The sequence below is a fragment of the Nipponia nippon genome, unplaced genomic scaffold (genome assembly GCF_047370975.1).
Source record: "Nipponia nippon isolate SJK-2023a ecotype South Korea unplaced genomic scaffold, ASM4737097v1 scaffold_5, whole genome shotgun sequence".
Classification (NCBI taxonomy): Eukaryota; Metazoa; Chordata; class Aves; order Pelecaniformes; family Threskiornithidae; genus Nipponia; species Nipponia nippon.
Genome location: NW_028262369.1, coordinates 63355008 through 63633724, shown reverse-complemented (window position 1 = coordinate 63633724; position 278717 = coordinate 63355008). Strand labels below are relative to the sequence as shown.

The 278717-nt window shown below is 37.8% G+C and overlaps 1 long non-coding RNA gene across 4 annotated transcripts; it reads right to left on the bottom strand.

The window, feature by feature from the left end:
• Nucleotides 1–64894: 64894 nt before the first annotated feature.
• LOC148052287 (uncharacterized) lies at nucleotides 64895–268640 on the bottom strand. Of its 4 annotated transcripts, XR_015698928.1 has the most exons (8): nucleotides 268517–268640; nucleotides 233428–233569; nucleotides 178585–178717; nucleotides 99545–99620; nucleotides 68102–68140; nucleotides 67228–67345; nucleotides 66287–66363; nucleotides 64895–65002 (listed from the first exon to the last, which is right to left on the bottom strand). It is a non-coding gene; the product is annotated as an uncharacterized LOC148052287 (long non-coding RNA). The 4 variants fall into 4 exon arrangements; XR_015698930.1 differs by lacking the exons at nucleotides 64895–65002; nucleotides 66287–66363; nucleotides 67228–67345; nucleotides 68102–68140 and adding exons at nucleotides 92096–92698; nucleotides 98474–98603; XR_015698931.1 differs by lacking the exons at nucleotides 64895–65002; nucleotides 66287–66363; nucleotides 67228–67345; nucleotides 68102–68140; nucleotides 178585–178717 and adding exons at nucleotides 87560–88467; nucleotides 98474–98603.
• Between the last annotated feature and the right edge of the window lie 10077 nt (nucleotides 268641–278717).

Here is a 278717-nt window from a genome sequence, read left to right as displayed (position 1 = left end):
CCGTTAGCAGGGGCTTGGCGGGCTCGGGAGCCGCCCCCGCCCGCCGCTTTCGACTCCTCTGGCCCGTGACGGCGGAACGGGGTGAAATCGGTCATTTCTCACATCCCGGCGTAGGGCGGGCTCCATCCCGCCCCTCGCTGGGCTGCAGCCGGTGCAGCACCCTTTCACCCCGCCGCATCCCGCCCGGGGCGGGCCGGCAATCTCGGAAAAACGGGGAGGGCGCTGGCAAAACTTCTGGGTCACGGCGTGGGTCTGGTGAGGCTGGGAGGAGCGGCGGGGAAAGGCTGCGGCTGCATCCCTCCTCCCGGGGTGCCCGCCGCTGCTTAGCCACCCTCCCGCGGTTACTCACGGCTCTCCCGGCGCGGCGGCTGCCCGCCCCGGCCCGGGGGAGGCTGCGGAGGCGGCTCTGCCCGCCCGGCCTCGCAGGGCCTCGGCGGCTGCGGGGAAAAGGAGAATAACCGTGGTTTGTTGCAGGCTCTGGCGCTGCCTCTGCGATCCTCGCCCTCAGCCTTAACGTACGTGTAATGTACTCGCACCGTTTTATAAAGCCCCTAGCAAACCGTGGATTAAAACCCATTAGGTACATCAGCATGAGGTAACTATAATATACACCATACTCCTTCACCATCATAAGTGTTGCCTTCTTTTTGTAGCACACAAATCAGAACTCGCTGCCGGAACCAGAATTTGTCACAGTATAAGATGTGTTTAATAAAGATGCTCGAAGTCCCTTTTTTCCCCCAAGAGATCTATGATTTTCAGCTTTATCACGTAAGATTTGAAACACTCTTAGCTGGCGCATCTTCCAGCCTGCTTTACCTTTATTCTGGATTGCAAAAATCAAGATTTATGGGCTGAAAGTCCAGTGCCAAAAGAGGGAACGCCTCAGAAAACAAGCCCAGAACCATGATGTAACATCTGAAAATGTCTCTTAGTCAGCGTTTACTGCTGGCAACATAATACCACCATCCTATCGTCTTGTCCTCCAAAATAAAGGAACTGCTTCCAGGAAATTTGGGAGGGGGCAAACACTTCCCTGGCAGAAATTCCTGTCTTTGCAGTTTGTATCCTTGATGAGTGAAGCCCCAATTTATGAGAGGTGCCTTCTTCCGATAAACATTTTCTGTCGTTACTTCCCTTCATACACAGTGAACAGTAAATTTTGACAGCTGTCACTCATCCTTCAGCATTTTCAGTACTTAGGAAGGAATCATGGAAATGGCAAAAGTGGAAAGTTTTGACAGCTGAGACACAGGTGAGGGATCAGAATTTGCTGCTTCTTGTTACAGCCAAAAAAGAGAGTGAAAATGTAAACGCACATAACACTGTTTTTCTGCTTATAAGTATGTACGTATACATCCAGAAATAACCAGCAAATTTATTACAGTGCAAAAATGAAGTCAATATCATAAATATGTGATTGACTTTAACAACACAGCACATTTAAGGCCCAGTTCCAGTTTCAGACAGGAACATGGGCGTGATTCTCTTTCAAAAACGTCCTAAGTTTAGGTAGGATAGAGTCATGAAAAGACAAAGAATAACAAAAATATGAAAAAAAGAAATAAAATTATGCAATTCCTTTCTGGGAATAAATATATTCCCCACCTTGGACCAGAACAACAACTTTTTCCACTTTCTAAACGTCAGGATGCGTCTGCCTGAGAGCGCAACTCCTCGCAGACCGTTTAGTCCACGCATCCACCGTTTCAAAGAATGAGAACATTGTTCTCTTAAATATTTGCACTAACCATTTCATTACACATTGCTGATCCATTAAATTAACACCTACTACAGTCATACACAGGCACTTTCAGGGTTGTATGGCTGCTGTCTGGCCTTTCAGAAGCATGCAGGCACTGCTTGCACGCTCTTGCTAGAGTATGAGGACAGGGGAAACGTCTTACTGTAGCAACAGAGACATGATCTACTCCTGTAGCTCAAGTTTGATTTTTTTTTTTTTTAATCTTAATAAATTGCTAATTTCATCAGTCCCTAACCCCATGGCTCCTACATACCATCAGTCTTACCTATTTCTGTCTCTATCCTGTTCCCCTGAGTAAGTATCTGGGGTTTGAGCTGTGTACTCTGCTATTGAATAAATATTCAACACTGCCATATAATAATAATAATCAACGCTGCCGATTTACTCATTCTCTTATTCTCCCTGATACTTCCTATTTGGGAAAATCTTCAAGGTGTTGTTCCTGTATAAAACTGCAAATATTGACTCAAGAAACAGGCTATAGATTTCAGAGACTTTCTGGAAAACTTGTGAACTAGAAGCCAGTGAGAAAATTACACTAATTCACATACGTTGTACTGGTTTTCTGCCTGTGACAATACTCAGCATTCTGCATTTTAATATTTAATAATATTCATCATTCAAGAAATAGTCCTGGCATAATTCAACAGTATAAACAATCCTCTTTTGTTTAACAGCCTTTAAAGCATGGCACAGAGTATGTGTTACCAAGTGAATATATCCTGAAAAATCATTCACTCACTGCTGAAACGTATCCATCAAGGATAGAAAGAAATACCTGTGCTGTAAGTCACAAGAAACTCAATTCAGCTCCCACAGCAATTCTTATTGAATTCAATAAAATTCAGTTTATCCTAAGAATATCTCTTCGTAAGTAATCTGCTGTCTGAGACGCACCTTTTTACCATCTCCTACACTTTCAGTCTTCTTTTTTATTGCTCCTTTTTTTTCCCCTTTTCATTTAGCCTTGGATGTTTTCCCCTGTTTCAGATGTCCGCCATCCTTGCATTAAGCGGAAGGAAAAACAGGAGTATCCTGTGTACCTTTTAAAGGCCATTATGGTGTAATAGACATTAGACACTATATTAGAAATGCATTCATTCATCAGCTATGGGGGTGGTGAAGCTAGAAAAAAGGAAACTGGGACACTCTGGTAGTCTTCACTGTATGTGAAGAGTATCAGAGTGGGTTCCCTGTTTCAACGCAAGAGCTAAGTGGAGCGCTGGTATCACAAAAGCTAAGGAAAGGCAATAGTGACTTAAAGCCCCACAGCATGCAGTCAAATCGTGAGCTGTACCCTGCAGCCCTCAAGAGTCACAGGGGGATGACTGCAAAGGCTTAAACTAATATTTCTGCTTGATCCCAAAAGTAGCAACAAAGATTTATTAAAACATAGTGGGTTTTTTTTTCTTTGCTTTGCTCCTTCAGCCCTCCAAAGCACATAGTTTTATGCCATAGCTCTTGCACAACAGCTCCAGGAAGCAGCAGTCTGGCGAGAATTACCCCTTCCCTCTTTTCACATATCCATAGCATCTATATCGAGCCTGAACAAATTAACGTGGGTAAGAGATGCAAACGCTTTTCCGCCCCTTCTCTTCCAAATTACCAATATCACCACTGTCTGCTTTAGGATACTATTGGGAAAAAAAACTTTCTGTTGTTCTTGAATCAAATACACTGTCATCTGTATCTTCCCTTCTTAATGTTTATGCTGCAGAATTTCCCCAACAGCTCATGCATGCTCCTTCTTATTTTCTTCCCTAATCCCTCCCTAACAAAAAAAAAAAAAAGAAAAGAAAAAAAAATTTCAAATGACACTCTGAATATGAGGTGACATCAACAAGTAACTGGTGTACCACCAAAGCATTAAATAGCAAGAGACATTTACAAGGGCCAGAAAACACCTGATGGTCCAGCCAAGGTAAAAGAACCCTCTGCAAAAGCAACTGTTGCCCTTTTCAAACACTGAAAATGCAGTTCACTCTGCTACATTAAACACCGTTTTACAAGCAAATCCTCTATCACACACACTTGACAAGTGGCTCTCTGTGAAAAGCAAATGGAGCCAGCGACTGCTAAATGAATCCCGAGAACAATCTGTGATGGAATTAGAGTTTCCCAACATCGACTCAACCCAAACATTTAAGTCAAAACCAAACAGAACAAATTAAATCAAATTATGAAAAATCATATGACCTCACCAATGGCAATACCTCCAGTTTTCACAACTGACTCCTATATAAAATCCCCTTCAGCATCACTTCTGTAGCAATCTAGCACAACAGTGCAAGGAACAATCTTTCAGGGATAGCATGGGAAAACTCAGTAAAAAAATATACCCCTCCATACATCCAAAAAAAAAAAAAAAAGCAGTAAGACCACAGAATGGGTGCGCTTCCACAGAGTCACCAGCCAAAACTCCCTAAAATCTATCAGGCGGGTTACATAGCTAGCACAATATTAAAGGCAATGAGACATTAAGTCCATAAGCAATATCCAAAGAGGTTTCAAGCAGCCCTTCCCTTCAGGGCCTTGCACTTTTCTGGAAAGCGAGTTGATAATAATGAGCACCAAGTTTTAATTTTTACCAATTAAAATTTTTCACTCAATTTTAACCAGTTAAAACTTGCTTTGTTAAAGAATACAACACTTCAAAGATACTTAAGAAATGAAAGGCTTTTAACCAAAATAAACGAGGCATTAAGAGAAAACTTGGTAAACAAAAGCAAATTAGTGAATAAATAGGAAAATGGTACATTTTGAGATCTAGGCTAGCAGATGGGTTGCGGCCATTTATCAGAAGCAGATTATTTTCCTTGCCAATGTCCACACAACTTTTTCCAGAGTTAAAAGATCTGGAGTCTATCAAAAGTCTTCCACAGTCAAGAGGAAACTTCACCTACAGTAAGCTTGGTCTCATTTACTGAAGTAGTAGGTATTTCCATATGAAGAAGTCCTGAAGTTCACCTCAGGACTTGGCATTACCTCCAAGCTTTTCCACTGGGTGGTGGTAATGAGATCAAGAAGTTCAAGAGAAGTGAAAATAGAAGAACTCGGAACACAACCAGTATTCATTCAGTCATGTATTCATTCATTCTGTCTCTATATATACATACATATTTTTGTGTGTGTGAACATGTATACTTACCTATGTGTACATATGTAACACTGGAAATGTATAATATTCATTAGTCTTTATGCCACAGTAATGAAAGGATGAATAAAATAGTTTCTAAAATCTTTCAAAGGATGAAAGAAAAATTTTAAAACATTTTGGGAAGGGCTAGTGTACTAACTCTAAAAATTAATCTTAAAAACCATCTGCTTCTTTAGCATTCAGTTCAACAACATAATTTTCTCAATGTAAAAGCTGAAGAGAACTGGGGTGACACTGATGACAGGTCAGAAAGTAGCACTGTATTATTCCTGAATGAGCCAGTGTAAATTAGAGACCAATGAGGAAAAAATCTCTAGTGATTAATATTATAATACATTTCATTGAGTTCAATATATGACACACTATTATGGCTTCCTTTTTCATGTGATCTGTAATAGGCACATAGAAGAATGGAAATGAAATTTAAAATGATGTGTTTACTTTCCTAATATTACACATTTCGCTGAGATCCAATTTTTAGAATGGGAATGTTTGGCATCATCTGAAAATCAACCCCCTTTGCGATATTTATGGTTACAACCTCCCAATTTAAGACACCATAAATCACATCAGGCATTAATTGCTTCACTTTCACAGGGCGCTTGTTCTACCAATACCAGAACACAGCAGAATATTAAGTACATGCTGAGGAAAGATATTTCTAATATTGTATAATATGACGTCTTGCTGTGTACAATTCAGATTGTACCCCTTTACACCACAGCTTATATAAGGAGCAGGTAATAGTTATATACGTATATAATCAAAGAATTTGTTTTAAACCTTCAGCAGCAGTGAGGGTGTTGATGGTAATTAAGGCAGTCCTAGCTTTACCTCGTGGATCCTGGGCATTAGAGCACACGACGTGCACTGTCAATAGCACTGCAAGGCTTGCTTGGGAAAACGAAGCAAGATCCAGAGGCTGTCAGAGCTTTAAATCTACATTGGTTTACTGTTCTGCACCAAAGTTTCATCTCCTGCTTTTATCTGAATAGACTTTCATGGTTAATTTACCTTTTTTACTGTACAGCTTAAAATGGCTGTAGAACTCCTCGCAGGAATATGTATGAGCTGCATGATACATCATAATAATAATTTTAAAACCCCACAATTTTTATGACTTATGATTTAAATACAGGTAGATACATACAGTACGGTAATAGTCTTGAAGTACTCATTATGGTCCTCCTGAGTGGTGCTTAACACTATCAACTTACTGTGTGAAAGGCCCTGTTTACTCATTAGAACAATTATATTTTTTCCTTAGTAACTAATGACTTACCAATCTGTCTGCTGTAATGAAAGAATATAATTACAAATAGGCATGTTAAAAATACTACCAAAATAATTTAATCCAACTTTCAAAATATTAATAACTTATGTGCTTAATTAAAGATAGCCATATCAAAATAGCCTTGAGCACATTATAGATTACTAGCCTGAAAAAATTTCATTATAAGAAACAAAGTCAGTATTGTTCTAAAAATAGAGAGGATTTCCAAAGCCCAGCGTATCAGGTTTTGGCATTTTGACAATTAAAAAATGTCTACATAATTCATTTAATTAAGTAAAAACTTACTCATTAGCTCAAGCTGTATAAATCATGCTACGTTTTATCTAAATGTACGTTTTCTTGGGTATCTGCAAAACCTGTGTAATCAGAAGACAAGGCAGAATACTATTAATAGGAATATCAAGACGACTGCCATGGCTAAGCTGAAAATCTGTGCCCAAGCAGCAACATGAGCAGTTGTTTTTTCATCCAATTTTTGAGCTGCCTTGGAGTTACATTGCTCTTGTATTGCTGAACCCTGAATTAACAGACCTTCTTGTCTCCAAGAGGGGAGGATGAAATATTGTTATTTTTAATGACTACACATTAATTTAATTAAAATAATAAGCATTCTGACCTCATTTATTTATTATTTGAGTGGAAGAAGGTTTAGGTAGTTTCAAGATTTTTCTGCTCTACAGCTATGTTCTCATGGCCCTTTAGAGCAACAGTTCCTGGTGATAAGTACATGGATAAGGCCACCAAAAATACATGTTCTCCAGTTTGAAAAGACCATCTTACACTTCCTTCTTTGCATAATCATGACACAGTGTATGCATATATATATATATATATATATTTAGGAACTTAATTTTCCACTTTCATTATTGCTATGTAAACTCCAATATCACTTGACATACTTCCATAACTGTATATTACACTTTCTCCACACAAACCTGAATTTAACACAGGATATCTATTATCTATATCTACAAACACTCAAAATAATGCATATTTGCTTTTACAGAATTTTAACACTGACACCTAAATATATTAAATTACTCTTGAACCAACTTTAACATTGGCATTCCCATTAGAACCAATGACCGTAATGCATTTGAAATGCGAGAAGTAAGAGAAAAAGAAAATATAAAATGTTTTAAAAGTCAAAACAAAAACAAAATTCAACTATTCCCTAGGAACCAGTGTGCTGTGTACTTTTTACAGGAAAATGCATTTACTGTAAAACAAAAACATTAAAACATGCAGAAGAAAAAAACCCATCTGCACTCAGATTCTCACAAGAAGAAATAAGATATGTTTAAACCTGCTGATCTGGGGTTAGTTTGAAAACAAGGAAAAAAAAAAAAAAACAACAAAGCAAGCCCAACCCTACTTCTTTTGAAGGAGATCTTGAGATTTGTACCTTGTCTTTATTAAGACTGAGCCTGGTAGACTCAGCCACTGCCGGGATGCTCCCTCACCCCCTTACATTGTCTAAACTTGCCACTTTTAGATGTCTTCACTGCTACACTTTTGTCAGCTTGAAACCCCCATCAATTATATGACCTAATACTGAAATCAAATAATGTTCAAGCTTTTCTCTTCCTCTTTACAAATATTCATGCATTACTGCAAGACACTGAAGTCCCTGGATCCTTGTAGCTTCTCCTGGTAAAGCTTTATTGTCATTAATTCTCAAACAGAAATTGATTCCTTGAGCTTCCTAATCATTTTTCTGCATCTTCTCTAAATTCCTTCCACTCACTTTCCACAGCAGGAAATTCTCTTATAAAACTATATTTATATCCAAATAACCAAAAGTATAATCTACTTGTAGGCAGATTATGTTTAAAGATCATCTCTGAAAGACAGCAATTTAAGTTCTTTGGCTGGATATTCATCTCCGTTATGTCCTCCACGTTATTTTCAGAAAGCAAAATATGGATTAGTTTCGTAATAACACCATAAAGGTTGAAAAGCAGGACATGTAACAAAACTGTCTCATTGAGAGACTTCAATAATAAAAACAACATTCAGGGAATGACACTGCAAAATGAGATCGAATATAAACATGCAGGCCACACGTCTACCTCTACATCGCTGCTCCTTGATAGTCTCCTTCATCTTCCTTGCTTTTTACTTAGAATTGTTAAGGTTGGAAAAGACCCTTAAGATCATCGAGTCCAACTGTTAACCTATCACTGCCAAGTCCATCACTATACCATGTCCTCGAGCACCACATCTATCCGTTCTTTAAATACCTCTAGGGATGGAGGCTCAACCACTTCCCTGGGCAGCCTGTTCCAATGCCTGACCACCCTTTCAGTGAAGAAGTTTTTCCTAATATCCAGTCAAAACCTCCCCTAGCGCAGCTTGAGGCCGTTTCCTCTCATCCTATCACTTGTTACTAGGGAGAAGAGACCGACCCCCACCTCGCTACAACCTCCTTTCAGGAGGTACTTGTAGAGATTCTCTGGTAAGCACTGACACTGGTACTCCAGCCTGCCCTTGCGCTCTCCCTTCAGCGCTGGCAAGCCCGTACTATCTTTCATATCAGCATCACAGACTCCTCACATCCACAATTTGTTTTCCTCATTGCTTAATTTTCAGTACAGTCAATTCTTTGACTGTAACTGATGCTTCATTTTACAAAATATGTTTTCCTATAATTTCTCATCTGCAGTTTACTCACCCTTCATATGAGGAACTAATGAGAGAGCTGAGAGAAAACCAAATACTATTTGTATTAATTTATTAGCAGGAAGCCAATTTTTGCTCAATATTGCAACCATGTATTTTGAATTTAACAAAACATTCCTCAAACTGAAGGCTAGCAGCAAAGTAAGTGGATTTTGGACAAAGCATTTTCTGACCTCGTGGAAACAGCAGCAGGAAACCAACTCCAGTGGTCGAAATTGGACCACAACAATGAAACACCATATGTGTTTCTGGTCTTTAAATTGCTACTCTACAGAGTGATAAAAGACATCATATAGAACCTTATCAGAATTTAATTTCCTACCAGAAATGAGAAAGGAATGTACAAACCCCCTCTTATATGATCTAACATTAGATTGCAGTACACGATAAAAATATCTTAACAACGGGCGTATACCTAAGGAAGATAAAATTCCATCTCTTCTTCCTGAAGATGCTTTCTTTATACAAATCCATTTAAAAATAGCATATTTCTGGTTTGCTGTGCATGACTGTCTTCTTCAGGAAATGTTTTTTGGCAAAATCTGCTCACAGTTACTGTATCTTTTTAGTGCTTCTGTAATGATATCTCGTAAAATGCTCTCAGTATATGAGATTTATGAATGAAACCTGTCAAAGTATACGTAGTACAAAAACATCATTGATAAATTTCTTTGTAATTTAATTCTTAACTGTAGTCTAACTGTATCATAAAGGGTCTACACTACAAGCCACCACCACTATACGAAACATCTCTGTTTTGTATGTATTTGTATTTTGTATGTGCATCCTTTCCATGTCATTCTGCATCTCCTCACCGACTCTTGTATCCTAAATTACATTAAAAATTTCCCCCGCATTTTATTACATTTCTAAGCTCTACCACCTACAAGGTTATTTCCAGATCAACTCAGGTTTTGAAAAGGTTCACTGTAAGCAACGTTGTCCTTTTAATCGAGAAAATGAGTAAATTTTGCCACAAATATTATACTTTTCATATTGCAATATATTTACTGCAGGGACAATATAAAAAGCATTTACAAACAACACAGGCATGTTCGGCATCCGTGCATGGCCTCTGGGAAGAGTGGAGACAAGCAGCACCCTGAATTTGCGAGTACTTAGTCCGCTGTGCAATGGGCAGCATTTTAAGATGAGCCGCTGTAGGAAATGAGGGCTCCCTCCCTCAGCATTATCATTTTTTCTTTTCTGCAGATTGTGCAGTTTCACTTCATAGGGTTTCTAATCTGAGACTAAAATCTGAAATAATTGTTACAACAGTCAGAATGGGATTATTTACTACTGTAGTATACTGTAACGTGTGCTGTTCTCATTTTACACTACTACTAGTACCATTAAAAGGAATAGTTTTCTATAGTCATCTTGGGGTTTTTTGTTAGGTAAATTAAAAAAAGGCTAATTATTAACAAAATGCAGTAACATATATATTCCTGAACACACTAAGGCTGTGTCTATCCTGTCTTATTTTAACAATTTCCAAGTCCCACCTGCCATGCTTCCAAGAAAAAAAAAAAATCACAAAAAGCATTTATAGTATACGTTCATCAGATCACTTCCTAAAAAAGTCTCAGAGAAGGGTTGGTTGGCTTTTTTTTCCTCTCCACATCTATTGGATGATGAAGCAGATAGCATTTCCCACATTTATCTCCAGTGCGTCTTCTGCGTCAGCCTGTTATGTGACTCTGCAAAGCATAGTATATATCTTGGTTGCCTGCCAGGTCTGCTTGGGAAGCCAGACTTTCAACCAGCTCTTCATGCCGCAACCAAAATCATCTGACCTTATGAAAATACACAGCAGACTATACTGTTAAATACATTTTGGTGTGAAAAAGCTTCAGCTAAGAAAGTTTCAGCAAAGCCTGACCTTTCCTTGGACATACTTCAAGACTTACCGTAACGTTACGTTCTAAGAATAGAAACTCTCCAAATGAATAAGCAAATATTTAAATTTTACAGATATCACCCTAAGGAAAATTTTCAGTTAAACATAAATGGCATGATTACCTAATGGGCATAAGCAAGATGTTAGAAAAGCAGAGTGTTTGGCTAAAACAGCTACGATTAATTTTTCATTTAATTTTTTCTCAAATATAACATGCTTCTGGAGATCATACTTAGTGAAGATACTCGTGGTTCCAGGCCCACACAGTATTTTAATTCCATAAGGTGCGTGGGAGGCTTTTTTAAATCCACATAATTTTGTGTTATTTTTCTTTTACATGTTAAATTATTATCATCAGATGGAGGGGAAATTAAACATTCTGAACGTGTTAAAAGCCTCGGTCTTCTTGACTCCTATTACCAACTGCTAGCTACTGCTAAAACTCATCCATTTTTGGAACATGAACAACCTCGATAACATCAGATGAAGACAAAATAAAAATAGAGCCTTGGCAAAGTCTGTGAATTGAATTCCGGTATTTCAGAACACCGTGTAAAGCTCTTGATTGCCTTTGCAAATGTAACTCACTACATTAATATTGAAGCTAACTCATTTCCTAACTTCCCTAAGAGCAGCCAAAACTATAGTCATGCTGGAAAAGAGGGGAACTAAATGAAATGCAGGCTATGTAAATAGCTGTGATTTGGTTTTTCCTGATGGATAACAAGGAAGACTGTAAGATGACAGGAAAGGCTTTGTGAAAATTATTCCTAAACAACCTTATATCTAGTTTTCCTTTCTTTTTGGCACATTATCTATGTTAAGTTTCCTCTTTTCTTTTCCTGAGGATGAAGACGCAATCATCTTCATCGTCTTAATTATGTGGCTTTTAAGATGACTGGAATTAAAACACATCCTGGATATTTTCTTTATTCATATAGTCCTTATTTTGACATATAGTCCTGTATACCGTATTTGCATTTTATCACTATTCAGACATGTGATAATGAAGACGCTTAATGAGCAGCAAGCTCGGTTTTTGCTGTCTGGGTCCTGTTTACATGACATGACCATGCATCTGATGCATCGAGAAGAGGTCCCTGGAGCACAACCCTATGCAGCAGGGGAAATTCTGGGTTGTTGAATAGGACGACACTTTTTTGACCTTGTGTGTCTCCACAGGACATGTTGATACATACAAGGTGGCAACCGTGTTTTTCACAATCCCTCCAGCAGTATTCAGAGCAAATGTGTTCTGCACAGACCTTCAGCAGGACGATGTGACTCCTATCACCTTCACATCACAAAGCGCAAGGCTGAAAAACTCCGCTTCACAAATACGTCTGGCTGAGCAAGAAAACCCTCCGCTCCAGGTATTCTAGCTTCTGTCCTCAATGCCCGTGTCTGTCTGTCTGCTTGCTCATCTGCAATGCACTGATAAAGCCTCTGCCAGACCATGAGCTCATAAAGATGTAGGCGCTCTATGGCATCACGCCAAGGTGCAATGTCATGGGGGTGATGTCATAAGAAGGCAGATTATTCCATATGCGGTATATATATGACCGCTTTTTCCCCCTTTCACAGATGAAGGGTTGCCTGAGGTCAGACAAATGAACTGGGAAGGCTACAGGAGGTGTTTGCATTCCCAGACCACGCTGGGAGGTGGAAGAAGCAATGTCCCGGGGAGGAGTTGTGCTGGGACAGCGCTGCGGGCTCCAGCCAGTGAGCAGCACTGCCCAATGCAGCACAAGCATCTCTATCATGCAACCAAGGTGGTCTGTCCTGCTCCCCAGCTGAAAAACAACCGCACAGATGCTTGGGCTGCCCTCAGGTCCTGGCTGGCTCTTCTGTGACTGCCATAGCCTGACAGCAGGCACACGACTTCTCAGCCCACTAAAGCTCCTCAACTGCGTTCTTATATATAAACATGTTGAAAACAGTGAACATCAGGAACATCAATGACAACATCAGGGAGAGGCAGATATAGATTTATATGTAGAAGAGAGTAATTTATGCTGATGTAGGTACAATAAAAACCATTCTGGTATGTCTTTTGTAAAATCCTTTACTAGCCAAAATCCTATCAGGTCTAGAAAAGCATGTACACGGTGTCAACGGAAGGTCCGTTGCTCAGATGTGGTGCTTCGCAGGGTGAAGCTGCAGCCACGATCCACAATTAGGGTGGAAAGACACAAAGCAAAATTCTGCTTTCTGCTGCTGTGGAAAACGGGGCAGGGATTCAAAGAGGCAGTTTTTATCCCTTCCTCTCTCCTCTGATTATTTTGCCGATTTATCTTCTCTCCACGGGGTATGGATGTACTGAAGACATTCTGCTGATGAAAGGAGCTATGCAACTGCTGTCTGTGGCAACTGCAAGCACAGTCAGTGCAGGACAAAGAACCGTAGTGGCTGGGGCTCCATATGGAGAACATACAGGAATGGGTACTGGTGCGTGCATGCAGCAGATCAGTTGTGACAATGCATCCAGCACGCGGTTACAGTCAATACGTGCTACAGGGGACCAAGCATGGGTACAACTGGATACACACAGCTTGGCCTGAGCCCCCAGGAACTCAGATCAAATGATATGCAAGAGACCCGCAAGCTAAAAAAAGCTGAGGCGCCATTTTAATAACAAAAAATGCACCTGAATTCCAATCAGTTTTAGCACAGGCTCTTGAGCAGCAGCACAGTTTTGTTTTCCTTGCCTTTGAATTTCTATGATATCACACTAATTTTATAACACTGAATCTCATACCTTGAAAGGAGTCCCTTACAGAACAGTTGTTCAGTCTAGCTGTAAGTTAGTACAAATACTAACAGAAAGCAAATTCATACCTCGATTTACATATTTCTAAAAACATAATTGTTGCATGATCAGTGTTATTTAGGGTACTTGACTAATAGCTTTTATTTGGTAGAGGTCTAGATAAGTCTTTTTGCTACAAGATGAGAAGAGATAATGGATATTTTTTAAAAGCATAGAACACTTTAAACATTAAGAATCACCAAAGACCCTGGATTAGTTCAATTTCAGATTAAAAAAAAAAGTCCCAAATGTCAGGTGATCTCACTGCAGTCGTAAATATCTAGAAGTTGTGTAATTATTTAATGCTTTCCTCTGTTTGTAATCCTCTTACAAAAGAAGCACATTCTCCAGAGATCATTGGCTTACCATGTACCTAAGGAAATTAAGCTACAGTTGAATTATGGTAAATGTATTTCATTCCCCTAGGAGTGGGTAGGTGAAAGTGCTTAAGTTCAAATGGAAGCTAAATTAAAAATAATAAAAAAGTTATTTAACCCCTAACATATATAGTAAGGTCCTTACACAGCTTTGCAGGAACATGTCCTCACAACTAGTGTAGAAAACAAAGTATATAGAGCATATATGTTTGCTTTTGTTATGGATTTTAAATCCATTTTCAAATCCTATCATTGAACAATCATCTTCCATTCAATAGCCATGTATTCTCTGAAGTTCTTTAAATAATAGATTTAAAAGCTAAAATAAAATCAGCAATATCCAGCATTTACTGATATCCACCTGTGTCCTATATTGCCACACAAAGCATGAGGTACACCTCAGCAACAGAAAAGGTCTTTCCATTGGAACTGGGTAAACATACAGTGCTTTTGCTACAGCCTTTACTTTCCCTTTACCAATTTAATTTCACCATAATTTTGATGTAGTTCCCAGATGTGGGTGGTTTTGCTGTTTTTTCTTTAATCCTATAAGGTCTAATAGGAACCAAATTTTTCACATTTCTTTTAAAGCTCTACAACTTTTTGAGTGTTACACTAGGAATAGCTTTGCTGTTGCTGGTTTTGCCTTCAACTACGTTGCAATTTAATGATCCATAAAGATGTTGAGGCCATACTGCTGGAAAGGGCTCTCACATCCTTAAATGCACACCACTGAGTGGCCCTAATGAAGTCAAGACCACCAATCTACACCAATTGAGGTAACTAAGTCTTAAAACCTTGAAAAGGAGTTTGCTGAAACTGAGATACTTAAATGCAAATCTATTGGCAATAAACAGAATCAGAAACTGGAGAGCTGAATGGCTTTGCTGACTGCTTTAAAATCAAGATTAAATCAGAGGTTGTCTAAGAACAAGGATATCTGCCTCACTGACGGAGTATGGTACATCAGAAAGCAATTAAATCAAAGGCCTTAGAGTTTATTGTTGTTTAAACTGCAGTCAGTACCAGCCATTGACCAGTAACACTATTAAAATAAAAAGCAAGCAGTGTCACTGTTGTGCAAGAAAAACGGCCCAGCAAAGATTAGGAAGTACACTGTAGTGGCAAGACAGCTAAGCACAGGCATCAGTTATTCAGGGATTCTGCCGTGCCTGCTGCCCACAACAACAAATCCGTCCACTGCATTTTCAGAAATGAGCTATCTGGCGACAATACCACAGCAGTTTCAAACTTTGCTAAAGAGTTTAGCTTAATTACTGTGATATTCCTCCTTCTTAGCACAGAGAGCTAGACACAAGCCTTGCTGAGCACCAACTTTATGACAAAGGACTGGTGCGTGGCTCTGTGACAGGGTGTCCAGCGTCCTCGCTTCTCTCTAACAAGAGAACTTAGATGTGAAAAGCTCCATTCAAGCAGCTGAAATTCTTGAAAGCACCACCGCTGCTATTCCATCTCCTTCCAGTTCAGATACTCTTGTGGGCCACAGACAGCGACACATTGTTTCTTATGGTCTGTGCTGGGATCCTACAAGTCCGTAAAAAGCCCCTTGCTCAAGCACACTGCCACACATTTGTTGCATCCCCCTGCTCTTGGAGCTAATCAGGACTACAGCATATATTTCTACAAGAAGGAAGCCTCCATTATTCAGCTGAGATAAACATATATATACATATATATATTTTATACATATACATGATATATATAGATATCGTTTGCAGAACTTTCACCCCCAGGGAATGCATAAAATATTAATACTTTTATAATGTATCACTGGATTGTAACGTATAATTTTATAAAGTATCATATTATGATTATCATACTAAAAAGTTATAGGCAAGAGAATCTGAGGCATATAAAAAGCACAGTCATTCACTCTTATGGAAAAGCTCTCATTTTATGCCACAAAACAGATCCAAAATAATACATGGACCTCTGCAAACATAGGCAGGGAAAGAGCAAAACACTTTTGATTGGCATGGGGATAAGCTGCTGCTCAAGGAACTCCCTGCTCATGCTGGTAATTTCCCCTGCCATGTTCCCCATGATTGATTTTCACAAGTAGGAGTAAAACAGAATCATGCAAGCTGTGACACTGCCTAAAAAATAAATCTTTGCATTCAATTGACAAAGTGAGTCAAACAGCAATATCATCAGGACCATGATACAGCCTAGGTCGCCTTCCCAAACAGCAGGAGAACCTACTTGGGAACCACGCTGTTAAAGAAAAGCAGTTACTGTTGGCAAAATGTGTTTTTAATGGCAAATAGTGCCAGGTTGGGTGCGCTAGTACAGCCCCAATGACGTAAGTTAACGCTATATCAACTTAAACCCCATGAGGTTCTGGAACAATAGCTCTGGGTGATGGAAAAGTCTTCTTTATACACTACTGAAATCCAATGAAAGGAAAAAGGAAAAGGAAAGGCAAATAGGTTGCAAACACATCTGAAAAAGAAATTTAATGGGTGAAATTCACTATTCCTTTTCCTTTCACCACTTCTTGCCAGTTCATTGTTCACATATTGTTCAGGGCTACCTTTTGCCTACAGTAAATGGGCGTGGTCTTTTACACCCTCTGAGTAAGCCATTTCTAGCTGCTACTTCACTGTTGTCTGTTGAATTATTTTAATGAAGAACCTTCTTTGTTATCACAAGGCTATTCTCCATATAAAATGAACCTGCCTGGCTAGTCAATACTTAGAAGTAGCAGAACAACTCTGTGCAAAAAGCAAGGTATTGTTCTGACTTCTTCTGTGGTCTGCTCTTTGTTTTTACTAAACACTGATAGCTTGCACTGCTCTCCCGCAGGGTACTTATGAACAAGCAAAACCCCTCCAAGATCCTCTCCTGATGTTTAAGTACAGGAAGTTTGATAATGGTAGATAGACTTAATAGAGAATAGATGAGCAATATCCCAGTGGACATCTAACCATCACACTTCATTTGCAGTTCTCAGTGTTACTGCAATAATTGTTCTTGCAATTATAGGGTTTTAAATAGATTTCCAATAGGTCACATTTGTAATAAACAGTGCTACTGGGGTAACATAACATACTAAAGAAAAAGCTAAAATTTAAAAACAATCTTGCCATGTACCTACAAAGTCATACAATGCTAATACAGAAAGACGTACAACTTTTCCCCCCCTTTTTCCAATATGTCCTGTTAACGTAATTCCTTTCTCTGTTCCTTCTAACATACAAACCTGTTTCCCCGTCACACAGCATCTGTATTTCATCTCTTGCTGGTCCACAAGTTGCAAAAGAGATTAGAACTTGTGCACACGTTTGCATCGTGATGCTTATGTGCAAGAGGTATTTAGGGGGAGAATGGAGAGAGCTGAAAGGGCAAATGTGCAGTGTTTGCCCCAATTTCATACACTCTGAATGGAATTACTACTGAGTAGAAAAACTGCTGAAAAAGCTATCTGATGAAAAATATGAGAAACAAGCCGGGGGGGGGGGGGGGGGCAGTTAAATGGGTTTTGTTTGTTGCACGTCCAGATGAACACTTTAAAAAAAAGGCAGCTGTAAAAGCCAAACCCATACATACAATTTTTCCAGGCAATTCGTTCTCAAATCTGCCTTCATTCTTTTCCAGTAATTTCACAGAAAAATTCATGTGCATCCAGAAAGAATAATCAAAAGTTACAAACAGGGTACAGAGCCAGACAAGGCACCTTTTTTTTTGCAAGAATTAGTGCCACATCAAGGAGCTGCAGAAGCACTCCAAGCAATCAAGTCTTCAATTTCTGACTTGGAAACCTGCGAATCGAATCTTTCTTCTCCTTTCAATGTAAAAGAAACTAGGGATAACATGGAGGTCTTTTACTAACAGATTTCCAGCCCTTCTCTCAAGTAGGGAAATCTGAATGACCCTGAAATGCCGTTTAAGAGGTCTGACGGTCAGAAAGCTGCGGTATAGTTCCATATGCAGAAAGCCCTGTTGTATAGTTCTCAGCATCAATCGGTGAATATGGATCACAGCATATACATTTTTTTATCTCTCCTAACAAGACAGTCAGGATTGACAGGCTCAGCCTAAACTTGTCCACTCATAGTGCCCCAGGCCCACAGAGCAACTAAGCTATTAGCTGACTGATGGACAGGTGATTTGTGTGAATCCTGCTTTTCTCCTTGAAGGATAATATATTTCGGTATAATTGCCCTTTGTCTGTATCTTTATTTTCTCCATCTGATTAGGGCTGTCTTTGCTAAAACAGGCATCCTCTCTTTGACTTTCAATAGAGTAATATTCAGTAATAACATACAAAGCAAGGCTTTATGAAGCAATCGCTTCGACTGCACAATCTCTAAGATCAGAAGTTATAACAATTTCCTCTTCCCGTTCCTTTTCTTCTCACTATAGAAGTCTGAATTCACATCTTTTACAAAGAGAGATTCTCTCGCAGGATTATCCGGGAAGACAGAGAAATTCTCCAGAGAGAGTTTCCTTCTTGCTGGTGACCACTCCACCGTCTGAGGCTTGCTACTGCCCAGCCTCTGCAAGATCTGATTTCTCCTGCTATCACAGATACTCTATGTTATACAGGAGGCATCCCTTTATTTTTTCACTCTTTGCTTGTCCAGAGTAGACTTCAAGTGACAACATCTACAATACCCAAATTTCATGTTTACACAGTGCAGTGCTCTGATATTGTCTGGGAGCACTACTCCTCTGCAAAGCACTTCAAGATTCAACCCAAATAGAAAATATGGGGTTTTTTTAGTAATGATCAATAGCTTCCACTTTTTATTTGCATCAAAAGCACATATACTACATTTCATGTTGAACGTAACAGTTTTTCCTTCTGCTCAGTGAATGGATCATAACAAATCAGCTGTAAACCTATAACAGCCAGCAGATGTAAGTGTGCTTTCTCTCCAATTGAGCTGTATCTGCATGCCATGAAAGTACAACCTGTTCTCCTCCTGTCTCTCACAAATCTTGAAAATAAAGCGGTATCAGCTGCTTCGGAACAAACAGCAGCAGCATTCATTTTTCCTCAGACAAATATAACTTGTACAGCGCTAATAATGTTTTCCCATATTTTTATCCTATTGTCATCTCTCAGCATAAAAGAATCTCAAATGTGATATGGATAACGTAGGAGGGAAGAAGTATCCATCACCACTTACCAGTAGTAAGGAGCTAAGGAGAAGAGGTTAAGTGATTGAAACCATCACAAATCAAGCTAGACTTAGGTTAAAGGAAGAAAAATCAACCACCTGAAATCTCTTCTCAGACCGAATTCTCCCCATCCTAAAGGTTTTGTCTACCATGTATGCCCACGCACACCCTCAGAAGCCAAAATTTTCTGCTCTTCCCTTTCTGTCGCTGCTTACTGGATTAAAATCAGCACCATCCTAGCAGCTCCCCACAGCCAGTCTGAATCCAGGACAGGCAGCAGCCAGCACTTGGCATCATATTCTGCAGCTGTTAGCGCATCCCAAGAATAAAAGTGGAAGAATGAATCAGCTATTTTAGAGCTATAGTATATCTTGGCCATTAGCAGAATAAAACTACAGGAGATAGTGCTGATTAATGCATTCCTTCCTTTTTCTGCTTCGCAGTTAAGCTTACAAAGGTTTTCCTGTTAACTCCTATTCTTTTAAATCCTGGCATGCATGGGGTTTCCTATGATATAATTATCAAAACGCAATTTAAAAAAGTTTTCTTGCTCTTCAACATCAACAGTATTTGTAGAGGACATTACAGCTCAGGGAAGAGCAAAAAATAATAACAGATCTGTGACAGCAAGGACAGCATTCAAATAACACCCTTCTCATAAGCAGTAACAGTTTTATTTTCCTTACTAAGGATGATATAAAGTTGTACCATAAGTATTCAAAAGAGCTTGAAGAAAGAGGGAGCAAAACATTTCTTCTCCCTCTCTTAAAAAGAAAAAAGGTGTCTGATTTTAGGGGATCGGTGTGGGTTTCAGCATGACTACTGTTCACCCAGTCCCAACTCTGAACTGGAAACCACTAAAATACCCATTTATTTCCCCTCCAACCACATCACCTGGGAGCTGGAAACATGTTACATACTGTAACCTCCCCTTGTCTTCTTCCAGGCACGGCTGAGGCTGTCAGCAACCCTCAGAGCAACCAGAGGCCAGGTAGACCTTTAGCGAGGTTTAGAGAGGAGAAGCAGGTTTGGTGGCAGGGGGGATTAAGGCACTAAGCTCCACTGGCTCCAAATCTATCATTAGGATGACTCATGCTGAGAAAGAACTGTGGCTTCTGGTGACTCACATGATGGCTGGTTTGGAGCTTAAGCTCTGTGTTCAATCCTTAGCCCACAATCCCTTAAATAATCTTTTAATATGAAGTTTAGTTCATATACAAGGCCAGCAGAGCTCCCTTTGATAAAATTAATTGGAAATGGATTGTGAAGAGCCACTCACATTAATCACCATGAACAGCAAAAAGAAAATATACTTCTTGGGGTGGTTTCTTTCATTTTAGCTTTCTAAAGCATATCAGAGGGCCCGCTAACCGAAGTCAGTGTGATTCAGTCAGAACAACAAAAGGCTTTTTGGAAATCTTTGTAAGCACCCAGCATCCCCATGTCAGCAAAGGTAACAAATATCCCGATTGAGGCTCGGTCAGAAAACAGCCCTTCATGCAACACATCCCCTTGTCCCCTACCCCAGCCCCACCTTCCTCCCTCCCCATGACACAGCCAGATGGCTTCAAAATTGTATGGAATATGACATTTTAATTATAGATCACCTGCAGGTAGACCACAAGAGACCTCTCTGAAGAATAGAGAAGAACAATAAAAAAAAAAAAAAAAAGCAATAGGCTGGTTTCTAATTTTCTGTCCCCTCAAATAGCAGGGTGAGAAACAGAACAGAGAGCAGGCCCAATGATAGGCCAATTAAAGTCATTCTTCTGGCCAGGGTGGCGTTGGCACCGAGCCCATATCTCACACTCCTGGCATCTCCCTTGCGTCCTATGGTACCCTCCATCCGAGGAAAAGCATCTCCTGCATTCCTGCTGAGCTAGCTCGGGCCTCCAGCTGGCGTGCACAGTCTTCAAGTTTGGCATTTGCTTCAGCACTTTGCGTGATTCCAAATCATCCTCCACCATGACCAACAAAAAGATTTTGGTGCAAAGGAACTGCCTCGAAAAGTGCATGCCGCAGCTGATCCTGAAACAATCTCCAATGCACTAGTAAAGATGGTAAGATTTTGGAGCTTTCTATGGCCACAGCTGACCTTAGATGTAACAGCTGTCCATCCACAGGGGCTGGTAGACCACATCAGATTAAAAGTTTGAGCTTTGCAATAGATCTTTGCTGTCCCCTTTTAGTTAAATTGGCATGATCTTATTATTTCAATCCATAAGTTTTTTGATATTACCAGTAAATGGTTTCATTCTTTGTATGGCACAGTTATTTCAATTCTTTCAACTTCTGAATTACTCCCAATCAGTCGGCTTAATTCCATCAATAACAACCTAATAAACAAACTTTAATCTTGCAGTAATTAATATTACTGGCAGCTTAGTCCGGAGTAACCTTTAATTAAAGCAATTTAGCCTCAGTACTGGTCACAGCCAAATGATAGCCCGCACCACTGAGGTTTTATGCTTGAAATCCTGTAGCTCAAGCCTTCAGAGCAAGCCATGTAAGTGGAAAGAAATTGTATTTGTGGATTGAAGTGGGAAACTACTCCCAAAGGTTTGCGCATGCCACCTTGGTCCAAATTATAGTGAAAGCCAGAGAACGTTAACGAGCACAGCCAGCTTTCAGGGCTGCCCTGTGGAAGATAACTGCGCTGGCAGTTTTGCTTTCAAGCAGCAGTGTCGGATCCTTGGCTGTCCATGTCTCTCCTCTCTGTCCTGCCCAATACTCCTTGCAGCTGAGGGGCTTTTTCTTCTCATTATCAGATGACACTAACAAGTTTCTTAATGTATGATTTGCCAAAGGTCCCTGGAAGATTTCATTTCCTGAAAGATTTCTTTAGGCCTCAGTAGCAAAAATGCCCCCCCCCCCTTTTTAATACGCAGTTTGATTTAGACAATTTTTTTTTTTTTTCTAAATGAGATTTGGGCTCAGAAAACAAAATAGTTCTCTATCTCAGATGTCAGTATAGGTTTAAGAAATAGTACAATGGAACAAAATGTCTCTGTTCCCCGAATATTTTCCTGGATTTCACCTGTTCATCAAAAGAGATGCTGTTTTCAAACAAGTCTGATTTCAAACAGGCTCAAGAATTAAATACATAACTCCTTTTTTCTGTCCTTTCTCAAGAGTTCTCTGTGTAACAGACAAGGTGACATTTTATCATTATTCTCTTTTAAGGTCCAAGATTTTTTGCTCCCTCATCTTCAAAGTCATTGTTTTCTCTTTTTATATTATCTATTTTAAAGATCTTTAATATAACACTGAAAAAGAAGAGTAGAGTGCAGATTGCCATGGTGGTCTGGGCAGCCTTCAGCAGCCTAAACAAGTGACTGCTCTAAGACAACTCGAACGCTGCCAGCACAAATGCTCCGCAAGTCTGGGAGAAGACAGATGCTGCCATTTTATTAATATCTTCTATAAATGAGGCTTGTCATTAAATGCAGGAAGAAAAACAAGGACTGGTACAATGTGAAAAATTAAAAGACATGAAATGTTTTTGGGAAAGCAACTTACAATTAAAGTAGAAATGTTGTAAAGTCTCAAGCTAAGTTAAAACGGCAGTTAGACTTAAGATGATGCGGAGAAAAATCTTAGTGTTTTCATCAGACACATATCCCAAAATTTTCTTGACTGATGGCATATTTAACCAATGTTAAGTAATCAGACTGTAAAATATTTAATCAATTAACTTCTTTGTAACATTTCCTAGCCAGAGAAAAGCAATGCTGAGCAGTAATAACAGCTATCACGTTTTTAAACTGATAAATTGTGTTAAATACTGTAGACATTTACATTTCATTGAGTAAGATAAGAACAGAAACATTAACATCCAGATACTCCTATCATCAAAGGAAAGTGCTAAATTTTTCAAATCAATATTCCCATGGCAACTTTGTTACCGCCAACAATGACTACGAGACAATGGCACACCAAGTAAGATATGAGTAGGAAAGAAGATCTAAATGTTTGTAATTTTTTAATTCACAGAATGCCAGAAAATAATAGCTGCATCCCTACAGCAAAGAATAATGTGTGCTGTACAACAGGACCCCCTTTGCATCCATTACAGTAGACATATCCTGGAAAAGGTTACTCAGAGGTTACGGAATAATCGCTTCTATTAGATTTCTAAAATCAAGAAGATAGCCATCTATCTAGAATTATCTAGGAACAGGGTAATCTCACACGGCACTAGCATACAGGCTAGGCAATGCATCTCCTCCAATTTTAGGATGCTAAATTTCTTGGACCTCTTGCCCTCTTGTTATTCCCACTGACAGAGTCCTGCCTGTGCCTATAGACTTTAAATAGCATAACGAGTAACTCCATGCATTACTCAACTTTCTTCACATGTATGTTTTATGGGTCTATAAAACTTGCAAGAACATTTTAGGAAATATTAGAAAATAATAATTAAAATTATATTCTTAATAGGCGTTTTCAGAATTTGTCTTTTGGTCTAAGATTTCCATTTCTCCCAGTTTTCTAGTCTAAGACATTGCCAAGCAGCCAGAGACTTTCTGTGTTAGTAAGTGTCTTTTGATCTTCTGCCTGATAATCAAATTAACTTTCTCTTTCCCACATTACTATAAATCCATTTCCCTAGAGACTCAAATATAATTACCTCATGCTGTAAACTCGATATATTTCAGCAACAAAATCATTAAGTCAATTCATTCTCTAGAGATAGATGCATGTATCTACTTCAAAAATTTTAGTACCTTATCAAACATATACATAGGAAAGATGATAAAAATTGCAGCATTTGTTCCTTGTCTTTGGGTATCTGATTATGTCTCTATATACAACAGGTAATTTTTTGGTCCATTCTCAGCCTTAGTTTCCAGATTTGAGAATAGTAGTCAAGATCTGCAGGGCTAACAATCAGCTATTTTCAACAGCTTTCAACTCCTGGCATATTTCGGTTGTTTCATTGCTGGGTACCATTCCTCAGCAAGTCACTACAAAGATCTAGGTGGTTTCAGTCACAGTGTGGGAACTGCTTCAAGAGCATCCTAGCCTCCCTGCCCAAACACACTCAGCAGCTCTGTATGCTGCTAACACAGCATTGGGTTTTCAGTATCCCACCAGTGATGCCCACACAGGGCACGATCCAGAGGCTTAGTGACTTGGGACGTGGCACTCCTTGCCATTTGCAAAGCTATTCTGCAAGTGAGTTGCGTGCACTCAACCCTGCCTGCAGCCTAGAGCATTAACCAGAGTAGGCAAACAGCCCATGAGACTTGCAAGGTTTTAGCCATCCTGGCATTTTCTCAGCTAGCACTGAGGTCTATGTCAACAGCTACAAGAAGATGACATTGATGTTCGCCTTAGTGGCGTTACTCTTCATTTACATTTTGTTTCCTCTGAAAAAAACCCCCAATGCATAGTAGTGATGAAATTTGTACAGAAGTGTTAAGAAAAGCACAAAGATCATTTTAGGCCAAAATATACCTTACATATATATGTTTTGGAATGTGTATATATATATATAATGTGCATATACATATACATATGTATATATAATGCGTATATACAGGACATCTATACACTTTTTTTGGCTGGCGTTAGAGCGAAGGGGAAGGAAAAGGAACTGGAAGATGGCTCTTCCGTTAGTAAGTGAGCCTTTCCAACAACCTTTGCTCTTTCATATAACACTTTAATGCCACTAAGTTTGACGTACTCCTTTAGAGGTAAGGTAGGTGTAATTACAGGCACAAAGGAAAAAAGATTCAGAGAATGGTTTTCTTCTGACCCTTACCTGCAGCTAAATATCATGCTATGGGGCTTTTTTCCCCAATAACATAAATAAAAGTTTTATGATGAATAATATTTAGACTTTTTTTCCCCACTATTAATACCTTTTGTTCTAGGTGGCAACACAGAGTTTGGAATGAAAGATTATTCCATAGTACACTTCTGGGTCCTTACTTGACCCTCAGATGATAGCACAGAGAGACTGAACCCCAGGACACCCCCAGGCAGTGGTACCCCTGTTCCCACACTGCTGTGCAGAACTCTCTCTTTCCATTCCTATTTGCTGTGGCACCGTGATACCATTTCCAAGCAATTTTGAGTGAGTTCTCCAAGTGGCAGCTAAAGCAGAGGAGAGGAGAGACACTGTAGTTTACTCAGTATTATCACAATAAAAATTAAATGGAGGACAAAGTCCACAGACACAAAAGACCCCCAGCACAACACAGCCTCGCACGCAGAGATCTGAAAATGCAGCCAAATCTGAGCCTACAAGACAGGGCTCTGCTCCCCGCAGCTGCTCAAGAGAAGCAGCCTGGAGAGCACAGGGCACACTGCACCTTTTTCAGCACCTGTCCCTTCAGAAGGGGACAGGGTCATCATCGTGTCGTCATGTCCCGTCCCCCCCAAAAGGCTTTAGGTCCTCTGGAGCTATAGCGGTGGTACTGAGAACGTGACAATTTTACTGAAGTATTTCCCTATCTTCCACTTCAGAAAGTAGGTTGAACGCTCAGGACAGACTACTAAGAGTTAAAGCTACTGTGGCTAAAGCAGTTTTATAACCGGTAAGACTGCTAGCTGTTGTTGATTTGCCAGGCATCTTTGGTACAGTACTTCGCACTTCCCAGTTTCTTCCTCTGTCAGATACAAGGGAGGAAAATCTAGCATCAACCTATACTGATGCAAATTCAATTGCACTTGTAATAATAGGTATCGTCCTTCTCACTTTATTTTCTGGGTATCCTTCTCCTTTTCTCCTGGACCAAAAGAAATTATATTTGAGTCCTTTTTTCATAGCTTATTCAGTGTTTTGAATCCTAACAGAAAGGGAGAGTATCATTATGCACCATTGTTATGTGGATAATGGGAGTAGTTCCAACAGCGTGCAGCTTACCTGTGCTGGTTTTATATTAATGCACTGGTCAGAGCACATTGCATAGTCAAGAAAGGAAGTCGTTCCTTATTGTGAAATATTCCATTCAATAACTTCATGAAATTTCACAGTCTCGATGAAAATCCAGCCAAATTATTTTTATACTAAAAATAACCAAAATAGGTATTATCCATTCAGAAAGATATTTATTCCCCACTTCCCAAAACATTAAGTGCCCTTTATTTGTCTACCTTTCCCCGCCCCCGAGTTATATATCATTGCATTTTCACATGTGAAAGCTCTAGTTTGTGGTACCCAGCACCCTATGAAATTAAAACTGAAGCAAGGAAAAGTTTCATATTTATATATAATATTGTACTCCATTAGAGAATCTCTTTTGTATTTTAAAATATGACATCGGCACATTATTGCTTTATGATCCAGTTATTCCCAAAGCTGATGATAATACCGCTTCACACTCCCTAGATTACCCCTCACTTTTCCTTACTGAAAAGCCATCTCTGCACACTTTGCAACTTCTCCAGTGGTTTCTGTGGCTATTGGAAGGGTGAAGTGTTGTGCACATCATCTAGTATTATACTTTCACCGTGGAAAGCAGTTGTTTTTTGGGCAGTATATCTGCCAGAGGGTGTTCTCTATAACTTCTCTGTCTCTGCTAACAAGCAGGGTGAATTTTTAACAAAAAACAGACTACAGAGGGGTTGCAGCAATAGAAGATTTTTTTTTTCCCCCCCCATAGTCACACACCCACATTCTTCTTCCTACACATCTATGTGAAAAATCACTGACTGTTTTTTTGGTCAATACTTTTGCTTTTTTGTTTCCCATGGTTTTGAGACATTTATCCAAAGTGGTATAATTCATGCGTGTCTCCAGGGCCTTTCGTAATCAGGAATTTAAAAAGGAAAATGTGAGCAGAAACAGGGAAAAATACTGTTGGAAGCAACAATTCCAATGTTACAGACCAGATGAAGCTAACAGAGTGACAGCAGTTTTCACATTATCCACGAGGACATAATTTGTAATGTTTTTCAGCATTCTACTATAATTTAAATGCTTGCTTTGCTGTACCAAATACATCCAACAGTTTCTGATATCAACAGAAGAGGGTGTCTATCCTCTGTGCTTTGCAAAAATCAGCAAAACAGTGAGTGATCTTGAATGAAGGATCTGATTTCTTTATGATATAGCTTTGGTGAAAAAGAAAAGTTTAAAGGGGGAAGGTATAGGCACACTATATAGGAAGCAATATCTTGCCTATTTTTGCATTGTGTAGCTTTTTTTTTTAATGCAGGACTTAAACAGGTCAAATTAGCATTAAAATATCTTATTTGTAATGATGATTTTGCTAATAACTTCCAAGATTACTTTAATCACTTTGACATCCTCTATATTAGACTTCAGACATTTATATATTTATCTGTTTTTGCACTTAGGCAGACTTCCTTATTAAGGAGAAAGCTTCAGTTTGACTTCTTCTACATTCCTACTTAAAAAAACCCCACCTTTAACATTTAGATTATCTACACAGTAAAATAAAAATTCAAATTACTGTCACAAAATCTAATGGGATCACATCATTGAAATTCACTGAAAAACTAAGGTCATACCGCTCAGCCAATAAAGGTTTAAAGTAGGAACATTAAAAGAAATAAACCAGAATGAAAATGGGCAGTAAAACATTCTGAGGAGAAACATGGATTGTTTTCTTTTTTTCTTCCTTAGAAGATATAGGTGGCAGTAGGGCACACGTGAAAGGTGCTCAGCATGAGAATAACTCCAGGGACTTTGTCACTGGATTCAGCAGAAGGAAATTATGGTAATGTTGAATGGAGAAAAAAAAAAACAAACCCTCAATACACAAGAGCTGCCTTTATATCCCAACTTCCCTTTGGGCTAAGAAGATTAAGAAAAAAAAACCAAACCCACAGATAAGGAAAATGAAAATAAAAAGGAAAAAGACTGCCCTCCCACTAAGACAACAGTCCCTTCTAAATGGCTCAGGAGGACAATGCCTCCTTACAATTTTTTCTTATAGAAGTGCTAATTTTGCACTCCAAGACAAGTGATACCCATCAATACTGGTGAATGCATAAAATATTCAGGCTGTGTCCACCTGCTCTGGTCTCTGCATTAGGACCGTCCTAAGCACCATCCCTCTGGAACATCACTTCTGCAGCAGCCTGGAAGATCACCAGCTACTGTCCCACAACTGCTGGTCTAAGCCCAGCATCCCCAAACCCCACAAGGTCAGGAAATCGCGTATTGCATTTGATATCCTTGTTTTAATAACCATGAGGAGGGCCCAGGTTCTCCCCAGGTAGTACTCCAATTCAAAGCTGTCAGTTTTCTGCCAGCACTTACTCACAGCAGAGAGTAGTGTTGCACTGCTTGTAAATGGTGAAATATTGCCTAATTCTTCCCTAGTACGTTCAAGTACATCTGCAGAATGCAATATATGAGTGACAACTGGCAAAGAATCAAAATGTTTTAAAGTAGTAGTTCATCCTGCAGGAAACAGCTTCACCTGCCTGTCTTGGGGGCTAAAGGAATATGCTCCAGAGGACAGGAATAAATTAGAATTATCAACATCCTGTCAGGGGAAAAAAAAAAAAAAAAAAAAAAAAAAAGAAATTATGTTCAACAGAAATAATAGTTTCAGTCTTTCCTTTCCTTAGAAGCAACAAGAATATTACGAAGACACCAAAGGGCTCATTCCCTTAACTTCATCAACATAGTGGGATGGAGTGCACCCTCAGCAAGTTTGCAGATGACACCAAGCTGAGAGGTGCGGTTGACACAACTGAGGGCTGGAATGCCATCCAGAGGGACCTCGACAAGCTCCAGAAGTGGGCCCACATGAATCTCTTGAGGTTCAACAAGGCCAAGTGCAAGGTCCTGCACCTGGGTCGAGGCAACCAGCTGGGTGATGAAGGGATTGAGAGCAGCCCTGTGGAGGAGGACTTGGGGGTACTGGTGGATGAAAAGCTGGACACGAGCTGGCAATGTGTGCTCGCAGCCCAGAAAGCCAACCATATCCTGGCCTGCATCAAAAGCAGCATGGCCAGCAGGTCGAGGGAGGTGATTCTGCCCCTCTACTCTGCTCTGATGAGACCCCACCTGGAGCGCTGCATCCAGTTTTGGAGTCCTCAGCACAAGAAAGACATGGACCTGTTGGAGAGGGTCCAGAGGAGGGCCACAAAAATGATCAGAGGGATGGAACACCTCTCCTATGAGGAAAGGCTGAGAGAGCTGGGGTTGTTCAGCCTGGAAAAGAGGAGGCTTCAGGGAGACCTTGTTGCAGCCTTTCAGTACCTGAAGGAGGCTTACAAGAAAGACGGGAACAAACTTTTTAGCGGGGCCTGTTGCGATAAGACAGTGGGTAATGGTTTTAAACTAAAAGAGGGTAGATTTAGATTATATCTAAGGAAGAAATTTGTTACAATGAGGGTGGTGAACCATTGGAACAGGTTGCCCAGAGAGGTGGTAGATGCCCCATCCCTGGAAACATTCAAGGTCAGGCTGGATGGGGCTCTGAACAGTCTGATCTAGTTGTTGATGTCCCTGCCAATTGCAGGGGGGTTGGACTAGATAACCTTTAAAGGTCCTTTCCAACCCAAACTATTCTATGATGATATGAATCCATTTTAAACATATATTATTAATGAGTTATTCCACTGAACAACTTGATAATATCTACTTCTTCCCATGCTTTCAAAGGAAGAGCTATCAAGCTATTTTGCAAAGCAGCCTCAGTCAATATACTTCCAAGGGTTTTTTAGTGTGTCATGTCAGGCGATAAATATCTCTATCTCCACTAAATCAGAAAAGAAGCCAAATACTTCAAGGAGATTGTTTGATATTTGCAAACTTTGAAAAAATAAATGACAACACATAAATTGCACCTAAATAAAAGAAAACAGCTATGCAAATAGAACAGATTGTTTTCAACATATAACACTAAAAAATGCCAAACTTATTTCCTGGAAAAAATAAAGCTTTTTCAGTTCCTAATTATCTTGGGTCATTTTTAGATGGAAAACATTTTGTCTAATGTGGTGGACTGTAAACAAATGAGTGGAATTTTTAAGATGACAATATCCCTTTTCCTATTCACAAAATAACTTAAAGAGACATTATCAAATCAAGAACACTATCAAAAAAAATTTACAGTAGCTGGGGTACATCTATGTAATATAACAGCAAAATTGATGGAGTGTTATGTTTTTCACACAGTCTACATGGTCTTGTACAATAATGAATTCTTTCAATACTGATTAATATTGATACTGATTAATGCATGAATATAGCTGAGGGATTGACCAAAATAATTTAAAAGGGGAGGGGAGGGAAAGGAAGGAGAGTATTCATTCGAGCTCAAAAATAAATTTCTCCTGAGCCATATTTACTTCGCACCTTATTTTTTGGGGGGTCACATTATAATCAACCCTCAAAAAGCATATGTTAATTTTGAATGCAAGAAGGCTGATGAATTTCAAATATTATGTTTAACAACAATATGCGAACAATCTAAACTACCAAACCAGTGCATCTAGGGCAGGACAAAGCTAAACCTGCCAACCAACTTCAGTACATTCCTACTTTTATCCCTGTCAGGATTTCATGTTACACTTTTGGCTTCAGCAGGGGTTAAGAGTTGTTATAGTTTCTCTATAATAGCTGAGCTGAACTGTAAATTTAAAGCTGGACCACTCTTTCCTTCAGCCCTCCAGTAATGGCCTACATCAGTTTATCATCATCACCCACAGAGAAAAGAATTTTGAATACACCATAGTTAAAAACTACGTGGGCTGTTTATCCTGGGTTTCAATGTGGCCTAGCTTGAGTGTTTGGTTTCAGTGCATCACTGGCTGCCTAATTGCCTATGGCTTTCAATAACCACAGCATCACCAAATACAGTAACAGCATTTCTTGAAAACACACTTAATAATTTATAATTAATTGACTTTGAAAAAATCGGGGGTTTTGATTTTGCAAAGCTCATCCTTCAGACTTCTCTTTTTCTGTACTACTCAACACCTTGTTTGCTTTTAAACCATTAGTTCATGTGTCCTGCAGCCTGCAGATAAATTATAAGCTTGGAATGATCAGAGCAGCCTGGTCTTATTCAGGTTATATCAAGAGTAGTCTGAAAAACTATATGCTTTTTCATTAAAAAGTTTGAACACTTGTTTAAGAAATTAGTAGGACTAATTAAAATCAATATTTTACTGATTCTTCCCCACAGACCTCCTTTTCTTATTCAAGCATTCACATCTGATTGTCAATGCTGTTTTTCTGCTACAGTTACAGGCTGCATTGGATGGATCTGCACTGATCCCTCGGACAAATTCACAGCCTGTTTCCACTAACAGAAGTAATGCATGTATTTGTTAGACAGACACACAATAAAAATGAAATACTGACAGGAATCTAAATAGCTGCACTTCATCCTTAAATATTTCTGTTTATTAAGAAGTGGTGCAGAGAGTACCCTGAACTCCAAGCCAATAAAATCCACATGTGGTCTTATGAGTCTGGGACCAGCAAAAATATAACCACATCATGCAGTATCTCATGTAAACTAATTAGATCTACTGCAACTGATTCAATTTGGTGCATTGCAACTGAAACCAGACATACAGCTTCCAGACTTGAGCTGGCGGAGGACAGAGTTGCAGCATGGAGTGGGGTAGGAGGCAGCATCTTCTATCAGTGCAGAGGAGCACAGCTTAACTGTCAGGCAGTCATACGGCACATAGTTGAAATATAACTAAGGTTTAGGACATTACATTGAAAGGATAGTAGCTCATTAACTAGTTATCTTAGTTTACAAAGGCAACCAAACTCGGGAATTCAAACTGTGGAAGAGGTAAATGTGAAGGTCCTATCTGGAGTTCCCATCCCTCAGCTTCTGAAAATAGCTTAAGTTTATAGTATGGGAAGACATTTCAGACAGAAGTAAATTAATAACTATATCAAGAAAGAAATAAGGGTTAAATAAGAAACAGCTAGTAATAGAAAACATTAGTCACCAGAAGTGAAATACAAGTCACATAAGTCATGCCTTGCAGGGTTAACAGACAAATGCACAGAGTCACACTGAGCTGAATGGTGTAAAGAAATAAAACGGGGGAAAAGAGGCTCTTCAGCTGAGTACTTCTATAAGACAGACACCAAAGAAAGAAGAAACTTTTTCTGCCTATTAGGCATAGGATAAATCATGTCGTGAAAACAAGACGAGTAATTTGCTTCACATTTCAATAGGATCAAGATGATGAACTCAGGAAAAAAAAGCAGGTGAAATAATAGAAATACACAACAAATAAAAAAGGATATCATTACAACTGAAAGACAAAAAAAAATGCAAAACATGATAAATCCAAGAACCTAGGCAGAAAATTACAGATCCAGTAGAGAGTTTTTTAACAAATGATCAAAATCATGGATAGTTTCATGTGTAAAGACTAACAGTGTAAGCACTTATATTTAGGTAGGAAGAGGGATAGGAGTGTGATCTGGACCATTTATATATCTCTGTTCAACTGATGGCTTTAGTACGTCAGAGCAGCTTTTCATTTCTCAAAGAAAAGGATGTAGGTTTCCATCCTATCAAGCAGAACTTAACTCTGATAAATACCGCCCCAAGTACTGTGTGTTTATATTACGACTGTCACTGGGTGCTAATATCAAAATAATTTTACATTGTCAGTTGAGATTTTATCTTGCATAAGCCAATTAAACTGAAACATATAAGGTAAACTGGCAAAAGTAGATGTCGATATGTTAAAAGTGCTGTACTGGCAAACATTTATAGCTGTACTCAAAATATTGATCGCCGGTTTTAGGAAGAAAGTCGGATATCAAGTTATCAAGTCAGGCTGTCCTGTAAACTGCAAGTAAACCTGGGATATAATGGGGTTTGTTGTTGTTTGGGGATTTTTTTTTTTTTTTTAAGTAAGATGTTAAGCACCCCACAAAACCAGGTGTTTCTGGTTTTAAAGCAGGGCACATATTTTTATGCCAGTCAACTTCCATTCTAGAAGGTCATTTCTATCAAAAAAAGCAGAAGGAAAACAGGAAAGTATGAAGTCATCAACCAAAATTGTATTTGAAGACAACATTGAGGTTCCTTCAAATTGTTCAGTTTCTCAGAGCTTTCATTTCTTATTTTCCAATTTGAGCAAAGTAAAATAGATATGGTTGCTGGTGCTTGCAGTGCTGCTGCCCTCCACCACCCTAAATGAAATACACTTAAACAACAGAAGGAATGTATATTCACATGAAATTTTACAGGCATAAACTATTTTTGAATCAGATACGGATGATCCAGTGGTAGACAAAACAAACAGTGATTTTTCCAGTCACATCAAGAAGGTAGTTTTAGTAGCTGTTATACATTTAGCATTGAGTATTTTATATAAGCTCTGTAAAGACTTGAAGAATACTGTAGGTTTGAAATGTCAATGTAAATGGATAACAAAAGTAGCCATGGGTTTTTGTTTTGTCTTGAACATAAGTTGTCACCCAAAGTTCATGAAAAATGTGACAGATCTGCACATTGATATTCAACTGCTGTACCTCATAGATACTTTTTTTTTTTTAGTGGAATGAAAATACACACACTCGTGGTTTTTCTATTCAAATATGAGATGTTGCCTACTGTATATTTTTATCATGAAAAATTAAACAGTTTAAAGCTAAAAAAGAATTACCCTGACTTAACCAAAATAACAAATTAGACTGCCTGGGCTGCACATCTCAAGTAAGCTTTCCCTCCCCCCAGCCTGAATAAGCAGTGGTGACAGCTTTGCTACAGTGGCATTCGTAACTGGCTTCAGGCATTAAGTTTTTTGATCACTGCAGCTGATGTTGTAGATTTAACCTGAGATATGATAAGTTAAAATAAACAGGGTGTGATGGAGCTGACAAAATAAGCATCTGGAAAAACAAACCCTAAGATCATGATAAAAAAGGGTATTATCCAATACAAACTTTCAAAAAGACTGTGTTTTTCAAAAAACATGTATTGATAGATTTTTAGCTTTACTGGCTAAACTAATTTACTGGTGTTGAAATAGAGTTTCAATATTTATAATTAGATTTAGCTATGATGGGTACTCTCTGAATCCAGCCATTCCTACCAATGTTTCCTCTGTACAGTATGTAACTAAAAGGCAAAAGCACATTATTCAAATAGAATTGCTTGGAAATTCCCATAACAGATAAGGTCTGAACTCTGCTTCCTCCCAAGTCAGTGCAAAGTCCTTCTAAATGCAATTAGGAAAAGAAGTGGTGCTTGGTTCAATTTTACCAGTTATGTCAATGTTGCTGACACAGTAAAGTTTTCCATTCCATCGATCAGCGCAGGCAGAGGAATTGCCAAAGAATCCAGTTATTTGGCCCTACAAGTTATGAAGGAACCTGCATTTGTCAATGCAAGAAGCAGGATATCAGTATGGGCACATCAGGTGTGTTTGGGCTTTACCCATACACTGTGTTGACAATTTCTGGATTTTGCCTGTCTTAAAACTTGTATTTCACCAAGCTTCCATTAAGGTTAGAATTCATGTAGATGGCAGGAATCTCAGTCAAAAGGATCACAGGTTAGAAATAACTCACTGCAATTTCCAGGTTAACAGTCTTAAGATGGGAATCACTTGGGAAGGTCTTTTTAGTGAGATTATCATTGCCACACTTTTGGAGTTTCAGTGGTTTTGGTGGAAAAGCTGTTTCTAAAAAGCATCATCTCTATAAAACCATTAATGTGGAACAATGTATGCTGCAGCATGGACAGATCAGGACCAGCTGATGCTTTTCTACTTGATTTGCATTTTCCTAGCTCAAGGTGATGCTTTGTTACTGGCGTTGATGACTCAAAGATCAGATGTATTGTGAAAACTGTGTATTCATGAGGTCAAGGGCATGAGATCTAAGCAGAAAAAATAAGTAAATAAATCTATGAAAATAATATTCACAGATATACAGTTACAATCACAGATACTTTTCCATTAATGCTTCTTTTACTCCAGTTGGCCATGTTGTTGATTAAATAAAGCTGTGCATAAAGATCAGTTATGAAAGATGCTACAGATGAACAGTATCAGCCCAGGAACAGAATCTTAATAAATTGCAAATGCAATTTATTTTATATTAAAATTTAATCAGATTACTCTATTTCTAATGCTGTATGCTAGCAACTTGGGCCCACAGTCCCTCCCATGATATTACAGTCACTGTCATAATGCTACTTGATTTATGTGATATTAAGCAACAGATGAAAGACAGACACGTTAGAGATGCAACTGTCTCTAATAAGAATTTTAAGAGAACTGAATCTTTTTTCAATTGCATTGTAATATTTGTATCAGATCTTTTACAGCTGAAGTCTTAGAGCTAAAATACAAGTGGTAGATTCTTTAGTTGCTTGCTTCATCTGTTATAGTAAAGGAAGCAATAAAAAAAGCAGGCACATGGATAAACCCACTCTCTTTCACTATTTGTCTGCATTTATTTGACATCACCTCTAATACTGGATTGAGTTTGGCCTTATGACCATTTAAGACAAGGCTGAAAAAGAATTTCCCATCATGCAGCCACATGGGGGTCTCCAGAGCCATAGCTCCAGGCTCACAAGGAAGGCCAGGGTGGAGAGGGACCGGGCTTTAGCACATTGAGCGAGTGTTGAAAAGGGGAGAAACTGCTAGAGGGTAAGTTTCTGCAAAAGGAAACACCAAGAATCATTTTACTTCTCAAATGTTGGCACAGGGCAGTCAGCCACTGTCCAGACTTTGGATCTTACTTAAGACAGATAAATCTTAATTTCAAGAAAGGGATCCAACAGTGTTGGAATTAATTCCCAAGCCACGTGCCTTCTGCACAAATCCTCTGACCCATATCCCATATCACAACAGCAGGGTTTAATGCCAACACAAGCACCCAGTAATTATGAGAGGCTCCGCACTGGAAGAAAGAGAGCACGTCCTTCCAGCCAGATTCAAATGGAAACAAGCACTGCTGGCCAAAGCCACATCTGAGCACCCACAAGTAATACACAGATGTCCACATGCTACACTACAGTCAAAGAGAGCAGACGTACTCCTTGAGCTGGGAGTGCCAAGGACTTTTTTGAGATTTGCCAGCTGTTCTTTCCAGCCTAGCTTAGTGCCACCCAAGCCCCAAACTTGTACCTGCACTGGGCAGCTCACCGCTGTGAGCCAGCTGGACATCATCAGGAGCACAAACGCACCACAGCCCCATTAAAGCTTCCACTGGGCTCCTACAATTTTGAGCAAGAGCAGTTCCTGGCAGGAGAGGACTTGTTGCCCAAAACTCAGAGGAAAATGTTGAAGAGGAGCAGTGCCTATATCACTGGTAGGCACAGATGTGTGTGTGTCCCAAAGAATCTCATTGATCTTCAGTGCAGATTAAATCACCCTCTACAGATTACCTCTGGCCAATGTTACCACTATAGTTTGAAAATTAATTGTAGGCCTGCATCCGTGTTAATCACACAATTGCCAATACTAAAGACACTGAAAATTTTAAAAAATTATAAGAAATACTACATTCTTCTTACTTTTCAACAACTCATCTTCCTCCCTGGTCTTAACCATCTACAGAGGTCTGCAGTGTAACTACCACATTGCACATGGAAATATTACTACCATGTGTAGCTTCAGCAGAGAGAAGATTTAGGTTTTGTTTTGGCTGAAGGTACTAATCTACTTCAGAGGTAACAGCTTGCTCAGGCCTGAGCCACAGGATAACACCACAATTCTTCATTGTAAAAAGCTCTGGTTGCAAATGAGAGGGAAAAATACAGGTTAATTATCCAATTAATAACCCAGAACAACTCTGGCAAATGAGATTTGTGCATGCGTTGTAGTGCATAAGTGAAGAACCCCTCCCAGCATTGCTGGCACTTCTATCCCTGAACACTCTGGAGCATCTGCCAAGACAAGAGTGCAGCTACGAGAGATCTCTCTCTTCATGTCTTAACCATTTGTCACAAGTCATCTAGAAAATAAGGTGACCCAGGAGAATGAAGCCAGAGAGGGCATTTAGACATCCCTTACATTGATAGATGAAGACAAGACATTATCAAAATGGCCTAACAAATATCAAAAGAAGTGTGGCCACAGCAGGTCGAAGGAGATGATTCTTCCCCTCTACTCTGCTCTCGTGAGACCCCACCTGGAGTACTGCATCCAGCTCTGGGGCCCCCAACATAAGAAGGACATGGACCTTCTGGAGCGAGTCCAGAGGAGGACCATGAACATGATCAGGGGGCTGGAGCACCTCTCCTATGAGGACAGGCTGAGAGAGCTGGGGTTGTTCAGCCTGGAGAAGAGAAGGCTCCAGGGAGACATTACAGCAGCCTTCCAGTACTTGAAGGGGGCCTACAAGAAAGCTGGCGAGGGACTTTTTACAAGGGAGCATAATGATAGGACAAGGGGTAATGGCTTTAAACTGAAGGAGGGTAGATTTAGATCAGCTATAAGGAAGAAATTCTTCACTATGAGGGTGGTGAGGTACTGGAACATGTTCCCCAAAGAAGCTGTGGATGCCCCATTCCCTGGAAGCGTTCAATGCCAGGTTAGGTGGCGCTTTGAACAACCTGGTCTAGTGGAAGGCGTCCCTGCCCATGGCAGGGGGGTTGGAACTAGATGATCTTTAAGATCCCTTCAATTCCAAACCATTCTATGATTTAACACACAGCCAGCTGCTTTGATGGTGTCCTCAGCTGAGGCCGCTCCTACCCACCCTTCAGATCTGACTTCCACCAAAAGCACTTGACTCCAGGTGTTACAATTTGCTCATATTCAGTCCTAACTCAAAAGGAATTAAAATAAAATGTTCAAGATAAAAAAAGCAGAAAGGAAAACTTTAAACACTAAGAATTACACCTATAGTCATGGTAACTTGCTTCCCGCTGCCAAGGCAACAAACACTTCTGCTTTCCTTTCCCCGACTCAAGGGTTGGTTTACTGATTTCACAACACCTTTAATTTAACGTGCCTCAAAGCAAGCTCATTTCCCCCCACTGATGCTACATGCTTTCACTATACAATCATATGGCTGTATTTCAGCTTTGGGAGAGCTAAAGCTGTTCATACCCTAAAGCCACCATATGGCTGTGGTAGTGTAAACACTGCCTGGTCACATCTGTCTTCACATAGGTGGCTACCCCAGATTAAAAAGAGTATGTTCAGCTTTCTAGTCAAGTGTATTCATTTTCCATGTATGCTGGAAATGCCAAAATTTGTATTTCCCCATGCAGGATGTTGTTACAGCATCTGTACATACAGAAGGATGTCTCAACACCTATCCCTTCCAGTTCTGATTTCCATCCCTAGACCTCAACGCATCTACAAGGGACATCATCACTGACATTTTTTCCCTATTCTATCCACCAGAACCACTGTTGCCCAGGCAGGAAAGTGCCCCATTCAACAGTTTAAAGGCTGAGCTGGAAACATGACTCAGATCTCTATAAGATGGATGCTCTACCCACATTTCAACAGAGAAGAAAAGGGAGCAGGGGATTTTCCAGTTGCCTCTTTCATCGCACCGTATGGATTCCGTGGGAATCTGGCAGACAAATTTAGTAAAAGTGGCTCTGGCCTCACAAACTCATCCATCAGCACAGACCTTTTCACCTCAGTGGAGCTTCATCGACTGCAAAGAAATTTCGTGAAGGCAGCATATTATAAACACATGGGTGTTATTAAAAGTAAGTGGATTTGTCCGAGAGTAAGCAGATATTTCATGACAACACAGCACTATTCAAAGAACATTTTTTTTTTCTTTGCTCTCTTTCAGAAGAAGGGTATTATTTGTTTTATAATGTAGCTCAAAATACCTCTTTAATATCCATAAGATACTATGGAAGCTGACATGCTCACGATGAATAGCTTCTCCTTCAGATTAATTTCTGGTTTATTCTAAGTGGAGCATACAGTGGCAAGCTTTATACAAAAGCGAGTTAAAAGTAGATGCTTTTAAAATGAGGATTGTTGCCTTGCAGCGCTCTGAAGGAATTGTAAGTCTACTTTCTAAATATGGATAGGTGGGATTTAAAAAACAACAACAACAACAAAAAACCAACCCAAAACCAACTGCTATGTATCAGGAACATGCACAAAGGATAAGTACTACGTGTAGTTAAATAGGTGAGTAACATCCCTCCTTTCCAAACCAAAATAATAGAAGAAATTATGTCAGGTTTTGGACTTATATTCATGCTCTTGAGTATTTTTTTAATAATCGGAACAGAGAAACCTTGCCTTTAACTCACAGTGAATTTTTCCCATTGAGTATCATAAACCTCCTGAAACATATAGTCTAAGGAGGAATGCTAGCACCAGTATTAGAAAAGTTTCCTACAGCATATAACACAGTTTTATTTACCTGAGCTGCCAATTCCCGAGAAGATGGACTTCAGGACAACTTTAGAAACTTGTCATGTTGGTGTCCAAAGTAACTATTTTTAAAGATTTCTTTATTTTGATGATCAAGTGCTCATTATTTTTATTAATCTTGTTCTTAATAACATTATTAATCTTTATCAAGGCTTATTATTACTGCATCAATAAGATAATCTTTATTATTAATTTTAAAGGGATAATGAAGTCTCTAACAAGCTGCATGGATGAAGAGAAACTCCCTGAAAAGTCATTCTCTGAAAAGGTCATTCTTATCAGCAACTCTTCTATATGCTTAAAACTGATTGTGGCATTCAGCAAGTTTCATTTTTCATCTAAATTATTCAACACCTGTAGGAAGCCATTCTGAAAGCTTTTTTCACAGCATGAGATGAAACATAAGTGGTATATGGACGAATATTTGAAATGGTGAAGTTACTAGGCATGTGAACATCAGCCAAAATTAGTGCCAAAAAGAAAAACAGCTGGCTAAACTCAAGGAAAAGTCAAGAAAAGCAGGCTTAGTTAGAAGACAAATAGACTTCAAGAAATATATCAACCGAAGTATTTTCAAGGGCACCTCTCCTCACACTGATAAGTCACTTTACAGATTTTTGTCCCATTCGCTGCTTATTTTATGCTTATGCATAAAAGTGTGCAGCCTTTCGGATACTGACCTCTTCTAAGCAACCCATCCTCCTTGGTCTTGCAGTAATTATTGCTGCTGTACTTCCTCACCTCTAGGAATAAGGTCACACATCCAAAAAAGTTTCATAGGTAACTCAGCAGCTCATATGTCTGTGCAAGCCAAGGTTTGATCTACTATTCTGTATTCACTAGAGGATGACTTCTATGTGCCCAACAGTTGATTTCTCTTTGCAAAACTCCGGTTTCTATGGGCAGCTATGGTCTAGTGAAACATTGCAACTAATACGTTAAGTGCCATGGAAGCAAGTGACGATGCCCTAACAGCATTTCTGTCTAGACCATGGGATCTGCTTCAGGGAAAGGAAATATCAGCAGAGAACTAGACCATCAGAAATGGAGACCACCAAATCCCTGCATGGGTCTAAATCCCCTAGAGCCCATTTCAAACAGCATGCATGCTCTGGAAGTCACTCCAGTTTCTCTCAGGCACTGATGCTATGCAGTGACACCTTGAGCAAGGCCCATCAGTTAGAAAGGAGAAAGAATGAGACCAAGCAGATTGGTCACATCGTTTACAGCATTTCTTGGAGGGTTTCAGACATGCCAGTGAAGGATGAACACCTGAGAGAAAGAATATTCCCTATCTGCTTAATGGGGAATTTGGCTCACGATGGAAGTTTCCTTAAAAAGTAAGAGGTATGGCTCATATAACTGAAGGAGTAAAATAGAAATATTTCTGTAATAGAATATTTCTTACTGAAATTATGTACACATAGCATTGTTAACAGATGTGAGTTCAAATATAGCCTTAGATATTTGACGTAATAAAACAAAATTAAATTGCTCTTCATGGTGAAAGCAATAATCTGAATAAACTGGATGGGATCCTTTTGCAAAGAAAAAAATCTAATGTTCATTATTAATAGTTCAATTTACTTTACATTAGATTTTTAACTAAAGCAATACCTCAAAAAAACCAAAAACAAACCCAAACTAAAAAACACTTCCACAAGTGACAGGTGCATACAAACACAAATCAAACTCTGTGCTAGCTTATGTTGTGTTATCTCAACAAAGGAGAAAAAATTATATACCTAGACATATTAAATCTTCAAATCTCACTAAGCAAGCACAAGAGATTTCTACCGCATTTTAATGTTGCTGTCATATTTGCATTGACTTCCTTTTGAAGTTCCTATAAGAAAATGCACAGATGAAAGATCAACTGGTGTTCTTGTGCAAATCACTCTAGTGCAGACAAGCGAGGATTATCAGACTTACATTTGGCTTTGCAGGAAATAATAGTATATGAAACTTTTAAAAATACCTGTTAGCTTGTAAAAGGCAGGACTATAAATATTCTAGTCAGACTTTTAAGGCGTTATCTGATAAAAATATACCACAATAAAATGCAAAACACTAACAGAATTCATTTCAATTTATACTTGTCTAAAAAAACAAAAACCACCAAAATTTGTTTTTCTGTCCTAAACCATAGGTTTTGTGGCTTAAAAAATTGAGGGGGGGGGGGAAGTCATTTTATCCAAATGAATAATAAACTTTCCTAAGAATAAAAGCATCACGTTAATTTTCTTATCAGCTGACCTCTATAAAACCTTCCTATACTCCATAATACAACTATGAGCTTCCGCATTAAAAATAGAAAGATCATTGAATGATTTAACCTTCCAGAAATGACAAAGTCACTTTTTTATTAAAAATAGAACTTGATAACCTCCAATTATTTAATTTTTACATCAACTACCATCTTGCATTCTGTCCCAATGACATTTTCCTTTATAATTTTTACTTATAATATTTCTATGCAATATACATTATCAGTAAATAATTAACTGGATCAAAAATATGCAGAGTATTAGCAAATTTTCAAGTGTAAAATTAGAAATCATTTTACTTTCCTCAATGTAAGAAATGCAGTCCAGAAGTAATTCTGCATTTTGTTTTCTTTAAAAAAAGTTATAAATAGTAATTATAAATAGAAGTTATGTTTTAAAGGACAAAAGCCACACATCATTAAACAGGCAAATACCTGAATTAATTTAGATAACTGAGTAAACTTGTCAGGTTTTAGCTCATATATTAAAACAATAATTTTGTACTAAAGGTTCAGCTGTGGAAAAGGAAAATAAAGAATTTCTCTTCATTTTTAAAATTGATTTTATAGTCTTTAATTTAAAAGACTGATTTTAAAAGGTTGTGTTGTTTGTTGAATGTGTACACTGAATTTTCATGCATTAACACACACACAAGTACTTCTGTATTTCAGCTCTGATGGGGACTGGAGCTATGGGAAGCAAAATACTCCAGAGGAGGACAGCTTGAGGTATTTATGGGACAACCTGAAGCAGAAGATATTGAGAGGCTCACTGGAAGTCCCATTCTTGTAAGATTTCTTATAAAATTTTGGAGACTTAAGATTGTCAAGTACTTCAAAAGTTTTTCACTGTCTTGGTTTCTTCCAAAACAGGTGACACATCTACGTATTTTAAGGGTGTTTTGGTACTTTGTCAGGGGTGTCTTAATGATGCTCAATAGCAAAAGCTGCAAAGGATCCAAGTATTTTTGCCAGATCTAAACCGCATCTGACTTGTCAGCACAGATTTTGTTCCTGGTGCAATGCCTTACTGGATCAAATCCCTCAGAGCAGTTACTAAACTCATTGCAGGGAAATAAATGAAAAAAAAAAAAAAACACACCAACAAAACCTACCCCATTTTCTGTGCTTTTCCTGCTCTACCAGCTGCCCTGCTTCTCCCAAAGTTCCGCCCTTAACCACACACAGGAGTGACTGCAGCACCTCTTATTCTCATCATTTACCATGCCCCTGAATTTGCTCCTCTGTCACCTGTGATCAGCAGTGTCACTGGGCTATCCTTGCTACCTGCACAGCTTTCCAAACAGAAGGAATACATCACTCAAACACAACATCCCTTCTTCTGTCTTATTGCCAGATTATTCCATCTTTGCCCTGAAATAGGTCAACCATCCCTTGTGTGACTACATTGCACTTTCCCGTCTCCTGTGCTTTTTCCACCCAATTATCCCCAGTAGCTTCATCTTTCCTGTTCTCTTTGGTGTTCAAACAAGGACAAGTGTGTCCCCTAATTAAATCACTGCTTCCCAGTTCCACTGAAGTCATTAGATCCAGGTTTCAGAGTTATATTTCTGTTTGGACCACACAGGCCCTCCAAAACTGGCACTCAGCTGACAGCACTGGTGCACTGCCTTGGCTCAAGACAGATCTACTAAGCCACCTCGTCTGAAAATTTACTGCTGTGATAGCTGGTTGTTCCTTACTTATTCTTTTCAACAACTCTCTTGCCAAAAGACTTAAAGTAGTTGTAAAACCTGCCTGCAGAGAATATGCCCTGGGCAGTGGCTTACTCCCCCATCGCTCTCTTGTCCCAGGGGTCTAACTGCAAATATAAGGACAGCAGCCTGCGAACACCAAGGCTCAGCCCAACACTATTAACATGTGCTTCCTGAGTGTCTCTGCAGAAAAAATAAAAAAAAATAGATGGAATAAAACTGAAATCTATATACTGCTACCATATGGCCAGAAAGCTAATGAGCATCACTACAAGGAAAAGCAAGGGAGGTGAGCCAAGTAGCCGAAACAGGGAAAATATTCATTAATCATCTTTTCTCTATGACAAGAAATACTTTATTACTGAAATATTTATACTCAAACAGAGGCTTTTAGAAAATTAGCATCTTTTAGCAAAGAAATGCCCTGTCCTCTCAGGTATAACTAAACAATTATCAAAACTTCAAAGCAATTTACAGTGAGGTAAGACTCTGCAGTAAGAGAAGAGTGAGGATGCTAACACACATAGCTCACAATTCCCATGCTTTATGGGAATTTACTCTGATTCACTACAGGCTTAGACACAATTTTACATTGCAGATTACATCTTGGCCCTATTTAGAATAAGGCGTAATCAGCAGTAGGAGTATGTGGAAGCAGATACTTCATTTAAAAGCTTCTCTGAATTTCGGCACAACATGACCACTGAAACGAAGAGCAGTACCACAGTGCACATGGCTCTCTAGTTACTTAGTGTGTGGAAGCAACAACTGTAACAGGCCGGTTCATTCCTAGCAGGTAATAAAAGGAAGCTGCCATTCTACACAATCATTACAGTAGTATCCAACATCTTGTCAGAAACATGATGAAGAGATTTTGGATGAGTTATTTTCAAGGCCATTGAACCTAAAATGATCCAGTATTCTTAAAAGGAGCCCCAAATCTACCTTATCCTCTTCATTAGTCCTGTGACAGGTCAGAACAATATTTCCAGTGCTCGGATATTGTCCTAGGAGCCCCCGTTAGCATAACGAGTCTGCAAGGCACAGAGCAGTGTTATGCTGAACAGTCACAGTCCCTTTCGGTGAGTGGAGCAGAGCTTTACTGAGGGAGAGGAGGAAAGCCCAGCCTACCATCGCAGCCTCGGACAGAGCCTGTCTCTCCTAGAAGACATCCCAGTCACAGGATGGCACAATTAGGTGTCAAATAGAGGACTTAAAAATTGCTCTTTTGCCTCCAGTTCTAGCCAGCAAGTAAGATAAGATGGAGGAAGCCGGTGGCTCAAACTATGCCACTTTCTTTTCCTTTGTTAAGCTATCAAATGCCAATTGTAATCTATCAGCTGGTGTTATTTTAGGATAATCTTTCTCTGACATTTTCAGTGAGAGATACGACTTTATTTGCAGTTATTGCAGATTGTTATGATTGTAAAATATCATTTTAGGTTAATCTTTCCTTTGACATGTTTATGAAAATGTAGGATGCTTGTATTTCCTCTTTCCTCTCAATGCCACTTTCAAAGAGTCAAGACAGGCAAAGGCATGAACTGCAAGCACAATTATAGTTTCCTTAATTTAAAATGATAAAAGGTAAGGAAATTCAGAATTTCCGAGTCCTTTTAAATGCTCTCCTATTTCTGCCTTGAGACAGAACCACCTGTTAGGGACATCGACACATGCCATTTATAATCTGAAAGACCCATATTTTTATTTCATAAAACTTTAAACATCAAATGATACACTGCAGCAAAAATGCTTGTACAGATGGTTTCCTGTATATAAAAGCTATTTGTGGATAATATTAACTGCATTACCTGATTCCATAACAGAGAACTTGATCTCGCTACTTTAAATACCTCTGCACTTTAAATACCAATGCACAACTGCATGGAAGAATTAAAGACACCCTGGGAGTTTAATGTTGGCACCTCTAGCCTTTTTAGAGGTTCTGCTACAGTTATTACTTTATTTCCTATATTTTTTTTTGAAGTAGCAATGTTGACATTTGTATATTAAAACATTTAAATATTAAACCCCACTTTCCATATGTAATTAGAGAAGGTAGACATATACAAACTAAAGTTATTACGAACAAAAAATATGCCAATCTCAGAAACATCTGTCCTGTTCACTGAATGAAACCAATTCCTCTGGGATGAGGTAGAAATGGATAAACTCAGGGTACAGGGTTGAAATCACAACAATAATATTAAATACTTAGATCTGAAAAGACAATTTTTTTTTTCAAAGTGCTTTCTAGAATGTAAACGTATATTTTCTCTGCTTTCTTTTTCTAAAAATATTTCCTATTATTCTTACAATAAGAGAATAATGACACTGAGAATAATGTTCTCAGAGGGAGAATAATGTTTCAGTTTCTAAGTTGTTTGAATCTATGCATTAATAAAAATAGATTTTTTTTCAAAGTGCTTTAATATCAAACATATCAAGATAATGAAGGAACTGACAAATTCTGTCTCTTTCACTCTGTCCTAATTTAACCACAGAAATTAAGCATTTCATTTATCCCTTGAAAACTACTATAAAGGTATTAAAAGCTGCTGTTACTATTTTACTGTTGGTACACTGAAGCAGAAGAGGTTAAAGCTTACGCCACATTACCCCAGATGCATTTATTTAGGAAACATTTACTGCCCTATCCAATAGATATCCACACCATCACCGGTATCTCATCTGAGAAGCACCTAGTACTTAAACCTGTGCTCTGGTAGTGGCTACAGAGCAGAGTATGGCATTTGCCCAAATAAATCCAAGACTACCATTGGAATTTACATCTTGAACAAAATTTTGGGAGACAAGGCTGAAGATCACAATGATTCACAAGTTCAATATTTCCATTTTATTTGAGAGGAAAAAAAACAAACAAAAAACCAAAACCAAACAAACAAAAAACCAAAAAACAAAAAATAGGCCTAAAAGATGTATAATCTGATGTCCTCAAAACCATTCCACCCAGTGGAATAAAACCGTATTTAACAGAATAAATATCCCAAAACTTCCACCTTTCTTTGAGGAGTATTTTCTATCAGTTAAGCCACAAAACAGATACTTTCTTGCTTGCTCTTTCTCTAGCCTCACAGATCTTGCATTCCCAAGATTACCTACAATCAAGAAGGACAGAGGGCATTTCCATCAGATGCTGCTCTACAGTCTGCAGGCCAAAGAAATGTCACCAGAAGGAAGAGCTGTAGAGTCAGACACACTCAGGCTACCAAGAAACCAGTATCCAAGGAAGCCATGTTTTGCACAAGTACTCTACCATCAGACCAAGGTACAAAAGGTAGCTGTTAACCTCCATTACTAGGCAGAGAGATTCTGAATGCTGAGTGGATGCAGGTTTTATTCAGGTATTTTTATTAGCTTTTCAATCAGCAGATGAGAACATTGTGTATGTCAGTGATACTACACTGAATTCAGGTTTGCATTCAGAGACAAGTAGCTCAAGCTAGTTATAGCTCTGCTTTCAGTGGGGAAAGAGTTGGAGTGAAACCATCCTCACCTTGCATCTGCTCTGTGAACCAACCAACTCACCTCAAGTTAGAGTCACAGTCAACACGTAAATCAAGGAGTCTTGGCTTTGTAAGAGACTTTGCAAGAACAGTCATGACTGACCTGCTCTGAATCATTCTACTGAGCCTTGCACCTTCCAGGTAGCTTCAGCAATAGATCAGAAGGGCACTAGCAGCAAGTAACTGGTACAGTTCCTCATGTCTTATGTGAAAAGTAACGCAAGAAGTCCACAGCCCTGGCACCAGACAATCCTGTCCCTGCAAAAAGAAGGTGGTTGTTTTTTCTTCCCTTTAACTAGCTAAAAAATACATCAGTAATTTACTTCCAGTTAATGAACCAGCTCCTTGCATACTTACAGCAGCTCTCTAGCAAATACCACCAATACAACAGCAGCCAGTGTAACCACATCACAAATACAAGTTGAAGATGATGGCTAAGATTCAAAGCAGCAGCAAAGAAATGTTAATTCCCAAGCAGTACCAGAATACTACTTTTGTACTCACTCAATCATGGAGCAGTCTGTGGTGTTGCCAGGGTAAATGAGAACTGTTGCAAGGTGGCTCCAATCTACGTCAGATGCCAGTGACCTCCAGAGGCTGGTGTAATCATTGAAGACAGGTGGGTAAGAGGGTGTGAACAGCCACACAAAGCTTGTTTTAGGACCTTCTCATCACATTAAGATTTTGAGACTTTAAAGCATGTCTGCTTGGCTGTCTCACTAGCTTTTTGGCAGGTTTATGATAAGATCACATAGAAGCTATTTGCAATTATGGGATGAATAGGGGCATTTTAAAGCTATTATTAGGATTGACATGTTTTGTACAATGCTGTGTGTTGTTTAGGATACTACTTAAGAATTTTCTCTATCCTGCATAAATTCAGATATACCTGCATCATATTCATGGTAAGAATTTCAACTAAAAAGTATGGTATTTTCATCCTGGTAAACAATACACAAATCTCCTATATTTTAGCAGGGGCAGCTGATTCCATGCCCATATCACGCTCCTGTGACTCTCCTACCACCCATTTTCAGACTGCCATTTGCTTTAGCGCCGATGACACTGAATGGCCATTTTCAGTGAAACTACATCCAAAGGCATAGTAATATCAGCATAACAAAGCCGCCCTCTGAAAACATTACACAATCCCTATTCTTATTCTTTCTTTATTTTACAGATCGGCTTGTGTGGAGATACTCAAGTAATATTGTAAAATTCAGGGAGAGGATTTTTTAAAATGTTTTCCTTCACAGGTTTTCTCTCTCTTTGTAAGATGTACAACTTTCCTACATTGTTACCCAATAATGCAAGCAGTCAAATACAGTTTTCTTCTGGGTAAAAGAAAGGTGGATGGATTTTTTTGGGCAACTACAGCAACCACTCCAACAGCTTCTAAAAAGCTAAAATTCCTTCAAAGTATGCAATTTCTACTCTAGAAGATATGCTTAAGGAGCATGTAGAACCTTGCATTTAAATCTTGCTTTGGGAAAGTGATACTGAAAAAAATTAACAAATCACACCTTACTGGTATTTTCGTTCTACTTAACAATAAACCTTTTCCTTAAGAAACAAACAAACAAACCCCACACATTTTGAGACAAAATAAATAAAACTTATCTGTGGTGGAACTGTGGTTTACCTTTTTATTGGCATTTACAGAGCTTCAGGATTTATAACGCCACATTCTTTTGCTCACCTAAGCCAGGTAAATCAGACACTCAACCCAACTGGAGAGCGTGCTGAGTGAGGACAGCAGGATATTCATGTTGTCATCGAAAACAGAGTTGATTATATATATTTATTTATTAAGTCCCCAAACATGTCAATATAAATATATCTAATTAGTTACTTGGGTTTCTTGACCTAACTTTTTGAAAAGCTTTCTCCTCTCCACAGAAATTTCTGGTATGCTTCCTCCCCTTCTACCCCCTGGACCCAAGCTGAAGCATTTCAGCGTGGGAATACTGTCATGTGTCTAATGGGAGCTGCAAGTTCCAGCTTCCTTGAAAAATAAATCCTAACGTTTCAGAATACTGAAATTAGATCATCACTACTGAAACACCATCAAGAACAGTAAAAAGTTAAACTAGATTCTTCTGAAAATTGTCAAGACCAGGATGGAAGTACACACTGAGTGAAATTCTCCTTTCATTAAGCTCAGCGATGAACCCTGCATTGTCTTTTCCTACGGTTTATAGAAGACTTACATGTTTCATGTAATTCTATGAAAACATGAAGAAATATAGTATTTGTGTTGATAAAAACACAGGCAATAAAGTAATGAAAAATCAATATTATATTTCTGCAAGAATGGTCAGAGTAATCCAAATTTAAATTTCTTCAGGAGTTAAAAATATATATTTGATCTGACTAAAACCTCAAAGTTTATGGTCAGATAAGTAAGTTTGGTAGTAGTTAGTTTTAGGTTTTTTTACTAGCATGTGTGTGAAAAAGATCTTTTTAAAAATGTTTTTCTATGGTTTTAGTTTTGAGGATATAGGCACAAACATACAGATGTAGTCATGTATAAAACAAAGGCGACATTTAATTTTACACAAGACATTAAAGTTTCTTCTCATTAGAAGTATCATAGAAGTTTATCTAGAGTAGAGTTTATTATATTATGTGAGTTTGCTTAGGATAGAAAATTTGCCAGAGGAAGATGTATCAGTGGAATTTCTGGGTTGGATGGAAATGGGCAATACAGTGCTGGAACAAATCCCGATCCCTTCAGATTTACACCTCTATTTCTGTATCAAATTAGTATAGATAAGCATCTACACTTCTGAAGCGGTAGCTTTTTTGCAACTGCTTTACCCTCTGAAAACTTCTTCGTAACTTTTTCCTCTATTAAATATAGTGAATCAGAAATGCATTTCTTGCCAGCAGTTCTTCAGTTCTGAAGGTAAAAGCAAAGGCTGTATACAACACGGTCAGTATTTAAAAAGCTATTAAGATCCTATCCACTAGCTTTGTAAGAATGCAGCATTGATGTAAGGGCTTCATTTTTCACAGCCTTCCCCTGGCCCTTTTCCCTGGGACAAGATATCTCGTCAAGATGAGGTGCCAGGGAACAATTTCATTACAAAGTAAGAAGATCCAAAGATAAACATCCAAAGATGCAGACACTTCCTAAAATACTGTACTGATTTCAAAAAACAGACAGGAGAATAGGAAAGCAAAGGAAGTAAAGAAGGAGGTGGGGGGGTGGGGCAGGAACAGAACATGGCAAGATGCTGAAAAACAACAAAAGGCAGCAAACGATGCAAATTCCACTTGCTGTAACTTTGCAGCATGGTACAGTTTACTTTTCATCCTCTGAAAGACTTGAGTTAAACCCCAGTGAAGCGAAGTTAATCTAGATCTGAATTTCTACAGCATATCATCTTACAAGAGCTTATACTATTGGGAAGCTGCTTATCCTAACAATTGTGAGCACCAGGATACACAAAACAGTTAGGTGTATACTTCCTATTAAATACTATTAAACTTTAAAGAGAGCACCATTAGCGCAGGAAATCTTTGAGCCATGACTTGCTGTAGGCCAGAGTACAGAGGTACCTCTGACAGAACAGCACTGCTTGTCTCAAGCTTATCTCTTTCCTCTAGCATCCATTACATGATACAACTTGTCTCATATTCCTAGTACGTACATAGTAAATGCCACAAAGCAAAAAAGCACACGAGAAAGTCAGAAGAACAGAATAACATTTCTTATAATCGTAACATTAAAAAAAAAACCCTTATTTCCTGTTTTTTAGATATTTTCTTGTAAGTGAACATGATAGAATAGTAGCTCAGTGTAATATAAATACACTTATGGTAATTGTTGTGTAGTTCTGTGTAATATAGGGAACGTACAGTATCAGCCTTTAGTATAAAGACTGAAAATTTCCTCCTGAGGTAATATAACAACATCTGCCCATTGTACAACTGCAAAAGTCTGAAGATTTGACTAAGGTTTTGCTAAGCATAGAGATACCAGCTCATAGCCAGCAAGTTAAGTATGCTTAGCCTTCTGTACAGCATCTGGAGAGACGAGGCCTCGGACACTTACTTCTCTCTAAAGTTTATCAGTTCTTTCTCTTTACTATTAGAAACGTGTATTTCGGAGCATGGGCAAGGTATTCCATCTCTCTGATGGAGATACCATTTTATACCTAAAACCCACCACAATTATAAAATGTAGGTAAGGCCAATAGTGATGAGCACTGTGCAGGGAAGCACAACACAGAGTAGACAAGCATCAAAATAATATTTTATTCTCTAGCCGTGATAGAATTTGAGTTCTAACATAAGGTAGACCTCTGAGACTTCTTTTATTTCATTCTTTTTTTCCCTAAATAATTATCTTTTGACCAATTTTTTTTTTTCTTTTATTCCCCCTTTACTTATACATATATGCTCCCCCTGATAGGAAAGCATTATTGAGCTGTGAATCAACTGCAGACAATGGAAACAGTGAACTAAATAAACAGGAAAAATATGAACCCTGATGTAGTAACATTCTAAATTTTAGGGTATCTTCATGACTAGCACAATCCAATGAAACTATAAAAAAGTAAGTAAAAAACATCTGCTGTAAAGAATTTTAACTCATCCGTGACTGCAAGTTTTCTTTAAAAAGAAATTGAAATAATATTGACTACTATAAATTTGAGAGACAATTGAGTAGGTAGAAGTATTCTACAGAAATTTGTTTTCTTAAACACAGGAAACTGGAGAACTAACAGCAATCTGCACTGCACAGTTGCAACCACTGACTTGCTGGGAAGGTTCACATTAGCAAGCCACAGGTGACACAGCAAAATCTACCTGTAATGTGTCCCACTGTAAGACATCTATTTTGGAAACTCAGAGGTAAAAATGAAAGGAAATTATTTTACCCACACTACCACTTTTTTAATACTAAAAATCTTTACACATACTCCATTTAATTAGCTTCTCTTACCAGTTGCAATTTTGTTTGTATTACCAAATCATTTATTGCCTGGTTTTTTAAATTATGTGGGGTTTGGGAGTTTGTTTTGGGGTTTTCCACCCCCCAAATTTTAAATAGGATTTATAGGAAAATTGGTATAGGAAAATTATGGGTTAATCATCCTTTAAGTATTGCACAAGCAAGTGATCAAGGACAATCTGCTTTGAAATTCTTTTCACACAGCTAAGACGCATCTGTGTTGTTAAAGCTATTTAATTCCTTTCCACTATTAGATCAGTTGTCAAAAGTTTATATATCTGCTACAACACTAATATGTACTTGATGCAAGGTAGATCAAGACTCATCTTGCATGGGATTTTGCTACAGTGGATAAAGCCATTGATTTTTTTTTTTTTTAATGATGAATTTCTGTCAATCATTTGTGAGCCTTTCTTAATGCGTCATGACAAAATGAAACTCAGGAACCATGTCCCAAAACAGGCCACGTAATGTTTTGGTTTTTTTTTCCAGTGAACTAAGGTGGGTCCAGTTGTGAGGTTACTAAAAAGCCAAAAGACTTTCTTGGGACTTATGCTTAGGAAAAAATTCTTCAGTGATTTTCATGGAATTTAACAGTCTTTCTCTTTTAACTCTTGAATAAAAAGGATTTGTCAACATTGTTAAGATCATCAAAATAAAGGTAAGGAGGGAACAGGGCAGGGGGTGGGGGGAGACACAAAAATACCACCAAGAAAGTGGTCCACAGCACCATATTAATAACTATAGATCGAGGACTCCATAGGTTTGCAAGTTTGTGCATGTGTCATCTTGTGTGCCTTCTGAACTTCACGGTTTTCCATTAGTACTTTATTTCATTATTATTTTTTTAATCAGTATTGCTAGGAGGCTGGAGTAATTCAAGGTCAGCCTTCCTCTCAGATACTTTCAGAATCTATTTCAACAAATCTGGGGTATCCCTTGTATTACATACTGATTTCTAAGTACAGATGCACCATCTACAACATATAGGCCTTTAATATGTGCAAAACCAGTGGGATTATAGATTGTATCTGTGTTAATTTCTCAAGATACCAGCTTCAGACCAAGCCTGTTGAACAGATAAGAATTCATACATCAAGCAAAGTGGATTTGTCATATAAATTAGTCAGCCCTTTTTTATGTTCAGAAAACCATTATGATGCAAAATATAGTCCATCATGCTGAGATTGACACTGAGGATGAAATATTCTGTAAACTTAAAGAGTAAGGAACTGTTCCAAGAAGTTACATCAGTACTGAGTCCGATAAGACTTATAAGACTTTATAAAATGATGAAACAATCCAGGACATATAGTTCTGGGCAAATGCTATGTAGAATTGTTTACAAATCCCTTGAGGCAAATTTTACGTGTTAGCTTTAAAATTTTTCTTCCATCTCTTTTTTTATTTCCTATCCCATGTTCTGCATCTGTAATACAATAACACAAGACTTCTCCTAGACAGTATTTCTGATGACAGGAGATAATGCTGTCTGTAGAAAGGAAAAAAAAAAAAAACAGAGAGAAGAAAAAAAACTTTCAAACTTGAGGAATCCACAGTCATTTTTGTGTAAGCAAACTAAAAACACCTTGATAACAAATTGCAGAATAATAAATCTCATAAGAATCTAAGAAAAATCTAGATGGCCATAAACAACATACTAATATTCCAGTATCAACATACAAAGATCTTTTTAGTATTCTCTGCAATTCATGACTTCCCTTTCCCATTAGAAAAGATCTTCAGTGTCATTTATGATTTTGAAAATAATCAGAAATACTTTAACTTCAGGAGCACGTACAAATGTCTGGGACTACTGTGCATTTTCATCATTTCAATTTTGTTCCATAAAGGAGAAAACCCCATCATTTATTTAAACCCTTCAGCATCTGTTTATTGAGTCAGAATTTACTATAACAACTGTCTTCTGATCCACTTGCAATTTCAATGCATATCTTAAAGCAAACATATGAATAAGACACCTGGCACTTCAAAGATGTTGATTTCGTTTAATTTCTTAGGTTAAGTTTTTGTCTGGACCAAAATAATCTGATACTTCCAACAGAAGCAGCAAGGAGCTCAAAGAATTTTTTATTTATTTTAGATATAATAACATATGTATAGTTCATAAGAATATTTCCATATTTATAGCCTTTCTGTCTGTAGGCTCTTAAAAGGAAATAATCTCAATCTCTACTGAAAGGTCAAGGAAAAAAAAAGGTATTTCTTCTATCATAGTTTAGCTTAAATAGTGGAAATGCTAACTTTAGAGTTTATAACGGAAGACAGAATTGCAAGCTAAAAAACTGCATTAGGCTTATCCCAAACTTCGTTTTCCCCCTCTTACAAACACAGAGATAGTCCTTTCCCTCCCCCTCACATCCAATGCCATCTTCGAAAGCATGAAGGGTAGGCTCCAGCCACACAGTAGAGCAGGGACTGAACTCACTGTATCTATAACTTACTGTATACTCTGTCCTGCTCTGCATACCTGCACTCCCCTTCCGAGCACCAAATACACTCGGGTTTCATGTTCACCCTGATGAACCCTGACAATAGACATAATACTATTTACACTGTTATTTTCCATTACTTAATAATAAATCTCTCATTCCATAACTGAAACAGGAGTCTATTGTTTCCCTTGTTGTTTTGCTATTTGTGGGACACTTCACTCAAAGCACAAAATTGTATAATAACAACACAGCCCTTTGCTGCTTCCCTTCTGTCTTTCCATTTTGTCTTAAGGCTAGAGCAGGCACCTTGTCATGGCAGGTAAGTGCTCCTGAGGTTGAGAATAATGGCAGTATTGGAAACTACCTGGGAAGCAGCCCGTGCTGATATCAAAAAGCTACAAAAAGCACCACAGACTTGGGCAGGAGGCGTACAGAGCAAGCCCAGGCTTGCCTCACATTTAGCTGCTCTTGCTGCTTAATTTGGAGAGGAACTGCAAGTTTTCAAGCAATGGGTCAGAAAAGTATGGACACTGGTTTGGGAGCTGAATGATTTAAATAAAATAGATGCTAGGGATCACAGATACAGGATATGCCTCAAATCGCATCATGTCAAACGTGCACATATGTACGCAAGTGCTAAAGAGTACTGACCCCTACTTGGCTCACGTAGGTCTATGTTTTAGAGATTTATTCCAAGATTAGAAAGAAGTAACCAATCACCATTACTTTCTCCAGCTTGTCTTACTCTTATCTGGAGTATTTTAGCCACATCATTATCTGGCCAGCATATAAACTTCCAAAGCTTCCCCAGATCATATGTATTGAGAACAGGGCTATCTATCCCCCTTGTTCAGGAAGACAGAGTTGTTTGTGACTTACGTATTTGCTCTTTTGCTCCGTATTTTTAACCAAAAGAGAAAGAAGGGGGAATAGTGTTCTTAAAAGCTTATAGCGACAAGAACGGCCACACAGTGTCCAAACACGTTCGCTTAAACTACCTCTGTATCTCCAACAGCAGCCAGTGGATGCTCAGGAAAAGAGTACAAGAGAAAAAAGGACAGGATCTCCTTTCTTCCTTAATGCACTCACCTTTTTTCTGGGTATCAGCAGTTACAGTCTTAAACTTTGTCAGTGCTGCAATGTAATATCTGTTCTCATATCGATGCTCTTCACGTGGAATCATAACTTCTCGGATCCATTCCGTAAATCCCATGTTGCTAATAACAGATAGAGATTTGATTTGGATCAAATGGCTGCTATCAGGGGGTTTTCAGCAGAAAGATCTAACCCCGTCTTTGTTAACATAAAGCAGCAACAATCCAGTAATGTGACACAGCAAGATGTATTTCATAAATCAAGAGCAAAATGCCTTCATTCCCTGCTGCATGCTAAACTCCTAGTGCCTGAACCCGAGGTGAAATCCTGGTTGTATTGAATTTAATAACAATACTCCCATTGACTTCAATGGGTCCAGGTTTTCACTCCCTGAAGCCACAGGGTTTTTGAAACACTGTTTTTGGCATACAGAGAAAAGCAATAACAGATTCATATATTCGGCTTTTCTTTTACAGTAATTCTGGGCACAGTTATATATATTTTCTTGGAATCAATTATAGTCTCTTCTACTTCCCTTAACTATTGACTATTACATGATAGATGCATTATTTCAAGTAATATATAAAATCTCATACCTACTTATTGACAATGTGCTAAGTTAGGTACCTCTTAGGCAATTCTCCAGCTCAAAAGACCAAGCGTTAACAGAGTGAACTCCAGACATCTCAATAGCACAGGCTGTTATCATTTTGAATGTAAATGTACATATTAATCAGCTAATCACTAATCCCTGAAACCCCTAACTGCAATATTGGCAGATCTCCTTAAAAAGTATTTCCAAGCGTACATGACTGTTGTTGCATTTACTTTAGGAATCATCCGTCACATAAATGGCTAGTTAGTAAAATGACCTAATTAACAGAGAAGTTAAATGGAGAAATAAATCTCAAGCTCAACACTATTGAAATGTTGTCATCCTTTCCCATGCAAAGCCACTAGAAAGGCTTACACTTGAGAAGTATTGATGCATTTTGAAAGCCTTTTACATATGTGAAATGTGTACCATTTCATCCAGTTTCTGTTATACCATATTGAACAATGGTTTCATTTATTATATTAAAATGCATGCAGTACATTACAAAATACAGTTGTCAAAGCCAACTAGTCAACTAATAGGAGCCAACAGGGCAACACTGGTGAAGTACCTCAACGGAACTAAGGGGTGTTCCTCTAAGAAGGTGACATGGTCGACAGCCCAGCTGAAGTGCCTCTACACCAATGCACGCAGCATGGGCAACAAACAGGAGGAGCTGGAAGCCATTGTGCTGCTAGAAAGCTATGACTTAGTTGCCATTACTAAAACCTGGTGGGACAAATCCCATGACTGGAGTTCGGCTTTCGATGGCTACAGGCTGTTCAGAAGGGACAGGCGAGGAAGGAGGGGCGGAGGCGTTGCCCTCTACATCAAGAAATGGATAGAGCGTGAAGAGCTGTCTCTGAAGAATAGCCACAAGAGGTTGAAAGCTTATGGGGAAGAATCAGAGACAGAGATAACAAAGGGAACCTTGTGGCTGGTGTCTACTACAGGCCACCTGATCAAGGGGAGCCTATTGATGAAGCCTTCTTACTCCAGCTGCAGGAGGCATTGCACTTGCAGGCTGTCATCCTGCTGGGGGACTTCAAGCACTCCAACATCTGCTGGAAAAGTAGCGTGGCGAGCTGTAGGCAATCCAGAAGACTCCTGGAGTGCATTGAGGATAACTTCTGAAGCCGGTTAATAGACAGCCCTACCAGAGGGGACCTGTTGGTCACCAACACAAGTGAGCTAATCAGTGACATCAAGATTGGAAGCAGCCGTGGGCTGCAGTGATCATGCACTGGTGGAGTTCACAGTCCTGAGGGATATGGGTCAGGCAAAGAGTGAATTCAAGACCCTGAATTTTAGGAAAGCAAAATTCCAGCTCTTCAAGGAGTTAGTCAATAGGACCCCCTGGGAAACTGCCCTCAGGGACAAGGGAGTAGAACAGAGCTGGCAGATCTTTAAGGACGCTTTCCATAGAGCACAAGAGCTCTCGATACCCAGTTGTAAGAAACCAGGAAAGGAAGGAAAGAGACCAGCATGGATGAGTCGAGACCTGCTTGTCAAACTAAAGAGCAAGAAGGAAATGCACGGCAGTGGAAGCAGGGACAGGTATCCTGGGAAGAGTTTAGGGATGCTGCTCAGTTGTGTAGGGACGGGGTCAGGAAGGCCAAGTACAGGTGGAGCTGAACTTGGCAAGGGATATAGAAGAATAATAAGTGCTTCTACAGGTATGTCAGCCAGAAAAGGAAGGTCAAAGAAAGCATACCGCTGTGATGAGCAAGACTGGCAAACTGGTAATGATAGGCGAGGAGAAGGCTGACGTACTCAACAACTTCTTTGCCTCAGTCTTTACTGGCAACCTCTCTTCCCACACCTCTCAAGTGGATGGACTGCAACATGGAGACTGGGGGAGCAAAGTCCCTCCCACTGTAAGAGAAGATCAGGCTTATGAGCACCTGAGGAACCTCAATATACCTAAGTCTATGGAACCTTACAAGATGCATCCCAGAGTCCGGAGGGAATTGGCTGATGTAGTTGCCAAGCCATTCCCCATGGTATCTGGAAAGTCATGGCAGTCAGGTGAAGTCCCTGGGGACTGGAAAAAGGGAAACACTGCACCCATTTTTAAAGAGGGTAGAAAGGAGGACCCTGGGAACTACTGACCTGTCAGCCTCGATTCTGTGCCTGGGAAAATCATGGAAGAGATCCTCCTAGAAGCTATCCTAAGGCACATGGAGGACAGGGAGATGATTCAAGACAGCCAGCATGGCTTCACCAAGGGCAAGTCCTGCCTGACCAACCTAGTGGCCTTCTATGATGGAGTGTCTGCATCAGTGGACAAGGGAAGAGCTATGGATGTCATCTCTCTGAACTTCTGTAAGGCCTTTGACACAGTCCCCCCCAACATCCTTCTCTCTAAATTGGAAAGAGATGGATTTTATGGGTGGACTCTTTGGTGGATGAGGAATTGCTTGGATGGTCGCATCCATAGAGTAGTGGTCAACAGCTCAATGTCCAGACAGAGATCGGCGATGAGTGGTGTCCCTCAGGGGTCCATATTGGGACCAGTACTGTTTAACATCTTCATCAGTGACACAGACAGTGGTATCGAGTGTACTCTCAGCAAGTTTGCAGATGACACCAAGCTGAGAGGTGCGGTTGACACAACTGAGGGCTGGAATGCCATCCAGAGGGACCTCGACAAGCTCCAGAAGTGGGCCCACATGAATCTCTTGAGGTTCAACAAGGCCAAGTGCAAGGTCCTGCACCTGGGTCAAGGCAACCCCCAGTATTGATACAGGCTGGGGATGAAGGGATTGAGAGCAGCCCTGTGGAGGAGGACTTGGGGGTACTGGTGGATGAAAAGCTGGACACGAGCTGGCAATGTGTGCTCGCAGCCCAGAAAGCCAACCATATCCTGGCCTGCATCAAAAGCAGCATGGCCAGCAGGTCGAGGGAGGTGATTCTGCCCCTCTACTCTGCTCTGATGAGACCCCACCTGGAGCGCTGCATCCAGTTTTGGAGTCCTCAGCACAAGAAAGACATGGACCTGTTGGAGAGGGTCCAGAGGAGGGCCACAAAAATGATCAGAGGGATGGAACACCTCTCCTATGAGGAAAGGCTGAGAGAGCTGGGGTTGTTCAGCCTGGAAAAGAGGAGGCTTCAGGGAGACCTTGTTGCAGCCTTTCAGTACCTGAAGGAGGCTTACAAGAAAGACGGGAACAAACTTTTTAGCGGGGCCTGTTGCGATAAGACAGTGGGTAATGGTTTTAAACTAAAAGAGGGTAGATTTAGATTATATCTAAGGAAGAAATTTGTTACAATGAGGGTGGTGAACCATTGGAACAGGTTGCCCAGAGAGGTGGTAGATGCCCCATCCCTGGAAACATTCAAGGTCAGGCTGGATGGGGCTCTGAACAGTCTGATCTAGTTGTTGATGTCCCTGCCAATTGCAGGGGGGTTGGACTAGATGACCTTTAAAGGTCCTTTCCAACCCAAACTATTCTATGATTCTGTGAAGTCCAGTTTTCTACTCTTGCTTTCTACTTGAAACACTTGGTTTGCCCTTTAAGATCATTTTGGTACTTTAGCCAACTTTGAGAACTATTCTTGTGCGTGGTTTTGAACTATTTTATTAATTTGTTATTGATCTGTACCTTTGGGACTTACAGATCTCTAGATCTGTTTAATTTCTGTTAATGTGTGTTCCAGCTCTTCTGTGATATCTAATCACAGTGGATATCCAGTGGGTATATACATATTTTAAACTCCCTCAATATTTTGACTGATAGTGTTCTGTAGAACACTTGAAATCAGTTTAACTTTTTAAGCTAAAACTAGCACTGCAATTGCTTCCATTTCCTCTTATGTTAATAAATGAGAGTATCTTGTAGAAATAAGTAGGAAACAGATGGACACTTTGTCAAAGTGTGAAGCTCAATGATTTTGGTGATAACATATGTGTGTGCGTGTGTATATATATCTAGATCTATCTGAATAACAACATTTTTAACCTCTAATACTCCAACTACTTTATATAGTAATCACAATTTTTTTCTTTTCCACGCACAAAAAACTTAGACTTATTGGAGGAAAAAAATGACTGACAAGCTCACTCAGTAGGCTTACAGCAGAAGCCAGAATCAAACCCTTTTCTCCCAAGTTTCAGTCCCAACCTCTGTGAACTGGAAAGCAAGGCAAGAACATAGCGTTCCCATTGGGCACTGGTAGTGATAATCTCCCCCCACCCCAAAAATTCTATAAAAGCATAACAGATAAATTTATCTTCTTAGATGTGAGCAGTTTATCTCTGATTTACCTCATAATGCCTCAAACATATTAATGGTGTTTTAACTGACATGATGTGGGAGTTAGAATAACACTACCCAGCATTTAGACTGCTAATGGCTTCTTAATTAAAAAACTGTTGTAGGCTGCATGGGTAGCTGCACCGTAATGCTCATGGCCCCTTTTATCCCACTCTAGCTTTTCAGTATTAATGACTGTTTTAATCTCACCATTATTTTGTTCAGCTCTTTCTTTGACAATTTACTGGTTACTTATTTTGAGTATCTCAGTTACAGTGTTGATATCATACTAATCGGTCTCTTCTGGCATCTGCAGTTTCAGTTTAGAGCTGATTCAGGAAAAGGCCACAAAACCATAACACTACTGTTTCTATAATTTTCTGCTATTTAGGATGCATATAACTCAACTTCTGAGCTTTTAAAGATGCATCTGTAAGGCTCTCACTGTCATTTTGAGAAAAAAAATATAAATCTCAAAGCACATTTGTGTTCATGATATCAAACAATTTTGTTTCCCTCCTCCGTTTCCATGAGCATACAGTATTTCTTCCTCATAACCGTGACAAAAGAAAGCTTCAAAGTTCAAAAGAAATAAAACTGAGATATTGTTTCCTCTGATATAATATCTTTTATCTATCCAGTTTGCTTTGTGGACTACTATCATCTGATACCGATATCATCCTTAAAACATCGTGGCCTGCTTATTCTCTCTCTCTCAATCTCTTCTTTTTCCATGATGTATATCAGAAACATCTCAACCCAAGTGAAGTGAGTTACTCTTCTATAAAAGCATGACAAGAATCACAAAATACACTAACCACCTCAAATATCTATTTTTTTCTATTCAGGAAACAGATAAGATCACAGATAACACAGTATAACAAATATTGGTAATTTAGCTAATAGCAGCATATTCATTCAAATGCTTGAAACTAATAAGAGAAGCAAAATCAAGAGAGAGTTTACCTTTGATCTTCCATGCCAGCAGTATTCAGGAATAGGACCCAGCAATAAAAATATCTCAGCTGTCGTACGTCTGAGCAGGAGCAGAAAAAGTGTACAAATAAAAAGGACTTGTTTACTTAGCAAGGCCCCCAGACTATCAACAGAAATCAATGCTTTGCTTTCCAATAAGAAATGGATTGAAAACCACCCCAATACAAGCACTAGCTCAAGGTAAGGGGCTATGTCCAGTAGGTAAAATTGAACACCCTGCGGGTATCCAGCGCAACTTTGAAGGTCTGCGTATCTGCACGTGTGTCAAAATACACCCGGCAGCTCCCATAAGCAAGCACTGATTTTCAACTTTTGTCATATCTCGTTGCTATTATTTACTTCTGTAATTACCTCAACTATGCATCAGACAAAGCGAACTTACTGCTTACCCTAAGAAATGCAAAAGCAATCGTTTTTGTTATTTGTACTTCTCCGCAGGGTTCTGGGTCTGCTTTTTGTGCTGCTGTGGCAAAAGTTATAGTATTCTGCAGTCCCTCACTCCTATAAAATAATCAAGGAGATTATACAAGGTGATAATCTATTGTTCTGATCCTTTGTGTCCACCAATGGATGCCTGCAAGGATGGAAAGTTCTCTGCTATTGATTTCAATATCAAACCTATTGCAGGTGAAATTCAGATCTTGCTCAATATCACCATTGATTGCAAAATTTTCTTGGGGGTGCGTTTCTGTCAAGTCATTGAATTCTGATAGATTGCAACTTTGCATTCAAGTCTAACCTTTTGGGTACATCCTAGTAGTGTGAATTGAGACCATACCAGTAACAGCTCCCAAATGAAAGCAGCTGTAGGACAATCATTTTAACGCTTAATGATTACCTTAGTATAACAATAGAGATGGCATGGAAAAAAGTCAACCTAAAGGAAACTATACAAATGCCAACGCTGTCTAAACAAAGAACTTTTGATAAAAGCAAGTCACACCAGAATAAGCCAAATTAGGTTTTTGGAGTGCCAGAGTGCATATTAGAGATGTTGTTATTTTGCCTGTAAGATGTGTAAGTTTGAGGATCGAGTGTATGTGTTTAAAAAGATTCTTAAAATTTCTGATATCGCTTAACTAACTTTTGCATACGAAATAGGCTGCGTACATGACAGGGAGGGGTTTGTTTAGATGACTGCTTAGATTTAAACTGAGAGGGTACCTATTCATTATCACAAAGCCTGAACAGAAATCTTCACTGCCAATTTGGCAGATTTTTTAAACATGTATGAACTAAATACCAAAGCAAGAAGAGCTCATCTAGGTCTGCGTCAGCAGCTGAGTTTGATGATAGCAGCAAACTATTCTTATGGAGAAAGGAATTGTCTTTCTGTTTTCTGCAAAGCTCTCACTCTCAAGATAATGTAGGCCTTACTATTTTACAAGTCTTGGATAAAAGGATCAAGATATTTTTTCCTATTAAAGCAAATTCAAGTTAGTAGCACTAAAAAATACATTACATTTATGTTAACATTGCTGACTTAGGCTAAAGAAATTCACTTTGTTTCTAATGCCTTGATATGGTTAAAGTCAGTCTAACAAAGAATTTGCATTCTCTGTGGCAGCTGCATCTTTCCTTCAGCATTTTTGAAAATACTATTTTAATCATAGGTGTAGAAATTTGCATCCTTTCCAGAAGAGTTGGAAATAGTAAACAAGCACATGGTTCCCACAGGGCTTCCTAGACAGGAATTTTTCAGTATCTGTACTCTGGTAATTCTTTAATATCTGTATTTACACATACATTTTTACTTCTCTCAGGTACCACTACAGGAAAATGCAAGAAACTTCAGAGAGATATTACAGCACATTTACTTCATTCAATTGAATCTAATACTCCTTTAGTGCTCCCTAATAGAAATCAATCCATTTTGCTGACACCTGACTGCTATGAACAATATAACATGTTATTGTGGCTGTCATTTAACCGTTCTCCTACTTATAATGCTGCATGTCAAATGCTGAAAAATGCAGGGCTTCTTACAGAGATGGCATAACCTTCATACAGACTTCCCATTTAATTAAATGCAAAACTTGCACCCAGCTCTGTGTATGCACTCCCCTCTCCTATCAGCCCAGCAGCAGCTTGCTGAATGTAAAATTCTCCCCACAGTTGTTTCGCTTGAAATTTGTATTCATGTAAAACATTCATCCTGTTGTAAATGTTGAAACTCCAGTTCCAGGGCATGAAGATCATTTTGGGTCTATTATATGCTTCCCGAATGCTTCCCTCACTATCCCTTCTAAGTCAATTTAGTGCCCATTAAAGGTGCCAGATTGACCGAGACTTACGGTTGCTCTTTATTCCCCAAAAGCTCCAGAAGAGGTAACAGCATTGCAAACTCCTACCTACAGGTGCCAAGCCATGTCCATCATGACCTGGTGGAAACTAAAGAAGTCGCTAGGGGTGATTTATGTGGCATGAACATGGGATCATTAGTCTTCCTGCAGCTACGTCTATGATGTGTCAGCAATACTGCAGACTGGAGTAGAACAACTCATTTTTAGCACACAGGCCATTCAAACATAAGTCTCTCTGTCATTTTGGACCAAGACAGGCAACCCAGGAGCGAAAGGCTTTGTATTCTGTTATGGACTCTCTGAACCACCCTGGTCCCTGGGAGCAACCTTTGGCTCAGCTTTCCTGAATCACACAGCCTGGGAGAAGTGGTCAGCTGGGTCATTTATTGTAATGTCAGTTAGCTTTAACTAGGCTTTAGATGTGTAAAACATTAGCAGGCGCTGCTTTGCTCAAGGGATTCACGGTTTATCCACGAGGTATCGCCTTATAAACACGCAGAAGGGGTGGCAAACAGCTACTGCTGCAGTGAAAAATCTGCATATAGCAAATCGCTGTCACAGCCTGTACTGCTAAGAGAGATCTTTTGCAAATCATAGTGAATAAAACAAGCTTTTCTTAACGCAGGCTAGTTCATCATCTGTTTTACACCAAAGCCTTCATGTTATGCCTGACATAGTTTATCCCCTCTTGCTGACAAAGAGAAACAAAGAGAGGAGACAGTCGCGTAGAGATGCTGCAACAGAACCAGATGGTCTGACTCTCCCAGGCCTTGGCATTGTGTCTCTTTCTGTAACATTGGTATTTTTGTCTTCCCCCATCCCTTTGGTCCCATCTGCACCCTCCTTCTCTGTCTCTTTGTCTGTCACATTATTTTTCAGTTTGGCTTCCCTAGGAAGAGATGCTTATGTTGTCATGTTCCTTACGGTGAACTGAACACACTGGACAACACGGCCGTATTTGACAAAGGGACAGGACTCCTCTGAATTTCATGACAGTATGTCCGAGTAGAGCAGAGATGCCCTGTGACTGCTTCCTACTAAGGGAAAGGCTCTGCAATAAGCTCCTTTGTGAGCCCCCACGAGAGGGGTCTGTGCAGAGGCACCCCCCTGGGGCCATTTGCAGGCACTCGAGGTGCACGGAAATACCCCTAAAGGAGTGCTCATGCTGTTGCTGCTGTGATGAGGACTCAGCTGCAAGCCATAGGAAACCAGACCTCAGCAGTCCTTGTGATCATCTTCTACGCACTTTAAAAACATTTTTACACAGCTTTTACCCTCCACGTTTTCCCTACCATGCATTGCTGGAAATCCTTACGTGTTTACCCGCCATAGCCAAGCCAGGCGAGATCTCGTCTCTTGTGTAGCTGCTGAACCTCTCCTGCAAGCCCCTTCTCACACATCTGTCAAGAACAAGAAGCAGGTGAAAAAACGAACATGAGGCAGAGCAAAGGGAATTTCTTTCTCTTTGCTCTGTTCCAGCATGTATCATAAAAAACCAAACCAAAACAAAATTATTATTCCATTCCTTTAACTCCCAGCCAGCACTGCCTTCAGTGGGCAGGTGCCTCTTTGCATCAGTTGATGATCTGGTAGTCAGACCAACAGCCATAAAACCCCCAAACTTTATTCTTAGTTTCAGCTGCAAAAAATGTTTTAAAAGTAAGGCAATGAAACTATGTTGTGTGTGACTGTATGACAAATAGTTACTATCAGAAAATCACTAGATTAATTTCCATCATTCAAAGTGCATTGCACTTAGCTATACTTCATAAATGAGTTTGTTCATTTATTCAAATACGTACTCTATATTTAATTTCTATAACATTCTGCCTTCATATGAAGATTATTGTGCACCAAGGATAGGCTCCCTTTGAACTCTCTAGCCCTTACACTCATATTTAAATTAGTGGTTTGCTTTTAATTCTTCCTCTGCTTTTACTGCTTTCAGGGAACAATAGGGAAGCCCTCTTGTAGTTAATTTACCACCTGAAGACACTAAATAAAAGTTGCAGGGCCTCATTTATTAAATCTCTCCATAAGATTGGAAACACTAGGCATGCAGTCAAAGCTGTGTTTTTATTAAATATTTCCATCAGTGAAATTAAAACATTTATCCAAACAAATATAAGGGAATACAACATAAAACAGCTTATTTACTGGTGATAGTTTTAAGTGGGGTTGGTAGCGCTGACCTCCTATGCTAGTCCAAAGCACCTTATTATATTATTTTAATTTTCAATACCCATTATTTTACCAGGCTTTCTGGTAAGTTATCTGTTGTGTGTTTTTTTCCTCTATTTTTTACCTTTTTCTAAAACATTTTGGTGCTCTCAGAGTAAAGTTAGGGAAAGAAAATAAACCACCCCAGGCTCTGCATGTTCCAGTTTGCTCCAGGTTCTGCTGCTGACCCAAGACCATTTCTGACCATAACCTCCACACTCAGCTTGTGAGGTCAGATGCCGTTTCAGGTGCATTTTCTGTCTTTCTGGGCAGACCAGTCTCTTTGTTATCATGAAGAACAGAGACTGTATATCAAGCAGAAACTACATCAGCTGGAAGTTCCCTATTTGCACACAATGTGAAGTTTATACTTCTTAATACCCAGCACAGGATTTTTACATTCAAAAGTGTCTGCAGATGTCACTATTGTGGTTTTTAAGTGCATGATCACTCCTGTCCCTTACCTCATCAGCTCCTGCTTGCCGCTGATGATGAGTGGCCTGTTCGCATGAGGGCTCGGGATTGCGACAAAGGCTCTTTGCTGCAAAAGTCAGAAGATACGTACCGAACAGAGCTGATTGACATGCAGTATTTTTGGTCTACGTGAGATTTTGACATTTTGAAATTTGGTTCTCTTCTAATTCATAACATATAATATTTTTAGATGTCCCACAAAACAGACGATCTGTACAACGTTCCTTTTGGAAACACATTAACACACAGTTTCCAAAATGAATTTGTTCCCTCGAACCTCAGCAGCTGCTGACTGAAACAAAAATACTTTATAGTCAGTTTGAGTATAACCTTCACCTACAGAGAAACAAACATAACAAAGAGACTGAGATAATAAAACTATGTTTACTTAAAAGGCTTTATTTCTTAAAATATGATTTGGCATAACATAACCTAACAGCATACTGTAGACTATTATTACAGTTGAATTGTCAAATGAATTGTGTCAATGTAAATTAAATGCTGGTTTTACATTTTTATTTTTTTCCCCTGAGAAGAAATTTCCACCCCTCTTCAAACTTTGCCATGAATTCAGAAGAGACATTTTTCAAAGACATGTTTGTTGTTGTTTATGAAACGTCAAAGTTCCCTGCGAAATACATTGAGATTTTCCCAACATGTCTTTTTTCTAGCTGAACACAAGGAATATTGCTGAGCTCCTAATTCTATCATCTCAGATTCATCTCTCCAACAGCGTGGAGAATGGCTCCATAAGAAACAAGTGTTTTCCTAGCTCACTAGATATATAGCAAATACCAAAGATCAAGTAGGCAATAATGTGCCCATCAGTTCCACGGTGGTTTTTTAATAGCATTGGCAATTAAACATTGGTACATATGAAAATTTCGGCCAGGCTAAGTATAACTTGAGATAAATGAGAGTAAGCACTTACCCCCTTTGACTGAAGGTCAGTATAATGCAACCAGATTATTCCATCTCTCTCATGGGGATGAACAACACGTCCAGAAAACCCAGCCTGGATCAGATTTGTTTGCTACATGTCCAGTGACCTAGAACAAGTGTTATGTTTGCTTTCACAAAAGCACTCATCCGTAGGAATGCTGGTACAGGAATGAACGCTCCAGGTGTCATGATATTGATTTGACCGAGTCTCTTAAAGCAGAGTTAGGGCTTGCTCACGCTCTCCTGGCAGATGAATAAATGAAATAAGCAGTGGAAGAAAGCCTACAGGACAGGGACTCAAAACTCTGAAGTTCAGCCACAGGGGAGGACAGTCAGACTCTGCCACTCATTTTGGTTATTAGTGGGCCATCATTTTGCAGATGTATTGAACGTGTACCTGCATATAGCTAAGGGGCATTACATGTGATAGAGGAGATTTTATACCACATAAATATACAAAAATGGTGTTTAAAGAAACCTTCTCAGCTGGAGAAAAACATGCAGAAGAAACTCACTAATGTGACATCTCTTCCTCGTTGGCTTGGGCATCTTTCATGGCTTGGCCTTATAGAAAAGATTTTTTTCAACTTTGTCTTTCTGACTAATAAATTAGGCAGCTAGGCTGAAAGCCAGTGCTTTCTTGACTTCTGCACTATGAAAACTGATATTGTATATACACCACCACATAAATATGTATACATATAAGCACATTCATATACGTTTATGCCATTAAAAAACCCAAACCTTTAAAATTTTAACACAGTCTGTAAGAATTTTACAATGAAAACTGTTGAAGGAAAACCAGTCAGATATAAATGTTTATGCAAACTCACGTAAGCTAACAAACTGATATTAATACAAACCTATATTTCATTTGCACCAAAGCCCTGCTGATACGGCACCTACAATGGGGGGGAAAAAAAAAAAAAGAACCATTTAGTAGAAGAACTAGTAGCTGTTGACAGCTTAGCATTGGTTTTGTTAATACAACAGTTGTTAATATGCTCCAAACAATCCTATTAAAAACAAGACTCAACTAGAAAGGATAATGGGACTGTGAAGATGTTTATGAGGAGTCTGTTATTTATTTAGTCATTACAGTTATATCTGTTCTATTATTGAACCTATCTTTCTACATTTGGGTTCATTTATTTATGGCCACGATTTGTTGTGCTAAATTTGAGTTTAACACCTAATCCTAAAAAAACTGTGATTGTAATTATTTTCATCCAAGTCCAGTAGGATTGCTTGGGGGCTTAAACACATACTGGATAAGTATTCAATACCTTATGTTCTTCAGAGTAAAGACCAATGTTTTTGCTTGTTTCTATGAAGCCCTCACATCTATTGCATCTCTCAGAAATAAAAAAAAATAAAAATAAAAAAATAATATGACTTCATCTTTCCACTTTCTGGAATAAACAGAAATTAAACTAAGAATTACTTGAGTAGAATACTGTACCCCATATGTTTTTGAAAACTAAACAAGTAAACATTATTTATATCAATTTTTACTACCAGTAATAACAAATTTCTAAACACTGTCAGTAAATTAATGTTAATTCAGCTTTTTCCAAAAGTGAGCAAAAAAAGAGAAATTATCTTCATGAGAATAGAACCATCACAATCCAATTCAGTAATACCCGCAATTTCATACTGATATGAATTTGTTTAAAAGGTGACCTAGACAATGAAGCAAGTATAATTAAATTGGAAACAGCTAATTCAATAAAGTACTGATATCAAAAGTAATAATTAGAGGAAACTTTAGTGCAACACATCTGCAGAAAGGATCATTTTGGAATAATGATATACTTACATAAAGAAATTTAAAATATAAAATGTCTGACAATGGTTGATTGAAAACTAGTACTAAAAGTGGTTTTACTTTAATAGTAAATAGCAAAACAAGTAAAAAAAAAATGCAACAAGATTGCTATCGTTAGTATGACACTACTGGTTTCAATGGAACAAAGAAAACCTATTGAATTTGATTAAAAATATACACTTTCTGGCTTGAAATGGTTAAGTACAATTAAGTTTCATCCAATTCAAGCATTAAAAAGAGTGCTCATGTTAAACTCTCATTTTCCAGAGGACAACTGTCACTGCATAGGTGTTCAGTGAAAAGTATCAACCATTCCCACTATGCATGAGAAGGGAAGGGAACTCAGCTAGTACATAAAGCTGCATTTCATCTGCTTGCAATACGGAGGGGTAAGCCTCCCAGCATATTTCATTTGTTTCTGTAGAAAATCAAGACTAGTTTAATATCAACCCAGTATGCTGATCCTCTGGTCCAGTATGCGTACTGAGCTGAGGTCAGTATGGATAAAATATCCAGTTGAGCTCTACAGCACATGTCATGCAGAAGCAACTCTGCCCACTCTTTAACCATAAAGGTGAAGTTCACCTGTCCAGGACACAGTGCATTTTCAATAAATTTTCAACTGATTCAAGATGGAGGAACAAGCTCCCACTTGACCTTCACTAATCTCATGCCATTCCAGCCCAAACGTAAGATATGTGGCCTAAACCTTTCTTTTTATAAGAAAAAAAAAAAAAGGTAAAATAATTTGAAATACAAACAAAATAAAAACTATTAAAATAAACTGCTTTCCTGCAGAAACAGTTCTCCCAGAGGGAAGATTGTAAGAGAGAACATGAACAAACAAACCAGACTTTTGTACCATTGCTTATTGAGCAACGGTCCCACTTCTGAAATTTATCCAATTTTGAAACACTACCAACAGTTCTTCCTGAAGAAATAAGTGACAGTCTCATACGTGAGCTCCTAAACATGTGCACGTACATAGCAGAAACATTCCTCTAACACAGTCCATCTCTTCCAGGAAAGCTCCATTCCAAGCTCTTTGCATTTGCTACAGAACCATTTGTCCTTCCCAATCGTGAGCACTGCCTAGATAGTCATGCCCCTCGTCTGCTCCAAGCATGGGGTTTCAGGCTGGAGGGAAGCATCCCATGGGCATATCCAGCCTCCTGGCTGCCACCTGGACCAGGAGGCTTTAATGCAGTTCTAGAAAGCAGTCAGATATTGCAACAGTAACACCATTAGGTATTATGAGGAGGAGCCTATATCCTAACACATTAACTATTCTCCTTCAGTCTTTGACCTAAAGCCACAAGCCACTCTGCTAACCTGTGAGGTGGCCCTCCTCTGGATCTGTAACAAATTTCATCCCCAAGCCCATTCTAAGCAAGTTTTCCTTCTGGCTTACTAAATGAGTTCCTTGGCAGTGCTTATTCTCAGGTGACTTTCTGTATCTTCTAGTCAACAACCGGCACAGGTTTCTCAGCAGATTCCAGCTCTCCACACCTTATTGTCTGCTCCATTTCTAGTCACCCTCTGCTTTTATAACAGGAAAGTAGGAAAAAGGGGTGAAAAAGAAGCAAATGGTGAAAAAAACTATTTAAAAGTAAATTATCTGTCAAGAAAGATGTTACATACTTGACCTGTTCTAAGTTCGAACCTTTCATAAAGTTATAGTCCCAGAAGATGAAAACAATGCACTATTCTAATCAAGGATCAGTATAAATTAGAGAAGGCAGATAAAGACTCGTGTAAACTATATACAGCTCACAAACAAGCAGGTATCATTTCCCTGTTTAAAAAACAGGGAAACTGAGCTGGATTTTACCTTGTGCATCGTAAGTAATAACACCATCTCAGGTCTGATGGCTGGCATCATTAGCAGTGCAATAAGACGAAGAAATACCACAGCTTGATTTTCAGTTCCCACACTGAGCTGAAATACTGGCAGTTAGAAAATCATTGATTGACTTGTCAGCTGAGCCAATTTGATCTGGAAGTCCCAGAGAAAGAAAAATATGGAAGTTCACAATGCCATTTTTTCCAGAGTCACTTCTGACTACAACCACACTTTAATGTGTCAGAATCTCTCAGTCCCACATAGATCTTGTTTCCCTGGAGACAAGTCTTTTAAATAGCAGTTCCAAACACCAACCAGATTGGAAGAGGAATTCAATTAAAGAAAAAAACATCTTGTTGCAGTGGGGGTCTGTCCTAGTAAAAGCTTCTGGAACATGTATCTCTAGTTTCCCTAGATGCATGTCTGGGCTTTTTTGTTTATTTGTTATTTCTTATCCATTTCTTTATTATAGGTGTGGATAAACAAAGTAAGATTTTAGCTGATAATTTGATTATACTGATGTTTGCTATTTTTTATTATTGGCTAATAACTAGAATTAGTACTATTTTTCAACTTCTATGTAATTTAAACCATTCGCTTATTTGTTGATAATTTCTTGACAATGGTTTTATTCATATAATGTTGTTTCTGCTATTTGATTCAATAAGAAACTTTTAGAAGACAACAAAGTTAAAGAATAGTTAATTTTAATGATGTGCTTTTTAGACCAAACCCAGCTGAAGAATACTGTTGGACTGGGATCATCTAGTCCAACATCAAGAAATGTTGGATCAAGAGATCCCCAGCCCACATGATTCACTCTCAGAAATTCTCTGAAGTACAAAATTTGAGAAAATTAGAGATTTCTTATCATGTGACGCAACTGAAACATAATTCTTTGCAAACATATAATTTCCATACATAGATACCACTCCCAATGACATCTTTAAAGAGAATTTTTTTAATGAAGGAAAAGATGGATATGCACATGCTTACAATATAGCTCTTTGGAATTTGAACACACACTAATAAAAACTCAATTTTTCACTTTCAGTCAGCTGTGCAGCATTTACTTATGGAAAGAAAACAGTAAATCACTTCCAGGCACTATTACTTGGAGCAATGATAGACTGTTTCTAAAAGCTAAACTTCAATAGCCATAAAAGCAAGTGTAATTAAACCTCTGTTTTCTTCACACATTCCAGCACAATTCTCTCCTCTACCTGTAACATTAGCAAACTAAATTTGGTGTCAATTTCCCAAACAGATTTACAATAAACACATCTTACCCATCCCAACAAATAGTAAAACAGAAAAGAACTGGGAAAAAAAAAAAAATTGAAAGCCTAACCCACTCTCTTTTCTTGCCCCGGCATTTGATTAGAGCACATAGGATGTTCTACACTCCTGAGCTGGGCAACATGTACAGTGTCTTGTGAGTGCTCACATCATGCCATAAAATCAGGTCTCCATATTGCTGCATGAAGACTTATTTGCACAAAGTAGACTGGGGACTAAATAAGAACAAAAGTAAGCTTTTCCTTATGCCAGTCAGTCATGTAATGCACTTCATACTTGTCTTTAAAGTCTTGCCAAATCTACCATCTCTTAACATTATAAAGGATCAGCATTGTTTGCTGCAGCACTTTATTGCACATTTGGTGGCCAACACTCATTCTCACTGATGAGATGTGGGTCTAAAGAGACACAAAATATTTGGAGGATTCTCCCCTTCCTTGTACCAGCACAAAAATCAAGAAATAATTTCACCTTTGGGCTGACAGCTGCAGTGGATACTGATGAATATAGATCACAGTTTAGCACTGCAAAATTAGTGAAGTGGCAACTATTTCTTCTGCATTGCACCACAGCAGATCACAGTGAGGAAACATACTACCTCATCGGATTTTAAATTGTAGAAAGAAATAGTATTACATGACTTTACTAACACCAGTATTTATGGGAAGATGAGACATATGCATCTGTAAGGAGTGACTTCCTTCAAAGATATTGGAAGGATAACAGAAAAAAAATTAGTACCTAATCTTGCAAAAAAAAAAAAAAAAGTATATTTCATGTCAGCTGAATAATTTCTTTACATGACTGGGCTACAGGTTTTCAAAGAAAATTTAGAACACTGGATGGTTAAAACTTTGTACAGTGCCTAGCACAAAGCAAATTACAGATACAGGTGAGGATTTAAATACTGTCAGTTTGAATTCCTGAAATTAAGTATTTGATCTCCTGAAGTTAAGAGCATTTAGCATTACTTAAAACTGAGAAAAGGGTAGAATTGTGACAATAGTTTTGTGCTAGACATTTAGTAGTGAACAACGTATATAGTGCAAATGGATTCTATCTAGTAACTGCAATACCATTATCATGTTTACAGCTTCAATACAAGTAACATAAGTTCACCCACACTTCATAGCTGAAGATTTATTAAATGTAAGATCAATAGATTAATAGGATCTAACTTCCTTTAAAAGTAATCTAATTATTCTTCACATGAACGCTTATCTCCAAAACCAACATTTTTATGATTAAATTAGTTTTACTATTTTTATCATACAAAAGTATATTAAATTATTATTGAAAATATTAGACTTACTTCAAAGTATTTGGGTAGGGAGTTGTGCTTTGTTTTTCACTGAACATAACGGATATAAGATATCCTTTATGGTTAAGACCTTACAGATTTTCTAATGAGGATAGCAGTGAGGTACACAGTAAATAATGAAGATAACTAAAACTTGTGGGATCTGATCTAATATAAGGCAAGAACTGGATGCTGTGACAGATCTCTCCAGTGAGCACAATGGGTTTCCAGAAAGCCTCCACCAGCAAAACTGGTCTGAACCCCCATCTAGATAGGTTTGATTCTTTATAATGTCTGTTTATTCGTATTTCTTCTAACAACAAAAGCATGAGAATATACCCGGTCCTTACTAGAAGGACCTAGAGATAAAAAGACTGAACACCTTAAAATAATAAATGAAAGCAGCACTTATTTCCCAAGGCTCTCCCTGGCTGGATTCACTCCCTTCCTGCAGTCTTGTCATCATCTAGGGAAAGAGACAGTGGCATGGGCTATGTGTCCAAAAGCAGTCACTGTCTCTAAAGTGATCTGCTAGGTTTAGGGCAAATGCAACACAACTGTAAACATTCCCAGGTTTGAAGTGGAACAGCAACACTGGGAAATTCTGTTACTGCCCATTTTCTCATCTACTGTGGTCCCAGGGAAACATGCACACAAAATATAAAAGCAAGAAATTAAACTGGAATTCCTCCATTTAGATCTACACCTACTTGCTTTGATATTGCTACCTTCCATATGTAGAAGATCTATAGCTTTCATTATGCCACTAGGAAAGCAGAAATGTGGTTAAGCATCAACACGTTGATACTTGGTTCCAGAAATCCAAGCTCACCTCTGGTAGGTTTACATAAGGTGATAATTAATAAACCCAGCTGTAAGTTATTGTTCTTTGAAGCATGCTGGGTGACATAGTAGGATAATGCTTTGTAACACACTGCTCACAGAAACAAGGAATCAGGCTTAACAGAAAATATTTTCAGACCAACACCTAATTGAAGAACAGCACTTTTTTTTTTTTCTTTTAAGTCATATTTTTATATATATAATCACAAAATAGAATAAAAAATATGCCCTTCTAATATAAAACAATTTAATAATATTATTTCAATTATACAGATTTATTATAGACTTAGGCTCCACCCTGTTCAGTTGAGGGAACAGTGCTGAAAAATGAGAAGGTGTGTTGCCAAGAAGGGCAACCTGTATCAGTGGAAAAGCTGGAAGTCAAACTGTAATTGTTAAGCAAATAATTCTCACACAAGGTTTCTTGTACAATCTTCCACTCACCAAGTTTAGATGCAGAAATCTATTGCTTTGGCCTTTATTTTCTGAAAATTCACGTGGCCTTGAAACTCAGTTGTAGTTCACTGAACCTCTGTGAGCTGAAGTAGCATCAGGATCAGCATCTTTCCTCCAGCTGACTGCATAAGGAGCTGTCAAGAGAAGCACTCTCCCTCCTGGCAGTAACTCCTTTTGGAGTACATTTATTCTTTCAAAGACAACACCAAATAGACAGCCACTATATTATGGAGCTACAAAAAGGAGCGATCTGTCTTAATGGCTAGGAAAGTTGTGATCAAAAGTAAAAGCCTGATTTTTGTACCCTCCTCCAAATTTGTTTAAGTTGTCTAACAGTGCAGGACAACCGAAACAGGTGATGTTATCCATTATTCCAACTTGATTTATAATACGAATTTTTAAAAAATCATGCTATCAGAAAAGGAAAAAAATGAAGGGAGAGGGGACTGTATTGCATAAAACCTGAAGACAAAATCTCTTTTTATCGTTACCTAAGCAGGTGATTTTTACTGGCTGGAAGATGAAAATCCTAACAGTTATAGTTTTTGATCATCCACTAGTATTTTATATTCTGCTGTAACATGTTAAATTGCTAGTGTTGTAATTTATACATCCTGACTTTACTCAAAAGCGCTAGATGTAGCAAGGTACAGATTTATATATGCATATATTAAAATAATAATTTTTGACCCAGAGAGTTTAAATAAGTGCCGCACTCCATTTGGAAAGAAATGCTTAGTTATTTTTACCTTTTAAAAAAATGATTGAAAATTTTAAAATATTTAGTTTTAAGAACAGCATTGACCATTTATAATTAAAAAATTTACTAAGTACAACCACAAACAGTGCCAAAAGGAACTATTCTTGTAATATTCTTTGGAAATAAGAAAAAAAAAATCTATACAGGCTGAGGATCTATTGGGTGAAGAACAGTGTTAATTAATATTTACAATTTTGAATGATCTTTACCAACCTGAACATTGGTGAGATTCAATTCTCACCTCCTTTGACATCTAAAATTTATGTTGGCCACATTCTGGTGTAATCTTTAAGCTGTTGAACAAACATGCCCTAAGACAAGTCCTGAGAGACATCTATTCAGGAAACAATGATCTTTCTTTTATCAAAGGATTACTCCAATGGGTTTGGAGGAAGGGGTGTTTCTTATTATTGTTGCCCCCTCCTCTCACGTAATTCTTTTTGAATGATAAACCTGAATCTTAACTGTGTTATATTTTAAAAAACTCCTGGACGAGGGGATCGAGTGCACCCTCAGTAAGTTTTGCAGACAACACCAAGTTGGGTGGGAATGTTGATCTGCTGGAGGGTAGGAAGGCCCTACAGAGGGACCTGGACAGGCTGGATCCATGGGCCGGGGCCAACTGTATGAGGTTCAACAAGGCTCAGTGCCAGGTCCTGCACTTCAGTCACAACAACCCCATGCAACGCTACAGGCTTGGGGAGGAGTGGCTGGAGAGCTGCCTGGCAGAAAAGGACCTGGGGGTGTTGGTCAACAGACGGCTGAATAGGAGCCAGCAGTGTGCCCAGGTGGCCAAGAAGGCCAATGGCATCCTGGCTTGTATCAGAAATGGTGTGGCCAGCAGGGCTAGGGAAGTGATCGTCCCCTTCATAGGGAAGTGATCGTACCCTTGTACTTGGCACTGGTGAGGCCGCACCTCGAGTACTGTGTTCAGTTTTGGGCCCCTCACTACAAGAAGGACATTGAGGTGCTGGAGTGTGTCCAAAGAAGGTCAAAGCTGGTGAAGGGTCTAGAGAACAAGTCTTATGAGGAGTAGCTGAGGGAGCTGGGGTTGTTTAGTCTGGAGAAGAGGAGGCTGAGGAGAGACCTTATTGCTCTCTACAACTACCTGAAAGGAGGTTGTAGTGAGGTGGGGGTCAATCTCTTCTCCCAAGTAACAAGGGGTAGGACAAGAGGAAACAGCCTCAAGCTGTGCCCGGGGAAGTTTAGGTTGGATATTAGGAAAAACTTCTTCACCAAAAGGGTAGTCAGGCATTGGAACAGGCTGCCCAGGGAAGTGGCTGAGTTTCCATCCCTGGAGGTATTTAAAAGACGGGTAGACGTGGTGCTCGAGGACACGGTTTAGTGGTGGACTTGGCAGTGCTGGGTTAATAGTTGGACTTGATGATCTTAAGGGTCTTTTCCAACCTAAATGATTCTATGATTCTATACGCATGAGCTCAACTCATAAGTTAGCAGATTTGAAGGAGAACCCTACCTCCCCTCAGCCCTGCCTATCATTTTCCTACGTCACTAAATCTTTACTTTCTTCCACACTGAGACTGACCAACATTGCAGAAGAACAAAAAAAGAGGAAAAAAAGAAGACAATTAAGTTCAATATGCCTCGGAACGAAGCCCAGAAGCAGCAGCTTACTAACTGGTCTGTCAAGCCCAGAGCTCAGAGTTCCCTTTTACACCCTTCCTAGAAACTTCTTTCACATATCCCCACTATTTACTTTGTCACTTTCCAGAAACTACTTTATTTCTTAAATTTTTCCCAGGCATGCCCTAACCTTGCTTTTTCAGCCATTGGAAAGCATACTGGCAGATACATGGCGAACTATACAGAGCTTGGGGGAGTGCTTAACTTCTTGGCTTGCACTGGCAAACCCATTATGCAATACATTTTGAATACCCAGAAGATCAGCATCTTCATTAAAAAAACAATAAAAAAATACAAAAAACCAAACCATCCCCAAAAACCCCAAAAGAAACACTGAAAGGAAAAAGCTGAAGAAAAAAAAAATATATTCACACTCACTAATGACAGTCATCTATTTCCAATAGGGAACTGAGGCATGTTCTTGTATTGACAAGGGATATAGTCCTCATTCTCTGAAGAGAAATTCAGAGCAGAACCCCCACTTAGGTACTATGCATCATCCTCCAGGGAAACCTTTCTTGCTTCATCGAACGTAAACAGTCTAGACAGATTGTTTCAGGACACTAGCCTAAAATGAGGCAGAAAGAATACCACCCACAGGGAATTTGTAAAAATTACTAAAGATACAGGTTGCAAAAAACTGCTCAGAAAACTTTGAATTCAATTCCGATTTCAATAGAACATTCAAAACGAATTTATTTTGGATTTACTGTCCCCATAGCAAAGAACAAAAGATAGATTTATTTAGGTCACACACTTTAAAGATGGGATTTTTTTTTTTCCAGATAGAGTGAAAATCAGAGGGATAAACCACATAAGAGTTGTTTCATATAAACTTTTCATCTTAGAATTTGACAGAAAAGTTTAAGATCATCTACTCACTAGAAAGAAAAACAAATTCTCAAGAGATTAGCTGAACAATGGCAAAAATAATGTGCTTGTAGTTCCGCAGAATTATATCCTGCTTTAAAATACATATGCAATGAGGATTATCATTATTACCGTTATTATTGGATAGAAAGAGTGATGATAATATAAGGAATGGTATTCCCTCTCTGAGTAATAAGGAAAAATATGTTCTTTCTATGTATTGCTGAAAAAAAAAAAATCTGAAGAAGCAGTGAAGAAAGGGAAGAGTTGCATCTAGTTTGATTTATGCCTGCTCTTCTTTTTATGCATAGCCTGGGGAGCCTCATGATGATATGTAATGAGTCAGGCTGAAATGTGTATAAATAAATGCACTGCCAATTTATGAAGGTTCTTTAAAGCATCTTTTCTATATACTCCATACCGAATTGCATTTTCTTGGGGAGAAAGACAGAGTTGACATAGTAAGAAAAATCTCCACTTTCATTCCATTTCTTTTCTTGCCTTTGCTTTTTCCTTTTCTTTCTTTTTTTTTTTTTTTTTTTTTAGAAGGAAAACAGTTGTCCAATATTTCATCCTGATGCAATAATAACCAGGTGGACAAAGTTCAAGATTAATACCTTTGACAGCCCTCTGTGTACAAACAAGTAGCATGAAGAAACAAGTAGCATGCCTTCTCCTCCCTGGAGCTAGGGAACTCCATGGGATAAATGCAGCGTTAGTTTTATTGGCGAAGGACCACAATACTTTCCTCTGTTCTTTTTTCCCCTCTCCCTAGCCCCTCCATTTTGTTTTCCTAGAATATGTGGTGTGAGAGTTCAAGCAGCTCCTTCACTGGCCAAGGAAAAGATATGATATCCTAAATAATATTCTTCACTTATGGAAAAGGGGAAAAAAAATCACCACCCACCAGCACTTCCAAACCATAAGTTCCTACCCAAGAAATAAAATGACCCTGAATCTTTTCTATATCTTCAAGTGCCCTTAAGTACAAAGGGTAGCAGAACTGCAAGTTTCCTAGGTTATGGTAAATTTTTGTTCAACCATAGTCAGCTAAGGTAGCCAATCCAACATTTGTTTTAATAAGACAAATTAGTAATATCACTAACAGAAATCAAGAAATATTCATCCACCCTAATTTTTTAATTTTATATTTTCCCCTCCCCCTATCTTCACTCACCTAAAAATAAGAAAATGTCTGGAAAAGCTTACAATACCAACCTGAGTTATAATGTGCTGTAATTCAGTCCCCAGAAAAAAACAATCCCTTCTCCTTTACAATGTTGAGATTTAAAAGGTGATCTTTATATTTATTTCTTTTTATTCTCACAGATTTTCTTTCCACATGTGTTCCTTCCAATCATGAGGAAATTTTTAATAATTTACAAGACTCAAGGAATAGTGGCTTTAAGAACCAAAAGCAATATTGTGAAATACAAAATAAAATTACAAAAGTTGTCACATACACACACAGAAAGGTGTGTGTATATATACGTAATTGATATGATATTCAATAACTGGTAGGTGAGAGTACAGTGTCACAAATTACTAGGAGTTCAGTAGCTCCTTTGTTAGAAATTAGTTTCAAATTACCAGTTTACAGATTTATCACTCTAGGGAATGCCTACCCAAATTCTAGCCTTCACTCACTAGCTGGTGAAGCTCAAAATGAATTAATGCAAGCTAAAATTCTACCATGACTTTGTTGAAATTATTGCTATTGACTGGAGATAACACACCTGAAATACTTGGTACTTCTGCCTGAAGTTACGTGCATTTGCTTAGAAAGTTGCTAGGAGTTGCTTGAAAAGAAAATCCAAGTCAATTGTATTTTTATGAATCAGCGTGTTGCCTATCTCTCAGAAATCTTCATTATCTAAGGAAATTAGAAGAAGTAGCCTTCTTAGTTGGGTAAGTACCTGCTCTGCTAAGGTACTGGAGACACTATTGATTTTAATTGATGAGAGTCACTAGTACATTATCATCATCCACAGATAAAAGGCATCTCCCTCTATGAAAATAAACACCTTTGTTTGAGCTCATTGTTTATCTTTTGATAAATATCTCTGCTGTCCTTCTGTATTTATCACCCGAGGAAGAGGAGACCATATTCTGCAATAGCATTAGATTCCCCTGACATTATTATCACTTGCACCTCCTCTGTCTTACACCTCTTGGCTCTTTCACCACCTTCATGTTTGGAGCAGTATTTATCAAAGGAAGTTGTAAATTACCAGTGTCTCAATTTTGCTTTTCATCTGATTCATGAAGCACTTCTCATAATGTGAAACGCAGTTCATGAATTGCTGGAGAGCCAGCAAAAGAACAGTAGTGCATCTATTTCCATATAAATGGCCTCATTACTACGCAGACTTGGGATAATTTATAAAGAAGGGATTCTCGTTTGAAAACAGGGGTCCTGCTGGCAGTGTCCTTCTGTTTATACACAAGGAAATACAATTTCAAAACTATTTAAGAAATATAACTTTTCAATAGGTAAGGTGCACCTCACTTTGACCCACAACAAAAGCACTGATTAGGCGTGGAGCTTTGGCAGACAACCAGGGGCATTTTAATACCAGCATGCATTTTTTTTCACCACTTTATAAAGCAGTGAAACAGTATCATCAGGAAAGACGTAAAAGGCAGTTTTAAGAAGGTGTGAATATCATAACAAAACACATTTAGAATGCACAGAGATAAGACATAAGATAAAACATACCTAAAATAAAGATTATTTCTATAATTACATTTAAAAATCAACATATTTACAAGAAAAAAGCTGTTAGTCATAATCTCCTTTCATTTATAAGGTTTTGTCTGCCTGTTAATTATTGCTAGTTTTGTGTTTCATCACCTATTATTTAGAAAGGTTTTATCCAGAGATTACATAGATGACTGAGTTTAAGTTTCCTTTAGATAAAAAGAAAAATTATTGTATATTCTCCAAAAGTTTCTGGTTTACAACCTCTATCTTACAAAACTACATTACAAATATCAAAGAAACTGGTTTGTGTGAGATTTTTTTGCAATTTTCCTATCCTAGTCAAACAACAAAATTGCTCACAGTATTTGGCTGCTATTAGTTATTTCCTGCACTTTAATTTCACAGGTGAAATATTCTGTGCTGGTTTCCTACTATAGATATACTAAAAAAGAAAAAAAAATCTCCTCCTTTTTGAAATGATTCTGCAAGAGAAACAAAGATTCAACAAAGTGATCTTTTATAGATACATCCAACTCAGTCTCTTACAGGGAATGAAGCAGGTCCTTCTCAAAGTTTTACCCAGCAAATAGAGAAAGTCTTAGTTTCAGGAGAAAGCAAAATTATGGAATATGAAAGAAACTTTTATTTCCTTTTAGCTTACTTATTTTAGTACAACTATTTATAAGTGCTGTGAGGACACAGTATGCCAAAGCTACTCCTGCTTAGCTGCTTCATTCTATGTGCACAATACTTAGTTTTGAATTTAATCGTAATTTGAATGATGATTTAAGCAGATGGAGAAAATGTGAGTGCTACGTGGGATGAGCAAAACATTCAGAAACCATGTAGAAGGAGAGCAGCACTGGCACAGAAGGGAACACGGATCCCCTGCCCTTATCCTCTTCCTGTGTCAAAAGGAGTGCAGTAGGACTGAAGTGTAATTGGCACACACAAGTTGTTCCAGATTATTTTGTTGCTTTCTCTCTAGAACATTAAATATTCTTCGTTAATAACTAGCGTAACATCAACATACCTTCCTTGGATGTACTGTTGACTTCACAGGGATGTTTCACCCTTTGGGCTATCCCTGTCTGAAGCCACAGTACTGCAGGGGACCAACCCCACTCGGTAAGGCTGAAACTTGCTCACAAGCACCATACTAAAACACTGACTTAATACCAGTTGTTTTCTCTGTAAACTTTGGCTTTTCACATTAACAAGTTTCCTGCCTGTTAATACCGGCTATCTCCAATACTGGCATTGAACAAATTAACAGAATTATATATTCAGTTACAAATAACTTATTGTACCAGCTGAACGGTAAAATGCATTATCAATGTCCCTACTCAGGGTATAAGTTCTTTAAATTGAATGGAAAAAGTATGTACAGTTTAATTTCAAAATATGGGAGCAGATTATTTTCTGTGATTCTGCTATTGAATATACTTACATTCTGTATTCTATTTTCCATTTGAATTTCTCCTTCACTGATAGAAATAGAAATTGACATTTGAGAAGCTGACATTTTTACAGCAAGGTTTTTTTATTAATTATGAATTTACATGTACATATACACACACCATCCTAAAAAAAATATATTCCTTAATTATCTGGGAAGCTCCACCAAACCAGAACAAATCTCATTGCTCACATTAGCAGCAACATGTTGCCAACTGACAGACTTTGAGCAATCAGCTGTATTTTAAGGAGATATTAAAGAATACCTTTGTTTCAGTAGTCAGCTCTCCTCAGCATCACTTAAAAGCAGCAAACTATAGATTAAGTTTGTAGGTAAGCCCACTTTCTAAATATAACAAACTGAAGATACTATATAATTGAAAAAGGAAACTGCAAGGCCATTTGGAAATCTAGACTTCCCTGAAAATACCTACCTTTTATAAGATGGTTGCATACAGGAGGTGATACAAGACTGTTTCTACTAAAGTTAGGCATGGATGGGAATGACAGGGAGAAGGAATTATTAAAAACATAAATTCCCAAAACATCAAGTTTAGAATAACAAGCTAGCTTCAACTTCAGCCACCAAACTGCTACGGTAGCACCACAATACTTGACATTTCCACCTCACGATGAAAGCATAACCTTACCAAAATAGTTAACCAAATAACAAAATCCAAAGTAGTAATCACTTTCAGTCAATAGCAGTATTGAGTAGCAATTGGAAATCCTGATCTCAGGCTTATGTCCTAGGCATAAATATTTTTTTTTCTTCTTTTATTAACTATTCAAAACCTTTAATGCTCACCACGTTTGCCCTCATTCTAAATTTCACTACATCAGCCACTGCAGGTATCGTTACAAAAGTACGCATGATCCACAAACCGTGACATTTGTGAGGGGGACAGCAGCAGGGAAGGCAACTGTTGGGCACAGCTCGAACCACTGACACCCTGGTATAGTTCTGACACATTAAAAAAACCTGAAATTAAGCTAACAATTTTTCAAAGTTAAAATGTAAATTCAGAGGGTCACGATTCTACTATTGTATTTAGCTTAATTGTAAACAACATGCCTGTGAGGATTGTATGAGCACTACTCACTGAAGAAGCATCGAAATATTGAGATAACTTTTACTCTGAGAGATGCTGGGAAACATAAACCCATACAATTTATAAATGCTCCCAATAGCTGAGTTTGCAGAATTGTTATAGCTGAGCACATTCTATCAAGAAACAAAAGAAAATGGATTGTATTTATGAGACACAGCAGCCTCCACATACTTTTTTTGAAACTACTTGTTCATGGCCTAGAAGCCTTTGTAAATGTTGTGATAAAGTAAGTGCCAGAATAGGGAGCAGTCATGCATGTGATAGGAAAATTCACTAGCGTGGCAGGGGAATATATATGAATGCTTGCATTTGTTTGTTTGCTTGTTCATGTTTTTTACAGCAGACAGACTTATATTGGATGCTCTGAAACACTTCTAAAATATGCAGGATTTTACAAAATAGCTTTGTAATTATAAGGAAGAAATGTTCTGCTTTCTTTTAAGAATGATTACAGGAAATTGGTCATGGCAATTTAATATCCTGTGTTATGTGGCTTGATCTCTCCCCATTCTCTGCTAACCTGCTGGAAAAGGTTGCTGTTGATTTATGCTTTTGTTTGTGAATTACACTGTAGAGTATCAGAAGCAATAAGAGCTGGAAAATTGCTTCTTACAGTCAATGACCTCCTTGTAGTTTACTTCCTTATTTTATCATAATGAAGACATATTCACATGATGAAGATTTCCCTACCAAAGAGAAGCTCTGATCCTTGACCTTAATGACAATGTTTTTCTACCTGCTCAAAGCATTACCAGTATTTTAGTGACAGCCAACTTCGAGCAGAGATTTAAATAGGGTTTGTTATACGGTGATAAAAGTGCAGTCTACTGAAATAACTACTGCTGTTAAGAAAACAATGGTTTATCCTTTAGATTACACTACCTCTCATATAAGCTTTGATTTCTCTTCACTGGCTAATTCATCTTCTAAACAGGACCAGCATTGCTTGATCACCACTGTTAAGACTATTTATTTGTACCTCAAAATGAAATAGAAGTCTCTAATAAGGTCCCAAAGACTACCGAAATCAGTGGGAGGCTTTTCCTTGACTCGGGAGGATCTGATCAATCTCTATATGCACAGAGTAATTACATTTTTTTCAGATGAGGTACAGAGGGCCGCCTTCTCCTGTCACCGATGCTCATGTAAATGAGGATTAACGCCATCGCAGTTGAGTTAATGGAATTACATTGCTATATGTGACAACCAAATCAGGTGCTCAGCAGGGGCACTTTCCGGGTAAAGGCTGAAAGCCAGTCTGTGAAAAGACGACATGCGGATGCCTAACATCACGTTTTCTGTGAGCATAAGCACTTGTTACAAATGACAGGTGGAGTGCTGCAATGTGCAGAGTTGTGGTCAGCTAGTTAGGATCAAATTGGGCACCCTGAATGTGGCTCAGTCATTTAGCATTATTAATTGATTGTTCACAAATACAGAACTTATAAAATCCCATTATCCATCAGTCTCTGCCTTGTAATTCTCCAAAACCAACCTTCTCGTCCATGCTTATGTCAAGGTCAACCCTACTTGACACTGGGGTAGGAGTACCAAAGATGTTAAGCTCCGAGGTTTGTCAGAAGAGGTGGCATGAAACGACCAAGGAGACAGATTAATATTCCCACTGAAGAAGTGTTTACAGAGCAGATTCAACCATTATTAGAGATTCCATGCGACAGATGGCACTGAAGAAAATCAAGCGTCATGCGTTCTGCCACTCACAGAAATACTTGTTAAATAGGATACAGAATAGTCACTAATGAAGATAACACATAAGAGTATTATTCTGCTCTAAGGCTCGATTTGACTCAGAGGAAGCATTTCCATCTATCCCAGACTGCTATTTCTTTTTACAGAATTTCTTTGATGCCTTTTTATTTTAACACCTTTTGTTCTGTTACCTTGATGATATGGCAGTAAGCAGTGGAATGAGATTTCTCCTAGGTTTCTTGACAAATTTCATTCCCTAAAAAAAAAAAAAAAAACAAAAACAAAAACCTGAGGTTGTTTTCTTTGTCTTCCTTACTTGTGCCACTCCAATTAGAGCCACCCTCTGTTGATGAGCTCTTGCTTGTCTCATCTTGTTAGATGATGTAGTCTTTACACTAAACATTTTTGTATGCAGATTTTTGATGTCTCCTTAATTTAAATACCTACTGTCTTCCTGCAAATTTAATAACCTATTATTCCGTCATGTTCATGCTTGTTTTATTCAAATTTTTATATCTTGGTTTACAGATTATCTCAGGTAGCATATAAAGATAAAGTAAAAGCAAATTCTCAAGGTTTTTTTAAATTAAAGTAATAAGTACGAAATTAGTATACATGAAATTAAAAAATAATGTCAAAAGTTCCACTCCCCCCTCCCCCAGGCCACTGGGCTAATCTGATAAACATGTATCAATTACTGTATTGAATAACAGATATATGCACAGGGCTGATGAGTTTACCCTCTGCTTATGGCTCTCCAGCTTCAATTACTAGCTAATCCCTATAAGTCTAGAATGACTGAAAAATGGCAGTGACCCAGTGAAAGCCCAATTTTAGAAATGACATTCAAAAAGTTTCAATAGAAGGGAAGAAACATACTTAATTACAAAGTAATTTAGGTCCTGGGTGTTCAGAAAATCTCTTGGGAGATACAGATTGTAATTCTTAGAATTGAAATAGGAGCAGAAGTCAGGTCCCCCACTCCAAAAGCACATGGCCACCATGAAATACCTACAACTGGACAAAATGAGGATCCCTCACAGAAGTGGCATGTTCCGAGATTGCTGACTGAATTGAGCTCTTTCATCAAAGGCCACCTACATTTCCAGATCCCACCGGGGTTTGGGCTTTCAGAGAGACTCTGAAGATACATGAAGGAGTAACTCCAGATCCCTGCGAGTATTACAGTAAAATAGTAAAGCGCCTATGCAATGAGAACAGTAACTGAAATATTCCTTTGACATGAAATAAAATTCTTCTGACTTACATGGTTACATCCTACCCAGCTCATTTCAGACATCAAGGTTTCCTGTTGGACCCAGGCAAAGATCAATGTTCTCTCAGGACCAATGCTTCAAATGAGAACAGAATGTCAAGGAGATCAAAGACATACTAAAAAGCATAAAAAATTTCTGAATCTTATGTCCCTTTTCCACTTAATCAAGAATTTTCCAAGAAGTTGCCATGCTGCTGTAGAGAGGAATGTAAAGAACCAAAAGACCACAGAATTGAAGCTGAGAGGAATGTACAATCACAAGAACATTTATGTTATTGCTGAGATACAACTGGATCATCACCACCACGCTCACAGCAACCAACTGAAGGGCACCAGTATGTCAGTTCTACTAGACTATTTTTCCAATTATTAAGTTTCCTGTTACAAAGCAGAGGAAATTATGTTTATACTATCAATAATGTAATCAATTACAGCGAACAATTGCAACATCTTACACTAGAATTTATTTCGGGACTTACTGCTAATTACCACCCAGAAGCTTTATCGTTCAGCATAACTCAAAGGAATTAATTGCATTTATCACAGGGCAGAGGTGAAACTTGCAGGTTTAGTCAGGAGCTGTGTCCATGGCAATAACCAAAAATTAAATTAATTCAGTCTTCAAGTCCTCTTTCTGAAACAGTAATACCTTTATCTGTCTTCTACCTCTTTCATCACCTAGCAGCTGTTTTTTTACAGACACTTCAATTTTATAAACACACGAATATTTCTTACTTGCTCTTATTTTTTCTCTGTACCCCTGTAAACTCTTTAATACTCCAGCAATAAAGAATATTTCATTTCCAGTCTTTCTCTGAGCAGCATAAAGCCATTCTTGAGACCTATCTCTTCTTATTTAAAGCTACTATTGATTACATACATCTAAAAAGATCATCTATTGACATCCTCCTGTAGTGTGCAGTTGTCCAAGTCAATTAAGAGGTATCACATGATCTTGAAATTGATATGATTTTGAAATTTTTCTGCCACTAAAAGCAATAGCAAGATTTTTACTGCTGAGTTTCTTTTACTGCTCTTTGTGTCTTAATTGAGCTAAATATTAGGAAAAACAGAAGCATTTCACATTCTCATCATAAACTTTCCTTTTATTCTAGTGAGGCAGTCTGTTTTTCAAGGAGAGGAAATGCACATTTCTGTGAGGTATTACAGCCAGCCAGCCAAGCTCCTACAGTGCAAAATATTAGGACATTCACAACATTTTGTAAAATATGGCATACATTTCTGTTTCTCACAAACAGACTTTAATTCGGCTCGCTCTCTACCAATGGACAGTGAGTGTCTGGGGTTTCAGGAAAAACAAGAAAAATGCAATCTGGATAGGTTTTAAATGTAGCTTGTTTTAGTTCTATCGAAAGCAGCCTGGAAGGAAGGAAGCTGAACAGCGTTCAAGAAGACAGTCTACTTTTAGAAACTTTTTGCCAAACACAGAAGACAAGGAAGCTCTTGCAGGAGGCATACAGAAACCAGAACTTTACCCCTGCAGCAGACCTTCCTACAGAGATATGTATACATTTGACAGGTTTTGACAAACTGTTGAAAACCCCGTTGCTGTCTAGGAAAGGTCATGTCCTACAAGCATGATCGCCACTGCTTTCAGCTGCATGCTACTTCTATGTGAGGGATCATAACCCGAACCTTCATTGTGCACCCCAAGTGTAACACTCACATCCCTTCAGCATATTTCATTCCTCATCCAGGGAATGGGTGAAACAAAGACATACATCGTTGCTTAAAAAAGTATAATAATTACATTTATTTCATTAATAACACGTCAATGTTCTGTCAGTGATTCATCAACCACCTCTGACAATTCTTGCTTTATTTGTAACATCTTTTTTTTCCAGTCTTGTCCCTTTAATTGTTCTCTTCTACTGAGAGGAGGATTTCCTGCCCTAGAGGGTAAATTCCACTTAATAATATAGAGTTCACTGCTGCTTGGGTCACATGCAGTCAGGAGCAGATGGAGCACGTTGTGTCCTGGCTTCCCACCAATACGAATTTAGGTGTCACATCTGCCATCTCCTCCTCATCTCTGACAACATCTGTCTGCTTCAATCCTCCATCCTGGCTTCTCCATCCCAATGACTGATTCTTCTTTCCTACTCCTAAAATGACAGAATAACAGGGAGCGCCATACAAAGTATAAAGATGTTTTGCCAGCTTTATGCCAAGAGCTAGATTCCTCAGTCAGCAGTTTTGCCTGCTACAGAGTCACTTTATGCTGCTCCAACAATTTATGGATTGTGCACTGTGTATGCTGTGATGGGCAGATTTCAGGGGGCAATGGCTATTGATTTTAATGCTTCTTGGAACCCATTGTATCATGCAAATTCAGGGAATTTTGTTTTTTCTTTGTGTTTTAGCTTTCTCTTCTGTAAAATGGCAGTAATAATTATAATCATACCATTTTCCATTTTTCTTACACAGGAGAGAAGAACCTTGGCAATTACTATGTGATATTATTAAATTGATATTAGTATTACTGAATGAAAGCAGTACTAAAAGGATCATTTACATTTTCAGAGATCAATAGGATTTCTTGATGCATATCTAGTTTCTGACATCACAGTCTAATTACCAAAACTTCACTTTATTAATGAACAGCACAGAAATGTTCAAAACGAGACATTTTTATCTCACTTTGAATCCTAAATCACTGAAGACTGGAAGAGATAAACAGCTAGGAGACTTCGTGTGGGGCCTGGTATAGGTTTTTAAAATTATATTCTTATTATATACTGGGACTTTATTAAGCTATTTTGTATTTACAGAAATCTGTTCTTCTTGAGAACATAAAGCTCTTCTTTTTTAAGGAGGAAAAAATAATGAAAAAAAAAATAAAAAGTTTGGTAAAAAGTTTAGTCTAAAAGAAATAATGCATCTGGTGGGTTTAGTTGAGTGGCATAGCTGTCTCTAACCTGTGTTTCCAGTTGTGCAGATATGATGTGGTGCCCCTATTGTAATCACAACCTGTGGGAAGGATGCTTATCCTGGTAGACTAATCCTACAGACAAATTTGAGAAGACCAAGGTACTCCAGCTGCTAAGATTGTGTTCAGAGACACTTTCCACCTATATGGGAGAAACATCCAGCTGGCTGCCCAGGAGACAGGTAAGGGAATTCTCTCCTAGAACCACAGCAGCTGGATGTTAAAATTCATAAGTCAGGCTATGACTTTCAAGGCAACAAGCTGTCCTTGGCAAACTGCCCCTTCCTGCAAGCAGAAAATTATTTAAGTAATGACTGTCAGTCCCCATTCACAAATTTCCCTCCTTCCCAAAGTTATAACACTCCAAGGCACAGTGGAATCAAATCAGTACAATTACAGGGTGTTACAATAACAACCATTACCCAAAATTAGAAAGCTAAGACTCAAAGTACTCTTTTTACCATCAGAACAAGCATTTCCATAGGCTTTATTGAGGTCCTGAGCCTGGGGATACACCTGCAGGTCAATGATGTCACTGAGCTCTTGAGAAAAAAAAATACAACTATATTAAACTAGAAACATCATGAAAACCATAGGCAATGAGGAGGGGAAAAAAGAATTTAGAACAGTCATATTCCTGCTGAAATCCACCATTTCTGCTGAGGGACTTTGCAAATACTGCATCCAAGTTGGAATTCAAGATATGAACTCCAGGGGCCTCATGCTTTTTTCCAAACATGCTTGAAAACCATTTTAAAGCAGTTTATCTCCTGTCCACATAGAGATATTCATGTCTCATGTCTAACATAAAATGGTTTAAATATGAAAGATTTCTTTGAATGTCTCTAAGCAGTTTAGGTAATTGCTTCAAACAGTGTTTCCTGCTTGAGAAATGCAGCACACACCTCCCCACCCACTCCATGGCAGCCTACAAGTTTTGATTTAAAGCAATTAAAAATAAATGGCATCTTGTCTTACTCATCACCATTTTGCTCCAAAAAAAGGTTATATAATATAATGTCAAAGTGTGATGTAATTATATGTAATATTACAATGAGAACCCAGTCTTCAGAAAACGAGTATAAATCCAATATGCTGAAAATCAGCTTTTAAGAATTTTCTTTGCTATTCATAAATCCCTTACAGACAGTCCTTCAATTCTAAAGGTTCAGCTTGAGACAATGTTTTAGGCCTATGTGTCATAAAAAGGTATTTAACATTTGTTTTAAAAACAGTAAGTATGGCAATCATCTGTTGTGTGGGGACACAGCAAAATACATTAAATGTAAAGTTTGCTGGAACAATGAACTGTGCTTACATTCAGATATAAATCTGAAAAATGGAAAGCTGTCCGAAGCTTGGACTAGTGCTCAGATTGAAACCTAATTGATCTTTAATCCTCTATTCATTGCAGAAAACAGGAAAATTACAGATTGCAAATGACAGCGTTGTTAAACCCCAGGAGTGTGGAAGCTTCTCAAAAAACCACCGAAGGGATGTGTATTATGCCAGTTTTGTCATTAATTCACCTATCCTAATTTGTTTTGAAGAATCTTCACACAATAAAAGCAAAGCAAAATAAGAAAAAAATTTTACGGCAGAACATTTCTACTATAGGACATACCAGCTTTTGGTTTTGCAGGTGTCCTGCCTATGCAGTTGATGTGCAAATTTAGTTACTTGTAATTAATGAGTACCAGGTTTTATATACTATAAAACCTTAAAATGGAATAGAAGTATAGTCAGACACTCTGACTACAAAACTCACTACTCTATAGGATACAGAATGGCGTCCAGTACCAAACTCAGAGGAAAAAGTCCTTCCAACTTCACAAGCAAATACTGATATCTGCTTTTATTTGGGGGGGTTAGGGTGTCTGCCTCTTGTATAAAGTGGGTACATTTTACAACAATTTCGCTAAGACAATGTGCTTATTGATTGCTTTTTCAAATGCTGTAGAGGGTTACGTACAAATCTTTACCAAAATTTTATTACATCTGCTGCTTTACCCTAACCTCACATCCTTTTCATTTAAGCATGTTATGAGCAGTCAAAGAAGAGGTATGATTTGTTCTTGACAGTCCACCATATCTGCAGCTTATTCACAGTTTCTACATATATACATATGGATTATTTAATTTTACAGCATCTTTTTTGCATTTTGTAATTAGGCTGTCTGCTTAATATTTCCTGAAACACTCTGTATTCCATCTGTCTTTGGAAATAATGCTTATTTTGGGCCTTCTCTAGTTCTCTGGGATTTTACCCAATTTTAAGCACAGACATTGCTTTAGTTAGTTCTGAAACGTCCTAAAGTAAAATTCATCAGAACCTGTTTAGCTGACAGCATTAACTGATGTAAGAGTTCTTTGACCTGTTCTTTATTCTGTTCCTGTCCTCTGCTGTGTTTTAATAATTGCACTAAAAATAATTAACCTTATAGGGGAAAACTGAAACAGAACAGGCAGTTAATACTCTATATCTTCTGCTGTTTGCTCACCTTTCTCATGAAGTCATTTTGCACTAGTTCAACAGTAATTTATTTTAAATCCTTCCTTAAATTAAATGGCCACACATTTTCATGTAGACAAAGTTTCTATTCTACAGTGCAATGGATTTTTTCTAAACGTTCAGGTTCAAAGATAACCACTTTACAATAAATTGTGGCAGGATTCAGCAGAACATGGAAACCTTTGCTGCCATTAAACTGTACAACACCAAATACAGTCAGTAAGATAAAAATCTAACAATCCTGTGAGTTTTTCCGCAATACAGACCTACATGGAAAAGACTGACACACACCACCACATTAAGTCTGTATATATGCCCAGCATATTTCAATTAACACCAGCAAGTCTATGGTCATGAAGGCAAGTTAAGGAGATAATTCTTGACTAAAAATCATTTATTCCAAATAAAACACTAGCAGTTATTTTTACGTTAAGACTGCAGTTTTACCAGCAGTGATGAATAATATCACAAGCAAAAACTAAAAGCTTTTCTTTTTTAAGTCAGTCACTGAATCACCTGTAAACAACGTAGCAATCCTTTTATAGTGGCTTGTGCGTGAAAACTGATTTTGTTGATTAAGCAGGAATACATCTCAATGGCCACTTTTCCATCTGTTAAAATAATGGAGTGTCAAATGCTAAAAACCTTTGTTGGATACCAGCTCTTGCCTCCTGATAATCATCATGCATCTCTTTTATAGTGCCTAAGACAGATCCATAACATTACCATCATTACTCTCAGAAGCAGATCTGTCTCTCCGTGTATTTTATATAAAAAGTACTGAAATCTCAGACTTTGCTAGGACCCCGTTTCACGTGTTACCACCTCCATTCCCAGTTTCTCAGGCTTTCTCTTGCAGGGATCTGGTCTCCATCCAATAAAAGTCAACACGGATCTACGGATTACAAGATTCAGAAGTATTTCATCAGGTGTTTTGCCTACTGAAGACCCAAAGATAATCTGTCAAAAGACACCACAGGACATTGTACTTTGGCTGAAAAAAATGATTAAACATGTTTTGTCTAGTCTTGCAAAGGATGAAGCGCTCAAAGCTCTGCATTTTACTTTTGCTTAACCTCACAGCTGTAAAGTAAAATATTTAGTGATTTTGAAATACCATTAGGACAAATCTTTCTACTCTCCCTTTTTTAACTTAATATAAGGGGTGGAAACACTAATATTTCCTGTGTGGCCAGAAAGAGGCAGAACACAGTCATAGTGAGTGGTTAATCCCCTTTCAGCAATGAAATATCCTTATCTCCCTAGTACACAATCTTACCACAGGAATTATTAGTGTTTGTACTATACTGGTCCTAATCTACAGTTTGAAACACATCAGTTCCACAGAAAGATGTAACAACTTCCTAGATTACACAGTGGAGCGATTAGCCCTAAAGCAGATCAATAACATCAATGGTTTGAGCTTGAGGATAAATAAAACCTGATATTGGTAACAGGTTAATTGTGTTTCCAGCTGCTCATGCCAGTGATAAAAATTTGGTAAGACTGAAGATTTCAAAGCCTTGTTGTTTTTTTTTTTTGTTAAGGCTAAACTAAAGGTCTAAGCTTAGACCATAACTCAATTAGGCTGAGAGATATATACACAAACAAGAAAATAAAACCAAGGAATTTAATCTTATGAAGTGTGATCCTAACTCTGCTACAGTGACAACCCAATGTGTCATTCTGCAAGTACGAGATCAACAGCAAGAGGCTGTTCTGCTTTGCCAGTTTAATTTAATGGAAGCTTTTCAGTTTAAACCAGAGTTTCCTTAGAAGATAACAGGGCCCAGGACCTGACCTCAACAAAGCTGATTCAGTACCTTGGTGATCTTCAGCACCTGACAGGAGATTGCTTGCTGTTTTCTAACTGTAAGAAATCCTGTAAATATATGGAATGTGGCTTTTTCCCCCCCCAAGCTATACTAAACCACTCAGAGGTAAAATTGTGCATTATTGAATGATCAAGCCACTAAAAAGCAATATAGATGTAACCAACAGAGGCAATTAAATGCTTCCTTTAACACAGTGTATTGACATTAACATTTTGCCTCTCAGATTTGCTGTGCATTATGGAAAGCCTCCTAAACAAATACGCTTAGAATACAAGTACTCAACTTTTTGCATACTTAAGTGAAAGTAGTAAAATCTCAGTTACACTTGAAGTCCTATATATTTTCCCACAGTTTGAAATGGTTTCTGGCAGCAGTGTGTTAACAGAGAAGTGTGTTATAAATGAGTTACATGGAGTAAAAATGATTATTTTAACATTGAATATGATTTTTCTCATTTCAATGATCATTGGATTCAAGGTGACTCAATCATGTGCTGAATCCAGGGTAGTTCAGGAGTGAAATTTAATCATAGAAAGTATCTCCTGAGAAACTAAATATAATCTTATTGTGGTAATATGGAAGCAGTCACTTACAGAAACATCTCTCATTTCAGCCTTAATTCCCCTCAGAGTTTTCTTTTTTGCACATAACTCTGCTTGCTCTCTGGAATTGTGCTTCTGCTGTTTGTGTGTTGCTCTTGCTGACCAGAATATCAGAGTTATATCTGTATGTGGCTGTAGTTACCTACATACACATTCACCCCATCTCTCACTTATGTCTTCTCATTTACTGATTAACTCTACAAAGGAAATTGTCAAAGGCATCCCTGGAGATTACATATCTAACTTCCACTGATTTCCAGAACTATCTTTTTTGTTTCCCCATAGAAATTAACTGGCTAACATTTGCACATTTGAAAAGCTTTGCTTATCACCACCAACGGTTTTGCTGAACCTCTGTGGTTTCAGTCCTAGTAATCATATGTGTCCCTGTACAATCTTTACATTTTTTTTTTTTTTAGTAGACAGATGTGTTATATAACTCTGTGTGCAGTTAGCTTTGAGAATTCGGTAAACATTAAAATTACTCTCTTTCTCTTTCCCACATATAAATCCCTTGTAAAAGATGTTTTCCAATTAATGTTTTTAGATATACTTGCCTTTTTGTCTACTTTTTTAATTAAGTTACTTTCTAATTCAATTTAAGTAGATGTCCAAGATAAGATTTCAGTATTAGTTAAGAAGCCTCCTGGTAAAACTCACTGTAGAAGAAAAAGAATATAACAGCAGCAACAAGCCTCCTATAGTCCCATATTTCCTAAAAATGAAATATTGCTAATTAAAATTCTACCCCCTTTCAAAGGAAGAAAAGCACCTTGTTATGATTCAGTTTTCCTAATCTCTGTGTAAACAATTATAAAATGCAAATATTTGTCCATTTATGCATAAAGCAATCACCATTTTTCTTTTCAAAATAAATAGGTGTGGAAGTCAGTTTTAGCAATAGTCCCTGGACTCGGTGAGAGCCACTATCTGACCAGACCAGCAGACAAAGTGCCAGAAGCATCAAAGATTTGGAGTTCACCTGCTGCCAAATTAAAAACAGTTTCCACAATATTCTTATTCCACAAATAGTGGTCAGAGTTGGAAGTCTTTCACCACAGAATATTTTTTATTTATTTATGTCTAGGTTACAGCTTGTGCTTTAAATATATAACACTGGGGTACCCTCTAGCAAACTACACGTTGTACTGTTTAATGTCACTAAGACTTTGTAGATACTGGGGAGCAATATTTCAAAACAGGTGATCTGACCTTTAGAGTCTTTCTGGGGATTCTAGTCATATTTGTCTCAGACAGAAATTGTATTTTGTTCTGGATTTTATTTGATAATGGAAGGTTAGGCAAATACAAACAGCCAGAGCAACAATTGCTTGCTCCTGTACAGATACAAGCACTGAATATCCCAGACGTACTGTAGGCATCTTTCTAATATTTCCATACATGTTAACTTGTAGCTTTGTCTCTTATCTGTTTAAGTTTCCACTTCTACAAAACGTGATCTTGCTGCTTTGTAGCTATATTTTTCTACCGGTTAAAAAAAAATAGGCCAAAAAGTGGCACTAAAATTTAAATAGACCATCGGGCAGATTGTCTCATCCTAATGCTGCATATTATTTGTAATGGCTTTAGTCACAAAGACAGCAGAAGGTCACTTCTCAATAAAAAAGCAAACAAACAAACAAAAAAATTTTCGCTACATTTAGGTCCTTCCACAGTGCCGAAGTAGTGCCTTATGGAAACATACGCTAAGCTGTTTTAATTAATTATGCAAGTAATTGCTTTGCAGGGAGAGAGACAGAAACCTTAGCATCTTTCGAGTACAAGTTCTGATCCTGCCCAGCAAAGCCTGTGGAAACTTTACAACTTTCAAACAGGAGCTTGTATTTCAGAGCCATCTGCAAATGCAGATGTAAACTAAAACTGATGAATCCCAGTAGTAAGAGAAGGATGAAAGGACTTGCAGCAAGATGAAAAAGAAAGAATAGGACATAGATCAATAAACCAAGTACTTTAATTGGACTGAGCTATTTGCAGGGAATATTTCAGAGGAATGAAACATTATTAGTTATCAACCGACACATTTACCAATCAATTATAAGCCATTATTTGGCCTGATAGGAAGCATTTAAAAAACGATACCTAGTTACATTTTCTACTGAAACTGGTCATGAGGATAGGTCCTTGCTTTCTAAGAGACAGTGCACCAAAACTTACCCTCCTGACCTTGTGGAGTACCCAGTGACCAAGACTACATATTTATTGCTGGCGAGAAAAAAATTAATGTTTCAGGACAAACTACTCATAAAACTTGAATACACTTGCCGTGTTGAGATTGGTCCTAGAAGAATCTCATCCCAAAAAAACTCCTACCACGTCTTACTGATTCACTTAAAATATATACTTGAATTTTCACTTGGGGGGAAAAAAAAATATATATATATATATATACACACACACACATACCAATTACAGTAACGCTCTACATATTTTATACAGTCTCCCTCCAAGAACAAATAATCCCTTAAGGGATCAAAAAAAAAAGTTATGTTGGTTAACTAGAAACAGGACGAACTGATGGTGAGAGAAAGTAAGAACTAAAGAAAAACCACTAAGGAGTAGGATTTATCTAAGCCTATTTATGAGAAGTTCTTTAATATACAAGGAACTTAAGAAAGGTCAAATATGGACTGAACATCAAGAAATGTTCCTGACATTGAAAATGCAGGCTAAAAGTAAGAATTATTCTTGACAGTGAAATTTAGCAGTCACTGAATCAATCTTCCAAAGGAAGTGCTTGGTGACCTCTTCGGCTGGAGCCCTGAGAACTAAACGAAGCAAGATGGGACATACAAAATTTTCAGAACCTTGGGGTTTACATTAACTGTCCAGACAAAAATTGGCAGGACCTACTCTGGATGACAAAAGAAAAGCTGTTTCTTTCTCACTTTGCTAGTAGTTTATGGTCAGACGCACCTGAAACTGCCAGTGTTACTTTATGTACTTTTCTAGATTATTTTTGTTCTTAACATTCATTTCTGTTACGGAAAAAGTTTTATTTCCAATGGCTGTACAATCCATATAAAGACTGTATAAAAGGCATTTATAAAAGTAAAAAATGGAAATTTCTAACAGAGCCATAAGTAAAGCAGTATGCGTTTCTCTATAATTAAAATTTCTGCCCTCATCACAAAAGTTACTACCTTCACGCAGATCTCAGAATAGTCATCTTGTTTGCACCTAGCTGTGAGGCAGAAAGCATGTGCAGTAAAAGCAGTATTAAAAGCATCCTTTAAAAGAACTACTACTGTTCCTTTCTTTTTCTATTTTACCTCAGATATTATTATATTATAATGGATTTTAGCAATACCTAACAGATGTAGAATTAAAAGCCCAGATTTAAAAACCTCATAAACCTTAAAGGTTTGTTGTTGGGTTTTTTTGGGGGGTTTGTTTTTGTTTTGTTGGGGTTTTTTTGTTTTGTTTTGTTTTTTTAAAAGCTTGTGACTCCTGGCTATCATTGCTAGAAGAGTTATTGGTATAGGATGGAGTGGGTGGGTGGAGCAGACGGCCGAGCTGCATGGAGAACAGCAAAGTGTACAGATCTGCTGCCCCTCAAGTATCCACCTCAGCTGTATGGCAAAATAGTCATTTAGTGAATAAATGAAGCAGTAAAATTATGCGAACAGGGAGGAAGTCCCCTAAGGATGCTAAGTTTCATGGACTCTGTAAGGCATTTTAGTTTGTACTTTCTGTGGGAACATGTTTAATACAGTACACACAAGTCAGCACTTACACCAGTGCAACTCCAAACTCACCCCCAGTAGCAAAATGAATCTCACATGTATTTGCATCAGTATAAAACTAGACATGAATTTAGCCTTCTTGTTATAACAGTTTGTACTTTCCCCCTTCCCCCCGCCATCTCATTCATTTAAAGCAGCAACAAAAAGACCAAAAAGTCCCCCATACGGCCGTTACCTCTTCATTATTGGCTTGGGGGATGTCAACCTGCAGTTTTTAGTGTAGGAGTAACTGTGGGTGAAAACTTTCTGAATGCCTTTGTTTTGTCTCAGTGCAGCATATAAATCAAAAATTGTTACGTGCAGCTTGCATGTTGTTTACTCTCCAGCACTATTCTAGCTGCATTTTTACAAGCTTAAGCTCAAAACAGACATTACATGGAATTTTAGACACTTCACAGCCTGTCATTGTCATTAACAGGAACTAAATGTCTATATGGACCTGTGAATTGAAAACTGTTCTAGGTCTTACCTGTACCAATGATGTAGAGATAGCAAGATTATCATCTTATCCTACAACAAATACCATTGTAGCAATCGCAATACAGTTGGGGTTGAACTATTTTCAGGCTGCTGAGGTGTCTGAATTCTGACAGGACTGCCTTTAAGAAGAAAATGCAGAACAGTAGTTTCTCCCAGAAGAATGTGGGAACCTTCTTATTTAGAGATCTGCAGAGTATCTTTCAGGATAGAGCACAGACCATTCCAAATAGGGGTTAAAAAACAATAGCTAGAGAAGCCTCCTTCTCTGTTCTTCAGGGATGAAAACTTAGCATTGAGTTTTCATGCCATGTTTGCACAGCCTGTCGCTACGTTGATCTTAAGCAACATTGGGAAGGCAATTGTTTACTGTTTTCTCTGCTAACTGCAATTTTGCTAAAGACTTTCTACGTATACTCTGCAGATGTATCATTGACAATAACAATCCTCTCTTACAGTACATCATCTGTGTGCAATCAGAGCTCACCATCTTCCAGGAGGGTTTTTCTTTCCACATTGTATAATATATAGGAATTAAGTGCCATCAGAGTACTGGAGACTACTCCGCAACTCCTCCGTTTCACTTCCAGTGCAACACCATTGCATTATGCACACGCACATAATAAGTGGCAAATTTGAGCTCTTTATACTAGACTGATTAATTTTTACCAGAGTCTTCCTATTATTGAGTAGCTTACTTCTGACGATACTTTTCTCTTAAAACTATAGACATTTAAATAGTATGAAGTTCTGCCTAATATAACTGCACAACATACTTACAGTACATAAGAGAGACAGAAATCCCTACTGAAAAACGACCTTAAGTGATCAGAAATGAGGATTTGTGAATTATACCCATACTTTAAATAGCTTTAATAAATTTAGCCACTTTTTTTTTTTTCCCTAAAAAAGCATAGTAACACTTTTAGATCAAATTTTCCTAAGGACTGCACATCCCTGAAACGTTGAAATGAAATAGGCTGAAAGAAATGTGGCATTTTCTGGTTCACTTGTTATGTATTTCCAATTTTCTGTCTAACATATGTGGAGAATTAGTACTCACTTGCACACAGAAATCGTTTCAGTTCAAATAAGTGATGGAAAAACTGGAGGAACAAAGAGTGGCTTCCATTCAGAACCTATAGAAAAAAAAAAACACAAAAGCAAAGAGTTAATTTGCTATTTACTTGTAATTCCAACCAGTTGACATTTTTAGTTCAGTTCTTCAGCAACAAGAAGCAGTTTCTTTGTGCTGATTTTCTGAAGTTTTTTTGGTTCCTGACTTCTTCCATCATCAGGCAGCTGTCTGTCCAGCTACAGCTCTCTTAACACTCTTTTAATAGGCTTAATTAAGCCGCATAGTCTCTGAGCCGCTCTTAAATTTATTTCTACCATAAATGCAATGGAGTGTTCTGGTTCCTACCATTTCTTATCACTTCTTCCTGGCTTCCTCTGTTCTATTTTGTGTTATCTTAACTATTTCTTTCTCGGTGGTGTTACGCATTCCTCTATTGCATCCCTGAGCTGTCATGCTGAAACCTCAGCACTCCTACATACATCAAGTTCAAATCCAACTTTCCAGGTGATTACCCTCTAGCTCTGTGAGATACTGTTTTCCTGAACTGTATTACAATGCCTGTCAGCAATGGATCACTCTGAATATAAATATAAAGTTGTATTTCTGCTTTTAGCTTTTTACATGCAACTTCTTGAAAGGATCTATAGACCAAAATAATTAGTGGCCGAGAGCTGAAGACCTGGCAGTGTATTGTGGTAGCTCTATTAGGAGAGCAATCAATACATCAGTGATGGTCAATAACTACCTGAATAATTATTTTCAGTCAAATCACAATCACACAGTGTTCATGATTTACCTAGAGTACGATTTTATAGCAAAAATTATGAATACAGCACATGGGGTTAGCGAAGGATAACTTCAAACAGCTTGCAAGCCCTCCAGTGGCACCTGCCATGTTACACACTGCAAAAACATCCAGTAAACTGTTAAAACCACCATATAAATACACCTATGTAGGTGCGCATCTTAGTTGTCAGATGATTTAGCAAACACGTTGTTGCCAGTGCTGTATATACATGCTGGTTTTGCTCTGAAATGTTTCAGAAATCACATATGAAGAAAGCGTAAGGTATCCTGGTGAGCACTTAGTAGCAGAAAAGAAAATCCAGACCTAGCTGGGTTAGTCAATTGATAAATTAACTTTTTTTTGGAAAGCAATGAAAGCCACAAAACAGGTGACTTGGGGGGCGGGGGGGAGAACAAAAAAAAACACTTTACTGCATTTTTTAAAATTATAAACAGTCAAAATTACCAAATGTTTAAGCTCCACTGAAAGCTTAAATCAGATTAGACTGCTAGAGGCTGTAAAGTGCCTTAGCTTTGAATTGAACATGAAGGCTAGGTGGGGATGTCAGCAGAGTCAAAATAATCCAACATGGGCAGGATCAGTCATACAGTGCTGTGCAGAAACAGGAGAATCAAAGAGCCTACTCTTTATAAATAGGAGACCATATCTAGTGACACTTACCCTTGCTTTATAAAAAGCAGTCAGAAAATAGTAGGTTCCAGTAAAGTTCATAAGCTCAGTCTGCTTCAAATGTTTCTGATCAGTATTATTTCATAGAATCGTTAAGGTTGGAAAAGACCCTTACAATCATCAAGTCCAACCATTAACCTAGCACTGCCAAGTCCACCACTAAACCGTGTCCTCGAGCACCACGTCTACCCGTCTTTTAAATACCTCCAGGGATGGAGACTCAACCACTTCCCTGGGCAGCCTGTTCCACTGCCTGACCACCCTTTTGGTGAAGAAGTTTTTCCTAATATCCAACCTAAACTTCCCCTGGCACAGCTTGAGGCTGTTTCCTCTTGTCCTACCCCTTGTTACTTGGGAGAAGAGATTGACCCCCACTTCGCTACAACCTCCTTTCAGGTAGTTGTAAAGAGCAATAAAGTCTCTCCTCAGCCTCCTCTTCTCCAGGCTAAACAACCCCAGCTCCCTCAGCTACTCCTCATAAGACTTGTGCTCCAGACTCTTCACCAGCTTTGTTGCCCTTCTTTGGACACGCTCCAGCACCTCAATGTCGTCCGTGTAGTGAGAGGCCCAAAACACAGTATTCGAGGTGGGGCCTCACCAATGCCGAGTACAGGAGCACTATCACCTCCCTGGTCCTGCTGGCCACACTATTCTTGATACAAGCCAGGATGCCATTGGCCCTCCTGGCCACCTGGGCACACTGCTGGCTCATGTTCAGCCAGCTGTTGACCAACACCCCCAGGTCCTTTTCTGCCAGGCAGCTCTCCAGCCACTCCTCCCCAAGCCTGTAGCGTTGCATGGGGTTGTTGTGACCCAAGTGCAGGACCCGGCACTTAGCCTTGTTGAACCTCATACAGTTGGCCCTGGCCCAACGATCCAGCCTGTCCAGGTCCCTCTGTAGGGCCTTCCTACCCTCCAGCAGATCGATGCTTCCACCCAACTTGGTGTTGTCTGCAAACTTACTGAGGGTGCACTCGATCCCCTCATCCAGGTCATCAATGAAGATACTGAACAGGACCGGCCCCAACACTGAGCCCTGGGGAACACCACTCGTGACCGGCCACCAACTGGATTTGACTCCATTCACCACCACTCTCTGTGCTCGGCCATCCAGCCAGTTTTTAACCCAGTGCAGAGTGCACTTATCCAAGCCATGAGCAGGTAGTTTCTCCAGGAGAATGCTGTGGGAGACTGTGTCAAAGGCCCTACTAAAGTCCAAGTAGACAACATCCACAGCCTTTCCCTCATCCACTAAGCAGGTCATCTTGTCATAGAAGGAGACCAGGTTAGTGAAGCAGGACCTCCCTTTCATAAACCCACGCTGGCTGAGCCTGATCCCCCGGTTGTCCCACACGTGCCACGTAATGGCACTCAAGATGATCTGCTCCATTTAATTCCTATCCTTAATTTTTATACAGTGCCATAATGTTTACCCACAGAAACATCAGCTCTCCTACCTAGCTATGGTTTCATTATCCAGCAAAGGCTCTTTGTTACAGAAGAGTAAAGGTGGGAGTAAGTAGAAGCACACGACTAATATCTCAGGATAGATAATTAAAGACTAGCATGATTTTTTTCTCATTAATTGTGACTATATGTGTGGTATTCCCTGCATGTTGCAAAACATGCTGCCACTAATGAGTTTTACAGAATAAAGTAGAATTGGAGGTGGCTGGCAATGGCACATGGCTACTATCATACTGTCTGTAAAGGTAAACTTCCCTGACTGGAGCCCTCTAAACCATTACGTTTAATGTAAATCTCAACAGAAAAAAAGATCAACATCTTCAAATTAGAATTGCTTGCCTTGCTCTGCAGCTGGCAGAATTGCCAGAGAGAGAAACAGAATCTGATCAGGGCAAGAGAGAGAAATAATTCATGGTAATTCCACTTTCCCCACTGCTTCATTTCTTAAACTGGCTTTTCACAAAAAATACCCTTCACAAATGCTGCCAGGAGAAATCTCACTACAAGCATAAGGACAAAGCAGATCCAAGAGAAAGTGCAAAAGGTTCTTGCACAGCCCTCTACCTTTTATTTGTCTTTTATTTTTTGTCAGAAAAAATTATTCCTTTTTTTATTCCTTTGTCATTTCCTTGGCAGCTTACATCAGCTCACATTAGTTTCATAGCTTTTTCTTTTTCTTTTCTTCTTTGCATTATGTTTTGGGCATTGCCATCAGTTTTACACAGCACATACATTCGCCAATGGGGAAATCCAGAAAGAAATAGCCCACATAAACATCCAAAAGTTCAAATGTCCTGGGAGCTGTGGTCTAGAAACAGAGCTGGAGGTCCCTCCAAAAGTAGCTGTAACATAAGCTCATGAAGCAGCCTGCATTTTCACAAATGCAAAAAGGAGGTAGGGGATGAAAATAGCCACAATTACCATTTGTCCAAACACCTCTAATATAATAGACAAAAGATGGGACAATAATGCTGTGATTTAATTCTCAAAGTTTTTTCATCTGATGCTAAAGGGCATACCTTTTATGAAACCCCACATTGGAAAAAGTGCTAAAAAAAATTTGAAACTTAAATTTGGTGCAATTCAGCTGATTTAATACCTTTAAAAGTTCAGAAGATGACAGAAATAAAAAAGAGAGAACTGTTTTGCCTTGTGGCAAGTATGTAGCGTGAAGGGGAGGGGGCAGCGATCCGACACTGGATAACTCAACCTTTTGTCAACCCACTGGCTTCCCCTTAGGCTTAAAGTTTTACAGGCAATGTGTTTTCCATTGCCCCTCATAGAATCATAGAATCATTAAGGTTGGAAAGGACCTCTGAGATCATCGAGTCCAACCCTTCATTTGGTTCAACCAGTTCCCGCTCTCTGCAACACAATGCAGAGTGTGCGAAGGAAAAAAATAAAAATTAATCAATCTGGAGAACATGACCCTTATTTAACAACCTGACGTCTCAGAAATGTAGGAGGCTGAAAAGACAGACAGACCCAGACTAGATAGGAACATTGCCCAGTTAAACTATTATGTATTTCAAAGTCTTTTCAGGCAAATTTTAAAAATTATGAATTACAAGCAAAAAGAAGATAAAAATTCAAGCAGAAGCCAAATTTTAGACAAAGATCACCATGAAAATTAAAAATAGAGGTATGGAATAGAAACCTTAGCAGCAATGTTTGATCCTTAAGTTCAGAGCCTCATGATTTCTTTACACAACGCAATAACATCCTTGGTGTTAGTGCTACCAGAGAGACTTCTATATCAGCCAATATAAAGTCTTGAGCATCTTTGTTCTGGCAGCAGACAGCCCCAATCATTGCTGCACCCTGGAATTGGAATAACAACCAAAGATTATATTTACCTATATATTTTCTTCCTCCAGTGTTTGTCTACCCGTCCCTTACATCGTCCTTCAGCCTCTGCTGCTACGTTATTCATGGCTAATAGGGAAAGCAAAATATTTTCTTCACAGCGTATATAAAGGTAAACAAATACAGCAGCTGAAGGAATGGTTGGGTTTCTGTTTCACACTGACTCATGTGTTATATCATGCACAGAGTTGATCACCATGGCAATGAGGTGCCAGAAACCATTTCCAAACTTTTGTGAATATTTAAGCATAGGCAGAAAAGTTCAAACATTTCTATAACAATGTTTTGCTTCTCTTTCAACTCATGAACTGTTATGAATGCCATCATGATTTTCTTAGGGTCCTTCATTAGTCACAATTATTTTCAGATTAATTTTAACAAACAGTTGATATTATTAATGCACTTTAATTACAGCCACAATGTGGGGTTCAGAATTGTGGGACCAGGTCACACTGCATTAGATACTGAAAAAACAGTAAAGATGGTTATGGGCCTAGTAAATTGGGAAGTATCACAAGTTATTCATCAAAAGTGTTACTAGAGAACGTCACACATTCAGAAGTGATTTAGTGTAATTGGAATTGGAGGTCACAATTCAGTTCCCCCCTCTGAAGAAACGGGGGCATATTTTCTGCACAGACATGGTGTAATTACTCTGTAATTTTAGTCCAAAACTCCCATTCAGCAAAAGGGAAAATAATTTTCCAGAATTACTACCAAAAGCCAAAACAATAGGTATATAAGCTTCGTTAAAAAAACATTTTCTTTAACAGTCTCATAGCTAGATTACACAATAGCAAATGAGTTTTGATGCCATGATAACTCAGCAAAATCAGCCAAATCACAGCTGTGTAAAGGACAGTATTTTGATTACGACCCTGTTAATGTCTCCTTTAAAAGGTGTAAGAATTTTTTTAATTTCTAGACATTACAAGTATCAACAGATACAAACTTTTTAATAAAAGTTTTTCCTTCTATTACTAAACACCAGGATTCTGCCTCACCCCCCCCCCCCAATTTAAGGCAAATAACATTACCATACTTTCAATATTTGCTGTTAAAGTAAATGTAAAAAACTCAAAGCATCTGAACTTGCTCCAAAAGATGATATTGCAACCTTTACAAAAGAACTACAAAAGTAAAGAAAGAAAATTATGTTTCAGCCATCATGTGCTTCTGCATTATTAAATGCATAATCAGTTTCCAAGTCTTCCTGAAAGAAAAATCCAAGCAGTAAATTCAATCTCATTCTGCCTTTTAGCCTGAATCCTTACATTTACTGCATCCAAGTACAGAAGACATCTTCAAGCCAAAACTCTATCCCAAACAAGCCAGCATACTGCCTGAGAGCTGACGTACAACTTTTTATAAATCTTTAAAACTTGCCATGAACTGCTGTCAAAAGTTATTCTGCAACTCTAAATCCAACAGAAGACCAAATTTTCTACCCCACCACAGACTGCCCAACCTTCCTCACTCCCACGTTGATGATTCTGTAACATTTCAAGCCACATCTATAAGAAGAGGATCCCTTTTCTCCCCTAAGCTTGTCCAATAGGTAGAAGTGCCAAGTCAGATGTCATTGCATCAAGAAATCCAATGCCTAAATGGATTTTTAGGCTTCACATTGATCCAGATGTATATTTATAGCCTCTATACATGACATGTATGTGTGTGTATACATATATATATCTCCATTACCCAGACTTTAAACAAATGTCCAGTTTCTCACTGGGCAGAGTTTGCAAATAGCCACATACACACCAAAAGTACCAGCAGTGTTTTACCCAAGATGATTTAAGGACATAAATAAGTCAAGGACTGGAGGGAGAGGTAATATTTTCAACTGCTATTTTTGGAAAGAAATAGATCATCTTTTGGACACTAGAGCTTTCTTTGATCTGAGCAAGAAACAGAAACCTTTAAAGCTAAAACAGATGGAGAAAAATTGCTCAGAGTTTAAAGTTGATTATACTAATCAATAAAAGACTAAAAAGAGATTGCTCCTTCTTACAGATATTGCCTCATTGGCATGGAAGCCAGCAGTGTGTAATGTCCCAGGTTGCTCCTAGCTACAAAGTCCCAATGTCCCAGTTCCCATGAGGACACTTTGAGGGCAGAAGCATTCCAGCTACATCCTTTTCAACAAATGGCACTGGAAAACAGCACAGACCCAGCTCTATACAATCTTTCTCTAATTAATCTTAATTTCAGGTCTAAATCTGTTTTGTGCCATAATCTGCATTAACGTGCAGAGGTTCAGGTCCAGGAAACATCAATTGTAAAGGCAGCATTTGTTTTACAGGAAAACATGCGGACAAGTTCTTTAAATAAGAACATTTTATTGTTTTTAGATCAAGTTTTATTGCAGTAAAAAAGTTTACCTCTATCAGAAGTTTTCTAACTGCTTCTCTGTTGCCTACATTACCTTTTGACAAGATAATTGTTGGCAAGATACGAGCAAGCAGAAAACAAGGCATCAGACAGACAACCTATTCCTAACCAAATTAAATCAGTGTCTCTTTTCAGCTTGGTTTGTCTAGAAGAAAACAACAACAGGAAATTAAGGAGTATTCAGCTTATTTTGGCCAGAATGTTTGGATACATTCTTAATTATTTTTGGAGGGGGGTGTATACACATAGTCCATCCCCCTCTAGTATCAACTGTTCATGAGCGTTTTTATATTTCTGTTTTGATTATTATAGTCCAGATATTAGTAATAATAATAAATGTTGATACAATTCAGAACCATTCTGAACTGACTACAAAATTACTTGAACAAATGCAAAGTCATTAGGAGACACAATCTGTTTCTTTCCTCAGGAAGTGAAAATTTATTTTCCCATCTATTAGTTAACATAATCTATTCTTTTGCTTTTCTGAAAATTGAAATTTCATCTCTGGGTTATTTATTAACAGTAGAAACAAATTTTTAAAGGCTAATTTTCCCTACAGAAAATCAAACCCTGAACAATTTGGAACACCTACTGCTATAAAACTTTTCTTTTTTTTGCAAAAATCTTTGTTCAAAACTCAGGGTTTTTTGCATATTTTGTATACCATAATTAAGTAATTTCAAATTTAATCTCTTAAATTTTTGAAACATGGAGGTTGATTTTCATTAATTCCAAATTCTGCATTTGGATGCTTAATGTATAAAAGAATTTTTCCAGAGGGAAACATATCACTAAGCTGTATATGAAGCTCAGATATAGCAGCCTAATGCTCTCCAATGTTTGACAGAGGTGCGTATCAAAGGATCTCATTCCATCTAAAGAAAACAGCCAGTTCCCACAGACTGTAATCAATATTTGGACATTCTCACAGCTTACATATTTACCAAATTAAATACATAGTTAGAGATGGATGACAGTGTAGCTACTCTCAATTTGCCTGCCAACTGCTTCAGCTGCTCTTAAGTTAAGAGCATTCAGTGTTCAAGACAGACTATGGATCTCAGATGAGAAGGTGTTCCAGAAGGAGACAGAGTTGGTCAGGTGTTTTGGGTTTGGGTTTTTTCCTCCTTTTTTCTCTGCCTCACTCTGCCCCCCGGCCCTTTCTTTTAAGTTTATAGAAACCCTAAGTAATATCCTTCGTATCACTTTAGGGACTGTGACTAGCTTGAGGGGGTTATATGACATTTAGAGGAAACGGGTCTCTATGTTCCATAAATAAAATCTTTATTTTTGTAGGAAAGCTTTGATCAGGACTTGGCAATAAGCATTTAAACAATGTGCATCTCAGCCCTCATTGTTTGACATGTAAAGCTGAGCAAATGATTCAAAATTGCTGTCTTATGTTCAACTAATATATTTGCAACTGCTCTAAAATTAAATGTCAATATCTAGGTGAACCTGAATATTTTTCTTTAATCAAGTTAGTTACTTCAACTGGGACTTAAGTACCCAACAATTTGAGTATATGACTGATCATGGGAGTAACATGGAAATGTTTTGGCAGCTTGACTGGATGAGCTTCTGTTACCCTGTATAGGATTGGTGATTTGGGGAACAGGAAATATGGACAACTGCAAGGAGGGTGAAGCCAGCAAGATTCATTTGCCTCTTTTACAAAATATATTCCAACCTTCTATTTTCCACAGCTTTTTTCACTTCCAGAATTAAGTTGAATTGAAGTTTACAGGAACAACTGTATAAGCAAAAATATGGATACTTTTTTGATCCTTTCACTCTTAAGAATTATAGATTTTCTTGGTCTATATCTATCCATCTCTGCTCTGTTGCAATTGCCCCAGATCCTTATACATATAGAATATGTGAAGCTGAATTTTTAAGCAGACATACCACAAAAAAAAAAAAAAGCTACCTGAAAATCCATTCCCTGAGCATAATTCAGAGACAGCATTTCTTGCAAAGGACTCTAGCTGTGAAATCTTACAGCAGGTCATACATATTCGGTTTGATTACGGTGGATTTCAAAGTCATACTCTGAAGAGCAAGCAATTAAAACAGGTCGGCATCACTGTGGGAGAAGTACACACCAGCAATATCCAGCCTGCAGTGGTTCAGCATCTCAAGCAAAATCCTCTATCACACTCAGCTCAGAGACACAAACATGGAATTAAGAGAGTAGTTCACAGCAGGTACAGACCAGGGTGTTCAGAGTGCTGTTCTGTACCTGTGGCTGGCTACCACTCATGCTAGTCCTGAATCTCTAACAGTCCTAAATAAGAGCCTTAGCCAGTCAGAAAGTTGGGAAAGCTTATTGAGAATGTTAAGAGATTAAGACTTCGGGCAATTATATGGTTTCAGAGACTGAAAATGGACCAAACATATCGACAAGCAGTTTGTTATTTAAGCAACATATAATGGCTGCCTAGAATGATGGTTTCCAGCACATGCAAATCTCATTTTTACATGATAAAATGAAGCTTTCTTAATTGATGCTTTGTCCTGCATCCCAATAGCTAACCAGTTATAACACCTCATGGGTCAGAAGACTGAATCCAGCCCCTCCCTCCTGTTTCTCACTCCAAACAAAACTCTCAAAATCCTCTTCTGCTAGGTATGTAAATAATTTCCCTTTTTAGCTGGATCCATCATTGAAAAATAATCACAACCTGAATATATACCATTTGGACCTATGGCTTTGTTAGAGCTTAAATTAATTTCTGCATCTGAATATATCTGTATGGGTGTTAAGGCAGGAACAAACATCTTTTCTCTAGAACTTCCAAAGCCATTCTTACAGACTTCTCAAGGACCTAAAATTCTATAGGCTAGGAGAATAGTTAAATCACCATATTATCATTTTGTTTGTGTTTCCTCTTTTGCACATCTTGGGCTTTTTAGATGTTTATCTTTCAAATCTAGATTGGCTCTTGTCGTTTTATACAGTCATTACAAGCTATCACAGATCTGTCAAAGGAAAAAATCACCACCTACTAAATATTTCTCTACTTTTTTAACCATTCCTTACTATATTCTTTCTTTTTTTTTTTTTTTTGCCACTCTGCAGTTCTGAGAATACATTGAATTGCAGTATATTGGGAATACTTATATTTCACTTGAACTTCTGAGAAAATATATAGGAAAAACTGTATATTACTGGAAACATCAGGCCCTTTTTTTGGTGAAAGAAAGTGGTATAGTAGACATTTTGAAATGTTTGCTTTATGCAGTATGGGCACAGATAATTTTGGAGGTAGATACGGAAAGGAACTTGGAGCAGACACCTGTCATAAAAGACGCAACCAGTAATTTTATTTCATCTGCAACTTTCATCTGATTAGAAAAATTACATCCATTTCCCCCCACCCCTAGCAGGACAAAAGAAAGCACACAAAGCACTTAAATTAAGGTCATCTATTTAAATATGACAGTTTGAAAAGCCATTTGGGGATCTCATTTCTTGGTATGACCAAGTAAATAGGAATATTACATTTAGGTAAAAACAGTGCCATGAAAGCTATAATTGCCTATCTTTGCTGTTGAAGCTACATCTAACATACCTAGGATGTGGAAACCAAAAGCACTTCCAAGGTACTAAACCCTGACTTAGGTTCGAACGAGAACTAGGCACCCATTTTCTTCCCCCCACTTCCTTTTCCTCTCCCCAGGTCCCCAATTTCTACAGAAAGGGACCCCAGCACCCAGGGTGCAGACCCCAGGCACAGGATAGCTGAGGACAAGGGCTCTGGGACACCCCTGAGAACGTTTCTTTCAGAACAGTTTACGTTGTTTTGTCTGCTGGCCTCAATATCTCAACTACGTCACGCTATTGCACAATGTTCTATTTTAAGAAAGCTTTCAAGGTCATTTTTATAGTCCTAAAAACTAAGCTTAAAATAACAATTTCAAATTTTTAGCTAAGAGTTCATTTACAAAATAGTAAACACCTTTGTTGAACCTGTACAAGGACTATTACTTTCAATGCTTTTATTTGTTATTAACAGACTAATTCCTTCAAAGCTGCCCTCTAAGCATACATTTTCTACAAATTCCAAGTTCCATGGTACTGCAAATAATTTTACACACTAAAATTTATTCTTCATATATAAACCTTTTGAACTACTAAACTTTATATTGTAACTGTATTTACATGATAGTAGGATTCATGCCACCTATTTTTGTGAAAGTTCATAGGACAGGAGGCAGTGCTTAAAGGTCATGCATGTCTACCTGTGAACAAACACTGGAGAAGGGATTCCCACTAGAATGAAGAATCAGAGTATCTGAAAGAGGGAATAAGTAGAAAATGCCTGGCAAGAAAAAGGAGATCTGGAGAAAGAGTGACAAGGGGCCTTCAGGGCTTTCCAAGAGAATGGGAGCAAGAGCATCAGTACATGCACTAACCCAGCCTGCCCCAGCAAAAGGTTGCCAAACTCTGATACAAACAGCCCATGTGAGATGCATCTTTCACACTAGAGATGCTCTCAGGTATTTGTACGTGCTAATTTAGGCAACTTCAGCACCACTTTAGCCGATGGCTCTGTAGGAAAGATTTTTCCTTCACTTTTTGGATCTAATTGTTTAAGATGAAGGTCATAAAAGGGGTTGCAGGGAAGGACTGCAGATCACGGGGAACACCTCACGTACTCAGGTGTGATTTGGATTTATCTATACTAATGGCTTTTAGCCTGCTAGATGCTTTCAAGCTGTGGATGAATAAAGGTTCTTATTTTAGAACAGTAACATTAATTGAAATCAAATCCTTTATTAAGCCTGCAACAGTCATCCCTAGAACGTGGTATAAGAGAGGCAGAAGGAGGAAGAGACACAGTAGGATTCTGGTGTTTGGCTAACTTAATTTGGTTTTCATTTGCATTAGAATAGAATTTAGTCCGTTGACAGAATAGATCAGATACTTAACAAGTAATATGCCAGATACAAAATTAATTTGGCAGTTTTACAACAGGGTTTAAAATGCCCCAAATAGTTCCCTTATTATTCCTCTCTTGTTTAAAACAGAAGTATGGATTGCATGGAGAAAACTTCTAAGCTACACTGAAATCTAATAGGTGTATAGTATATTGCCTGGGGCATGCTGCTCCTATTTTGCTGCTGGCAGCGTATTTGTTCAGCGGGGCAAGTACACAGCAGCTAAGTAGTTGTGCAGTTCCAACCACAACACACACCTACCCTCCTACACCAGAAATTCTGTGGTATACCCATAATGGGAGAATGGTATATCCATATGGAATCCAATGGAAACGAGCTCTAAACCTGATGTTTTAGATAGATACACATTAACGTTTTTATTCTCAAGCAGACTTTTTTATATTTCTAGTTTGTCAGTAAAGATCTTACCCCCTTTTTATGCACACAAAACAGGTGAATTTACTTGCTTTTCCCTCCATACCACACAACCGGCCTATGTAACGCTTTTTCTTTCCAGTACAGTATTTTCAACTGAATCACAAATGGTAGTAGCAGACTGGAATTAAGTGCAACCAGAGACTCATACAGAAGAACATATGGGTTGGAATATTGTTACCTAGACTATTTACTGTATATTGTGCCTTAAAAATGGAACAAAATCCCTCTTTCTGAAACATGAAGAATAAGATTACTTAATAGAATTCTCTAGTATGTAGCTTTAGCACTTGGAAAAGCCTAGCTCTTTTGAGAGCACACTGTCCAAGAAACATTTTAAGAGACTGAAAAGGAAATGTGGGAACCTGCACTAATGCAACAAATTGTGACATACTGATATTGTTGTCTAAAATCCCTGTTACTGCATACAGCAGCAGTACCGACCTATCCTCAGGGAGAAATACAGATTCTGTTAAAGCACCTGAATTATCTCCAGGGAACACAAATCTTAGCCTGATTTTTTGACCTGTATTAGAGATGCTTTACCTTAAATAAAATAAACATAAGATTCCAAGAGATAATGCTTCCAAGGTATTAATTATTTTTATATCCCAGTAGGCTACCTGGTACAAGAGAAAAAGAGACATTAATTGCCTTCTAGAAGACAAATGGGAATAACATTTGCATGCACACTTTTTCAGTAAATTAATGTATACATTCTATAAAGTCTCTACCTTATTGGCTAGATGATGTGTAATAAATTAGGAAAGGACCCATTCGCAGAATAACAAGGTTTCATAAGTGTTTGACTTACAATGTGTACTCCAAACTGTACACTTCCTAAGGCAGATATTATAAGAAGAACAAAATACATTATTACACATCACAGTGCTTAGTCATCGTGCTTACAATCAAGGAACAAAGTTAGTTTCCCTAGGTGTAAATTCACATAGGATGCACATCTGCACTGCGTTAGTATCAAACTAAACACGATTTGCCAAGCCATGTGGGGACGACAATGAATTAAACCAATATTTCACTTCTTACACTTTTATTGTCAATGCAAGCGGAACACTCTTCATCTACCTACCAAGGCCAGGCCAGTGTTTAGAAATCTTAAAATCTGAAAAAAAGCATCAGTGGAAGCAAGGGCTTCTCTTGCAGTCGTGACACTCACCTGAGACTTGGCCAAGTTTTGTATTGATCCTTGCTCCCACAACAGAACATCCCAAGACAGTTTATATCCACCTGCCTCTACGAACGGATACAAACTACTGTCTGATGACAAGTATGAATAAAATCACTTTTTTCTTTTTGCCTTGGAAGAATCCTAGAGACATTTTATTTTCACATCTCTTATCATTACTGAATATGCCTGAATTAGTCTTCTCTAGAGCTTATATTTGCTAATTAAGGATACAACACAGCACCAAGCTCTGCTGGCAATTTTGAAACAGCTTTCAGTATTTCCTTCAATAGCAAGTGATCTCCTTAATCCAGTTCTTTAGTATATAGATTGCAGATTCTTCTGTTGAAGGTTTCACATAAAAACGGAGCTGCCTTTAAACTGAATTGCTTAGCACTATAGTTAAAGCTGCGCAACCAAAAATCCGTGCATACGTCCCATAAACTTCCAGCTACATTTTTCACAGCCCATCGTCGTGCACCAATGAACTGCAATGACGGCTCATTACATGCCCTGAAAAACTGACTCTTGTGGTAAGAAGTGATGGCAGGACAGGAAACAAAGTGCCAACTTGTATGACATTACTCAGATATTAATGAATGCCCACTGCTATTAATGGGCTGAAGCTCTCAGTAAATTTTGAGCAAAGAGAAATACCTATCACCAGCTTCAGTATCTGAATGGAAACGAATTGTTAAAGTGTGTTAAAGTATAAAGTAAGTTAAAGTAAGTATGTTAAAGTATGTTAAAATAAATCAATAAAGGTGCAATCCCCAATTTTCAGCTAATTTTTAGTAACGTACATGATGGCTAAGGAAGGAACTTAAGGAACATTCAACTATGCCAAGTTGTGTATTTTTCTCATGATTTTGCACTCTGGTTGTTTCAGGGGAAGAAAAGCAAGTAACAGTGCAGACAGAGTGCCTTCAGCACAAGAGAGGAGGAGCAGCCTGACAGCAACAAGACCTCTGGGACTCTAACACACCTATTAATGCCTATTTTATTCTGCATACATTCGGTCCACTGTATTAGCAAACATCAGTACTGGCAAGGAAAGCTTAGCATACAGCCCCTGAGGGGTCAAGAAACACAGATGAGAACAAGCAATATTGAAAAGTAAAATGAAGAGGAAATTGTCCTAGATCTTAAAAAAAAATCATTAAGAGAATTATCTTTCTAACCTTGAGGTTGCAAAGAGAAGGAAAAAGGAGAACGAAACAGTATAAGGAAAAAAAAAGATTCTTCCTAGATGGATCTTCAGAAGAAAAGGAATCTTTAAGGTAACACCCTTTCCTAAACTTGTAAGTGAAAAAGTTTTAATTTTTAAATTAAATTTAAATTTTTAATTTTTTAAATTTTTAATTTAATTAATTAACCTTCCTGATTTCAAAAATCCTACTAAGTGCTTGGAACAGTATGCACATTTCATGTAATACTGTACCTCATCAGAACAATGGGAAAAAGGAATACAAGTGCTGAATAGACTTCATTCACTAAGTTTTCTTAACAGGTTAGCTGTGGAAAAGAAGAAGAAAAGTGAGAAAGAAACTTAAGAAGAAACTTGGGCTTTTTATTAGGAAAAAAAATGAACTAAAACTTAGTATGTAAAGCAACACATACACAGACTTGGGCATTACATCAGTCATTACGGGAGAATATCACCATTAATATATTTTGGTCACATTGACATCTCTGGATTGCCTTGCCCTGCCTACTTTTAAATCTGTAAAAAGAAAATAAGGCAGTAGATTCTGAGACCAGTAGTGTTACAGTGGTTTGTATAGGGTGGCATAAAAGTGCACAGAATCACAGCAAACAAAACCCTTTCCAAAAAGAAACCATACCAATACTATGACTTTCAGTATCAACACAGAAGAGACCATGAGAAGTGAACCTCTCACGGGCTGTTCTTTCTTTCCCCCATTAGGCAGTGATGCAATACTTCCAGCAGGGATAGATTTACTTACACGTATAATTAAATCCAGACTAACTTTCAAAACTTGAAATGCTCGGCATTTTCTGGCGGCAATCTGTATTAGCATCTGAAAGCCTTTAATGAATACTAAACAACTAACAATCTGTAACAAGAGTTTAAGACTCAAATATCTGACTAAATTTCTCTGTAAAATCACAAGGAGTGTGATAAAAGTTGTTTGTATTGCTAACGATTACTGCATCATGTCAAGACACTCGAGCTGGTTTTCCTGAAGCTCCATTATGGAAGATACAACAGTAAAGACACGGAGAGAAACAGTTCCCAAGTTCTTGTGTAGGCATACTTTATGGAGAATTTCAGTAATATTTTTATTGGCTCTTACTTCTTGGTTTTCATCTGAGGAGAATCAAGAAGTTTACAAACGAAATGTATTCTAAGCATTGGGTAACCACAGATAATGGAAAACTACCGTATTAATCAGGAAAGCACAAATATGATATTGAATTAAAAATAATAAAAAAAAAAATTAAAAGAACAGTGATTTCACATAAGGAGGCTCTGAGTGTCATTTCATACCTGTGCACACATGTGGTGACTAAATAAGTGCTCTTAATTTCTATCTATTCATGTTACAAATTTAGGATTTTAGCTAATGTATTTTGATTATTTTTATAACCTTTTGAAGAGCAGAAGACAGAAATTAGTAATGTATTTAAATTACTCTACCTACTTATGCACATGGTATCTGTCTTAGACATAGCACATACAAAGCAAAATGGACTACTATGATTTAACAGGAGTTGGTTGAAAAATAAATTCATTCTTTCTTCAGAGATCTTTCATCACTAAGTTTTCATAAAATTACAGTTGGACAGAAGTCAAAGAATAAAGCATTACTTTTTTCACATAAATTCAAAGTTTTTCTTTCCTTCAAAATTTTCCAAGAAAATACTTTGATTTTGACAAATGTCTTTTAAATAAGATCTTTTTTTCAGGATGAAGAAACTATGTACTTTCCATCTTATTTTTATGTACCTCCACACATCCAAAAATAATGCCTAGATAAGTCTTTTTAAAAAAAGAAAAGAAAAAAGAAAAAACATTTCCATTGAAGACTGACAGAAAGCAATTGCTCAACATTTCCTGTCAACCAGCTTCAGAGGTTTTTGGGACCTGGAAAAGATGACAAGTCAGACAGTTTTTTTGCCTCTAACATAAGGCTTTTGCAAGTGGCTTTCATTTTCAGAGCTGTTGTAACACATCTCAGCTATTTGGGAATCCAATCTGCCTAACCAAAGCAAATGCTATGATTTTTATATATATACACACACATATACGTGCACACAACCACCCCTTCTGACTTGCATGTTCAGCATACCTTTTTTTTTTTTAAATATTCTTATTGACAGCAACCACTAAGTTGAAATCAAGAAAGATTGTATGGACTCGTACAGCCTGCAGTATACTTACAAGTCCTGTTCTCCTGGGACACTGGTGAAGCATACTATAAACTCACATCCATATTTTCTTCCAAGAAGAAACACACGAAATTTTTTTTTTTTTTTCCCCTATTGTGGAGCTAGATGTAGCAAGATGCGCCCCTGTAGCCTGAACCATAAGGCACATCTTACCCAAGAGAAGCCATTTTCTTCTCCTCCTGACATTTTATACTTTCCTTTTTCTTTTTTCAGTAACTAGATGAACTCTTTGTACCTGGCCCTGCCTTGCTAAAGTGTTTCCTCATCTGTAAGAGACCTACATATGGTAAATTAACTCCTAATTTCAGGATTAGGTCACACAGCTATTTCAAAAACAAACCATCTCATCTTATACCCTTCAAGTGCAGGTAACAGATTACATGATGTCTTTTAATTTTGTTTTAGAACACCAGTAAAAGAAGGAGATCTGTGATTTGAACTCACTAGGAATGGTCGAGCTTTGGCTGAAGATAAAAGAGAGGCAATAGGAAATGCTTGGTAAAAGCAATAGCCAAAAGTTTCAAGGGCCTGTAGCACAAGAGAGCAGCGAGATGAATACAACTACATAAACGTCAAAGATACAATTACCTGAAAAACTGAAAAAAAATCATTCTACTAGAAACATTAAAATAGGTAGTGCACTGAAAAATCCTGAGCACGCAAAAATTATTGTCGCTCCAGTGGCTTCAACTTATACCACCATCAGCAAGAGCTGAGAGACAGTGGTGCCTCCATTTATCATCTTCTCATTGTATAGCACCCAGCCATGATACAGAGCATACCTCATACCTTGAAACAGCTTATTTTTATTGAATAGATCATTAGCTGGGGTAAATCAGCATGTGGCTTTAAAGTTTCTCTATAGTCTACCGATAAATTAAGAGAACTCATTGAAATGTAAGAAAAATGAGCATTGAAAAATAGTGTTTCTGAAGATCATGATACATAATGCATTCTACAGGACTGATGTTAAGGGGATACATCCTTAATTGTTCAAATAATTCAGAATCTTGGCACCAGTAATCAAGATTTGAGCTTTATATGATTATTAGAGACACTGTCTTCAGTGACTATCTGTGTTTCTATATCTACTCATTTTTGCTCTTAAATGAATGCTGTGCTACTGTACTCCAGAAAAGCCATAAGCACACAATTCCTTGCTTGTTAAAACATCTTTACTAACAAGTTGCCTGTTTCACTTGTTTCGGCAAGATGGAAATAAACATATTTTCATTTGCGTTTCATTAAATTATTCCGCAACCCATATGCAGTGTCTTGATGCAGTTTGAAAGGTGAACAGATGGGATTTTATTTTTAGCTCACATTAACACAGCCCATCAAACACTCATTTGCCTGATATACTATCATAATATAGCTTACTATTCAGCCTTTAAAGTATATCTTTGCCTGCCTTGTAACATCCAAATGACAAAAGAGAACTGTATGATAAATATTTAATTACAATCATGATGATCGCTTTGTCACTGAAAACTAGCAATTGTAAGTGAATAGAAGAACTTGGGTTTTAAAGAGGAACATTTAGCAACTACATGCTATCGAAATCAAAACATATTTTTTAATTATAACATTGCAAATATGGGCTTTTTCAAGATTGGAAGAGTGCTTGCGAGGACCAAATATATGCTTTTATATTGATACATACGGCATTTGCACCTCCTATTACAGTTAACTATATATGCCTTCAATTGCATTTCGGATACCATGTAATAACGCATATAATAAAATATCATCTACAAAAGCATATGATAGAATGATGAAGTAGATGTAAGTGCTAAAACTGACTTGTGCTTCTTCACCCAAATAATTCATGAAATAAAATTTAGTGTAGCCTCCACACTGGACTTTTAAACTTTGTTTGTTTTTTACTAGGTATGTAGACAACCATGCAGAAGAAAGACTGAGTTTTCCAGGTTTGCGTGGCATGACTTTTAATTTTACATATTCTCGGTACGCACCATTCTACAGTCAAACTACTCGCCCCTTCGAGGGGAACTATCAGACAAAAGATAGCAGAATCAAACCCTAGCCCACCACGGCGCTGAAGTATGCAATGCAAGCATGCACGCACTGCAAGTGTTATCCGAATCAGGAAATAACGCAATAGACTAAAATAATGAAAACTACAAACAATCAAATTTCTGTTTGAATCTGGGCCAACTCTCTTGGCCCTACTACATTAGGTCTATGTCCTTCAATATCTGTTTCAAGAGTACGATCCTTCTGCATCAGTACCTTCAAGGGCAACACAGCCTATTAGTACATGTTAGCTGTTGTTAGAATCTACATAGCGGCTTCTCTCCAAATAAGAGACAGGTTTCTGCAGAGAAATGGCTAGTAATTTTCACATGACAGAGGAGGTGAAATGTTTTCACATGACCCAAACACTGCCTTTCATTTTCACACAGGATTTCTGCTGTGAGGAGCAAAATACCTTCGAGAAAAATGATCACAAGAACGAACAGAAAGGATTTATATTAAAATAGAGCTATGCCTTTAGTGATCATCAATGCTGTTAATTTGGAAGTGTTGGGAAAATTTGGAAAAATAGCAGGCTGAAATGTGAAAGGAAAAAGTAAGGTCCCGGTGTCTGACAGAGCTTGATTTTCATATTTGATGGGAAAGGCTAAATGTGCTTACATACCACTTACTGCTAAATCAATTGATGGTAAGCAGATGCTACCCTCTCCCTCAAATCTTTGCTCATGCTCTGTGCTTCTATCCCTATTATGAATGTGAGAGACAATAGTGATAATAAAGTACCCAGAAATAGTACAAAATCCCATGTGAAGAAGATAAATCAAATGAGACAAGTCAGCTATATATAAAGGCCCTAAATTATTCAAGCTGCCTAAACACCCAGAAGTGCACTCATAGCTTTATACTAATGATTGCAAATTCCAAACAGCATTGCTATATTTTTTTTCTATTTTCTTTTTTTTCCCCAAACAGTCAGGCACATAGGAATTAAGTCTTTAAATCCTTATTTAGTCAGCAGACACTCTGTACTAATTAATATGGAAAACAATGACCATAGGAAAGGAGCAGATGGTTTGAAGACAGAGAATGAAGATAAGCTGAGAGATCTGTGTGAAGATACCAAGTGCATACTATAGCATTTCTTAAACACTGATAACCTGCAATATAGCTCTTTAATAGATAGATTTGATTTGAAATAACATTTTAAGCGGAAAGGTCAGATGAGTCTCCACATTTAGTCAGCAATAAACCTTTTTTCCAAGCCCTCTTTTTAATCAAATCACATGAGAGAGAGAGAAGATTATTTCCCACAGGATGCTGATCATTGTGGTGTTTAAAATATTCTCATCATACACTAATAGCTAGGAACATTTCTTTATCCTTTGTTGGTAACTTTTCTAATGCAAGAATTAAATCTGAAACAGGGAGAGGAAGAAGAAATGAGACTAGCATTTTTGCAGTATTGAAATGAATTAATTTTTTTCCTGGATCACGTTTCTGGTATGTGGGTTCAGAAGACAAAAGAAGGAAGAAAATGTTTTGATCATTTTAGATATGAAATCAGTATTATTGTCCCATGTGAAAACTGACTCCTCAATAGGAGGATAGGTATGACATCCTTAGAAAATTTTAACAGAAGAATCCCGATCCTGAATTATTTCAACTTTTACATTATTCTTGGTAGGATCACTGCAGCCTGTAGCCCGTAGCCCTAGAATAATACTGTAAAGCATTTGTATTCCTATTCATTTATAAATTCAAAAAACAAAGGAAAATAGCTGCAGTCACCTACTGTTTGTAACTATTAATCAGGGAACCAACTAGGCAAGCTGATGGGAAGCATCAGATTTTAGCTGTGCTGGGTTTCTCTGCCTTGGGCTCATTAGCCAAGAGAAGAAAGGGAGGGACAGGTGTTTGGAAATGCCCATCAGCTGCTGTTGAAGTAGCAGCAGCATTATGTTAAGGACATAATTACCACAGGGCTGAAAGGGTACAGGACCATTTCAGAAGACAGCTTGGCTAAAGGGATTCTTCTAAGGGCAGGAATATTGGGAAGGACAGACCCTGCTTTTTCAGGTAGGAATAGTGAGCTCCCAAAGAAGTACATATGTGATTTGGAGGAATACTACAGAAGAATAGAAAACAGATAGATATATAACCTCAGACCCCACGAGCAAAACACCTGCATGGCATCCAGCTATTTCTTATTACTTCACTGATTCATTCCCTTCTCAATGTGCCATAGAGCTGTGACATAAACTAAATCACCAAAATTATTCAGGTTAAAAATGCTCCACCCCACATCTCCCAGAACAGGGTTTTCATCCTAAACCTCAGTTATGGTACTAGCACTAAAAAGAGAAGTTGGTCTAACAACGTTTTACATCTGTGAAAGCATCGAAGCAGTATATCCTAAATAAAACAATTCATAACCATAAAATAAAGCAGGGAAAAACTTAATGAGTAAAAAAACCCAGACAATGTTACAAAGAGAAACAACATTTTGCAGAGTCTCATGTTTTGTTTTTGCAGATATTGAGTAAAACACATAATATACTTTGAGCAACATTTCTTGGCACAAATTTCAAAATATGTAGAAAATCAGTAGCACGCATCTATTTCAGGTGTTGCACGTTCCACACTGAGGTTTAAACCTCTGGCTAAACATTCATACTTTGTACATTTATCAAAGCAGCTCTCTGATCTAGGTACTACCACTAACTTTCTTTGGTTTTCTTTTCAGATGCAATAACACAAATTTTAATCAACCTTCCTCCTGTGCAGGCTCTGTAAATACTATCATACTCATACCCAACCAGTAATCCTGTTAATTCTGCATTGTTAATTCTTTTTGTTCATTAGTCATCCCTGCCCTTCAGTATTTGCAACATCTAGTAGGGGACCTAGAAGTTTAAATCTCTCCACAGGATTCTATTTAGGGCAAAGTACTTCAAAAAATTCTTCAAATTGCTAATTTTATGCTGCATTAAATTTTAAATTTGCTAGTTCATGTTTTATGCTGTGATAATCAATTGATCTTTGCCCCATTTTTAGCATCAAAGACCAACAGAAATTATTCTAATGAAAGTTAGGAGCTTCTCCAAGACGCAAAATAGGATTTTTTTTTCATCACAACTGCATTCCAAAATGACAATGACATTACAATTTGTAACTTAACAGGTTTTTGCTAAGGATGTTTGTCTACTTCACCTTCAAGAAATGTTCACATTCAACCTACGCGCAGCTTTCATATGAAGCCGTAATCCATGGGTAAGGTCATGAACACTAGAGGAAAGGAAGGGGGAAGACATTAGAGATATGGGAAGAATTTTTATTCTTGGCCAAGGAGAGCAAACGTTTGTTTGAGCAAGTGGTGTGTGTCACTGCATGTGACTGGTATGCAAATATAGTCAATTCTATTCATCAATAGCATTCCCTCAAATTATCCAAAAATTCTTTCCCTGTAGACTTTTTTTTTCCTTTAGACTGCTTTTCTAGTAGGTATAATAAAACTATGATTTTTCTCAGTGCTTATCTGCTACCACACCGTAATGAGTTTTATATCCCCAGAGTAATTTTCAAACGAGTTTACTTCTTATTTATGATTTTTTCATCAGCTTTAAACATGATTTTAAAAACGCTAATTCAATTGATTGCCAGTTTTCATGGTTTTACAGACATATTTCCTTATTAAAATTATCAAAACCAGGAAATTATGTAACAGGAAGGTTTTTGTGGGCATAAATGCTGCAGTGCAATAAAGAACGTACACATAACCCGCAGCTAAAAAAGTAGTCTTAAAAGCACTCTACTCAAAGTCTCATTAAACTTCAACTTATTTCTATTATGTTTCTGCGTCCCAATATATAACTCTTTAACCTTTCACCTTTCCAAGATGTAAAATTAACAATACTGACATTTACAGGATATTGGTTTAAAAATGTCAGTAGGGGAAAATGAAAAACTAGAAACAGAACAATATTTATCAGTTGCAAAGATTTGGCCATGATAAATGCTAACATTACCGTTGACAAAATTATACACCTGAAAGTATTTTTCTCTTCAAAGTGAAGTTTCTATATTTCTGGCAGGTGACATTTATATAAAATGTATGACAAGAATTACTATGGTAACAAAAATATATAAAAAGAAAGGATTATTTTTTCTATTTCTCTTTCATTTTTCTTACAGAATGGGTTATCTGGGGCACTAAGAAATCTTTATATTCTTTTTCCTCAACTCAGCTACTGAGCTCCCTTAATTATTGACCTTTGGCCAGGGATGCTGGGCTGTCCACGTGTCTCAGTACTAAAGAGGTGTTACACTGCTTTGCATTTCAGATGCTAAGGCGTGTTGCAAATCATAATTGTAATACTACATGATTCCACTGAAGAGAGACACTTTTTTAAATTGCATATGAAAAATAATAGGTACATTAAAAGGCCGACCTCTTGGGATATTTAAATTAGATTAGGAAAAAAAAACCCTGGTAGTAAACATACCATCCAGTAGAGAACAATCCCAAAGGAAATCAAAAGCACCTATTAATTTTACTTCTATTATTCTATTACTTACAGGATTCTGTGCTAACAGACATATAGCTCCATTCCATTGAAATAAGAATATTTTACTGATTTCAAACTCTCTCATAAACTTGAAATATCTTAATTACCAAATAATCCATTTTGCATTTCACAGACAGCAATTTGCTGAGCAACATAAACCTAACAAAACAATGTCTGACTGAAAAAGTGGAATATATTCCTGTAAACAGAAAGTACCTGGTGCGTCCTTGAAGTCTATTGTTTTGGGAAGGTGCTAGAGAAAAAATATGAAAACCCATAATGCATGAGAGGATTGTTTTGCTTTTAATAAGTCAACTTTTGAAATTCCCATAGATTAACATCCACCAGAAACCCACCACCTGTACCTCAAAAATGCTCAGAAAATGGGGTGGGGAGATAAAAGGCAAGTATCTGCTAAAGAGTCCACTCTGAAGACAGACAAGAGAAAGTTGATAAGAGTCTCCATTCACTGATGTTAAAAAAAAAATCAGGATTGTTCTCAGTCTAATATTAAGTAATTCCTAGCAAGTTAATAACAGCCAAAAACTTCCTTCAGAGTCCAATACTCCTCTGAATATCAGTACAGTACCTTCAAAGCAGCATTTGGCAGCATTGTAGCTTACATACAAAAGCAAATGAAAGTCTCTGCTCTCCTCATCTCAGCCTTGCTGACTGCCATGCTGCAGCCCAGGCTGTCACAATAACTGCTCTAAGCTTTCACTTAGCAAGTTCCCCTTTGCAGGTCTGAAAGCAGTTTAATTATAAGAAAGTATTGCTATCCCTACTTTACAGATGGAGACACACATAAACAAAGAGGTCATTACATATCTGCAGCAAGTATGAGATATTAAAATCAGATCTTTATCCCGAAGACCATACCAATATGCTGCAGGGTCTGTCACTTTTCTCCTTCATTTGCATAAATATTTCTTGGTTGTGTCAATCTTGAAAACTTTTGAGGTTTGTATGTGGTCCAGAGAAGTAGCACATGTTACAGCTGAACATGCAAGACTACTACTACATTTCTTAAAGCTAGGCCAAAATCAAAAAGTGTACATATGAATGTAATGGTTCTCCCCATGCTACAGAGCTCTATGGACTCTAATTTTGCTTGAAGCACATTTCATATGATAAAAAGATATGGTTTCAAAATGTCAACCATTGTTCAATGTAAATACATATACTATGGTACTCAAATTACAAATCTGCTATAGCAATGTAGTTTTAAAACCTTCAAGAAGCAAAGAAACAGAAATTAATCACTGTAAAGATAAAGCAAGCAGAAGATTTTTTTATTATTTAAGATTTGGGATAAGTTATGGCTTTTTTGACTTGCTTTTATTTCCCAGTCCACATTTAACCTGAATGAATATCTAAAATGTTTTGAAAAACACTGTAGTAAGCCCCTCAACAAAACTCCACCAGAAATCTCCTTTAAAATATTTCAACTTTTTTTTCTTTCACTCTGCTAACAGCAACACAAGGGAAAAGGGGAAAGAAAACTAAAAAAACCAGTTGGTTTTGCTGGAAGAAGTGCTGTGGGTTTCTTGGAGCAAAGTTACCTAAATCCACACCATTAGCACCTATACCTTGGCATGAGGAGTAAATTAGAAGCACCCACAATAAATAGATCAGACTAGCCAGCATTTGCAAAAGAAATGAAGTAGCAAATCATCATGTTGTATCTCTCAAGGTTTTCTGCTGGCTATTATCATTGCGGTACGTGGCTATCACACAGGAATTCTGAACACAATCATTTTCCGTGGAATTTTTCTATCAAGGCAATATCAAGGCAAAGTCATTTGGACAAAAAGTCTCTCCACTGCAAGCTTTTGGGGTGCAGACGTGCAAGAGGCACAAGAGAAGAATCCAGTTTTCTCAGAGTTTGGATGCAATGTGACATTTCATTGCATTGTGCCTGGAAATTAGCATTTAAATGTCCAAGCCTAGCTTACCCTTCTGTTTATTTCAGTTGTTCCTCAAACGCACTGACTCTCACTTCTCTCCCCCTGACATTTCCTTCTTCCAGAGATAAAGTTAGAAATGCTAAATATTGCACAAATACAGTATGTGTGGCACCCATATTCTTCCTTTTTATGCCACAGAACTGTACTGGTTCTGTTCCAAATTTTTCCAATGTTTCACATCTAGCTCATGGTGTTTGGTGGGTGAAACACCACAGTGGGAGAAGGTGACCCCATCCTTGGGGCATCAGAGCCCAGGAGAGATCTCTATTTTTCCTTCTCACCGTTGGACAAAAGAGCAGGAGAAACCTCAAAGCCTAGGAAGGGAAGCTGAAGGACAGCCAAACAGACGAGGAAGGGCCGGCTGAACAGTGTGGCACCTCTCGCCAGATGCGGCTCCGGTCAGAGGGCTGCCCAGGGCTTTATGTAAAGCATGAAAGACACGCTGCTGAATTTTCAGCTTCCTGACTCTGGCTTGGGATGCTGCCCACTGGTGTTTGAGCTGCACTGAAAAACCTGAGCAAACAGTAAAATGCAGCCATCTTCTGCAATCCTTATTTCCAGTTTGGAGGACTTTTTTCTGATGGTTTTGGAGCTTTAAAGTTTTGGAATAAATCTAGCTTAACACCCACACTTAAAAACGCAAATAAGCTTTTCAACGAGGCTCCTGAAGAGCCTTTCCTCCTGCATTTATTGAAAATGTAGAACTCTTATGCACTAAGCCCCATTATCCAGGAGGGAGGAGACCTGTGGGAAGAGAAAAAAGTGAGCAAGCCCCATGCAAAATGCATGAGTCTTGATAGTTTTCTCTAGTCCACCATATGCATATTTCATGAAATCATTACAGCAACTACTGCATCTACAAGTGAAATAAGCCCAATTGTTCAAATAAAATGACCAGCTTGATATACAGAAAACAGACGCTGTTGGAGGAATACCGACGCTCTCCAAGCTGAAACTACTACACAGCTGTCAAGACTACTGACTGTCCTGTAGGCTTGTCCAGAAGGAGAAATAGGAGAAGTATACATTTATTTCCATAGCATCTACATGAAGGAAAGTGACTAAAAGGCTGTTGTAACCCCAACACTGATCCTCAGAAACAATTGCAGTAGCTGAGCTACAAACTGTACTTTCAGTCATTGCTAACTCACGTCCAAAACGAAAGTTCATAGATAGCAGACGACATTCACAATCAGGATCTGCATGGGGAAAAACACTAAAAAGATGACAAGGATGGAAAGAAACCAGCAATACAAAAATACTCTGTGGTTCCCCCTGTCAGACTGAGTATTCTGTACATGAAAAAAGCTTGAGAATAAAACGGGAACAAGAAATTCAGGGTGTCACACACAAAAAGACGTGGTTGTTCAGAGCTTTCAGCAAGGGTGAATAGTAGTTTCAAACAGGACTTTATGGCTTCCATATGGGAAACCATTTCTGATCACCTGCAAATCCACTCCAGCAGGCTCTAACTACAGGCAGAGACCCTTCCCACACACTGGAAGGTGTTGTGAAGGAGATGGGAACTCATAGCCTACACAGCCCTCAGGATCAGGAATTGTAAGGACTGTGCAAAAGTATAAAAAAGGTGGCCAATAGCGGCGGAAATTGTTTTTCATCTAAAAGCACCAGCACGCACACCCCTAAGAAAGACCCAATTTTTTACCAGCATGTATACACAGAGATTCAAAAGTATTATTGATTTGGCTGATCACAAGTCTGAACAATGAAGAACAATAATCTAAACACCTATTCTTTCTTGAGACACAGATAAAAATAGAATTTAGACCCAAACACCTCCAAATTTCAAGCAGCAAAAAGCAATTCAAGGTTTTCAAATAGAGACTCACAAGGAATGTCATGGGAGCGTTTCAGCTGAGACCAGGAGGGTCCCACTATCATCCACTCCGTCTTCCACACACCAGGTCCCACACTGAGCATCCTCTGAGTGCATGACCTAGGTTTCTCTTCAGTCAAAGCAAAACAGCTATGCTCCAGAAGTGCATCTAAAGCTCTTCCACAGGTAGCAAGTATTCAGTCCATGGCACCGGACTAGAGATAGTTCAAAGTGGGGAAAAAAGCATATTTCATCAGGTACTTATACCACTTCACTCTTGTGAAAACTGATCCAGCCCTCCTTTCCAACACAGACACAGCCAAACATCATCATCTTTTTTCTTTAAAAAAACAAACAAAAAAAAAGGCCAGAATGAATCATTTAATCACTATGTTTCACAGGCACAGAAATTTATTGTTTTCATTTCTCAAAGAGTTTGATATGCATTCACAACCAAACCATGGTTTTCAAGAGCCACCTACATTTTGCAGCCTTTCAACTTGTCACTGTCCAAGTACTGCCTCAAAAAAAAAAAAAAAAAAAGAATATTTAACCTTTCTTCTCTGTGTGGAAAATAAATGAAAGTTTGTGAACTTTATACAGTAACATTTGTGATTTGAATGAGCTTCATGTGCCTCCAGCAAAGCTCTACGACATTCACCACTTCACAGTTTAAAAGTGTGTTCTAATAAAAGGTCAAGAGAAAGAAGAAAAAAAAAGAAGAGTCTTTCAAGGTTATAAACATATTAGACAGGAAAAACATTCCTGCTCTGCTAAATGCCTGTTTAAATATAAATCTATTAGTCTGACGAGGTTAAGACCCTAGTAAATTTACATCTGCTTTTGAAAGGACTGTGGTGGTGTTCCCTCATTTCCCATCTTCCCCAGTTTTCTAATTGTCTTTCCTTCTTCCTCTGTTCTTTCTGAATGCTCTGAAGTTCCTGAGGTTTTGGATTTCCAACTTAATTTAAAAATCAAAACACAAGATTTAAAAATAAATAAATAAATAAATAAATCTTAATCTTAGAATCATAGAATCGTTAAGGTTGGAAAAGACCTTTAAGATCATCGAGTCCAACTATTAACCTAGCACTGCCAAGTCCACCACTAAACCATGTCCTCAGGCACCACGTCTACCCGTCTTTCAAATAACTCCAGGGATGGAGACTCAAGCACTCCCCTGGGCAGCCTGTTCCAATGCCTGACTACCCTTTCTTCTGGGAGAAGAGGGAGTTAAATATGTCAAATGGACAAATAAACTGTATGGCTGGTCATTGAAAAAAAAAAAAAAAAAAAAGAAAGAAATGAGGGAAATAGACATACATGAATACAGACTTTGCCATAACAGATATATATTTCAGGAAAACAGTTATTCAGTTATTCAGTTTAGTAGGGTAACTGCAGTAAAGATTTATATTTCAGAATAACATAATAACATTTCCACAGAGGACAGTATTCTGGAATTGATAATATATCATGGTTGATGCTTCATGACCATTACGATTGTTCTCCCTATTTTAATATGTTCGTGTTCAGGGTGAATACCCTGCTAACCCAGCAAGGCTACACACTCCTTCCTGCACCAAAAAGCCAGTTTTGGTAATCTCTCCCTCACACTCAATTGCATCATTTAGACAAACTTCAGGTTTACACAAACACAAACAACAACACAAAATGAAGTAGATGGTATGTTCAAGCAGTGTGGTAAGATATCATTGCATCTTTTCTTGCCCCAGAAGTTGCACGTTTTGGTAAAACAGAAAATTAGTATATATAAAGTAGCTTTTCCCTAATCACAACATTAATTTTCAGTCCAAAGTTTTAGAAGGGGTCTGAAGCACATGTACAACTTAAAACCATTCTCCAGCCTATATATTACAGAAAGACCTGTTTGGCAATTAGTGTATGGGTCAAAAGAAAAGATGGGTAGGTTATTCCCCCCCATCCCCACTTTTGGATTGTGAATTAACAGCCCTACTTTGAAAAAGCATCAAACTGGTCGAAATAGCTTGTGACTGAGAAGCTACATAAAAGTTTCTGCTGCATCAGAAGCTAAACTTGTCCTGCAGCTGCATCACTTTTGCCCATCCCATGATTCTGCTAACATGAACCTAATTAAATGTCTTTTGTCAAAAGAATTAGTCTATGATAGAAGAACTCTGAAAAACTATTCACTTATTTAAAAAGAATTTATTCTATTTCTCTTTAGGTGAGGGCTATTAACTAATATTAGATATGTACTCAGATATTTAAAGATGTAGTCATATATTCCACCTCAGTAAGAGATACATACCTTTCATATAAAATTTTATAATGCCTAAGCTCCTGGTTTTTACTTTCTAATTCATGATTTTTATCACTGAAAGCATAATTCTAACATTCGTAATAGGAAATACTCATTTAAATTAAATCATATATTTAAAAAATATATAATAATAAATAAAGTTGATTGAATAACATAAAACTTGCACTGCTCTAGTAATTTTTTTCCTCATTTTTTTAACCCTGTTGTATATTTCAATTTCTAATTCGTTTTGGTTGATATACTGCAAACTTTAAGGTTTGTGATCACTTTGGCATATAGGCTTAGAAACTTCTCATCTTGTATTAACATATAAGCCTCAGCCTGCAAATACTTGCAGGGTAACTCCTTGCATCTCCTTTTGAGATATCCACAGAAAAGCAATGATTAACTATAATAGTTGAAGTAAAACTTGGTATAAAGTTTCTAAAGATTAAGAAAGCAAAAATTGCAAAAACCAAAAAATCATGCTGATTTACAGGATATCCAGGATCTGATATTCAGAGTTTACCTGAATATTAGTCAATAACAAGAAAAACCTTGCTTCTAAAAGATCAAAAATTCCAGCCTTCCAAAATTCCAAAAATTCTATTAATCAAGTTCCGAAAGAGCTGAAGGATAACCAGGTTTACAAAATAGAAGACATTGTATTTGCTGAACTGAAAACTGTGACATTTTAATTTTTTCCTACATTTAGATGATTTAGGAAAAAACAAAAACATGGGGAAATCTGGAAAACCTAACCTGGAAAAAAAGTTAGACATTCATTTCTCCTCTTATGTAATTCTTGCTAGAATGGATGTATTTATACCCTTTGGTGGGGGCGATTTGTCTTTGGTACTCAACAGCTGAAAGGAACTTTTTTCATTACCAGGACCACAATGAAAGATAAAAGAATGAAAGACAAACTGAAGGCAATCTCATTTAAAATTTTCTTTAAAACAAGCATTAGCTCCACTGCATTATTGAAATTAGATATATTGAGAAGATTAATTTGTTTAAACAGCATTCAGAATAGCAGGGAAAAAAGAGCATATCCTCTAGTCTGCTATGTTTTCATTTTCTGTTTTCACTATGTTGATGCTTTAACACCGGTATGCTCTTAAATCTTTGCAAGTGGGTCCTGGATGTTGCAAAGGTATAGGCAAATAACTTTAACTCTATCTGGACTAATATACAAGCTTGGATGAAAAAAATATTTCCAGGAATTGATGAATATAATATTTAGCAGCACTAGTAAGCCACCATAGAATAATAATTGTATCTCTAATATTACAAGATTCATCAGTATAGTGGGAAATCCACTGGTTAAACAATCACAGAATTTGGAGTGCAAATTCCTGCAAGGCACTAAAACCCAAGCTCAAGCAGTATGATGCTTTAGAAATTAAATACTCTGCTTAAATCTGTCACACTATTTAGTAGAAATGCCTAGATTCAGACAATATTTCAAATACTATTTCAAATCAATGCATATTTTAACAATGCTTATTTGCTCCCCCAAAACTCACACCTCGAGTGAAAGGGTGAAAATTTGCATTAGACTATTAAAATAGGCAAATTCTACACTACTCTTCTGTGGCAGACATTCATTCTGATGGCATTCCTCACCTCCCTGAAAAATTTGCCTATCCCTTCTGTGGGCTGCAAGTAACATGGTAAAAAGAGTTTCAAATATGTCACCTTAAAGGGCTGATAGCTTTAGTTCTAGCTATCTGGGAATGTTTAAACAAAACATTTCTTTTAACAGACAAAGACACTTTGTCAAAACCTAAAAAATTATGTGAAATAGAATTTAACATTTTCTCTGACACATTTTTTTTGTGCAGATGTTTTCAAACATCCTATTGTCATAATTGCAAATTGAAATTTCACTAAAAGTGAATTTTTAAAAGAATAGCTAAGTAACTGACAAAAGCAAATTTTTTTTTGCTTGTAAAGTTTTACAAGATTTTGAGATATCATCCTGATTCAGCATACACTTTTTCAACTATAATAACATGTCAAAATATCACTTTCTACTTAGTGCTACTACACACAGAGTAACAACCTCTCAGAATTAAAACTCAACATGATAAGCAGGTTTTCCATTCAACATGTATCAACTTTGTAAGAAGTCATTGCAAATTTCAGAGGGAAAAAAGGATTTTCTGAGAACTCCACAGATTCATACTTACAACAGTGATCTTTCTTACCACTAAGTCAACTGTACTCTTAGATGGAGCTAGCCAAATCACGTAAATATGAAGAATCATGCTTTAGGAGGGGATTTCAGCTTCCATGGCTTTTTAGGATGATGTTCAGACACTTCTATTTCTGAAAATTGCAATTCTACATCTTCCGTAAAATTTATCTACTTTAAAACAAGACCCTGAATTGAAAGTCAATTTTTCCTGGCTTTCTTAAGGAAACGATAAGAGTTCATGGCTGTAAAAAAGATTGTGACCATGTAGCCACTGACCAGACTAACAATAGAAGTTCATCATATGCTTAATTCACCTTAATCCTTGAGCATGACCTGCTTCTTTGACCCTTGGTGACACCCTCTATGCTTTTATTTGCTTTTTACCAGGTGATCATTGCGCAACAGTTTCCATACCAATCACTTACAGTTTCCTGCAAACTTGTGAACATCAGGTCCTTAAGTCTTCCAGAAGACTAGAAGGATAAGCAAAGAACACGGGAAATGTCTTTAACAGGTGACTATAAGGAATTCAGAGTTACCAGTTGATCTTTTAAATTGTCATTCAAAGCAATGTTTCAAAACTCAAAATTATCAACAACTCAATGAGCTGTTATTAGGTTCTCCGGAGACCTAATGAAAACTGATTAGAGTTTAAACATGCTGCTCTAAAGACTCCACTACATTACTGTAAAAATATACTCATTATGTAGAAAAAAAATCACACTATCTTTATAACAATGCCTATTTATCTTTCTATTTCTGTCCATCTCCAGAAAGAATATTAGAGGCTATTAATGCACAAAGGTGAGGGACAATGAAAATCTCCCGTGGTTTCAACCAGATACAATTAGGAAAGAACATATCACTTTCAAAATGTGTCATACAAGTTATACACGGCAGGATGTATTATCCTTGTAAAAACCTCTATACGATATTTATAGCATAATATTAAACAGAAAAGGATAACAAATAGGTCTTTATAGCTTTAAGCAGATAAATAGGTAACTAAGCAGAAGGCAATTGCTGTACAACTTACCCCATCCTTAACATCACTGCCATTTGTTAACAAAAAGATGTTGCTTATACATTGCTTATAATAATCATTGACTGCTAGCTATCACTTCAGAATAATTTTCCTAATATCATGTGACCCATGTCCTTTGATAACATTTTTTATGACACTACAGCAGAGGATGCCACCCACCCACTGGGGCTCACTGAGGATTTCAGATGCCAGCTAACGCACACATCACTTGCCAGGGGATTACTTCTCAAGCACCCTTGATATCAAATGTTTGAAAAACGAAGTGCTAGTGTAACTAAATACAGCTAAAAAGTACTTCAGTTTCTCACATTTAATGAGCTGCTAACCCTTCAACAATTTTCTTGTGGAGCCAAAAGATATTAATGACAAATAATAGAGACCAATAAGGCAATTAATAAAAGTGACATGAAATCCAGTAAAAGTAACTAGTTATTTAAACACAAAACAGAACATTAGATGGCTGTACTGAGCCACACCATAAGTTCATGCAGCCACATCTCCTGTTTCTGACAGCTGCCAGCCACAAAAGCCTGGGAAGGCATGCAGGAACCATGTAAGCATAAAACGCTAATTCGATATAATGCTCTTCCAGGTTCCAGTCGTATACTACCTCAGGGGCTTTCGACACCAGGGATTGCATTTTAGACCACAATCATTAGAGAAGATTGCATCCAACACCTTCCTGGATTCTTCTTAGGTAAACATGTCTGCTAATTTTTTGAAAACTCACAAATCCTGAAAAAAATTGATTACACTAAATTACCAAGGATTCAGAAGTCAGACTCTTAAAAGAAACTGGAAATGTCTTAAGTGAAATTATAATTCTTTACAAACAGTAGAAACAGTACGATTTTATGACACTGCATGCAGTTATAACTCAATTGAATAAAACAGCAAAAATACATTCATGGTTATAATTGGATAGGCATTTATATAAGGCTACATGCACACACACAGAGATGCTTAACCGCACACTCTGGAGAGTAGTCTCTTTAGTTTTGATGGAGAAAACTCTAGGCTCTGTTTTCAGGATACTCTCAAGTTTCTAGAAAGTAGGCAAGAAGCTGAACCTTTGATGGCTTACTTCATCATCCAGTTTTGATTCCTCCATCAGTGCTGAGGAAATGACAATCTAAGGAAACATCCTCAAAATTACTTCAGCTACACTGTCTGGAAATCAGAGTTTTAAACAAGTTTCAGATGATGAACATACGAGGCAACAGTGTTCTAGACTTTACTTTAAAATACACAAATACAGCAAAAAGATTGTTTTTTTCCTGTGTTTTGTTCCATGTCCTTTAACAAATATATTTTGACTGCATTCTCCTACATTTTTAAGTCATTTACATTGTAAGTGTAACCAAGCAAACAACTTTGCATACAAAAATATTCACTAAAGTATTTTAAAACATATTTCAGAGCAGCATTATCTCTATGCGCATTAAAAACAGTTCACATGTGAAACTATAAATACTGAATATTTGAAGCAATTCCTCTAGTATGGAGCCTGAAAAAATGCACTGGCTGAAATATATCTTTAGAAAACAGTCAAAACAATGAATAATTGAAAACAGGATGAGTTCACAAACGATTTGCAAGAGAAAAAGCTAAATTCTATGAATACGTTCTTTGCTCTATATTCTTTCTTTGTCCAGTTACTTTGCATACGTTTTATCTACACTGAAATATATTTTATAATAATTATGCATACAGAATATTAATCCTTCAATTTAATATTCTGTAAGGCCCCCCAAAATTTGCCATTTCAAAGAAATTATCTCCTTTGTTCAATCTACCTGTTTTTTTTTAATCTATTCCAGGACATTTGCATCAGTTTTCAATGCCAGACCCATAAATCTGAGCAGGGGGGAAAAACATGGCTTATTATTAATTAGCACCTTAGCTGAAAAAAAACAAATTCTGTTCACACTGAACTTGCTGGAAAATCCCAGTTCCAGCAGATTTCCAACCTCTGCACAGTCAGGAGAATCTGCTCAGGACATTGGGCAAGTCCTCAGGACTTGAACAGCCTCCTGAAGGTAGCTAAGAGGATGTTGTGCTTGGGAGGCTTATCTGAAGCACGGTTTTGAGAGAATCTGACTATATCTAAGTGAAAGATAAGAGTAATTGATAAGGATAAGGTCAGGTAAAAGAAACAAGGAGAAAGAGACTGCAAAAAACTGTGCAAGGTTCGAGTTGCAGCTGACTGGCTTTACCATATGAGCTCCTTTTCTGCAGTCAGCTTCCATCTCATAAATACTTAGGATCATAAAATGTTATAATATCTTTCTGAGTAACAGATGTTATTTGGCTTATACAATGGCTTCAAGTACCAGATTGCAATGACTTATAAGTATCCAGAGTACAGTATGTTTTTCTAATACTTGGCAATTTGTGAAGTTGGAAATATGAAATATCATAGAAATCAATGTAAGTGTAATTTTTTGATGGTAAGTTGCTGTATAGGAAGCTGTAGGTTTTTATTAGGATTTTCATATTGCAGAAACATCTATTCATTAATTTCTAAAAATAGAGATGTGTGTTGCATATGAAGCTCGTGGGTTTATATTATCCTTTCAGAGCATTTACATGGACAGAGCCTGTTGCTGGCAGATGCCCCGCCGCTCTCTTTGCAAAGGAAGGCTCAGATTCCCATATCTGAAACCTTTACATCACAAGGAAATATGAGTCAGAGTGCAAATACTGAATGTGTTGCAAAAACCCCAGGCTATCCAGGACTGGTCCTTCCTTCCAAGTAATCCCACAGAGCAGAAGAACTGAGAGCATCTGCATTTTGGAGGTGAAATTCCTGCCTCTGGAGCTGCTTTTTTCTCCCCAATCCTTCTCCCACACACCTTTCCTGCATCAGGACCCTTACTGTTGAATAGCAAATATTGCAGGGGCTACAAAACTATCCACATTTCAATTCCCAGCCAGAGGAAAGACTCACCCCTGTGCACCACACAGTTCAGAGGATGGCTGTACTATAAACAGAGATGCATAGCCTCCAGATTTGAATCGTGTGGAAAGCACATCACACTTTAATTAGCATTTAAATTCCAAAGGTTCAGAGTATAACTGAGTGCTGCAATGTTTGCTCAGGCTGCACTGTGCAGTCTGTATATTTTATGACATAGTTAAAACAATGTAAATAGTAATATATTAAAAATTGCATACACAGAGGGTAGGACCCTGCACTGTGCCATAAAAGTACGCTTAGGGGCTAAAAACTGTCAGCAAGTAATCTGAAACTGAATTTAGCTCTTCAGGTATTTTACTTGAAAACAAAAAATTACGCCTAAGTACAAGCAACTTAAAATATATTGGTAGGTAATGATAATAAAAATATAATGAAAAAAATGGATACATTGTGGACTCCAGAGTTAAACAACTGAAGTAGTCACAAGCTAGTGCATTTATAGAAACTATAGAATACTATCAAAATGCATATGTTTGTATCAGCAGAAGTGAAGGTGCAAGCTGCATAAGTGAATAAAAATTTGCATGCTCTAATTGTTTCTACAAAAGACTGAGAATGTCACATTAAATGACAGTTGTCTTGTTCTCTGAGAAGCAGACTTTTAACTAGCTTCACCACCTTTATTTGGCAGTCAGCAGATAATGCGGTTCTTTTGGAGCATTTTGAGTTATGCACAATCATATTTTTTAAAACTTTTTTTACATGTAGATGGAGAAATGTTTTTCTAATTGCAGTTGTAAATTTTAAAATTATCAAGAAATGTATTCATTAGTACAATAAATTGGCATGCTGCCAGCTATGCAAGATGTTACCAGGCCTGTTCCTATTGCAGTAATTTAATTTTTAGTAGATAGACATTCTTTTAGCAATATTCTCTTTGCCTGTAATAAGCATACTTGTAAATAGGTAGAACTGATATCCAGAGACACCGGGGGCGGGGGGGGGGGGCTTATAAATGTTTATCATCCAGCTTTTGAAGATAAGTACACTCAAACCAGGAAAACTTTGCAAATTTTTTCTGGAAAGGCAGCAGAACAGGAGGCAAAGCCTCCTTTGCCGTCTTATAAGCAGTAGTAAAATTCCTGCTTAGGACCTACAGAAAAAACTAAAATATGCAGAGAAATAGTCCTTCAAGAGACGAAAGAGCTTCTCAGCTAGTACAGAGCAGCTGAGGTACCCTTATCTGCAAATCTCACGGAGTGTGAACATATGCAAGCAGGATCCCAAGGAGATCCCTTATTGCTCATACACTAAGCATAAGGAAAGATATAACTCACTGCTGTTGGCAGCTTTATTTGTAATGCATAAGTGCATAAATGAAAGGAGACATTTCCCTTACACTCACTGCCCAGCTTCTCGTCAAGCAGTACCTTAAGCATGCTTCTTTAAGATGCTGTGATGCTACTTTAAGATAAGCGTTACTAGCATATTTTTGTCAGCTACAAGTAACATGACATGTATTATCCTCACAACCTAAACCTAGAAACAAATTTGCTGTTACTACAGATAACAGCGGAAGCCAATCAGCTCTGAATTTGTTTTTAAAACATCAAAAAGTTTGAAATCCTGAGCCAAATTTGAAGCTGCATTTAAACATTGGGTTTGAGCACGTAAATTACAGACAGGAGAGCATGGAAGCAATGCAAGTCTTAAGCCCACGTACTTAAAAAACATTTTAATACTATATTACTCAAGGTACTAATTGAACAGAAGTAGCAGAGAGATTAGACCAAGGTTGTACAGAAAATCTCAGGGCTTAAAATGAGCAATGTAGAGAGATTGCTACTCTTATCAGTACTATTACTACTACTTATTAATACTGATGGCATGGCAGTAGCTTATGGTCTATATGAAAATCTGACTACTTTGTTCTAACAATGCTTGCCACATACTGCAAAAAAGTCAATTTATGGTGAGAGAAAATTGATAATAAACATTTCATTCTGTGGTTAGATTTTTATATCATAACTACTAAAGGATTAACAGTCATTATTTAAAAATACAGTAAAAATAAGTGTCTGATATATTACTAGCAATCATCGGTTGGCTTGTAATAGAAGGTGTGTTAAAAAAACAATAAAACGTAATGAGTGAACACTACTCACCCACCAATGCAGTACTGCTGGCCTCCTGAAAGACAGCTGTCATTTTGGAGACCCACAGCCTATGTATAGTGACCATTTATTGAAAAGATTTTCTATAAAACAATGCGAAAACAACTCCTGATATTTAGCAAGGAATCTCTCAAGACACTTTTTCCTCTGTAAGGCATCAGATCATGTAATTAGCACATCCAGTACTCAGAAGTAAAACAGTTTTCCTAAAGTGCTCGCTTAGCCAGGATTTTACTTGTGAAATAGCTTTAGCTTTTAGTATATTTGTGAAAAAAGACAATTATTTGGAGCTGTATCACTTTAATAAAAAGCCTTTTAAAATCTCCTGAGTTTCCTTTTTCTCTTACGCTATACGTTAAGCAGCAATATAGGGATATGTCATAATAAAGATACTGAAATCGAAGCTATACATCCTTCTTTTTTTCATGTGTTTTCCTAAGGTGCCCTTTACTGGGATTATTATGCACATCTCACAGGAAATAGCTGAAAAAGAGCTACAGCTACCCTTACAAGGTCCCATGATGTAATGTACCATCTATTCACTGAACTTCACTCCCTATATCCCATTTAACACCTTATTATTTTTATCAACATTTTGATGAACAATTCTGCCCATCATTTAATGCGAGGAAAAAATTGTGATGAACAGGACTATCATTAGAAGCAGAGGAGCCTTTAAAGTCAGATCTTTGCTCTTCTTTCTGCTTCCTTAGCACTACTGCAATTATTTAATTATTCAGGAAAGCAGCGAATAGATGTGTTTCACCTTGAAAGCACTGAAGGCTTTCCACTTACATAAGCCAACTCGGAGGACCTCCTCCCTCACTCTGGCTCAGCCAGGGGAACAGCTAACGTAATAGGTTTTCATCATCAAAAAAGCCAGCATTTGAGAATTGCCTCTATCAAATTCTTCACCAGGAGCCAAACTGAGAAGTGCAGTGGGCTGGGGTAGAAGCAGTCCACTTTTTGGCAGGCAGGAGCATTATTCACCCTGCAGCCAGCCAGTGTCTGCCAAAAGGAACAAACCCCAACCAAGAACTGCACACATGGGCAAAGTTTCCAAGACAAAGTGACATTGAGCTTACCCTAAGTAAGGGAGCTATCCATGCTACTTCTCTTCTTTTTTGGAGAGAGAAAAAAACAACAACAACAAAAAACCTATTAAAGGGTAAATTATGAACTGATGCTCAACTTAGAACACGTTTCTACTGGGCATTACCAGAATGGCAGGCAGAAGGAATGAAAGGATCTGACTTTTCATTATAAAAATAACGAAGGCATGAGAAATTGCACATTTGAGGAGGTTTTAAACATATATAACACAAAAGCATAAAATATAAAGTATCTTAAAGTATCATAAATTCTTAACAAGATTAAAATAGGTTAAACATCCATTAAAACATATTTTGTTAAACTGAATATTTTGCACTTAAAGTGAATCCATGTAAGTAATAAGACTATCACAGTGGCAAAACTGGCAGATTTTATCAAGCTATTAAAAAATTGAGGCAAGGACTATATCCAGACTTTCCAGTATAAAACCAAACTTTTTTTTTCCTTTCCTAAAGCATCTGCCAAAAAAATAGTCTGCTAAATTGTTTAAAATCAGAATTAAGTGTATCAAGAAAAATCTTTGTTCTTAACAAAAGCATTTACTACATGTAAAAACACAATGTACATAAAGAGTGCAATTCCAATGTCTAGCTTTATTTTCATTCCCAGACTCATTTGCTTTTGCAGCTACTTCAAATTCAATTTAAAAAGGGACAATTTAACTTGGAGTTTGTGTAATGGGACTTCACACACAACGTTATCTTACAGACTTTACAGAGAGTTTAATCTTGGTAGAAATATCACTTTTGTTACCCAGTAAAACTCTCAGTACCTCAAAATACCTATTTTAAACTGCAATAATTTCTAATGTAGATTCATTTTAATGGTAAGGTTGCTTAAGAACAGCCATGTGCATTACACCCCTAGCAAAGTTATTCCTTAAAGACTAAATAGCGGAAGCTGATGAAACAATCTACTTTTTAATACATTTTTGCTGCAAAATGCACATATTCCTATTACAAAAGCTTTGTTAGTGACACTGGAAATATTTTCTGTTCTTTCTGTATAAATTTGTTTGCACTAGGAACAGCGGACTACTGTGCTAGCCAGTAGTGTACCCACACTTGTGCAATATATTTCCACTGAACCATTAGCCAAACGCCCAAAACAAAAAGATCATTCCAGTGAAATCTGAACTGATGTAATAGGTATTCATCTTTATGTTCTGCACACTTTGTTAATGATGGACTGAACAACACCATGCCTACAGCCAACTGACAGGATTTCTAACCTGATTAAATGTCCCAGTATGTTTTAATACCCTTAAATGGAATTTTTATGGCCTGTTCTGCACGCATATTATTAATACAGAATCATCAAAGAAACCACAGACACGCATAATAGCTCATCAATTTGTAGCTAGGCACTTTTGACCTTGAAAAATCAGCTGTCTTTCAGATTAATGCAGCTATGTTTTGGGCAGAAAAAAAAGAAGCTATAAAATTATCGTGCTTATTTTTGTCACATGTCAGCACCGGAGTAGGGCATAAAGGCCACACTGCTGGCTTTTTATTGATATTGCCGTCAACCTCAGACATCTGAATTAGAATCTCAGAGACCTATTTCTAATAAAAATCCACTTAGACATTAACATTTCAGCTATAGATGCTCTGCTACTGGGAAGATGGCGTTTAGTCTGACTTCCACTCCCCCATCAGTGGGTTTTCACATTTCCTGTCTTTCACAGAAGACCCTAAAGCACTTAAAAAACAGCTGTCGTTTGGACCACAACATCCACCCACAGAACAGGTTAAAGGCTCTTCTGGAGGAAGAAATGGTGAAGGAAAAGGACAAGTAGAAGATACGAATGCCATCCCTATCTCTAAAAGAGGTGGTAGCACATACAGCGTACTGGCAATAAACTAATAATGGTTGAAACACTGAGGGAACAGAAACACATGTAGCTTTGGGAATAAGTTTAGAAGTTAGTATGTTGGGAAAGAAATGGACAAAAGGAGGATGAAGGCTGTTTTAAAGGAGCATTTTCATACTAGAGAGAAGCTACTAATGGGCCTTCTGAAGGACCGGTCTTAGGATTCGAGACAGGGCAATGCTCGCTAAGGGAAGGGGAATGGCAAATCATTCCAGACTGTAGAACAACATTGCCTTGTATAACTGAGAAGGCCCAGGGAAGACAGTCTTACAAACAGTTGTGTGTGTTTTTTTTTTTTTCCTTTCAGTATCAAATGGCTCATTATTGGTTGTTTCTGAGTAGTCTTGCCCCTTGAGCTGTTCAACTTGCATAAATAACCAATGTATGTCTGAACAGACAACTCTATACTGGTCTTCTATTTTCCAGCAAAATACCCAGGCCACTGGGGTACAGGAACCATCTCGCATGCCTTCAAAGAAATACTTATTATACCACTAAAGTCAAGACAGATGCTTGACATTCCAGTTTACCAAGATGTTTAACTTAAGGAGAGTGCTTTAATTGCTACAGACTTAACATTATTTACATAAATATTTTGCATTAGGATAGACTTACAAAGGAACTGATTTTTTTGACCAGACTTCCAAATACTTTTAGCCAACCTGAATCTGCATATTTTGCTGCATGAATATGTTCCTTCAGAAAGGAAAAACAAAAATCATTCTTCTCCACATTCTGTTCTTTGTAACAGACTTCTTTGGAAAATTAAGTAAATCACAATTCATATATATGCTTTTTTTTAACATAGACTTTCAGTCTCAGTTTTCTTCCTTTTGTCTCTACTTGATTTGTTGGGAAACAGTGAAAGTGAGGAGATTCTGCTTCTCCTGGTCTGGCTTTTTATCCCTTAGTCTTTAGAGAAGTTAATAAAAAGAAACATCAATAAAACAAAAAAACCCAGAGAACAGTATGAGAAACACTCCCACACAGGGCTTTTAATGCTCTCTCTAGCTTGATTAACAACCTGTGCCATCCAATCAATTAAAAACCCAACTAAGATAGACATCTTCCACTCATTTGTATAATTATAATGTGGCATCCAGAAGAATCATTATCGTAACAGGTGACAGAATCTCACCGGTACGTATTACTATTAACTTTACCCAATCTTATAATCACATGAATGTCTTTTAAAGACGATGTTATCAGAGGAGGCACATACAAGCATTATTCACTACTGATATCGATATCTGACAAGGTGAAAATAGCTAGACCAGCACTACAAACCGTCACATTTTTGCCAAAAAATAAATATAGCTATTAAAAACTAAAGGTGATACTGATATCTCCCTCATGATCTGAATTCTATCAAGTAAAGATTTGAAAATGAAATTAAAAGTTTAATACGCCCTTCTTGAAACACATTGAGGATTTGCTGTGAGATCTAGGAAGGATTTTGAGTGGAGACCATTACTTAGAAAGGACAATCTAGAGGCAGTGAAGGTGGAAGCAAAAAAGTGAGCAACCAAACATAAAATCCTGCAAGACTGTAATTTATAAACCAGGTAAATCAAGCAACCTACACAACAATCAAAGACTCCTTACATACAAAAATCAATACCAACTGCTACTTTGTGATGTTCCTAAATTTTGATTTTAGCTAAATATCAGGCTCCTTCAAACATGCGGTAATGATGTTAAAATCACAGAGTTCTCCTGCAATCATCTTAACACCATCCTTATTAGAAGTGTTCCAGAAACACCACCTGAGCAATTTATCCTCACCAAAACAATCTCGTGTTTGTGCCAAGCAGAATCAAGGGAAGGAAAAAAGCCCACTCCCAGACTACGCATAAATACCAGGCACGTTCCCACAAATCATGGCAGGCTGCCTAAAGGTTTCCAGGGCTTCATTTTATCTCAGAAGACTCCTCTGTTCTCCCAGAGACTATTCTTCCCAGAGCAGAACAGTGACAAATAGTCGTAAAAACACTTCTGCTCTGGTAGTGAGACAACATATTGAACCATATAATGAAATATGCACCGTCCTTCCAAACACAGGTGTACTGCTGCAGCTAGAATTCCCACCACATTACCGAATGACTTCTGGAAAAATGAAAATAACACAACCAGATAAGTGACAGAATCCAGGTCTTTACAACACAGTAATAACAGATGATGATGGGTTGTCATTTTTGCTGTTTTTAAAAAGACACCCCTGATCATTACTGTGTTTTAGTTAGCCTACTGAAATAGTCTTGAAGCACATGAAGGGAATTCTTTGGGGATGAAGTTGAGCAAAAAGGCAGCATCCAGGAGCCAAACTAAAGTGCTTCTCTCAATTGACAGGACCCAACCACAGATGCTACAGAATAATCTCTTCTCCAGTGCATTTAATGTAGATGTAACAACCTCAAACCAGCTCTTCCCCTCTACCAAGCCTCTGCAGGGCCATACCACTTGCTAATGAGGATATACTCTCTTACATATCCTTTTGACAAAAGGGGTTGAGTATGCATAGTGCCAAATAATCTTATGGAGTACTGCTCTAGCAGCTGTGCTATAGTGCGGTATTTTCTACAGATTTGCATTTCTTTATTTTCAAAGTTTTAATGTTCAAAAAGATTTACCTCCTTAACCCAAAGATTTCAGCTAAGTTGAATGCAAAATTCAGACGTGCGAAGTGCAGAGTAAAACTGTTTAACCTCTGTGTTAAAGCTTTCTGAAGCTCAGAGTAACAAGCTCATTAGTCAATATGAAAGAGGTGAGAAAAGCAGCTGAATAATTGTGTAAAAAAATAAGTTACTAGCTTCATAATAAAAAATAGTTTATATGTTTTACCCTCATGTTTTGTCAAGTAGAAGAAATAAAGCTGATACTTTTCGTTCATACCTCATATCAGGTCAAATAAAGCTGACCACAGCTTATGTATTTATTTCCTTAGATCGCTGTTTGTTCTTGTATTTGCACCTATCTGATATATCACTGGAAAGGTGTACATAAAAATCTACATGGTCAAAGGACTTTAGATTTCACAGTACATACATACTCGTTTCCAGAACTAGCCCCATTTGTAGAAATAGCTTGGGCGTGGGGTTTTTTTGTTGTTGTTTTGGTTTGGTTTTTTTTTCCCCTTTATTTTCAGTATGCCTTCCCCAACTGATCTCTAGACTATGGTTAACATTCCTACAAATAGAAGAAAATGATCTTGGATTAATAAAGAGGAAATGACCCTATGCTGTCTTTTATCCCCATTAGACCAACTTTTACCCTAAAATTTTGACAAAGGCTGTAGCTCTACTTTGCAGCAAGAAGCTTTGCTACAATCCTCCAGACTGCTTTTCCAGTCTTCAGCATATATTTCCCTTATATTTCTCAACAATTGTTTGGAAGCAAACACTAAATTGGGTAAATACAGCTCGGAAATGTATCTCCACATAAAGAATTGATGTTACAAAAGGAACATGAGGCTGGACTAACTGAATCATCAACTTCAGGTAACACCTCAGCTACAAATGCAAACAAGAGCCTAAACAGAGAATATGCATGCAAGTTCTTGGAAAGCCCTCACTTACTGTCTTCATACTCTTGAAGATTTCACAGAAGTTTCTGGGAGATGTTAAATTACTTTAATTATAATACAATCTATTAGGAAACAACACAAGCTATCTAAAGCGTATAGTGTATATATACACATCATCTTTGTCTTTCATGTAGCAGCTATACTAAAAGCAAAACATCTTAATACAAACAAATCAGTTACTTCCATTTTGATGAAATGGCAAAAACAGTTATTTAAGATAAAAATAGAATTTCAATCAATGTAAACCTGCCAAAGCAAATTATTATAGACATGGAAGAGAGTTTACTCTGTCACACCCGTGACAGAGTAAACAACACAACCCATAATGCATCTATGTACTGGGCTTTGCTTAAGAAACTATGAGATTAGAGCTTTTACCCTGCTTATTTCAGGCACACACACTTGCTCCCTGCAGCACCACTTCAGCATGAGGTTCACTTGATCTCAAGGTCCCTTCCCAGGAGGAAGGTCCAGGAAGGCTGGGCAGAAAGTTACACCACTTTGTGCCTTACAGCTACCAGTTCTGGGTGTTACTTTAGCACCTGTCTCCACACATCCCTCTGATCTCCAGGACCTTCCTCTGCTTCCAGGATATTTCCTCCAGCCAGATTCTTCATCCTCCTGTGATCAGCCTTTTGTTTGGTGGTTCTGTCTCATGTCCCTTTAGTCATTACAGACCTCAGGACATGCCACTTTTGTTTAGTCCGTGCCTTAGTAAAGTTTATAACCAACCTGGACTGGTTGCAGCTAGCAAGAAACAGTTCAATTTTGCATATACACACACACACATACGGCCAATTATCTGCCTGCCCTCTCCAGCATTTACAATTTAATTTTTTTTTTTTTTGGGGGGGGGGGAAGACTTTGGTTTCACTCTGAATAGTAGCTGTATTTGCTATTTAGTTTTTAATTTCTGATGGTGAATTTTTTTGGTTGCTTTTTCCCCTCTAGCACTACAGTGGAATCACAACAAAGTCCTATTTTAAATACCAATTTTAGCAATTCAAATTAAAATACTAAAAACTTACACTGGCAGTGTTGTTTTAGAGAAATTTTGGACTCTATTCACAGAAAAGTAATTAGACCAGCATTTTACAGAGCAGATGATTTCTTCTCAAAGGTAAATAAAGGTGAATCTGTAGTTACATAGGCAGTAAAGGTATGTTTCGTTCCTTATCTATATAGAGAGCTGTGTTCCCATTATTGACAGAGCAATATCTTCACAGGGCTTTAAAATTGTATAAGAAGTTTCAAAGGAAGCAGGTTAAGTGATAGATTTGCTGAAACCATTCAGGCCAAAATAAGTATTTATCCATAGGTTTAATCATACATTGTCTGACAAGTCAAAAGTATAGCTTCTTCTAGAGATAGCACTGATGTGAACATGCATCTGAATTATAATAAAAATTACCCTTAGACTTAGAAAAAAGACAGAAAAATGTTGCTGATAAATAGTGAAAATCACAGGGTGTAAGGAAAGGGATTATTTGAAGAGAAAAGAGCTTCTTGCAGCACTGACAGATCCCAATTTCAAATTCATGGCAATAAAAAAGAAACAGCATACAAAGAAATCTAACTACAACCACTGTAAAAAAAGGAAAAAAGTTTCTTTATTACAATGACATTGCTAAAGAACATTCAATTCAATGCAAGCTCATGTTTTTCTTGAATTTTCTGTAAACATGTTCTAAAGAAGTGATATATCTGCAGCAAAAAGAAAGCTGTCTGATAAAATGAATTTTAATGACTTAATGCTATGATCATCATGATCATTCATTTTTTTTATTTTTCCCCCACTTGGTAGGAAAACAAAAGGCACAAATTAATTCTACCATTGACCATTGTGTTTCTTAACACTGAAAGAAGAGGCAAATCACATGATAGAGAAGTCTGTAAATGCAGAAAGAGCATGATATTGCAATTTGCTGGTGCTACTTACAGAGGTTGGGCTCACCTTCCTTCCAAATGCATGAAAAAAACCCACTGTGGTTCTTTAACTTTCATGCTTTGGAGAAAGAGACCTGATCAATAAATAGGGTATATCACTTAAGTTATAAATACTACCTAAGTATTAATACCGTCTTTCATTTATCATTTAGCCCAAGACTATTTCCTGCTCCTAGACTTCTTTTAATTAAATTTCTGCCTGTTTTACTACAAGCTACTAAGTACTGTCTTCCCATGCTTGTTTCTCCCAGATACTTGCAGGCACCAGTAGTATGGTGTCCTGTGGTTTTCCTCAACCTGACAGGTATTTCTCCTTTGTTATTTTAAGGATGAAAAGCAAGGCAAGAAAATAAAACAAAAGCAGAAACAAACATCATAAAAGGCTGTACTACATTTTCAACTTCATTTATAAAATATGTACTAACACATATTATATAAAGCCAAAACAGAAAGAAGTGACCTAAAATCTTTGTAACAGAATGTGGGGGAAAGGTGCCATTTCCTACTAACAACAAACCAATTTCAGATTTAGCACCCATTTTGGTATATTTTATAAAATAAATTTTGTTTTTACTATACTAAATGTATGTAGACTCTTGTTGTTGTGAAAATAGTCATCATGCTGCTATTTTGCTAAATGTGTAGCCAGGACAGCTGAATAACACAAGCTACATACATGATTTTTACCTCAGTCAAAGCAAGTGTGTTAGGTTTTATGCTTAATAATTAAGAACAGTGACCATCTGCATTCACAGATGTGCAGAACAGATTGTACTTCAATTTTGAGAAGGAATTCGTGATTCTGTACTCCAAATTTCTTACCTGTTTTTTTTGTTGGTTTTTTTTTTGTTTGTTTGTGGTTTTGTGTGTTTTTTGGTTTTGTGTGTGTTTTTGTGGGTGGTTTGGTTTTGGTTTTTGTTTTTTTGTTTGTTTGTTTGTTTTTTTAAACGGAGCAGTAGGCCCCGATTTTGTGTTGCAATGCTGCTCTCCATCTACCTTCCACATATTTGGCTATCACTGCTCCCACACCCATGTCGTTGATTTGATCCCTTTCCACCTGTCCTGTGCTTGCTTTTTCTTTAGGTTCAAAAATATTTCTTCCCACAGGAGACTTTGTAAAAAATAAATTTCTTTTCTGAGCTGGTCTTACTGATATTAATTTAGCCATTCACAAAGGTATGCCTCCCTGGCTTTTACTGGGATATGGCTACCTCTCACAGGCTGAGACTGAGCTCAGCAGAGCTACAGGAAAGACTGACCAGATCCTGTAGCAGTACGATGAAGGCCAAAAGCACTTCTTTCATGTATTAATGTTTCAGATAATTGAAAGCAGATATTGGATGAAATAAAAAAAAAAAAAAAAAAAGATAGAAGACTAAAAATACTTTTAGCATACTAAGTACACATAGAGCTAGATTACAGAGAGAGTCCTGAAGAATTGAGACCTGAATCCAGACTTTGAACCTCACCAGAGTTCACATGCATATGGAGCATTGCTTGTGCTCAGCAGACTGTGGACCTAGGAAGAGGACTGTGCAGTGCAAGGGCTGGTTGGGATCCTATCAAAGCTACCAGAAATGAGAAGCATTTGATTTGGTACTTCTATTCTGCATGATCTCTAATTTCTATTGTACACAAAATACATGTCTAGTTTCCCGTTTTCATGTACCGTAGTTAAATTTGTGTATTATATTCATATAGTTTCGTGTGTGTGTGTTAGCGTACACATAAACAAAACATACCTAAACAATTAAAATAATTCTTTTTTTCATTCTAGCACCAAACCACATTTTCAAATATTGGAAGAGTGTAGTGATTTTCTGGACCATAACTCAGTGTCCCAGAACACAGTTATTAACAGTTAAAGGAGAACACTTAAATCTGGCTAACAACACTTCAGCAAATCAGCACTTAAGAGAAGCACATATGGTTCTGCCTTATGCCTGACTCCACGCTGCCAAGAGGAAGAATAGGAACTTGATTTAATGTTTGCTCTTACTAGGAATCTTTTTTTTAATTAGTAGGGGAACCTTGTTGCTTCATATCTCTGGCACAAGATGGACAAACTTTGAGTAGGGTGACTAAGCTCCCAACACAACTAGGAAGCTCCATTAAATGTATTTACAAAGGTTCATGCACCCCATTGAGATCAGTACATCAGCCATCTACTGGATTGGTTTAACTTTGAGAAACGTGGGAGCCATTTCACCTGTTTGCACGAAAAAAATAAGTAGAGGCTTTTACCTTTGCAATGCAGAGAGCCATTCAATTAAACACTTCAGGATCAAAAGCAGTGTTGAGCTCCAAACTCCTTATCCCAATCTCTTCTGGTAAGGATACACATATCCAGCAGAAGCAGTCAAGTACCCAGAGGAATTACAGGGGACAGAAGCTCTGCTTTCACATAAAGAGGTTGGCTAGTGCTGCTACTGAAGGTGAAAGAACAGGCTGCTTTCCTCCTGGCCCACAACCCAGGGTGTTTTACACAGTTTATCATCCCTCAACTCAACTCTTACTATATGCAAGTTGCACTGACTTATCAATCTTACTTTCCTGTACATGAACAACAGTTAAAGAAATTAAACTTTTTGATGTAATGTAGGCTTGCCCAAGAATAGCAGAGGAGGAAAAAAAGTATACTTTTAAAAATACTTGACGTCCAGTGGAAGTTTATTTCCTCAATGCTTCTGCAATCAGAGCAGCAAAGCTGATCCTGCAACTAACCCTTCCTTAGCCCAAGAGCCTTTCCAAGTCCCATCAATTCCAGAAAAGACAAGGTCTGCATCATCATGCAGTCATCACAGCCCTTGGACTTTTCTGTGCCAAAGCAAGGCATGTCAATGGTATGATGATGCTAGCAGGGGAAGACTTCTTTTAAGAATTTCGAAAAATCATAAATTCAAAAAAAGTCTTTGAGTGAAAAGAAGTTGGATGACAACTAGCAACAGTTTTGTAATCCAATACTACTCTGTGGGGAAGATTACCATAAATGAACTTTCTGTACAAACATTTATTAGCAGTGAAATCCATGTGACAGGAGAATACAAAAACTTTTATGTAGAACTGACAATACATTAAGATTTTCAGTTTTATATCTTCATCTTCCTTCAAGTCTTCAGGAGAACAAACTTATTTTTAGAAGTTTCATCAGTTGACAGCTGAGATTTTAAAGAAAGGAAAATTCTATGCAGAGCTACATTAATATTTTTATTTAAATTAGCTCACAGGTAAATATCCTCCCTTATCTCCCTTCTCCTTTTAAATAATCAACTTTAAATATTTATGATCCACCAAAGGATTAATGAAACTGAGCTAAACCTGCTAAAAGTCTTTATATTGCCATTTGATTTGTCAGAAACTGTAAAATAACCTGAAGAAAATGGAGGAATTTCCATTAACACTGGATCACTGCCTTAGGGCTCCAAGATCCTTAATACTGTGGCTGAGTTTGCAGCTTTGGAGCTGAGATATGGGAGTTCAAAATTTGAGAGGATGCAGGCAGATGTATTGGCTATCATTTAAGTCCTAATAAGCTCTGTTCCCTGATAACTACATACACTGTGTAGAGGGAAAAAATTATTTAATACGAGAAGATAGGCTAAAGCAAAATCATTATTCTCTGTAACCTGACTCAGACATGACTTCTTTAGTATATTCTGCGAGACACACTTTGTATGTGTGGTCCCAGTTCTAATTAACACCCCTGGCAATTACTGATTTTAATCTTGCTGTACTATTTTAGCTCAAGTCCAAGCTGCTTAAGAGATTTTTTTTTTCCTCTTTTGTTTCCCAAATTAATTAAGAGTTGCTGCTGTCTTGCCAATGGACTACATTTTCATTTGCTGCTGTTTCACCATCCACATACAAAACTCTGAATTCCAGTGATTTGGTTGTGCTGACAATTCACACTGGTTCTGAATGAAACTATACATTTTACCAGTTTGTATTTATTTTAAAAAAATCTCCTGCAAAGGAGATTGCAAAGGGTGCAAGGCATGAACACTGTTTTCACGGGGTGGAGAAAGGTCTGATTTTTCCTTGCCCTATGAACACCACCACGCTTATTTCCATGGAGTTTCGGTACTCCTTTAGAAGATAGACTAGAGCTTTCCTGGATCCTTGATTTCATTTCTGGATTAAAGTTTGTTCTTACGTATTCCCCACCACTCACCTGAACTGCACTGACAAGCACCACAATTCTGCATTCAACCTCTTGAAACACAAAGAAATTTTAGTGAAAAGTGTCTCAGGCACTACTGCATTAACCCATTGTCCATGGCGAGGGAAAAAGCCAAGAAACAGCAAAAAATGGTAGCGGTCAGGCATAAGAATAGCCCTCAAAAGGGAATAGAGTTCATCCTGATTTCCAGACCTGATATAAATCTTTTTAGACCCTACAGTTAAAAAGAAGTATCTTTCTTAAAAGTGAGAGAACATGCAGGTCAGACAAGATAAAAGAGCCAATGTTTATATAGCTAAGTTAATAGAATTCCAAATTTCATCATTAAATCATGTAACAATTAGTTTCTGCACAGTGGCTAGCTCTAGGAGCTTGCAGAAGTTCTCAGACCTCAACAGTATTATTCAAATGTCAGCATGAACCAACAGACTGATGTTCTCAAGAAAATTCACCATTGAAAAGAAAAAAGATAATCCCCATGTACTGGTCATTTGATCTTTTCTTACACCAGCATAGCAATTGGTGCCAATGCACTGTGCAAACCTTCTTTACAAAGCTGCACTCAGACTTACTATAGGTATTAAGGTTACAGGAGTAAACTTGAGACCTCATCATCTTCTATTCTTTCTTATTCCAGGAAAATGAAGACACCAAAGTTGTCTTATAAATATTACATAAGCCTCAAATGAAAACCAAGAGCTTATTGCAGCCAAGCCTTAACTTCCTGATGACTAAGTTAGAAATCTTTTCTATATGTTATGAAGAATACTTTTATGTTATGGCTTAGCCATGGAAACCCCACTGCCTCTGAGGTTAGCTGGGACTCTCAACTTACCCATCTCTCTTGCTTGTCCCTTTTCCCTTCACTACAAAGACTGACTTGCTGCCCTGGAAAGCTTTTTGAAGTTAAAACTTTAATACAATTTCTTCCTTTGTATGATATAGAAATCTCTGACCTCCCTTTCTTCAGGATTCTCTTCCTCACTCGCGTATCCCTCAGAGCTATGGTAGCATTGAACGTTTCAACAAATATTCTTCCTAAAAATCTGGAATTAGAGTTTGGGTTCCCACCCCCTCCCATATCCTTGAATATAAATAAAACCTTAAATACCTAGAGCTAATTTAAAGCAAATAAAGCACTCTGATCTTCTCAGATGAAGTTTTAAAGTCTTTTAAGACTGCTGTATTTTATAAATGACCCATCATAAGAAATACATCCAGTATAAGATACTTACCAAATTAACTTTTTCTAGTTTATTTTTAATATTCCCTTAGGTAAAAAAAATTGCAAAATTCTTTATTCCTTCCATTTTGCACTTTCTTGTTACCTTGACCTCTTGAGTTCATATAGAGTGAAAGAAGCAGAAATATAAATGTGAAAAATGTACTTTAATATCTCATATTAGAAGACAGAAACAAAGATCTAGATTTTGTGGGAGAAGAGTATTTAAAACAGCAATATATGAAACCGAATTATGTCTCTAGGGCAAAATCAGATTGCTCCCTTTCTAAGCACTGCAAGAGTAGATACAAATAGAAATAGAATGATTACTGTCTAACAGAGTAAAGAAAAAGGAAAACAATCATAGACATATACTTGTCAGAGATTTCCTATATATACAATTAACAGATATGTGTCTGCATAAGTAGACATATAGATGTGTAAAAAAAAGTAGGTATAGCTACCTTGTATGCATCTGTGTTGAAAATGAACCAATAAAAGCAGCTCATTATTTCTATGTACCTACACATGCCCCTTAAAAAAATTCTTAGCTAGCAAGAACAACTGCATTTGCTCTAATTGTCCATTATGGTACATAGGAACAATATTGTCCTCATTTCTTTCATATTAATGGTTTTCTATAGTTTTATGTTTTCATAATTTAAAACACATCTATAGTAATCTTATTCTTGTTTTGCTTAGCAGTCTAAGAAGTTATTAGCAATATATTAGTTAATTGAAAATTTCTTCCAGTTTAGATTACCACTACCAGAGTATTATAAGGTACCAGCTCAAAAATAATACTTCACAAATATTAAATTATTAAAATGTAAATGAAGCAAGAATAAATGAAACTAAGGAAGAAAATTACAATTTACTATTTCTAAATTTGTTACAATCATGTCTTCAGTCCCAGATAAGAAAATATTTTACTACTTTTCTCATTAAGGCTTACCCTTCTTACTGTCTATCTCCTTCACGAACCTTAGCTTAGGCAAAATGCTTGAAGACAGAGGATGTAAATCACTTTTGTGATTATCCATCCATCTAGAACTACAAAAAAAGTTGTTTATTTCTTCAGTGACTGAATGCATCAAAAATTCAAGTATCTAGATAGTAAACTGGTATGTACCTTTCTATCATCACTTCTGCTTCTGGGGCTTGCTCTAGAGCTACACAACATTCATCTTTTGGTCAGCAATTTAAAGTTTTTGTAACAGTCAGAAACACTGGAGGCACACATCATGAAAGAGAAAACAAATAGTTCATCCAGAGTGTTTGTCAAACTGAGAAATGGAGTTGGATTTTGTCTTGAAGGAAGTAACCAAGCTATAGGTATTTTCTGAGACAAAAATATTCTTGTGGCTAATGCTAATATATCTTCATGTGATAACGAGTACACCACATTGCCTGGTGTCCACATGAGTTGTCTGGAGAGTACTCAGAAGACAGACAGGTGCTGTATGGCAGAAGAGTGGGATATCTTCCTGAGCAGCGGATTGATACTCTAAGTATACCACTATAAGAGGGACTACACTGGAGAGATGGAACAATGGACCTTTTTCAGCAAGCTTAATAGTCTGCTTCAGACAGTTTATACAGTCTTCGTCCCACCAGATAATACTTCTGCCTGCCTCTCAAGGGAAGGGCGGGGGGGGGAAGTAATAAGTAGACTTTTATGACAAATTATTTGCTCGCTCACATACCAATACCTTTGCTCCAACAGCTACCAAACAATGAATTATGCTATTTAAGAATCTGAGCTAAATCTCTTTAATGCAAATAGGGAAAGGCTTGGTCCAAAGTATTAGAGTAACTCCATTCACGTAGTCAGAAATGTTATTTGCGTACAGCTCTACCGTGAATTCCTGCTTGGGCTTGGGGTTTTTTTTGTTTTTAAAAATAGCTTCCAAAACATTGCTGATATCTGGGAAATCTTTTTTGCAGCACACTATGGTGCTAAGAACCTAACAGAATCCTAAAGTGAATTTTGCTGAGACAAGGAGAGAATGTCATCGCGCTAATTAGAAGAGGTTCTATCATTTAAGACCTTGGAACTATTTTCAGGCTGTTTAGCAATTAGGGAAAACTACTGAACACTTCTCAAAAAGTTATAAATAGACTACTTGACTGCATTAAATTATTTAATAATCCATTTACTGCATGGCAGCTGCATGGTTCCACTAGTCCAGCTTCCTTCACTTTTACAGTAGATGAGCTCCACAAATTTGCTCCTCCTGAGTCTCACAGGTAAAAGATTTATACAGGAAAATATTCAGAGTAGAACTAAAAATCGGAGAAAGGCACAGTTAACAAAAAACCCCTCACATCAGTCCACTGATGTGGCAGCGCTTGAGGCACAAAGCCTGCCGAGTCAGTGCTGGAAGAAAGCAAACCTGATGGCATCCCAGCCACGTAGCTTTTAGGGAGTGGTCCCTGGAGCACTGTATCCCTGAACTGTTCCTGATCTTTGTTCTAGCAAGGACTAGAGGGAATGATCCAAAACAAAGCCAAAAACCTGATCTTATAGTTGAGTAATGCAGATTATTGGGGTACAGTTCATGTGCTCTCTGACCTTGCTAACACAGTGCAGACAGCTCAAGCAAAGTCAGATAGAAATGAAGGATTTCTTATGCACCAAGTTTTTTTCTAAAGAGACTGCACTAAAGCAGTAGTTCCCTGTGATACAATTTATAGTAGTGCCACTACACAGTGCTATACTAATTTGTGAATGTACATGATAATTTTTTTTTTAGAGAGGCTTATTCTGGTTTGGTGCAGAAATGAAACCCTTCCCAGCTCTGTTCTGCACAGTTCAGAACATAAACTAGGTCTCCTCTGATTTCAGTAATGCCAAGAAATTCTTGGATTTTACACTGGCAATCTCCCAAGGAGAGGAAGTTGGTGATTTATAGGAAAAGACAGCTATAAAAAGCTCTTGCTTTCTTCAGTTTTAATCGTCTACAGCATCATTGGCCTTTTGGATTTACTTCCCTTCTAGATATCTTTTTAAGATACAACATGCATTTTGCGGAGTGCAGATTAGACTGCATCTGTTTGTTTTGCCATTTCTCTTCTAAGAGAAAAGCTCAAGAACATAGAAAATGAGTATGGGGAAACCAGAGTCATGTCTGTCCCAGCCAGGCCCAAACCTGCCTGGCAAGGCATTTCTCCACTATTGCCATTCCCTATCAGAACTGTGGATCTTCACACTGTGGACACTGCAGTACATCTGACACTGAGTGTATATATGAACACTTGCAAGGCATGAGTCCGAGCCTGCAAACACCTCTTACCAAGCAAACCATTTAATACTGACCTTAACACCAGTAAAGCATCCTCTCAACCAGTATAAGATACTTTTATCTTGAATAGCAGAATTACATGCTGTTCTGGTTTGCTGGGACATGGGATGCTCAGATCCTAGTAGGAAACCCTACCCTAAGAGACTAACAGAACCATTCTCACCTGTAAACCTAGATGTACGACTAAACTAGACCCATTCTGAATAATGATGCACCCTATAAACCCGCTAACCCCCCTTGTCACCTATTTGTGCTGCTCCTCAAAGAAATTTCCAGATGATATAAAACAACAGCTGCCCAGGAGGGACCGAGGCTTGGCCCTTCAAAGCAACCCTAGCTGTGTCCTGCTCTGTGCCACTACTCTTGGTATAGAAATGCTGTCTGATTAATTGTTTCTGCTGCTGAAATTAGTAGTATTTGCCTTCAACACTGAGAAGCAAAGGTATTGGTACAATATTAAGCAAATGATCACACTGCAGAGAAATGCCTGTGTACACAGCATGTAAGTGATCAGAGAGCCATCCAGTGGACCAGTAGAAAATGGAAGAAAAAGTCATCTCAAAAAGGGAGATGAAGTTATATCCAGAGAACTAAATATCATTCCTCTCTGCTGGATGTTTTTTCTATATTTATCTTTATCACAGGCAGTGACTAACAGATAAAACAATTGTTATTTAGAGAATGGGAAAACACAGAATCTGAAATATGAGCAGGGCACATTTTCCTAACCTATAGCATCATCTCCACTTTCTCTTCCCACAATAAAAATTGGAGGATAGGAAAGTATGCTGGTGTGGTTTTTTTTTTTTTTTTTCCCTTTCCTGATGCCCTGATGCTATTTTCATCCATTTCTGCCTCTGTCGTCTTATTTTTACACTCAAAACTCTTTCATGGATAAAATATTCATAACCAATTATTCTTGATCAGTCTTCACCTACTTCTACACCCTCAATATCACAGAAAAAATGAGCTTTCTTTAAATAGTTTTTCCCAATGCAAAGCCTACATTTTATTTTAATCTGAAACAGCACACATTTTAACTAGCAAGGCACAAGAAACCCCGTACAATTTACAAATATCTACTACCTAAACTCCTCCCTTCTGATTTGTTCTCAGTCTTTAGCAAAACAGCAATTATTGTTATGAATGGCACGAAAGAACAAAAAGGTTTTCTGTAGTAGGAAACAGCATTCAGTTAATGGAGACAGCAGGTGAAATAGAAGAGCCTCCCTGGAATTATAGGAATATTTACACCAGAATTTATTTAATTTTTTCCCCAGCCATTTTATAATTTATTTCAGTTTAAGCAATGTGATATTTATTTTCACCTTGTCATACAAAGTATTGAGATCAACAAAAAGATTTGTTTTACTCCAAGAGGTATGAGATTTTAATTGTAACTGTCTGAAATTTTTAAGTAATCACCCAAGACTTTGTCATGCCTACAAAAGAGGAAACAGAAAGGACTTGCAGCTGATTAGATATCCTGATGGGAAAAAGACTGCATGGAGTCCCTGGATGGGACACACAGGCCACTAGTGTTCTCCTTGGTGGTCCCAGATTGTGAAAGGGACATGATTTAACTTGCTACAGTAAGCAAACGTTCCGAGATATTGTGGGCAAGAAACAAAGATATAACTCATCATTCTGCTAAAACTGACAGTGCCCACCAGTGTTACTGAAATAAGCTGCAGTTATAATTAGATCTCTTCTCCTGGTAACCCTGTCTTTCCAGAGCATCACATTAGATCACCTTTGACAAAATAAATGGCATGCTTTTGCCTCAACCTGAACTTGCAAATTGTTCAAGCAGCACGACTGTTAACACAAAATGAGCATTTCAGAGAAGTGATTGAAGCATTTTGACCTTGATACATTCCTCCATATGGATTTATGCTTGCAGGTCTACTGCTATATGCTTGCTTGAGAAGGATAGTAAGAAAAAGTGGAAGTACCAACTAAAAGAATCACTGCTGATATGAATCAGCTGTTTATTTAAGGACATCTCCATGACACCTCCATACTACATCACACACGTTACTCAGTGATTGTAGTTCTGTACCAGAAACAATCCTACAAAAAGTTATCCTATGTAAAAGAAGCTGAATCTTATTCCTTCATTTGTCAAAGACATAATTAAACAGAATTCTGCTATACTTAAGCAGGATTTCTAGGGTTTAAATGTTTGCAAAAGGAGAATTTCAGAGTTCACTGCAAAATGACACAAAGTACTAAAAATAAAACTGTAGGCAGATGAGACCATTCATTGTAGGGTTGGTATTCCTGTTCTATGCATATGTTATGAAGTTTCCATGCTAGGTATATGAATTTATTTTATATTAAAATAAGTCATTTGTATTGAGGTATACACCAGATGACTGAATAGGGTTGAGGCTGCATACTTATAGAACAAACCAGAGTGATCTTTACATTATATTTCATACATGCTTTGCAAGTACATTCTGATTGTTTTGCCTTTTTAAGATCAAATCTGAGGTCTTTCCACTACGGCATTTCTATCACACTCGGAACTCTTCAGAGAAGCACCGAACTTCTATCTCATATATGATATAAGATAATTTTGAATACTATTTTAAATACTGCTTGAAAATTATACTACTGTTTTTGATTAACATAGACGTATTTGCATGCTATTTATCTAATCATTGAAAATACATGGAGGATTAAAATCAATGGATTAAGGCATAGGTGGTACTTAGTGAATTGACTGTTATTTTATTCAGTTTACAGTATACTACATTTAGTAAGCAGATATATACTGTGTTTTGATACAATTATTTCAATACATTAGATACTTGTTACCTGGTTTATTGTGATTAGAGTATACCCACAGGTATCTTTTGTTTGATTATATGACTGAATTAGTGATAATTAATCTTTCTATGGAAGTCTGTGATGGTTCTAGAGGGACTCAAGTGGGTAGAAAATCTGCCATATGTTGAAAGGACTCATGAACTGGGTGAAGAAAACCCAGCAGTGTGGCCTGATCCTGCATCTCTATGCCCAGAGTAGGGATGTCATTCTCCCTCCATTAAGATTGCTCATCAGCACTATAGTATGCTAAAATGAAATAGGATAGGATTTCTGAATTTTAAAAATAAGGCATAATAATTCATGTGAATGTCACTTCAGATATCCTTTGAAGAGATACCTAAATATTAATATAATTACAATAATTCTTCATATTAGTTTAAACAACAGAGTCATAGCCAAAATTACTAGAAGAGGTCAAGAAATCATCTAGTCCACTTGGGTTCCCAAGGTCAGCTATACTCAACCCATTCCTGCAACATGTTTTTCTAACCTTTAAGCTCTTCCAGAAACTCCTAAGTATTTTAGTCAAATGCTTAATTGTTATATTTCCTAACATTAAATTCTACAATACAAAAGCCTAAATTTAATTTAAAAATAAGAAAACTCAAAAAAAAAAAAAAGGACCAAATATGTATGTGTATATATATATCTCCTTGAAACTCTAGACAACTGAAAGGCAACTGGTATAAGGGACACAAAGGACAATTAAATAAAGCAAATACCTTAAAAAGGCACCTTTATTGTTTCTTTGCAGAGATATATAGTGTAAATGTACATTTCCTTCTATGAAAAGGGACATTGTAGTAATATTACAATGCTACCATATAATCAACTTTTATCAGTGTCCTATTTTATCAAATAAATGTGTATGTGTATGTACATAAAAGCACAACACTCAATTCAAAGGAATTAATGGGGGAGGGAGGTGCCTCCATCATAATTCTAGAGAGCAGAAAAGAGGACTGAGATATATTTCATGTAAATTTAAAATGTATTTTATTTCAAATCAAGGGGACCTGAATAGAAAAGGCAACTTTTAAAAGTATGGGTTTTTAAAATCGTGTACTTTAATACGAGAAAAGCATTTTCAATTTGTCTTTTCCTCAAATCTAGGGATTGTTTCTAGTTCATTGTGCTAATGTCAGAAAAAAAGATCAATATAGTAACATATATCAACCTCCCTCTCATCGACAGAGTCAAAGAAAGTCATGAAGCAGATTTAGTCTTCTAGCAAACAAACAAGCTGCAGTGGAAACAGTAGTTCACCTCACAGGAAGACAGACTTGCTAATATAGAAATAATACAAACTTAAGGAACATCTTACAAAGTACAAGAATCATATAAAGGAAGGAAGATAAACAGAATTTCTGTGTAGAGAACTCTGCAGAAAACTGGGAGTGATTTCACAATTTATCATCCTCTTTTATATAGATGAAACATCCATTTCATGTCATAAGATTACAGGCATTGTAGCGTTATTGAATGCCCAAGATCCACCTTTTCATAGGGATAAGTGCAAATCCATTACAAAACATATCCTACTGTTTCTTCTGCATTAGCAGTAGTTAATATGCAAAAAAAAAAAAAAAAAAAAAATCACACAAGTTCAGTAAAGATAAAGATTCACACAAAATATACAGGTGTGTATTTCAAAACACCTTCCCACACTTTGCCAGCTTCCCATTTCAAGTGGTACTTGTTTTCATTCCTATTCACTAATATAATCTGAATATTCCAGCTAAGTATTACAAGAAAAACATAGAATACAGCAAAGGAAATAATCAGTCACATAAGAACACTTATTCATGTTCAAGTAGATTAAGAGAGCAATAAATAATCAGTATATACAAGTCTCTGCAGAGAAATGCAGTGGGGCACTTGTTATCCTTGCCTCCCAAAACAAAATTATTCCAAAAGGACAACTGCAGAGATAACTAGCTAAAAAAAGCACAAAGAACCCCCTTTCCCCCACTACATGTTACAATACAGACAAAAGAACAGTATGAAGCATCTAATATGGTAATACAGGATCTCCAGATAGAAAGTAAGTAAACAGTGTCGGATGTCCTTAACCTCCTGCACACAAACTCTTACAAATGGATTCTTCCACTACCCTTTCAGTATGATTAAAAACATAGGAACTACCGAATTCTTCCCCACCACGTGCAATAACGTAGTTTCCAATACAAACTAGTGCAACAGTTTACATTTGGAGGTGAGGTACAAGCAGCATTATCATGAACAAGTAAGGTACAACCTGCCCATGGAGAAAATTCATTTTCAGTCCAAGTACTTAGGGACTGATTTATAACATAGCACTTGTTATTTGATATCCTTTATGAAAACTGTATCCTAATGCAACTGCAAACGATTGAACTATATCCAGAAATATCTACTCCCTCTTTTTTTCCCACCCATTTATGTTGCCAAAATGTATACACAGATTTAGGGTGTTAAATTCTCCCTTTGAGTAATTAAAGTGGTCCTTCTTCCCCCAACGGAAAAAAGGAACCTGGAGCTGGCTGACATCTTTTACACACCAAGTCCATCCTGCTGCCATGGCAAACAACATGTCCCAAAAAGCTTTTATTGCACTTATCATTCCCTACTTTTGAAAAGCAATTTAGTTATTCACTTCCACCATTCCCCTACCTTGATAGTCAATAAACTGAATTCAAATCTTATTACTGGTATTTGGAAAGAGAACTGAAAAAAACTATCTTTTGCAAAGCATTATGTTTTCAACCAGATATAAACATAGGATTCCTTCAACACATTTCTGCGGATGTATAAAGTCTACTCTAACATAGGAAAAGGCAAAACAGCAAAGTGCAAAAACCTTCATCTTTGAAAACAGCATTTACTATAAGGTGTTATACACTAGAGAACAGCAACTGAAGTGGTAGGGATAAGGGGGAAACAGACAAACAGATCTGAGAAATCACGTGTATTTCATCTTCAAAGCACCATAAAAACAAAGCAAAACTTCTTTCTATTTTAAATCAAAGCTGATTTTTTAAATCAGTGTTCTGCCCATCAAGTACGGTAAAGCTCAGAAAACCTACTTGTTGCCAAACTCAGATGGCTAGTTCAGGAGCTGGAACTTATTAAGACAAGCTTCCTTCAGCAATCAAACCATCTCCAGAAATTTTATTTGTCACGGAAACCTAAGCAATGGGCAAAAAGCCAAGCTTACATACCCCTCTCCCCAACACACATCCCACTTGGCATTTATTTCACATCCGAAGGAGTTCTCTTCCAAGAGCTTGCCTAAATCTCAGTGGGCAGCCAGTTTAAGCATCACGTTTTCGTTTAGGAATATACAGCATGACTGACATTTAAAGTAAAATATTTCATTTCGGTCAGACTTCATCCATCTCACTTACCAAATGAGACCCCCGAACGGCAAGATGATTTCTGAATCCTCAAAGCGGTATGTGTCAAGATCTTACAAAACACTGAGACATGAAACAACAGCACTGGCAAGGCACCAGCTCCTTGACAGAAATGACAGTAGTTTAGTGTTGTTTTGCTGATTTGTGAAAGTAGATTGCAGCCACAGCTGCTGTGCAAACTGAATCATACTTTCCAGAGAGGGAAGAGAAAAGGAGACATCTTTCAGAAGACACGCTGTCTGGAGAAGTACTTCCAGATGCATCACCATGTACAGGGTGCATTTCCTATTATGCTGAAGCAGAGGTAAAGAGCCCTGCAGAAATAACAAGTCCTTCAAAAACTTCAGGCACAAACAAGCCCTTAAAAATTCTGCTGGTTTATCATTCTAGGTGTTTTAACTAACCTTCCACGAGTTGTGGCTAAATCAATAGATCTGGAAAAAGGGTGATGAAGATTTGTCCAGCTTTACTGGGGGAGGTGAAAGGCTCACGTCGATAGGATCCCACGACAGTGATTCTCAGGAGTTGCACCAGGAAGGATCTGCTCAAGAGCAAAGCATCCTGGCTTATAGAACCAGATGCTCACCGCTGGCTTGTTTTTATCCTGTGTGAGGTTGTTTTGTTTGTGGGTTTTCTGTTGTTGGTTTGTGGTTTTTTTTTCCTCTAAAAATACTTGGCAAACAATAAATAACTTTGATATCATAATATATGTCAAACCTAGCATAACCATATCACACTGAGAAAGTCTTCTAGCCAAAAATAAGGCTGGAAGAATATGAGGGAGCAGGAGTATCATATGAGTTTTTGTCCTGATATTACTTTACCCTATGAATGCATTTATGGCAATAAGGTAGATACAATACAGCTGTTTCTTCATATATAAAAAGTTTTCTTATAAAAAGTGGCGGCATGTAAAATCTGACAGACTTAATCTTTTTTTCCAGTGTTCATTTCTGGATATGTTATTATTAACTTGGTCTGAACTTAAGCTTCCATTCTGAATGAATTCCAATTTTGTAGTAATAATTTGCATTTGTGAGTGGGCAATAATTTATTGTGGCAAGTAAATATTGTCAAGTAATCTCTGTCACAAAATTTAAACAAAGAATACTCGGATTTGCGTACAAATGTCCCAGATTAGAAGCACTTTATAATCATACAGCTTTCCCATTGATACCCATGGGAAAACACTAATTTTCAAATGGTCTCTAAACACTTGTATGACAAATGACATAGTATCAATAGTATCATAGTATCAATAAATAGATTCAGAAGAGACTACTCAGGAAGAATGTGTGATAGATTTTCTTTGCCTTTTTGCTATAACATACACCTGATTTTCAGCCAAACTAAATCAGTGTAACACCACTAAAGTCAATATTTGATATTTTTTTCCATGAATTGTCATTGCTGTGGATGCAGCCAACAAATTTCTTGTTTACCTTACATCATCTTTTCTCAAATGAGGATAATTCATTTATAAACTAACTCCAAAATGAAAACTTGCAGATGTACCCAAAGGTAAAATCTACCCTTTCTTATTTTGGACAGCTATAACTATGTCTCAAGATAAAAGTCCAAAACATCAAAAAAAGTACTGTTTTCAAGATCAAGAGGATCAACTTTAAGTTGACAAATACCAAAAAAAGGGAAACACTAACCAACAAACACTTGCTCAAAATGACAGAAAGAGTAATTATTACATCAGCAGTTTATCTCTGGTTTGTAAAAATGCTAAGCTTCATATTGGAGTCCAAATTCACCATTATGCTGAACATGGATGAACATAAGTATTTCTGCATTGGGTCATCCACTATTGCTCAATTAGTCCTCCATGTGGAAGTAAAAATACTCCAAGAAGTTAAAAACCATAGCTTTAGCGTTTCTCCCTTGTTAGAATGATGGCAGTTCACACTGGTGCAGTTATATTACAAGCCGTATGAAGGAAGTTTCTTGAAATAGAAAACAATTTATTTCTAAACTGTTTAAAGAAAAACAAATGTATAAAATGCACATATTTTATTCCCTTATTAATTTTTAAAATTGTCTCTCTGGCCTGCTTGCCTTACAATAATGTTTCACCTGATTGCTTATGTCAGATATATTACTGTCATGTCACAAACCATGCTGTATTCCAAAGCAGATTAATGATGAATATTTGGTTAGAGATGAGAAAACAACACTGCACTGATTTTTGGAAGCCGAGGTCTGAGCAGAATTAATAAGGCAATGGGCACAGGGCAGAAATCTGCTTTGCACAGCATCGACGTTAACCACAGAATCTGTGGGTTGGCTAGCCAAAAAGGCAGGCTGATACAGTCGATAAATGTTTTCAGACAACGAAAGTTTAGCAATTATTTTTCTGATGTAAAATAGAAATTTTTGTTTGGAAGTCAAAGTTTCACTGAAGTAAACAGGATGTACAACGTAATACGTCATATTCTAACATTGTGAAATGAATGCACTTGCTGAACATAAGCAGCTGGGAGTGGGCAAAACGTGGAAAGCCTTACCTAGAGCTATATCATTCAGTCTGATCATAAACAGAGTGTTCCACAGAAATTAATGAGAATTTTTTTCAAATTACTACTTTGTCACTTCCCCCTAAGATACTTATTCCAATTTTTTCTGTTGAGCTGAGGCAAAACAAATTTAAGCCACTGTATTGAATTCAGTGCTACTTTTAAAGAAGGACATAGAATCATTTAGGTTGGAAAAGACCTTTAAGATCATCAAGTCCAACTGTTAACCTAACACTGCACGTCCCTAAGCGTCACATCTACATGTCTTTTAAACAGCTTCAGGGATGGTGGCTCAACCACTTCCCTGGGCAGCCTGTTCCAATGCTTGAAAACCCTTTCGGTGAAGAAATTTTTCCTAATATCCAATCCAAACGTCCCCTGGTGCAACCTGAAGCCATTTCCTCTTGTCCTATCACTTGTTACTTGGCAGAAGAGACCAACATCCACCTCGCTACAACCTCCTTTCAGAGAGCAATAAGGTCTCCCCCCCAAGCCTCCTTTTGTCCAGACTAAATATATTTATAGGAGGAAATATCCCTATTTTAAAGTGTTCCTTCTCTAAAATTTCCATTTATTTGGAAAAAAGCTCACTGAAATCACAATTCGTGATGTGCATACATTTAGCAAATATTGCTGTACAAGTATATATTCTTAGAATTGCCACAAACCTGAAGAACCAGCTGTCCCAAGCACCACTCCATTCTTTATTCTTTATATATAAGATACAAATTATTTTGATGAACTTACATCAAGGATAAATGGCATTCTGGCTTTGCATTTATAAATTCAAAACTTGACACGCTCCAACACACCGCTTTTCCCTCTTTTGCAGCTTCCCTGTTTGAAATCTGCTGCTCCAGAGACTCTCAAATCCATTCCCAAACCTGTTTCTTAATGTCAGCACAGCATTCAATGGTCAGGCTGCAATGTGCTTATCTTAATTTGACATTATGAAATGGAAATTCTTGGCAGGGAGAAGAGGAAAAACAATTTTCCAGATGCTAAACTTTGAGTCCATTTCTAGGTAAACTGCATATATGTTCATGACTAAAAAGCTTATTATTTTATCATCAGAGTGCTTGCAAATGTTCAGTTTAGCCAATTTTACTTTTCAGTCGAGAAACAACAGGCTGAGCAGTGCATGTAATATGTGTTCTACTGTTTATTCTACTAGTTAAGATTTTGTACTGGAGAAGAGCAACAGAACACAGAATATTTACACCGTATTATTCCTCTATCAACTACATCATGCATTCACTACCCAATTTCCAGTAAAATCCAACCAGCTGGCTGGGGCAATGAAATAAACGGGACATGCAACATTGCTTATGCATTTGAAATCTATGCTACCAAATATGTAACAGAAGAAAAAACACTCCCAAAGTCATCTATAATCTGTCTTCAGGGTTAGAAACAAGATTCATGGGGAGGGAAACACTTTGATTACACATCCACAAAGCTCCAGCATCATAGGGTGTATCGCTTGACACAGCAGATAATTGTTTATAGGAGATAAGTAGGCATACCTTTGAAAGTTTTAACTGGACAGTGTCACTTAAGTGACCACTGCAGAGAGTATAAATGTCCCACAGGATATTTAGTTAAAGTTTACTCACAGCAATGTAGTGACAAAAAAACAATTCTGACATTTGATTGAAAATCAAGTTGCTAGCAAATGCTGGCTTGGTGGTTTACCACCACAGATTTAAAACATTCCTTCTGTTTACCCCATTACTTTATTTAGCCTTCTAGATCTGGTAGGAAACAAACAGAAAATGCAAACACAACATATCTGAACAAGCAGTTCAAGCACTCATTACATCCGAGTGGGTGAGAGCTGTCTTAGGAAAACACTCCATTCTTCAAAGTGTAAAATACCTTCTCTTATATTTCTGAGTTCACAATATCTATTCTTTATCACAAGATATTTTTTCCCCCTGGTCTCTCTGTACAATACCCTAAAATGATTGCTAATATAATTTGTTTCAGAAATTAGACAAATCATCCTGATTTCTCTGAAAACTGGGGAAAACTTTTCTATACCTTTAAGCCATGACATATCTAGGCTGGTTATCTACAGAGGGGGTATTAAGATTTTAATCATTTTTAAAAAAAAATCTTCCCCCCCCAACACTACAAATGTCATATGCACATGCTGTAAATCATAACTCAAATTCAAAATACATACTGGATAGTACTTGCGCAGAATTTAAAACCAAAAGCTGAAACAGACACTTGCCTACTGTATCTGAAAGCCATCAGTCACGTAAAGAAAAATCAGTCTACCAACTCACATGAAATTATCTTTTGATACTTATTTTGTCTGTCAATCTTCATCCAGACGCTTTCATCTTCTCTTTCAATGTGTGTTAAAAATCTGTCTGAATCTTAAGTGACTATTGAAAAGCTTTAAACAATCTGATACTTTATTCAATTGTTAGTTTGTCCTCTGAACAGATATTACACCAAATTGTAGCTTGCAGAACACAAACAGAGTGAAGAGGCATGTTTCAGCCATATCCTCTCTCTAACGGATGCCATTGAGGACCACTTAGTTGATATGTTCTTCTACTATTTTTGGTATAAAAGGAATACAGGCAGCAACTTGTAGAGTGATTCAGTATCAGTGAATAGATTTGACAGAGCTTCTCCTTCATTGTTAAAGGACACTTCCCCATTTCAGGTAACTGTGAATAGGTATTTTTAAATTATTTCGTGTTTTTGTAACTGCTTTATCCAACAAAGAAAACTGGCACTAAATTTGCCTAGATTTTTTTTTTTCCTCTTTCCAAAGTAACGTTTTCACCAAAAAAAAGCTTCTGCCATCTTGAAAATAGGAGTTTTGGCCAAAATCACAAATTAGGTTTGATTCAATTTGGGGAGGGAGAAAAGAGAAGAGGATATGGGATTGATTCAGAGAAGAACTACCATCATGTTTTTACCTAGTAATTCAGTAGGACAAATTGAGTTAACAGATTTGAACTCTTAGCACTCATGTCCCAGGAGAACATCAGAATAACCAGTGTCATGTCCTCAGGAACAGATCCTCTAAACACATTCTGCCGGTGGTTTTCTACTTGGCATAAGATCATAAAATACCTGTTGCAAATATTTATTCTACCTCCAGATGAGAGTCAGACACAAGACTATGGAATTATTCCATCTCTCTTACTCTCATTAAATATGTGGATAGACATGACAGCAAATACCATGTAGACTGAAGGGTTAAAACACCCAAAGCCTGTTTAGCCCAACTACTAGTATACTGTTAATTTGAAGATGGGCCCTTATCTCTCATATAACTACCTACCATCCTGCAGATTCATTCTCTCGCTCCATTTCTGTCTCTGACATAATAAATATTTAAGCATTTTATATAAATCACCACATTGAGCACACAATAAAAGAAAGGCAATTCAACACTAGACTACCTTCTAGCACAGGCACACTCTGAACAGATTAGTGTTGTGACTCCTCAAGCAGAGTAAAGTGATAAAAGTCACTGCAAGTAGTTGATGATAAATTGTCATATGAGGATACCCACCTAAGAAAACACCATACTACTAAACATTGTCTATAAATGCTAGAAATTGTATCCTGTCTGCCAGCTTTCATGGCTGTATTTTTACAATTTTGATTATCACTCAAGTTATACAAACATTTCATTCTTTTGTATTATTTCTGTTGATTTTCAACAAGACAAGCACCACCTGCTGGAAGAGTTTCAACACAGCAAAGTAAACCATCATTCTCTTTAATTCCTCTATGTTCCCTTCTTTGCCACTTCACAATATAAGATGAATTGTATGCAAAAGTTTAGATGAGCTTCCAGAATTTAAAACAAAGCAAAATAACACGATCAATGTATATATTAATACAATACTAACATTTTAAATTCAATTGTTCTTTTCCATTTGAATACAAATATGGCATTTTTCTGACTTGATCCATTTCTGTAAAAAAACCTGAGATCTTTATCTATAACATGTTGTTCTGAAGAAACTCTTAGACAGGCATATGAATATATTTCAAATAGGTAAAATGCAGGTTTAGTAGTTAAAGAGGTGACAAAGTGATCAAAGAATTCATTAGACTGCCAAAAGTTCCTTATCAACTGAGACAGATGGAAAACACATCTAGAATAAGGAATGTGTTGAGAATATTTTAACTCACAAAATCAGCTTTTTATTTAGAAGTTACAATTTTAAGCCATTCTCTTTCTTCTAATTTGCTAATGAACAGTTGTTTACTGTGTCTATGCTGATTAAAAACCAGCACCATTATGCTTGCTGTATTGTCCTGACACTTTCAATATAGGAAGAGTAGAGTAGCACAAGGAAGCATGATGGGATGCATAACTATGCACAGATGTCATATTAGCTAAAGTAATCCCCAGCTGTTTGTGATAAAGCTTCAAGTGAGGTTAATAAATCAGCATATTTTTTATTTCATTAAAAAGGATAAGGATGAAATAAAGAAGCTTTACTTACATCCAGGAAGGATCCAAAGCTCAGTTTTACAATTGAATCTAGATGAATACTGAAAGAAATGCTTATGAATATGTGTCTGCATCCTTAAATGTATTTACATTAATTGTTCAGTCACCTACTGTGTTTATTTTATGCAAATATTCCAGCAAGAAGTTTGATGACAGAATCTTTATACAACTATAAAATTTCAGATTAATTGCTTTCTATAAGTATTCTGGCAATTCTGACACAAAGATTCATTGGAACAGGAAACAAAAAATCCATGCGATTCCAGCTTCAGTTTCAAATGGCAAGTATTTGGAATTAACTATGCATAAGCAATTTGCACCCTAAGAATTTTCCACACTGACTGGTTGCTTCACACTGCTTGATTCCAAATAATAAATACATCTGAAGACATCTTAGGGTCTTAATGAAATTTAAGGGGGGGGGGGGGAATCACTAAGTGAATTTTTTTGTTAGTGAACTATTCATACATCACTACTTTCATCACTAAGAGTATGTCTGAAATAGGCAAAAAAAATAACAATGATTTTAAATGACCACAGCAACACTAATAGCTTAAGTCATGATGATGAAAAATCAGTATGGACTCGGTATGAGCTAGTGAACATGGGTACGTGGACCTAGATTTTAAAATTCCAGTGAAGAACAGAGTGCTGAGAAAAACCTAGGAGCAATGTAAGTCCCATAAATGCTGAAGTTCCCAAATACAGACCATTAGCTAAAAATGGTAGAAGCATGAAAATGGTACTACTGCTTTCTTACTTGCCCTTCTAAAAAGTTATTTTTAGTGCAATTGGAGACTTCAAGCTAGATGTGAAACCTTCTACTTCTTCCTACATTTTAACCTATTTTTAGAGTAAAAATTGTTTCTATTTTAGAAAACAGGAAACCCCCTGCTTTATTCAATCCCATTTGTTATGAGATAGTAACTGTTTAATGGTCTTATTTGAAGAGAACCTCATGGTATAATCAGACAAGAGAAGAAACTGCAAATCCTATGGTTTTGAGAACAGGCTTCACATTAAGAAACATTTGAAGTGTGAGGAAACTTAACATCTTATTTTCAAACTTTATAATGTTAACTCTTAAACAAACATTATTAACCATACAATGATCCCAACAACTTATCACAGACAGAAGACACATCCCAGATCTGACATTAACTACCTCTGGGATCTAACTGCTCCTGTCAGCAATGGAAGAATTAGCTTTGAATTCCCATAGTGTTTAACTGATTAATTGGAAGGAAACATTTTATCCTTGGTCACTAATCACCACTGGCCAGAAGGTTCGAGACTAATTATTTTAAAAGAACTTACAGAAGAATTGACTATGCAATTTTTGTGAGTTACTAGAAGCAAAATTCTGTCCTTCACTTAGTAGGGCAAACATTGTTCTACTTCATAATATTCAATTTAATAATGCCTCTTATAAACCAGTTTGATTAATTCTGACAAAAAAAAAAAAAAAAAAAAAACCAACAAAAAAAACCACATTAACTGAAGTTCTAACAGTTACCAAGACTTTTCCCATAACACTTTAGCCAAGCTTGCTTTTATTAGCGTCACAGATAGCTTTTTTTTCTGGGAGCAGGAGGACACAGTTCTTTTTACGTGTGGAATATAATCTTTTTTTAACTTTATTTACCCCCCAGGGCTTGGGAAGGATTTCTGCTTATTCCAATGCATTCTGGTCATCAAACTTCTGGGTGTAGCCATCAAGTTCTCTACTAGGTTTGCAGACAAGGGTAAAAACAGAAAACAAACTTGCTTTAAATACAGGCACACTTAGTTGCTGTTTTAGTCATTACAGTCTAGTTATACAAGACCAGGCAGGTTTGTAGAGTTTGTCTCTTACAACTGCCAGTAGAAGAGCACAGGGAAGATCACTTAAAGCAATATTCTTAGACCATTGCTACAGTTGCTGTTGCCTGTACAACTATAGTCCATTGGACAGTGGAGAAGAAAAATCTAACTACACCTGACCTCTGCCTCCTGTACAGAGCAGAATGACAGAGCATAAGTTCTGATTTCTCCTCTTGATAATACAAGGTAATATTTTCAGACCCTTCTCCCAAATGTGACCACTAGAAATATACACAGTTCTGGAATTCCTTTTAAGTCATCTTTTAATATCTATGCATTATTTTAAGTGATATATTACCTAGAATATAAGTATCATCTAACCACGAATTTAGCATTGCTATTGTAAACACAGCTAATGGATATACCACCAAACCTAGAGTTCAATATTGATTTGGTAAGTTAATATTGCCATTTGCTAAACAGCATTGCCAGACACAGAATCTTTGCTCCTGAAGGAAGAGCTCAGCTACAACTTTTTTCAAAGATCAGTCATGATCAACCTTTTTCCTGGCTAAAGAGGAGCTACCAAGTGCTCCCTTTTTACCAGCTGAGGCAAGCACGTTTTTGAAAAGTGTGTTGTATGCTCTGTGGGGAGAAGCAGGTATGTGGTTTCACCCAGTCTCTCCATCTAACTACATACACAAGAAGCATTTTCTGGTAGTTTATTCCCTGAAAAATGAAGTTTGGATATCACAGGAAAGGCAGCTGGAAAAGCTCAAACACTTTAACAGGATATTTTTAAATGAGTCACTGAGATTAAATTTTACTATATACACCATGAAATATTAAAGAAAACAAACCCAAAAATTCCTGTTAGTTGTTTGTTACATAGGAAACCATTTCAAGGCTGAGTGACGAAACAGTCACTTCTTCAGTTTGAGTCAGCACGTTGTTTTTTTTAATTCAACACCTAAACTGAAAAAATCCAGGTTCTAAACTGCTTTATTCACATCAACCAATTTTTCTCTCTGGTCTGAACATGGTCAACAGGATGGGGACTACTTTTTGTGCATGAGCAAATAAGGGCTGAGAAAATTAAGTGCAGCTTAAATGATTAAATCATTGTTTTAAAATAAGAATAATCATGGAAAAGATAATCCCTACATTCCCAAGCATTACACGTGTTGGCATTTGAATCATACCTTGTGTATGTTCAGTGGCTCTGAATTACACTAAGAAGTTGCAATTTTTATAGCTGCAGAGCAGGTATGTCATTTTGATGCAATGTTAGATCAGAGCTGACTACTGCTTAGAGGAAAAGCACAAATGCTACACTGAAATCTACTTTAAACTGTTTTCTTTCCCTTTTAGGATAAAAGGTTTATTTATAACCAATATAGTCCATTTAGGAAAAGGAAAAAAAAAATACTTTTATGTTTTTATAGGTTTAATGTATCTCCAGGGATCCATATGATTCAACACAAGAAACAAAGATAAACACCTTTGCTTTTCCCACACATTTGTGGCAAAAGCTTTTAAACAGTAAGGGCTCCATAAAGAAAAAAAAAAATTGCAGGAGCTAAAAAACACCAAAAAAGTCAATATTTTTCTTTCATTAGCTATTCAAATATGGATTCAATCAATAGTATGTCTGGTAAGTATCTATCACCACTTACAGTGGAATAATTTTGGAAAGATTTTATTGCAATCTTAGTTCTGATTCAAATTAGGAAAAAAGTATTAGAAGTAAGAGACTGTGAGTGTCAAAGTGCTATTGATTATTTAAAAAAAAATATTAAAACAAAATGAGAACACCAATAAATGATCAGAGTCCAAAAGCTTCACTTGTCTTGATTCAGACCTGCAGACGTTCTCAGGTTAAAAGATCTGCAATAACTTACTCTCGATGATCCCGTCTTCGCAGCTTCACTGTACTTCATTTACTCTAATTGCAATGGCATAGACAAAGAAAATACTTGGCTTGAACACAAAGCCTGCGTCTGGACCAATGCTGTCAGTCTGATTTCTTTACCCAAATTTTAAAGAATTCCAAAGTGGGTCAAAGAAAAGATAGGACTATACTGGAAGTAGAATATTATAATCCCTTTGAAGTTATATCGGATTTAGTATTCTGAATGGGACTTTAAACTGGATAGGACTGCTTTGCTCAAACCTCCATGTCCACACTGAATTCAACAGAAGTTATTCTGTGCTACTGAAGTTGGATTTAAAAGCTTCCCTTTGTATTCCTCAGCCCAGGAAATGAAAAGGATCTCCAGATGGTGTTATGAAGGGCTTTTTGCCCTTTTTTTTTTTTAAATATCAAAAGGATTTTCATTTCTGTGCTAATAACAGAGTCAAATATCTAAATCTACAGTTTATGCAGCCATATTTAGTTCTGTACATGGGCCTTCTGAAAATAAATCAACAATATAATTTTAATTAATCTTGAATTTAATGAAATTATTTTTACATATATTTTTACATATATTTTAGAGACACACATTTGTCATCAGAAGTAAACTTATCTAATTGTGAATAAAATGTAAATAACCTCTTCAGACAGAAGTTTATAATTCTTTAAATCAAACAAACTTTTATCCCCATAGTTTGTCTCTGGTCAGAATAATTAATCCTCCTGCAAAATACCCAGCCAGCTAATATCCTGATACATGTGACAGAGGCTGAAGTTTGACTTACACATTTAAGTTCAATATCGGAAGCTGAGAGATGCTGGGTCTTGAGTCTTTATGCCTCAGCATCTTAATATGCTCACAGTCAAAGCTTGCCGAGACACTTTAAAGAAAGGCAGCTGAATGTTTAGGGGAGGTTGAATTGGATCAGGAAAAGAGCTGCAGCACCTTTTCCTGTGAATTATGTTGCCTTAGCGAAAGCAGCCCCTTTTAAGCAGATTCCTAAATTAGAAACACTTAGTCAAGTAAGCCAGCCCAAACTGTTACATACCACTTGTTAGTAGCAGAGGAGGATCCCAGCACAGAGATCACGGCACAGGTAAGAGCACCCAAACAACAACCATGTGGTTCATGTGATTTGAAGTGTACTCCAAGTAAAAGAACAGCTGTCAAGATAGCAGTTGGAATGGTACACAGATTTACAAGAAAATGGCCATACTAGCCATTTATGGAAACAGGGAGGCATGTGGGAAGACAGGAAGATATGAAAACTGCTATCAGAGATTTTAGGGGGAAGCTCACCAGTTACTTTGATCATGTTGAGAAAATTGCACTGAAAACCTTCACCCAGAAAATTGATTTGTTGGTTCCCCTACCAGGTAGATACTCTGTATGATAAAATGCAGAGGACAGTGAAGAAAACAATTTTACTCCATGAATAGCCTTAAAATAACCTGGGTTACTTTGCATCCATTAAACAAAGAGAGATTGAGGCATGACAAAGCAATACTTGTATGTGCGTTTTTTTACAAAAACTGGAGCTACACCAGGAGCACACAATTTTGTAACATGCAAGAGTACATTGACAGGGATGAGTTTAATATCTGCCTCCTATTGTATATACATTTGTCCAGAGCTTAATACAAAGACAAATAATCCTGATCATGGGCAACTGATGTTATCAACAGCATCAACAGCTCTAAATTCAGCTCAAAGAATAAGGAAAGCAAAATCAATGATTTGTATATTGATTTCATACATTTATTTAGTGCAATGCTATCAGCCTAAGACTACTTTAAGTTTCATATTTAAATGTCAATTAGTCACCAGGAATTAGGAAGCACCATTTGTATCAATTTTGTTGAAATACCTTCCCTTGAACCATCAGACACTAAAATTAAGGTGAGCATTACAAATATTGATTCTTCATATATAAGATAAAATTATTTGTGCTGTTTTACAGACAGGTAAGGTGATGTCAGTTTTAGTCAAAGCAGTATCAGTAAGACAACCAACAAGCTAAATTTAGGTTCAATAGGTCACACCAATCACTTGCACATTATTTTTATTTTGTCATTTTGCTTGGATAATCAGATTATACCTGCATTTCAGTCTTTCACAATTTAATTAGGCAAAGCCTTCATTCATTCAAGCTACTTGCACAATTATGGCAGATAATTTAGGGATGTAGACAAAGATGAAGAAGAAATCAAAGCTGACATGATGCAGAAAAACAACTGAATTAACATTTTTTCTTTGTCAAAGAGGCTCCTTCTCCACCTGCTCTCCCTTTCCTCCTCTTGGGCATCTGTCTAAGCAGAGCATCCATGGGTGTTGACAGGTTAGCAGATTTCTGTTAATTTTTCAGACCTGTAAACATCTATTCTTTATTTAGCAGTGATGCCCACCAGTTACAAGCAGCTTTAAAGCACTGCCGTTCATGATGCAGTCTGGGGTCAACAGTCACAGTGCAGCCTTTCAGAGCCAGTACTGCACAGAACTGCGTGGGGTTTGTGAAGGTCAGAGGAATATTTTCAACTTCTAGTAGTTAAAGATCCAGGTTGAAAACTTTGGCAAGTCTAGAAAATTCTGCCATGGATGCGTTAAAAAAAAGACAGCAATTTTAGTACAAATAATTTTGCTATTTTTGCTTATCTAAATGTAGAGGGAAACCTGTTATTCAACAAGCAATTCAATACTCAATTGCATATTCAGTATGAAAAACCTGTTAGCCTAGTTTCTAGTGTACTTTTTGTTTGTAAGCAAGAGGCAGACAAGTGAGTAAAAGTGAGAAGGAAGGCAGTGTAAAGTGTTAGAGTAAGTACTTATAAGGTCTGTTACAACAGTGTCTAGAGGTGCTATTTGTTGACACAACAGCTACTTAAAAGCCACATTTAGATAAGCAACTGATACAACACAATTTCAAACCACTGCTCAGAAACTAAGGCACACCAAGCATTATTAGAGAGAGCTGTGCTGCTTCTTGGATTTGTTTTTATTAAAGTATTCCAGAAGAAAAAGGGAAACCTCCCCCAAAATTAGCCACATCTGATTCAAAGTAATTTACACAGAGAAAATACTGTTTTCCTACATTTTAGATGTCAGATCAATTAAAATTTCTCAGACAAGCACGGATTAAAACTCATGAGCAGGAAACTGTGCATGGCACAGCTTATAATACAACAGCCTGAAATTCAATAACATAAGCAAATGACTACAAATAACTTCATGATTAGAAGAAAAGAAACAAAGTCACAACTTCAGCAGAGTACACCTCTGAGCACCATCCTCAAGCAGGTGATAACCCAGCCACAGAGGCTGGAAATTTCCACATTCAGCTTACACTAATGCTGCACAGTATAAATGTAAACAGGAGGAAGCAAAAAGGGCATAGATACTACAGAGTACATTATGGTATAGAAGACATTTGTATCAAAAATAGAAAAAACTAGCAGAATAGGTAACCCTCTAAGCTTATTTAGTAACTAGAAGAACTATAGTACCTATGTACTATACCTACATAAATAACTATAGCTCTGTCACTGGTATTAGGGCTGCTGCATCAGCAAGTTATGCATGCATGTATGTATATTCATATACAGAAGGGATGAGTATGTACAATTCCCCACTTAGGAGCTCTGAGACTTCAGTACTATAAGCAGTCTCCTGTAGTTTATAATCAAAATACTTCATTGTCTGGCAGTACCAGACCAAGACCTCTTTAAAATTTGTATGACTTCAAGAGTACCAGAACAGCTAAAACTCAGGGACCTGCTAGGTCTCTCAGTATACAAGAAGAGAGCCACAAAACAAAGCTCCACACCCTTCTAGGAAATCCCATTCCCTTTGAGTATCAACACACTGTCTGGCATTTTGCAATATGTCTGTTTCCACTGACGTTTTCTCTGAAGTTTTTACACATGCACCATTCTCCATACCTACAAAAGGATACCTTCACCCTTCAATTAAAGTGCACTTTATTTGTATTTATTTCCATCTCTCTATTTCCTGCACTACTAGAAGTTCAGGATTCTTTACAGGTCAGACATTCAGACGAACGTACAGAGTTAGGATGTAAGCTAAAACAAGCTTTTCTTCCAGTAGCGAGAAGCTCACAAGTAATTGATGAATGAGAGAGGTATTGGTGAAGTTTATGAAGGGTTTCCATTTGAATAAGACTGCTGAATAAAAGTAGGACAGTTCTTTGAACACCTGAAGTTACAGGAAGTTACTGCCAGAAAGCTTCTCAAAGACTTTTTAATCACAGTATCCTTGATCAGTTCCTGGATCACTTTTTTTTCGTTAAATTGAAATAATTTGTAATTGACTCCATCTCTCATGATCTTGAAACCAGATACAGCTGTATTTCAGTTCTGCCCATTATTAAGCTCAGTAGAAACGTCATATGTTCTTCTGTAAAGTTTCTTCCACCATACATTAGTAGGACAACAGGTAGCCATCAGCATTTGAGTCCAGAATTCAAATAGAAAGTGAAAAGGTTCAAGCACTCTTATATGAGCACCTGTTTTATTTGAAAGGAAACGCTCAGATGACAAAGCTGTTTATTTCCCAAATGCCTAAGAAACCAGAAGGATTTCTTGTGTTGGTGCTTGATGAAATTAATGACAACTCAGGTCATTTACACATCATTTATAACTTGTCCAGAATTACAGAAATACTGACATAAGTACATGGTGCTGCGTGATTGAGAGCCCTCCAGAAATCTTACCAATCTCTCATGACAAAATAACATTTGATTTTGATCCTCTAGGTCTTTGGGTTTTATTTCAGAAGTTTGCTTTCTGTTTTACTGTATGCCTCAGGCCCATCTAATATCTTTTTTTTTAAAGACTTTAGATTTTCAAAGAAAAAAAAAAATCCACTTCAGGAATGAAATGAGGGGTGGGCAGCAAGTTATCAGGCTATGTAGACCTCTTGGACTGAAAATAAAACAAATTCTTAAAAATACACAAAGGAGTGACATAAGCTGCCCAACGCAGATCAAATAGAGTTTTTAAAAAATAATAAAAAAATACCAGAAAACAAGAAAAGATATGAGAAAAAAAATTAACTGCAAAATCAGAGACTGAAAGGACTACATTTTCAGGAACGATTAAGTGCTTATGCTTTCAAAAATACTTCAGTCAGAAAGTCTTTGGTAACCAACCACTGATTTGAGACTGGATTTTCAGCATTTAAATAGAAAGTCTCCGGAATCCAGAGTCCTTCCGCATGGATCCTTGCAGCACTGTAACCTTAAGCTTAATTTGCTTTGATTCTTGATATCAAGATATCAAACCATTTTTCCTTGTTAAAAAAAAAAAAAATTCATTTTATTATTAGGGTTGTGTGAAGATCAATAAAAATCAACATGAGATCATTAAAATCAATGAGGAAAACTCTGAACACTGATTTCAGGGAAAGTTCCCCAATACTTCTATAAAAAGAATTTAACTGTGAATCCACAGTGGAAATAGCCTTACAAGTTAGACCTCTCTTCACTATATGCAACCAGAGTATCAGGTTCATATGTTCGACTCCAAAACAGTGTGCTTGCTGCGGTTGTAAGAAATTAAAGGTATTGCACTTTGAAGTATTGCACGGCATGTGTAATGAGTCAGTGGGCTCATTTCTATAGTCTTACTAAGATGCTGACAGGATTGACAGTGACAGAGCTGAAACTTTTGGATAAGCAGCAATATGGGTTTTTTTGAAGGATAAAAAATTTTTCACAAAATCCACGTTAAGTAAAAAATGAGTATTATCAGGGGACCAGGCAAGAAGAGAAGTATGTTCATGTTAGGCACTTACATTGCCCTATCTTAAGAACCGAACCAGGCAATTTGGCACTTTCACATGTGCAACAGTATTACTTTTACTTTATTTCCATCATTTTTGCTTCTTTGAATCTTCTTTTCATATAAGAAGCTTAAAGGCTTTGGACTTTGGCTTCTTCTGACCCAAATATATGATGCTTCAGAGAATATTTCATTGGGAGACACTAAAGAAAAGATAACTCTTTAAAACATCAGAGATTCAGGTGAAAATTTAAGATCCGATTCTTCTAATGTCTTGGGGAAAATAGCATAGCTGGAAATACACTGAAATGCAATACATCATTATTTGTCATGTATATTGTAGTCACACCTAGAAGATTCAGAAAACTCTAGCAAAGGAAAAAAAAAAAAAAAAATCTTTAATTCAGAGATTCCACTCTAAAAAGAGATGAGAAGTAACAATCTGAGATGGTGCTAAATATGCTTGACTATAGTAGTGTCTGAGATGACCTCCTGTCATCCCTTCTACCCTCAGTTCTCCTATGAACTTACAATGCTAAGCTAATGTCCTTATACATGTAGTAATAGGAATTGAACAACATGGTACAACAAAGTGTGGTTTCCCTCGCAACACCAACACAGTTCAAGAATACATGGCATTACTGAAAAATGCATTTCCATAGACAGTCAGGTATCCTCAGAGCACCAACACAGCTTGATGGCTTTGGGAGTGGAAGAGGACCAGAGGGAATCTCTAGGCCTTATAATTAATTTAGCAGTACTAACCAATAGGCTGCCCTTCTTAACCCAAGGTTTTACATGTCTTTTGGTAGCCAAGGTCATCTACACGTTATTCCAGTCATATTGACAAAAACTGTACCTTGCATATCTTGTTTTCAGGTACAACAGAAACTTCCCAATCAAGACGTGCTGTACACTGCTAATATGCTGAGCCAGCTCTAGGGCCCTACTTCAGCTGCTTCTGAGATGCAAGGTGGTCAGAGGATCCAATCCTTCACAAAAAAGAAATCCACACAAAAAAAATTGGAATTAGATGCAATACATCTAAGCTTCAGGGATTCACAGCTACTGCAGTAACTACACCAAATATGAAGAGCTGGCACAAGATACCACAGCACAGGACTTGCACCCTTCTTGTACTTGGGCTTTGACTTGCATTTGTATCTAACCAATGTCCTGTGAACACGTAGAACCCGTTTCATTTAGATTCTACCCTCTAGGCAATGTAAACTTGATTGCTTTCCTGCTTGTGCATTAGCACAGTATTTCTTAGTGAAGTTTCACTTCCAGGACCAAATATTAGGTTAAGTTCACTGAAGTAATTTCCTTTCCTTAATAGGGAAATAACAATAGTAATGATGTGGCAGTTGCACTGCTCAGGATACCACTTCTACAGTGTAAAGCCATACCAATAAAGACTGTAAAATGGAGGGGGAGGGAAGAATCAGCTAAGTAAATAACTACTATGCAGAATTGCTTTTAAAGAGAGAAATTCCTGCCCAAACCTGAAGACCGAAGTCTATCAAATATGATCCTTAATTTCACCTTGTAACACTTAGTACCCTGAATAAAGGAGATCTACCCGGCTGTTTCATTGAAAAAGAAATGAGCATTTGATGTAAACTTTACCCTCCCTTTATCCAAGTGTATGAAGGATATTTTAAAACAGTGTTCTTTAAAAATACGCAAGTTTAACATTTCCATTTGCTCTGATATTACTGATTTAACATTTCTATAATGCCACTCCTACTCATTCACTGTTGCAATTATTGCTGTCAGGTTCTTTATTTTTTGCACACAAAGATATACCTTCTGGTATAAAAAGCTTTCATCCCTTATCAGTAACCAGAACTGTTTTGAATTTTTTCCCCAATCTTGCCTATTCTTTTTGTTTCTATCAAAAATAATTGAAAGTTACTAATAGAAGACAAGATGACCAACAGAGAATCTTAAAGAAAAAAAAAAAAAAAAACAGAAGTGAGATTATTAGGGATAGCAAGAGTCTCATGCAAAATGAATTGAAACATCTATGTGCCCTTCTGCCAATTGTCTTGCTATGCAATTATGGTAACATGAAAGACAGGCAGGCTATGAATCATAGCAAAGAGTGAAGAAAAAGAAAACCCACCAGCTTTAAATTAACCTAAATACCTTCCATGAAAGAGAATTTAATTGATGTCCAGGGTAAATTGTGAAACTGGTGGAAATCAAAAGTTAGGAGAAAGACAGCAATTGACAGCATTTTTCTGACATATTACATATGTTTCAACTGATCTTGTAGATAATATTCAGCTATATGCTATAAACTAAGAAAAACAGAAATCACACACTAGAAGCACAACAGAAGCAGAACAGAAGTTACCTAAACAAAATTGAGCATAGTAGGCAAGCAGTCATAAGGGAGACTGAGACATCTTTAATGTTAAACAAAGAACAGACTGTCTGAACACCGAATGCAATAAGGTTTATTTTTCTCCCTTCCCCCACCCCTCAAAAAAAAGGCAGAAAGTTGAGGAAGTTTTGAAATTACTAAATCAATAGAATGGGGGGGGGGGGGGGGGAGAAGAAGCTCCACTAACGTAAGACATGTCACAAGCTCCCTAGCTAAATACATTGGGGGGGGGGGGCGGAATCTGAGGAAGAAAATGCCCTGTAAAATTCCAGAAAGTAATACATCAGCTACATCCAGAATATTTTTGAAGGAAATACATTCTATTAGTAGGTCAAAACCCCAACACAAACGCTGATGGGATAACTACAGTTATTTTTCTGTCTGGGGTGATGAGGGAACAATAACTGATGACAAGAATGGCATCTAGGAGGAAAGTTTTATTGGCAGCCATTCAGGAACACATTTCCCCAAACATGAAAAAAGTCAATATGTAGCTAAAAATAATGAATTTAACAGTTAAAGCAAAAAATGTTTAAGTAATCTTAAAATGGTGTCAAATCAAAGAGAATAAAGAATTCAAAGTTACTACTAAAAATACCAATAAAGTGGGAGTAAGAAAGAGCTATCAGTTTTCTGGCTGATCTTCATAGATGCTCCACACTAACTCCATAAAACAGAGCCCAGCAGTCCATTTTGTTTTGCTTATTTCATCTGTAATTTCAAGTGACTTCAAGTCTGGACATACAAGCATCACAGCACCTCATTTCTCTTTGCAAATAACATGCAGAAATGAATCCTGAGTTCATCAATCAAGCTATGGTTTAGGTTACGTTTCCTTGTTCTAAAGGATGTATGGCAAATGGATGCATACTTCATCAAAAACAGAAAAAGAAACCACTTTATGCCCTTTCAAAGCAACAATAGAGGAGATTAGAAACATACACCACTGAAAAATTTCTATTATAAACTTCTTAAGCAGCAAGTGAAATCAGAAGTTATTCCACTTTAGATACCTAACTTTTTGCCATATATGACTCTCAGGTCAGTTATTTTTGTACAAAATATCCTTGAACATATACATAATAGCTAAAACTCAAAATCAACTTTGCTCAATGATTACCCTCAGTTTGGTTTTAAGGAAAAAGTATAAATATTTAAACTGCACATCAGAGGTTTCCTTTCCTGGTTCTTAGACAAGTACTACTTCTTACATCTATTTCTTTTAATCAGCCCTTGGCTCATTATATCATATTTGATCAGGTGAAAGACCATCCCTTTCAGAATCATAGACTGTGTTGTGTGCCGTTTCCTGAAAAGGCATCATACAATTTAACACGAAGTAAAAATATAATTGTATTGCATTTAACATGAAGTAAAAAAAAAAAAAAAAGGTAGTTAAAAAATGCTGTATATGCAAGAGCAAGTTAAAGAAGCAACTAGACTTCTTACTGAACAGACATATGCATTCACATATTTTGGACAGCTTCTCACCTTTTAAAGGCTGAGTTGATAGAATTACAAAAGAATAGATGGTAACTCATGCACTGAGATGAAAGGCATTGCTACTAGCAGCTAAACTTACTCTTGAAAAATTAGTTATCACCGCTGAGTCATTACATGAATATCACCTGGCTCAGAAACGATGTTCCACGTTAGTCAGAAGGAGAAGCAGGGAGAAGGGGCGAGCGGAATATGAAGAATAAAAACAGAAACCGAACTAAAGGCATCTCATGAAAGTCAAGTGCTAAAATATTTTCAGGAAAGACAAAAGGAAAAATATTAAAAAGGCAAATTAAAAAGAACACATGATATCAATCACTGCCTAAGAATGATAAAGGAAAAAATGTTCAGTGAAGAAATGAACTATTATGTTTGAGGCATAGTAGAGGCACACAGTGGAACAAATGACATTTATTTTGGTCAGCTTACTGAGAAAGCAGCAAGTGATTATGATGGTGATTTGAATGTCATGGGAATTTGACGAGGCATACCTTGGAGCTCAGCAAATCCTGCACAAAATCAAAAATAGAGGCAACTCAGTCTCGTATAACCTACACATGGCTGATTTTTAGCAAACAGATTATAAAACTTAGTATTTTTCCCTGGGATTTGTTCTCAAGAGACACAGTCTATTACAATGTGTTTGAAGCCTCCCAAGCTGTACACAGTGCAAGTTCATGGCGTCTGGTTCTCCATTTATTCAAGCAAAATGCCAGCCAGCAGTAAGAAAACATTCTCTCTACAGAGCAGCAGAGCTGCCCCAAGCAAGGAGAATTCATATCAATAAACTATTTGCCTCCAAACATTCTGATGCTCCATAGTCTTGTTCTGTCCTTTGCCTTCCTCCCAAGGCAATGCATTTTTGGGAAGGCTCAATTTCAGATCTGCCACTCAGACAAAACCACTGCTCCAAGGCTACAACCCCCGTTGAAGCTCTTAAGTCTGTTGACTAATAGTCACTCAGACATTTCTAATATATTTCCAGCAATACTGATCACCATACAAGCTAGCACCAGCAAAATGAGAGCATCGGTGTCATTGGGAACCCTGGGATGCACCACAGCAGTGCTGCAACGAGCAGAGATTTTCTGTTGTGGATATTACACCTTATGAAAGATATAGACCAAAGTGCTGAGTTAGTGGCATTACTGGGAAACACTGACAGTACTCTGAAATTTGGCTTCACAGATGCAACACATCACTGTCTGGAGATAGAAATAATGACATTCATCTCAGCCCAAGTGTAAGAGCTTTGCTTTCATTGAAGAATCAAAAAACAATTCCATTGCAGTTACAAAAAGATACTTTTAATTAAATCCATCCTCTTTCTTGGAAAAGTAAAGTTTCATAAACTCCATTTTCCAGTGGGAAAATATGTGAATTAAAAAAGATAATTCTGCCAGCTCTAAAATGGATTTTTTATCTCTGTATTAAATAAATTAAAATATTTTAAAACACTGACATGTTAAATTCCAAAATAAAAGACAATTAATCACTGTAAAGTGAAATAAACACAACCACTATTAACATGCACTATAGGTCATAATAAGCATCTAATTTTATTAAAAACAAATTTTGATATATGAATGCATTGAGGAAGAAATAATTTTTCCTTCTATTTCTTATGCTTAAGAATTGGGGGACTACAACTATCACGAAAACAAATTACTGAAAAAATAGCTACGAAACAGAACCTAGATCTACACTAGTTATTAACTGGCATTTCACTAGTCTACAGTGAAAACTGAACTCCCCTGAAATGCTTTCTCCTCACTTGGCAGCCTTTGTTAAAACAGCACTATTCCCTGGGTACAGCTTGATGATGGTTTTTGGCTGTCCTCTATAAACTCTGTCAGGCTCAATGTTTTTTCCAGTCACTTTTTCAACCCTTGTAATGACAGGATATAGCCTTGCTTGTCTGGTCTGTTGTGGGTTTTCATGGGCGTTTTGTTGTGGGTGTTTTTCCCAACCTTTCATTTTGGAAATAGGTATCTGTCATATATTGGAGATTTAGTTTCTACAGGACCGTTCTAGCTATTTAGCTTAACAAGAGGCATAGGTACATAGGCATGAACATGTGCATCTAGCTCTTTCTCATCTCCAGTTTGCCTCACACTCCTTAAAAACTGTAATGCAATAAGTACTTTCTCACAACTAAATCCATTTTCTGTTCCCAGCCTCTTTTCTACTCTTCCCCTTTACTCTCAACCATCCCGTACGTTCCCTGTGACGTTAATAGCACCTGCCCCACCTCCACAGCTCCTCAAGGAACAAGGCACAGCCCGATAGATACCCATCTCTGCAGGAAGGCAAAACGCATTATCTCATCCGTCCTCACTACCTCTGTCTACATCCACGCCAAGATGTAGTAAGTCCTGGTGTCATTTTGAGGTAGGGCACCACAGCCTGTTCCCAGCACAGCTTCATTCCCAGTGGTTACCAACTGGCAAGGTACATGTCACAGATACAGGAGAGCTCAGCAGAAGAGATTCAAGGGAAAGGAAAAGATGACCATAAGATGCTGGCTACAAAAAGTTTGGGAGATGCTGTTTTGCCTTGCTTTATTGGCAATTTTTCAATTGCTCATGAACATTTTCATAGCATTTATTTATGCATAGGTATCTGTCAATCCAGTCATAAGATAAACATGCTTCCTCCTACAATTTTCCTCAAACCATATACTCTGTGCATTCAAAGGTAAAAAATACATTAAAATTATACTCCAATTATTAATTAGTACATAAATGGCAAAAATATGAGCCTTTCTGTACGCAAAACTTCATAAAGTATGAGAAAACCATAAATATTACTGATCTACCACTTACCATTTTATTGAGTAAAGGCAGATGACTTCTCAAAAAGTAATACTGTCCTCCAAGCAGTGCAACTAGCTTTTCTTGAAGATGATTGGATCAGATGTTAGACTTATCCGAATACACTGAAAAGCAGCCTGACCACCCTCTTCCCCAGTGCAGGTAGTACTACAGGCTGTCTATACTCCATCCCACTCCCTGCAACTCTAGCTATAAAATACCTAGGTGTACTCCAAACCACAATGCACCAGCACCCTCCTGCACAACATTTCCAAAAGCGAATCTATCCCAATACTCTGGTGTGCTGCACTACATTTTTCTACCCAGGCAATTTGAGGAGGACATCTTCCCAGAGTTCACCAGTACTTAAATAGTACAGATAGACACAGCAGATCTAGGAGTAGACAGGAACATAAACGTATCGGAATTTCCTCCCATGCTTAATCAACTGAATGAAGCCTGGAGAAGTTAGTTAAGCACTAAGTGTCAGTTCTCCAAACCAAAGAGTAAGGTGGATAAAGCTCAATGCTGGGAATCAGTAAAGAATGTGTAAGTCTTCCCAAGCTTTTGCAATCAGTTTGCACTTTGACCAGGCAGATGCACTGGTAATTGTTGAATGTTAACCAAGCTGTCATATGCTGTAGTACTGTAGGCAAAGTTTTGATTGCAGGGGAGAAAGTGAAACAGCTGAAGAATTGGGGGGAAGAATACTTAGCTGCTAAAATATACAGTATTTGTAATAAACATTCTTCTCAATTGGAGATTTTTTTAAAAGCTGTTGTCCAATACAGTAACCCTATACCTGTCAACTAGAGAAATTTCTAAGACAAGCAACTGTCAAATGGTCACAACCTTCAAATGGTTGCAACTAATTCACAACAACAGAAACCTATAGATCTGTAAGTATCTGGCTCAGCCTTTCTCTTCCAGTTTATTTCTGAGAAGACAAAGTATGAAAACCTAGTTTAAGCACAAATAAACTTTATGAGGGATTAAAAATATGTAGAGCAGAATGAACAGAGGAAATCCTTACACTTTATGTTGGGTGCTTTAAGAAAATGAGTTTTCTGTTGAAAATTCTTTAACAATAGTCTCCACAACTAGACTTGAGCAAGTTATTTGCAGGGAACAATTTATTCATCATATTTAGCTTGGATTTGCCCCTAAATGAAAATGAGCTAAAAGAATTACATTACACAGAAATAGCTTTAGCTAATCCTTTATAATGCACCAGGGATATATGCAAATTAATTTGCTTCTCAAAGTTTAAAATTGTTGTAATGTTTGTTTATGCCTGATAATGCATGCTACAAAAAAATGCAAGAATTTAACAACAGTATACCAAGGGGACTTATAAAAACATTGTAATTTTTTCAGTGTAAAATAATCAAGTCACATAAGGATAGATTATTATAAAGTATCAGTAATATCTGCAGCATGTCTATGGAAAAACCTCTACAAGGAAATTCCATATGAGTTATCTGAAGATTTTTTTTTTTTTTTTAAATAGCACATCAGTGGTTCATACAGAAGCTGCTCTCTGGAGATCTTCTGGAATATTTTCCCTTGGGATCTATCTACAATAAATATTCCTGATATCAACCAGGTTTATACAACAATGACAATTTGTCTCATGAAGAAAAGCCAGAAGCTAGACTGTCTTTATTTGACCATGAAAGGAAGAAGGGAAGAGAACAGAAGCACCTCCTTCCCTGAAGTACTTGTGTACCAGTACAACAGCTAAGCACCACCATCCACTCGGCTCCAAGCAATTCCTTAGTACATGACATAAATTAGTTAGAGCTAATGCTTAATGGAGATGACAACTCTTAACAGTTGATTACTAATTAAACCATGTCTTCTTTAGAATGACTAATCCTGCAAATGACTGCCATCAGCTGCAGTCATCTATGAGCCTAGATGACTTGGTATCAAAGGGTATTAATTAAAAGAATGAATACCTAAAGTCATACTGCCATTCCACTGAGCTGAAAGAGCCTCCAGAATTGTTTCTGGTGATGGGCAGTACAGAAGTGAGGAGTTGTTCTCTAAGAGTCACAGGTTTTTTGTATAAACTCAAGTAGAAAGACACCAGAACATCAACCATGGCCACCAGAAGCACTCCCAAGATAGCTATCATGGAGAAGAGAGTCAGATATCATTTGCAGTTCAAAATTAAAAACAGCAAAAGAATCTACTAATGTGAGATATACTAATTTATGACTTGGAGTCTTTTTTTCTGCTCATCTTTGCACCTCTACAGCACTTTGATATCTGCACCACATTTTGCAATACCAATGTTTTTACCATTATGTGTCTATGATACACATCAGGAAATAGTCCACAGAACAAATATGTGGCCAAAAAAAAAATCCTCCACTTCTGTGCAAATACATCAGAAATGGAGTGGACTTCTACATGTTTCTAAAACTTCTATTGGACTATACACATTATTGGAAACAAATGCACTAGCGTTTATATTGTAATTCAAGGCCAGAGTAATTCCATTCATTGGTATGTAATGAGCTCTTTCACACACGTACTTGTCAGGTCTCATGGTCATCCCCTAGAAATACAGAAGTTTTCCAAGAAAGGAGCGAACTCTTCCTCCTTTCATCTTCCTCCTCCTCTCCCTCACCTGTTTGGATGGCTAAGATTTCAAAGCTAAATGGACCCTAAGTATAAAGTCGTAGAGAAATCAGGAAATGAGGACAACTTTCTAAATATTAAATAGAGAATTTACTAGTGACCTTCTGTTTTGCATTTATGTCAACATCCTGCTTGGACATCTCCTAGTCCTGAGTCACTTCAAGTTGAAGAAATACAATTTATTCCACACAATATTTTCTTCTATGCCAAGTGTCACACAATGATTATGATGAAAGCAAAGACTGAATATGTACTTATATTAATTAGCAATTATTAAAAGACAGGTCCCCATGATTACTGCTTCACAGGCATGAAAATGAATTCATTACTAAAAGACCATTACCACCAGAGTGAATATCTGATCAGCTTTGGCAGATCAAAAAAGCATATTAAATAAACAAGTAATCAAATGATAAAGTGTATCATTTGTATAAATTACTACAGGACAACCTCCCCTTCTAACTGAGATGCTTAGCATTACAGATATTATGTACGTAGTTTCACACAGCAGGCAAATCCTTTGTTACCGCAAGTCACACTTGCAGAGGGAATGACTGTTACGAGAAAGATTGGAAAAGATATTGATTCGAAAAAGAGGTTTCTGTATTCTGCCTGATGGTTCCATAGCACACTACTACAGCATATGACAGGTTTAGATTTTAACTGAATAGTCTTTTCACCTACACCACACTATTTCTATTTAAAAACAAACAAACAAAAAACCTGAAACACCTCTCAGTATGGAGGTCACTTATTTAACAGATTATAGACAAGAAATAGCTGGCAGCAAGGAAGTTATTGTAGAGATTTGATTCATATAAATTTGAACATATGTGTAAAAAAAACCCCTAAAATTATACCCATTTCCTCAAAATTGATTTAAAATAGCTATTGCATATGCTCCAGAATTCCTTTCAGCATGTCTTGCTTATACCTGAGTAGTGGCCAGCAAGTTATGCCTTCAGAATGACTGGCATTTCGAATTAATCTAAATTTAGGTGTCATGCACTTCCTGATGAAGTTATATTTTTCAGATTTTTTTATTATTGTGTATGTCTTTTGTGGATAAGGCTTTCTTTCCTCTGAATATATTCAACAGCAACAAAAATTATTATTCAGTCTGATGACTAGGAAGTTAAACCATATATTTTCATTTTTCAGAGGCAAATAAGGTGCACAGAAACTGGCTGAATTTATCAAGTGAATCAGAAAATTATTTATCAGATCTGAGGGTAACCTTCCAACACTCTGGTTGCTGGTCTTTGGTCCAGTTATACATCCATTTTCTAATTAAAAAGCTCTTCAAGTCCTGCACTTCCACTAAAACTTTATAGTCTCCCCAAAACCTATCCTCGCACATAATTACATACCTATATGCAAGCATCACTATGGGTAGCTTTTTAGTAAAAATAATACAAAAATGATATTATATCAACATTAAATATTCCAAACTATGAAAACTTTTCTGCTCCTCAATATCTTTCTTTGTATACTTTGCTGGGTACCTTGTTTTGGATGTTTTGATTATCAGTGTAAATAATGTTTTTGCTTATATAGTATCTTTGAGATGCAGTTGACCATTATTGTTTATTCTGACCATGAGTGGACAAAGATATTCATCTTGGCTTCTGCTTCAGTTAAAATGCAATCAGGATATAAATATATGTTTGCATGAAACTGCAAATTGTGAACATCTTTAAAGATGAAAACTTCAAGACATACGTGGCTGAACATGCTGCAAATGCAAGCTTCCAATGAACGAAATAAAGTAGCATATTTTTTTAAATAATTTTGAAGCTATAAATTTGAGTATGTGTGAAGAATGGTGAAAGTTAAACAAGAAGGAGAGGTAATTTTTTTTATTGACAGAGGGGGACTAGGTAATTTGTTCTGGCTTCTCTACAAAACCAACATGGAACTAATTGGGCAGGTTCAATTGGTAAAGTTCAATTATTCAATTGCTATTTCAATTTAGTTACAAAATGTTATTGATGAGTAGCATTCAGTGATGCTGTTTGTTACAGAATGATTGCACCTAGTTATCCACAATCTGTAATGAACTTCAGAAAAGTCAAAGGATTAGAATAAAATTGCCATCTGCCTCCCCACCCTCCAATGCCCAGGGCAATCTGGAATTCCAGTCACTGACTTTGACTTCTTCTGATGCTCTGTACCAAACCATTAGCTGGCACACACAACAAAATACAAATGCAAAGCAAGTAAATATAATAGAAACAAAGGCATAATCAATGGTAAAGGCATAATCAAGCCAGTATTCTACAGCACATACAGCACTTGCAGTTTAGCAACTTCCTGCATTTGGGATCATCCATGGGTTTGTCTTTAAAGGAAAAGAGAGCATGTGAAAGCATCCAATAATACAACAATGGAGTTGCAGTATACCAAAATGTCCCAGAAATACATACTTGGAGTGGCACAGCTGCTTCTGGAACATGATACTCAAGTATGGCTGTTTTAAGTAGTATTTTCAGAAAGTCATAGTTCAGGAAGTATAAGATCATCCACAAATTTATTTTCCTCTGCCTTCAGTTAACAATTTCATTAACAACATTTACTAACTTATACATCATATATCTTTACACAGACCTATCAACGAAATCTAGATATTTCTGATATCCTACTTCAGAACATGCATTTTAACGTCACGCTGAAGCAACTCTCCTCTCCAATATTTCAACATTATCATTTTTTCTTACTGAGCTCTTTTTTGGTCAAAATAGGTGTACACAATCTATGTTTTCTCCTCAACCAAACTTACAGCATTCCTTACAAGTTTTGTTTCTTTATCTAGATTATGGCTAAAACCCTGTCTCACTGAGATACCTAGGTAAGTTGACATATATAATCCACTTAATTTCATTCCTACTGCTTTCCACTCCGTTTTTCTTTTCTGTTTCTCAGTGTTTCTTTATATTTTTAAGCTCTCCCACCTATTCCCCCAAGATCATTTTTCTATCATAAATAATGCATGCACATGCCCGTAACACCGTATTGAAGCAAAGTGAGTATTAACCATATTAAAAAGATCAAACACACACCAATTCAATAAGCTAAAAATTGGCTCAGAAGTTCTGAATTTTAGCAAATACTTGAAAACAATTTCTTGAGCAGAAAATATTTACAGAAAGTTCTACTTTCATTTGAGTAACATTTTTTTATTGCTGTGGTTTGATACATTGCAACTTAGAATTTTTGTGAGGTTCATTGGCAAAATGGCGTTCCGGTTCGAAATTATAGGAATGTATTTTATTTTCATCATTTCAGTTAAACTAGAATAAAGAAATGACATCACTAAAGGTAGACAATTATAAAATTAACATGAAGATTTCAGACTCTGAAAAGTAGGATACATCTAGCAATATTGGTCATATCAGGTTAGGTGTACAGTCAAAGCTAATTACCGAAGCATTCTCTACAGCCAGTGGAGGCTGACGGACACCAGCTGACATTTTGTTCAGCAGATCGATTAATTAGGTAGACCAAATCTGCCTCTTAAAATGCCTGATTTTCTCCCTTAAACACAGAAGGAGTCCAGGCAACTATCTTAAACTAATGATACAACTTTCAGACAGCTGAAAGTAACTAAGATGAATGCCACCCTACCAGTGTCACTTTTAAAGAGTAAGTAACCCCACTCTTCCTAAAATTCACAAGTCACTATGATTAATGATAACATTGATAGATTTTCATAATGATGATCAAGTGCCGCCTTCTGCAGAAATCCGTGACAAGTAAAAGGGAGTAGCACACATTATTACCATTCAAAACAGCTTCCACAGCCCCGAGACCATAGGCAATTTCTGGATAACTAAACGCCATACGAAAAGTAGTTTCATGATGTAGTTATTAGTTATTAACAAAGTTAGTCTTATTTCAAGGTTAAAAGACAAGACAAACTTTGTTTCCTGCTACAGAAAAAAGATGAAAAGTATTTGCCCACAACAAATCCTATTCATTTGTTGCATTCATGCACAGGAGAAAGTATTAACTGCACCAGTGTCTGGTAATAATTAAACTGTGACAGTTACTGAATTCAACACAAAGAAATTTCCAGATGTAAACTTCTGTCTGAATAGTATGAGTATGTGGAGGATGATAATTACAGAAAACCTCATGCCATCACCCCATCACAAAGCAGAAAAAATTGCTGCTTTCAAAATATTCCCACTTTGCCAATTAGTCAATGGTTATTCAAGGTGGAAATTCAGTAACTGCTCTCAACAGCAAAATGTCATTCTTATATTTAAACAGATCTAATTAGAGTAAAACATAGAAGTTGTATCGCCTGCATCTAGCACGTTATGCCAAGACACATAGGTCCTAGTAATTATAGGTACTGGTATTTTAACTGATTCTAATTAAGGGCCACTAAACTGGTATGCAAATAGCAACCTGTTTTGACTATAAATCTGTCAAATTAGAAAGTTTCTTTGTAAACGTATATCATCCCATTTGCAACTTTTCTAGGTATGTTCCTTTTCTAACTAGGAGATACGATTCACAGCTGTGCCCTAAATTGAGAGATCCTACTAGAGAGGGACCAGACTGACTAGAATCACACCATCCTTCTCATATCCAAGTAGAAGGCTCCAAAAACAACCACAAAACCACTTAAAGAAATACATATATTTTTATATACATCCCATGTTGCACCAAAAAGATTAGGAAAGGAAAAATAGAAACAACTGACAACACCTGGAATCACTATGTGTAATGAAAGTGCTTTTCAGCAAGAGCCCAGATTTCTACTCAACACAGTTAAAGTACACTGCTTCAAGGAGCTCTCCATGTCCATGCCAGACCCTGTAACAGTAGAGACCTTGGTGAGCTTCTGGTTTATTTTTTTGATGAAAAATTACCTCCTCTAGTGCCAGGACAAGAGCCAGGAAAGGGGCATCTTTTGCTTTAGCATCAGGATTCAAAAGTAATTTAATTCACATTTAAATACATGGAAAATATAGTCAAAATCCTAACTATGCCTGACTAAAATAAGGGCTTCTATTTTAATATTTATTTTGAATTAGAATTTAATACTTTCTATTCTCTGCCTTAAATATAAATCACACCAAAACTTTAAACACCAGTGAAAACTGGAAACTTTCCACAGCCTTTCACGAGCTCTACATTAGACCCTTACATTTTTGGCATCGCTCTCAGTTATGTTTCCACAAATGCTATCAGAAAAGGTTTCATCCAGTAAGCCTGTTATCAAACAGAGATAACAACCCACAGTAAAATCATCCCACCGAGGAGTTTTGAACTTTTTATAGTCAGTTTTAATTGATCACATATTTCATCTTTCACATGGCCAGTCCATCAGTGAATACAAGCGTGGTACGGACACTGCATGTCAAACACCTCATCTGAGTACCACTTTCCAGACCAATGGCACACATCAAGATGTTTGTGAATACTAAGCAGTTCAGCACAGTTTAGCATTAGAGTATTAGATGACATTAACATGCAAATCTTTGGCTCCCATTGGCTTTCTAAGGCTTTGAAATATTTTCTATGGGAAAGAGTTTATTGGTAAGGTGGCTACTCTCCAAATCATTTCTTACTTAGATACAGCCATAAGCGATAGACAGGAGACAAAAGTTCAGTAAGAATTCAGTAGTTTGAGTTGCTTTTGCAATCTACAGCATAAAAGAAAACTGAGGATTTGCAGTGACACTTACAATACCAAATACTCACTGATCCCTTACAAATCTAAGCATAACTGAAAGAAAAACAAGCTAATTTGTAGAGAAAGTTTAATAACATCCTCAGCACTGTCATGCATGCTCTGTCACATGGAGCAGTCCAGATCCCAGACAGAATTTGAAAATACAATATTGATCTAAAACCCAGAATTTTCATCAAAAGTATTGGAAGCATCGGGTATCTAATTAAGTGATTAATCAGAAGCAGTATGACTACTTTAGCATAAGCATCTGGGAGATGTTGAACTTTTGTTAACAGCATTTGCATTTATAGGCATTGTAATACATACTGACAGAACTGAAGCACTAGACGAAGATAGAAAAACATGTTTACAAGCCTGAGAAAACTGCATTTGGTCCTCAAACTGTTTTCAACTGTCAAAAATATCTTGTGGAAACAAGCATGAGAGTTTGAGGGCTCGTAAAAGATACGCATAGTGAATTAGGAAAGAAATATATATAACTGAAGGCAGTTGAATTAGCAACAGAAAAATTGAGAATATAATCAGTTGCTGTACATGCATCAAAATTTCTCTGCAAAGTGCTTTTTCCAGACAGCATCCAGGTAAGACTTTGTAAAGCAATCAGACAAGTTTTAATTGGTTAACATCACATCATCTTAAGTGACCCTGCAAAGAATTGTGTCAAAGGACATATTTCCATCCCTTATAAAATTGCACCACAGATTGGTTTCACTGGAACTGCAGATACAATTTTACATTTACAAAGATGGTCATCAAAACTTTCAGGGATTACAATGAGAAATTAAATTGCTTGTTATGCAAATTTGTAATAAAGTACCTCTCATCAAAAGCAGCAGCAAGTGAGCAGTTGTGTTTTTCTACTTCATCACAACTTCGCCATCAGGAAAATTCAGCTATGGAAGATTTGGGGAGAAATGAGGGCAAACATTTTAGACTATTAGAGCAATGAACTCTAACTGCATTGTAATTTTTCCATATTTTGAATTACAAAAGCTGATTACCTTTGTAGAAGATTCATCTTTACTCTAAAAACAAAGTAGTACTAGCTATACATGAGACCAATAAATTGCAGGGATAAGACTGCGACATTTAAGGGACTTTGATACATGCTCCCTCAGGCCTGGCGATTTTGCAGATCCTTCCTGCTTCAAATTCCATAAAACCATTACAGAAATTATAAGAGTGCTTAGACTCCTCAAGCTTGCCAGTACTTGATAACTAATATGGAGACTTACTTTGGAATAAAATTCCATAAAGTCACACTCATCTTAGAATAACAACACGTTATTCCATTAAGTTAAACTAATCCCATAATTCTTGTTCTGTGTGTGGGGGAAATTTATATCAATGCAATTATTCAGAAAAACTATTCCAAAATAGTTATTTTGGGACATTTGCATATGCAGACAAATCACTAATTGCTCTACTTGAATGAGGGAAAAATCTTGGACACAGGTCAGACACAAGTTGTATTTTCTTTACCTCATTAATTTAAGACAATTTAGTTTAATAGAAATGAATTTTCCTGCTGCACCTTCAACTTGTCTCTAATTCACTTGATAAGTACTTTGGAAATTGCCTGATTATCTCTTAAGTGGTTTGGACATCTATCAGCACCATAATAAATAAACAAACAAATAGTAGGGTTTTTAAAAAAAAAAAACATTGCATAAAATTCGGGGATTGGAAAATTGTAAGTGGCATAATGAAAATAATTCACAGCTGAAGAAAATAACATTTGGTTTTGATTCAGCTGTTTAAGTGACTGGAAGTGATATGGGGAGATATTAGCCCTTTCAACAAATTACTCTCAGCATCGTTTTCAGCACTTTTAGTATGAATAGTCTGCGTAGCTCCACTTGCAAAGATGTATGGTGTGATTTACTATTAGCAAGTTCTAAAGCAATAGAAAGTATAAAAATCTACCCAACATAACATTTTATCAGAAATTAAGAAAGTGCTACATTATGCAACTGGAAATGCTAGATCAGCCCTCAAGAGCATAAGTTGAGAGCTTTCTATCCAATTTGAAAACAGCCTCTAATAACATGCGGTTCAGACAAGAAATGTGCTCAGTATGCAAAATCACTTCTCTAAGGCTTCTTTCATACAGACTTTCAAGTTGTTCACACTGACTCACAAATACATAACTTTGCAGTTACGTTTAAATCATCTGAATTTGACTGAGAATCAATACCTAGAAGAGCTCTGTTTTCCAATCAGACCTACAGTGTCTACCCTATGTAATGAGAGCCAGGACTCACAAACAGCACTGCCCAAAGTGAGATTTTGAATCTCCTTTAGCACCAGTTGCTCCATGGCAGATGGGACCAGGACTCCAGGAGATGGGCTTTAAACACTGAGCTCAGTTAGCGAGGGCTCGATGGACTCCCTGGTTTCTTGGATGCAGGGCTGCTCACCAGCACAGGGGAATTTTGAATTCCTGGGTGGTCAGGACAGTTTTGTCTGCAACTCTGAATGCCCTACCTATTTCTAATTAAAAATAAGTTTATTGAAGTAACACCAATACCCCATTATTATGGACATTGCACATGCCTAAATTCCATTAAGTGCTAAGAATTTAGGACTTCTGAATATCATACCACAAAAGGAAAAAAATGTCTAGCTTGTTAGATGAGGGGTGTTTGGGTTGGAGCACAGGCAAGGAGGGACAGACTGTGTGAAACACGAAATTATAGTTTCTATTTCAGAATGCATGATGTCCCCAACACTTGTTCCTTCCCTCAAAACACAGCAATGGGAATCTGCTCAAACCCATGCTCTATTAAATTCCATAAAGGCAGTTCTGGAAAAGGTGTGAGCTATGAGTTTCAAAGGATGCAGAGGTGTTTCTCCCATTCTTCCCCCTCTAGCTCTAGGATAGGTATTTTAAAGAGATAACGATCTAAACTAGTAATTAAAAAACGAAGCTACATTTAGTGAGAGAGGAATGTCATTGGCAAAATCACTCCAGTGAGTGAATGACCTGACCACATGTGCAATCCCAAAGTAAGAAACTAAGTTTCGTGGACCTCTGCTCAATTATTGCGAGCTGGCACACTGTTGTTAGTTCTAAAGGTTAATGCAGTAATGAAAGATGACAATCTCTCCTAAGCGATTACTGAATGCCCAAGCAGGTATTCACATTTTAAATTAAAGGTACTCCAAGCAGCCTGAGCATACAAGGTTTGTCCAAAATCTCTACCACAGCCTGTGTAGAGGGCTAACTGATGCTCCGCTACCCTGAAGTGTCATGTACAGCTCAGACACCAAGATGATGTACAAGATGATGGCAAAGCTCTGAATGTAACATTCTGTCCAAAACTGGGACAGAAATTTACATCACCTGAACTATTTATAATTGAATCCATTGTGATTTTTCAGAAGACAAAACTTTTGGGTGTTTGCTCATGCCTAATGTTGATCAGTGTTTCCTAGAATCTCATTTAAATTTTGAGAGATGTATTAGGTAAATAGGGAATTAAATTATAAATTAATAATCACAATTACAACTCCCTTTTTTAAAAACCTTTACAGGTCAATCTGAGTACACTGATGGCTGTCATATCTTTATCTGGAGATAATGTACTCCAGGGACAGACCCTGAAACTCCAGCATGCCCAAACAAATGCTCCATTAGACACCCATAAATTGCACACAAATATGCTACATGTGACGGAGCTAACAGAGGGGGAGAAGAACTAATACCCATTTATGCTTTGGGGAATCTCAAGCCCACTGAAGTCTCCATTATGCCATTCATAGATAAAAACATAATTAAATGATAACTAGCATCAATGAACTAGAACTTGTGGGCTGTTCAGGCACACGTTTCAGCTAAACCTTCAGCCCTGCCAGCAGTCACAACACTGAAATGGTCTCTTGACTACCTTAGCTTTAAACAAAGCAGTGGTAATCTCACATTCATAGGTATCACTGACACGTACAAGATTTCATAAGTACCCCGTAAGCAGTTCATACAAGGCCAAGAATGACAACAATGATGATAATGTCTCCTTTCAAGGTGAAAGGGCTTTGTAATTAAGTAATGGATTAATCCTGCTTTGGCCTTTTCTTACAAGCCTTGGATCATTTTTCAAATCATCTCTGATGCTGAAATCCTAGAAAACAAGTCTAAAGTTTAATTTCAATGTTACTTTGTATTAGCTTTAAGCAGATTAGGAGGGGAAAGGTTTAATAAGTGAAAGAGCATAAAGACAGCGTAATCACCATAGCCTCCTCCAGAAAAATAAACTGTTATAAACTTCTCAAGATGTCATAAGATATGACACTCAGAAATGATAATCAAACAGAGGGTATGAAGCTTTATACAGAAGTAGTTTAACTTGTAGCTTTTACTAATGCCAAGATCTAGGAAAGGGTAAATAGCAAGTTCTAGCTGGAAAGCAAACCTAAGGGAGATGGTACATGCTCAGTGCTCGAGGAAGAGGTTTTAGAGAGCCAGAATTTAACAAGTCAGTTTTGATCTTAAACACACTTTTTTGCTATCATTGTAGTTGGTGGTTATAAGACAGTTATTAGCCTTCATAAGGAATATCTCCATTTGAATCACATATCAAGAGGAAAAAGGACAAGCTACTTTTTCCTGTAGCCCTTCATTGGCTTAAATTCCTGGTTTGTACTAATTCCATTGCAACAGAAGTGTCAAAGATGAAACTGCAGGGATGATGTGTCCCACCATTATCTGAGGGGATATTTAATCCCAAATCAGAATACAAATCTGTATCTTTAATGATGCATCAAAAGTAATTAAATATCTTAAAGATACTGGAATTTAAGCCTCTTCACGCCAGCACAACAGACATCCTCATGAAAGCAGTGAGAAGTATAAAAGGAGACACTGTACTGACGTTTCTCAGCTCTGGGTAAAATGACGAACTAGTAGTTACTGCTGAAAATAAGAAACATTTAAACTTTTTTTTTTTTTTTGTAAATCTGTAAACAATTCCAAGAAGACAGCACCTCCATGTGAATTTTTAAATATTCCTTTAGAAGAGCAAAAAAGCAAAATAAACTAGAAGAAAATCAATTAAAGTATTCATATTTTAAGCATTTGATAACAGTTTTTTGCTGTTAAGATTACATAAGTTATATAGTGCTCCTGTTAAGAGTAAAGGGAACACATCCACCTGTTGCACTGTGAGCAAGAAAAATTGCTGATAAAGTGTTTTGGAGAATGTAGCCGAGTTCCCCTCTTAGAAACAAGTAATGAGTGCTCTAAACCCATTCAGACTACAAGGAAGCAGAGACAGCAGTTTTCCTGGGTTTAAATGCTAATGAGATTTTGATTTTTAAGAGCAGCATAGCATCATGTAAACGCTGGGGCAAGAACAAATGCAAAATGATAAAGTTCTAACAATTTTGAAGGCACTTGGTCTTTTGTTGCCAGAGACAGCAAAATGCTTTGATTCACAGAGAAAACATCTCTGTAGAACACCACAATGAATAGCTTCAGGAATGCTGAGCAATCTCTCTTCAACGGCTGAACTACTAAAACAGACCTGTTATTTACAAAAGTACAGCTTTCGTCATGATATTTCTCATTAGGGAGTGTTTACTGAAGTCCAAAATAGCTATAAGACACAATCAGGAGCACAGATGAGGCACAAGCCTGACACAGAAGGAAAAATTTTCTCATTGTGAGCATCATCCACAGAGCTCCTTCCCTTATGGATTGAGTCCCACTGTGACTCTCTTCAAGACTCATTAATCCCTTTCAGATCATTTTATGTGTAGCCATAGCAGGTCTTGTTTTCAGCAACACACACATAACTCTGTTTTGCCACTTTGGACATCCATACACACATAACTATGTGTGTGGATGTCCAAAGTGGCAAAAAGCTACTGAAGCTGTCAGTTGAGATAATCAAATAGTTACTTGTCCTGAATTATTTCAGTTTTCATTTGTACTTTTTTCAGCAATGTGAAAAAGCTCTCTGCAATCCCAGTTCTGGGAAAGATGAGAAATGAAAGTCAGTATTAAAATGAAACATCCCTGAAACACTGCAAATTTTGAAGGGTATAAAATTAAGTATTGTAAGTCCTTTTTAATAAGATATTCAGACAAAAGGGTTATGTAATACCTAGACACATTGGTAATTTTTTGGTGGGAAAAACACCAAAAAAAAAAAAAGAGGTAAGGAAATGTAACTACGTTTTATTACTCAACTGAGACTTAACTGTAATATTTTCAACCATTGTTCTTCGTGTCATTCATTACCACATTCTTAAAATGTTCATACAATCAGAAATGAGTTTCATTATATTTAGTGCCTGGCAAGCATTTACTGACTTCAGCACAAAAGGGTTTCAATTCCCACCTGAGAGGAAGAGATTAAGCCTAGGGTTACACACAAAGTGAATCCCTACCAGCTGTCCTTTAAGCAAACTGAACAAAATGGATTGAAAAATAGAAAACTGACCCCAGTACATATAAAGATCTTTGGTTTTAAATATTTTGTGTTTTAAACTAATCTTTGTTATTCTTCATGTAGTTTAAGAAGCAAAGTAGTAACCAATTTTTTGTAATATGGTAATTATGGTATCCTTTTTATTGTTCTCTATTATTGCTTACACTTTTCCTTTTAAATACTGGAGGCTGATGGAGGATAATGAAACAATCAGGTTTAAGAGAGTCTACATTTCATACAATATTATTTTTGTCATTCTGCTCCTAGGTCAAGGTCAGAAAGGGAAATACTGTTCACAGGCTCTCTTTATAGTCTCAGTGGTCTCCCTAATGGAGTAATTAGAGTCAGTCGTGCCTGACTGCAACACCACACTGAGTAGATGCATTTGTAGTCCCAGCTGGCAGAAAGGGCTCATTCTGGTCCACTTTTGCTGGAAAAAGCTTTTTAAATCCTTCCTTTGCCAAACACAGCTAAAGGCTTACAGACAGAAAAGCTAGCTCTGGGGAAAGAAAAAAAAAAAAAACACACACACACAACAAAAACAAACAAACAAACCAACCAACCCCAAACAAACCGCATCTGTGAAAAATACACATATAGCAGAACTGGCCAATGTTATATCAAATGCTTTCCTCAAATCACTTAAAAAGGTCCTGTGGAAAATAACCTAAAGGTAATACTTTCTGCAGAATGCACATAGCTTAGCTAGTTAATACTATCACAAACTCATACAATATTTTGTATTCAGCCTCAACACTGCATCTTTATTATTTTAAGTCTGCTCAGAAGGAGAGACACATCAGATAATACCAAATAACGCTTTCTGAACCCCTCAATAAAAAAATATGCAACTTCTCAGTGAAGGTGGGTGTTTCAGCAACAAAAGTATAAGCCTTTCATGGGCAAAACAAAACATAAAACTGAGATGCCATCCAGTCCCAGAACACGCACAACAGCTACACTCCTGACATCCTCTCAGAGGACAGTGATACCTAAGAGTGTTCACAGCCTGCAAACTGCTGTTCTACAGTCATTATGTTTAACAATCTCAAAAACGCACTAAAACCCCAAATAACTATGAAATGACAAAAATTGTATTTGTATATAATTATGTTACACAGTTGTTTTTTTTTTTTTATAATTAATGAACTCTTTCACTTTTACTTCATGGTTCTCCTTATCCAGACGCCTTTAAGAAACTGCAAATCCTTCACATGCACTCTGCAACTGTATAGTTATATACTATGTGAGTTTACATTAAAGGTGGAACCAGACATTTTTCTTTATATTCCTGTATCCAAGCTATCTTGCTATAAATATACCTTTATACTGCCCCAGCATGTAACTAATGATACAGAAAATAACAAAAAAATCAGATCAGGTGGAAAAATTTCTAAGTTCAGGTTATAAACTATAGCCGTTTACTTTTTTCTATTAGAAAATACACTAATTTTATTGCTATTTCACAAGACCTTCAAAGGCCATGCTATTCTTAAATACAGCAATCCTCCAACAAAATATTGTCCTTTTACTCATAAGCCTTTATCTGCTAGTTGCAGATGATATCACATCCACTTTTTAAATAATACTTAAAGGTCAAACCAATAAGGCATAGAAAATGTTGAACATCTTGTAAAATTCAAACAAGGCACTGCAGAAGCCACATGGGGGTACTTGCTAAAATGATCGAGCACTTTTTAACATATTTATTCAATGATTACCAGGGGCACAATGTAATCCACTTCTAATGGAAACCCATGGGAAGCAAAAACTCTGCTGAAAATTAATAATAATAAAAAAAAAAATCTTCAGAGTTTCTTCCTCATCTGTTTTCAAACCATAAGAAGGAGAAGTTATAAGTCAGAATACATCTAAACTACAATTTATTATAAAGATGCCCAAGCTAGTTTTAAATTGCTTCAGGTACCCCACCCCCCCACCCCCCAACAAAACCCAAAACCCAAAAAACAACAAACCAAAAAAACCCCTTTGGCAATAGGAATTTCCAGATGAGGGAGTTGACCAAGCTGGGAAACACAGGGGTCCAGGGCCAGACAAATACCATTGGTCTTGGGAGATTCTTGGGGTATTCAGAGCATTACTCATACAGGATCTCATACAGGATAAACTTCTTTTTAGACAATTGCAACTTTGTTCTCTATGCTATCACCTCATCCCTAAAGTGCAGAAAATATAGACAGGAGAAAGCGTTGATGTTTCTAGTTCTGACTAGTACAATTTACCAACGCAAATCTTTAGTCAGCCTGTATCAGATGCTGAACAGGTGATCTAATCTACATGCAGAGGTAACAAACAGGTAGATATTAAATTACAATCCTGTTTCTATTTGAGATTAAGTGTGTGCTTTTTTTCTTAGGTCATAAATTTGTTCAGGTTAGAAGGGACCTTAGGGGAGCATATAACCTGCTACTCAAAGGGTCTCAATGAAGTTGCTCAGGGCTTTATCCAGACCAGTATTTATGGTCTGCCATGCCAAGTTCTAGGTATGCAGTCCACAACAGGAATCCCTGAAGCCATAAATTCCTGTACTATGCCTAAAGAGCATTAAACATGTCAAAAGAAAATTCAAAACGAACAGTGACTCAGAAGGGTGTTTTGAAGTCAGCACCTTCTACCCTTGTAAGAAATATAGCTTTCAGTTCTTCCAAAAAGAAGCATTTACATCAGTTTTCTTTCTCCCTGCATGGGTAATTGCTGTAATCTATAAGCCGTTACATACAAAGTGTCAGACATTTCTCTGACCACATGCACACACAAAAAACAAGGGAGACAAATCTGTGTTTCCTGAGACGTCACATCTTGCTGGAATGCCATGCAGGATGCGGAGCCTGCAGGAGATGTAGACATGCTGGCAGAAGGACCACCCCAGTGCTGACAAGAGCCAGCAGCCAAGCTCCTCCATCCTTTCAAAGCTGAGATCGTTTTGCCCCACCAGAACAACCACCTTCGGATGCCAAAGTTAGGGGACAGCTTGCACAGGCATAGACAGGTTTTGACTGCCAAATGTTTTCCACTATGGTGAATCAAGCCCTTGTTCAGATCCCTGTAATTCTGGGCATAAACTCTATTTTGAGGTAGCAATTAGGAAAGTGCTTGAGTGCAGCCTTTTTCAAGCATTAATTTAATTTAAATAAATGCCTGAGGCACTGTTCAGAAATGCAATAACTTTTATTATCTTACTATTAAAAGAAAGCCTTCATAACAACACAGTTATGTTCTTCATTGAAAACTTATACATAAACCCTGGAGGAAAAACAGAAAGAGCATAGCAGGAAAGAAAACTTCTAAAGCAAAACTTGACTTCCATTACTGCTGCCATATTATTGCTTACACCTGTATACTGGACACACTAACACTTTGGAAGTGTGTGGGCACATATGCCTATATACAGATATTTATGTATGATATTTATGAGAATTTGTACGATATTTAGATATCTAATTAATGTTACTATATTAATACGACATTTACAAGAATTTATGTACGTATTGCTATAGTTTACTAACAAAAAGTTAACTTTTATGCGTCCATCCTACTACAGCAGAGCTGCACTGCACTTGCGCTTCAGGGGAAAACTGTCTCCAGAAAGATGGGTTTTAACAAGACTACTTTCTTAGAAACCCCTTCTAGCAAGGTGTTTGAGAATTTCTGTTGAGTAATATTTATCAATCTTTGCAGACTCACCTCCCTGTTTCTGGAGTATCTGCTCTGATTTTGATTGATGAGTTAATTATTGTGCCAGCATTATCTCACAACAGCAGTACAATTTTCTGCATAGCTTGTTGTTATCATGGGGTTTGAGTTGGTATTGACAGTCCAAACACCAACAAAAATGCAATTTTCATATTCTCAGAATGTTAAAATATAAAGACATTCCTCCTGCTCATGGTCAATCTTTGAGACAAATTCTCTCCCCTTCCACAGAGATCTTATTTACTGTATTCCTAGCAAATTTTAAAATATACAAACCTTCACCTTATTCAAAAAGCACCAGGAATGCCTACCTATAATCATTTATAGATTTTTTTTTTTTTTAGCTTGCTTGCTTGCTTACTTAGAATGAATGCTTGTGTGAGTGGATGCATTGTGTGTAGAACAGAATCATAGAATCGTTTAGGTTGGAAAAGACCTTTAAGACCAAGTCCAACCGTTAACCTAGCACTGCCAAGTCCACCACTAAACCATGTCCCTAAGCACCACATCTACCTGTCTTTTAAATACCTCCAGGGATAGGGACTCAACCACTTCCCTGGGCAGCCTGTTCGAAATATACTGAGGATCTATGAGGATATAATATGAATATATTGAGGATATTTGGTTCTGAAAACAAAGGTAGCCTGTGATCTTCTCATTCAATGAGTAATAGATCAATTCTCTGTTCTAGGTTTCATCTTATTTAATCTAGACCCTCACTTCAACCACTAGTGAGAGCTCCATGTCCTCTCAGGAGCTTCCCTGGTATGGTCAACACCACTGGAGTCACCAGCTGTAGCTACCAGCAAGGATCATAAAAGCCATAGGAAAAAAAGACGGCTTTTCCAATAACCAAGACTTGACCAACGGACATCATAGGACAAAGACAACAAACTAGAATGCAAATTCAATTAAGGATCCACAAGTAACACATTTTGATTAGTGATGTACATTACTAGGTCAGAAGGTCTGAGGAAAATCAGGGGAAACAATATATGCTGTCATTTTAGAAACGTTCTTTCTGGGATTCAAATGGGTGATCAACATAAGTTTCACATATCAGAGGCCTAGATTGATCCAAGTATACCTAAAATAACTACAACTTCTATTTAAAATTTAGTAATAAGTAATCTACATTTGTAGCTTTGTTGTGCAGCAGTTTTAATGTCTGGAGTAATTTTGATATTTTTCTCATATTTAAAAACATAGGGGAAAGGCACTGGGGTCAATTCTTCACAAGGTATCTCCAGAAGTGAACATCCAAGTGCCTGCATGCAGAGCAATCTCAATTTTGATAGATTTAGCCCATAAGTCAATAGTGTTTACACAGATACCACATGTTTTAAGCAATAAAAAATGGCCTAGCATTTGAAATACAAAGACTGTTTAATGCTATGGCAAGCACTTCCTTAAAATAAATGTGCAAAATTTACTAAAGATATACAGAAAAGGTAGAAACAGATGAATATTGAAGTCAGTAGCTGTACTTAAATAATATTCCTTTTCTCCTTTCACCCCAAAATTAATAATGAAAATATCTTGCTTGACAGGCTTCTAGGTATTAAAGATGGTATTAACCACCACTTTGCTGAAAAAGAAAAGAAATTAGTGGAACATGTTTGAAGCTCTTGTTGTCATTGTTAAAAATTTAATCCCATTCTGGAAAAACTACACAAAGATATGAAAAAATAGCACAACAAAAGATGCAGCTTCATTTCTGAAGAAGTAGAGAGAGAACAGATGTTCTGATCAGCCACTTCTGGGCTGTTTTTATTTGTCTCCACCTTTTCAGCAGTGAAAGTTTCTCAGCAGTGTTGGAAGGAAGAGAAAAATGGACAACTGAATTGCAAATTTAGTTTTTCAGGTACTTGTCTTGATTTTTTCAACTCAATGCAGATAGTGTTGCCATCTAATTCTTCTCCTGGTAAGCTCCCTCCTTCTACCTGGCTTTGTCAGTAAGGTCATAATATTTTTCAGAAATAGGAGGATGTGGCAGAGTGACTTCTAGGAAGCTGTTTAATGGACTAATAAAACAAGTTATATATTTCAATCCCTAAACATCTTTTCTCAAAAGAGCAACAGAACATCCTATTTCCTCATAAGCTTGTCCACTAGCTGGATCTACTTTGTTATATTAATATCATTCCGATAATTTCCAAACCCTGTTTAATGCTGTTTTCAAGTCACAGTCTAAACACACCACTTGAATTAAGTTCATCAAAAAGCTCAGTCCTGAAGTAAGTGGGGCATTGTCCCATACAGGAAGCAGCAAGGAAGCGAGAGAAGAACATATCCTTGGGATGATGGACTCTGTTTATACACTTGTTCACTTTTTCTTACAAAGCAGCTGAAATGTGTAGTGTGTAGACATCTCATTTTTACTTTGTTTGCACCAGTCCTTTAAGTAACCTGTGGGCCTCTCAGCACAGGATATTATAGTTCCTACCAGTTTACCTGATTTGAAAGTGACTGGAAAAATTTATAAAAGAAATAGACTATTAAATACAAAACCAAAATACATTTAGGTCAAACAATCCATTAATTGCAAATTGTGAATGGCTGGCAGACCCCTCTGAGGAAATCTTACTAAAAGCTTGCCTAGTTAATCTAGTATCATCTAGTAGCCATTTAAGATACAGGGCTGGATGGACAAAGATCTCATCTGGTCAAGCTGCTCATTTGTTCTAGTGGAAAAAAATATGCTGAAGTATTCTCTAAGGACTTTTTCTTAAAAAAAAAAAAAATACCATGCATTCTACAGATGAGTCATTTGTCTTTCAAAAACTGATTAGAACGAGTAATGAGAAAATATAAGTACCTCAACAGTTTCTTAAACACCTGGATTTCATCCCTAACCAAACATCAGACTGCCAGCCTTCTACCTCAAAACACTCCTCCTCTACCCTACTCAATTTTTATTTCATGTCCTCATTGGAGGAAAAATTGCCCATTTTCTCTCCATTTCTCTGTTCCCAATTAGTATTTCTTTCCCCCAATCTGAAAAGTACATAGCCAAGGGGGAGGTGGTTACAACTACAAACACATTCACTTTTAAATCTGTTTGAGAAATTAAAATTGTGCCGATTATTCCAAATGTAAATATTGCCGCTGAAGTTATACAAGTTAACTGACTTAAAACTACATGACAGCAAGATTTACCTTGACTTCCTAAAAAGTTAAGTCCACACTACATACAAATAATCACGCACTGTATTGTGTTATGCACAGATTGATCAACTGCAAAGATCATTAAAAATGCAGGGTTTTTTCCAAGTGCTACTAGCTAATAATAGCTCTGTCAACTTCTGTAATTTTCCTCTTAGAAACTATTTAAAAAGAAAATAACACAGAGGGCCTGAGTTGGCAAATTCAGGGTGCTGTTGGGGTGTCAGTAGATGACTAAATTATTACTTTTTACTGTTTTAAAAGGATTATTTTGATTGTTTTACACCATAAAATACAAACTATGTGTTCGAGATACTCCCACAACTCAGCTTTTTGTTATTAATTGTGATCTACTTAAATAGCTGTTCCAGGGATTGTTTGTACAGGACCCAGCAAAATGGGTATCTGGCTTGTAGAAAATGACATCACTAGCAACAGAATAGATCTTAGTTCACATTTTTGTGCATCACCAGCATTGATACAAGAGTAATAGAATTCCTTTCCCTTTCAGAAAGAAAGCTGGCATCACAATTTCTTCTCAGATATGTCCCAGCCCCGCTAAAGTGATGAGTTTGAGTTCTCTACGTTATGAGACCTTTTCAGGCAGAGTTCCCTTCTCATATAGCTTTCATTATAACTTCCCCTAAGTTTAATTTTATTCCTTGCTTCCATAGAAATACCCTTTCACCAAGCTATTGTTATCTAGAAATGCAAGCCTAATTTTAAACGTTTTCTCAACTACTTGTGTTTTTGTTTTGGGTTTTTATTTTAATGTAAGAGGCAAAACAAAAAAAAAAAAAACACAATGAAGTTTAACAAACTTGGAACAGCTTGCTGTTATTTTTCTTAGGATGCATTTTATAAATAAAATCTATTCTACCTTATCTACAAGGCTTTGCAGTTCAAAAAGCAAGAATGTGACCGCTCCAGATGTCAAAGACCTAGTGGACATACACAACTGATCTGCTGGGTGTGCTCAGCAAACCTAACACATCTGACAGGGAACTCATGGTGCAGCATAGTGCTGCATCACACATACAGCCAGTGTTTTTGCAGGCCTGCTACATTTCCTTCCTATCAGCTGTACAGCAGAAAAAACTGAACACAGTGCATTTGTTTCATTAAATGTTAAATCACTAATGTACACTTTTTGAAGGGTTTTTAGTCCATTCATTGCACTGTTAAGATTTTTTTTCCTTTTGTTCCATTCAAGATGCTGTTTCTTGTGGAGTAAGTTCTGTTGAAGTGAATGAACGGCATATTTTTTAGAAATAACTTCATTGTTTCAGTCAAATTTACTGCGTGGTTAAACATCACTGCTTATTCCCACAGTCTTTATAATGAAGGTGTCCTCAGTATGCTGGCTGACTTTGCTATGTTAGGCCCAATATACACATTAATCATGTAGCTAATCTAGTTCTCATCTGACCTTGATTTAGTAAAACCACAATATTGCAAAGAAATTAGGTCCTCTGGAGGTATTTTATCAGACTTACAAATCTTTATTGCTACCTACTTTTTCACTTTGCAAAAGGATTGAAAGGTTATTCGATACTTTGCTCATATCTGCCTCTCACTATCACCTCCTTCTCCTCTCTGGTTATAAGTTTCAGCCAAACATTTCTCGTGGGTTTTTTCCCTTCTCCCTGAGGATTTCAAAATAGTCTTGGGAAAAACGTTTATTTTCATTAGGGTTTTCATTAAAAGACTCAATTACAAGCAAGCATACAGTAATAACACTATGAAGGCACAAGCCCACACAGCCAGATCATAAGCTACTCCCATGACAACACTCCCTTAGCATATTCAATGTTAACACACAGACTCTCCTAATCTTGAAACTTTTTATAGTAAGAATATGGGCAAGGGGAATTTGCCCTTTAGTTATAATACAAACATAAACATTCAACTGTGGCCTAATCTTTCTTCCATGAATATTTATAGCCTAACAAGCATCAGTTCAAAGGGAAGGGAGAAATGCGACAGGTTCACATGGGACACGAGCTCTCCTGGACCACAGAAGGAGTTCTTAAAAACCCTAGATATAAAGGCCACAAAGAGAATAACCCGTACTGGATGGATTAGATACAGAGTAAGTGTTACTCAACCCCCAGTGTTTCGATTTAACCAAAATCCCCTCTCACATTGCAGCTGAGAGGCTACAGAGACTACACGACATAGCTGATGTGCTGCAGGAGCAGCTCCACTGCCCCTCTCCCACCAGAGAAGTCCTCTGTGCTCAGCCTCTTTGCTAAGGATTTATATAACAGAGGGGAGTGGAGCTATTAAAAAGCTTTAAAAAATGTTTCAAACTAAGACTTTTTTTTGACCTTTTGGTGATGAATGTGAACTGAGAGATGCTAAGGTTTGCCCTCCCATGATGATAATCCTCTTGGAAACCCGACCAGTATTCCTCCTTGCCTCAGGCAGGTGACAGTTGCGGTGATGACATGCAGTGTCACACTATCAAAGTTGGACAACTTTAACTTGGCACTGGAGGGCAATCTTTAGGCTTGAATCAGGATAGTATAAGCCCGTGTATATTCCAAATGCTTTATTCCACAGAGGTTTATCCTTTATTAAGTACAGGGTCGGTACTGCTCCCTTACAACAGTGTTCTAGTTTACCTGGATGATCTGCCATCTACAACACATAAAAGCTACAGCAGAGACGCTAACTATTGGAAATAAGCACCAGAGAAACATGCCAGAGCAAAGGGAAGGGTGCAATACTGCTTACACTTGATTATTATGAAGTAATTGATTTTTAACAAGGCAATCCTTTCATATTATGCCTGGTGTCTTGCCTCAAACTAAGACCAGCCAGTTCAATAGCCTATTTCTTTCCCTCCATCTATTTAACCTTTTGCCAGGAAAACAAACAAACAAAAAACAAAACCAAAAAAACCCCACCAACCAAACAAAAAACAAACCCACTTGTATGGCAGCTTGCAAGTCCAGGTAGACCTGCTTCAGGTCCCCATAAATACTGAGCTAAATAGTCTTTTTATTTATCTCAGCATAAACACAAATGAGGCATGCTCAGAAGCCAAGGGAAAAATTGCTCTGAAGTTACTGGTGAAAGACATAGGAAAATAGAAAAAGCAACATGGAGAGCCACATTGAACACAGAAGTTGCATCAGAAAGCCCAGATAATTTGTGAAGTGTACATCAGTCGAGACCTTGAGATGACAAGCCATGTTTACGCTTTTCCTTCTCTCTCAACACCACAATGTCCACACAAGTGGCCTCTGCCTTTCACTGCTCTGAAGATCTGACCAAGGCAGGCTTCTGCCCGAGCTGCAGCCCTATGTTAATGAACCCAGTCTACAACAAACTACATCCAATTCAAAATCAATTTTCCCAAGTAAACAATGTTTGTTCCCAAGTTTCCAGCACTTACACGTTTTAAATGCACCTGCCTAAGCCCGTCCATTTGCAGTGGAAAAAGAAATACCGCTAAATACATCTACCGCTTCAGCCTGCTTCTTTCAGCAGCCTCAAAACAAACATGCCCACGAAACAGAAAGCAAAGGGGCTTTTCAGCATGTCCTCCTGATCGTGAAACTGGACCGACAGGAACCAGGAGGGGGAAAAGCAACATTGTAAAGTGTCATTCAAATGCTGTTTCTATTATTTAGATTTCTGTTTAGCACTGTGTAAACATCAAAGAACAAGATAATTTTTATTGTATCTACAAGCAAACACATTCCCATTTCATTTTTACTGCATCTATGGTACTTTTAATTCTAATACATATTTGCATGGGTAATTAAGCATAGTGGCTTAAAAGACATTTTAAAATGGTAATTATCAACTGGAATTATTCCCAGAAGTAATTTCTAGGATCTGGGGCACTGCATTTGGCTAAATTTCAGTAGTACTATATAGTTTCCTACTTTTTTTTTTTTTTTTTCAGCTAAAGGTAGATCACAAAACTATTTGATCCAGATGAAATTGCTATGATAAATATGATCGGTGGCTTTTCACAACTAGTACTGCTCCGCCAGCAGTTTCAGAGGAAATCTGGCAATATAGCTAAGTCTGCAAATATCTAAGTAGAAGACACCCTGCAGTTTTGGAAAGAAAATGCCAACAAGCACAACGCTTGCACCAAGATTACGTACAAGAGCAGTACAGCCTGAAATATTCTAAGATACCAGGAACTGAAATTCCATTTACTTGCATGCACATGAAAAGCCTCTTCCTTCTCTGAAATTGAACGTAAGCTACTGTAGCTGTACTTTCAATCTTGACATTCATAACTGATAGCAAACTAAAAATATTTGTCTGTTGATTCACCTGTATGTCTTAAAATGGTCAGTCCTGTCTTCAATAGCATGTTTTAACGACCAAGTTTTACTTGAAAATCATTCTAATTTGGTCCCAACATTCCAATGTTAATAATAAACCAAATTTAATTATTAATCTGAAAAGCTTTAGAAGTTCTCCTGCAGTGTGGGACAAAGGCACCACAGTTTAGGAAGTCAGCAGTGCTCACAAAGCAGGAGCCAAATTAACACTATCAGATTCATATACCAGTCATTAAACAGAAATAAGCAGACAGGTCGTTTCCTTTGTTGAAGGCTCTAGGCTCTTGAAAAGCTACTGCTGGTAGTGACAAGAGCTCAATGCCTCAATATGATTCAGTGATAAACCCCAAAAGGACTAATTAAAAAAGTGATTTTTTTTTTTTTTTTTTTTTTTTTGGTAGGTGGTAGTCCTGAAATCCAATCCTAGAAGTTTGTGATGCAAGATACTTTCTACCCCAGGATGAAGAGCAATCTCAGAGAAGCCTGATGATTTTGCAGGTCCCAGAGCCAAGCTAAAGCCACAGAACAGCTCCAAACCTTCATCTCCATATATTTCTTTATTTCTATTGTTTCTTCTAAGGTCACTTGCCTCTTAGCATCTCCTTGGCAAACACCAAACAAAACTGCTCATCACCCCAAAATCCTCCTACCAAGCCAATGTAATACCTCATGTGAGGTTTTTAGGCATTATGTATTAAAATTTAGTTTGCCCTTTTAGGTGACATACTACGATCTTTCAATGAGGTTAAGCCTAGTCTCACTATCCCACAGCAAAAACTAGTTGAAACCACTGTGACAAATAATTTTGCCACAGTTCAGTGGAAGATTGAAAAAGTCCTTCCCATCCTTCCTTCATTACACTGGCACGTGTGTGCCAAATGATGAACTACGCTGGGGATCCCATCAGTTAATTAGCTAATACAAAAGAAACACTAATCCTGTTCATTGCCAGAGAGCAGAGATTTTCATGGCTGGTAAAAGAGTAACGGATGTCTGGACACAAATAAGTGGACAGAGACCATGGAGGACAGCAGTGTTTCTTCTGTCAGCAGAAGCAACTCGCACAGACTTGCAGGGCTGGGGCAACAACAGCCTGGACTTACACAGTGGCTCCTTGCGAGCCACTGTATTAATCCACCATAATCCAGATGTGTTTGATGTTACAACAACCCAGAAAAAATTATTAACTACTTTCAGTGCAAAAAATATGCCAGGAAGTAATGACCAGAATGGAAAACACCATATGAAAGAGCTGAATGCAGCCAAAATGAGGATTTTCAGAGTGGAAAGGTACACTTCACCATAATTACAGGTATCACAGCACTTGCCTTTCATTATAGGGTGACAATTCCCATTTTAATAGATTCTCCTGAGAAATAACCATTTTACACCTCCATAGTTTGGAGCAGCCCTTTGATACTTCACCTTGAATCATCTTAAATGACACCTTTTCTTCAAGCTGTGAATTTCCTCTCACATTCAAAGTGGGTTTGTTTTTAAAAAAATACTTTTCCTTCCTCCCCATGAACATACATTATGAAACAGTCCTTAACTGTATAACCACATTAATTTCTTTTTTCTTCACAGAATTCCCACCTCATTTAGTGTGGTTTAGATTCAAAAGAAGAGACGCAGCTATCACATAAGTCATCATGATTTTGTAGCTTCCTAAATTTTGATGCTTGACTTGGTAACCTAAGTAACATTCTTACGTATGTTCTTGTGTGTAAGACCACCATGCATTTACTTCAAACAACAGTATTACTTTTTGATAAATACATATTTCTGGTAGTTTATCAGTAATTATAAGTGATCCCCATATCCCTTGTCTATATAGTTCATAGTATAATGACAAAGACACAAAACAATCTCCTAGTAATTGCTAACCTCATAATAATTAGAAGTGCCTAAAGATCACATTACCTAGAAATGATTCGCTTTTATCACCAGATCTTTTCACATCTGAAGGCAGGCCAGAAATATCTAAATATACAGCTTTCTCCCAAGACTATTTTTTCCTTTATACTGGTATGAACCTATGAATAGCATCTCTAAGAGAATCAGTGGCTGTGGCCCTACGTAAACTAGGAAAAGTGACAAAACCACTAGGAATCTTCTATGAAACTTCCAAAATGGGTTCAAGTTTACATTATTTCTATTTTAAATATAAATCAGTGTCCTATGTATGAAATTCTCCCAGAACAAGCCCTTCCTCCTGCAGACCTTTCCCAAGATAGTCTACTACCAGAGTGAAAAAAAAAAAGTGCTAAACATTTAGTCTAAGAACACACATTGAGAGATGTATCTATGCACAGTCTCCTTTTTCCTCATGCCCCTCCAGTTGTTAATCCATTTATTTAGATTATAAGCTTTCCAATAAAATACCGTATAGTTTATATAGCATTTGGCATCTACATATCCTAACTTTAATTGGCCACTAGACACAACCATCACAATAAACCAGCCTTTAGCCTCAACAGCAGCCTTGGAGTCTCGCTCTGCAGCCACAGTGATGAAGAATTTCATCTACAGAGTTCCCACAAGACAGGATTTATACCTAAGCACCTGCTTTTGTTAGCACAGCTTTCTGTATAAAGCACATTCTTATCTGAACACTGGTGCCTCTGCTATTTGAAAGTAATTGACAGCCTGATGGTTAGCTATTTCTACGGTTAAATTGTATTTACCCAAAAATGAAGTGTGATCCACTTTGAATAGCGCTTGTACTTTCCGAGTGCCATCATGATTCATACCTTTTTCCTCCTATTTTGAGTATATTATAGCATACTAAGTATTAGAAGGATTTTTTTATGTCTAGCAAATTAACTGATTGTTAATTACTTTTGCTCTTTCATCAAGCTGTTTTGTTGGTTGCTTTTCCAGATGAATCACTTAAGTCAATTCACCAACTACATGATCAGATGAAGCAGCCTTTAAGCAGCATTAAACACCACTTTAAAATATCCCCCTAGTTCTGTGCCTTACAAGCTATCATCAGTGTGAATACCACAACGCTCCAGTGAATCTGACAGTCTTCTACACTGAGACCAGAGCTCAGTCTAAGGCATATATTTTAATGCATTTTTCATTAGAGGATCAATTCTTTTCCAGATTTTCTTAGTGTCAAAAATATACTTCAACTAAGTTTCTCAATCATAAATAGTTATAAGAAAGAACAGAATAAGATATGATTAGATATTCCTTAAATATTCCAGGTTTGCAACATAAATGCTTTGATACTTCAGTCTCAAAATCCAGTAGATAGAAACACCTCTTTCATAATTTTTCCCATTGGTTTTTAAAGATAATTATCTTACATTATTTTAAGTTATCAGGCAAGCAGATACACCAAAAGGTTATATGTATCCTTGAGGTCACAGTCTTAAAGGACACCTGAAAAACCTCAACAGGAAATTTCTGTAGACGCATTCATTTGTATTTTGCTATGGGCAAAGGAGCAGTGCAGTTTCTAACAAATCAATGCAAGCCAAACCAAAATTAGCAAATTGTCTGATATGACAAAACCAAGTTGAACACTCGCCTTCAGGAGGCAAAAGCTAGCAAAGCTAATAATACAATTTACTCTGCTACTAACAATCTGTTGTGGCATAACGTAGATGGTTCATTTGGAGAAAAAAAAAAAAAAAACAAAACACCACCAACAAAAAAAACCAACAAAAAACAAAACCAAAACACAACCCAAAATATTATGAAAACTTTAAAAGTATCTTCTTTGCAGCTCACTCCCCTTATTCCTATTGGGATCACATTGACTAACACACAAGTGCCTGAGATTTCTTACTGCTCCTTGTTGAGCTCTAGAGGCCACTGGTCAGGCAGATAAATAAAAGAGGACAAGAGGAAACCACAAATAGAAAACTACGCACTGAATGATGTTGTCTGTGCTCTACTACTGCGAGAGCAGAAAAATCTTGCAGCTCAATACTAACCAGGCATTTCTCAGGTAACAAACTTCCCATCTAGCTCTTCCTGCAGAAATACAGCAACACAACTGTCTCCAGAGCGGGTACCATTGCTGAGACAGGAGTACAATGTTACCGCTGTCAGCAGCGGAGCACCTTGCACGCAACGTAACAGAGGAACTGTGTGGGACAGGACTCATATTATTTATATCCCTGGCTAACTTCTGATAGAGCCAATTAAACATTTGTACTTTGACATTACGCTGATTTCAAGAAACTTCACAGCTCTACCTGGCAAAAAGCTGGTGTCTGGAGGAGACAAGAACTCTATAGGATTCTACCATCTCACTTGACAGCTAGTATAGTCTTTTTGGACAGGACCAAATGTAAGGGGTTTTTTGGTTGGTGGTTTGGGTTTTTTTGTTTGGTTGGGGTTTTGGGGGTTTTGGTTTTTGTTTGTTTTGTTTTTCACCTGGACCAATAAGTAAGCTATATTTTTTAAAAGGTCAATTGTGGCAACTTACAGAGCAATTCACCTGGAGGTGAGTATGGCCATTGGCCTGGAGCTGCAAGATCAGGAAAACCATTAGTGTGACCTTGATATCATCTCTGCCTGAAGCAGTGTTAACAGGCACTCAGATTTCTCCCCTTAAACTATTCCCTTTTGTGCAAAAACTGTCTATTATGGGAAGTTATATTTCTCCTGATCTGGATTCCTAAAGCAACTGAGGCCACTGGCATACAAGCACAGCAGTCTCAGGGGAGTCCTAAGAAGTAGAAAACATGATGAAGCTTTCCAAGTTTCATTCTTCAATACAGCAGCTGCAAAAGCAGAGGAGAGACTACTGCTATATGTCATTCAGAAATAATATAATCCAGACTGCTTTGTTATAAAGCTATAATGCACATACTCTTCTTGAATGGTAACAATTATTTTTCTTTTTGAAATTTGCTGTGGATCCAAAGCAACCTATTGCAACTACCACGTAACCCATCATACTTTTCATGCACAGGCTATATATGTGGTATATGGATATAATAGGTTATATTTAATAGGTCATCAGCAATGATATTTTTGTTTAAAAAACGTGCTGCATGCTATTCTTTAACTCCTTTCCTGCCTTTTTACTTGCAGATATGATGCCTGATAGATCTATTAATATTTAAGATGATACAAGTAGCAGTCATAAATATTTTATACAAGTTGTTGACAGGCTAAGCTGTAGACCGGGTTATTGTTTCACTGATTAGAAGCAAGATGAATGCATGTGCCAGAATAACCTATTCATTTCTTACAATTCCATATCACCAGGGCCTTTTCGTCAACTTGTCAGATGAAGTGCAGATTAAATATTAGCAGATTCAAATCCAACATGTTATGAGTTTCTTTTTATGTACTTTTTAAAGTATATTTTGCTTCTAACTCATTACACACGTCAACACAATAAACTGTATGTGAGATATATTGCTATACATAGCAAACATATTCCCCTGACAAAGAATGTTAATGTAGTCTCAGGATTAAAAACTGCTAGAAAATACAATGTAGAGGCACTCTTTTTTTTTTTTTTTTTTTTTTTTTAAAGATGTGCTACAAGTTCCCACTCTAAGAAACTCTCAACTTGTCAAAAATCAGATGGTCTTCTCAACACCTTTTCAGGTTTTCCTTTGCCAAGTTCAGTTAAAATTTTTATTTTAATGCTTATTGGCATTTCAGACTTCAAAAAAATGCAGTCAAGTAGGAAAGAGGCTTAAACTTATCTACCAATACTAGCTGGGCCATCAAACTAGGTTACAAAGTGAAGGTTCCTTTTTGACATGTTATTAAAACAGTATTGAAAGACAATCATAAACCTAGTGGAAAAAACAAAAAGACTGGGCTGGGGATTCTGATTTGGCATAACCAGAACATATCAGTAGTAACTTTGATCAAATCAGTGGTTTCACTACAGTATGAAAGAAATACAAGTTATTTTCCAGTTCATATACAGTGCTGTAAATCTCCAGTGGACTCAGCGCTTTGACAGACACATGGCAAGAGACTTACCACCCCTTGCCTTCTGCTCACCTCCACAGGCAACTCCATCCCAATGGCAGGGACACTTGACCTACTCCTCAGTCAGCTCTACGACCGCAATAGTTTCAGACAAGCATATTAAGGTAAACTGGCTAAAAAATGCAGTCATTCAGCAACTGGTTCATGATCAGATTTGATAGCCCTCTCTAGGAATGCAGCAAAACCCAAAGATTTGAATCAGAGTACAGTGACAGTGCTTTCAATTTTTCTCTCTACGTGCAACATCAGAGTGATGAGTTAACAGAGGTCCAAGTAATTTTTATTATCAATGTAATATAGCATTTTGCTTAGAACTGGATCACAGCTGCAGAATTCAAAACAGACTTAAGATTTTGGGTATTCAGAGGTCGGTTATAAAGCAATCACCCCAACACATCCCCAAGTCTACGTATGGTTCTGTGTGCATATCTGCTCTTCTTGATCCCCAGGCATCAGTCATTAAATTGATTCGGATCTACAGCTGTTACACTACTACGTAACAAAAATATTCCCAGTACTGAACAAAACCAAGCTGACAACTAACAATTTAAATTTTCTTCAGGCTCTGTTCAGCCCATATGGGGGTGACGATACTTATCTCATGGCAGTTCTTTCCTCTCACCATAATAAAGGAAAATAGTTACTCAAAATGAAGCCAAACTATCCAAGTCAGAAGTACCTGATGCCAGGATCTTGACCTGGCCAAGTATAAAGTAGTGTTCTTAAACCAAGGAGGGTCTAGCTTTTGGTTTATGGCTCACATCCATCCCTGCTATTCTCAGCCATGCTGCTGACACATTGCCAGATTCATGAAAGGGATCATTTTAACACACATGCTAGAAAAATAGATGGCAAAGCACTGCTGATGTTGCAGTAACTGGAAGAACGTTCTCTATTCCTCAGCTGCAGAATAACATTATTTTTAGAGAGAAATATATCTAGCCATCACTGAAAGTGGAATCTATAAAAAATGCTGAACCTCTAGTTTGTTTTATTAAATTCAATCCAATAGGAAGCAATGTATTGTGATGCAGATTTCCTGCAAAATACCTCTGTGCAGAAGCACCGAGTAATCAATCTCTACTCTTGTACTCGATATGCGGTTCTGGCACAATATTCATGATTGCTGATTGCTTATTCATCTGATTTAAGATGGAATTAGAGGATCACATCCTGGCATCCCTTCTGAGCATGAAAGCAGAAAGATTTTAATAGGCTTTCAAATCTAGAGGAATTTCTCCCCTGAGAAAGAAGCCCTTACCCTTATTATGTTCAAACCTTGCTTTATGGGCAAATAGGAACCACGTCTTTCATCCATATATAAAATACATATATGCCAAGAATTTGTTCTCAGTCTATATGGCATTTTAACAGTCTCATCATTATTAGTTGAAATTAACTATCACAGAAAAAAGAATGACAGAATTTAAGTGTGCATATAGAAATTTTTACCGTCCTGGTGTTACGCTCGGACTCCTCTGGGTCCTTCAGCCAGGGGTTTCACTCCAGTGTTGGTGTGGTTAGAGAGCTCTCACCATCACTAGTCCTTTTCTAGGAGGAATAAGATGTCTATGCTGATGGTTTCTTCTTCCTCACTCTGGGATGAGCTTAGGACAGTTTTATTTAAATCTAAAAGTTTGCCAACATTTTTATCTCTTTATCTTTCAACATCTGTTGGCAGCTCCACGTTACATCCAGATTTACTACATGATCCCCTTTATGGACGTTGGGCACTATTACTTTGTTCTTAAAGCCAGTTTTGCCAGCTCAGGTGGTCTGCATTTCTTTGCATTTCCACGGCCGAGTTGCTTACAGCCCCAGCGGCACCTTGTGCCTGTGCACCTCCACGTGCCTCCCGCATCTCCGCTCTTCAAGGCCTCTGTTACCACACCAGGCCTGGATTTCTCTATAGCACACCACTTGTGAGTCACGAAACTGTGGTGGCACCATACAAGGATAAACAAAAAGTAAAACGAATTTGCCACAGGCACTTGGTCAGTTTGTAAAAGTTGCTGTTACAGCAAAACCAGATAAGACAAAGCTCCGGACAGGTCACGAAGAGTCCAGCCTGAGCAAGCCTGACAGGCCTCAGTGATGAGGCCTGCCAAACTGGGTACAAAACTGATGGCCTGCTATTAGCCATGGCAGTACCAGAGGGCTACAGACATGGTAGCTACATGTACTATAGCTACATGTACCAGAGGGCTACAGACATGCACCATTTGTATTGCCTCCTCTCAGCTGCATGACATCAGTTATACCACTGTGGAGAAAGCACAGAGGAGAGGAGGGCTGGCAGCAACTCACGGCATGGCTTTCCAAGGCCAATGCCTTCAAGCCATTTCACATAACATGAACATGGTATGCACGAAACTGCAGAGCAGCTTTCCACACCACCAACAGTATTGATGGAGTCAAACAGCATAGAGCATAATTCTTATGCTTGCATTTAATTAAAGAAGCATCTCATTGCCAAGCTGTCATTTAGTGTGCAACAAAAAAAACAGTAAACAGAAGATTTTACCTAAACACAAGAAAACTCTGCTGTGATTTTTCAAATCAAAATTATGAGTGCCATGTTTCAGCTTAATTTTGCCCACAAAGCTTCCTTTGTTTCACAGCGCTTAAAGTCAAAATTTATCCATTGTGAGAAAAGCTCTTTACAAAGAAACATTATTTTATTATGCATTCAGTGAGATGAGTATACTACATTTTACTAGTAGAGATTTTAGTATTTGAACAACAAGAAGAGAGCGAACAGCAACACACCCAACTGCACACAAGCCTCGCGGCTGTTCAGTGTCTCATTTATCAGTGATGCTTAGGTCATTTCCAGCACTATGACATAGACCTCCGCACTTCATGTAACGCATCTGTATTCTAATGTACTATACATATTTAAAGTATGCAATTCAGATGAGGCACCTTTCCTATAGATAAATGAGTCAAAAAGGTAGCTCTATAGAGAGGAAGCTTCTGCACCTTCACAAACAGTTTGTAAAAAAGCACATTCAGTAACAAAAGCAAAACTTTTGCTTTAAACATAAGAACCAGTATGACACAGTAGTAAATATAACAGAATTGAAACAGAGTTGATAAAGACTAGTGGTGGAGTTAAGAAAACTGAAGCTCCATTCAGTGGAAAAAAGACAGTAGTAATGTATCTGCCAAATTTTCAAGTGACAAAATACTACACACCCCTTTCCTGCATACCAAATATAATCCAGAGATACGAGTAGACCTAGGTAAATCTCCTCCTTTCATAAGTTTGTTTTGTTTTTTCCTGACAGCATCTTTATTTTGTTATTTCTATCCAGGCTTTCCTATATTTTCCTATCTTCCTCCTGCTTTCGGTTCCAGAAACAATTTTAGAGGTCAGCAGAACTCTATTTGCCCCAGTACTGCAATGCTCTGTTAAACTCTGGCCTCAGTGAAAACAAAGCAAGAGTCTATATTGACATAATTTAGCTTCCCAACTGAAACCTTTAAGGTGCAGTTTATAATGCAGCACAGTCTGAACATCAAAAAGGTTAATTAAATATCTCTAATTCACACCCACACACCAACGTGGAAGTTACATGCTCCAATACTGCCCATACTCCCATTTTTAGCCCAGTATTAAACTTCATAGACAACCTTGTATTATAGTCCATTACACTACTATGCAGAACACATTCAGGCACCGTGCAATATTTTGGCTATGATGTAGCATCTTTTGAATTTGAGGACATTAAAAGGTAGCATAACTTTGTTTAATCTTCAGATGTGCTATATTGCACCAGCTGAAAAAGGCAGCAACGTTTACTTAAGTCTTCTTCACATCTTATTTTCCTTTGTCATAGAGCAAGATACTGCACTGGAGTATCTTTCACGCATGCTGCTCCAGTTTTGCAGCAGATCTCCACATTAGACTTCCTTAGTTGGGAACCTTTTCTACCTGTGGAGATCTGGCCCTTCCAGGTCAGCCTGGGAAATTGAAATCTGAGCAAGTGTGACTCAAAATTTAACCTAATGAAAAAAACTGAACTCATACAGCACTTGGCTTTCAGTGATGGCTAGCTTTCACCTTTAATCCAATGTTTATTTTGTGTGCCTTATACACGCAGAAGCCACATAACTTGTTAAAGTTTGCAGAAGAAACAAGGAGCTCCCAGATCTGTTCTCAAAAATGCAAGGCTGCAATGCTTTCCACTTTCCCCCCCTCTAACTCTGAGAGCTGAAGTGCCCTAATGATATCTAGACCATACGTAAATCTCATCATTTAAAAGATTCGCCTGCTGAAAGAATTAAACCCTGCACTGCTCCATTTACATGGCAGCTTCAGGCTTTCACATGGGGATACCCCTCCTGACCCTGCCGCCGCAATTTGTCAATCGCCCACAGTATTCATTATCGCAGATACCCGCAGGAGACAGCTCTAAAGACGCCTCACATGGTATGACACAGCAGCAGCATCGTTCCATCAGTTTCGGGATATAATGGACCTGCGAGCCATCCATAGCAGATGGCTGCTGAAGCGTGAAAAAGAACATTCCTCCTAAGTGGGGGCTGGCTGAAGACAGGAGGTGCTCTTTAACACCAGCAGAAGAGCCTTCTGGGTCTGTACTAAACCTATAGAAAAATTATGTTTAATGGCGGATAGAAAGGTTATTAGCAGCAGCTAGGGCTAAAATAAATTTCACAAAATTCATAGGATGACCTCTGGAGTCTCCACCATGGCCTCCAGAGTTCACCAAATCACCTAAAACCATTCCAGTGAATGGCAATAGAGTATTTCAAAATAAATCATAGGTTTCATTTCCACGCAAAAACAGTGTTAAGTTACTTTTGTGTGTGTGTGCATGTGTATGTCAAGTGAAAAAAATGTTCAGAATTTTAAAACTTCATCGAATGCTAGAAGTGTAATATGGGTTTGGTTACATAAAAGCAAGAAAATAGTGTGTAAGTATTCATTAAATCATCTTCACCAATTAGGAATATGACTATACTGATAGGTCTGATTTGTATTCTAAACATATTTTGCACAATTACTCATGCTTTTGACAAAAGCTAATGAGAAAAATTACAAAGAAGGAAATGCAGCAAATGTGAATGAAATTATCTCCAATTAATTAGTCATTCCCAGACAAGAAAAATACCTAAATAAATTCATACACTGCTTTTACTTAACTATTATTTCCCATTGAGTCTTAAGACCCAAGAAAACTATTAAAAGCCTTTAAGATTATTTGAATGCTATCTAGTTAAAAAAAGAGCATACAACTAAGAAGGGAAAGGCTAAGCTTTACTTGAAGAGGTAATCAATATGAAAGTGTGATAAATCCTACTTGGAAGACATTACATGTGTTATAAACCACGTCATTCATAGTATATTTTAAAATCAGCTTCAGGTCTAGGGGCAAAAGAAGTCAGGAAGGCACATGACTAGTTTCAACTGTATTCAGGGCAAAAGCTCAGCACATGTTTATTGCTTTTCTGACCATGTCCCACTCCATGGTACAGGACATCAGACCACTGAACCTTCTTGTGCTTCTTCCAGTGGGGTACCTTCTAAACCTTGAGAAAGCCTAAGAGGGTAAAGACCATGAGCAGCTGCCAGTCCCCTTTTCTCCTGCATTGCAATTCTACTCCCTGACACCAAGTAAAACATTCAAAAAGCTTCTGGGCCTGTTCAGGGTCTTTCCAGTAAGTTTCAAAAGATGTCTTATTTGAGGTGTATCCTCATGCTCCACTTGATCCTCCGTTACAGATATGCACTTTTCTATATGAAGATCAAAAGGCGTGTATATATAAAGTGTTTCACAAAAGTGTTTCTTCAATTTCAAGTCAGTTTTGGAAACTTCAGGTAGTTAACCAGGTTAATTTGTAGCATTACAAGGAGACATTTAATACATGCCAATTCATAATGTATTTTGTTATCAACAGTTACAGCTGTAAAGAAGTTGTGGATTTTTCTTAAGAAAGCTTAAAATCTCATGGGTTGCACAAGTTCGAAGTGCTGGTCTGTCTTCCAATGGAAGGAAAGAGTAAGTTTATTACTGTTACAGACAAAGGCTGTCCTGTTCTTCCTTTCTTCATAAATCACACAGAAATAGTTATACCAGTTGTTTTTACCTCTGATGTAGTTAACTTTAATCTCATCAGTTGCTTTACAATCATTTATATACTCTGAGAAATTTGCAGCAACAGCCTAGAACTGGACCCATAAGATTGCAGCTGCCGCCCTGCATGGCCCATCTCTGTGCCAGATCATAGAATCATTAAGGTTGGAAAAGACCCTTAAGATAATCGAGTCCAACCGTTAACCTAGCACTGCCAAGTCCCACCACTAAACCATGTCCTCAAGCACCACATCTACCGGTCTTTTAAATACCTCCAGGGATGAAGACTCAATCACTTCCCTGGGCAGCCTGTTTCAGTGCCTAACTACTCTTTCGGTGAAGAAGTTTTTCCTAATATCCAACCTAAACTTCCCCTGGTGCAACTTGAGGCCATTTCCTCTCGTCCTATCACTCATTACTAGGGAGAAGAGACCAACCTCCACCTCACTACAACCTCCTGTCAGGTAGTTGTAGAGAGCAATAAGGTTTCCCCTCAGCCTCCTCTTCTCCAGGCTAAACCACCCCAGCTCCCTCAGCTGTTCCTCATAAGACTTGTGCTCTAGACCCTTCACCAGCTTCATTGCCCTTCTTTGGACATGCTCCAGCACCTCAATGTCCTCCTTGTAGTGAGGGGCCCAAAACTGAACACAGTACTCAAGGTGTGGCCTCATCAGTGTGTTGCTGACCTGGAGATACCACATCTGATCTGCTTGCAAATCTGCTTTTGCATCACTTCTTATTATGCATTTAGCCCTCCGTAGTAAGACAAACTGAAACAGAAGTTAGTTACCATACTATGACAGACTGAAAACTGCTGCTCTTCAGGACCTGATTCATGAGTTGAGCAGACATCCCTGCCATAGGGACAGAAGCATCCATCAAAGCAATGGAGAAAATGGCTGGGGACAGCAACAGCATCTGTTGTCATGTCTGATCCTCATCCCCCCCGTGTCTTTCTCAGAGACTGTATTTTCTAATGAGGATTACGTTAAATAAGAAAATATCTTCGTGCCTGCAACATCACAGCAAAGTCACTGATTTAAAAATGAGCTGTTTATTTTTGTTGAGCAAAATTAGAACTAAACCACTGAAATTCATGTTCATGCCCTTCTCTGTGTTTTCAATGTTACACCAAAAATAATTAAATAGAATATTTAAGATTATTCCTAGACACTGACTACTAGAAATATGTTCAGAGCTCTACAATAAAGCTGCATTTAAACAAACGCCAATGAATACACATTAAAATAACTTAATGTGAACTAGCAAGAGTGAACAGTAAGGCAGTTCAGAGGAAGAATAACTGCGGGTAGGCATGTCTACTTTGAAATCATACACTTCCAAGCATTACGAGCAAATATCCGCAGTGACAGTGAAATTACAAGTGTTATTTCATTTTGGAGATCAAATATTTTAAGATAAGATGACTTGAGCACCTTAATGAACTACCTAGTTACTTGGATTTACTTCGAAAGCACCAATTTGCTGCTAGAAGCAGCACATGGCTATTTTTACCTAGACTTCAGCCTAGCATTTAATTTTTCTTTTGGCCCTTGAACTCCTTCATTTCAAGACAATGAGCTACAAAGAACATAAATGAATTGGAGGCAAGTTTTTGTTTCAATATGGTGGACAAACAGTTATTTTGTTACTGGAAAATAAGATAGAAGAACAAGCAAACAAATAAGATGAACAGAGTGAAAGGGTGACTTTCAAAACAATTTCACTTTAACATACTATTAAATGAACTCCAAACAGAAGAGGTGGATAAGGGGAATGGTCTCAGGATGAAAGGTATACTGTGGAAACACAGATTATAATATACTATTGTGTTTACATATGCCATAGTGAACTGATATTGTTTAGAGAAGTTTGAGATCATCTTACATTTGAGGCAGCAGCAGATAAGAGCTAGGAATGCTTTTGCATATTTATTAGGGTTTAGACTTCAACCTAAAGATATTACTGTATTTTCCTTAGAGAAGCAGAACTACTCATCTTAACGTCAGACCACATCTGATTTCATAGGGAGAAAAAGGATTGCAGATAATGGCTTGCCAGTCCTGGAGCTCCGAGAAGCTGAGCTTCAGCTGATCACATCCTGCTACAGCTTCATTCTCCTCAAAGGATACTAAGGTCGCTTACAAAGCACTTGAAATATAATTAAGTAAATTTGTATATGCTTCTGCATATAAAGACTGTATTTTTCAGCCAAAAATATTTTTGATTTTATCAAAAATAGTTTCTAGATTTGTTCAACTGCTTTGCAGGAAATATTTCCCCAAGAATCGTTGGTTTCTCCTGGCTGAACTCATTTCAACAGTTGTTTCCGCTGAAGACAACAGATTCATGGGGTTTTGCCTTCAGATAACAATACAGCACTAAAAATACAGGTTACATGAGCTTTAACTTTCCCATATAGAAGACATTTATACCATTGAAAGTTGTCTCATTTTTTAAATCATTCAACTTCAAGAAAGCCAATTTCATTTAACTGGTAGCCTTACATGCAAACTGGGACACCTCAATTTTCCTCCATTTTCTCTGATTCTGCACAAAGCATTGTCAGAGGAAAAAAAAAAAACAAAACCCAAAAAAAACCCAGACTGTGTACAGCTGCTCATCAGCAAGCACACCTCTGGTTATATCCAAGGAACCTCGAAGCCAAGAACCTGGTTGGAAAAAGTATTTTAGAATATACTTTTAGTCCTAGAAGATTTGTTTTGTATCTTTCCAGGGAAGAGAATGCCAGCTTGCAAAGACAAATTTCCTGGTTCTTCTGACTTACAGGAAAATACCACCTAGAAAATAGGTTTATGATGGCAGCAAGTTTGCCCAATGTTTCCTTCCTGGGAAGCACTGTCTCAGAGGGTGCGGGTTTTGCCAAAAGAATAAAGGAACTCATCAACTGAGAAACTTAGCTCTGCAATTTTAGGAAAAGTTGGTTTGGCCATCTTCTGTAGTAGTTTATTTTGGCCAAGGCTGCATATCAGATTCCAGCTTAATTTTTATTAAAATAACATTGAATCAATAGTTTTTAATATGCAACTGAACTGAAAAATCAGGAGCTGGGACTAAAAGGATTGTAGCACATCATACCATTTTCTTGCAACAGTTCAAGTGGTAAGAGGTAAATTCCACTTTGTGCAAACTGTAGCAATTTTATCAAGTGCAAGTCAGGGTATTCAGAGAATGAAGGACTGACATAAACATCGGGTAAAAAACAAAAATATACAGACCATCATTTTTGAAAGATCTAAATATGTAATATCTACCTGCCACAAAAACCTTACAAAATACAAACAGACCACACAGGTGTGGAAGAACAAGCACTGAGATATGCAACAGAGGGAATCTTCCAGGGGAAGGGAATTCCAGCAACCTCTCTCAAATAAACATTTGAGAGCCATTGTTTTCTTTATTCCAGTACTTTATTTTCCTATTTTCAGCCTTTCATACTTTATCTCAGATATTCTTTTATCTTCTAAAAGCATCTTTAACACCGTGGTCAATGCTGCTTACACTCTCTCCCACTCACTGAAGCTAAAAAGGATGAAGGAGTTTATCCAATACGCAAGAAATAGCTTTAATAAAAAAGTTGTATAATGTAAGTCACAGAGAGTGGTACATTTTCTAGAAACAAGGCCATGAGCTGGATGAATACAGCTGTGAGTGGTAAGATGAACATTTTGCTGCTGCTCCTGTTTTATTGACGATACTTTTACATGAAACAGGGTTAATAGGAAAACTGCAGCAAAACGTTTAATGTAAAACCATTACATAAGCAATAAATAATAATAAAGTATTTACACAGTGGAAGCTATTTTTAGCAGTAGAAAAAAAAAGCTTTAGAGAAAAATATTTATAAACAAAGTATGAGGAAATCCCTGAGTTCAAGTTTCAATCTTCAGCAGTGTCTTTTTTATAGCATAGCTCTTCACAGAATCATAGAATACCAGGTTGGAAGGGACCTCAAGGATCATCTGGTCCAACCTTTCTAAGCAAGAGCATAGTCTAGACAAGATGGCCCAGCACCATGTCCAGCTGAGTCAACCACTTCCCTGGGGAGATTATTCCAATGACTGACTGTTCTCATTGTGAAAAATTTTTCTCTCGCATCCAATCGGAATCTCCCTAAGAGTAACTTGTACCCATTACCCCTTGTCCTTACCATGTGACTCCTTGTAAAAAGAGAGTCACCATCTTCTTTGTAGCTCCCCTTTAAGTACTGGTACGTGGTGATGAGATGACCTCTAAGCCTCCCTTTCTCAAGGCTGAACAAACCCAGCTCTCTCAGCCTATCCTCATACGGCAGGCTTCCCAGACCCTTGATCATCTTGGTGGCCCTTCTCTGGACCCCCTCCAGCCTGTCCACATCTTTTTTTGTATAGCGGGGACCAGAACTGTACACTCTTGATCCTTTGAATTAATAAAGCTACTAATAGCAAAACCAGAGCATCATTTTATTCATGGTGGTCCATCCACCATACGTGCCAAGCAACAGCAACGACCCCCACAGGCAGCATCTCCAGATGCTGATGGGTCACATCCATAAGGGAAGCTCATCTCCTGCCACTCTCTCTGCACCTACACATGCAGCAATAGCTCTGACTGCCTGCACAGTCCCATCCCACAAATTCTGCCCACAGTCCACCCAACCAAGTACGTATAAGTACTCCTACTATAAGTACTCCTGGTTTTATCTGGTCTTACAGAAGGTCTTTCTGTCCCTTCATCCCAGTTTCATTGGAATTACTATTGTCCTCTCTTAGCATCAACTCAAATGCTTTATATATTATATTAAGAACATTATTACAAAATATTAACAGTGGTTAGTTACGTTAATAACTACTTAAATACTTTGGATTAGAAAATTCTAAAATTTACTTCTGCCCCTAAATGTGAAATCTTGAGAGGCACAACATATAAAGTAAAACCAGTCCATGAAAATCTTCTGTAAAAAGGAATTATTACCCCACAAAAATTCAACTGTAGTTTATGAATACATTTGTTTGGCTTTTTTTTTTTTTTCCAAAATACTGAAAACTTTCAAGCAGGATGTTTTCACATCATTAATAGCCCTAATGTTGGTTTTCAGATTTCTGCCCCACCACACTATTATCAACTTGTTTATATCATAGAATCATAAAATGGTTTGGGTTGAAAGGGACCTTAAAGATCATCTAGTTCCAACTCCCCTGCCATGGGCACGGACACCTTCCACTAGACTAGGTTGCTCAAAGCCCCATCCAGCCTGGCCTTGAACACTTCCAGGGATGGAGCATCCACAACTTCTTTGCGGAACATGTTCCAGTACCTCACCACCCTCGTAGTGAAGAATTTCTTCCTTATAGCTGATCTAAATCTACCTTTTTTCAGTTTAATGCCATTACCCCTTGTCCTATCGTTACCTGACCTTGTAAAAAGTCCCTCTCCAGCTTTCTTGTAGGCCCCCTTCAGGTACTGGAAGGCTGCTATAAGGTCTCCCCAGAGCCTTCTCTTCTCCAGGCTGAATATGTCTCAATATATGAATATTCAGGCTGAATATGAATAAGTCTCTCAAGCCTGTCCTCATAGGAGAAGCGCTCCAGCCCTCTGATCATCTTCGTGGTCTTCCTCTGGACTCGCTCCAACAGGTCCATGTCCTTCTTATGTTGGGGGCCCCGGAGCTGAACACAGCACTCCAGGTGGGGTCTCAAGACAGCAGAGTAGAGGGGCAGAATCACCTCCCTCAACCTGCTAGTCACGCTTCTTTTGATGCAGCCCACGATATGGTTGGCTTTCTGGGCTGCAAGCACGCATTGCCAGGTCATGTTGAGTTTCTCATCAACCAACACCCCCAAGTCCTTCTCCTCAGGGCTGCTCTCAAGCCATTCTCCGCCCAGCCTGTAGGTGCGCTTGGGACTGCCCCGACCCACGTGCAGGACCTTGCATTCGGCCTTGTTGAACTTCATGACATTTGCATGGGCCCACCTCTCCAGCCTGGCAAGGTCCCTCTGGATGGCACCCCTTCCCTCCAGCGTGTTGACTGCGCCACACAGCTTGGTGTCCTCGGCAAACTTGCTCGCGGTGCACTCAATCCCACTGTCCAGGTTGCCAACAAAGATGTGAAACAGTGCTGGGCCCAATACCGACCCCTGAGGAACACCACTCCTCACTGATCTCCACTTGGACATCAAGCCATTGACTGCAACTCTGAGTGCAACCGTCTAGCCAATTCCTTACCCACCGAGTGGTCCATCCATCAAATCCATGTCTCTCCAATTTAGAGACAAGGATGCTGTGCAGGACAGTGTCGAGTGCTTTGCACAAGTCCAGGTAGATGACATCTGTTGCTCTTCCCTTCTCCACCAACGCTGTAATCCCATCGTAAAAGGCCAAGGATGTTGTATGGGACAGTGTCAAATGCTTTGTATGAACTCAAATTATTATTTCCTCAGAATACAACACAGGAAAAACTCAAGACAAGACAGCTGTTACTTTTACTTTGTTGAGATCGTAAAAAACACTGCGAGTTAGGAAAATTACTCAAAATGGTAATGCAAAGTCAGTGGGAAACCAGCTCATTTCATTAAACATCTGCATCAGAAGTCTGAGACTCATATAGAAATTAAATTGATTTACTGTAATCCATGACATTTAGTGTAGCATGTTGTCTCATGTTTTCTAGTATAAAGTACTAAACAAAACCAAACTAGTCACCACTCGTCTCCCATAAATGCTATGTTTCCCTTGCATTTAATCTACAAAGCACTAAAAATAAAGTGATTAATGTATATTCCCATGGTTTATGGAAGAATTCGCTCACTTTTGTTTCCCTATTTCTACCAATTACTGCAAAACACCAGATACATACTGACAGCATGAACCATGTAATCTAAAACGCAAGATTTCCCCATAACCTGTTTCTTTCACACCAGCTATCCATAGCCAAGTACTAGCAAATGCAGTAGCAACTAATACTAAACCACTCTGTTCTTCCCTGGGGTTTGGCACATTGAAGGATGAAGACAACATACAGAGAACTGCCTACAGAATACTTTTGGAAGTAGATGAAAACGGTGCTTTAGAGAAAGGGGGCAGGAATATAGAAGTAGAAACTTAAGATTGGATTCAAAGAGCTTTCTATGAAGAAAGCCACCAATCTACAGATTAAGACAGTTGTCTGCAGGTGTATCAAGTGACAAGATCTTTAAATTATTCATAGAAAATACTTGAAGTAACTGGTTTTCCCCCTCTGCTCCTAAAAGCTTAAAATCTGCATTTCTATAGACCAGTCACTTGCAGAGGACAAGTTTTCAAGTTCAGGAGAAACCTCACACCAATGATGTTTAACACTGAACACAAAGTGCACCACATATATACTGTTCTTGATTAGAGACACCCAGCAATAGCTTTGACTGGAACCCATTACTTTGTATAGTTGGTGCTAGAAAGGTCTTCGCACTCCCATAAGACTAAGATACTTCCTAATGGATTTCATATTACTCATATTCAGAGAAACCTCCCAGACATCATCACATTTTGCTTCTCAGAAGGCATGGAAATAAAAAAAATAATAAAAAAAAAAAATCTAGGGTCTTCTCTCCTCTTCCAACTCGCTGGCTACTCTTGTAATGCCAGGTTGCAGATATAGACCCAGCTTCAGCTTAGCACAGAGGACGGAAAACAACCTCTTGAGCAGTACTTCCTTGTGCATCCAAAGACAAACCTAGACATGAATTGCGTTAATGAGCCACAAAGGTTTTCTGATATTTCTTCCAGCAACGTACCAGTTGAATCATCCTTTCCTTTCAGAGAAAAGCCACTGCTGAGCCCACAGAATTGAACAAAGTGACTACCTCCACAGACAGACAGACAGTTCCCTCAAAACCCAAAAACATGGTTCTCGTCTCACATTCTCTTGCCTTAACCAACATACAGTGCTTCCCTTCTATAGGACGAAAGGAGAAGACTGTTACTCAATTTGAAACGTAAGGGAACATATAATAGGAACATCTATTTCAGGGATAAATTTGCTACATGCCTTCTCAGTAAAACATAAGTGTTTAAGGCAGATAATGAGAAGTTGTTCTATCAGGGAAGAGTAGATTATTATTACGTGATGCTGTGATTTATCCTTAATTAGTTGTTTTCGGCATCTGCAGCTTAATCTTGCTTAAAACCCAGGGAAGCATTCTCACTGCACATAAATACCATCAATTCAGTTACCACTATGTATTATTGTAATACACCCATATAATAATATTCATGTACTTTTCATATCGAAAGCGAGGGACCGTAATATAAATGCTTTTTTCAAAGTTTGACATTTATACATCAGAACAACAATGATACAAGCATTACCATCCCGCTTTAGTGCTTCAGGAGATACAGCTCATTGCACACACTATTCTAGAGCTTTCTGGGCAGCTGGGCATCAGAGTCCTACCCAGTGCTCAACACTTGAGGGGGCCACAGGACATTAACAATCCCATTTCCCAAAAAGGCACTTGAGCCATAGCTGTAACTAGCACTGGTGCAGACACTCAAGGAAATAAATCTCTATTTTCACTTAGCTTTGAAGTAATCCTAACCAGTTACCACTGTGACAGCTGGTCAAGCTTTGGTACTTGAGCCAAGGCAGAGATTAGGACTAAACCAACATGAATAGACAACGTTGTTAGGACTGACCAACAGTATCAGCAGAAAATACTGTAGCAGCCACAGGCTCAGTCTTTACTTACAACGCTTCAAGCAAACAATTCAGTCTAAACACTGTGCTAAGTAGGACTGCATTGAAAAGTGCTCTGAACTGGCACACTAAGCAAAAGTGTGAGGAATTTTCTAATTATACTTTAAAGATGTTTAGGATGTGAAATGAAGCCAGAGAACAGCTATAAAGAACTTAAGAAAAGGGTTTGAGAAGGCCTATTGGAAGCAAAAAGCAACTGGCCTGAAAAGAGGGACCAACTGAGGTAGAGGCATTAAAGAGTGATGAAACAGAAAGGATGCTCCAACAAAAAATGGTTTGTTTCTTCAAATTCCTCCATACCAGCCCAAAGCACACGTCTGCATACATGACATGTGAGCACAATGTAGCAGAACAAATTAAAATGCATTGATTTTTGCCAAATAAATATTTGTTTCAGTGAAAATCTATTGCAATTACTTAAAGTATCCTTTTTCAATAAAAATTAATTAATCTAAGAATACACAGACTGGCTGCAGAGGCAAAACAATTACAGTGCTATATGAAATGATAGATCTTTGTGATGCCCTTGAATTTTGCCCTTTAGAAAAAAAACTCATTAAGAACTCTCCAGATATTTGCCAGCATTGGGTTGGGGTTTGGTTTTTTTTGCATTATCACTTCCAAGTCAATCTCACCTGTATTTCAATGTTGGGTGCATATAACTGTCTTCATGCCTACTTTTTGGCTTTCAACCGCTACTTTAAGTCAAGAGTCTTTGCCCAAAAAGTTTGATCGTTTCCATATCTTTAGGATTAAGATTCCCTTTCAAAGGCTGCCTTTTATCCACCATCAGCTCTAGTTACATAGAACACACAACTCCAAAGCAACATCTTTACAGAAGCATCACCAGCCTTTCCTACACAACTCGGCATCTGGGGACACTGCTATTGAACCCAGTTAAATGCTACCCTTTGCTTTTCACCCACTGTGAGTACTGGAGTCTCAGACACTGTCTCAACCCACAATCAAACAGTGAATGAGCAAAGCTGTTACTTCATTTACATTCTCATTTTGTACAAAAATATGAGGTCTGTCTTATACATGCCCTTCTCCACCCTTTTCAGACAACTTTGCAAGGTGCAAGGCAGGCATCTTGGATCTGTCATATTTAACTAGTTTGAGGTTCCTAGTACCTTCCAAGCATTTAGCAAGTCAAAAATCCAACCCTGACTACATTTTAAGTTAAGGAAATATATGGTATCCTCAGTTTCCTAGATGTGCAGTCAAAACACATCCAGTTTTAACGTAAGTCCAGTTACAGACAAAGGCAAAAGCGCTCAGGGAAGATATAGATTTAATATCATGAAATTCATTGTTTTAACAAGTAGTTCTGGAAAATCAATTTATATCAGGGTTTTTTCTTCTTTTCTAAGAGGTTAGCATAGTCTTACTATTCCACCAATATTCCCAATATATTCATGTAAATTAATGTTCTTACAGGGACTGTAAGTAAGGCTCTGTCAGGAACCTTGCAAGAACTAAATGAACATCTTCTCATACCCTCATTTTCTCACTCTATCCCACATTAATAAACACACTGATTTCACTAAGAGTCAAAATGTGAAACTATTATTCAAAAAGAAGAAAACTAGTCATGAAGCAAATTCCTGTTCAGCTTCCAGTGCATGAGAAACTACTGCAAGTTTACTGATACATGCTATGCTATAAGTGATACACTTTTCCTCTTGCTAATGCTGCTAATTACCTAATTAAAATCCATCCCAAATAGGATGGCTTGCACTGTTTATCATTTTTACAGAACTATTCATTAAATACAACACCAGGCAGACAATTTACCGTGTTGTCATTGTTACATGTGCTTTTATACACTTAGCTTGACTAAAACAAGTCCGGGAGCAAGTCCTCTTGGAACACATTTCTGGACACGTGAAGGAGCAAAAAGCAATTAGGAACAGTCAAGCAAGGATTCACCAAGGAGAAACCATGCCTGACCAACCTGACCACCTTCTATAATAAAATGACCAAGATTTGTGAACAAGGGGAGAATAGCAGATAGCATTTACTTTGTCTTTAGCAAGACTTTCAACAAGAGTCGTGTATCCAAGTTTTGATGTTACACTCTAGATGGACACATAGGTTAAATGGTTGGATGACCAACCTCAGAGGGTAGTGCTTAATGGGTTAACCACCTTTCTAGATGGAAACCAGTAACAGGAAGGGAAAGCTTTATTCACCTTGCATACCTGCACAGATCAGGAGTTACTATCATTGAACTGCTTGCTTTGCCATCTTCCCAAAAGTCCAGTAGGGACACAACCACTCCCTAGGTTGCAGCTGAAAGGAAGACTTCTGTGTTGCTCTCAAGTAATTTGGATGATAATCCACCTGGAAGAGAGTTATTTTTATCTTTATTTCTCATACAGCAAGATTACTTCAAGCTGCATTAATGCTCATTGTGTTTCAAGGCTTGCTTGAAAGTTGTAAGAAATGGTGAAATAGGCTGTGGGAAACCCTTGCATCTTCCAGACAGGGATCAAGCTTACTGAAAGTTTACTATAGATTTTTAACCAAGCCAAGTTTCAGTTTAAGATATTCACCCCATTTTTGTCATTGCTCCCTCCCGAATATTGCTCCACAGCATTCTGGCAATGCTCAGCCCTACAGCATGCAGCTCTCTTCACTTGGATCTCAGCAAGAAAAACTTCAGAGTCGATTTTGGAAGCATTTCAAAAAGCATAGCCATAATATTCTTAGCAACAGTTTCCTATAACTAGAGATTCATTCTTCACTAATGAAATGCTAATATATAAAAACTGAATATTTATTGAAGTTGAACATTAACAACGAACACAGTAATAAACAGCACAAACAGCCAATTACTATGTAATTCTTTGTAATTGTATTTTTCATTAATTTGTATTTTTCTACTTCAATTCCCATCATAGAAGGGCAACATGTTAGCTAAACCTTGCATTACAGACCATAAATAGGTGTTATGTGGATACTTTCTCTTAATGCAAAGAGCAAGGGTTTAAGCTATGAATTTAGAGAATACTTTTCTGTGGGCAGAATTAGCTTTAACTGTGGATTTATCTGTTGCTCAGACTTTGTGCCATCCCTCTCCATCAGTAAAGTCACAGATTTTCAGGTACCCATCTACAAAACAGACTGCTGTGAAGTTCCAGTTGTGCAGCAATTTACATTCCATCTAAACATTAATTGACTTTATACAGAATTCTTGAAGTTAATGTTTTTATACCTCAGGAAAGCTTTCTATTAATGGATTTAATATGGCCTTTGCAGTACACACCAGATGATTCATCACAGTTGCTGACATTTTTATTCTATTTTAGGTTTAGTTACTTTGTGTTAATTTTCAATAAGATAACCTGGTCAGAAAAAGTAGTGAGAAATAAAGCTGTAAATGGAGATCAGAGAAGGGGCAATTAACAGCAATTCCCGAAGAAAGGAGAAGGAAAAAAAAATTAAAAAAAAGAGAGAGAGAGAGAGAGAACTTCATAGAAGTGTAGAAGTTGCATTTTTCATCATCAATGACATTGCCATTGTCATTATTAATATGTCTCCTTACATTACTGGCACTTTGTTGCAGCTAATGGCCCATTTCCCATGCTACCTCACTCTTAATCTATGTCTGTCTTTATTAAACTAACAGTAAGTGAGCAAAGACAGTACTCTTTATTAACGCCTTCCAATGAAGATTGGATGTTGCATTGGTTTAAACGAGAACTACATAGATCTTTAGAAATATTCTTATACAATAAATAACCCATGCAATTCACGTCTTAATATCCACAAATTCAAAGACTCCATGTGTTAATTCATTTTCAACCTATGTTTTATTTACAAAATGGACAGAAGGATCTGTTTCATTTGCATGACTGTACTCAGAGTCACCAATGCAGCATCTTTGTGCCTGAAGTCTCATAGATTGCAAATACTGATACTACTGTTGGTTTTTCCACTTACTACTGATTTAATATAGTCAAACTGATTTTCAGTAATTTAATAACAATTTGAAATTCTACCATTACTGTAAAAATAAAATATGTATTTAAGGATAAATATTCATTTTTTCCAAGGACTACAGAAAGCATTTTCAAGGAAATTAAGAATACAAGCCAAACTATGGAAATGGCTATCATAAGATGTTTTAATTACTGCTTCATTACCTAATAAAAACCCCCAAGGAAGAGACCTCTATTTGCTACAGTCTTTTCAGACAACAAGCAGAAGTGCCAGAACTGCTGGTTCTCAGACTTACTTTTTTCCCCTTTTTTTACACCTCTGTTCCAGCAAAATAGCCATTAACTGAATATGCAAATGTAACCGTTATGTTAGGCCACACACTACCAAGTAACTGTTTATCTGGCAGAATTTTGCAAACAGACTAGGTCAAGGCTCTCAATAAATTGCCTGAATATTTTCCTTAGGGCTGACTACTGATATGGGAAGGTTACTCATAAATTTGCCTTTCTTTCCTGTTGGAGCAAGCAAGGAAGACAGGGACACTTATTTTGCATCAAAAAATAACTGTTTTGGTACAAACAGAACTTCAGTAAAACCATACTAGAATACAAAATTGTGATGGAAATAACTGGAAAAGTCTGCTAATGGTTGTGCTTACACAAGTTATTTTCCCTCACGACAATTTTCTAGCATTGTTTGCAATGGAAAGCTGCACAAAGCCGCTTTAACCCAATCTTTTCCTACAGTAAATGGACCTCTTGATATATCATTGAAAATAAAGAAGAATGGTAATCTGACTTCATTTCAGAACAAAAACATTCCTTGACAGCAAAAGGCTATTTGGATAAGGTAAGCTGGAATTTTGTGCCCAGTACGAGGTATAGCTCTGACTGGAATAGAAAAAGGAGAGTACAAGTTTCATGTCCCTCAGGTTTTTTTTCTCTTGAAGAGGTAATCACCCAAACATCTCATCTATCACAAAAAACCTGACTACTGCACTTAGTTTCTTTCAGACTTAGATCAACTGTGACGATATGTCATTTGACTTTGCTAGGCTCTGTAAAGTCATCCATCACATTCTTTAAAGTTCTGCATATCACTTTGTGCACAGAAGATGCTTAAAAAAAAAAAAATCACTAAGATGATGCTATGTCACCCTGACAAGTTACACTATAAAACAGGCTTCAGGAGCAATATCATTGTTTTTATCCACAAATTATACATATAATGAGAAATAATGAAATGAACACATACTTCATGTCCCTGGGTAGTTCTCTAGAAACAGAAACACTCCTTGTAAACACAGATACTTATTAAAAACATTGATTTTTTTTTTTCTACCATCCAATTATGCACAACGCTGCATATAGAATGATTCAGAACAACCCATTTATGTATCTGGTTTTCATAACCCATATAACACTCAAACATTCAGTCCCTCCTCAAGTAAAACCACATTCCTAGCAGCAACAGCATAGCATCCAAAACCGTTACATCCCATTTACATCGATGTACAACCTGTACATTCAATACCTCCAGGGCTCTTTGCTCAACACAAGCCTCACTTCTACACCTCTGTTTTGTTTCCGAGACTGGAGAAGTTACACTGGAGAGAGCCAAAATGAGGAACTGGCTCAATACCACGAAGTTTGATCGCATATTCCTCGCTTGGTCACAAGTAAATACTGATGTGTGAAGGGGAAAAGGACAGACTGATGTGTGATACGATTTTTATAGAACAGAAATTTACTTCCCAAAAAAGTGGTGGGTTTTTTTCTTTTCTGTAGCATCCTAATTAAGGGGCAAGGAGATGGCTAGGTCAACATTCAACGCAGTGATTTTGTTCAATCATCTGATGAATGAAAAGTTACCCTAGAACGTATTTGAGAGACAAATCTCTGTCATGGCCATACATACCAAACAAAAGAAATCCAGCACTACACCTAGCTGTAGAAACATCTTTACTGATTAGTACTAGCTCATATTATCAACACTCCCCCCCCCAAGTCTACAAATCATTTGCAGACAGCTTTGTTCTAAATGCACATTTATTAGCAGCAGCTTGCCATTTATAAAGTTTTCAGCAGTACATGCCCTCAGCTTCACCTGAATCCAGCCCCTGGAGCCCAAAAAGTAGTTTGCTCTGGTTTTTGTATCACTCCAGTTAACCAATATATGAACCTAGTTGTGCAACTGAGTTAAGGTTCAGTTATAGTTTCTAAGATTGAAATAACCTATCCTGAAGACAAGAGTTTGAAGTTTGTAATTCTTTAGTGGAGATTTCTATTAGTAAATTCTATTAGTAAAATTTGACCAGCTGAATATTGATTGGAAGTAAATATGTAAGTGCAACGAATGTGAATAAACCGTATTTTACTTTCAAAGCTTCCAAAAAGACATCAACATATTTTGTCTATTAATTGGTCTTTTATACAAAAGGCAGAATATATTTGTAATACAAATATCTGTTTCTGCAGCTATTCTGTGTGGTCTTGTTTTAATTATTCCTAGCCTTATTTTTTCCTCATGAAGTGAAAACAGAAAGCCTTAATGAGTAAGGGTATGCAAAGCATTCTTTGTTAGTCTTTCTGAACTGTCTAGCTTCCCAAGTATTAGTTAATTCTGAGTTTATTTTTCAGTGAACAAATACCTGTCTGGAAGTCAAATGAGCAAATACAAACATAGTATTAGCCAGCTTAGAGAAGAGACCCTTACACAGTGCAACCAATAGGGCAAGATGGTTCAAAAAAAAACATGAGGAAAAGGAAGCCATATTTTCTCTCTCTTACAACTGTACTTAGTGGGAACAGCATATACTGTGCTCCTAAATGCATTTCTAGAATTTAGAGAGTACACATCAGCAAAACAGGTTTGTAGATTACTCTGTGATACACCATACAACACAAAACAGTAAAGCTTCAAAATAATTAAATAATATGCTGCGGAAAAATGCTTTTCTCCCATTATAAACTGATGATGACAAAGACGTTATGCCCGATTTGCTTACTTTGCAGTGAGAGTCATCAGTCTCAATGTAAGCTCGTGAATAAAACATCATGACAAACAGGTTAAAGGAATGCCTTCACGTTTCTAGTGGTTACTAAAAATCTAACAAATGTGTATATACAACACTGGCAAAAGCAGGAGACAATGGTGTTCCTCACAAGCATACCACATTTTTTTTTCCTGTATTGTATTCACATAGTCTCTTGAAACATTTGGTTTGTGTTTGTATAGCTAATACCTTTGAAGACGCTGCAAATGAAGTCTAATGCCTCTCCTATGGTTGGCTCATAATTATGAAACAGAGGAAGCCAGTTTGCAGAAATACTAAGTTCAGAAGTGAATGTTAATTAGCGCCTAGAATGGCTGAATACCCTATGCACAAAATAATAAATCAATGTAAACTTTCATCTATGCACCAAATTATATCTATAATCATTGACTAACACACAACTTAAAGCATGCCAAAAGGTATAAGTGGTGATTTTTCACAAACTTCAAAGGTCCAAAGGCCTTTTGTTGGCTACACCAATAAAAAGGCTGTTGGTTCCCTTTCCTCCTCTCCCCAGGTTTATGGGATTCTCAGCTCCATAAAGAATTAACACATACTACCGAGAGGCATGGAACAAATGTACTTAGAATAATTCAAAATGCACTAAGTCAAAGGGAGCCTAGGAATAACTCCACAAATTAACCACTGTCCTATCTTCAGGATAGCAAAAAGCTTTATCCATTCATTGCAGCTTGAAGTGGCACTGGACTACCTACATTTTAGTTTCCATTCCTGCATGATTATTTACATGAAGTTGAGAGTTAACAGGCAGGACTTAAAAACAAAGAAAATCCCACAGAACAACATGCACAATAATTCTCCTAAAAAGCAGGAGTTTACAGATATTAGGGCAGTGCAAGGAACTGATTCTTGTTCACTCAAATATTGGACAATTGCTTTAAGAATTGGCCTACTTAAGACACCAGTATTCATCATTTATAATCCTACACTGGGAACCTTATTTCTTGTTTGAATTTGACCTAAATTCATTAACAGTTTCAGATCACATTTCCCTGCACAGACTATTCACCAAGGGGAAGACATCCCAAACTCTGAATATTAAAATGAAGAGAAAAATATCTGAATATCTTTCTCCAAGAAAGCTCATTAAAGAATACATTCTGGTGTGGAAGTTTTTCTGGCCTTTTGTTAAGCATTAATATTAAAAAACTCACAGAAGGTTTTTTTGCCGTTTTAGTCACTCAGCAGTTCAACTTTTTCTTTCTCCCCCTCTTTTTGCACACTGGCAACTCCCGACTGCTACCTGCTTGCTGCTTTTCAGCCCCCGAACACTGTCCCCCTCTACAGCATTGCACTGCTGCACATCCATCATTTTTCATCACACAGAGCTCTGACATTCGTGCTGCAAATCTGGTTTTGCACTGCATTTGAACTGACAAGCTGCTGTGGTTAATTATTTTTTTTCCTCCTTTTCTAATGGTCAGTTTTACAGTAGGCCACTGATTATCAGAGATGAAGACATAAAAAGAGCAATAATCTAAGAAGCCATGTTATCCATTCTCTACTATTAAAGAACAATTTAAATGAAGAAATCATGTGGAAGCACAAAAATAAGCATTCACTTACAGACTAACACCTTACTGCAACAACCTGCTTACGTACGGCACAAAATAGATTATTGTTCCTATAAAGCTCATAGATAATGCTATATGCACTAAAACATCATTTAACACTTCATCTATTAACTATTCATAGAGACAGACATCTTACAGATTATTTTTGTAACAATTTCTCTGCTGTGTGACAGAAAAAATTATGTGAACTACACAGTTCTTGAAATAACTAAGTGTATCTATTGCTCTGCCATTTCATTCAATCTTATTTTCAGTCCCTTTGTCATCTAACCCTTAAATAATTTCTGCACCACTAAGTTTTCTGACATCATTTTTGCTAACTGCTGAGGGTCACTTCTAGTTACATGGCATCACATAGTTCATGTCTGTTTTAGCAAAAAATTAGTCTTCCATTAGGCCTGATATAGAGCTTGAACGCCAAGTCTGTAACCACCTCTATCTCCAAATATTAAAAAGATTCTGTTACCGTTTCAGACCTATCAGACAGAGGCAAATTCACTATTGATCTTCTACTATTCTTCCTTGTAAGATTTAACACTGAAATTGGTTACAATGAAAAACAAGACAGACAAAATTAAACTTCAAATATAAACAGAGAAGAAAATTTGGTCAAGTATCAGTCTGTCTTTTTTAATTCCTCAGAACTAATTATATATTCTTATATGATTGTAACTTACTGATACACAAATCCATTGTATAAGCAACCAGATACAATATATTCAGCATTAACTACATCTGGACAATCTGCATAGAACTCCTAGAATAAAAGCAAGACGAATGACATCGCTTAGAAGTGCCACATACAGTAATTGACCATTAACAGTTATCTTATCTTAAAAAACTATGCTGCTGAATTGTCAAGAATAATATTTTTCACAGTTCTCAAAAAAAGTTTTTTCTTGTGTGATTAGATCAAATTTTGTTCCCCAGGGCAAGTTAAAAAACACAGGATATTCAATAGGAAGAGTTACTTTTCACTGGGAATCTGACCGACTGGCTGGGAACATCTTTTAACAAAGTGGCTCTTGATGAATAGATGTTTTCAGAAAAATCAAACCACCACTTATGTGGTAATGACCAGGAATGTGGCAATTTCCACTCCGGTGGTCTGTGAAGAGCAGCTTCCAGCCTTTTAAAACCTGTTTGAGTATTGAATCTGCAAGCTGAGATAATGCAAGACACCACTTCCAAGTGATGGCTTAGTCATCAAAGCATTAGGGAGTGATTACTTCCCTATCACTTCTGCTGAAAAAGCTAAACTAGCTATAAATGAAGTGCCTCCTACTTCAGCAACAACTGCTGATCTTACAATACAAGCACACTGAATGCGATGTTTGACTACAGGTAATAAGTTCCCATCTGAGAAGTAACCACATTTCTCACCTTCAGATGGGAATCACAGTCAAGCAGCACACTGAGAGCTTTGAGGGAACAATAAATTCAGAGTGAGCACTTTTGGTGCCTCAGTTTTATTCCTCCTTCGTGTTTCAAATATTCACTGAAGGGCTGGGTTTCTAGGTTTGATGGCAGCGTCTAAAACAGGATCTTGAGACAGATGTTTTCATATTGCATATGGTGGATTATAGAGCACATAGTTTTTACTACCTTATCACTATAGGCATACCTGATAGAAGTACGCACACTGCCTATGTTAAGTAAATTGTCTGCTATGAATAATCATTCAACAGTTAATTGCAGGAAAAACAACCAGGCCCACATTATTGGAAGAACCAATGACTTCTTTTCCAAGTAGCACATATGGTTGTTTCCCTCAACACCGCTCTGAATTTTACAAACCCTTATGTCTTTAAACAAAGATGACCTAAGAAGTCCGAAGCTGAATAGTATCTTCAAGATGACTACCTAACTCATAGGCATCATGAAAAATTCCTTGTATTAGCACCCTGAGAAAAAACAGAGTTTATCTTTATTTTAGGAAAAACAGATAGCCTGGAATTAAATATTCAATTATTCCTATTAAAAGGGTTACCTACTACAAGGAGTAAGGCAATGTATGGGATGTCCAGAAATGGACCTGCGTTCTCGCAAGGATTAGGTGGTTGAGCACGGATTTTTGTTTCATTTTTGTTTTAATAACCAATACAAACAGTTCCAGACCCCTACTTCTTAGCCTTTGCTTTCTCTAGTTCCATTTTGATAATTTTGGTCCTTTAGCTCAAAGAACTTATTTGATAAGAGTCAGTTGCTTTATTGCTTCACTGCCTCTAAACAGTGATACCATGATTATATTTTTTAAAAGCTGATTTTTATTGGCATTTTTATTGGATTTATTCTACAATAACAGCTGAAGAGAGTAGGATGATGGGATATTGCCACCAAGGTGGTAGGTGGCGGGTAGGGAGGTTGCTTTGGGAAAGGTTCTTTTGGATGAATCCTACATCAGCAACCTTAATGCAAGTCAAATAGATAAGAACAGTACCAATCTCTAGCCAGCTATGGTTTTGTAATACCTAAGTTATATTTCATTAAGTATTAGCATTTCTTACAGAAGCTTCATTGAAAGAAAAAAAATCATTTAACACTTCCATTACGAGTTCAATTTAAGGACTAGCAATATTTCACCTGCACACTCATTCAAGATAAGAGCAGACAGGGCATTGAAGCTATTATAATGACCCTACGCTGAGACAAGATCTTAGTACTGAAATCGCTGTTATGTTTCTACAGTAAAATCACTGTCAAAAGATCTTAGTACTTGTCCAATAATAGATATAAGAAACAAGCAAGTTCAAACTGAAATGCAAAACAAAGTAAAAAAGTTTCCTGGAGTATCTAAAAGATAAATACTTTAGTAGGTCAAGGGACATGACTCTCTCCCTCCACCCCACTCCCAAGACCCCACCTGAGGTACTGCATGAAGCTCTGGGGTTCCCAGAGCAACAGTTTCAAACTGAAAGAGGGCAGATTTAGACTGACTGTAAGGAATTTCACACACACACAGAGCGAGCATTGTGAGGCACTGGAACAGGTTGCCCAGAAGTTGTGGATGCCCCGTCACTGGAAGTGTTCAAGGTCAGGTTGGAGGGGGCTTTGAGCAACCTGATCTAGTGGAAGATGTTCCTGCCAGTGGCAGGGGGGTTGGACCAGGTGATCTTTAAAGATCCCCTCTGATCTAATCCATTTTACGATTCTAACAGTAAAAAGCTAGGCTTAAGGTATGACCATTCTTAACAAATCACAACAGTTGAATGACTATTTCCTTAAGTTGCAATATAAAACAAATTTGCTTCCTAGCATAAATACATAACTTCTGTCTACATTTTACTCATCTAAACATTTATAAAAATAATCATATATGGAAAAAAGTAATCTCTTGCATGGGGAGTGCTTCAGCTCGCTCAAAATCTTTTCTAGATATGCCTTTACAAGGTACCTGGGACTAATATCTCATGTTTAATTCTTTTGAGAGCAAGAGACACTTAGGAAGAAGAGACACTTACTATGAGGGTGGTGAGGCACTGGAACAGGCGGCCCAGAAAAGTTGCGGATGCCCCATCCCTGGAAGTGTTCAAGGCCAGGCTGGATGGGGCTTTGAGCAACCTGGTCTAGTGGAAGGTGTCCCTGCCCATGGCAAGGAAGTTGGAACTAGATGATCTTTAAGGTCCCTTCCAACCCAAACCATTCTATCATTCTATGTCAGGGTTACATTTCACATGTAATTATGTCATCCACTGTGTCTGCAGCACACAAAAATTTATGTCATGCATGTTTTTCCACTCATTGGGAAACTATACGGTAATTTGGCACAGAAATTAAGTATACCACTGGACTTGTGGAGTCTTCCACATACGTGACGGGCAAAGCATTCAGGCTCCAGAGATAGAAAGTTTAAATGACTGGTTTTTAAACCTCTCAGACAACATTATGGCATCTGAACCAGAAGAGAAATTGGATGCCTATCTGCTATAGCACCTTAAAAACAAACAAACAAAAGAACATTTGTCAGCAGTGAGATCAGAGAAGTACAATAGACCAGCACTGGGACCAATGATTCCAGCAATAAACAGAGATTCCAGTGAAATCTCCCCCATCCCTAGGGAACTTAGATACTCAGATTAAGAACAACTGCTGTTCTTCAGTCTAGTATTTGTACTTAGTTCACTAAAATCCACCACCAATCCTTGCACATTTAAATTTAGTTTGGTAATTAAGTATTTTTAATAGTTAAATATATTATATGTGTTTCAAAATAAAGTTTCAAGCAGCACTACAATATTAAATCACCATTTTTATCTGCTGTTCTGTTCATTACTTTCATTCTAAACCACCAGATCCTGTTAGCTTTCATACTGAACACTCCAAAGTTTAGTCCAGGTCTCAGTTGTGCTACACTGGAAAGAAGTTTTATGTTTAATTTTCCCTAAATCCAGTTTCCCTTGCATAGTACTTTACTCTAGCACTACTGCATCAGTAAACCATGAAAGTATTACCTGACCAAAGACACAAGAATGGGGAAATCTCTGCAAGTCTGTACTTATTTATAGTACTCTCATTTCATGTGAATTCAACATAGCTCTGAAGGGAAAAAGAAAAAGAATAGGGGGAAATTTAATAAACACTGAAATAGTCATGGGTATTTCAGAAACTTGAGAGATAATTAGAAGATGAACTTAAAATTTTATACCACACTAAAACCCACAGATGAAGAACAGAAGAAACAGGGATGATTAAAACAGAAGGCATGTGTATTAGTTCTTCTTTGGAAGCATAATAAGTAGAGCCATTTTTTGCATAAAAGTTGGGGTTTTTTTTGTTTTGGTTTGTTTGGTTTTGGGGGTTTTGGGGGGGCTTGGGGGTTTTGGGTTTTTTTGGGGGGGGTTTTGTTTGTTTGGGGTTTTTTTGTGGGTTTTTTTGTTTTTTTAGTTTTCCTTTGAGTTGCATGGCAATTATTACCTCTGAAGCATAACTTGTCATCACCCTACACTGAAAAGCAGCTAAGAAACTGTGTATCTAGTAACACACAGTGACCAGCCATCACATAAATAATACTATGTTTTCACATATGATTTTCTCACTTCTTATAAATAACTGCTTTTCATTCATTTCATTTTTTGGTATTTGAAGGTATTCTTGCTTCACTTCTGAAAACTCCCCACCACTGGGAGGTTTTACTTCTATCCATAATTATTGTTCCATAATTGCTCCAAAGACAAGACGTCTGTTTCTGCTCAGTACCATTTCTCATTCCTGTGTATTTCTTATGCATTTTGAAAGCATCTTTGTGTAATCATTAAAGGGTTTTGTGGTCTTCCACAAGAGAGCACCAAATCAGTTAAAAAAAAAAATCACAAGAGACTTGCCTACAAAGGTGTCTGGTAGATCGAGAATTTAAGGAGAAATTTAAAGGGATTTCAGGAGTCTTTCATTTTAATTTCATATACTACTGCCACAATTTTTTCGTTCCACCCATACATGGATACAGACGAGCACCTCAAGAAGGTATCCAAAGGCTGAACAGCAACAGAGGCTTATGAGCAACATCCCTGTGACAGGCACGAACTGGTTATTTTCTCAGCACCGGCACTGCAGCACCAGGGGACCAGGACACTTCCAGCATGCCAATGTGCTCCACACAGCTGTCCTACCAGAAACTAGGTATTTACTGCCCAATTCATTACTGTTAATCTAGCTCATTGGGCTAACTAAATAATTAACAGGGCACAGCATTCTCTAATAAGTACACTCACTTATTTAACATGTACCTTGTTGCCACTTAATCTTTACTTCAACTTCTAACTACTCCTTCCCATAGATCTTCCTAAGGGTTTCTTTTTCTATCCGAAATTCTACACGCACATGCTGCTTGGCTTCAGAGTTTTTTTGGGTTGGGTTGCAGTTTTGGGGGGGGGTGGGGGGGGGGTGGGTGGTGTTTGTTTGTTTATTTGGTTGGTTGGGTTTTTGGGGGGTGGTGTTTGGTTTTGGCTTTAAATTATTATTAGCTAGTTTTCCTTTTCTTGTCTGAACTCCCCCCACCCCCCACTTCAGAAAGCCCCTCAGGTGGGCTTTGTTAGCTCAATGTGAGCTCTTAAGGACTTTAAACACCTCAGCTACTAAATATTTCTCAATGGCTAGTTATCCAATTCAAATGCTTGTTGAAAGCCTTAGTAAAAACAGATACCACTTACCAACACAGAGATGGTACTGAAATAATTTTCCTGGTTTTGTTTGGTTTTTTTTTGTTTGGTTTTTTGGGGTTTTTTTTTGTTCGGGTTTTTTTTTTTGCACACTCTTCAATATTTCATTTTCTTGTTAAATGGAGTTTTCAGCTAATTAGACACATTTCTTTTCAGTTGTAGCTTTCCTACTGGTTTTGTCTGCTATGACAGACACCACATATCTGAGTCACTCATTCAACTGTGATACTTAAATAATGACTCCTGCAAGAGCTGTCGAAATATAATATCTATAATTTACCTTTAAAGCCACATAGGGAAGGAAAGATTGGGAAAGTACACACACACCAAAACAAGAAGTAAAAAAAGCATGTATGATGTTTTGCTGCCTAAGGAAAGAAGCTGTACATGTTACTTTTTCTTAGATAACAGAACTACAAATTCAGCCCTTGCCAAAATTCGTACTATATTTCTTTCATTCTGGTCTATGACCAGTAGTGAGTAAAACACAGAACAATGAGACGAAGAACCCAAGTACACAACCCAATACTTGCAGATGTCCCACCAAAATATTCTCATGAGCTACAGGTTAATGCTATTTCAGTGCTTCCGTATTTTCCTTCAGTTTTTCCTCGCATTTAAGTTCAGTCAACAGTATTTAGCTAGCAACAGTAAATAAGTACTGATCAACTTCATTTAGCACAGACAATAACTATGCTATTTCCACTATTATTTTACTCCTTTGAAGCCCATCCTTAACTGACTACAAATTGCACCATCTAAACGAGATCTCCAGTTCTAAATGATGTTGAGCATCTCAGCCACTAACTAGCATCTCAGGATGCTGAAGTTAAACATGCATAAGCCTGAATCAGCATCACAAAGTGCAAAACCCAAGAGCTTTGTACACCAGCTGCCAGTGCTTCTGAACTACAGAGAAATACTGCTCTGTAGCTATTGGTTCACCTAACAGCCAAGTTGTCTACATGGTGCAAGTGCGTGGTTCAGCTTCTACTGCTTCTAATGCTTTTCTATTTCTGAACATAATCCAGTCCTTAGTGAAAGGACCTCCCTGCTACGCAAGGACAGATCTGCACTGTATCATCTGTACAGTAAACAGTTGGTATCTATCATGCCTGTAGCTCCTAGACATACAGGAACAGACAGACAAGAAGTTTGGCACCAAAAAGATTTCTTGATGGAAAAAGATGTCAGGTGTGTCATTAAACCAATGCATGACACACCTCTCTCTATATATGCACATGTGGAAAAAAGGGTATCACTGCTCTTTCCAAGAGTGATCTTTACTGCAGATCAACACTGCACAGGGCAGAGGTCTCAAGTTAAGTAAGGTGCTGAGATGCCATACTGTCCTGTCCCATACTTCAAGTGCCCTCAGAACAAAGATGTCTTAACACATGTAGATCTAAACATGGCTTTGGCCTCTTGGTATGCTTGCAATTAATGTCCTTGTTGCATTTCATTTTGATTAATTGCTCAGTAATCAATATAAGTCAAGCATTTACAATTAATCAGTGCTGGTCAACAAAACAGCAAGCCATGCAACCCAATTTGGGGTAGCAGCATACATATCTCTGAAATAAGGTTTTGCTTTCATTTACCATTCCTCACATGATTCATTAAAACAAGAGTTAGCAGTACTATCTGGTCTTCCCCTATCTATTGAACTCAAGGTGATTAGGTAAACATTTATATTTGTTATCAATTATTTATACAATTGTCTCATTTACCTTTTAAAGAGTAATGAGGCGTTACTTGCTGCTCTTATGCTATACAGACTTATTTCTTCTTAATTAGTTTATGATTTTAAAAGAAGTTTAAAGGCAGATGCATACATGGACTTTTTCAATAAGATAATCAGCAGTCTATTCATTTCTACCTTCATCTATCCATTCTGCAGTAAAAATTATCACTTTCTAGGGTAGCTATTAGCAAAATAGTTGTGAGATAATATTTTGATATATTGCCTAATGGCAACCAGTCATCAATTGAGCTATTTCAACCAGACACCATGAAAAGGCTTTTAACATACAACAGACTTTTAATATTGTTTCCCTGGAGAAAACACGTGACCCTGACTGGAGTTCTCTGCAGTACATAAATATTTTAATACATTGAAGAGGCTGCTGCTGAAACATATCTGGACTGAAGAGATTAAGCAGACAGAGTTAATAAAAAATTACTGTCCCTTTCTCTAAATGGAGACTTCTGCTCTTCAAAGCTGAAAGTACTTATAGTGTATCAATGTCTTCGAAGATATTTTAGAGTAATTTCACAAGACTGTCAAAAGGACAAACTTATTACAACAAACCTTATTTTAAACGTTGTTGCAAGCTAGTCTGCTTAAAACTCAGCACAAGTAATTTTATTCCTTGAAAGCATGATAAATAAAAATGCTGAATTTTACTCAGACCCAATAAATGATTCTTAATCACATGAACATAAACTCACTTTAATGGTAATCAAGATCTAGCATGACTACTGTATGTCTCTCCAGTTGATCATCACATCAGTCTTTAAAAGAGCCCATTTCCCTTTTGCATAGCTACAGTGTATGACAAATACTGCTACACAAATAATTCAATACAGGCCATGGCCTGAAGCAATGCACCAGGCATTTATTTAAATCTCACACTTATTCACCTCACAAGAGTGCTCTGTTGGGCAGGATTTCCAGTCCTACACGACATACTGCTCACCTCTGTTTAATATCAGAACCTCACCGGTTCTGTTTAATATCTTTATCTGGTTCTGCTTAATATCTTTATCGATGATCTAGACAAGGGGATCGAGTGCACCCTCAATAAGTTTGCAGACGACACCAAGTTGGGTGGGAGCGTTGATCTGCTGGAGGGTAGGAAGGCCCTACAGAGGGACCTGGACAAGCTGGATCGTTGGGCCAGGGCCAACTGCATGAGGTTCAACAAGGCTCAGTGCCAGGTCCTGCACTTCGGTCACAACCACCCCATGCAACGTTACAGGCTGGGGGAGGAGTGGCTGGAGAGCTGCCTGGCTGAAAAGGACCTGGGGGTGTTGGTTGACACCCAGCTGAACATGAGCCAGCAGTGTGCCCAGGTGGCCAAGAGGGCCAATGGCATCCTGGCTTGTATCAGGAATAGTGTGGCCAGCAGGACCAGGGAGGTAATAGTGCCCCTGTATGTGGCACTAGTGAGGCCGCACCTCTTGGGCTCCCCACTGCAAGAAGGACATTGAGGTGCTAGAGTGTGTCCAAAGAAGGTCAAAGCTGGTGAAGGGTCTAGAGCACAAGTCTTATGAGGAGCGGCTGCGGGAGGTGGGGTTGTTTAGTCTGGAGAAGAGGAGGCTGAGGAGAGACCTTATTGCTCTCTACAACTACCTGAAAGGAGGTTGTAGCGAGGTGGGGGTTGGTCTCTTCTCCCTAGTAACACGATAGGACAAAAGGAAATGGGCTCAAGTTTTGCCAGGGGAGATTTAGATTAGATATCAGGAAAAATTTCTTCACTGAGAGAGTGGTTAGGCATTGGAACAGGCTGCCCAGGGAAGTGGTACAATCACAGTCCCTGGAAGTATTCAAAAAAATGTGTGGATGTGGTGCTTATGGACATAGTTCAGAGGTGGACCAGGCAGTTAGGTTAACAGGTTGGGCTCAATCTCAGAAGCCCTTTCCAACCTTAACCATTTTATGATTCTATGAAATAAGCTGAGAAATAAGCGGTTGTATCCACAGACAAGACCAGAAACAATTTCTGTCTTCAGCACAGCACTCAGTTGCAGGTGGAAAGGGATTTCAAGTGTGCCTTGTTGTCCCACAGACAAACCACACAAACACCGAATGCAGTGGTGGAATTAGGAGTCAGACTTGGGCAACACTATGCCCGTGTGCACTGCACCCAGGCGCTGCGTGTGATCATACACACACATGCCTGAATAAAGCAAACACCATGCCTTTCTAAAATATAACTGTTGAATATTGAGAATTACATGGAGAAAGTGAACCGGAGTTCAAAAACCTTCCTGTCCCCAAAACTGTAACATAGAAAGCCTCAACCCAGTGAGAACACCAGTAAAAAATATTTTCAGCTAACACAGAAAAAAAGTTGGAATATCTTGGTTTCCTGCTTTTCCCTTTGAGTCTAAACTTTCTTTTGCAAGATCCATTTTTAAGCACAGAAAGATCCAACTGTCAGTCCATCTGCATGTGAAAGAGCAAATCTAAATGCAGATGAGCGAATACTGAAAATACCCTATTTATTCATGCCCTGCCTGTTAAGGAAAACCCTAGTATGCATGCCCTTCTGCCAGGGTTTGACTTGGGAGCTGAGAAGTCAATGGAGAATAGCTAGAAGATCTGTTGAGAGATCTGAAATCTGTGGATTACTCACATTTCTTAGCAGAGGCTTTCCAAAGAGTCTTTGCAGGAGTGGCTGAGAGGCAAGACACAAGGTATAGGGTAGTTAGGAAAAAAAACAGTACAAATCAGGATATATGCGTATCTAACATTGAAATTATATACCAGAAATAAGACATTCCTAGTCCTATTCTGTATTACAGCTTTTTCTTCAAATACTTCAGGAAGAGTATGCCAATACCGCTACCATCAACATAACCGTCAACACAGCAATAAAAGGGTAACATTTGATCTTTTGTCTAACAAAGGCAAACACTTTGCCAAGGAACAGAAGCGTATTTGTGATCCCAGGTAATTATTGCACACTGATATGAAATCAGAAGCAACAGGACTGAACCCAATGTTTCCCCACACAAGAGGGCTGGGATGCGATTGTAGCATCCTTTCACTTACAAGTTTCTGCTTCAAAGCAGCAGAAAAACATTACTGAAGGTATTCAGTATTTAAATATAATAAAGTTCCTAGCTGTTTATTTAATAAAAATTCCCTTCTCTCATTTAACATCATGCTTAGAGATGAACTGAAAACCATCAATCAGCATGTTATCTACTGCTCTGTGTACAACTATTGTTCCATCAGTGTCAAGATACTGATTTGCAATTATCAAATTTTTCAGTAGAAATGTAGCTGCTTGTCTTCAAGTGAAGAGGAGAAAAAACAGACAACGGATGCACACTACAATAACAGAACACCTGAATTTTGTTACAGCAATTGGCTCTAAAAATTCCAGCACCATAAATACATTCAGTTTGAATTTTTGATAATGGCAATATATGCAACAGAAATTGTCTCAAGGCTTTAAAAGTAAAAAAGATGCAAGCTGACAGGGCACATTTTAAAATAATGCTTCAAAAGTTCTCAACACAGGAGCATACTTGCAGAAACTGGAAAGGTAAAAGTAAGTTGAGGAAGCGAACTCTATAAAGGAAGCCGATAAATTAGCGATGAATTGAATTGTTTGGTTTTTTTAATCCTTCCTATTCAATGTCAGACAGCCTTACAAGATTTCGCCTCCAAAGGGGGAATCAGGACTCCAAGAACGCTACAGAACTTTCCCCCTGTTCTTATTTTCATCTCCCAGTACTGTGCCTCTGGCTGGTCTTCTCTGGAAATACAAACACAATCATCATTTCCGAGCGAATGATTCATCTCTCATCTTTCTATTCTGACATATCCTTATGGCTGTTGATATTTCAGCTACAGCTCAACAAGGCAAAAATGGAAATCCTGACCTTCCCACTCAAGTTAACTCTTTTCCGAGTCATGCAAGGCAGTGCTCTGCTCCCTGTCACTCAAACTCATCACTTGCATGTCACTGCCAATTCTTTCCCTCCCATCCAATATCTGGTTAAACCTTCATTATTATTCTTGCTATCTTTCAGGTCAGGCTTTCCTATTCATCCATGCAACAAGTTCTCACAGCCACTATTCTCATCACAATACATGTATACTACTGTACTACACACAACATGGTCTAGAAAAACACTGCCTTGCTTTACTTTGACATTTAAAATGCATCTGTAAACACCACCTTCCTGATTTAATGCTTTGATCCTTATCAAAGTGTTTTCTTCCACAATCCTTCACTACCTCTCTTGTTAAAAAAATTGGTGCTACACACAAGCTCCAATGCGCAGTATTTGTTACTGATTATTCAAAGTCAATGCTAGAATATTGCTTACAACCCTATAGAATAAATCTTCATTGACTCGCTTGTTAATATTTCCAGTAAGTCCTTTCTCCTCCCATGTATTGCTATTCATACCAGGGGAGAATTCCCTATACACATTTGCAAACCAGTTCATTGACCAGTTCTCCAGCTTCATTGACAGCTCTCCCCATGCTTTCCTTTATTTGCCACTATCTTAATTTAAATGTAACCTCTTTTTAAGAAGAAATTACTTTTAAATGCAAGCGTGTACAGGGCAAACACAAGTTGTAGTCGAGGCATGGCAACCTTCACTGGTCCCAGCTGTTGCTGAGCCAACTACTGCATCACCATTACCACACACACAAAATAAATAATGCAAGTTACTGCATTCAAAGATGAGGAAGAACCAGAAATGAAGACTGATGGGCAAACTTCATATATCACACACTAGACCAGGCATGTGGCAAGGAAAGGATGGGGATAGAGGGGGAACAAACAACTATTCTGAAGCAGAAGAATGTCTCTAAGGAGCAAGGACATAAAGGTAAGAATGAGAGCAGGCAGACCAAAATAGCAAGTCTTTTTTATTACATAAAAGGGAAGTGGTGAGAAAAGTAAAACATAACATAGTGGCTGCACAAAGAAAGCGAACACAAGTGATGGTTCCACGTTTGGCAGAAATGTCCCCTTTCATTGAATCTTCACAGGTAAGTGATTTTAAGCCAAACTCCTATTTAGCAGTGATGGGAGCCAAAAAGAATAGAAAATGCGAAGAAAGGAAAAAACAAGATGTGATAAAGTTTGAAGTGGAAAGGTCCACCAGGGTGAAAGGATGTTCAGATTAGAGATAAGCTGAAAAGACAAAACAATAGCTCTGATCTGTTCAAAATCAATAGGCATCTCTTGAATAGTTTTAAGTCAATGAATCAGAGTTTGGTTTGGAGGAAAGGACAGAGAGGGAGAATAATAAATTTAAAGGTGAAGATGAATTAGAAAGAACGACCTATCCTGAAGGAAGTTGAAACAGACCGGAATACTGATTTTATCTGTTCTTATTGCTAGTTTCATTAATTTCTAGATAAGTTATGGCATCTGCAATTAATATTTCAACTCTATTTTTTCATCAATATAAATAGAGTAGAAATACACAATACTAGCAGTGTCAGTCATCACTGTCTTTAATTAAAGTTCATTTACTCAACAAGTCTTTACTTTCCACATAAAATATGTGAGGACAAAAACCCTATGACTACCAAATGAAAATTTTAAACATATCTTTGTGCACCTTTTTATGTTTCAATACAATCCAAATTCCTAAATGTAACAGAAAAGACCTGATCCATAGATAAGTTACTATCGCATTCAAAAATAGTGTAATAAAAATAAGATACAAAAGTTTTGAAAACTGAGACAGCTCGATTTCTTATTTAAAACTACATCTGCTACATGTATTCTTTATTTTCAAGCCTTGTTCAACATTTCCTAGGACTTACTGATAATTTTCTCTAAAAATATCCAAAAATCTTTTGCAACAAATGCTGAACAAAATGCTGCATATCCCTTCTGAAGAAAGCTCTCACACAGTACAATTAGAAATGTCAATCTGAAAATGTCAAAATATCTCAAAAATAAGCCATTTGAAATTCCAGAAATTTAAGCATTTCAGCGTGTTGATCTGAAAAGTTTCTTTCAAGTCAACAGAAAATAGCACACTGTCTACAGTGAAGCTTTTCAGTTTGATACCTCTATCCTCTCCTAACTATTAGAGCCACTCAAATTGTTTTCCTTGGTACACAATTAGCTGATCAACAGATTATCAGGTAGAATTCAGGCAAATTAGACACTCCACCACTTGGTGACAGAAGGTGTGCTCCTCCAGTGCTTGCCTACAGGGGAACACACAGAGATGCAGTCTGAGCTACCAGGGCATAAAGGAGATTGTTTCATGGAACTGGTTTGAAACAGCACATTTTGAGTCAGCTCAGCATAGCAAAATATTATACTCCGAGAGTAACAATGAAGCCTTTCCCTCTATTTTCTTGACAGGCAAGTATCAGACTTTACTAGCAAGTAATTTCGGAAACTTGGTTCTAGTCTTAAAAGCCAAAATGCACCTGGTCTTTATATGTATGGAAGTGATGACTTTGGTTCAGACACGCAAGTCTAAACATTACTTTATCTCCAGAGCTGAGCCTGTAGATTCAGCTCTGCAGGCTTTTTGTTCAGGAAATCAGTTTTATTTGTTCCCCTAGAAGTACTGGTATAGCTAACACGACTCATTTCTACAAATATTGGGATAATTACAATACAGATATTCTTCAGCTGGAAGTGATACCTATGTGAATCCATGTCTGTATCAAGAATGAGTGTTTCTACCCCCCCACCCCAACATCTTCCCTCACCCTCAAACAGATAGATCTATCTTCCTCCTTCCAGGATTCAAACCATTCATTCTAATTTAGGCTGATCACCTTCGCAAGCCTGACATCACCTCAGAATTTGCATTTCTGTTTTCTGAAAAGGATTAAGCAAGCATTCAAAAGTTTTCAAATTGAACCCTTTAGTTTGGGCACAAGCATTGATGAGAAGACACTTGTGGCATGATAAATGGAGTCAAGACACATGCCACGGCCACTACTTAACCCCTACCTGCTCTGTAAGGCCACAAGCAGTACAGCCCAGGGGTTTCTGGTGAATCCAAGGCAGTTGCCTGCACATCAGTTCTTCTACTGAGCAAGAATAACTGGATATTTAAAGGCTAACTTTTCATGTTTCAGTAATCCCCATACCAAATGCTTTTTATGGGCAATCATCTTAAGCTATTCTCACTGCACACTGCAAGCCTTTCTTTGCTTGATGAAGAATTGAGCTAGTGAGGCTTCTGCTAATTTGTCAGCTGTTGGAATACCCATTAGTCACCCATCAGAAATTACTATATCCTACAGGACACTAAGCAACATATTGTAACAGAGTAATGAAGAGTTCACGTATCTGTTGTCTGACATCTTTCTGAGCCAGCCTGCTCCCAAGGCCTTGCATCTGTCACATACACCACCCTTTTAATAATTAAAGTTTCTAGAGGCCTTCCCCCCCCCCTTTTTTTTTTTTTTTAAGTCATTGCACACCATACACAGAAAGTCCTTCATATGTTCAGGCCAAGTTTGGTTTTCAACTTTTCTTGTTGCTTCCAGCAGAGAAGATCAACTCGATGTATTTCTTCAACTCCTTGGAGAGAAACCAGATATGACACACTCTGCAACTGCTTCTGTCTAAACAAAAGCAACATGGTCCATCATCTCCTTAAGACTTAACAGGGGGACACCAACTGGCCTGGAGCAATCTTGTTCATCTGCAGAGCTGGTCTTAACACCTGCCATTTTTTCTACTCCACCTTGATACTTCCACATACTATCCTTGCCATCCCTGTTCTTCATACTTGAAGTATCTAGACAGGCAACACTGTCCAGCCACATCAAGGATCTGCAGAGATTTATGTCATTTACCAAAAGGCATGGAGCTCTTAGCTGGAGAGAAGCCATAAGCAACAACATCACAGAAGGATGACACTGACAACTGTATTTTTTCTTATCATAAAATGTGACCATTAATCTCTCATTGTGATTACTACCTCTGTACTTTTGTGTGCATGAACTTACTGTAAATTTTGAGTTGGACAGAATTTGAAAATTTACACTAGGGTGTAAAAAACAATTTTCAGTTCCAGTTATTTAATGATTATCCTGGATTTTACTTGCAAGCAGAAGGGGGAAAAGGCAGAGGTGAGCCAACTTTTGTAGCCAAATGCTAGGAAACCATGAATAAAACCAGGAAAAGATTGACATATCAAAATAAAGCACAGAGACTTAACCTCTCTCGTAAACAGTTTCCATCTATTGTCTCTTAGTAGAAAGCTATTTCCAGAAGCAGTCCGCTCTAAAAAACATTGAATGCTGGAGCTAGGGACATAGTTTAAGGAAAAATGTGTCCATGTTTTCTGAATATTAGTAGATTAAATGCAGACATATCAGCAACTTTAAAGAAGAGTTGAATACTATTCAGGAAAAAAGTATGAATTTATAAACACTAGAAAAAAACATTTTTTAATTAAGAGACCACCGAGGTACTCCAACATTTTGACGTGCCTTTCCTGAAGTTTAGCTCAAGGTTAGAACTACTTTACATAGTGAATTTAGTGCAGCACTGACACAGTTAGCTGGATCCTTTGAACAGGATTCTTGAGGTCCTCCTTGAAAGAGGAGCAGACAGATTTGATGGCAGTGGACATCAGTTATCTTCATAAGCAATCGAGTCTTGGTGGAGCTTCTTTTGGTTGCCACACAGCTTGGTCATCTCTTGCTATGTTACAGAAGCCTAGCTTCTCTGGAGATGACAGGTCAAAGCTCGGGAAGAGTTTCAGGTTATGCAGACCACCACAAACACATTCATTCCCAACATGAACTGAAAGCTACCCATCACTCACTCTGAACTCCCAGAACCCTGCTCACAGATTATCTGTGAATAGAAAGGTATGATAATGACTCAACTCCTTACACATTGCAAATTATCTGCTATTATGAATTACTCATTCGGGCTCTAAACACCATATTTAAATGTGTGAATCCTCTCACTTTCTTGTTAATAGTGAAGGGCACTATTACATTTATATTTCTCTTTGAAGGCTGGAAAAGCAGTTCATGCCAGTTCCTCCTGGGGGAGGAAACTGGAAATTGGTATAGACTCCCAGCTAGTATCTCTTTTTTTAAGTTACTGTTACTTGCCAAACAGTTTTATGTCAGAACATATAAAAAGTATCTCAATTCTTTCAGTGTCATGCCCATGCCAACAGAGGAAAAATCACCCCGCTCTCTTCCAACAATTAGTGATTCCCCAGATAACGATAAATGTTCGGGCAATAAACTCGTAAGTGTGGCTAGAGATAAAATTAATTTATAATCATCACAGCTGGAACAGAAAGATGTACCTTCATTAAATGTTCTGTTTAATATGCTGTAATGTATTATTTAAGTGATGACAGAGCCTACTTCTGTACAAAGCACAAATACAAAACAGGCACTGGCATACACTGTAGTCTCATACCGTGTATATGCCGCGCAGGCCCTACTTTTCCTTCTTGGATGTGTCTTGTATACTGGAAGGCATTACAGTGGTTTAATGACTTTCTTAATTTATGCTTCAATAGAGCTACATAGCAGTGTAACTACCTAAACCCAAGAGCCTTCCCTTAAATCACCTTATCTGTTTTAATACAGAGGGGTGCCCTTAAGAAATGCTCTAGAGGCCATGCGGTGACCAGGACAGTTCACCCACCCTGACCCCAGCATAACACCCAGGCACAGCAACGTGCCTCCTGCTGCACTTTAAACAACACTCCTAGTTTTCATCATCTATCCTTAAGCATCAACTCACACAAGTCATCCTAACACATGAAAAGCTTCACACAGTAGAAGCAAAACTGAGCTGAATCATCAGCATCAAATGTTTCACCAATTGTATTAACAATTAATACAATTCCCATTAGCAAAAAGCACAAGCAGCAAACAACGTCCCCCACCAAACACTGGACTTTTGATGCCTTCCCATTGCATTAAGACGTGCTTGCTCTCAGAACGTAAAATATACTCATTCGTTATGTCCCCAGGAAGAAGGGGATGGGGAAGGCAAGTCAGCCTGATTTATCATATGAAACAATAACACTACATATATATTGTTTTGGATTAAATAATGCTAACTCTTGTCCACCAGGTAACACACTTGACAGTTAACTAACACCTGCAAAACATTTAAAATGTCAAGAAAACTGGAATTAATACAGAATATCAACTTTAGCTGGCTGGATTCAGCAGTTTGATGTTACTTGGTTTATTTTTTTATTAGTGCCTGCCTGATATTTTGGCCTATTTTCAAGCTTTGTACAGCTGGAAATAGCCCTCTGAAAGCAAATAGTAGTAAATTAAGCCATTATAGAAAAATATTCTACTCCAAAATCCATTAGTTGGAGGGGGGTTAGAAGTGTTTGAGGTTTGTCTGGGTTTCTTACTCTAAAAACTTATTCTTACATAGCATGCCCAAACAACAAACGCACCCTGTTTTTACAAATGCTTCCCTACAAAGAAAATAAGTAAAAAAGCTCAGTCACGATCATAAAACAAGATATGCATTTTTCATTATATCTACTCTCTCAAATTTCTTGTATTTTTAATGTTTTTTAATAAATAGTTTTAATATTGTACGTATAAGATACATAATATCTAAACCACAGACCACATCTATTGAAACATTTTAAGTAGTAAATTAGAACAGACTATAACGAAACACGTTATAACCAGAAAAACTCATTCACGATGCTACTGAAAAGCTGAAAAAAGATAGTTACAACAACAAGACAGAACACAAGTGTAACGTGGAAACGTCTTTTTCCTGATTTGGAGGGTACAGACACATTGGGAAGGGGGTAATGCAAGTTAGAGGAGTTCATATCAGTTTCCAAAGGAAACCATATGTACATAGAGCAAATGAAAGACAAGATCATAGCAATTAGTATTAAGTGGGAATTTCAAGTTACACACAGTAATAAGGAATGTCAGAATTTTGGGGCAAAACCTAAGTAAATTTCTGAAAGATACTGAGAGAAGTGTGCAACCAGCAGAACTAAAGAAAAAGGAATGTTCTACTACGAAAAACAGCAGTTTCCAAAATATTGACACTATTACATGGTAATGCTTGAACCTCATAATAGGAGGAAGAAACAGTCAAAAACCCTTTGTTGCCCTTTTTCTCCAAAATGCAAAGCTGTATTTATGTGACGACTAAATATTTTATTCCAAACCTAATCAGGGAGGGTATTTAGAAGCTGCTGCAGCCACTGAACACTTTAAACCAAATGCAAGTCGTCAAGTTATTAGTGTTTTCAGAGAGCTGGTCAAGAGCTGACCAGATCATCAGAACTGACCCGCAGTGCTTTACAACTCCCCCTACCAGGCACTTGCTGTACCAGATTCCTGCATTTAAAACCAGCAAAACATGGGAGCCAGGGAAATAAAGAGTGGAATGGCTGATATCTAACTCAGTTGAAAACGATAAATAATTATCACATAATTAATTATAGCGTCTATTGTATTTATGGAACTACTCTGTGTCAATATAGCCTATGGTAAAACATTTGGTTCCACGCTAGCTATATCTATATGGGATAAAAGATATTTAGGCGTCAGAAATAACATTTAGTTATATCTGATATCAGATATTTAGAGACTTCAGAAGGCACCTGCAATGATACTAAATGAGCTTTTGGCTAAGACAGATGCCTTCAATGTATAAGATGCTTAAGATGGTATATCCTCAGAAGTAGAAAATACAATCAGAAAGCAGAAATTACCACACACACACGTTGCTGGTGAAAGTGTCCAAAGGGAGCGCCTCCCCCAACCTCACATTACTTGTTGCTTTCATCAATATCCCGAAGATGCAACCAAATCACTTCTGCCAAATAATCTGGGATGCATCAGTAACACGTGCTCAACTAAATATATCGTCAGCTTTTAAATAAAAGGTAGTATATTTAGGGATGAAATTAATAATACTTCCATATGAATTAAAGACTTGTTCCTATCATAGAATGGTTTGGGTTGGAAGGCACCTTAAAGATCATCTGGTTTCAACCCCCTGCCATGGGCAGAGACACCTTCCACTAGACCAGGTTACTCACAGCCCCATCCAACCTGGCCTTCTTATGCTGGGGGCCCCAGAGCTGAACACAGCACTCCAGGTGGGGTCTCAAGACAGCAGAGTAGAGGGGCAGAATCACCTCCCTCAACCTGCTAGTCACGCTTCTTTTGATGCAGCCCACGATATGGTTGGCTTTCTGGGCTGCAAGCACGCATTGCCAGGTCATGTTGAGTTTCTCATCAACCAACACCCCCAAGTCCTTCTCCTCAGGGCTGCTCTCAAGCCATTCTCCACCCAGCCTGTAGTTGCGCTTGGGACTGCCCCGACCCACGTGCAGGACCTTGCATTCGGCCTTGTTGAACTTCATGACATTTGCATGGGCCCACCTCTCCAGCCTGGCAAGGTCCCTCTGGATGGCACCCCTTCCCTCCAGCGTGTTGACTGCGCCACACAGCTTGGTGTCCTCGGCAAACTTGCTCGCGGTGCACTCAATCCCACTGTCCAGGTTGCCAACAAAGATGTGAAACAGTGCTGGGCCCAATACCGACCCCTGAGGAACACCACTCCTCACTGATCTCCACTTGGACATCGAGCCATTGACTGCAACTCTGAGTGCAACCGTCTAGCCAATTCCTTACCCACCGAGTGGTCCATCCATCAAATCCATGTCTCTCCAATTTAGAGACAAGGATGCTGTGCAGGACAGTGTCGAGTGCTTTGCACAAGTCCAGGTAGATGACATCTGTTGCTATTCCCTTCTCCACCAACGCTGTAATCCCATTGTAAAAGGCCCCCAAATTTGTCAGGAACAATTTGCCCTTACTGCCTTGATATATATTTTTTTTTCCTTGTTCTCCAAGAACATCTTTATACAAAGTGTGCAATGAATGAAGTGTATGTACAGCCTTATTCCCCCCAAGCAACTCCATTTTATTTAACTGAAATTGGGACAAAAGATCACTGCTAAGTCAATCCAATCTTGTGATATTCTGTCTTTATAAAATTGAGCTGTCCCAGGTTTTTGATCACCCACAAAACTGTAAATTGATGGTTCTGTGCTTGAACTCAGAGTTCCCCCCCCGCAAAAAAAACCACCACCACCACAAACCAAAACCTCCATTTCCATATTTCACATTCAGAACACAGCAGAAAACCTGATGCATTTACCAAAACCACTGATGTTACCTAAGTGGCATGCCAAAAGGAGCCATCAGAAAGGCATGTATTTGAGCTGTGTGGGAGAAGGGGGTCTGGTGTCACTTTTATAGTTTGAAATGCAAAAGCAGTTTAAAAAAGGGATTCAATTAGCTCATGCATTTACTGTGAGTAGGAGGTCTCCTTGGGGTTGTCAGAGGAAATGATATTTAATCAACATGATGTCAGTCAAGCGCTTGTCAAACCTACTACAATTTTTCAAAATCGAAAATGTTTTATACAATAATTAATGAAAAATTTTATGTAGAGATCTGGCCACTTTAAAATAAATTACAGCATTCGAGCCTTTCTTAAGAGTTTCTGGCAGGATACATTGTTACTATGTTTATTTTAAAAGCCTCCATTTCTGCAATATGGAAGAAAAGTCTAATATAATTCTCTTCTCCCCCCCCCCGCCCCGAGTATGATTTGGACCATCTACAAGAATATTTAATTACATAATTATGAAATTACATGAGACAGGTATTAATTCAAGCTGTACTATTTTCTACCCAAGTTGCATTACAGCAATGTTTCTGAAGAGTGAACAATCTAATCATCCAGAAATAGACTGCCCATTTGGAATTGTACTGGGACATGTGCAGTTTACTCCTGGGGAAATCAAACCTGCTACTGGACTTGCCCCATGTCAGAGGTTAATGAGCTTTATGTTAGGCTGTTTTAGCAGCACTACCTGGTGCAGAGAAGGATTAGACTAGGGTTAGACTTAAAAGGCTCTAAGAGAGGAGAAAACTAGAAGACAGATTATGAATAAGGTTCAGAAGAAGCTGCAAGAAGTCAGCTCTAAATCAGAGCTATAGTCTCTAAATCAGCTCTAAATCAGAGCTAAGTCTCAAGACCAACTGCTGACCTTGGCTTTGATGGTTGACTAAAGTCGGTCTAGAAAACCCTGGGGACTGCTTGCACACTACTGCGTTGACATCCCAGCAGGTGTCTGCACGTTGAAAATCCCCCAAAGGGCCAGAGCAAGTACTTGGGAGTGGTGACCACAGTGGACAAAGCCCCACGTGAAAATCTTGTAGCACTTCATTTGTCCAAAGGACTGGGGATCAGAAGCTCTAAAGGTTTAGCTGGTACAGTCTCCAGAGTCATCTCAGTTTACTACCTCTACCCATATGCCCAGGGAATTTCTCCTAGGTAACAGAAAAGTAATTTTTTTTTTTTTCCAAACGGAGTGAGGGTCTAAGCAGCAAATTAAGCCAAAAGTATTCAATAACTCCTAACTACTGTCTGTTGGAAACACCACAGTTTCACATCACGCGAGGATGTAGGTTAGAAAGGTTGAACTACAGAGAGTGGCGTGGTGGGGCACCGCAAGCCTGATGGTACTAAGAAACTGTGAATGCTACTTCAGAGGACTAATACCTCTGCATCAACTTTCCCCAATAAAGAGCAAATTCATTTCAGATTAGGGTCAGGTCACAGAGCAGAGCACATTCTGACTTATGCAGAAGCACATACAAAATATGATGGATGAAACAGCTTCATAAGCATTTGCAAGCTCCAGCAGGAGCTCTCAGCACAGATAAAGGACTGCAAGTTCAAAAGGAATTATTCATAAGAGGAACCGACGTTCCTGCAGCAATAGATGAACAAACCTTTAGCCCCAAATCAAATGGAAGACTTCTTACTTCTAAGTTTGATACGTTGGTTGCCAACTCCCCCCTAACTGAGAAGAGTTTAGAGTGACTACAGGAACTGCATTAGGAGACTAGAGGTAAACTGATATTAAGATAAACTGGAAGAGAAACAACTTACAGTATTAGTAATACTGCAGTGAGGCCCCATTCAAAGCAACAAATACTTAACAAGCTTAGTTTGATTGATTAATGTTTGGAATTTGTGCACCCATGAGAATCCTTTGCTGCCTTCCAGTAAGCTCAGATTATAAAAGATGTGTTTCTGAGAAACATAACTTCATTTTTCTTTGCTTTGGAGAATAACATTCTGGAGACAGACTTTTGAAATCATTGCTTTGTTTTGCAGCTACTGCCAGAATCAGCCAAGGAATGAAGACGGTCTTGTTTAATCATGCTGAGCTACAAATTGCTATTAAGGCAGCATGTCTTTCTGCAAAGCATGATTCAAAATTATACACCTATATTATATACATACATACATTCAATAAAGAAATTCTACCCATGCAGCTACACGTTTAGCAATATCTGACACAAATACAGCTTTGTTATTTGGAAAGAAAACTGCACTTGATCAGTTATTTGGCTCAAAGCCATCCCCAGTATCGCCATAGACTGGAACAGATTGAGAGCAGCCCTGCTGAGGAGGACTTGGGGATACTGGCGGCTGCAAAAATTGGACATGGGGCAGCAACGTGCACTTGCAGCCCAGAAAGCCAACCGTACCCTGGGCTGCATAAAAAGAAGTGTGACCAGCAGGTCAAGGGAGGTGGGTCTCCTACTTTACTCCACTCTCATGAGACCCAGCTGGAGTACTGCACCCAGCTCTGGGGTCCCCAGTACAAGACGGACATGGGCCTGTTGGAGCAGATCCAGAGGGGGGAGAAAATTATTAGAGGGCCTCTCCTATGAAGAAAGCCAGAGAGCCGGGGATGTTCAGCCTGGAGAATAGATAGCTCCAGGGAGATCTTACTGCGGCCTTTCAATAAATTGGGGGGGGGGGGAGGTATAGGGAAGATGGAGAGGGACTTTTTAATCAAGGTCTGTAGGGACAGGACAAAGGGCAATAGTTAATAGTTTTAGATTGGATTATGTCCAATTTAGATTGATATAAGGAAGTGCTTCTTGGTTGGGGGGGGGGCAGTTCAGTGGGTTTCTTTGGGTTTTTCCTTCATTTGTTGGGGGGTTGAGTTGTGGGATTTGGGGGGGGCTTTGTTCGCAGGTTTTTGTTTGTTTTATTGGGTTTTGGGGGGTTTTTGTTTTGTTTGGTGGTGTTGGGCTTTTTTTTTTGGTTTGGTTTTTTTTTTTTTTTAAACACACACACTGAGGGTGGTGAGACACTGGAACAGGTTGCCCAAAGAAGCTGTAGATGCCTCATCACTGGAAGTGTTCAAGGTCAGGCTGGACGGGGCTTTGAGTAACCCAGTCTAGTGAAAGACATTCCTGCCTGTGGCAGATGGATTGGACTAGGTGATCTTTAAAGGTCCCTTCTGAACCAAACCATCCTATGATTCTATGAAGCATCCAGCAGTTCACTTGGATATCCCTAATTCTCAAGCAAGAAACCAATAACATCAACTTTTTTTTTTCTTTCAGAGTTCATTAAATCCAAGATATTTTAGACAAATAGCAGACAAAAAAAAAAGTAGTTAGTTGCAGAAATGCATGTAGCATTTTATACCATGTAACTGGACAACTAAACACACTGAGCTTCACTCTCTCAAATGCCACCAACAGAAGCACTTGCAAGCTCAGAATACTGAGACTGCTTTGCGTAGTATCTTTGAAGTGGACTTCAAAGTGTTTATTACTGTAACAACCTGTCACTGGAGAACCACTCTTACGCAGCACTGATATATATAAGTACGTATTTTTAGTTAGAAGCCTGAAAACCCCAGATTCTCCGCAAAACGGAAGCATTTGTGGGATAAAACGATGATTCAAAACCTAAATAGCATGTTTAAATGCCTGTCTCTATTGCTACATCTAACCTCTGCATCTTCAAAACAGATCTACACAACCTATTCAAACAGACTTCTACCTCCACTAAGGTTCACCATTTAAATGGAGTTCTGCTCCACATTGATCAAACTCTGTAGTCCATCCCACAGACACAGGATTACAGTTTTATTTCAAGTTTTTTTTTTTCTCCTTATTGCCAAGTTTCCCCAATATCATTAAAAAGAATGAATGCTTGAATTAGTAATCACCCAAGTTATGCTTTTGCTTCTTTATGTTTGTTTGCCACTGTGATTCAAATAAGCTCAAATGCAATTTTCAGAATTTAATACAGCCTATTTTTAGCAGTGCAGAAGGTCTGATTACAATTTTTTTTTCATTTTACTATTTGGTATAAGATGGGCATTCACATTTAATCATATCCATAGATTACCTCAATGAATACAAATGTGTTACATTATCTTTAAATAAATGAATGTCAATATGTTCTAGGGTAACAGAAGTAATTGCATATTGATAACAGTCATTATCATAAGTCATGGTTGCTGGCAGAAAATCCACTTGTATTTTCTAATAAGGTGCAATATTATGGTCTATTTTGAGATGATAGCTTTCTATTTCCCCATACATAATACAATATCACTTCAATATAGCTGGCAGACCCTGGGAATAGATAAAGATTCAGAATGTAAACCTGCAAATTGTAAGATTTTACAGTCTTTTGAAACTAGGGCGGATATTCCAAGCACCTCAGCAAAACTGATATGAGGGAATCATTATCTGTGCCAGGCTGATGTACCTTCCGTTCCACTCACCACAGCAGATAACAGCAACTAGCACATTATCCTGAACTCATACAACCAGATAATTCAGATTTTGCATTGTAGTTTATTGCAGTTTGCAAAGTAATCTGAAAGACACTTGAGAAAGGGACATCTCTCCCTCATTTTTCAAGAAGCACAAAACTTTAAAGCTAACTCAGATATTCTGGATGCATCTGCTGCTGGAGAGTAAGGGAGTTATAATATCCAATATCAAGATTGGAGGCTCTCGTTCTGCACTGCTGCTCCACTTTATTGCTTTAAAGTAGTAGAAAGGCAGAACTTGATAAAATAAGCAGACAACTGCAGAGTTCCGCGCCGTGGACAGAATATCCCCATGAAACACTATGGTCCAGAGATGGACTGTGTCACAGCTTTGCAAAATAAGATCGGGGGGAGGGTGGGGGTGTCCCATCTGGACAGGGATTTTCACATGAGTCAACAGCATGTGGATCAGCAAGAGCACAGCAAGGTCAAAGAAAGCAGAGTGACTCTAATGCCCTACTTGGCAGCTGTGAGGCCATACCTGGAATACTCTGCCTAGTTTTGAGCTCCACACACAAGAAATACTGACTAGTGGAACAAGTCCAGCAAAAGGCAACTAAAATGGCCCTCAACAGAGGCCAAAAACAGAGTGGACCTCTAACTCCCCACTAAAGCGGAGACAAAAACTCATGAAGTGTAGAAAGAGATTGAAGAAACAGGTTTTACCCATCCTGGAGGATCACAAGGCTTCTAAGAGGTGGATCTTAACTGCTGTCCTCAACAGCCCAAAGCATGGTTATAGAGAAGACATGACTCCTACTCTTCCCCAGGACAGTCAGCGAAAGGACAAGCAGCAACAATCACAGGTTGCAGCAAAGGAAATGCCAATTACATACAAGAAAAAGGGAATTTCAAAGCAGGAGTGGCCAGGCACTGGCACCACCTGCACAGAGAGGAAGCGCCACCTCTGAAAATTTTCAGAACTCAAATGGACAAAGCCCTGATGTACGGGGCCTGGCTAGGATAGAGTTGGCTTTCTTCACAGCAGCTCACATGGTGCTGTGGTTTAAATTTTTACCAAAACAGTACTAGTAACACAGTAATATTGTAGCTTTTGCTGAACAGCATTTGCACAGCATCGAGGCCTTCCATTTCTCTCTGCCTCACCAGTGAATAGATTGAGGGCTGTGCAATAGGCTGGGAGGGGGCAACCAGGCAGATGACCTGAACTAACTAGATATTCCACACCATATAACATCATACTCAGCAATACGAGAGAAAAGAGGGGTGTTTAGGAGGGTTAGCCATCTTTTGTGATAAACTGGCAGGGCATTGGTCTACCCACACGAGGTGGAGCGTGATTGCTTCTGCATCACTTGTTTTGTTTTCTTCTATTCTTCCACTTATCAAACTTTTTTTTTTCCCCTAAATCTTGAGCCCCTCAAGTTTTCTTGCTTTTATTCTTCCTTTCTTCTTCCCCCACCCACTGGGGGTGAGTGGAAGCAAGCGAGCAGCTGTGTGGTGCTTCGCTGCCCACCAGGGTCAACACACACCACCTGAGCAGCGTGGTCCAACTCTGAAGGTGGTCCTGCTTTGAGCATAAGCCTGGACTAGATGAGCTCCAGAAACCTCTTCCAACCTAAATTATCCTGCAGAGCAATGCACAAGCTTCTTTATTCCAAACTTCCCCTGTAAAAATAGCTCCCAGTTTGATAACAGCGAGTGCCACACTTAAAAGACCATCTGAGCCACCCCCCCCCAACAGTCACAGCACAGTAGATATATTTGCATGTGAGATTTAGAAAAATACAGGCAATCAGCATGGCTGGAGCGCTGTGTTGTCCTTCGGGAACACACCACTCCAGCCCCGCCACTGGCTCACGCCAGGCCTCACCACTATTACCATCTCCTGAGAAACATCCACACTGAGCACTACAGGGAGACCTTCGTTTATAATTACTCACTACATTGCAAGATAAATACACAGTAACATTGCTTTGGTATATAGTTTTGTCATTTTAATGAAGTCTCATGCACACAAAAGGAAAGTATCAGCTCTAACTTAGCTTAGTCATAGGTAGAAAAATAACGTTCTGGCACCCAAAACTGGAGTAGCCAGTAATCATATTAATCATAAAAGCTTTCTCCTGAGGTGAGGATTCTTCAGAGAAAAAAACCTAAGCGTTCTCCTGAACGCCTTTATAATGAAATGTAATTAAATCTACGTTTAAGTTTTATGTGATTATCGTCAGTCAAAATTTCAAGCCCGAAACTTTCCATTCATGATCCAAAGCAGCCAATTTAGAAAAAGACAAGTATTTTAAATTATTAGTAAGCTAAATCCCCTAAGACATGCCTTGCAAGCAGGCTGCACTGCCTCATAGCACCCGAGGCCTAATCCAGGAGCCACCTCGACCACAGGCCGCTTCACACACTGAACCATGTCCCTCACAGCGAGGCCAATGCTGCCAAACCCCTGCACCGCACCTCATGGGCTCTGAGGCACACACAAGTGGGGCTTTTTGGTCTTGGTGTTTGGGGGTTTTGGGTTTTTTGGGGGTTTTTTTGGTGTGGGTTTTTTTGTTTGGTTGGTTTTTTTTAGTTATCTTCACCACGGGTCCGCACACCCCGCGGCCCAGTTCTCCCGGCCCCGCTGCGCGCGCAGAGCCCAGTCAGCCGGTCGCCTAGCAACCCCAATCTGCCCAGCAACCAGGGCCCCGCCGCGGGCGGCTGCAGCCGCCAATGGCAGAGCGGCGAGCCGCCCGCCCGCCCCGCTGTCCTGGCAACGGCGGCGGGAACCCGCGGCCAACGGCCGCGCCCGTCAGGCCCCCGCGGGCGACCGCCCCCGAGCCAAATGCGGCTGCGGCGCGCTTCATAGCCCTGGCTGGACACCGCCCCCGTGGGCCTTGTCCAGGTGTCTGCTGAGCCAGCGCAAACTGAGGTATTTAGATGCTGCCGGTGGGAGCTGTTCAATACTGGTAGCACAGGCTCAGGCCTCGCCCAGCTACTGCAGGTACAGGCAGCTGAACAGGCAACGCAGCCATTCTCACACCAGCGCAAGGGCAGGCATGCACCCTTGCAGGCAAGGCAACAAATGCTCTAACTCTGCTTCTGCAAAGCTACCCAATTAACCTTTCTGCTCCAGTCAGCAACAGCACAGGGCACTACCACAAGTTAACAGCCACAACAAAGACCACACCTTCCTCCAGGTTGAGATGCTTGTCTTCTTTCAGAGAGGAAAGGTGTGCTTCTGTCTTCTCCGTACCTACTCCTGTAGGAGCCAGTTCTGACTGAGAAAAGGGACACTGCCACACGCCAGGTTTTGGAGACTGGGAGCCTGCTCTGATTTGCTGCAGCAGCACTTGGACATTAGCGTTGTTAACTGGGACCAGCTGGTGGGTGCTGCAGGCCCTCAGGGATGCTGGTGGGAGCACAGCCAGCCCCAGGTGCAAGTAATAGAGGGGATATGCCAGGAGAACCTTGCTGGGAGGGCCAGAAGGACTTGAGGGATCTCAGGGTCAAGTTTGGGCGTTCCCAGGGTGTTGGCTGTATAATTAGGGCTCAGCCAGCAGCCTCACAAAGCACATCAAGTGTTAGGGCTTCAAAACATGTTCTGGATCGGGGTGATGTGAAGGAAAATTACCCCTTTTCTTATACCTTTCTTGTCCTTTACAGAAACAATATGCTTCTGGAGAGTACCAGGAATCTTACAAAGCCTTTGAGAATCTCCACAGACCCAGATCTTCACCAGCTCTGTACACGAGATGTGGAAAAAACTCCACTCCTTTGTCATGTGTGTTACCTAAAATGCAGCCTCTGCGAGGAAGAACAGTCAACAAAAAGTTATCTTTCAGTACTCAGTTGTGACTGGCTACATGAACTTAAAAATGGACTTCAGTATTCACATATTAATTTTTTTTTTTAATGGTAGAGATCTGCCAATGTTGGTATTATTGCAAGCATAGTGTAAAGTCAACTTGAAAGTGGGCATGTAAAAATACTGAATTTGTAGTATTTTACTGCCTCGTGAAAGGCATCTAATTTGGACATGGAACATTTTTGCAGTGAGTAAGCATTTCTATGAATTTCAATATACATAGTTTCCCATGGACTGAAATTTTTATGGAAAGTTGCACATTTCTGAGCTGCAAATACTGTGTGTGCTTAGTTAACAGTTTTATGAGCAACAAAGTTGTGGTTGCTATCGGGTGTCATTTTCTGCTGTGTGCTCTTCTTTAAGTTCACAGCAAGTATAAAGGTTGTTATTAGGAGAAAATCACCTTTCCACTGAGAATTAATCTTTTTTGGTATGCTCCCTATTTCTGGCTTCCACCATTCTGCTGCTGTCAATATCCAGGTTCTGTACAAGGTGACTTACCCATTGAGTGCCCCTCCTTCTCTCATTTTTAATAATAAAGGATCTGCAGACATAATGATTTGTTCATGCTTTTGTGCATTTTCTGGTGAAGTAATTTTTCCTTTTATATGACTACTCCAATTTTACTAATTTTTTTGCAAATATTCTGGTTACAATTAAGGCTGAAATAAAGAGCAACACTGTTAAAACTACCCAATGGGGACCAAAGAAGCCAATACTTATGACCAGCCTGTCCAGTCCGTACAGTCTATTTCCTACAATTTTCAGGGTTCTTAAGATTTAAAAGGATTTTCAGCTAACTGTAGCAACTCTGAAATTGGACAAAATTGTCATGAATAGTTCAGCAAAGGTCTCTGCTCGATGAAAGCAAAAAGGGGAACAAGATAATAAGATGCATAAGGAATGAGACTAACATTGATAGCATAATGCACTTAAGTACAGCGGTAATAATGTTCTCAATATTGATCAGTATCAGAAAAGCTCTGCGAGAAAAAGTGATTAAGGCAGAAAAGGCTATCATTTGGAAAGAAACTTAAAAGATGTGATTGTTTACATTCAACACGAGACACAGAAGGCGATATTTTAAAAATCAAAATATTTCAAATATTTCCATGCATCTCATAATGCTATAGGAGGTTCACCTCTGTCTCTGTGCATGTATATAGAAACTATATTATAATGTGAATTATCCAACTAAAATAAATCCTTATTGGGGAGGGAGGTAGAAATAGCAATTACAATGGATTTTCAGCGTGGAGGGCTGGTAACTCCATTACTGAGTGATGTAGATGAGATCAGAATTTAGTCCAAGGATCTGTTCTCCACTTCTAAACCAGTTACCTCCCACTATGGCAGATGTGAATACATATGGGCGAAAGAACAGAACAGATCCATCTAGTGGGAGGACAGGAACAATATACATATTGCTGTATTATATGAGGCCACAAAGCAAAGTTAAAATTTTCACACAGAACATATGTTTCATATGACATATTTATGTGTTTCATGTATGACACATCTTGCATTTTTAATAAGCATTAGGTTTAAAATCGGGTAAAGTGATATCACATAAAGATATGATAAAGGAAAATCAGAAGTTACGTTGTCAGCTATTCTTTAAATCAACACATTCTGCTATATTAGCTTTATAGCTAATGTTAGCTTTAGTATTTTTCTGTGTTTGAGCATGGAGTCCTTTAAATATACCCAATATGAACTGAAATATTTCTAATAAGTAATAGGGCACAGTGGAACTTTTCTCTTTCTCTAATTCTTCATCCTTGCCCTGTCTGTATTCTCATTTTTAATGCCCATAGTTGTTTGGGTTTTTTTTTACGGTGATGACTGTTTATATGGAACACATTTTCCAAAGTGAGTTAGTGACGATCATTCGCTGTGATAGGATTTTGTTGATGTTTGTGTCAAATTGTACCAAGCTACCTTTACAACAAAAGAGCTGAACATCATGATGGAATTTCATCCAGAAAGTTTCTGAATTGTAAAAATGGGTAAATTATGCAAAACTAGGTCTTGCCTGAAGGGTGAGAGACAAGAAGCCTTAAAGTAAGTTGACACAGTTTGTGAAGTGAGAAACAGACCTCATTCTTGTGCCGTTTTAAAAATGTGAGGAAATTCCAAAGAGAAAAGCCTAGCTAAACTGAAAATAACACAGCTCCACAAATATGAAGTAAACACTTACTGGATTTATTTGCTGGGGTGAATGTCCAGCAGCTTGGCAAATGAGAGTCAGCCATGTCTGCTGTAATGTGACATGAATTCTTCATGGTTTCATGAATACTTCAACCAAGTTTTTCTAAGATTTTCACATATCTGTCCAAAGCAGAAATAGTAATTCAGCTGCTGATCTGTTTCTCTCTCTATTCTATTCTATTCTATTCTATTCTATTCTATTGCAAAAGATGTTCTCAAAATGGATTTACTGCTGCCATTAGAAAAGTGCTTTCGATGATGAAAAATGCGTTAGATCAAATTATTCCTTCAGAACAGGCACAGCCTTGCAGGAAAAGGATGAAGATGTTATATGATACTGGAGGATGTAATTCTTGCCCCCCAGGATGACACAGGTAGATTGTAGCAGGGAGACACACCCATTCCCCTGCCTCTTGTGTCACGCACCAGTTTTATTCCTGCTCCGTTAGCGCATTTAACTGGCTGGAAGTACGAGAGAAGTGACAGAGCTTTCACAAGGGGGTGGAAGTTTTCAGCACCACGACAAGAAAATAGGAAAGGAAGGGTGAGGTTAAAAACCTCTTACAGCTATCCTCCTTCTAGAAAATCTCTGCATAGGCCTATATGCTGTTTTACATGATTTCCAAGAACTTGAGTACACACAGCAGTAATCAGTGCTGCAAACTGTTTGACATTCACCTGAAAACTACTATTTGCATGCAGTTTCACGTGGGAGCGTTAGATCTTTGATCATTGTGGTCAAGACTATATAAAGAAACGACAAAAAGTTCATTACTGTCCTGTAGGGAAAACTAAACGGTTAATTTTATTTTGTATTATAACTATATTCCTAGTATTTAGAAGACTGATTCAACAGGGAGTAAATCTGATTTTCTGTAAGCCCATCCCTGCACAGCTTAATAAATGATGTGTTCATTTTATTTTCTGAGTCACTGCGCTGGTTTGGCAGCATATTTGACATGAAGCAGAAGTTCAGAAGAGTGCTGCAACCTGTCACAAGGGAAAATGAGAAGACTGGAAAAAGGAAAGGAAAGTAAATACTTTAAATATATACAAAGTTGGAGGCCTAAGGGGCCTAATTGGTTTCTTGATGTAAGCATGCAAACAAAAGCCTTCAGTGTAACAGCTTGTATAGAACTGCGAGCTATCATTCTGTCACCCACTACTGAAACGTTAACCCTTTTTACTGCACATTTTTATTGAAAGGAAGAAGAAGAAGGTAAACTGCACTCTGGGTGGTCACTGGGCAGCTTCCAGGGCTACAGTAAACCATGGCCCATGGTAAGCAGAAGACAGCTGAAAACGACCCGGAGAATAAGGTTTCATATTTCATCAAAAAGCTCAGTAATAGTCTAAACTTAGTGGTGACTTTGAAACAGAGAGGAGGCAAAAAAGGAAAAATGAACATAAAATCTAACTACATCTAGACCATCTCAGCTCTATGGAAGTGAGACTTTTTTTTGAGATGCCTCCAGTCTCTCATGCACAGGATAAATTATTTATTAATAAAAACTGGTACAGAAATTATGTGAAAGAAACAGAATGAAGACCATGGTAATCAATTGGCAAATGTTCACTATGTAGGTTTTCAGTGTACTTTTTTTTTAATAGTACTAAATTCCTAGAAATTGTTGGGTTGAATCACATCCACTTAGGACTCGTTTATTTGTCAAGACCCAGCATAATAAATTCTTAGCAGTTCTAGATTAACTGTCTGTATGTCATAATGGTGTTCTGTTTGGTATCACCTGGTATAATTTATTATGTAGGACCTCCAGAAGACTATTCATAGCAAGAACTTAGTTTAGCATTTTGAATTGCCTGCTGGAATGTCTTCTCTCTATTAGTCATGTGGTATACTGAGGAAAACTATTCTCTAATTTAGACATTTGAATTAGTTGCCAAATGGCAAGAAATATAAATATCCCCATTTGCCGTCTTTTTAAATACTTCCCTCAGGATCTCATTTGATCTTGGGGGTAATGTACCATTTTAAAAGTAGCATGATTAAGCCTTTAGCAAAAAAAAGAAAGCAAAATTACACAGAAAAAGAATACGAGAAGGAATAAAAATCAGAGCTGACAAATAATTTAGCCATTTTTCTATGTTTGTGTTTCAACCACTTCTTTGTATCTGACTAAATCAGGACATTTGGTTCTATTTTCTATCAAGGCATTGATTTTTTTTTAATCTGCTCTCTCTGAAATGATCAATTTGAAACAAATTTTTTAGACTACAACAAAAAATGTGTATTTATCCTGAAATAATATTCAAGTTAAAATAGAAGTCAATGAGGGTAGCTACAATATAAAACAATCCACTTTAAAGGTACATATTTGTGCCTTTTTAATTCACCTGGTCAAAAAATTTAGAAATGTTTGAACTTACGGGATTCACACGAAAAGTGCCGATTTGGTTCTTGCCATTCCTGAGATTCAGAAATTCTAAGCCTCGTCTCAGGTCTCTTCCAGTCCATTTCTTCATTATTTCTTTTTGCTTTTCCAGTTTCTAATTTTCTACATAAAACTGCATTTTCATTAATAGATATGACATAGAGTGAAAGTTTAAATAAAGTAAGTGTAGATAGCAAGTGCAAATTTTTAACAACGAGGGTAATTGACCATTCAAACAAGCTCCGATAAACTGTGGAGTATTCATATCTTTATCTTCAAAGCGATGTGAAGATGTGCATTATGAGAATAGTAACTATTAAAAACCCATGAATTAGGCTGTCCAACCTCAATTAGGGTGTTTGATACTTCTAACACAGAGGTATCAGGGTAAACATAGAAGCCTGTGCTTTACTAAAAGATAGACAAGGTGATCTCTATGTCTCATCCATCTCTACAGGTATTGATATTTTAAAGGCATCAAAGCAAATGCTTCAGTCATACCGAACTGCTGAAAATTGCAGTCTGCAATGCAAGATCCAGCATTGCCTTCTACATTAGCAAAATACATATATGATTTAAATCTATGTATATTTATATGTAAGTGTTATCCACACAACTGCTCCGTAGATTTAACTTTGTGTTGGCAAATCACATGACTGGCAGACTTCCTAATCCCAAAATCACCAAGAACCATGAAGCCTTGCAGTAGACTAACAAGGCAAGACACTGGCATGGAAAATGCTGCACCATTGTTCCACAAATAATAAACCATGCAAAAGAATTTAAAAGGTAAACTATATGTATGTTTCTGAACTTTTCTAGGGTTTAGATAAAAAGTGAGCCAGCTGAGCAGAATCTTAGCTGGCGTGAATCCAGATGGTGCCCCAGTCTCCTTAAGGAGACATCAATGTCTGGTCTGTTATATCTGTTGTCATAAGAATAAAAAGAGGACAAATGTTTAACCCTATTAAAGTAATCCATATGGACCCCATAAGTGAGAAAGTGGTTGATGAAACAGTACGTAGTGTTCCTTCCATATGCTGATTTGCAGCATAAATTTCTGTTCACTCCCCTGTTTTCTAACCAGAACTACTACTCTTTGTGACCAAAGAGAGTGCATGGAGCAGAAGAACAGTCCTGGAAATAGCAATTTAATCACTTGCTGACTCAACAACAATTTAGCTAAACAAATGGGGTCTGCAGATTCAGTTACCAATGGGGAAAAAAAAATGTTTTTCTTTTTCTTAAACTGTTATTGAAAGGTCTCAAAAAAAATCATGTATATTCTTACCGTGGAAATCCCCGCTTCCTTCCTTTTAAGTGCTTCTCACTCATCTCTACAGAGAAGATGCTTACATTGGACTAGAGGCTGATGAGATCTCTTTCATGGGAGAGGTATTTTGATTACTTTACTGTATATAACATGTATAACATATTTATCTTTTCAAATATTAGCCAGTTTCATTAACTAAACTTTTCATTAAACATTTATTATGTTTGTATTTATAATACAGATCAAGAGAAAGTAGGAAGTGGAAAGAAACAACAGAGGTCAATGGAAAGGGAAAAGATCGAAATCAGTCTGATACAAGTAAATGTAAGAAGAATAAACGTTATTTTAGACATCTGATATGTGGCCGAGAAATGTGTAATATCAGGAGAACAGAACTCCTTTTAGAAAGGCATACAGTTGTATCTTTAGTCATGAATGTCTCTGTGTGCAAAATAGTGCTTAACAGGGCATATAATTTAGAAAATCCAGCTTCTACAACAGATGGCTTTATTTACCACATTTAGAAACTTTACATGGGGGAATCTTCCACTGGAAGCACAGATGTGTGTCCTGCAAAATAATCAGATCTGGGTCAAAAATCAGACTGCCCTAACACTTGGTGCCACTGTTTATGTAAGATTGTCACAATCTGTCCAAAGCAGAAAATGATCCAAATAATTAGTCGTATTTCGTGTGAGATGTTTTCCCTCCTAAAATAACCGTGACTGTGTCTCAACTGGAACATCTGTAAGGGAACAGGTTTCCAGTGCTGCTTTTTTCCCCTTGGTACAGTGCTTGCAGGGTGACTTTTGTAATACCCTTTCTTGCCATAAAGACCTATAACCATTCAATCTGTCACCCTGCTGATAAACTCTGGGAAGTACGAAGCCATGTAAAAATCACGGTGTGCTGAGGAGTGAAGAGTGTTTCCTTGTTAGTGGATGTCTCGGACCTGAGAAAGTACCAAGTAATTTTCTCTCTCCTTGTTTTTACGGCTAAGAACGCTGATGACCAGTATGACCAGAGGAAAGGTAAAAGGTGCTGGCACCCAAACAAGGGCACCCAAACAAGTAATCAAAAGGAGAGACTGCAGTACAGAAGGCAAACTGGCAGTAGTCTCTGTTACGTGATGGGGAGACAATGTTTTGTTTGGAGGAGAAAATGGGCTTAATTAAAATGGAGATGTTTCTCGAGTTCATGGGCATCCTGCGTTCATGATAGAGCTGCTAAGAGCCAATCTCCCTTTAAAAAATCCTTTGCCTTCTAAGTTCAGTTTCTTTCCATCCTGTTCATACAGTAACTAATAGTAACTAGTTTTAAAAAAATCAGTAATAAGTAAAAAACCCAAAAATATGGTTAGTTAATGGATCCTGAGGGCTTGTTTTTTTCTAATTTCCCTAAAACCAGAAGTAGCTTCTAATGAAATTAAGGTCATTGACTCATTCCAGAGTGTGATTTGTTATTAGCAGTAGTAGGACCAAATTTCTGTAGCGGTTCAATCGTAAACTGTATTTTCCTGTTGTGTGGTTCAGAGGAAAGTCAGTAGTACAACATAACTGCACTGGTCTTTACTGGACTTCTCAGGCAGATCTTCAAACTGTGGACCCAGAACAGAGAAAAAGAACACCACACTGGTAGGTAAAAGCAGACAGAGAATTGAGATGTTCTTCCACATTACTAGTTTCTAAACTAGCAAACAATCATTAGCCTGGAACTGTTACTAATTTTAAGTAGGAATAAACCAAACGAGTTTTATCAGTTTACTAACATAATAAGTTGTTTAAGGGAAGTAAAAAGAAAACAAAAGAAGTGATACCAGCACTCTTATCTAAAGATTCATTGCTATTGTACAAGAAACTGAAAAAAAGGCTGCTCAATAGTGTTGCCTGTCTTAGGCTAGAAAAAATGTTTGTTTTATAGAGACATTCACTGAACAGCATAATCAGGATCTTGGGGGTCTTCAGAAAAAGAAATGAGGACAATTTTAAACGCATTTTTTAGAAGTAAGTGTATGTTGCAAGGTCTGGCAGGCTGACTAATGTTACTTTGGGGTTTATGGCTTGGTTAGCTATAAATTCTGTGTGGCTGCAACAACAGTGAGGGCCAGGGTTGGTTTGTTTGTTTTGTTTTTTTTAAATTGTGGCATTAATTTCTGTGTCTGATTCTCTCATTTTTCTCATCCTGAAAGTTTGTTGACTCACTGATTTTTACACTGTTGACTGTCCAAGCTGTGCCTTACTCCACTGAACAAGTCTGATATCTTGGCTCCATTAAACCAAGTGGCAAGCTGACTTTTCAGCGAGAGAGGATTTCATTTGTTCACAGCAGATGTTGTAAGTTGCCTTGAGGGCAGTCTCCCTAAAAAAACATGAGAATAGCTGGTCTACTGTTTCTAACTGATGCATATCAATAGGCTGGAAGCCTATGCAGAGTTTGAATGTGCTGTGGGGGTATTTTGCAACATATCAAAGTCAAAAGTTGCTAGTTCGACACTTTCCATAATGATTTCCAGAGAGAGATCTAGAAGCCAGGAAAATACATGGGTTAAGTGCTGTGCAAATTGTGTGTCTTTTGACATCAGCCAGCTCCTTTGAAGTCTTAATTTAGAGAACTTGTCTGTTTACTTCATAAGTTTAAGCATAATTTCTTGTTAATAGGCAGCTAAAGCACTCTGATGGTGATAGATTTTTAGGATAAGATATTCGATAACAGTTCTAAAACAAAATAGTCCTTTTCTTCTTTAATTTTGGGTAACTATATATAGCATAAATTTCTTTTTAGGAAGACTGCGGAGCCACCAGCAAAAACTAATTTTCTTAGGAGGAAAAATAAAAAAAAAAAATAGTTGTCTATTTCTAAAAGGGCAGACAACCTGATTAATCGATATTATGGCCAAAATACTTTGTATTTTCCTCCATCAAAATGGTGGATGAAGTTGGTGGGGGGAAAAAAAGGAGGAGAAAGAAAGGAGAGTAGGGGACACTATTTTTTTCATGTCTCTAACAATACCGTTTATTTTGCTTTCGAAATTTTTCCTGACAGCAGTATTGTCTCTTCAAGGAAGTAACGGTACTTAAATTATTCCTGTATGTGGTTTTTCTATTAATACCACTTGCAAGTAGATTTCCCGCTGAGTTTGATTCTGTGTCTTTCCTCGGCCACATCTGCTGATTGTGCGAAAGCATATGTGCAAGATCAGTGACATTGAGGAAAGGCAGTAAACCGACACCACATTAATTCTCCATAGCCAAGCTGTAAGTACGATGTGCCGTGGAGCAGTGACCCTTCTCCTCTCAGTGGTCTCTTTGAAGGGCGGGCTGCTAGGCGGCAAGTGCGTAGCACTGCACCTGCAAAGTCTGAAAGAACCTCTGCACATCTGGGTCTGCAATAATAAACCAAGAGACAGGGATGGCACAGATGAGCTGAAATTTCTGCTTTGCGGGCTTTCGTAGGAGTTAAAGCAGCAGCATGTAAAATGCAAGTTTCGTTTGTTGAAAAAATTAATCAATGTGATTGTGAAAGTAGTCACAGAAAGGAATGTATTTTGACCCTTGTGAAGCCCCTTGTTTACATTCAGAGCATTAACCAACATCGTGTACCAGGCTCTCCAGAAAGTTACTAGATACTGAACATCGCTAGAGTGACA